General features: G+C 41.4%; 5 protein-coding genes across 13 annotated transcripts; 1 reads left to right on the plus strand and 4 right to left on the minus strand.

Moving 5' to 3' along the window:
* Positions 1 to 21525: 21525 nt before the first annotated feature.
* On the minus strand, positions 21526 to 22174 carry LOC101692768 (prefoldin subunit 1-like). Its single transcript, XM_045088173.1, has one exon. It carries the CDS (start codon positions 22172 to 22174, stop codon positions 21806 to 21808), a length of 369 nt encoding a protein of 122 aa, XP_044944108.1. The 3' UTR covers positions 21526 to 21805.
* Positions 22175 to 27171: 4997 nt separating this feature from the next.
* YEATS2 (YEATS domain containing 2) lies at positions 27172 to 147134 on the plus strand. Of its 6 annotated transcripts, none has more exons than XM_004745098.3 (31): positions 27173 to 27349; positions 52895 to 53012; positions 57393 to 57490; positions 58173 to 58265; positions 62560 to 62805; positions 65804 to 65919; positions 76220 to 76381; positions 80560 to 80671; positions 86448 to 86492; positions 89076 to 89256; positions 94848 to 95087; positions 96554 to 96712; positions 98158 to 98261; positions 99803 to 99910; positions 100639 to 100821; positions 109202 to 109460; positions 112450 to 112611; positions 113733 to 113884; positions 114703 to 114861; positions 120055 to 120231; positions 122525 to 122708; positions 127763 to 127891; positions 128377 to 128475; positions 133286 to 133388; positions 134273 to 134346; positions 135707 to 135786; positions 136459 to 136660; positions 138296 to 138522; positions 139846 to 139920; positions 143958 to 144031; positions 145405 to 147134. In XM_004745098.3, the coding sequence occupies exons 2-31, from the start codon at positions 52913 to 52915 to the stop codon at positions 145511 to 145513; spliced, it is 4212 nt and encodes a 1403-aa protein (XP_004745155.2). In that variant the 5' UTR covers positions 27173 to 27349; positions 52895 to 52912; the 3' UTR covers positions 145514 to 147134. The 6 variants fall into 6 exon arrangements, 4 of the variants coding, with proteins under 4 accessions (XP_004745155.2, XP_004745157.2, XP_004745156.2 ...); XM_004745100.3 differs by lacking the exon at positions 27173 to 27349 and adding an exon at positions 27418 to 27543; XM_004745099.3 differs by lacking the exon at positions 27173 to 27349 and adding an exon at positions 49384 to 49547.
* LOC123394421 (polyadenylate-binding protein 1) lies at positions 140456 to 143187 on the minus strand. The gene is made up of 2 exons (XM_045088673.1): positions 142811 to 143187; positions 140456 to 142697 (listed from the first exon to the last, which is right to left on the minus strand). Exon 2 carries the CDS (start codon positions 142659 to 142661, stop codon positions 140751 to 140753), a length of 1911 nt encoding a protein of 636 aa, XP_044944608.1. The 5' UTR covers positions 142662 to 142697; positions 142811 to 143187; the 3' UTR covers positions 140456 to 140750.
* Positions 147135 to 147332: 198 nt separating the features above from the next.
* On the minus strand, positions 147333 to 158097 carry MAP6D1 (MAP6 domain containing 1). Of its 3 annotated transcripts, none has more exons than XR_006609171.1 (4): positions 156539 to 158097; positions 151646 to 151763; positions 149867 to 151057; positions 147333 to 147556 (listed from the first exon to the last, which is right to left on the minus strand). XR_006609171.1 is itself a non-coding variant. In XM_045088674.1 (3 exons), the coding sequence occupies exons 1-3, from the start codon at positions 156913 to 156915 to the stop codon at positions 150977 to 150979; spliced, it is 576 nt and encodes a 191-aa protein (XP_044944609.1). In that variant the 5' UTR covers positions 156916 to 158097; the 3' UTR covers positions 149292 to 150976. The 3 variants fall into 3 exon arrangements, 1 of the variants encoding a protein (XP_044944609.1); XR_006609170.1 differs by lacking the exon at positions 147333 to 147556 and having other exon boundaries at positions 149292 to 150068; positions 150926 to 151057; XM_045088674.1 differs by lacking the exon at positions 147333 to 147556 and having other exon boundaries at positions 149292 to 151057.
* A 2328-nt stretch (positions 158098 to 160425) lies between these two features.
* On the minus strand, positions 160426 to 213605 carry PARL (presenilin associated rhomboid like). Of its 2 annotated transcripts, XM_004745104.3 has the most exons (10): positions 213423 to 213605; positions 203113 to 203308; positions 202300 to 202440; positions 199668 to 199716; positions 181762 to 181857; positions 181026 to 181175; positions 179008 to 179078; positions 165115 to 165216; positions 164878 to 164975; positions 160426 to 160748 (listed from the first exon to the last, which is right to left on the minus strand). In XM_004745104.3, exons 1-10 carry the CDS (start codon positions 213545 to 213547, stop codon positions 160640 to 160642), a joined length of 1137 nt encoding a protein of 378 aa, XP_004745161.1. In that variant the 5' UTR covers positions 213548 to 213605; the 3' UTR covers positions 160426 to 160639. The 2 variants fall into 2 exon arrangements, with proteins under 2 accessions (XP_004745161.1, XP_004745162.1); XM_004745105.3 differs by lacking the exon at positions 181026 to 181175.
* Between the last annotated feature and the right edge of the window lie 15692 nt (positions 213606 to 229297).

Consider the following 229297-nt stretch of genomic DNA (forward strand, 5'->3'; position numbering starts at 1 on the left):
AGGTGTAAGTATGTTACAGGGCATATGTAATGCTTAGCTTTTTAGACTTAGTTTTTAAATTGTGCCATCGAAATAAGATGGCAAGTTAGAGTGCTTCTTAAACAGTCCATGTTAATTTTTCCTTTGACTCAATTCCTTTGTAGTCACCCCTGGAAAGTATATGGCTTCATCAGACCTGATTCCAACCAGTGCTCTACCATAAAGCCATTTAACCTCTGAACCATACTTTCCTTATTCTAGGAAAGGCCATAGGCTTGTAAGGAGATGAGCTAATGGGATAGGTGTTAAAGGGTGAGTAGTTCTGGCACAAGAGAACATAAATGTCAGTTCCTTGTCCATGTAGCTATTCAGGACAAAAATGCAATATGTAGAAGCAGGGAAGGAATTGAAAAAAATAAAAATATCTGGACAGTGGGTAAGGAATAGAACCCTCTTGTACTTTCAATTTGATCTTTAAAAAATCACCTGCACTCGGGGCGCCTGGGTGGCTCAGTGGGTTAAAGCCTCTGCCTTCGGCTCAGGTCATGATTCCAGGGTCCTGGGATCGAGCCCCGCATCGGGCTCTCTGCTCAGCGGGGAGCCTGCTTCCCTTTCCCTCTCTGTCTGCCTCTCTGCCTACTTGTGATCTCTCTCTCTCTGTTAAATAAATAAATAAAATCAAAATTATTTAAAAAAAAAAAAAATCACCTGCACTCTTGAGGTGCCTGGCGTGTGTACAGAAGAGTAAAGAAAATTTCTTTACTCAATATTACTACAGGAATACCTTTGAGAGTCAAATCAAAGAACACTAGAGTACACACTAGAGTGGCTAGAGCATGTGACTCTTGATCTCAGAGTTGTGAGTTCGAGCCCCACATTGAACATAGAGAGCTTACTTTATTTTTTCTTTTTTTAAGATTTTATTTGAGACAGCATGAGCTAGGGGGGCAGGGGTGGGGGCAGAGGGAGAGGGAGAAACAGACTCCCTCTGAGCAGGGAGCCCAGTGGGGCCTCAATCCCAGGATCTGGGATATGACCTGAGCTGAAGGCAGATGCTGAACTGACTGAGCCACCTAGGTGCCCCACGTAGAGTTTGCTTTAAGGAAAAAAATCACCTGCACTCTTAATGGAATGAGGAAAATAATAGGCTATACCTGCCTTCTGCTTTTCTGATACTAACTTTTAATGGAGATTTAGAAAATCAAAAGGCATGATTTTCCTCCTAATTTTGTTGAGGCCTTTATTTTTTGCTTCATGTTTTTTTATGATGTTTTGACATCTTAGAGGACTTTGCTGGGAGAAACTGCCCTTCCTAAAACTAGCTAATTCCTGGAAACAGTAACCAACTTGTCAGCAAGCCTACCTTTCATATATAAACCAAACAACCTCGTCTATTCCCTTAACCACCACCACCCCAACTCACACACCAGGTCAATATTTCCCCTGCTCTGAGTCACTCCAGGGTCAAGTACCAAACAACTAAGAACAGCTCCTCTGTCCTGAAGCCTGCCGGAATTATTAAAACTAGCCATTCTTAAACTGTATGTATACCCTGCCCTGCGGTGACTTTTTCATGGAAATGCAAATGAAATCTCCAACCTTAGCTCTCCCCTCATTTCTTTCTGCCTCCTGACACGGGTGCTTTCTCCGTAGCTCTGCATGACATGCTGTGCCTCTTGTTTCTAGAGAAACTATGACTAACATTAAACTTTTATCTCAGTAGTATTTATCTCTTTGTATTGTCACTCAGTCACCTTTATAAATTAAGACTCACAAAGCACAGAGGGACTTCATGTATTAGTGAGTAAAAGCACCGATTTTGTTTTTTATGGTAATACAAGATCCTGTTCAGAATAGTAGACCTTAAAACGGGATTTTTGAGTCACAGTTTGATAAACGTAATAATCAGTACATGTGTACTGTAACCAAAGAGCTCAAGAGGAATCAGTCCAAAGAGTTTAGGCTTTGAGTGCTGATACCCTTTTATTAAGAGACAGTGTGATAAAGGGAGGCATCTTGTCCAAATGGGAGAAGAAAAGACTTTAAAAGTTCACATTTAGGGGTGTCTGGGTGGTACAGTAGGTTAAGCCTTGACTTGGTTTTGGCTCAGGTCATGATCTGCTGGGTCACAGAATCAACCCCTGACTCAGAGTTGGGCTCTGCTGTCAGCAAGGAGTCTGAAGATTCTCTCCCTCTGCCCCTCCTCCCACTCTCTCTCTCAGGAAGGGAAGAAAGGAGGGGGAGGGGAGAGGGAGGGAGGAAGGGAGGGAAGGAAGAAAAGGGGAAGGAAGGAAGAAAGGTGTGTTCGTTGGTCAAATGTATTTGTTCACACACACACTCCATCCTACTGGGATTTGGTGGATGATACCAAAGATGGTAGGGCTTTACAGGAATTCAGGGTCCCCTGTGAACAAAAGAGGTAAAACCAAAGAGAAAGCAAAAGCAACCCTTCAAAAAGCTTTCTTGTATGGTATGGCAGCCATGGAAATGGGACTGGCCAGCCTCCAACTACAAGGAGCATAACTGACCAAATAAGGCCCCAGCCGGTGGCTTTGAAATCTGTCTTGAATTTGCACTGAGGCCACACCTCACACCAGCTGCTCCCAGCCAATGTCTTATGGTAGGGCTACTTAAGGCACGTGTGTTCCTGAAAGACAGGTTTCTCCTTTTCTTTTCTTTTTTCTTTTCTTTTCTTTTCTCTCTCTCTCTCTCTCTTTTTTTTTCCTTTCTTTTTTAAGATGGATAGGGGGGTGATAGGCAGAGAGAGAGAGAGAGTCTTAGGCAGGCTCCCTGCCCAGCATGGAGCCTAATACAAGGCTTGATCTCAGAGCCCTGAGATCATGACCTGAGCTGAAATCAAGAGTTGGAGGCTTAACCTACTGAACCACCTAGGGAGTCCCAAGACAGAGCTCTCCTGATGGTGGATTTTGGCTCCATGACTCCCATTCTACTTTGTCCAACCTTTATTAAACTACATGCTAATGCAGGATGTTGCTATCCAACCTTATTTCCCTCTTCCCTTCACTTGATTTTAGCATCTAATGGCTCTCTCCCCACGTTTTCCATCACAGGGCATTTCCCTGCATGTTTTCATTAAAATATTTGCATATTTGATGTCATTTTCTCAGAGGGCATAGGTCTGGCATATGTAGAAAAAAGTCCCTTGGGAATCATTGTCCTAATGATAAAGTTAACACTATGGAGCCATCCACTAATCCTGGTTTTCTGAAAAGTCCTAGATATTAAACTTAGACTAGGCTCAGCAACAACATAATGTGAAAATAGGTGAAGTTGACTGTTGGAGTGCCTGGGTGGCTCAGTTGATTAAGCATCTACCTTTGGCTCAGGTCATGATCCCATGGTCCTGGGGTCAAGTCCCACAGCAGGCTTCCCTCTCCTTCTGCCCCTCCCCCATCTTGTTTTCTCTCTCTCTCTCTCTCTCTCTCTCTCAAAGAAGTAAGTAAAAGATATTTTAGGGTGCCTGGCTCAGTGGGTTAAGCTGCTGCCTTCGGCTCAGGTCATGATCTCAGGGTCCTGGGATCGAGTCCTGCATTGGGCTCTCTGCTCAACAGGGAGTCTGCTTCCCTCTCTCTCTCTGCCTGCCTCTCTGTCTACTTGTGATCTCCCTCTGTGAAATAAATAAATAAAATCTTTAAAAAAAAACAAAACTATATTTTTAAAAATAACAAAGTCGGGCGCCTGGGTGGCTCAGTGGGTTAAGCCGCTGCCTTCAGCTCAGGTCATGATCTCAGGGTCCTGGGATCGAGTCCCACATTGGGCTCTCTGCTTAGGAGGGAGCCTGCTTCCCTTCCTCTCTCTCTGCCTGCCTCTCTGCCTACTTGTGATCTCTCTCTATCAAATAAATAAAATCTTTAAAAAAAAAAAACAAAGTCAACTGTTTACAAATGCCGGCTTTAACATTTACTTATACATCTTTGGGTGAGATATTTAACCTTTTCTGAGTTTCAGTTTTCCCCCTTCCCACTTAGGCTTGGTTTGAGCATTAAATTAGAACGTAAAAGCAACATAGTACATGGCAATGGTGCTTAATCAGGAATGGTAGTAATTAATAGCTTAGAGATTTAATTCATTTATTTATTCATTTATTTGGCAAACATTGGAGTCCTCGATGTGGATCAGGCAGAACGCTTCCTACTGGCATTGCATTAATGAATGTAATAGTCCCTGTTCTTAAGCTTTATAGACTGATAGGAGAAGTGGACATGTGAACAGATAAATTCTATATAATGTGATAGAGAAAGTTACAGGCATTCCAGTTACCAAAAAAGTGTGTAAATAAGAATAAAGAATCTTCAGTTTCCAGAGTAAAGAGATGTTTTATTATTTTTTTAATATTTTATTTATTTATTTGACAGAGAGAGAGATCACAAGTAGGCAGAGAGGCAGGAAGGGAAGCAGGCTCCCTGCTGAGCAGAGAGCCCAATGCGGGGCTCGATCCCAGGACCCTGAGATCATGACCTGAGCTGCAGGCAGAGGCTTTAACCCACTGAGCCACCCAGGTGCCCCATAGAGCAAAGAGATTTTATGGTTCCTTCTTTCCAGTAGTGCCAGTCACTGGGTAAGGTGCCATGGGATTAATACATCAAATGAGATAGGTCCTGTCCTCTAGAAGTTTTCTGTCAAGTGAGGAACTGCAAAGCAGTCAGGGAGGGGTTTCTTGCTGAGACAGGGAAACATTGCATTAATATCCTAGGTTTTTTTTGGTTGTGGGTTTCTGTAGTATTTTTTGGTTTTTGTTTTTTTTTGTTGTTTTTTGGTTTTTAAGTAGGCTCCACACCCAATATGCGGCTTGACTCATAACCCTGAGATCAAGAGTTGCATGATCTCCTGAATGAGTCAGCCAGGTACCCCCTCATGCTCTAGTTTGTTGCATTTTCCACTTCTCAACTTGTAGCTTCCATATACCTACCATTCACCATGTTGTTTATAGCAAAACTGACGTCTTACTTACAGTCTTGGTCTTAATTTCTGCCATTATCCCGGGTCATTTCAGCCTATAGAACCTCTTTGTTCTAGCCTTACAGTATTTTGACCTCCAGTCAAGAGACCGTCACCCTCACTTACTCTAGTAACCCACAAGGCCTTGCCTTAGATCATTCCATCACCCCAGAATAGCTCTTCCAATGAAACCTTTACCTCTAAAGCCTGTCTTTTGCCAGAGCCTTCCCTTCCTTCCTCTCTCATTCTATGACTTTCCTTGTGATCTTGTTCAGATCTCTAATCTGCCAACATGTCTTCATGCAGGCCCCTAGACTGCCCACTATCCCTTCCTAGCCTGCATTCCATAGTTATAATGTTGTTCCAACCAGGGTCACCAGCACTCAAAATCTGCTCACTCTTTTGATCTTCCATCCCACTTTCTCTTCTCTGTCCACATGAGAATCAATCCAATTACTGGCCTTCTCTACTCCTACTCCCAAGCTGTTGAGTACTGATAGAGAAAATAAATTAGCTGCAAACTGGGCAAGATACTCTTGGCAAACCTTAAATGCACCTACCCTCTTTCCTTTTCCCTTTATGACAGCTCATTCCCTGCTCTCCTAGAGTACTCTATTATCTTCTCTTCTGTTCTCAGAAGTTGATCCTGTCTTTTTCCTCTGAAGATTTAAACATCTAAGTAGAATCTCTCTCAGCATCTTGCCCTCCTGTCCACTCTTCTTCATGATTTAGGGTTCCATCCTCCCTCTAAACTCTGAATCCCAATTGTGCAGCATTTTAGGAACATCCCTCTATCTCCATCTCTGATTGTCAATCTCCTTCTCCATGAGTACTTTCTCACAGCATTTAAACATACTCCAGCCCCTTTCATCTTTAAAACCCTTTCTGCAGCTTTAAGTTCCCTTCAAACTCCACCTTATTTTTAGAAAGTCTCTCCTGGGGCACCTGGGTGGCTCTGTTGATTAAACCTCTGACTCCTCATTTCTGCTCAGGTCTGATCTCATGGCTCATGAGACTGAGCCCCACAGCGGACTCCAAGGTCAGCATGGAGTCAGCTCAAAGATTGTCTCCCCCTGCCCCTCCCCCCACTTGTGCACAAGCACTCTCTCTCTCTCTCTTGCTAAAATAAATAAATAAATCTTAAAAAAAAAAAACCAAAAACCTCTCCTTGGGTAATGGTATTAAGGAGGGCACTTGTTACGATGAGCACTGGATGTTATATGTTAGTGATGAATCACTAAATTCTTCTCCTGAAAACATTATTACACTATATGTTAACTAACTAGAATTTAAATAACATTCTGAAAATAAAACAACTATGCTTAATAAAAATAAAAATAATTTAAAAATAAATTAAAAATCTCTCCTTTCAGGGTGCCTGACTGGCTTGGTTGGTGGAGCATGGGACTCTTGATCTCAGGGTGTGAGTTCAAGCCCCAACTTAGGCACAGAGATTACAAAAAAAAAAAAAAAAGAGAGAGAGAGAGAGAAATTTTAAACTTCTTCTTTGCCTCACTTCTTACTACACTGCAATCTGGCTCACATACACCATTACATAAATCACACTTGCAAAAAAAAAAAAAAAGAAGAAGAAGAAGAAATCACACTTGCCTAGAGTGCCGATTACATCTTTGTCATTAAATCCCAAACCCTTATTTTATTTAACTCCCTAAAAATTTGATGCCCTTGATTACATTTTTTTCTATCTTGGCTGTAGCCAAATTTTCCCTTTTCTCTTTCATGTTCTCTTCCTCCACCTCTGCCCTAAATCCCCAGTCAGCAGGCTTTCTTCCTAACTTGCAGATAATTAACCTGCGGAATTTTATCCACTTATATGGCTCCGGTTATATCTACATTTAATGACTTCTAAATATAACTATTCAATCCATATACTTGTATCTAAATGTATTTTTTTAATTTAATTTTTTAAAGATTTTTATTTATTTATGTGACAGAGAGAGAGATCACAAGTAGGCGGAGAGACAGGCAGAGAGAGAGAGGAAGCAGGCTCCCCGCTGAGCAGAGAGCCAGATGTGGGACTCAATCCCAGGACCCTGAGATCATGACCAGAGCCAAAGGCAGAGACTTAACCCACTGAGCCACCCAGGCATACCATAAATTTAATATATTTTTAAGTAAGCTCTGTGCCTACCACGGGGCGTGAACTTACCACTTCAAGATCAAGAGTTGTATGCTCCACCAACTACATTTACAAGGAACTCCTGCTTGTATCCAAATATCTTTTAGAAATTTCTGCCTGAGGGGCACCTAGGTGGCTCAGTGGGTTAAAGCCTCTGCCTTCGGCTCAGGTCATGATCCCAGTGTCCTGGGATCGAGTCCCACATCGGGCTCTCTGCTCAGCAGGGAGCCTGCTTCTCTGTCTCTCTCTGCCTGCCTCTCTGCCTACTTGTGATTTCTGTCAAATAAATAAATAAAATCTTAAAAAAAAAAAGAAATTTCTGCCTGAGTCTTTAATATGGGACTACTAGCAACTGAAACCAGAATCTCTTTCTCCAAGAATACTCACTTATCTTGTAGTCTCTCTTCTGCAACAAATAGCAAAATTGCATATCAAAGACAGAAGTCTAGAAGTAATTTTTTTCTGTTATTCAATCATACATTCAAATATTTACGAGTACCTACTTGTGCCAAGAACTCTTCCTCTTTGATATCTAAATCTACCTCTCTTTCTATCTAGCTGTCTATCTGTCCATCCGTCTATCTATCTTTCCATTGTCCCTCCCAATGTCTTAGTTCAGGCCCTCATCATTTCTCCCGTGGAAGAGGCTCCCGAGTGGTTTGCCTAAGATCAGAGTTAGCATGCAACTGAAACCAAATATAGCTGAATAAGGAATTTACTGGAAGGCAGCAAAGTATCAGACCTGGAAAACAAGCAGAAACTGGGGCCTCTCCAAAGAGCCATGAAGAAGGACACACAACTGTGATCGTTAAGCAGAAATAATCTGGAGAGAGCATCCCTGTCGATCCACCATTAACTGCTAATGAATGTATCTTTATCTCATTTACTCCTTGATTGAAATCCCTCCGGGAAACAATCAACTGGATTGACACTAGTACATATACCTAGCTGGCTGCTAAGGGCCAGGGAGAGAGATTCCACCCCTTTAGGGAGAGGAAGGCTTTGCTTCTTGCCAAAATAAATACAATATGGAATTCCCCAAATCTTGGGGGTGGGGGGTGGGGAGGAATGCTTCATGGGTTTACCCATCTCTGTGCCCTGGCTTTCTTCTGGAATGCATTGCTTCCAGCTATCTCTCCCATTCTCTGAAAGAGCTTAGAATTCATTTCCTCAAGGGAACTCCCATGACCACTCTCTTCCCACCCCACTCTGAGTTAGATGAGCTTTGTGCATCCATTTTGCCCCCTTTATATACCTCTGTCATGGTACTTTTGTGTTTATTTGACTCTTTTCCTCCCTCTCCCAAGTTATGGACTCTTTAAAATCAGCAACCATTTCTTACTTGGTGAGATCCAAGGATCTAGCCAAGAATCCAGTGAAAGAGAAAAAGCCAGCTGGAGTTAAGAAACCTTAGTGGATAGTATTAGAAAGCCCCAGGTCACGGAAAAGTGAAGAGAGAGAGAAGAGAAGACAGAGTGCCAGTGACAAAAGACATATTTTGAATTTGCCTAGAACTGAAAAAGCTTATCAGTATATGTTAAATAATATTCCTAATGATTTCCTAGCATCTTACATAATAGTGACTTCCCCTGACCTTAACATTAGGTTTTGGGTTTCTGTCTAAATTTAGGTTTGGAGCAACCCTTTCCTTGCTTTTGGTTACAACTCAAATGCTGCCTCTTCTATAAAGCCTTTACTGGTTTTCTGAACAGATTTATTCTTCACTCCTTGAGGGCAAGGACCAAGTCTATCTTGTTAATCTAATTCTATTCCTAGGACCTGCCTGACAAAGCGCCTGGCACAGAATAGGTAATGAGTATTTATTTGACTGATAATCACTATGGGAAGCATAAGGGGTATGTTAGGAAACAAAGGAATAGGGAAGTTATAAACTTCAAAATTCTTTAGTGGTACCTGGTCTGGTTCAGAGCTACTGCCTGTCTCTTGTTATGCTAACTACTGCCTGTCTCTTGTTATGCTCACTGGAAGTCTTAACTGATTGCTACAGACACACTCTCCTATTCCTGACTTATTCTGCTATTGCTATCCCTACCCCCTATCTATTAACCCTAACCCCACAGCTGTAATGATCCTGTTTTTATCAAAATGTTATAAATTACTCCCAGAACAGTGATGTGAAGGGCATATAGTAAGTGAAGAAACATTTATTCAAGAAAATCTACTAAAATTTAGCAAGAACAGAGTCTGTAGCACTCAAGCCACTGCACATTCCTAACCTCACCCTCCCACCTAACTCAAGTGACAGAAGCTATACTACACAAGACAGCATCACCAAGAAGATGAGGCTCACCCCCATTTCTAGTTAAGGATATCTCCTAGGAAAGGGCAGGCCACTAACATTCCTCACCCCGACATGTCCATGTTGCCTAGGCTAATTTCCAGGTGAGTATCACAGAGAGGTGAAGACACCCTTCTTCTATGTTAGAGGTGAAGACTCCCTCTTGTATGTTAGAGGTTCCACCCAAAAAAAGACAGTCCAAGCAGACCAGAGGCTACCACACCAATACAGCACTTTGCTTGTAAAGATGACTGGCTTTATTTTAAACCAGTGTGGGAAAGATCAAGCCTTAAGGGAAGTCTTGAAAATCATGGTGGTGGGTCATTAAGAAGATCCTGGTAGATCCAAGAGATCAATGAACAACATCATAGGCAAGCTAGTTTATTAGTGAGAACTAGGGAAAGAAACCAGCTAAGAAGACCCTTTCTAGGATCTGAACAAACCTCAAAGGCTAGCCTCAAAAATGAACCCTGAAAGGGCACCTGGGTGGCTCAATGGGAAGAGCATGTGATTCTTGATCTTGGGATCGTGAGTTTGAGCCCTATGTGGCATGTAGCAATTACCTAAATAAATAAAACTTAAAAAAGAAAATTAACCCTGCAAAGGAGTAAAAATTAAATTGAACTTCATGAAAATTAAAAACTTCTGTGCTCCAAAGGATTCCATCAAGAAACTGAAAAGACAATCCATAGAATTGGAGAATATATTTTCAAACCATATTATCTGAAAAGGGACTTGGATCTAGAATATAGAGTATACTAGTTTCCTGGGTTTGCCATAACCAAGTACAATGGACTGGCTTGTTTCCACAACAACAACAAAAAATGTATCGTGTCCCAGTTCTGGAGGATAGAAGTCTGAGATCAAAGTGTCAGCAGGATTGGTTTCTTCTGGGTGCTGTGAGGGAGAATATGTTCTGTGCCTCTCATCTAGCTTCTAGTGTTTCCTGGTGTTTCTTAGCTTCTGCTGTATCATCCTGATCTCTGCCTTCATCTTCATATGATGATGTCTGCATATCTGTCTCCAGGTTTCCCCCATTCATAGGATACCAGTCATATTGGATTAGGACCCATCTGAAGACTTCATTTTAACTTGGTTAGATCTATAAAGACCCTGCCTCCATAAAGTCACATTCTGAGGCATTGGGGATTAAGACTTCATAACTTTGGAGGGAAGGGAGGACACAATTCAATTTATAATGTACAGAGAACACTTAGAGCTAAAACTAAATATAAAGTAGGGGAGGGGCACCTGGTTGGCTCAGTTGGTACAGTTGATCTTGGGATCATGAGTTCAAGTCCCACTTTGGGAGTAGAGTTTCCTTTAAAAAAAATAAAATAAATAAAGAATAAAATGAAGGGGCACCTGGCTGGCTCAGTTAATAGAGCATGCAACTCTTGATCTCATGGTCATGAATTTGAACCCCACACTGGGCATGGAGCTTACTTATACAAAATTAAATTAAAATAAAATAAAATAAGCTAGTTCAAAAATAGGCAAAAGATTTGAGTACACATTTCTCCAAGAAAGTTATACAAATGGCCAACAAGCACATGAAAAGATGTTCAATATCACTCATTATCAGGGAAATGCACATCAAAAGCACCATGACATAGCACTTCATGCTCACTAGAATGACTATAATCAAAAAGATAAGTTCTAGGGCACTAGATACAAAAATGTATCGTGAAAAAAAAAATGTATCGTGTCCCAGTTCTGGAGGATAGAAGTCTGAGATCAAAGTGTCAGCAGGGTTGGTTTCTTCTGGGTGCTGTAAGGGAGAATATGTTCTGTGCCTCTCATCTAGCTTCTAGTGTTTCCTGGTGTTTCTTAGCTTCTGCTGTATCATCCTGATCTCTGCCTTCTTGACCTTAATAAAAGAAAAGCTCTAAAACTTTTAGTTTAAAGAAATTGAATTTTGAAAAAAGGTATATAATGACAAGTGTTGGCGAGGATGGGGAAAAAATGAAATCTTCACATGGCAGCTGCTGAATATTTAAAATGATTTTGTTCCTTTAGAAAATAGTCTGGCAGGTCCTCAAAAACTTAAACACAGAGTTACCATATGACCCAGCAATTCCACTCCTAGGTATATAAACAGAGAACTGAAAACGTATGTCCACACAAGAACTTAAACACCGCTGTTGGTAACAGTGTTATTTATAACAGCTAAAAGCTAGAAACAACTCAAGTGTCTGTCAACTGATGGTTGGACAAATACAAAGTAACATATTCGTACTATGAAATTTTAGTCAGCAATAAAGAGAAAGGAAGCACCATGCTACAGCATGGATGAATTTTTAAGACATTACACTAAGTGAAAGAAGCCAATCATAAAAGGCTACCTATTGTGCGATTCCATTCATGTGAAACATCTGGAATGGACAAATCTACAGAGACAGAGGTAGGTTGGTGGTTGCCGGGAGTTGGGGTCCTAGGAGAAAATGGACAGTGACTGCTGAAGGCCATGCAGTTTGTTTTGGGTGATATGTTTGAAAACCGATGGTGGTGATGGTTGCACAGTTCCATGGATATATTAAAGACCACTGAATTACGCACTTTAAATGGGTTGTGTGGTGTTTGCATTATATCTCAGTAAAGCTGTTAGAATTTAAAATTCAGGTAAACTCTTCCCTTCAAGAAGTTCATCCTACCCAAAGTTGCTATCAGAACTGGAGTTGACAGTGAGAAAGAACAAAGAATCTTCTTTGTTTTTATGCTTGAAGACTAGAGACTTTGCCCAGCACGGACAGGGAGCCAGATCTATGGATAGATCATTACAATGCTACGTGGGAAGACCTGTCATAGAGAAACAATAGGTACAGTACAGCAAGCACAACTGTTGTTTTTTTAAAGCCAAATGGTCCTAGGTTTGAACCCCAGCTTTACTATTACTAAACTCTACTTCCTCTATAAATTGTGGGCAATAATGATGAGCCAAAATACTCCTGAAGGAATCAAAGGAAATATTGTCATCGAACCATCTATCACAATGTCTAGGATAAGGCCATGCCCAGTGGTGCTTCTCACACTTCTTTTTGCACAGGAATCACTTGGGGATCCTATTAAATTGTAGATCCTGATACAAGAGATCTGGGGTGAAGCCTGAGAGTCTGCATTTCTAACAAGCTCCTAGCTGATGTCTCAAGTATTAGTGGAGGACCACAGTTTAAGCAACAAGACTACAAGTACCCTATGTATGAAGTGTCAAGGAATAGAGAGGAGGAAGCAGCAAACTAATTCTTTGGAGCTGGACTTTCCTCGAAAAATGGGTAAGGGAGTTTGCAGGAATGAGAAGGATGACACGCATTCCAGGCAGAGGGAAGAGAATGAGTCAAGACCTTGAGTTTCCACAGAAGTGGAAGATGACTTTGACAATAACTTCAGGAGTGTAGGGAGGAGTAGCGAGAAACTGGGAAGTTAGACTGTAAATGATCTGGTAGGGTACGGAGTCGACCACCCCTCAATTAGACAGAGAACACTCTTGATAATGCAAGTCACACAGCGAGGTTTATTTCCAGCTAGCTGGGGTCCAAGTATCTGCCCGGCGCAGCGGGTTTCAACAAGGACCCCGAGCACTCTTAGCCAAGGGTTTACATAGCATTTTCCAGGCACTTTTTCATAGCTACCTACATATCTTGCGCCCCACTTTGACAGGTTAGTTTTGTTTAACTTTTTGCCACCCCAGCGTCACCCTGGCGCCATCCTGGCAGATAAGTGAGATTTAGGTTTAGAAGAAATTTAACTATTTACCTTTCCTTCTGCAGCCTCCCTCAGTTTTATGGGAGGGTCTTTAGGCCTTGAGGAACTGAGCCATTTGTCTCTGGAAATTGGGCCATTGAAGAGATAGCCCTTTTTGTTGTAAATCACCGGGACATTTGCAAACCAAGGGAGACTCCTGTCTTGCAGGATTGTGATCTCTGCAAGTTAACTATTTGTTTTTCTTTAACAAATGGTCCCTGTGGTGCCATCACCTAACCACTCTGGTGGTATATGATTAAGTTGTTTCTGAGGTTTTAGCTGGTTTCTCTTATCTCAAGTCACGTACGCCCTGTGGGCTGGTTAGGGATGCTCAGTGAAATTGCTTCCCAGCCTTCAGGATGACCATTCTTATGCTAACCCACTCTTAACAGTGCAAGGTGCCGGCTTTTGCTTTGCCAAGATGGCTGTACTTATGTCATGGCTAGACTCAAGGTGGGTACAGCCTTGTTTTTCTTGGTCTCCACACCTGGAGCTGGTTTCTGGGACTTGCTTTTATGTTCCCTGGGGGAAGGAGAGCAGGGACAGTTTAAGGGTTAAACAACAAAGTTATTGTTTAACCTCAATGGAAGCCTGTGGCTAAAATAAAAATTTAAAATAGGTCCTTATAGATCTTAAACCTCATGTTAATGAGTTTTAATTTTAACCTAGGCTGGTGGTTCTCAAAGTATAGTCCCTGATCAGCATCACCCCAAATTTGTTAGAAATGCATATTTTAGGAGGGCCTGGGTGGCTCAGTCCTTAAGTATCAGCTCAGCCTTCAGCTCAGGTCATGATCTGAGGGTCCTGGGATCAAGCCCCACACTGGGGCTTCCCTGCACGGTGGGAGGTCTGCTTCTCCCTCTCCCACTCCCCCTGGTTGTGTTTCCTTTCTCCCTCCCTCTGTGTGTGTGTGTGTGTGTGTGTGTGTGTGTGTGTGTCAAATAAATAAATAAATAAATATCTTTCAAAAAAGAAAGAAAGAAACGCACATTTTAGGGGGTTCCTGTCTGGCTCAGTCATTAGAACATGCTACTCTTGATTTCAAGGTTGTGAGTGCAAGCCCCATGCATGGAGCTTACTTAAAAAAAAAATAATGCACATTTTAGGACCCACTAAATCGAAAACATGGGAGGAGGGCCCAGGAATCTGTTTGAACAAGTCCTTCAAATAATGCAGGTGCTAAAACTTGAGAATCTCTGGCCCTAGGCAATGGGGGTGGGGCACTGGGAGGCATTGTAGAGGGCAGAGGTGGTCAAATTCCTGTTGGAGGAAGTTGGCCTGCCCACGGAGAGGCATTAGACTGGGAGACCTGGAATGCAACACAACCAGTTAGGAGGTGCATGAATCCAGGTGTGAGAAAGTGGGCACCTGGCGCACAGCAATGGCTGAGGGAGGAGAGGAGAGAGAGTTGACCTAAAAATTAAGAAGGTGGTTTCAGTAATACCTGGAAACCAATTAGTTGGATGACACTTGTGAGGGTAAATGCAGAGTAAAAGATTCCAAAGTTTCTATCTTAGATAACTGAGTGGATGGTGAAACTACTAACCAAACTAGGTGAGAAAGGAAGAAAAGTAAATTGTGGATGGAAGAAAAATAAGTTTAACTGTGGATAGGCCGAATGTGCTTCAGGGCCATGCAAGGAAAAATGTCTTAAAGGTACTTGAAAATAATGGTCCAGGTTCAGGATAGAGCTAAAGTCATGGTCTAGATTGGAAACTCATTGGTATGTAAGGGGCAGTTCGAGCTGTACACATGGAGAAAATTATTCAAGAAATGAGAACAAAACAATGACAGAAGTCATAGAAACCTAAGTATCTAGGCATTGGCAGAGAAAGAGGAGGCTGGGACAGAGACTGAGAAAGAACTATTAGAGAAGTTGAGGAAAATCAGGAAAGGAATATATTGAAGAAATCTCGTGTTTCATACAGGAATGTCCTTGGCTAGAAATAATAGAAAACCTGGCTACAAGTTGTTCAAACAAAGGATGATTTTCTTACACAGCAAGTTGGCAGTCTAGACCTGGTACAGAGGCTCAATACCATCATTAAGGACCTAGACTGTTGCTTTCTTTCTGAGCCACTTTTAAGGTGTTGGCTTATAACCTTATAGCTGAAAGATGGCTACTGGACCTTCAGGAATCAGATCCAAATTCAAGGGGACAGGGGGGCAAAGGCAGGACTAGCTGCAACTCTCTTCCATCTTTGGGAGTTCTTTTCATTTGTTGAATTGTGGTTTCATCTTGGATATGGAGTCACATGGTTACTCCTGGCTGCAGGGGAGGGTAAGAAATTGAGTGTTCAACTGTCCAGCTTCTATAGAAAGAGGCACAGGAGAACAGGTTGAGGATGGATATGAAGTCTGCCAAGTTGTTGTGCAAGAGAGTTCATGGTGCCTGGGTGGCTCAGTCAATTGGGTGTCTGCCTTCAGCTCAGGTCGTGAACTTAGGGTCCTGGAATTGAAATCTTGCATTGGGCTTTCTGCTCAGCAGGGAGTCTGCTTCTCCCTTCCACTCTCCCTCTGTGCTCCCCCCCCCACCCCGCCCTTTGTAGCAAATAAGTAAAATCTTAAAAAAAAAGGGGGGGGGGGAAGAGTTCAAGAAAGAGAGGGACAAGGTGACCCAGGAGGAGAGGCACAGCTTTTTCCACCTTTGTTGTTGCATAAATAAATCTTTTATGCAAAATATTAATGTCAACACTGGGATGCCTGGGTGGCCCAGTTGATTAAGTGCCTGACTTTTGATCTCAGCTCAGGTCTTGATCTCAGGGTCGTGAGTTAAAGCCCTACATTGGGCTCCATGCTGGGTGTGGAGCATACTTAAAAAAAAAGTCAGCATTGTACAGCATACAGTATACAGTTAAGAGTAACAAAAGTTTTCCCAGCTATTATACTCAATTTTATGGGGTTTTGTTCTGTTGCTTTGTTTTTTTACTTTAAAACAGACAACCTGGGGGTGCCTGGGTGGCTCAGTCATTAAGCTTCTGCCTTTGGCTCAGGTCATCATCCCAGGATGATGGATCGAGCCCCACATCAGGCTAACTGCTCAGCAGGAAGCCTGTTTCTCTCCATCTCCCACTCACCGGTTTGTGTTCCCTCTCTCTGTCACACAAATTAATAAAATCTTTAAAAAACAAAAACAAACAAACAAAAAAAACAGACAACCTGCATTTGGAGCCATGAAAACCCAAATTCATTCTGTACACAAAATCTGACGGTTTAGATTCTCCACTTGGTCTTATCTACAATGAATACAATATAAAACAGCAAGGAAAATTCCCTGTCAGATTCTCCTTCTTTTGTTCCCTTTATAATGTGAACAGTAATTTTCTAGGCACATTTATGACTGTTCTGACATTATCTGTTTCTCAGTTGGGGAACACCAACTCTGCATGAGTTTACTCTGAATATATGAACAAGGTATTTTATAAACATGGAAGAAACATAATGGTCATACGAAGTATAAAAGTTTGGAGATGTTTAGAGAATAAATGTTATTACCCACGTGGTTCAAATCAGTGCCGAGGTCATTTTGTAGAAGATTGCTCTTACCAACTAAAATCCCCTGCTCACTTGCACTGGAGGAACTGAGATCTGATTGCAGGGGCAACATCCAAAATCTGCCATTGTGAAGGCAGATTAAGTCTTCCAACATCAGGGTCAACTCTCCCCAGGACTCTCCCCAGCAATTGATTTTTGAAACCTGATATATGCAATGTTCTTTGCTTTGGCTCAGTTGAGGCCACTGGAGGCCTCTTATTATATTTGGGAATGAGGACTATTTACAGTCAGGATTATATCTCTTGACTAAGGGCATTTAGGGGCATTTCTAGAACAGATGGATCATAAAATAGGAAGCCAGGAAAACATCATGATAAAAACTATCAGAGGACCGTACAAGTCAATACCATCAAGGAAATTAAAGGATATTAAAAATTCTGTCAACAAATAAGCTCAGCACTTACTTAACTTCATTCAAAAACAAAAAGTAATGAAAATATCTCAGTACTGTATTAACTGGAAACCTAAAGCTAATTAAAGATATAAGAAAATGTCACCAAATTAAAACCAGAAGTCTTCAGGCTTCAAAAATTCATGCTTTAGGGGCGCCTGGGTGGCTCAGCGGGTTAAGCCGCTGCCTTCGGCTCGGGTCGTGATCCCAGGGTGCTGGGATCGAGTTCCGCATCGGGCTCTCTGCTCAGCGGGGAGCCTGCTTCCCTTCCTCTCCCTCTGCCTGTCTCTCTGCCTACTTGTGATCTCTGTCTTTCAAATAAATGAAATATTAAAAAAAAATTTTTTTTTCAAAAAAAAATTCATGCTTTAAAAACTTGACCCGGAAGTTTAAATAGAACTACTTTGCACATTCACCTTTTTGCATTGCCTAGGTTCCACCAGAACGAAATCATATTGGTTGGTTGGAAATTTTATACGTATTTTACCTTACTTTTATAAGTAATTTTCAGACATTTTTAGCCTATGCTCAGAGATTCCTTCCCTTTCCTTTCCCCTTTTCCTCCCCCCTCCCTTTCTTTTTCTTCCTCCCTCCATCCCTCCCCCTTCCCTTCCTTTCCATCTCTCTCTCTCTCTCTCTTTTTTCCGGAGACTTATTTTCTTAAAAATCAGCTTCATTGAGGGGTGCCTGGCTGGCTCCATGAAAAGAGGATACAACTCTTTTTTTTTTTTTAAAGATCATTTATTTATTTATTTATTTGACAGACAGAGATCACAAGTCAGCAGAGAGGCAGGCAGAGAGAGGAGGAAGCAGACTCCCTGCTGATCAGAGAGCCCGATGATGCGGGGGCTCCATCCCAGAACTCTGAGATCATGACCTGAGCCGAAGGCAGAGGCTTAACCCACTGAGCCACCCAGGTGCCCCAAGAGGATACAACTCTTAAGCTCAAGAGTTGTGAGTTCAAGTGTCCCACTGGGCATAGAGATTGCTAAAAAATCAAATAACCTTAACAACAAAACAAAACACTACAACTTCATTAAGATACAAATTTTTGCAATGAACATTTGCATACAAATTTTGTGTGGACATATGCTTTCTTGTTTTTCAGGATTTGCCTAGGAGTGTAACTGCTGGGTCATAGGGTAACTCTGTGTTGAACATTTTGAGGAACTGCCAAGCTGTTTGCCAAAGTGGCTACGCCCTTTCACCCTCCCATCAGCAATGTATGAGAATTCCAATTTCTCCACATCAAGAGGCTTTAGTTTTCTAAGAAGTAAACACAGAGGACCCCACCAGTTCCAGTCACAGAAAGTTTTCTTCCAGGGCAAATAAATATTCTTTTTTTTTTTTCTTTTGCAAGAATGAAAACATGTCTTGCATCATCTTTCCCATTCCCAGAGCTTGGATTCAGTGGCGACTGCACACAGGCTAGAAGCACTAGGAGAAGGTGCCTGGCTGGCTCAGTGAGTGGAACAACTGACACTTGATCCTGGTCTTGTGAGTTTGAGCTCCAGGTTGGGTCTAGAGATTACTTAAAAATAAAATTAAAAAAAAAAAAAAAAGGCACTATAGCTGGCTACTTTTGGGTTATGATGGGATCCAGTAAGATCTACAAAGGTGGATATAGTTTTGCCAAAATCAAATCAAATCAGTTTAGGCCAGACAGACATTTGGTTTCTTGTTTGGACCTGGTTGGAAATAACCGTTTATTTTTTAAAATTACTTTTTAAAGGTTTTAAACTCCTTTTAGAAAGATTTTATTTATTTGAGAGAGATAGAGAGAGAAGAAAGAACAAGTAGGGAGGAAAGGGAGAAGCAGACTCCTGCTCGCAGGGAGGCTGATGTAGGACTCAATCCCAGGACCCCAGGATCACGACCTGTGCCAAAGGCAAATATTTGACTGAGCCACCCAGGCACCCCTAAAGGTTTTTTATTCTTGCAGTAATCTCTATACCCACTGTGGGGCTTGAACACACAACCCCAAGACCAAGAGTCACCCACTCCACTGACTGAGCCAGCCAGACACCCCAGTTATTGTTTATTTTTAACTGTATGAGTATAATTCCTAGGCACTAACTACAGTTTGTTTGGGGCTGTAAATACATGAGATCTCATTTAAGAAGTTGAATTAGTATTGCAACCTGATAAGGGAACGTCATTACCTTAAGGGCTCTTGGGGTCCCACTCATGTTAATCTTAGGAAGTGTGGATGGTCTTCCTAGGGAATAGGCCAGGACACCTGAATCTCTGGGTCAAAGCAACAATTTTCCATTTAAGCCAGTTTCTGCCTCGGGCAGAACTTTGAGTTTGCCATCCTTCTCAGGCTTTCCTTGTTTCCCTGATTGCTGCTTTCAGCCTGCCAGCAGGGCCCCTCACCACTGGAGCCCTGCAAGGAGTTGTTTGGCACATCTCCCTGACTGAAGCCCCTCCAACTATAGGCTGCTTTTCCTGGGTCAGTGTCAACACTCCTGGAACCTTCTTGACTAATGTTAATTACAGTTGATTTTTTTTTCTTTCATTAATATTGTACACTTAACTTCCGTATCAGCCTCTTTCCTCCCACACATTTACTAAGGAAGACACTGGCAAGCAATCTAGACCCCCATCCTGGGGGGTGCTTGGGGGGTGCAGTTGGTTGAGCATCCGACTCTTGATTTTGGCACAGGTCATGATCCCAGGGTCCTGGGATAAAGCCCCACGTTGGGTTCTGCCCTCAGTGGGGAGTCTGCTCTCTCCATTTCTCTCTGCTCCTCCCTGAACCTCCCTCCATGCTCTCTTTGTCTTGAAAATAAATAAATAAGTCTTTAAATCATTCATTCCCCTTTTGCACTTGAGAGGCTATAAGTGATTACGTAAACTATATTTTTTCTCCAAGAGTTGACACTAAGTTTAAGCATATCGTCAAAATCTCCCTGACCTCAGTCTATGGAGATCAACTTTATTTAAATAAAACTGTTCCAAATTTAAAAGTTACCTAACATTTTAGTTGCCTTAGCTCTATCATTTTAATATTATATACTTGGGAATAAGAGATCACCTCAGAAGTATGAGTTGTCTCAGAAGCATGGAAACATGGGGTGCCTGCGTGGCTCAGCGGATTAAAGCCACTGCCTTCAGCTCAGGTCATGATCCCAGAGTCCTGGGATCAAGCCCCACATGGGTATCTCTGCTCGCTAGGGGGCCTGCTTCCTCCTCTCTCTCTCTCTCTCTCTCAGCCTGCCTCTCTGCCTACTTGTGATTTCTGTCTGTCAAATAAATAAATAAAATCTTTAAAAAAAAAAAAAGAAGCTGGGGCACCTGGGTGGCTCAGTGGGTTAAGCCGCTGCCTTCAGCTCAGGTCATGATCTCAGAGTCCTGGGATCGAGTCCCGCATCGGGCTCTCTGCTCAGCAGAGAGCCTGCTTCCCTCTCTCTCTGGCTGCCTCTCCGTCTACTTGTGATTTCTCTCTGTCAAATTAATAAATAAAATCTTTAAAAAAAAAAAAAAGCATGGAAACATAGTTAATTGTTTCTCATACATATTTAACCTGAATATTAATCTGGTTTTACTAGTTTTATCTGGTCAGATAATGTACAAACAGAAATTTCCCAAATAATTTTTAAATTCTTATCCATGGAAGTTAGGCGTGTCAATATAATATTTTTTTTTAGAGAAAGAGAGAGTGCATATGAGCGAGGTGTGGGGTGCAGCAGAGAGAGAATCTTGAGAATCTTAAGCAAGCTATTGGCCCCACATGCAGCCCCACTCAGGGCTCAATCTCCCAACCCTGAGATCAGGACTTGAGCTGAAATCAAGTGTTGGATGCTCAACCAACTGAGCCACCGAGGCGCCCCTCAGTTTAATATTTTTAATTTTCTACTTGGTACAGAGTAATAATTTTCTAATGTTGAAAAACAGCATCTGGAGTAAAACAGTAGATGGCAACTGCCTTCTGTATAGAATGCCCCCTATCCCACGCCAAGACAAGGGGAGGGGACAGGACCATCCACTGCAGCCTATAGGGCTTCTCTAAATGGTATGCCTGGGGTGTGTGGTGGCTAACATCCTAGTGCCACAGGGCCTGGCTGTGTGGCCACCTCCACCACTTCTTAGCGGTTTGACAAGTGGCTCAAACTTTCTGTGCTTTCATTTTCTCTTCCACGGAGTAGAGAAGAAGGAAAAAGTTGTTATTTACATTAAATTTGTGAAGTGCTTGGAACACTGCCTGATAGGTACCTGGTGTTACCCAATATCTAATTATAGCAAGGTGGGGCCAGGTTACCAGAGCTTCTGATTTTTCATAGAAGGAGAAATCCAGATTAATATGTGATATTTCTCAGTGTTTGGAGTGTTGGCTTTTTAAAATTTTTTTATTTTTTTGTTTATTTTTAAATTAATTAATTAATTAATTATTTCGGGGGGGGGAGGGGAACAGATGCCTTTTATTGGTCTAAGCAGCGTAACGAGTAATAGGCTTAGGCAGTGCTCCCCTGTCTGTCCTGGCTCCCATCTTCCCTCTCCTGGGAGTTGGTGATTCACCCCTAGGGGAGAAGAGTGTTCTGGGTAGGGTTGGCAGACAGAGCCAGGATAAAAAATACAGAGCTGGGATCTGAAAGGGGATCAGGGTGAAGTAGAAAATATAGGGTTACCAGATCATCCAAATAAAAAGTCCATCAGGGTAGAAGAGAGGCTGTTTCCCCACATGGGCCCCTCTGCCCTTGCCAGGAATGGGAGGGGGCAGGAAGCTTTTGCTAGAGATTTTCTACTGTGCCCTTCGTGCCATCAGCATCTCCCGGATGTTGTCCTCAGCTTCCTTCACACTCCGCTCTAGGTAGGATTTCTTCTGCTCTAATTCTTTAATTTTTTCCTCTGCTATTTTCTGTTTCTCTAACAGTTGACTGTGAATTACCTCCTTGGACTGAAGAATAAACATTCTTCCTACACCTTCATACATGTTAGTCTCATCTACCAAAGTCATAATCTCTGTATCTGTAAGATGTGCAAGCTTTTTCATTCTGTTTAGCTGTTCAATCTGTATGTCTGCAAGCTTCACCTTCTGTTGAGTGTCAATTACTTTGGCTTGAAGCTCTGTGAAGGCCTTCTTTAACTCCAGATCCACGGGAGCCACCATCTTGGTTCACTTGGTATGCCTCTAATTTTATTTTTTTTAAGATTTTATTTCTTTATTTGACAGAGAGAGATCACAAGTAGGCAGAGAGGCAGGCAGAGAGAGAGAGAGGGAAGCAGGTTCCCTGCTGAGCAGAGAGCCTGATGCGGGACTCGATCCCAGGATCCTGAGATCATGACCTGAGCTGAAGGCAGCGGCTTAACCCACTGAGCCACCCAGGCACCCTGGAGTGTTGGCTTTTTTTTTTTTTTAAGATTTTATTTTATTTGAGAGAGCGAATGCATAAACTGACAGGAGGAGGGGCAGAGGGAGTGGGAGAGAATCTCAAGCAGACTCCATGTCCAGCGTGGAGCCTGATGCAGAGCTCCATCTCATGGCCCTGAGATCCTGACCTAAGCCAAAACCAAAAGTGGATGCTTGGCCCACGGAGCCACCCAGGTGCCCCTGGGTGGAGTGTTGGCTTGTCTAAAGCAAGGTGTGATATCAGAGGCTGTGGCTATGCAACCTCTCTGAACTGTACTGTCATTCACTGCTATCTCGCCAGCTCCCACCAACGGCCTGATCAAAGCATGTTGACAATGCCACCCACCAGGTTCTCCAGGGTCGTGTGGACAGATGACTGTTTCAACTCTTCTGATGGATGCCTCATACTTAAAATTGTCCCAAAGGGAATTTTCGATTCACCCAAGTCCCAACACACAAAATCTGTTCTTCCTTCAGACTCTCTTCCCACCTTAGGAAATGGCACCACTCTTCTCCATTCACCAATGCCAGAAACCTGCAGGGGTGGGGGGTGGCCTCAGTTCTTCTCCCACCCAATCTTCTCCTCCCGGGCCTACCTCCCCTGGTTGTGCGTTGTGCCCATGAATGCTGGCTGAGGAAGCCTGGGTAAGGAGGGGCCTGAAATCCACCCTCCAGCTGTGCAGGGCTGTGTCTGCTGGAAGGAAGGGGGCTTTGTCTATATGCATTTGACTGAGCAGGGTCAGGCTCCTCCCAGCTCATTACCAAGTCTCTTGTATTTTCTCCAGAATTCTTAAATCTGTCTACTTCACTCCATCTCTACTGTTCAGGGTAAGCTATCCTCATTTTTCATCCAGGAGAGTCAGATGGCTTTCCAACTGTCTAGCTGCTGCTTTGTTCACACACCCCTCCAGTCATTCCCCACCCATTCACCAAAGTAAGCAATCTTTTTAGAAGGACAAATAATATACATGGCACCCCTGCTTAAAGCCCTCTCATGAATTCCTGTTGTTCTTATGGCAAAGATCAAAGTCTTAACACCACCTCCTGTGTGATCTGGCTCCCACCCTCAGCCCCAGCCGCTCAGCTCTTTCCTTCTCACATTGCCTTAGGTATTATCATGCCCTAATGGTTTCTATTGCCTTCAGGTTTCACTTAATGTGTTTCTTGAGAGGTCTTTTCCACCTGCGTATTAAATGTACTCCCCCTGTACTGGGCTGTCTTTACTTTGCCCAGTTCCTTAATAGAGCTTATCTCTGCTATGGAAATGTGCACACTGTGTGCATGTGTGTAAATATCTGTAGCCATGTTATACTTCATTAAATGGCACAAACTTTTTCAGAGGCTCTCACTGCTATCAGGGACTGGGCTAAACTTAAGCTTGACAATTAAAGTTATCTGGTCTTGGTCATGATCCCAGTGTCCTGGGATTGAGCCCCACATCGGGCTGTCTGCTCCGCAGAGAGCCTGCTTCCTCCTCTCTCTCTCTCTGCCTGCCTCTCTGTCTGTCAGATAAATAAATAAAATATTTTTTAAAAAAATAAAGTTATCTGGTCTTGAAAGGTCTCTTTTGGGGTATTCAGTCAGTTTCAAGTTTCAGTCCTGCTAGAACTTTCCCTTCCCCATCTTGACTTCCCAAGATGGCCTGTGGGATCAAAGGGAAGCTTCGAGACAGTGGGGGGTCCCAGACCCGTGAGATGTAATCTGGGTCCTCATTGGCTTCTGCTCCCTAGTCACTCTGGTCACCACAGCCCCGCTGGCATCAGCTGCAAAGGTTGTTGGCTGGCAAACTGATGATCTGTTGCTTCAGCACCTTGATATTCAGATGTCTGAATCTCACTCACTCCCATCCCTCCATCCCTGCTCCTCTCACCAGCTGACCTGGGAGCACTTTAGCTCTTGGTGGGGGCTTCTGCTCTGTTCATCCTTGGGGTCTTACTCACATTCTCCAGCCATCCCCTGCCAATCAGTCCACCACTACCCCTGTTTTAGGATCACCTGGTCTCTGGCACAATACCCATTGTCTCATTCATGGCTCTCAGCCATGCTACTTTGCCTGGCAGGGAGCATACAGAGAGGTCTGTGTTTCTGGCACATCATCTCTAAGTTGAGGACAACTAGCAGCAGCAACCTCTCTCTCCCCAAGCCACTCTCTGCATCTGAGCCCTGCTTAATGTGACCTATCTGCCAGAATTGGGAATCCAACCAAGCTGGACTAGAAGAAGTGGGTTTCTAGCCCCACCCCTATGCCCAGTTAGCCAGACACTTCTTGTTTTTTTTTTTTTTAAAGGTTTTATTTATTTATTTGTAAGAGAGAGAGAGTGAGAGCGAGCACAGGCAGACAGAGTGGAAGGCAGAGTCAGAGGGAGAAGCAGGCTCCCTGCGGAGCAAGGAGCCCGATGTGGGACTCGATCCCAGGACGCCGGGATCATGACCCGATCCAAAGGCAGCTGCTTAACCAACTGAGCCACCCAGGCGTCCCTAGCCAGACACTTCTATGTGGTATCTACATGTGGTGTCCCGATTGGATTGGGGGTTGCCAAATATGGGGTGATGATCAGGTGGTATGGGCAGTGAAAGGATTCACCTGAGGCAGAACAAAGGCACTAGACGTTTATTGAAAACACTGCAAGGCAGCATCAGATGGAACAGCAAAGAAGAGGCTCTCTACCACGAGGCAATGGGAGGGGACTGTTTTTAAATGGGGATGCTGAGGAGGTATGGCCATGTATGGAATTTTCACTTTTTTGGTACTGTGCCTGGTTGTAAGGAGACCACTGGTTAGTTAGGGCCTATCAATATTTTGAGCTGGGTTGCATGATGGGCCTGTATGTACTTAGCCAGGTGGTTGCTATGGGCCCTCATTCCATTGCTCAAGCCTGTTTGCCTTAAAGCAATCTCTACCTCAGGGTTAGATGTCAAAAGCAGGAGAACACTGACACACTCATGCTGATCTGTTATCCTCCCTCTTTCTCCATGAAATTTATTTTTTTTACTTCTACAGTTCCTATTCTCTCTTTGGGTCTTAGCTTCAGGATCAGGGAGGACTTTCCTGGCCTTTCAGATTACATTGTCTATACATTTCACAAGGGCAGGAACTGTTTTGTTCTTTTCTGATCCCCAGTGTGCAACACAGTGCTTGGCACACAGTGCCAGAACAAAGAATAGAAATGCAATAAAAATTTGCTGAATAAATATTATTTATCTGTCTTTACCTGTAATATACCTTAAGGTTAGGGGGCCAGGGTTGATGTATTACAAACCCTTGATAATTCCCTTATCATGCAGAGCTTTGCAGTCAATTTCTGGTCCTACTCTTCATTTATTCAACAAATTTTTTTTTTTTAAAGATTATTTATTTATTATTGAGAGAGAGAGAGAGAGAGAGAGAATGCAGGTATGTGTCTAGGGCAGGGGAGCATAGGGAGAGGAGGAGAGAGAATCTAAAGCAGATTCCTTGCTGTGCAGAGCCTGAGGACAGGTTCCATCCCATTCCACTGCGAGATCAGGACCCGAGTGGAAACCAAGAGTAGGAGGCTCAATTGACTGTGCCACCTAGGTGCCCCGCAACAAATGCTTTTTGAGTGTACCCTGTGCAGTGTACGGGGCTTGCTGTTGGAGATAAAGGAGTAAATTCTTTGAAACATTATTAGACATTAAATGCATCCCAAAATTTGATAACATTTGTAAAGCATACAAAGTTATAAAGTGAACTCTCTCTAAACTACTACTCAGCTCCAGTGGTTAATTTTTTTTTTTTAAGATTTTATTTATTTGTCATAGCATGGGATGCACAAGCAAGAGAAGCAGCATGCAGAGGGGGAAGCAGACTACCCTCTGAGCCCTACGTGGGGCTCCATGTGGGGCTTGATTGTAAGAATCTGGGATCACCAGCTGAGCCAAAGGCAGATACTTAACTGGCTGAGCCACCCAGGCTTTCTGGTAAATCTTTACATAGTGAGTTGAACAGAGTGAAGGGTGACAGAAACAGATCACTGGAGAGCTACAGCAGGAGCTGTATTGTAGGAAGAAAGAAAGGGAAAGGTGGGCTCAAAAGATACTTAGGAGCAGGGTGCCTGGGTGGCTCAGGTCATGATCCTAGGGTCTTCAGATGGGAGTCTTGAGGCAGGCTCCCTGCTCAGCAGGAGTCTGCTTCTCCCTCTGTCCCTCCCTGGCTCATTCATTCTCAATCTCTCTCTCTCTCTCAAAAATAAATAAAAATCTTAAAAAAAAAATATATATATACTTAGGAGGTAAATTGGATATGATGGGTTGCCATTCGCTAGTTGTATAAACTAGTTAAGTCCCAACCTTTCGGAGCCTCAATTTCTGCATCTGTATAACAGGTTAGTTATATTTACATATAACTATTGTTATATGTATCCCTAGCACCTAAGACAAAGCTTGGCTCAAGATGATAAACACACAAATCGTTAACTGCTGTTGTTATTACTGTAGAAGCTTCATATATGCCGGCAGAATGAATATCCTGTCAAACTTGAGGCTGGAACTCGCCATTTCTACTGAGGAAATGATAAAGAACGGTGCCTTTGCCAGAACGGACATCCATACTCCCCAGGCAGTGCGGCAGCACAGGCCGGGATCAGAGTCTGGGCCACCGCCAAACCCAGCTCCAGCCTGGCGCGCGCCCCAGCACCGGCTGGAGCCCTGGCCCCGCCCACATCCCTGCAAGTCCCGCCCCTGGGGCCGCGCGCGCCACCGCCGCCGCCGCGCGCGTCCCGCCCCGCCCCTGCTGCTGACGTGCGGGGCCGAAAGGGACGGGCGGGCTCTGCCGAGTCGTGTGCTTCCGCGGGCTCCGGGGTCGCTGGGGCCTCGTGGCCGGGCGGCTCCGCGGGGCTTCGCCCGCTCTCGCACGTCCCTCGTGACCTCTCGCCGCGCCCAGCGGGCCCTGCGCTTCGGCTGGAGACCGGAGAAGGGGTGAGTGTTGGCGGGAGCGGGATCGGACGGGCCGGGCGCGCGCTCCGCTCTCCGGGGCATTGTCTGGGCGGGGGCGGCGCGGGCACGTGCGCTCCCCTCCCCCACCCAGCCGACCGCGCGGCCCCGGCGGAGCAGAGGGAGGGAGCCGGTGAATGCAGAGAGCAGAGGACCGGGAGGGGGAGGCTGGTTCCGGGGTGAGTGTGTCTGTCGAGGGAGTCTCCGTAGCGGGAGCCTGGAATCTGGGTGTGTTGGAGGGTCCTTTTAAGGGCGCAGCGCTCCCTGAGGGGATGGGGGGGGTCCCTTGAACCCCAATGGCTGGAGCTGTCAGGATGTTAAGTTTGGTGGCCTGGGATGGGATTGGAGACGAGATTTGGCTCCAACACTGGCAAGTTGTGGGTTTACTGACAAGAACCGTGGAATCCTCCTCCAACCTGTCGCCATCCTTACTGTCCTCCTCCCTCGCGAAGGATGAGTGGGATTTAGAAAGGTTGGAGGATATTTCAGGGATATGCCGGAGTTAAAGCCCCAGAGGTGTGACACGGTGCGGGGTTAGAGTAGAAAGCTTGGGAAAGTGAGTACTGGGAAGAAAGGCTGGTTTGGTGGGTTGTGGCCAGATTGCAGAAGACAGTGAATGAGGTTTATATCATAACCTTTTTTTCTATCATGAGTGTAATTAGGTTAAAAAATAGAAAGTAGAAGAGGAAAATAACATAATCTCACATCCCTTGACACCTCATTTTTAGATTGTTTATATGTGTTTGCTAGAATTTTCATCAACGCTTATAATAGTTACAGAGTTTACCTACAATTTTCATTCTCTTTTCTCCTTAGGGTGTAAAAATGCAATGTAATATACAGTATTCAGCAATATCCTTTCTTCTTAATAAGCAAGTAGCATGTACTCATCATAGAAAAATTAAAAAATAGAGACCAGCAAAATACGGAGGAGTATTCATAGTTTTACTGCCTGGAGAAATTGTGTGTTTTTGGTGTGTATGTTCTTTCAAATATAGGAGCAGCTAATGCCCTGATTAGGAATTTAGTTTTCACAGGGATCCTTTGAAGGTTTTAAGAAGGCAGGTAGCATAATCTGACTGCTGTGTGGAGGAAGAGGGCAAGAGTGGGAGCTGGGAGATCAGTTAGGATGCTGTTTGCAGTACCGTGGGCTAGGTCCATGGCAGCAGAGATGAAGTACAAAGATTTAAAAATACTTTGGAGGTAAAATGAACAAGACTTGGGAGTGGGTTAGTGAGGGGATGGGAGGATTCTTTGCATATATATATATATATATATATATATATATTTAAGGATTTGTTTATTTTAGAGAAAGAGAGCCCGAGTGAGCAGAGGGGGTTGCAGAGGGAGAGAGAGAGAGAATGAATCTCCAGCAGACTCCTGCTGAGCGAAGAGCTGAAGTGGGGCTCCATCTCATGGCCCTGAGATCATGACCTGAGCTGACATCAAGAGTTGGATGTTTAACCAACTCAGCCACTCAGGCACCCCTTGATATATTTTTTAAAATTAAGCTTTGTGCCCAACATGGGGCTTGAACTCACGACCCTGCGATCAGAAGTTTCATGTTTTATTGACTGAGCCGGCCAGATGCCCGAGAATTCTTTGCATTTGGTATTTGTTTTGAGCTACTATGAGTAGATTTTGACATTTACTGAGAGGAAGAAGGATGGAAGAGAAATTTGAGGTGGGAAAAATTAGTTCTTTTTGGGTATATTAAATGTGAGATGCCTATCAGTTATGAAGCTGGTATATTGATGAGGCAGTTGGATGTACAAGTTTGGGACTCATGGAAGAGATAACCAAGACCTGTTAGATAAAAATTTGGAGTTCATTACATATTGAAAGGTATGGGACTGTATGAGATCATCAAGGGAAAAAGTATAGATAGGTGAAAATTGGTGCTTTGAGGTCAGTACTGGAAAAAGATTGAACATAGGACAGGAAAAACAGCCAGTTGAGGTAGGGGAAAAAAACAGAAGTCTGGTGTCATGGAAGCCAAGAAAAACAAGTTCATAGACGATTGAGAATTGGCCCATCCATGCTTCTGAGAAGTTTGGTGAGATACTCAGTTGGATTTGGAGGTTGTTTGTCTTGTCATTGTATTACTATTATTATTTTTGAAGATTTAAAATTTTTTTTTTTTTTTAAAGATTTTATTTATTTGTCAGAGAGAGAGCAAGCGAGAGCGAGCACAGGCAGACAGAGTGGAAGGCAGAGTCAGAGGGAGAAACAGGCTCCCTGCGGAGCAAGGAGCCCGATGTGGGACTCGATCCCAGGATGCTGGGATCATGACCTGAGCCAAAGGCAGCTGCTTAACCAACTGAGCCACCCAGGCGTCCCGAAGATTTAAAAATTTTTAAGTAATCTCTTCTTCCAGCGTGGAGCTTGAACTCACAACCCAGGGATCAAGAGTCACACCCGCCATCAGCTGAGCCAGCCTGGTTTGTGGTAGTATCCAGAGTTCTAGAAGTGGGAGGTGGAAACCAGAGTGGAATAATTGATTGGGGCTTGAGGAAGTGAAGATAATGAGTGCAGATTAGAAAAACCTAGACCTTTTTTTGAGATGCCTTATTTCCATTTGCTCTAAAACTAAATTTGGTAGGATAAAAAATGGTGTCTTGTTTAATTTTTCATTTCTTGATTACTAATGTGTTTGAACACTTTTTCCACATATATTGGCCATTGGTAAATTTCTCTTTCTCTCCTGTGTGTATCTTCTTGTTTTTATCACTTCTGGGAATTGATTGTCAAGAGTTCTTTTAGATCTTGAAAACATGTAGTTTGACATAGAGCTTGTAGAATTTCCCCCCTTAAGTATTTTTCTGGGAATAAATGAGGTTATTACATATGCATGGTTAATAACGGAAAAGCCGTATTTAACATTTAGCTCCTACATATGCTCCCCCCCAATTATAGTAGGATACACATAAAATTTACCACCTTAACCATTTTTAAGTGTGCAGTTCAGTGGTCTTAGATACATTTGTAACAGTGTGCAACCATACCACCATCCATCTACATCACTCTTTTCATCGTACAAAACTGAAAATCTGTACCCATTAAACAGTAACTCCCTATTCCCCCTTTCTCCTAGTCCTTGGCAGCCACCATTCTGTCTCTGTGACTGATTTTGACTATATTAAGTATCTCATATAAAGAGAATCACACAGTATTTGTGTTTTTCTGACAGGCTTACTTCACTTAGTATAATATTTTCAAGGTTCACCCATGTTGTAGCATGTGTCAGAATTTTCTTTAAAAAAAATTTTTTTTTAAGTTTTTATTTTAATCCCAGTTAGTTAACATATAGTGTTTTATTAGTTTCAGGGGAATGATATAGTGATTCAACACTTCTGTGTATTATTACCCTGTGCTCATCACAGGTGCACTCACCTGTTTCACCCATCCCCCGCACCTCCCCTCTGGTAGGTATCCGTTTGTTCTCTGTAATTAAGAGTCTGTTTCTTGGTTTGTCTCTTTTCTTCTTTGTTCATTTGTTTCTTAAGTTCTACGTATGAGTGATAATCATGTGGTCTTTTGTCTTTTTCTGACTGACTTATTTCACTTATAGTAGCATACTCTTTGGCTTCATCCATGTGGTTACAAATGGCAAGATTTCATTCTTTTTAAATTTTTATTTATTTATTTATTTATTTATTTATTTATTTTTAAAAGATTTTATTTATTTATTTGACAGAGAGACAGAGATCACAAGTAGGCAGAGAGGCAGGCAGAGGGAGAGGAAGGGAAGCAGGGTCTCTGGTGAGCAGAGAGCCCGATATGGGGCTCGATCCCAGAACCCTGGGATCATGACCTGAGCCGAAGGCAGAGGCTTTAACCCACTGAGCCACCCAGGCGCCCCGATTTCATTCTTTTAAATGGATAAATAATATTCCATTGTGTATATATTCCACATCTTCTTTATCCATTCATTAATAAGTGGACACTTGGGCTGCTTCAGTATCTTGGCAATTATAAATATTGCTGCTGTAAACATAGGGGCACATGTGTCCCTTTGAATTAGTGTTTCTGTATTCTTTGAGTAAACAACTTTCCTTTCTAAGTCTGAATAGTATTCCAGTGTATGTGTACGTATCACATTTGTTTACCCATTCATCTGTTGATGAACACTTGGGTTGTTCCCATCTTCTAGCTATTGAGAATAATGCTGCCAAGAACATGGGCGTACAGGGGTGCTGAGGTGGCTCAGTGGGTTAAGTCTCTGCCTTCGGCTCAGGTCATGATCTCAGGATCTCCCCCTCCCTCTCTCTGCCTGCCTCTCCGCCTACTTGTGATCTCTCTCTGTGTCAAATAAATAAATAAAATCTTAAAAAAAAAAAAAAAAAGAACATGGGTGTACAGATACCTCTTCAAGTCCCAGCTTTTAGTTCTTTCAGTATGTATGTACCCAGAAGTAGAACTCTTTAGATCATATAGCAATTCTATTTTTATTTTTTGAGGAACTGCCACGCTTTCTTCCATAGTGGCTTGTGCATATATTCCCAGCATTGTACAAGGGTTCCAGTTTCTTCACATCCTCGCCAATCCTTGTTTTCTGGTTTGTTCGTTTGTTCGTTCTTTCCTTTGATAGTCATCCTAATGGGTGTGAGGTGATAATCTCACTGTGGTTTTGATTTGTACTTCCCTAATATTAGTGATGTTGAGCATCTTTTCAAGGGCTTATTTGGTCATTTCTATATTGTTGGAGAAATGTTTATTCCAAATCTTTTGCCTACTTCTAGTCACGTTTTTTACTGCTTTCTGTTTCAGGAGTTCTCTCTTTATATTCTGGATAGGAATCCCTTATTGGATATATGATCGGTAAACATTTTCTCCTTTGACTTGCCTTTTTACTCTGTTGATAGTGTCTTTGATGCACAAAATTGAAAAATTTTAATGAAATCCAATTTATTTTTTTATGACATGTGACTTTGGGGTCATATCTAAGAAATCTTTGCAAATCCGGTGTTGTGAAGCTTTAAAGAGTTTTATTATTTTAGGGTGCCTGGGTGGCTCAGTGGGTTAAGCCGCTGCCTTCGCTGCCTTTAAAAAAAAAAAAGATTTATGTATTTATTAGAGTACAAGAGCATGGATGCATGTGTGAGCAGTGGGGAGATGGAGGGGGAGAGAGAAACCCAAGCTGACTCTGTGCTGAGTGTGGAGGCTGATGGAAGGCTCTATCCCAAGACCTGGAGATCACGATCTCAGCAGAAACCTAGAGTCAGACGCCCAACTGACTGTATCACCCAGGTGCCCCTAGAGTATGTATGCTTTATGGTTTTTTTTTTTTTTTTTTTAAGATTTATTGGGGCATCTGGGTGGCTCAGTTGTTTAAGTGTCTGCCTTTAGCTCAGGTCATGACCCTGGAGTCCCAGGATTGAGCCCCATGTCGGGCTCCCTACTCAGCGGAGAGCCGCTTCTACCCCTGCTCCTCACCCTGCTTGTGCTCGTGCTTTCTCTCAAATAAATAAAATCTTTTTAAAAAATTATTTATTTAAAAGAGAGAGCATGTGATCACAAGTTCAGGGACAAGGCAGAAGGAGAGGGAGAGAGTCTCAAGCAAGACTCTGTGTTGAGTGTGGACCTGTGGTGGGGCCTCATCTCGTGACCCTGTGATCACCATCCCTCCTGAAACCAAGAGTTGGACACTCAACCACCTGTGCCACCTAGGCACTCCCGAGAGTGTGTATACTTTTTATAATTGAGATATAATTCATGTAATATACATTCATCATTTTAAAATGTATAATTCAATGTTTTTTAGTATATTTACAAGATTATGCAACCATTTCTACCATCTAATTCCAAAACATTTCCATCACCTGAGAAAGAAACCCCATACCTATCAGCAGTCAGTTCTGGTTCCCCCTTCTCCCCTGGCATCCACTGTTTGTGTCTATGGTTTTGCCTGTTTCTATACATTTCATGTAAACAGGATCATATAACATGTGGCCTAACATATCTGGCTTCTTTCACTTAGCATGCTGTATTCAGTCTATCTGTGGTGTAGCATGTATCAGTACCTAATTATTTTTTTTTAAGATTTTATTTATTTATTTGACAGACAGAGATCACAAGTAGGCAGAGAGGCAGGCAGTGAGAGAGGAGGAAACAGTGTCCCTGCTGAGCAGAGAGGCCAATGTGGGGCTCGATCCCAGGACCCTGGAATCATGACCGGAGCCAAAGGCAGAGGCTTTAACCCATTGAGCCACCCAGGCCCCCCACAGTACCTAATTATTTTTATTGCTTAATAATGTTCTGTATGGGGGCACCTGGGTGGCTCAAATGGTTGGGCGTCTGCCTTCAGCTCAGGTCATGATCTCTGGTCCTGGGATTGACCCCCATATCGGGCTCCTGGCTGCTTCTCCCTCTCCCTCTGCCTCTCCCCCGGCTTATGCTCTCTCTCAATGAATAAATAAAATCTTAAAAAAATATATTCTTTATGAACATACCACATTTTGTCTTGTCATCAGTTGGTAGATATTTGGGGTGTTCATACTTTTTCAGTATTATGAATAATGCCGTTATGAACATTTACATGTAAGTTTTTATGCATACATGTCTTTTCAGTTCTCTAGGATATATACCTAGGAATGGAATTGCTAGGTCATATAGTAAATCTGTTTAACTTTTTTTTTTTAAAGTTTGGTTTTTTGGTTTTTTTTTTTAAGTAATCTCTACCCCCAACATGGTGCTCAAATTCACAACCCTGATAACAAGAGTCACAAGCTCTCCCTGCTGAGCCAGGCAGGCACCCCGATTCTGCTTTACATTTTAAGGAGCTGCCAGACTTTTCCACAGCAGCTGCACCATTTTTACACTTTCATGAACAATATGAGGTTTCCCATTGTGTAGTCTTCATATTTTTTTTGGCAGAATATTGAGTACTTGTGTGTGTCTGTGTGTATGTGTGTTGTTTTTAAAGGTTTTAGTTTTTTATTAGAGAGCCCCAGTGTGCTGGGAAAAGGGGGGAGAATAGCAGAAGGGGAGGGAGAGGGAAAACAGAGAGAAGGAGCAAGAGAATCTCTAGCAAACTCCATGGTGAGCGCAGAGCCAGTGCTGGGCTGGGTCGCAGGACCTTGATCTCACTACCACTACCAGAGCTGAAACCAAGAGTTGGGTGCTCAGCTGCTGAGCCACCTAGGCACCCCAGTTGTATGTGTTTTTATAATTTTTAAAAACGATTTTATTTGTTTGAGAGAGAGAAAGAGCAGAAGCAGGGGAAGCAGCAGGCAGAGAGAGGGAGAGAAGCTGGTTGTCCGCCCGAGTAGGGAGCCGGAGGCGGGACTTGATTTCAGGACTCTGGGATCATTCCCTGAGCCAAGCAGACGCTTAATGACTGAGCCACCCAGGCGCTCTGTGTGTGTTTTTACGTATGTCATTGAGCTACAGTTGGCATCCACAAACTGCACAGTGTGCGATTTGGGAAGTTTCAGCAGATTTATACACCTATGAAACCATCACCACAATCAAGATAGTAAACATATGTATCATCCCATAAATTTTTCTTATGCCCTTTAATGATCCCTCTCCCCTCTTCCTGTCATTGTCCCTTCCCCTGGCAACCAGTGATCAGCTTTCTGTCACTGTAGACGAGTTTGCTTTTTATATAAGTAGAATGATTCTAGTATGTACTTTTTCTTAAACTGGGTTCTTTGACTCAGCATTGTTTTGAGATTAACTCACATTGTTCCATGTATCAGTTCATTCCTTTTTATTGGTGAATAATAATTTGTTGTACAGATATATCACAGTTTGTTTATCCTTTCACCTGTTAATGGAAATTTGGATTGTTTCCATTTTTTGACTCCTGGAAATAAAGCTGTGAACATGTGCTTTCAAGTTTTTATATGGACATAGGCTTTTATTTCTCTTGGGTAAGTATCTAGGAGTGGAATGACTGGGTCATGTGGTAGAGTATCCTTTATAAGAAACTGCCAAACTGTTTTCCAAAGTGATTTCCAAGGTGGTTGTAGCACTTCACATTTCCAACAGCAACGTATGAATGTTCCAGTTGGTCCACGCCCTTTGGCTATGTTCTTTTGAACATTTAGTGAAGAAGAAAACAGACATAAATACCTCTATATAGGAATCGCCTGCTTTCTGAAAGTTTACGTTATGCTACTTTGGTTTTACAAAGAAAGATAGTCATAGCTTTTTTTTACAAAAGCAGAAATCCTCTTCTGATTTCTTCCAGTTGGGGAAAACCAGTACTGATGTAGGTTTTTGAAAAAGTGAGGTAGTATAATGTGAACTTCATAAAGCAGGGGATACACATTTCAGTTTAGGAAAGGTTTCATAGGAATGCTGCACTTCCATAGCAGGGTGAAACTGTAATCCATCTCCCAGATTAGTCCTTTTGGCATTTTCCTCCCTAAAGTAATGCATGAACAGGTTTGGAAAGTTCAAATGTAGTCAGGAATAACAAGCAAAATCACTACCCTGGGCAGGGGCAACTATTGTTAATCATTTTTTATTATTTTCTTCTGTGAAAACTTACACAGACATGTATCAGCATTTTTTAAAAATCGTTTTTCTTCCCTAGTTTACACAGAAGGGATCAAAGTATACATATTATTCTGAACCTTGCTTTTTTTCATTTCACAGTCTATTTTGGAGTTTTCCATATTGGCACATTCTTTCTCGTGGCTGCGTTTCAGTCTTACAGTCAGTGTTGCTTTGAGAAAACATGAATTTGCTCCAATGCAATTAAAACATCAGGGAACCTGGGGCACCTGGGTGGCTCAGTGGGTTAAAAGCCTCTGCCTTCGGCTCAGGTCATGATCTCAGGGTCCTGGGATTGAGCCCCGCATCGGGCTCTCTGCTCAGCAGGGAGCCTGCTTCCTCCTCTCTCTCTCTCTGCCTGCCTCTCTTCCTGCTTGTGCTCTCTGTCAAATAAATAAATAAAATATTAAAAAAAAATAAAACCTCAGGGAACCATTTGAATATAATGTGAATTTCACATTTGATTGTGTGATTTTTTCTGCAAGACATGCTAGGTGAATTCAGAAAACTGTACTTTGCTCAAGGGACTCCACAGCTGTATGCAGGCACACGCCTTGCAGATATCTTCTTGTGACCTTACCTTACTTCTCTGTTGTGAGCCACATCTGGTGCTGCAACTTTCTGTTGATTTCAGATTACTTAATTCTACCACTTCACAGTAATGCACAAGTTGTAACCTTTCAGTGCCCACTTCCACAAGCAAACACGAGGCCTTTTTCAGGATGAAGTACCATATTTATTATAGCGTTTATCTATTTTGCAACCCTTTAATGTGTAAAACTATGCTATTGGTTTTATTAGATTCCCTTTTTTATGTCGCTCATGGCATTTTTGAATGTTGTGTCCTTAACTCCATTTTCCCCTTGCTTTGTGGTTTTTATTATACAGTTTTATGGAGATTTTTAGGAATGTGTATGTCACATTGTAATGGAACTGATTTATGCCATAGTATGAATGTAAATCATTTAAGTTTTTTTAAAATTTTTTAGACTTCATTATTTGAGTGGAAGAACAAACAATCATTAAGGAGGGGCACAGAGAGAGAGAGAGAGAGAGAGAGAGAAGCAGACTTCTCGCTGAGCAGTTAGCCTGATGCGGGGCTAGATCCTAGGACCTGGAGGTCGTGACCTGAGCTGAAGGCAGATACTTAACCGACTGAGCCACCCGGGAGCCCCTCTTTATTTAAGTTTTATTTTTAAAATATCATATATATTGGGACGCCTGGGTGGCTCAGTTGGTTGGACGACTGCCTTCGGCTCAGGTCATGATCCTGGAGTCCCGGGATCGAGTCCCGCATCGGACTGCCAGCTCCATGGGGAGTCTGCTTCTCTCTCTGACCTTCTCCTCATTCATGCTCTCTCTCACTGTCTCTCTCTCAAGTAAATAAATAAAATCTTTAAAAAAAAATATCATATATACTAAATAGCATATATAAGCAAATCTTTTTTTAAAGGTTTTATTTATTTGAGAGAGAGGGAGAGCATGGAGGAGAGAGCATGGAGGAGAGAGGGGGGAGGGGCAGAAGGGAGAGGAAGAAGCAGACCACCCCCCACATCCCTCTCCCCCTGACATGGGGCCCTATCACAAGATCTTGGGATCATGATCTGAGCCACCTAGGCTCCCCACAAAGTAAAAGAATAATAATAATAAAATAGCAAACACCTGTTTAGTTCCTCCCCCTGACATTTTCTCTCTCTCTTTAAAAAAAAAAAAAAAGATTGTGGTCTTATTTAAGTATTACATATTTCCAGGTCAAAAATACCTACTTTCCTATTACACATGAAATTGCTTAAGACCATGCAAGTTGCTATATAAGGTCAGCCCCAGGATCCATTCAGGTCAGTACTTTGTCTCCAGTCTGCAAAGCAACATGTAGAAGAGTTTAGAATAAAACAGCTATTCTGAATTATTCATGCCACCGCTTCAATCTGTTAGTGCAAAAACTGGAGAGAACTGGCCTTAGGTATGTTTTACTCTTCCTTTACCACCCTCTCCCACCCCTCCACTTAATGTATCTTCTCTGGACAGAGTGAACTATTTGAAATGTTCAAGGGTTTTGAGATACTGAAGGCAAATCCTTTTTTTTTAAAAATTTATTTTATTTTATTTATTTACTTGACAGAGATCACAAGTAGGCAGAGAGGTAGGCAGAGAGAGAGGAGGAAGCAGGCTCCCTGCAGAGCAGAGAGCCCGATGCGGGGCTTGATCCCAGGACCCTAGGATCATGACCTGAGCCGAAGGCAGAGGCTTTAACCCATTGAGCCACCCAGGCGCCCCTTGAAGGCAAATTCTTAAGCTGACAGAAGGAAGAACATACACAGGCACCTGCCTGGCTCAGTTGGAGGAGCGTGCAATTCTTGATCCCAGGGTCATGGGTTCAAGCCTCATGCTGGATATAGATTGCTTGAATAAATAAACTTTAAAAAAAGAAAAAAGAGAAAGAAAAGAGGTCATATAAGCTTCCCTGGTGGCACTTTCAGACAAATATCACTGACTGGAATTGTCTGAAATGACAGTTCTGATTCATATGACAACCCTATTGTTTCAACCATGAAGCCATATAAGTTTTTTTTCCAAGAGAAGCAAAAGAAAACAAAGCTTGTCTACAAATCCAGGTTGAAAGGACAGGAAGAAACTGGACCAGATCAAGATTGTGTTAAATTCTTGGACATAGTCACAGAGAGTATATAAATTGAACCAAATCTTGTACACTTCACTAGGGATTTTTCACTGGGGCTTTCAAATGGACAACAAATTCTGTGGGGATAAATCTCACGCTTTTCAATGTGAAACTGAGATTCTAAAAAGGATATAAGTACCTTAAAACATGAGACCTTTTTCTTTTCTTTCTTTCAAAGAGGGAGGGCCAGAGAAAGAGAGTATCCCAAGCAGCCTCCACACCTAGCTCGTGAGCCAGACCCAGGCCTCAAGCCCACAACTCCCGAGATCAGTACCCAAGCCAAAATCAAGAGCTGAAAGCCCAACCGAGCCACCCAGGTGCCGAAACATGAAACAATTTTTAGAAAATTGGCTGTTCTTTAAATCAACTCTCCCTGGTCTAAGAAACTACTTATTAATAAAAACTGTCTAGAATTAGATATAGTGGTAGTTGCACAACTTTGTGAATCTACTAAAACAAAAAGAAAAACACCGAGTTTTGTACTTTAAAAGAGTGATTTTTACAGTATGTGAATTAGACCTCAGAGTCCTAATAGAGGCACCTGGCTGGCTTAGGCAGAGGAGCATGTGACTCCTGATCTCCGGGTCATGAATTTGAGCCCCATGCTGGGTGCAGAGATTACTTAATATAAATTTTTCCCTTTTTAAATTTAAATTCAATTAATTAAACATATAGAGTATTATTAGTTTCAGAGGTAGAATTCAGTGATTCATCAGTCTTATGTAACATCCAGTGCTCATTACATCATGTGCCCTCCTTAATGTCCATCACCCAGTTTCCCCATCTCCCAACAACCCCTCCCCTCCAGCAACCCTGTTTGTTTCCCACGATTAAGAATCTCTGGGGCGTCTGGGTGGCTCAGTGGGTTAAAGCCTCTGCCTCCGGCTCAGGTCATGATCTCAGGGTCCTGGGATCGAGCCCTGCATCAGGCTCTCTGGTCAGCAGGGAGCCTGCTTCCCCCACCCCTCTCTGGCTGCCTCTCTGCCTACTTATGATCTCTGTCTTTCAAATAAATAAATAAAATCTTAAAAAAAAAAAAAAGAATCTCTTATGGTTTGTCCCCTTCTCTGACTTGATCTTGTTTTATTTTTTCCTCCCTTCCCCTGTGCTTCTCTGTTTTATTTTTTAAATTCCATGTATTAGTGACATCAAATGACAATTGTCTTCCTCTGACTGACTTATTTTGCTTAGCATAATACCTTTCCTTTCAATCCAATAAATTTTTTTTAAAGTCATTATAAAAAAATAACAATGATGGGGTGTCTGGCTGGCTCAGTTAGAGTGCACAGCTCTTTTTATTTCCCCAAAGATTTGTTTATTTAGCAAGAGCGAGAGCATGCAGGGGTAGGGGGTAGGGACAGGAGAGAACCTTAAGCAGATTCCATGCTCAGCAGAGAGCCCAACTCAAGGCTCAGCCTCACAACCCTGAGATCATGACCTGAAATGAAACCAAGACTCAGAGGAGGATGCAGGGTGCAACTCTTGATCTCGGGGTTGTAGGTTCAAATCCGACACTGGGTGTAAAAATTACTTAAAAAAATTAACTCTTTAGGAAAAATGATTAACCTCGGACCACGTAGATGGCTCAATCAGTTGAGCATCTGCCTTTGGCTCAGGTCATGATCTCCAGGTCCTGGGATCAAGCCCCACAACAGGCTCTCTGCTCAGTAAGGAGCCTGCTTCCCTGCCCACGCCCCCACTCTCTGCCTGCCTCTTTGACTACTTGTGATCTCTTTCTGTCAAATAAATAAATAAAATCTTTAAAAATTTATTTATTTATTTATTTGACACAGAGAGAGAGAGAATGAGAGAGGGAACACAAGCAGGGGGAGCGGGAGAGGGAGAAGCAGGCTTCCTACCAAGCAGGGAGCCTAATGCGGGGCTCAGTCCCAGGACCCAGGGATCATGACCTGAGCCGAAGGCAGATGCTTAACAACTGAGCCACCCAGATGCCCCAGATTCGTAATACTTTTAAATTTGATTTTATCATAAAATATTTCAGATATTCAAAAAATACAAAATGATCGGTGAGGGGAGTACTTGAAGACACTTAAAAGTATAAGCAATTTCCTATTTCTTAGACTAAGTGGTAGCTAAACAGGTTTTTGCTATTTTACTATTATTATTCTTTTACTTTGTGGGGAGTCTAGGTGGCTAGACTGAACTGGTGATTTTGTAGAATTCTGGGGACGCCACACAGTTGTGAAGTAGGAGTTGGGGCTCTGCAGCAGGTGCTTCTCGTGCTTCCTCTTCTCCTCTTCCGGAGACCAGTGGAAGAGGTCCTTCATGAGGGGATGTTTTTACACATGGAGAGGTCATCACTATTGGAAAGCTGTTTACTTTTTATATATACATACAGATATATGCGTGTGTGTGTGTGTGTGTGTGTGTGTACATACATACATACATATTTATTTATTTATTGAATTAAAAAAATTTTTTTATAAACATACAATGTATTTTTACCCCCAGGGTACAGGTCTGTGAATCGCCAGCTTTACACACTTCACAGTACTCACCATAGCAAATACCTTCCTCGGTGTCCATAACCCCACCCTCCTCTCCCGGCCCCCTTCCCCCCAGCAACCCTCAGTTTGTTTTGTGAGACTAAGAGTCACTTATGGTTTGTCTCCCTCCCAATCCCATCTTTTTTCATTTATTCTTTTCCTACCCCCGAACCCCCCACGTTGCATCTCCACTTCCTCATATCAGGGAGATCATATGATAGTTGTCTTTCTCCGATTGACTTATTTCGCTAAGCATAATACCTCTAGTTCCATCTACATTGTCGCAAATGGCAAAATTTCATTTCTTTTGATGGCTGCATAGTATTCCATTGTGTACATATACCACATCTTTTTATCCATTCATCTGTTGATGGACATCTAGGTTCTTTCCATAGTTGGCTGTTGTGGACATTGCTGCTATAAACATTCAGGTGCATGTGCCCCTTCGGATCACTATGTTTGTATCTTTAGGGTAAATACCCAGTAGTGCAATTGCTGGGTCATAGGGTAGCTCTATTTTCAACTTTTTGAGGAACCTCCATGCTGTTTTCCAGAGTGGTTGTACCAGCTTGCATTCCTACCAACAGTGTAGGAGGGTTCCCCTTTTTCCTCATCCTTGCCAGCATCTGTCATTTCCTGACTTGTTTATTTTAGCTATTCTGACTGGAGTGAGGTGGTATCTCACTGTGGTTCTGATTTGTATTTCTCTGATGCCAAGTGATATGGAGCACTTTTTCATATGTCTGTTGGCCATCTGGATGTCTTCTTTGCAGAAATGTCTGTTCATGTCCTCTGCCCATTTCTTGATTGGATTATTTGTCCTTTGGGTGTTGTTTGCTAAGCTCTTTATAGATTTTGGATACTAGCCCTTTATCTGATATGTTGTATGCAAATATCTTCCCCCATTCTGTCAGTTCTCTTTTGGTTTTGTTAACTGTTTCCTTTGCTGTGCAAAAGCTTTTGATCTTGGTGAAATCCCAATAGTTCATTTTTGCCCTTGCTTCTCGCCTTTGGCGATGTTCCCAGGAAGAAGTTGCTGCAGCTGAGGTCAAAGAGGTTGCTGCCTGTATTCTCCTCAAGGAGAGTTTGTTAAACAGACTGTCTTTTTTCCATTGGACATTCTTTCCTGCTTTGTCGAAGATTAGTTGACATTGAGTTGAGGGTCTGTTTCTGCGCTCTCTATTCTGTTCCATTGATCTATGTGTCTGTTTTTGTGCCAGTACCATACTGTCTTGATTACAGCTTTGTAATAGAGCTTGAAGTCCGGAATTGTGATGTCACCAGCTTTGGCTTTCTTTTTCAATATTCCTTTGGCTATTCGAGGTCTTTTCTGGTTCCATATAAATTTTAGGATTATTTGTTCCATTTCTTCGAAAAAAATGGATGGTATTTTGATAGCGATTGCATTAAATGTGTAGATTGCTATAGGTAGCATGGACATTTTCACAATATTTATTCTTCCAGTCCAGGAGCATGGAACATTTTTCAGTTTTCTTGTGTCTTCCTCAGATTCTTTCATGAGTACTTTATAGTTTTCTGAGTATAGATTCTTTGCCTCTTTGGTTAGGTTTGTTCCTAGGTATCTTATGGTTTTGGGTGCAACTGTAAATGGGATTGACTCCTTAATTTCTCTTTCTTCTGTCTTGTTGGTGGTGTAGAGAAATGCAACTGATTTCTCTGCATTGATTTTATATCCTGACACTTTACTGAATTCCTGTACAAGTTCTAGCAGTTTTGGAGTGGAGCCTTTTGAGTTTTTCACATACAGTATCATATCATCTGTAAAAAGTGATAGTTTGACTTCTTCTTTGCCGATTTGGATGCCTTTAATTTCTTTTTGTTGTCTGATTGCTGAGGCTAGGACTTCTAGTACTATGTTGAATAGTAGTGGTGATAATGAACCATGTTCCTGACCTTAGCGGAAAAGCTTTCAGTTTTTCTCCATTGAGAATGATATTTGCAGTGGGTTTTTCATAGATGGCTTTGATGATATTGAGGTATGTACCCTCTCTCCCTACAGTTTGAAGAGTTTTGATCAGGAAGGGATGCTGTACTTTGTTAAACGCTTTTTCAGCATCTCTTGAGAGTATCATATGGTTCTTGTTCTTTCTTTTATTAATGTGTTGTATCACATTGATTGATTTGCAGATGTTGAACCAACCTTGCAGCCCTGGAATAAATCCCACTTGGTCATGGTGAATAATCATTTTAATGTACTGTTGGATCCTATTGGCTAGTATTTTGGTGAGAATTTTTGTATCTGTGTTCTTCAAGGATATTGGTCTGTAATTCTCTTTTTTGATGGGATCCTTGTCTGGTTTTGGGATCAAGGTGATGCTGGCCTCATAAAATGAGTTTGGAAGTTTTCCTTCCATTTCTTTTCTATTTTTTGGAACAGTTTCAGGAGACTAGGTATAAATTCTTCTTTAAATGTTTGGTAGAATTCCCCTGGGAAGCCGTCTGGCCGTGGGCTTTGTTTGTTTGGAGATTATTATTATTTTTTTTAAAAGATTTTATTTATCCATTTTACAGAGAGAAATCACAAGTAGACAGAGAGGCAGGCAGAGAGAGAGAGAGGGAAGCAGGCTCCCTCTGAGCAGAGAGCCCGATGCGGGACTCGATCCCAGGACCCTGAGATCATGACCTGAGCCGAAGGCAGTGGCTTAACCCACTGAGCCACCCAGGCGCCCCTGTTTGGAGATTTTTGATGACTGTTTCAATCTCCTTACTGGTTATAGGTCTGTTCAGGTTTTCTATTTCTACCTGGTTCAGTTGTGGTAGTTTATATGTCTCCATGACTGCATACATTTCTTCCAGATTGTCAAATTTGTTGCCATAGAGTTGTTTATAATATGTTTTTACAGTTGTTTGTATTTCTTTGCTGTTGGTTGTGATCTCTCCTCTTTTATTCATGATTTTATTTATTTGGGTTCTTTCTCTTTTCTTTTTGATAAGTCTGGCCAGGGGTTTATCAATCTTATTAATTCTTTCAAAGAACCAGCTCCTAGTTTCATTGATTTGTTCTATTGTTTTTTTGGTTTCTATTTCATTGATTTCTGCTCTGATCTTTATGATTTCTCTTCTCCTGCTGGGTTTAGGCTTTCTTTGTTGTTTTTTCTCCAGCTCCTTCAGGTGTAGGGTTAGGTTGTGCATTTGAGACCTTTCTTGTTTCTTTTCTTTTTTTTTTTTTTTTTAAAGATTTTATTTATTTATTTGACAGAGAGAGATCACAAGTAGGCAGAGAGGCAGGCAGAGAGAGAGAGGAGGAAGCAGGCTCCCTGAGATGACCTGAGCCGGAGGCAGCAGCTTAACCCACTGAGCCACCCAGGCGCCCAAGACCTTTCTTGTTTCTTGAGAAAGGCTTGTACTTTCCTCTCAGGACTGCCTTTGCTGTGTCCTACAGATTTTGAACCATTGTGTTTTCATTATCATTTGTTTCCATGAATTTTTTCAATTCTTCCTTAATTTCTCGGTTGACCCATTCATTCTTTAGAAGGATGCTGTTTAGTCTCCATGTATTTGGGTTCTTTCCAAATTTCCTCTTGTGATTGAGTTCTAGCTTCAGAGCATTGTGGTCTGAAAATATGCAGGGAATGATCCCAATCTTTTGATACCAGTTGAGACCTGATTTGTGACCCAGGATGTGATCTATTCTGAAGAATGTTCCATGTGCCCTAGAGAAGAATGTTTATTCTGTTGCTTTGGAATGAAATGTTCTGAATATATCTGTGACATCTGGTCCAGTGTGTCATTTAAGGCCTTTATTTCCTTGTTGATCTTTTGCTTGGATGATCTGTCCATTTCAGTGAGGGGTGTGTTAAAGTCCCCTACTATTATTGTAGTCTTTCTTTGATTTTGTTATTAATTGGTTTATATAGTTGGCTGCTCCCATGTTATGGGCATAGATATTTAAAATTGTTAGATCTTCTTGTTGTGCAGACCCTTTGAGTATGATATAGTGTCCTTCCTCATCTCTTGTTATAGTCTTTGGCTTAAAGTCTAATTGATCGGATATAAGGATTGCCACCCCAGCCTTATTCTGATGTCCATTAGCATGGTAAATTGTTTTCCACCCCCTCACTTTAAATCTGGAGGTGTCTTCGGGTCTAAAATGAGTCTCTTATAGGCAGCACATTGATGGGTTTTGCTTTTTTATCCATTCTGATACCCTGTGTCTTTTAATTGGGGTATTTAGCCCATTAACATTCAGAGTAACTATTGAGAGATATGAGTTTAGTGCCATTGTATTGCCTGTAAGCTGACTATTACTGTATATTGTCTGTTCCTTTCTGATCTACTACTTACAGGGTCTCTCTTTGTTTAGAGGACACCTTTCAGTATTTCCTGTAGAGCTGGTTGGGTGTTTGCAAATTCTTTCAGTTTTTGTTTGTCCTGGAAGCTTTTTATCTCTCCTTCTATTTTCAATGTTAGCCTAGCTGGATATAGTATTCTTGGCTGCATGTTTTTCTCGTTTAGTGCTCTGAATATATCATGCCAGTTCTTTCTGGCCTGCCAGGTCTCTGTGGATAAGTCTGCTGCCAATCTAATATTTTTACCATTATATGTTACAGACTTCTTTTCCCGGGCTGCTTTCAGGATTTTCTCTTTATCACTAAGACTTGTAAATTGTACTGTTAGGTGACACGGTGTGGACCTATTCTTACTGATTTTGAGGGGGGTTCTCTGCACCTCCTGGATTTTGATGCTTGTTCCCTTTGCCATATTAGGGAAATTCTCTACAATAATTCTCTCCAGTATACCTTCTGCTCCCCTCTCTTTTTCTTCTTCTTCTGGAATCCAAATTATTCTAATGTTGTTTTGTCTTATGGTGTCACTTATCTCTCGGATTCTCCCCTCATGGTCCAGTATTTGTTTGTCTCTCTTTTGCTCAGCTTCTTTATTCTCTGTCATTTGGTCTTCTATATCACTGATTCTTTCTTCTGCTTCATTTATCCTAGCAGTAAGAGCCTCCATTTTTGATTGCACATCATTAATAGCTTTTTTGATTTCAACTTGGTTAGACTTTAGTTCTTTTATTTCTCTAGAAAGGGCTTTTATCTCTCCCGAGAGGGTTTCTCTAATATCTTCCATGCCTTTTTCGAACCCCACTAGAACCTTGAGAATTGTCATTCTGAACTCTAGATCTGACATATTACCAATGTCCGTATTGATTAGGTCCCTAGGCTTTGGTATTGCCTCTTGTTCTTTTTTTTTGTGGTGAATTTTTCTGCCTTGTCATTTTGTCCAGATAAGAATATATGAAGGAGCAAATAAAATACTAAAAGGGTGGCAAAGACCTGAGGAAAATGTGCTTTAGCCAAATCAGAAGAGACCTCAAATCATGGTGGGGAGAAAGGGGATAAAAAGAAGTTCAGAAAAAAAATTTAAAAAGAAAAAAAAGAAAACAAATTTTAAACAAATAAAAAATAAAAAATATATATATATTAGACTAGTGACTAGAACAGGGTCACCCACTTAATTTTGGGAGTATTTTGGTCTCTTAGAAGAAACTACCTCCTAAAATTTTAAAGAATGAAAAACATATATAAGGGTAAACACAATGAAGGAATGGAATATGCCTATAAAGATGGAAAAAAAATTTTTTATAATTTCTAAAAAAGGAGTTGATAAAGTAAGTTGGTTGGGAGAATATAGAAAAAGAAAGTGGAGAGATTTTGCTCGGGTTGGAGACTAGAACAAGCCTGGAGCTAGATTTAGGGCATATTTTGATCTATTAGAAGAAGTCATACCCCGAATTTTTTAGAAGAAAAAACCCTATGTGTATACAAAAAATAAAATTAGATAAAATGAAGGATAAAATATGACTCAAATAATGAAGGTTCAAAAAAGATGATGATTATTATTTTTTTAAATGAAAGGTATTGTTAAGATAACCTCGTTAAAAAACGTTAAAAGAGGAAAGGGTAAAAGTTAAAAAAATTAGAAGAAGAAAATAAATAAAATTAAAAAAAAATTAACTGCAAGACTAAGGAATCTTGGGGAGAAAGCCATGAATTCCATACTTTGCTTTCTCCTCCTCTGGAATTCTGCTGTTCTCCTTGGTACGTGAACTTGGTCTTGGTTGGATTTCTTGTTGATCTTCTGGGGGAGGGGCCTGTTGTAGTGATTCTCAGGTGTCTTTGCCCCAGGCCGAACTGCAGCGCCCTTACCAGGGGTTGGGCTAAGTAATCTGCTTGGGTTCGGTTTCAGGAGCTTTTGTTCCCTGAACGCTTTGTGTAGAGTTCGGAGGATGGGAATGAAAATGGCGGCCTCCCAATCTCAAGCCCGGAGGAGCGGAGAGCTCGGGGCCCCACTCCTCAGTGCGCCCTCAGATAAAAGTGCCCAATCACTCCCGTCTCCTTGGCCTCTGGCTGCGCTCCGAGCTCACCCAGCCTGTGACTGGTTCAAGGTAACCCCGAGCTGAGAGCTCACTCCTTGGCTCTGTCTCTGTAGCCGGCTTCCCCGCTCTAATACCTGCGAGCTCTGTGACACTCCAGACACCCCCTATCCTTCTGTGACCTCGCGGGACCTGGGGTCACGCTGACCCCGCGTGAGCTTCACCCCAGTTTAGCCTCTGGAGCGATGTCCCTCAATGGAGCAGAACTTTTAAAAGTCCTGATTTTGTGCTCTGTTGCTCTTCCACTTGCCAGGAGCCGGCCCCTCCCCCCGGGGTCTATCTTCCCGTCGCTTTGGATTCACTTCTCTGCCGATCTTACCTTTCAGAAAGTGGTCGATTTTCTGTTTCTAGAATTGTTGCTGTTCTTCTCTTCGGTCTCCTGTTGGATTTGTAGGTGTTCACAATGGATTGATAATCTATCTAGCTGATCTCCTGCTTCCTGATGTAGTCTCAGCCTGCTACTTCTCTGCCATCTTGACTCCCCTATCTATCTATCTATCTATCTATTTATTTATTTATTTTTAAAGATCTTATTTATTTATTTGACAGACAGAGATGACAAATAGGCAGAGAGGCAGGCAGAGAGAGAGGGAGGGGGAAGCAGGCTCCCGGCTGAGCAGAGAGCCTGATGCAGGGCTCAATCCCAGGACCCCGGGATCATGACCCGAGCTGAAGGCAGAGACTTTAACCCACTGAGCCACATAGGTGCCCATATTTTTTTATTTTTAAGTAACCTCCATGCCCAGTGTGGGGCTTGAACTCACAACTCCAAGATCAAGAGTCACGCACTCCACTGACTGAACCATCCAGGTGCCCCAAGCCATTAATTTTCTATAATGAGCCTGTTTAAATGACATAAATATTTTATTTTTTTTAATTATTGTTTTAAGATTTTATTTATTTATTTGAGAGAGAGAGAGAAAGAGAGAGAGAGCATGAGAGGGGAGGAGGTCAGAGTGAGAAGCAGACTCCCCGCTTAGCTGGGAGCCGGATCTATCCTGGGACTCTGGGATCATGACCTGAGCTGACGACAGTCGCTTAACCAGCTGAACCACCCAGGCACCCAGTGACTTAAGTATTTTAAATTAGAGGAATCAGCATTACATACATTTTTGAATGTGGAAGTGGTCCCATGGTATGGAGAAAATCCTTTCTCACAGACTAATTATAAACAGTGACAGACTTTTTTCTTTAAGCAGTTCACATTTACCATCTCTGTACTCTTTTGTTTCATTTGATTCAAAACCTAAAGAGTATTAATAGGACATTTTGTTTCAAAGTTGAATCTGACAGTATCTAGCAACTGTTCCTATTTCCTTTTCATAAATCTCAAAGTGAGACAAGAATCTGAAACTTAACATGACCAGGGGTCATTTGTTACACATTCCATTCTCTCACTCATTCCATCGTGATGAGAGCACGCACCAGCAGTTGTTCCTAGCCTTAGCTGGTGGATACTTGAATGTGGCACGTGTATACTTCAGTATTGTTCTTGCTAGACAGAAGCAGACCTGAGTTATTAAAAAGTGACAGTATAGTTATAAATCTTTTTTTTTTAAGATTTTATTTATGTATTTGACAGAGATCACAAGTAGGCAGAGAGGCAGGCAGAGAGAGGGGGAAGCAGGGCTCCCTGCTGAGCAGAGAGCCCAATGCAGGGCTCGATCCAATGACCCTGGGATCATGACCTGAACTGAAGGTGGAGGCTTTAACCCACTGAGCCACCCAGGCACCCCAGTCTAAATCTTTCTAAATATGTTTATCAGAAGCTCAAATCTATGCCCAGAGAAGACAGGAAAAGCTTTATTACAAGGGTTGCATGAATTACAAATGACCTTGGCAGTACAAATTAACTCATTGGTGGTTTCTTCCTTATCTACCCCAACTTTCCACAATCAAACTCTTCTCATTTTTCCCTTCTGTTTCCTTTGTTTTAGAGCAAAAGGAGCAAAGGAGAGTTTTTGCTTTATCCCTTAAATGAGGGTGAAATAAAATACTCTTTTCTTCAAAGATCCCCAGCCTTCCTGGAGAGGAGCTACTATTACTCTAGGGAAGTAGGAGGAGAATATTCAGATAATGAGGCCCATGGAATGGGTGAGTGAAGGTGATGCTGAGCACACTCATCTTTACAGATAATCTCATAAAACTCTGGAAAACTGTAGGAGACAGGGTGTCACCAAGAAATGGTGTTGCATAGAAACAGATTTGAAGACCAGCTAGGATGTGTCTGTAGCTGTTTCTAGGTTTATCAGAGAATAGGATATATGTTTTTTTCCATCTGCATTAGAGTAGAATGAGGTTTGTTGATTTTTTTTTTAAAGAATGTATTCTTTATCTAATGGCCCAAGATTTTTTCATGTTGTCTAAAACTAGTTGCAGACCAAATAGAGAAGGCAAGAACTTACTCTCACTTTTTAAAGAAAAATTATTTTTTATCTTATTTTTAGTAAGCGCTGCACCCAACGTGGGGCATAAATCATGACCCGAGGTCAAGAGTTGCATGCTCTACCAACTGAACTAGCCAGGTGTCCCATTATGCTCACTTTTTTTTTCTTTTGAAAATTTTATTCATTTATTTGACAGAGATCACAAGTAGAGAAGCAGACAGAGAGGGGGGGAGGCAGGCTCCCCACTGAGCAGAGAGAACCCAATGTGGGGCTCAATCCCAGGACCCTGAGACCATGACCTGAGCCGGAGGCAGAGGCTTTAACCCACTGAGCCACCTAGGTGCCTCTATGCTCAATTTTTATAAGCTTTAGAAACAGCAAATAACAGTTGGATTCAGGGCCTTTACAAAAGTAAAGACTCATTTATATTCTAAATTATAGCAGGTGTGTAATGATGGTGAAGAAACATTAAATGGCTTAATTCTGGATATTTGTAAGTGCTGGAGTTTTTAGAACATTTTGAGCTTATTACACAAAGTAGCAGTAACGGGAGAAAATGATCTCTTAGATCTAGGACTTAAATATATAACATTACATAATGGGTTCCTCTCCCAGCTAAATCATGTGAGCCTGTCTCTGGGATGGGTAACAGAACTGGACTAAGCCAAGAAACTTTTAAAGTGTTAGTTCTTTTATAATTTAAAATAAAATATATTTTTGAGTTAACATTTTTAAATTAATTTTATTTTAAAAATTTAATCACCTCAGTAAATGCATATTGTATATTTTTGCCTTTTGGTTAAGTAAATAACCATTAGTGATAGAACAGAGGTTTGGAAATCAGGGAGCTCTTCTTGTCTTTTCTGTGTTGTAGATGAATGCTCTAAGGGACAACTCATAACTACCCTGAGGCTGTCTTCTTATCTGTATACTGTATCGGTAGGCCCTCGATGCCCAGTAAGGGAGTCATTAGCCACAGGTGGTTATTGAGCCTTTGAAAGTGGCTGGTCCAAATTGAGATGTGCTCTAACTGTAAAATACACACTGGATTTTAAAGACTTAGCACAGAGATAAGAATGTAAAATATTTTATCGCTAATTTGTTTATATTGACTACATTGTTGGAATGATAATATTTTGGGTACACTGGTTAAGTAAAAATACAATTAAAATTAATTTCATCCATTTCTTTTTCCTTTTTTTTTTTTTTTTTAAAGTAATCTCTACACTCAGTGTGGAGCTCAGTCTCATGATCCTGAGATCAAGAGTTGCATGCTCTACTGACTGAGCCAGCCAAGTGCCCCTTTTATTCCTTTTTTTAATGTGGCTGCTAGAGAATTTTAAATTCCATACATGGCTGGGGTGCCTGGGTGGCTCAGTGGGTTAAAGCCTCTGCCTTTGGGTCCTGGGATCGAGCCCTGCATCGGGCTCTCTGCTCAGCTCTCTGCTCTGCCTCTCTGCCTACTTGTGATTTCTCCTTGTCAAATAAATAAATAAAATCTTTAAACAAATAAATTCCATACATGGCTCACATCATATGACTTTTGGACAGTACTGGTTTGGACAGCATTTCCTAAGCTAACTCATGAAATATTACTAAGTGCTCAATGTAACACAGTTTGGAAGAGGAACAGTGTCCAGTAGAACTTTTTGCAATGATATAAGTGTTCTGTATCTGCTAGCCACTGATAGCTGTTGCGCACTTGAAACGTGTTTAGTTCTGAAATTAAAAAATTGAAATCTGGGTTGCCTGGGTGGCTCAGTCGGTTAAGCTTCTGCCTTTGGCTCAGGTCATGATCCCAAGGTCCTGGAATCAAGTGCCACATCAGGCTTTCTGCTTGGTGGGGAGTCTGCTTCTCCATCTGCCCCTCCCCCTGCTCTTGTTCTCTTGTTTTAAAAGAAAAAAAGAAAAATTGAAATGTGGAAGAAAGGAACTGAATTTTGAATTAACTTTATTTTTTAATTTTTTTTTTTTTTAAAGATTTTATTTATTTATTTGACAGAGATCACAAGTAGGCAGAGAGAGAGGAGGAAGCAGGCTCCCCGCCGAGCAGAGAGCCCGATGCGGGGCTCGATCCCAGAACCCTGAGATCATGACCTGAGCTGAAGGCAGAGGCCCAACCCACCGAGCCACCCAGGCGCCCCAAATTTTTTAAATTTTTAACTAACTTTAAATAACTACATATGAGTAGTTGCTAATGTATGGGTACTGTACTGATCTAGAAGATTTATGGGATTGTTTTATTTGAAGACCTGTACACGTAGGACTTATTATTTTGCAAACTTGCTTAATATGTCTGTGATTTGGGTTTATTATGAGTAATGAAAAGTGATCAGTAACAATAATATTTATTGAGTACCTGTTATGTAGCAGGCACTGTGTAAGTATCAGAAAGAGGACTTGTATGATAAATTATTTAAGAGCTTAACTATATGTATTGCTCCTGTTTTGTATTATGAATTCCAAGGTGCTGTTTGGACTTTACCATGTTTTCATCAAAGTCTGGTTTCTTTCCTTCACTTATGAATGCCCTTCTGTGAAAGCCTGGCTCCTTTTGAAAAGTCTGAGCAATGTGCTACCTTATTATAGGATTTTCTCTTGAGAGGGAAAACCTACATTTTCTGACAGATGATTATGGTTTGTTTTTGTTTTTAGTTAACTTAAAAAAATTTACATATTTATCAGAGAGTATGTGCATGTAGCGGGTGGGGGATGAATGATAGATGGAGAGGAAGAGAAAATCTCTAGCTGACTTTCTGTTGTGGGGGGAGCCTGACGCCTGGCTCAGTCTCACAACCCTGAGATCATAACCTGCGTCAACACCAAGTGTTGGACACTTAACCAACTTAGCCACCCAGGAGCCCCTGTTTTTAGTAAACTTTTGAAGTTAGTTATGCTTTTGACTTTAACAGGGATATATATATGTCTTAGATAGAGACTTAAGAGTTCAGTATTATGTAGTATTTATTCTCTTCATTTACGTGTACACATGCAGTTATAAGTACTAGCATCAAGCAGTGTTTGTTTATTTATTCGCTTATTACTACTTCACAGTGAAGAACGAATATCATCATGTCTGGACTCAAGCGAACAATCAAAGAAACCGATCCAGATTATGAGGACGTGTCTGTGGCCCTTCCAAATAAGCGTCATAAAGCAATTGAGAATTCAGGTACGAATGCACCTGCTTTGAGAAATTATTTCTTTGTTGAGATGTGCTTCCTTATAAGATTTATAGGGATTAAGACAAAATGCATTTCCACTGTTTTGTATAATCTGAAGAGGGATTAGTTAACTCCTCTGTTAACAGCAATACGCCGTGTGTTCCAACGAAGACCAGAAGACAATCACATAGACAGTGAAAGTGTCAATAGTGAGACTGGCTGAAAGATTTAGCTATCATGGTAAGTCGGTCATAACCATAAAGTCTTATAATATGCAGTATGGATAGATGATAATAGGTGGTACATGGATTAAGGTTTTCTATTACAGTAGTGCCATATTATTTTAATGTCTGTTGGACATACATGGTCTAATCAAACTCATAGTTTCATGACTACTGTTGCTTAGGATAAGGCTAAAATTATTTAAATATAATATTTAATTATGTGAAATAGATGTTTCATATGATTCTCAGATGTAGTGTAGGTAACTTAAAGGTGGTATATGGAGGACCTAAATTTGGAAGATTCTGATCTAGTTTAACCCTTGCACTTAGCTGCTTTTAGTTTAGGCTCAGAGGTGTGAAATTACTTGCCCAAGATCATATTATTAGTTGAAGAGCAAATTATCAAATATGTGTCTGTAGCTACCCAGAATATTTTAAGGTATCTCAGGAGAAGGTGCTGAATTTGGGTTTTTAAAACAAATTATTGCTGAAATTCACTGCTGTTTATTAAAATAATAAATCTATGTAAATTGACACGACTGGGTACAGAAGGCATCCAAGTCATATTGTTGTAACTCCACAAAGATAAGTGGAAGTAGTGAAAGAAAATTTGTGTCTCCAAGTGCAGTCAAGTCCTATGAAGTAGTGAAAGAAAATTTGTGTCTCCAAGTGCAGTCAAGTCCTGTGTACCTCCCAAAATTCTTTGTGGACCAAAAATTATCAAATTGAATTCTAAATAATGAAAACATTTCACTGCAACCTTTCTCCTCATTCAGTTATTTTATTTATAAGGAAATTATTTCCTTTCAGTAATAAGCCAAAGACTTGTGACACTTGGATTCATTACTCAAATGCATCAGATGGCATGACTTTTTTAATAAAAATAAGAAGGAAAACTGATTGTTTTAGTGAACATCATAATTTCACTTTAAAAATACAGTGTAATTTCCCAGGTACTTAGCCTAAGCAGGGATAGTTTTTCCTACTGAGGGATAATTTGCTATTCTTCCTCTGGGTGACCATTCTGTGCCTAATCCCAAACTGTATTTTTATTTCTCAGAATTTTACTTCTGAATACTTCCTTTTGCTTATTATATTGTTTTGTTTTTATTAGAAGAGTTTCTCTCTAAGGAGCTTATGATAAAACAGCCCTCAGTGATCAAGTTCTCTGACTTCAGCTTCTTTTCCCTAAGAATATCTGCTGGTTTGTACACACAAGGATATATATATATAAGGATCTATATATAGTGATACTAGAAAATATTCTTTGACAATGACAAAAAGTAGTCATTTTCCTCCATGCAGACTATCCATAAGAATGCTCAGTTATACCATTTATACCATTATTAGTTTGAAGTTGCCAGTTTAATGATATATTTTACAGGGAGAAAATTACATGGGTCATCAGAGGGTCCAAATTTTCTCTGTAATTTTTCATACACTCCAGAGCATGCATGAACATCATTGTTTTTTTAAAGGTTCTTTTCTTTTTTTTTTAAAGATTTTACTCATCCATTTGACAGACAGAGATCACAAGTAGGCAGAGAGGCAGGCAGAGAGAGAGAGGAGGAAGCAGGCTCCCCGCTAAGCAGAGAGCCCGACGTGGGGCTCGATCCCAGGACCCTGGGATCATGACGAAGGCAGAGGCTTTAACCCATTGAGCCACCCAGGCGCCCCGAAGGCAGAGGCTTTAACCCATTGAGCCACCCAGGCGCCCCTGAACATCATTTTTTTTTCATATTGTAGATATAGGCTCACTTTGTATAATTCCCAGTTTTTTTTTTCTTTTTTAAGGATTTTATTTTTAAGTAATCTCTACACCCAGTGTGAGACTTGAACTTACAAACCCAACATCAAGAGTCTCATGCTGTACTGACTGAGCCAGCCAAATGCCCCCAAATTCCAGGGTTTTCAGGCAGTTCTTTGGCTCTTTTTTCCTCTTGTATCTGATATTTTAAACTCTGAGTTGCATATTACTTTGAGTAGTCATCATCTGAATTCTGTGACCTCTAGAGGCATTTTTTTATCCTCTTTTTTTTTAATTTCAAGGTTTTTTTTTTTTAAAGATTTGTTTGTTTAATAGGGAGAGACAGTGTGCATGGGGGAGAGGCAGAAAGAGAGGGGAGAATCTCTAGCAGACACCATGACTTCAGGCTCTATCTCATGACCTTAAGATCATGACCTGAGCTAAAACTAAGAGTCACTCACCTGACTGTGCCACTCAGGTGACCCCTTGAAATTTTATGTAAATTCTAGTTATCATATAGTACGTTATTGCTTTCAAGAGTAGAGGCTTGTGGGGGTGCCTGGGTAGCTCAGTTGGTTAAGCGTCTGCCTTCAGGCTCAGATTTTGAGCCCAGGGTCCTGGGATCAAGCCCTGCATCAGGTTCCCTGCTCAGCGGGGAGCTTTCCTCTTCCTCTCCTCCCTGCTTGTGCTCTCTCTCACTATATTTTCTGTCCCTCTCTCGAATAAATAATAAATAAAATCTTAAACAAAAGAGAGAGGGAGAGAGAGGCTTTTTTTTTTTTTTTTTGAGAGAGAGAGAGATTGAGGGGCGGGGTGCAGAGAGAGTAAGAGAATCCCAAGCAGGCTGTACACCCAGGACAGAGCCTGCCATGGGGCTTGATCTCATGACCCTGAAATCATGACTTGGGTGGAAATCAAGAGTTGGACACTTTGGCGTGCCTGGGTGGCTCAGTGGGCTAAGCTTCTGCCTTCGGCTCAGGTCATGATCTCAGGGTCTTTGGATCAAGCCCCGCATCGGGCTCTCTGCACCCCTCCCCCGCCCCAGCCTGCCTCTCTGCCTACTTGTGATCTCTCTCTGTCAAATAAATAAATAAAGTCTTTAAAAAAAAAAAAAAAAAAGAGTTGGACACTTAACTGACTGAGACACCAGGGGCCCCAGAGGCATTTTTTTATTTTTGAGTTCTTTCTTTGCTCGTTCTTTTAGGTAGTTGTAATCAGGAACTGCTGAATTGCTTGCTAGATCCTTCTCTATAGAAGGAAGTTCCCTGCCTTCTTTATGAGCTGCTCTTATGTCACAGACTATACCTCCCCTCTAGCTACCTCTTTATTTTCTTTTTCTTTGGAACTGTGGTTTTTCACAGGTCACCAAATATTTCTGTCAGAATCTTAATGGATTTCTTTTTGTTGTTAGGTAATTTTTATTTTGGTATAATTCCTAGCAGAAAAATTGCAAGGAATACTTTTATATCTTTTATCCAGATTAATTAGCCAGTTGTTTATATTTTGCCTCATTTATCTGGCCCCCCCACACATGCGCGTGCGCTCTCTCAGATACGTGCATCTTTGCATGCAGGTATATATGCATGTCATTCTTTTTATTTTATTTTATTTTATTTTTAAAAGATTTTATTTATTTATTTGACAGAGAGAAATCACAAGTAGATGGAGAGGCAGGCAGAGAGAGAGAGAGAGAGGGAAGCAGGCTCCCTGATGAGCAGAGAGCCCGATGCGGGACTCGATCCCAGGACCCTGAGATCATGACCTGAGCCAAAGGCAGCGGCTTAACCCACTGAGCCACCCAGGCGCCCCCACATTATTCTTTTTAAATCTCTGGAAAATAAATTGGACACCTGTAAACACAAGTGTTGTGTTTCTTAAGAAGATTTGTCTTTTGTAATTGCAGCGTTATTATCAGAAGCAGGAAATTTTAACATTCATCATTACATTATGTAGCGTTCAGTCCATATTCAGGTGTTACCAGTTTCGCAGTATTGTATTTTATAACTGTTTCCCTCTCTAGGCTCCAGTCCAGGATCACACAGTGCATTTTGTTGTCATACCTCTTTAATCTCTTTTAATCTCCTCAACCTTTCTGCCTTCCTTGACTCTAATGTTTGAATCATGTAAGCCAGTTATTTTGTAGAATGTCCTTCAGTTTGGGTTTGTTTGATGTTCCCTGTAATTAGATTTAGCATTTTTGGCCAGAGTGCCTTAGAGTGATGTAGACTTCTCAGTGCCTTATGTCAGTTTGCTGCCATATTAGTAATGTTAACTTTTCATCATTGGTTAAGGTGACAGCCACTAGGTTTCTCCATGTAGGAATTACTGTTTCCTGGGTTTCTTTTTTTACATACTGACTTAGATCATGATAGTTACTGAGTAATTAGACCTTGGATTATTTTATGTTTATTATGCAGCTCGAGATGCTGCTGTGCAGAAGATCGAGACTATTATCAAGGAACAATTTGCACTTGAAATGAAGAATAAGGAACATGAAATTGAAGTCATTGACCAGGTATAATGGTGATAAATAATTTTTTTTAAAAAAGCTGTTGCAAAAAAATCTGTTGATAGAATCGTGATTTTTCCCCTTTGCTGTTCTTTTATTTATTTAAAGATTTATTTATTAGAGAGTGCATGAGCAATGGGGAGGGGCAGAGGAAGAGGGAGAAGCATATTCCCCACTGAGTCAGGAGCCTGATGCACATGCAGGACTCAATCCCAGGACCCTGAGATCTTGCTCTGAGCTATGCAGGCACCCCTCCCCCTCTTACTGTTCTTTTAAAAAGAGTGTTCTCATTTTGGAAAAAAGGTGTATATATATATATTTTTCCCCTATAAATGAAATGCAGAAATACATAATGAAAAAAATTACTTGAAATTCCATCCCAAAAAAATAATTCCTTTTTGCTCTTGTACCTACTATTTTTGCAGACAGTTCTCAATGAGTATTTATACATACACATAAATATACATACTAACATGTATGCATACTCTTGTAAAATTAGCTTTTGTCGAAATTCCTTTAAAAAATCTTTTGTAGTGTGACAGGTAGAGATGGTCATTTTTATTTGCTTTTCTTCAGTTATTAGAGAATTGAGCTTTTGATCATTTGTATTCTTATTTTATTAATTTTTTGTAGTATATCTCATCTGTGATTTCTGTTTTTTAAAGTAACAAGTTGACATTATTTTTAGCGACTGATTGAAGCAAGAAGGATGATGGATAAACTTCGTGCCTGCATTGTTGCAAATTACTATGCTTCTGCAGGGCTTCTAAAAGTTTCTGAGGTAAGTCTTCCTTATCTACAGTCACTTCTGGCTATCCATATTTGATATGTGTGAAGGGGAAATTAGTGTTGATGTGAAATTCCTGCCTTTGAAACATTTCTTATATTGACCTTTAGAACTCAAGAAGCCTATTTTACCTTCCTGGGAAAATACATAAACTGTCAATAATCCTAAGTATCGTTTTTCCCTTTATTTTTATTTTTTTTATTTAGAGAGAGCATGAGTGTGGGGTGAGGAGGGATAGACGGAGAGAGAAAATCTCAAGCAGGCTATACGCCCAGCGCAGAGCCCGACACAGGGGTCAGTCTCATGACCCTGAGATCATGGCCAGAGTTGAAATCAGGAGTCGTATACTTAACCAACAACTTAGCCGGGCACCCTAACATTTTTCACTTTATATTAAATCCTTCTCCAGCTAATATTTAGCACTGTTCCTAGGCTTTGTTAGGTACAAAGTTGAGTGAGACTGTATTCTAACTTGCCTTATTTTTCCTTTGGTTGTGATCAGCTTTGAAGTGAGTTTTAGATAGACTGATTTTCCTAATGAATAGCAATTTGTAGTTTCAGTAGATACATCCTATTCAGGAAGCCCTGATTTTTTTCCCCTCACTTTCTATGAAAAATCTCAAATCCACAAAAGAGATTAAATAAGCACCTGTTTTTGCATCATATTCACCATTTTTAACATTTTGTCATCTTTGTTTTATCTATCTTACTTTTCTGTAAAACATTTGAAAATAAGTTCCAGGCGTCATGACACCTTACCCTTAAATCATACATTTCCTAAAGGATATTCTTGTATGACATCCTTATATTATTTGCTAATCAGTCCATATTCAGATTTTCCCATTCATCCCCAAAATATCTTTTTTTTTTTTTTAAAGATTTTATTTATTTACTTGAGAGAGAGAGACAGTGAGAGAGAGCATGAACGAGGAGAAGGTCAGAGAGAGAAGCAGATTCCCCATGGAGCTGGGAGTCCGATGCGGGACTCGATCCCAGGCCTCCAGGATCATGACCTGAGCCAAAGGCAGTCATCCAGCCAACCGAGCCACCCAGGCGTCCCCCCAAAATATTTTTTAAAGCTGTTTTTTGATGTAGGATCTAATCGGACTTCAGGGGCTACATTTGGTTGTTTGGTTTCTCTAGACTTATTTTATCTAAAATAGTTCACCTTTTCTCCCCATGATATTGACTTATTTAAAGAGATCTGGCCAGGGCACCTGGGTGGCTCAGTGGGTTAAAGCCTCTGCCTTTGGCTCAGGTCATGGTCCCAGGGTCCTGGGATCAAGCCCCGCATTGGGCTCTCTGCTCAGCAGGGAGCCTGCTTCCTCCTCTCTGTCTCACTGCCTCTCTGCCTACTTGTGATCTCTGTCTGTCAAATAAATAAATAAATAAGTCTTTGAAAAAAAAAAAAAGATCAGGCCATTTATCCTACATTTTGTGTTTGTTTGATTTTTTTCCTTGGGTTATTCCTTCATTCTGTTTTTCTGCAAACTGATAGTTGGGTCTAAAGATTTGATTAAAGTTAGAAGTTTTTGGCAATGATACTTCATAAGAGATACTAGATACCTCATATATCACAAATTGGAATATTAAGTTTTTATCACTTTGGTAATGTGATTGCTACTGGATTACTCCATTTATTAAGGAATAGGAATAGGATTGAAACTGAAACAGAAGTGTTTCTTCTTGTTTGATATTTTGATCATTTCCTATAACTTTTATTCATTTTTCATTTTCAAATTTCCTAAGTTTTCTCAATTAGAATTAGATAATTCTCTTGGATAGTACTGGCTCAATGAGAGTGGTAGCAGGCCAGGGGAACGTACAATGCCATACTGGTTTGCATTGCCCCTCATGGTTTTTACAGGTGAAATGTACCATATTTTGGTACCATATTTTGGCTTTCATGTCATCCTGTGTTGCTTGAGGGTACCTGGCATTGGTCATACTCCCGATGTTGTCTTAGAAATCTGGAGCATTATTTGAATTTAATCTTACATATTAGGTAGTTGTTTCTTCTACTGCAGGAGTTTCCCTAATACATAGTAGAGTCTGAACTACTTTTTAGAGCTACCATAACAAATTGCCACTAGCTTCATGGCTTAAAACAAGAGGAATTTATTATCTCGTGATTCTGGAGGCTAACAGTCCAAAATCAAGGTGTTGCTAGACCATGAAGGCTCTAGGAAAGAAACCTTCCTCACCTTCTCCTACCTTCTGGCAGTTGCTGGCAAACCTTGGCATTCCATAGTTTGTGGCTACATCACTCCAGTTTCTGCCCCTATCTTCACATGGATGTTTTACCTGTTACGTGTCTCCACATTTCCCTTTAATTAGGTAAGCGCTAATCCCGTATGACATTATCAACTTGATGACATTTGCAAAGACCCTGTTTCTAAATAAAGTCACATTCACAGGTTTGGAGTGGACATGAATTTTTGGGAGACACTCTTCAAAACAGGGCAGATTTTACTGTCATCTGTTACATGGTTTGCTATTGGATCCAACAAGATGAACATTATAAGCTAGTTGTCTGTGTGACATGGTGCTTGTAGGTACTCTGAAGAGGTGGTTGTCTATGTAATGTTTTGTTGTTGTTGTTTTTAAAATTTGTTTATTATTAAAGAGAGTGTGTGAGTGAGGGCATGATGGGGATGGGGAGCAGAGGGAGAGAGAAATTTCAGCAGACTGCCTGCTGAGTGGGGAGCCTGACAGGGGGCTTGATCTCATGACCCTGAGATCACAACCTGAGCTGAACCAAAGAGTTTGTTGCTTAACCAACTGTGCCACCCAGGCAGCACCCCCACCTTTTTTTAAACCATTAGCAGTTCTGTGTTATTTGGTAGTCTAGAAGTGCACTGATTTTTTTTTCCTGTTATATTCTGATTAGAGTTAATTGAAAGATATTTAGGTGTATTTTTGTCTATTATGATCTGCCATTTGTTTTTCATTTGCTGTAACAAAATACATCACAGCTCTAAAAAATACCCTTTATTATTTTGTTTAAGATTATTTATTTATTTTTTAAAGATTTTATTTACTTAATTGACAGATAGAGATCACAGGTAGGCAGAGAGGCAGGCAGAGAGAGAGAGAGGAGGAAACAGGCTCCCCGCTGAGCAGAGAGCCCGATTCGGGGCTCGATCCCAGGACCCTGGGATCATGACCTGAGCTGAAGGCAGAGGCTTTAACCCACTGAGCCACCCAGGTGCCCCAAAATACCCTTTATTATTGAGATGCAATAATTTTGCTGCTCTGAAATACTAGCCTTTGGCTCCTTTCTTATTGCTAAATTATGTTCCTTGCACCGCTTTTAAAAGTTGGGCTTCCTAGGAATCGTAGAGTGTATCCCATTATAACAGAATACACTGTATTTTGTATTCAAATAACAAGAAACACAGAAATACTCCAGGCCTCAGTACTGGACTTATGACAAACTTTATATGTAAGTATGAATCATTTTAAAGCATTCTATACTACATTTTACTCCTACTTGGGAGCCATTTTACATATATATTTTTTATATCTTTATATATTTTATAGGGACATTGTATGTAGAGCAGTTGATATGTTTGTGTTAAAGCAGTGTGAGGCTTATTTTTTTTTTTTTAAGATTTTATTTTTTTTGACAGAGATCACAAGTAGGCAGAGAGGCAGGCAGAGAGGGGCGGGGAAGCAGGCTCCCTGCTGAGCAGAGAGCCTGATGTGGGGCTTGATCCAGGACCCTGAGATTCTGAACTGAGCCGAAGGCAGAGGCTTAACCCACTGAGCCACCCAGATGCCCCAAGGCTTGCTTTTTATTTTAAGTCAAATCTTTTTTTATTTTTTTTAAAGATTTTTATTTATTTATTTGACAGAGAGAGAGAGATCACAAGCAGTCAGAGAGGCAGGAAGAGAGAGGGGGGATCCCAATGTGGGCCTCGATTGCAGGACCCTTAGATCATGACCTGAGCCTAAGGGAGAGGCTTAACCCACTGGGCCACCCAGGCGCCCTAAAGTCAAATCTTATTTCCCATATGTTACTTTATATTTACCTCTATTTTTCATTTAGTTTCAGAGAACTTGCACCTTTAGCTCTTAGTGTTAGGACCTTCACATAATTATCACTTTCTAGCTCTTATTGGCTCAGACCACATTAAGGAGTTTGGATTTCATTTTATGGGTGTGGGCAGATGTTGAAGGATTTTAAGCATGTTCCCTAAATAGATGAGGATTTGGGAAGATGAAAATTTGTCTACTTTTGGTAGGTTTGATTAAAAGTTTGTTTTGTTTGCTTTCATTTTTGCAGGGATCAAAGACATGTGATACGATGGTTTTTAATCATCCTGCTATCAAGAAATTTTTGGAGTCACCATCTAGGTCTTCCTCTCCTGCCAATCAGAGATCAGAGACACCATCAGCCAATCATTCAGAAAGTGATTCTTTATCTCAACATAATGACTTCTTATCTGACAAAGACAATAACAGCAATATGGATATAGAAGAGAGACTCTCAAACAACATGGAACAGAGACCAAGCCGAAATACTGGAAGGGTATAACTTGATGGGTGGGAGGGAGAAAAGAAGGAAACGAGTATTTTTAAAGTATGTACGTGTTATTCCATTTTACCTTCATAGAAACTCTAGGAAATAGGTTAATATCCCTTTTGGAGATGGGACAACTGAGTCTCAAAGAGTTTACAGTTATATTTATCCAAAAGTATCAGAACTGAGAATTAAACTGAATCAGAACTGGGCATGGCACAATCCTAGGTGCCATCCATAATAAGAGAGAGAAACCTTGAGGAATTGGCAATTCTGTGACCTTGTCCAGGGTCTTTCCAGCCTGTCATGTTTGTTCTCTCCATCATTTTTGTGAAACTTAAATGCTTTTATAAGGTAATTTATAACCGGGGGAAATTTGACAAATAATAAATAGAATTGAAAACCATTGGGGCGCCTGGGTGGCTCAGTGGGTTAAAGCCTCTGCCTTTGGCTCAGGTCATGATCTCAGGGTCTTTGGATCAAGCCCCGCATGGGGCTCTCTGCGCAGTGGGGAGCCTGCTCCCCTCCCCCACCCCAGCCTGCCTCTCTGCCTACATGTGATCTCTGTCTGTCAAATAAATAAATAAAATCTTAAAAAAAAAAAAAAAAGAAAGAAAACCATTTATTCCTCTTTGATCCTACCAATTCCTTATTTGAGTTCCCATCTCAAGCTGCTCTGAACTTCTTGATGTATAATATTTGGCTATAGAGCCCTTATTTGATGATTTTTCTCAGCCAGGTGTTCTGTGATAGAGGAGATATCCAGGTTGCTTTTTGCATATTCAGACATCAAGAATTTGATTTATTGTCTTTTTAAGAGTTTATTTAGGGGCGCCTGGGTGGCTCAGTGGGTTAAAGCCTCTGCCTTCAGCTCGGGTCATGATCGTAGGGTCCTGGGATCAAGCCCTGCATCGGGCTCTCGGCTCAGCAGGGAACCTGCTTCCCCCTCTCTCTGCCTGCCTCTCTTCCTACTTGTGACCTCTTATAAATATATAAATAAATAAAATCTTAAAAAAAAATAGTTTATTTATATATTTGACAGACAGAGATCACAAGTAGGCAGAGGCAGGCAGAGAGAGTCGGGGAAGCAGACTTTCTGCTGAGCCCAGAGCCCGATGCGGGGCTCGATCCCAGGACTCTGAGATCATGACCTGAGCCTGATGCAGAGGCTCAACCTACTGAGCCACTCAGGCGCCCCAAGAATTTGATTTATTTTTGATAAAAATTAAATTAAAAAAATTTTCTGGTTATAAATTCATGTGTTCATTGTCGAAAATTTTAAACTACAAGAAAATAAAAAAGTTATTCATAATGCCACCACCCAAAAATGAAAACTTTTGTTTTATTTTAAAGATTTTATTTATTTATTTATTTGACAGAGATCACACGTAGGCAGAGAGGCAGGCAGAGAGAAAGGAAGGGAAGCAGACTCCCCGCTGAGCAGAGAGCCCAATGTGGGGCTTGATCCTACGACCCTGGGATCATGGCCTGAGCCGAAGATAGAAGCTTTAACCCATTGACCCACCCAGGCGCCCCAGAATGAAAACTCTTAATGTTTGGATTTATTTGTTTATTACCAGTGTTCTTTCTGGGCAAGTACTGCATTTTTTGTGTGTGTGTATGTGTGTGGGTTTTTGTGTTTTGTTTTCTTAAGATTCTGGTTTTTTTTTCTTCCTTTTTTTTTTTTTTTAAAAGATTTTATTTATTTTTTGTCAGAGAGAGAAAGAACAAGCAGGCAGAATGGTAGGCAGAGGCAGCGAGAGAAGCAGGCTCCCTGCTGAGCAAGGAGCCCTATGCGGCACTTGATCCCAGGACCCTGGGATCATGACCCGAGCCAAAGGCAGCTGCTTAACTGAGCCACCCAGGTGTCCCAAGACTTTATTTTTAAGTAATATCTGCACCCAACATGAGGCTGAAATTTATAGCCCCAAGATCAAAAGATTGCATGTTCTACCAGATAATCTAGTCAGGCCCCCATTTGAGTTTTTAGTTTTTTGTTTTTCTTTTGTTTTTTAATTAAAAAGAATTTAGGCAATACTGGTTATAGGAGTTAGAAACTTACCATCTTGTATGAAATATACATACTCTTGTTTATGTAACGTATGCTTAGTACTTACTGTATACTAGGCATTTCTTTGGGAACTGTAAAAAACAAATATGTGAGATTATCCATATTTTAAAATTTTTTTTAGAGAAAGTGGTAGGGGATTGCAGAGGGAGAGGGAGAGAGAGAATCTTAAGGAGGCTCTACACTCAGTACGGAGTCCAGCTCAGGGCTCAATCCCAGGACCCTGAGATCATGACCTGAGCTGAAATTAAGAGTCGGATGCTTAACCAACTGAGCCATCCAGGCACCCTAGGTTTTTAAAAAATTTTTATTTTTAAGTAACCTCTATACCCAAGATGGGCTCAAACTCAGAGTCCGGAGATCAACCATCACATGCTCCACTGACTGAGTCAGCCAGGTGTTCCTGTTATCCTTATTTTATAGATGAGGAAATTGAGACAGAAAAGAAGTTAAGTAATTACACAAAACTTCACATCTAGTCAGTGGAAGAGCCAAGATTTAAACCCTGGCAGTCTATGTACATAGTCAGACTTTAGTCACTTGTCTATGTTACTTCTCACTGAAAAATTTTTAATAAATACAGAAAGTTGAAAAGAAAGTAAATTCCATTGATCCCTCTCCCCATTCCCATTTCCCAGAGGTAACCATTGTAATAGTTTCTTGTATATCCTTCCATATCCTATTTGCATATATAGCACAAGGGTGTCTGTTAAAAACATGTACAAACACATGGAGTTATAGTGAACAAATATGTTTTGCAAACAAATGCAAAAGATACAGTAAAATTACTTTTATGCTCTGAGAGGTACCACAAAACCAGAGAATTTTGTAAGGAATAAAAAAAAATCTGAGTTGTTCCAATCATACTATGATTTTGTGGTTTCTGCCCATTGGATATTGTCCAAATTGAAAGTGAAAATTGATTATGATTTCTTTCAGGACACCGCTAGTATTACTGCCTCTCATAAAACAGAGCAGCGGAATGCTGATCTCACAGGAGATGAGACTTCGCGACTTTTTGTAAAGAAAACAATAGTTGTGGGCAATGTGTCCAAGTGAGTATCCAGTTGAATTCTTTTACTTTCAGTTATCCATTTATGTTAGTATTCTGGCATACTTTTATTATTGTAGTATTACTGTAGGATGAGGCCGTAAGGATTTTTTCCCTTAAACTTTTAGTTGTTTTTTTTTTTTTTTTTTTTTTTTTTTTTTTTTTTTAAAGATTTATTTATTTGACGGAGAGAAATCACAAGTAGACAGAGAGGCAGCCAGAGAGAGAGAGGGAGAGGGAAGCAGGCTCCCTGCTGAGCAGAGAGCCCAATGTGGGACTCGATCCCAGGACCCTGAGATCATGACCTGAGCCGAAGGCAGCGGCTTAATCCACTGAGCCACCCAGGCGCCCCAACTTTTAGTTGTTTTAAAAGTAAACTTGAGGTCCAGAGACTTGAAACTGCCTCAGTATGTCTGCTAATCTTTGACATAGAATAAAATTGTGCTTGGTAAACATTTCTGAGACATGAGCTTTTATACAAATGGGATTTTTTTTTTTTTTTAAAGATTTTATTTTTAAGTAATCCCTGTATCCAAAGTGGGGCTGGAACTCACAACCCTAAAATCAAGAATTGCATACTCCATAGGCTGAGCCAGCTAGGTGCTCCATTTACAAATGGTATATTTTTATCAAGCATATTATTGTGGATAAGTTATAAGAACTTTTAACTTTCTGACCTAGGTCTATCCTTGGGGGCCTTAGCTAATTGCTAAAAAATATTTGTTGTTCAAATTGAAATGTTTTAAATTTTTAACAGAAAGTTACAGAGTATGTCTTGAAGACAGAATTTCTCCAAGCTGAAGGACTAGCTCTTTAACAATATGATCTCATGGTGTCTTGTGGGAGTGGCATCCTTTTGCCAACTAACTAGAAATAGATAAAGATAGAAATCCTCAAATAGCATAAGAATGTTATTTTCTCACAAAGTCTTTACCTTTCTTTTCCCTCATTAGGCGTATTTTCTCTATGCTCTCTTGTCATCTTTTTCATATTATATCATCATTTCCTATTTCTGTGTATTTTTCCCAAATCACACTGGAATTTCTTTAGGGTAGAAAGTATGTCTTGTTTGTTTTATATCATACAGTAGTTGGTATGCACTAAATATTTGATTGTTGAATAAGTTGATAGATTTACGAAAATTGTAATTAATACTCAGTTATTGAAAATAAAGGATTCAGGCAGACGGTAGTTATTTGGGGGGAAAAATCAGGTTGGGGGAATCTTCCAACCCCCAGTTAATGGACCACAAATAACAAACAAGAACATTAAAAACTTTAAAAAAAGAACATTTAAAAGCTTTGGGATAATAAAAGCAAAGATTTCTAATCGTCTGTGTGATAGTTTTAAAATGGAAGCATAGAATATGATTAAGGCAGTTAGATTTCTATTTATAGATTATTATAGAATTAGCATGCATTTAGCTAACTCTGAGACCATGTGAAGTGTTAAGAGTTGGCATCTTAAAAGTAATGCAAGACCGGTCAGCTCAGAAAATCCAAAACTGGAAATGTAGATGGACCCACCAGAAGACTGGGGAGAAATCATCATTGACATTTTCGAACAATTACACTTAATTTGTAGGTGTTGGGGTTTTTTCAAGACCAGCTACAACAAATAATGGTTCATCATGGATTTTAGGGAGAGAGGGTATGCTTAGCATTAGAGTTATAAAGTCTTTGTTTGTTCTGGAAGAGGGAAAAATTACTGATTTACATTAGACTTGTTAAGAATATTATAATGTCTAAGATAATAACTAAAAGAGTAGACATAGTTTTTTGTTGTTGTTGTTTTGTTTTTTTTTTTAAGATTTTTATGTATTTGTCAGAGAGAGCACAAGCAGAGGGAGTGGCAGACAGAGCAGGCAGAGGGAGAAGCAGGCTCCCACTGAGCAGAGAGCCAGATGCGGGACTCAATCCCAGGACCTTGGGTTCATGACCAGAGCTGAAGGCAGATACTGAACCAACTGATCCACCTAGGCAACCCTAGACATAGAGATTTAAACTTAAAAAGTAGTTTAAGAGGAGGGGAGTCTGGGTGGCTCAGTGGGTTGGGCCTCTGCCTTCAGCTCAGGTCATGATTTCAGGATCCTGGGATCAAGCCCTGCATTGGTCTCTCTGCTCTGGGGGAAACCTGCTTCCTCCTCTCTCTCTGCCTACTTATGATCTCCCTCTCTCTCTCTCTCTCTCTGTCAAATAAATAAATAAATAAAATCATGAAAAAAAAAAAGGTAGTAAGAGGAAGATAGGGAAATTGAATGTAAAAAAGGGGGAGGATCCCTGATTCCAAAAGAAGGCAAGTAGGGACAGGGGAAGGGATATGAAAAAGAGAAAGAACAAGACAAATAATATAAAATAATTTAGTAACAAATCTAAATTTATCAATAATCATAAAAATTGCCTAGGGATTTAGTTAGCTATTTAAAAGATAGAAATTGGGCCCCTGGGTGTCTCAGTTGTAAAGCAGCTGCCTTCGGCTTGGGTCATGATCCTAGTGTCCTGGGATCGAGTCCTGCATCAGGCTCCTTGCTTAGTGGGGAGTCTGCTTCTCCCTCTCCCACTCCCCCTGCTTGTGTTCCCACTCAAAATGCTTGTATGAATGTAAAATATCTGAACTTCAGTTAATAAAGTTGATCTAATATATACGTATAGACTAATACATGTAATAGTTGAAGCATTTTTTAAAAAGATACTATTTATTTATTTGAAAGAGTAAGAGCAAGAGTAAGTTGGGGGAGGAGCAGAGGGAGAGGCTGAAGCAGATTCTGCAGAGTGCAGAGCCTAGTGTGGGACCCATGACACAGAGATCATGACCTGAGTTGGATGCTTAACTGACTGAGCCTCCCAGGTGTCCCTAGTTAAACATTTTTAAGCACTTAAGGAACGTTTATGAAAATGGACTACACAATAGGCCATAAAGTAAACTTCAAGGAGTACAGACTTTTTTTTTTTTTTTTAAGATTTTATTGTTAAGCCATCTCTGCACCCAGCTTGGAGCTTGAACCCACAACCCCGAGATAAGAGTCACATGCTCCACTGATTCAGCAAGCCAGGTGCTCGCAGACTACGTTTTGGTTTTGTTTTGTTTTTTGAAGATTTATTTATTTTTTTGACAGAGTGCACTTGAGTGCGTGAGGGAAGGGCAGAGGGAAAGAGAGTCTCAAGCCAACTTTGCTCTAAGCTCGGAGCTTGACCTTGAGACCAGGACCCAAAACCAAAGCTGGAAGCTCAACTGATGGTGCCACCCAGGCCCCCCCCAACCAGACTAATTTTTTGACTATTGTTAAAAGAAAAAGTTCCCTAGTTTTCCTACTGTTACCGATTAACTATACGTTACAGTATAGTTAATCGGTAACAGTAGGAAAACTAGGGAACTTTTTCTTTTCTTTTTTAAAGATTGTATCTATTTGAGAGAGTGACAGGGCACAAGTGGGGGTCAGGCAGAGGGAGAGGGAGAAGCAGACAATGTGGGGCTCATTTCCAGGATCCAGAGATCATGACCAAAGCCAAGGTCAGACACTTAACTCAAAGAACTACCCAGGTGCCCCTAGAAAACTTTATGTCTAGAAATTCAAACTACTTCTGAACAACACATAAGTCAATGAAAAATCACATTTAAATATCCAAAATAAATAATAAAATAAAAATTTGTCGGATAACACTAAAGGGATATTTAAAAGGAAATATTTACAGTAGAAGAAAATGGAATAGAAGAAAAGTTTAAAATTAGTGAACCTGGGGCGCCTGGATGGCTCAGTGGGTTAAGCCGCTGCCTTCGGCTCAGGTCGTGATCTCAGGGTCCTGGGATCGAGTCCCGCATCGGGCTCTCTGCTCAGCAGGGAGCCTGCTTCCTCCTCTCTCTCTCTGCCTGCCTCTCTGCCTACTTGTGATCTCTCTGTGTCAAATAAATAAATAAAATCTTTAAAAAAAATAAAAATAAATAAAATTAGTGAACTAAACATCTCATTTAGACAAAATAATGCAGTAGGAGAAGCAAAGAAATTAGGGGAAAAAGTATACACAAACTTAGTGAAACTAAGGAGAAGAGAAAGAAAACAAAAATATTAGAAATGGAAAAGGGCATAGCCAAAGATGCTGTACTATTTTTTTTTTTTTAAAGATTTTTTTAAAAATTTATTTGACAGAGAGAAATCACAAGTAGATGGAGAGGCAGACAGAGAGAGAGAGGGAAGCAGGCTCCCTGCTGAGCAGAGAGCCCGATGCGGGACTCGATCCCAGGACCCCGAGATCATGACCTGAGCCAAAGGCAGCGGCTTAACCCACTGAGCCACCCAGGCGCCCCGATGCTGTACTATTAAAGAGATAAATAATGAACACCCGGGGCAACGGGGTGGCTCAGTGGGTTAAGCCTCTGCCTTTGGCTCAGGTCATGATCTCAGGGATCAATCCCCACAATGGGCTTTCTGCTCAGCGGGGAGCCTGCTTCCCCGCCTCTCTCTGCCTGCCTCTCTGCCTACTTATGATCTCTGTCAAATAAATAAATAAAATCTTTAAAAAACAATAGTGAATACCTTTATGCCAATGGAAAATTTAGGTGAAATGAGAGTTCCTAGAAAAATACAACTTAGGACTTAGGAAAAATCTTGAAGAGTCTTTGAACTACTAAGTTTAATTACTGATTTTTAAAACATTGCCATCACAAAAGCAAACCAAACTACTAGGCTTAGATTGCTTTACAGGCTGAGTGAGCACATAATTTCAGTTGTTTACGAAATCTTCTGGGGAGGGAAGTCTGGCTGGCTTAGTTAGTAGAGATTCTTGATCTAGCAGTCATGAGTTTGAGCCCCACATTGGGAGTGTAGAGATTACTTAAAATACAAAAAAAAGTAACCAAACCCCCCAAATCTTCTGGGGAAAAAGAAACAACTCTTGTTAGTTTATGTTATGAGAGTAGCCTAACTTTTTAAATAAGGCTAAACAGTTTGTAAGAAAAGGAAAACTGTAGGATATTCACAGTTATGAATATAGGTGCAGAAATACTGAACAAAATCGTTAGGAAACGGAATTCATTAAGTACAGAAATGATAATACTTCATGATCAAGAAATGCAAGTTTGGATTAATATTAGATATCAATATAATTTGGCCCACTGCGTTATTAAGGGTAAGCATAGACATAGATAAACATATAGAGGGCCATGACCGTATTTTCCAACAGAATGTGATAAGGAGGCCTCATGAAATAAAGGGAGAGCTAAAGATACTAGTTTTACCATTATCAGGACTGAAGGGAATGGTTTGTTTTTGCTTTTAAAATGTGAGAGACCAGTTGTAACCTTCCTGGCAGCAATGGGTAAGAACCAGAAGAGTTCAGGGTTCTAACACCCTGAAAGCTGAATGAAATCGACACAAAGGTTAGAGCATCCCTAATCCAGTAATATGCCAGTTTATTTCTATCTCATGTATCAACTTGGAAAAGCAGGGTTGATTTTTTTTTTTTAATTGCGTCGTGGTCATCAGAAAATAAAACAAACTTTAAGGGAATGTTCCTTAGACCAGGAAAAAAAAAAAGTTTAAAAGAAAAGGATTAACTGTAAAGACTCACTTTGCTTGGTTGGGTGATAGAGCTGTTAAATCTTGGTGGGATTCAATTTTTTAAGAAAAAGTTTTTTTAGGGGAGTGGGGATATAACCTTCCAGTTATGGAATGAAGAAGTCATGGGGAAGAAAGGTCCAGTATAGGGAATATTATAGTCACTGGTATTGTAGTAGCATATGGGAATAGATAGGGTGAGCATAGCATAATGTATTGTTGAATCATTGTACACCTGAAACTAATGTAACATTGTGTCAACTGTACTTCAGTTAAAAAAAAAATTCAGCCTTACTGACATATAACTGACAAAAGATTTAAAGTGTATATTATGATTTGATGCATGTATGCATTTTGAAGGGATTCCTGCCATCAAGTTAATTTAACAACACATCCCTCATCAACTCACTTTTTTTTTTTAGATTTGTTTTTTAAGGATTTTTTAAAGGATTTTTAAATTTTAGGGCGCCTGGGTGGCTCAGTGGGTTAAACCGCTGCTTTCGGCTCAGGTCATAATCTCGGGGTCCTGGGGTCGAGTCCTGCATCAGGCTTTCTGCTCAGCAGGGAGCCTGCTTCCTCCTCTCTCTCTCTGCCTGTCTCTCTGCCTACTTGTGATCTCTCTCTGTCAAATAAATTTAAAAAAAAATCTTTAAAAAAAAAGATTTTAAAATTTTATTTATTTGACAGAGATCACAAGTAGGCAGAGAGGCAGGCAGAAAGAGAGAGAGAGAGAGGAGGAAGCAGGCTCCCTGCTGAGCAGAAAGCCCGATGTGGGGCTCGATCCCAGGACCATGGGATCATGACCTGAGCCAAAGGCAGAGGCTTTAACCCACTGAGCCACCCAGGCGCCCCTCAGATTTTATTTTTAAATAATCTCTACAACAAGTGTCGGGCTTGAACTCAGAACCCTGAGATCAAGAGTCTTAAGCTCCATCAATTGAGCCAGCCAGGCACCCTCTTGTGTGTGTGTGTGTGTGTATGAACATTTAAGCTCTATTTTTTCAGTGAATTTTATTCCCTACATTAGTCACCAATTATACATTAGATCCTTAGACCTTATCATCTCAAAGCTGAAAGTTTATCCCCTTTTGCCAACTTCTCTCTGTTTCCCCTACCTCCAGCCTCTGGTAACTTTTTCTGCTGTGCTTCTATGAGTTTGACTTTTTTTTACATTTCATATATAAGTGATACCATGTAGTATTTGTCTTTCTCCCTCTGGCTTATTCCACTTAGCATAATGCCCTCCGCGATCATCCATGTTCTCACCAAAGCCAGAATTGCCTTCTTATGGCTGAAGAACAGTCCATTATACACACACACACACACACACACACACACTCAGTTGACCTTTAAGGAATCTTGAGCAATTCGACGGTAGGGCCACCAACCTCCTGCACAGTTATAAGGGCACCTGGGTGGCTCAGTTGGTTAAGCATCCAACTTCTTTTTTTTAGGTTTATTTATTTAAGAGATGGGGAGGGGGAGAGGCAGAAGGAGAGGGAGAGAGAGAATACTCAAGCGGACTCCCCACTGAGCATGGAGCCCAATGCAGGGCTCAATCCCGGGACCCCAAGATCATGACTTGAGCTGAGATTAAAAGATAGACACTTGGGGTGCCTGGGTGGCTCAGTGGGTTAAAGCCTCTGCTTTCATCTCAGGTCATGATCCTGGGGTCCTGGGATCAAGCCCCACACTGGGCTCTCTGCTTAGCAGGGGGCCTGCTTTCCCCTCCCCCCACCACTTGCCTCTCTGCCTACTTGTGATCTCTGCTTATCAAATAAATAAAATCTTAAAAAAAAATTAAAAAAGACACTTAAGTGACTGAGCCATCCAGGCACCCCAGCATTCAACTCATGATTTTGGCTCAGGTCATGATCTCAAAGTTGCTAGTTTGAGCCCCTGAGCATTGAGCATGGAGCCTTCTTAAGATTCTCTCTCTCCCTCTCCGGCTCCCCTCATCCCCCACTCACTTGTGCACTCATTCTCTTTCTTAAATTAAAAAAAAAAACAAACAAAAAAACCCATGTGTAACCTTTGACTCCCTAGAACCTTAACTACTAATAGCCTACTGTTGACTGGAAGCCTTACCGATAACATTAACAGTTGATTAATACATATTTTTAATGTCACATGTATTATATAATGTATTCTTACAATAAAGTAAATAAAATCTTTAAAAAAAAAAAAGAAAAATGCTATTAGGATTTTGATAAGGATTAAACTAAATCTATAGATTGATTTGGGTAGTATGGCCATTTTAACAATAATAATTCTTCTAGTCCGTGAGCTTGGAATATCTTTTTATTTATTTGTGTCTTCTTCAGTTTCTTTCATCACTATCTTACAGTTTTCAGTGTGCTGGTCTTCCACTTCCTTAGTTAAATTTATTCCTAAATATGTTACTATTTTTGGTGCAGTTATACATGGGATTATTTTCTTGATTTTCTTTCTGATAATTGTTAGTGTTAGAAACACAATTGATTTTTTATTTCAACTTTATATCATGCACCTTTACTGAATTTGTTAGTTTTATCTTATTTTCATTTTTTTATTTTTCAAAGATTTTGTTTGTTTGAGAGAAAGTAGGGGGAGGGGTTTGGGGGGGCAGGGACAAGCAGACCCCCTGCTGAGTGCAGAGCCCAATGCAGAGCTTGATTTCAGGACCGTGAGATCATGACCTGAGCCGAAATCGAGAGTCAGACACTTAACCAACTGAGCCACCCAAACACTCCTTTTTATTAGTTTTAACGGTTTTGGGGTGGAGTCTTTAGGATTTTCTGTATATAATATCACATTATGTTCAAATAGAGACACTGTTCTTCTTCCTTAGTACTATGTTGAATAAAAGTGGAGACAGTGAGTATCTTTGTCTTGTTCTTGATCTTAGAAGAAAAGCTTTCAGTTTTTCACCATTATGTTAGCTGTAGGCTTGTCATATATGGCCTTTATTATTTTGAAGTGTACCACCTCTGTACCCAGTTTGTTGAGAGTTGTTATCAAGAATAGATGTTGAATTGCATCAAGTATTTTTTCTGCATCTGTTGAAATGATCATACGATTTTTATCTTTCACTTTATTAGTGTATATCATACTGATAAATCTGCAGATATTGAATCATCCTTGCATCCCCGGTAACTACCATTTGGTCATCATGTGTGATCCTTTTTTAATGTACTGTTGAATTCTGTTCACTAATATGTTGTTGGGGATTTTTACTTGTATATTTTTCAGGGATATTGGCTTGTAATTTTCTTGTAGTGTTATTGTTTGGCTTTGGGGTCAGGGTAATGCTAGCTTTGTAAAATGAACTTATAAGTGTTCCCCTGTATTTTTTGTAAAAGTTTGAGGAAGATTTGTATCAATTCTTCACATATTTAGTAGAAACCATCCTTTACGCCATCTGATCCTGGAATTTCCTTTGTTGGGAGGTCTTTGATTACTGATTCAGTCTCCTTACTAGTAGTTGTTCTGTTCACATTTTCTGTCTTCATGAATCAGTCATGATAGTATGTATGTTTCTAGGAATTTATCCATTTCTTCTAGGTTGTTCACTTTGTCAACATATAATTTTTCATAGTTTTTTTCTTAAACATTTTACTTATCTATTTTTAAGATTTTATTTTATTTTAATTTTTTAAAAATATTTTATTTATTTATTTGACAGATAGAGATCACAAGTAGGCTGAGAGGCAGGCAGAGAGAGAGAGAGAGAGGAAGAAGCAGGCTCCCTGCTGAGCAGAGAGCCGGATATGGGGCTCAATCCCAGGACCCTGGGATCATGACCCGCACCGAAGACAGAGGCTTTAACCTACTGAGCCACCCAAACACCCCTAAGATTTTATTTTTAAGTAATCGCTGCACCCAGTGTAGTACTTAAACTTATAACCCTGAGATAAAGAGTCACATGCTTTACTGACTAAGTCAGCTGCGTGCCCCTATAATTATTCATAGTTTTATGATCCTTTGTATTTGTGTGATGTTAGTTGTAATGTGTCCTCTTTTTAAAATAATTTTATTATTTGCGTCCTTCTCTTTTTTTCCTTGTTAAGTAAGGCAGAGGTTTGTCTGTTTTATCTTTTTAACAAAACAGCTCTTTAGTCTTTAATCTTTTCTCTTGTCTTTTTGTCTCTACTTTCACTTTCATCTTTATTTCCTTTTCTCTACTAATTTTGGGCTTAGTTCTTTTTCTAGTTTTTTGTGGTGTAAAGTTAGATTGAAATTTTTTTTAATGTAGGCATTTATTGCTATGAATTTCCTCCATAAAACCTTTTGCTTCATCCCTTAAGTTTTGGTATGTTGTATTTCCATTTTCACTTATCTTTTTTTTTTCATTTTCACTTGTCATAAGATTTTTTTTTTTTAAAGATTTTATTTATTTATTTGACAGAGAGAGATCACAAGCAGGCAGAGAGGCAGGCAGAGAGAGAGGAGGAAGCAGGCTCCCTGCTGAGCAGAGAGCCTGATTCGGGACTCGATCCCAGGACCCTGAGATCATGACCTGAGCCAAAGGCAGCGGCTTAACCCACTGAGCCACCCAGGCGCCCCATTTGTCATAAGATTTTTAAAATTTCTCTTTGATTTCATCTTTGACTCATTGGTTGTTTAGTAGTGTGTTGCTTGATCTTCACATATTTGTGAATTCCCAGTTGTTTTCTTATAACTGATTTTTAATCTTGTTTTAAGTAGGAATTAATTGTTTTGTTAGGGTTTGAAGGAAAAAAAAATTTAAGTTACTTTCTTCTTTCTCCTTTAGGTACATACCTCCTGATAAGAGAGAAGAAAATGACCAGTCAACCCACAAGTGGATGGTATATGTCCGAGGGTCTCGTAGAGAACCCAGTATTAATCATTTCGTCAAGAAAGTTTGGTTCTTTCTTCATCCCAGCTATAAGCCAAATGACCTTGTGGAGGTTAGGTAAGCACAGTTGAGTTACTTAATTTAAAAAGTACAGCTTTACTGAAGTGGAAGAAGAGTGATTTAACTTGAGAACATTCCCTTTAATTATTATATTATTAATAATTTACTTAGCTTTGGCTTTTAGTCACAATAGAGTTTTTTAAATTAATTTTTTAATCTTTTTATAAACATATAATGTATTTTTATCCCCAGGGGTACAGGTCTGTGAATTGCCAGGTTTACACATTTCACAGCACTCACCATAGCACATACCCTCCCCAATGTCCATAACCCCACCACCCTGTCCCTCCCCCCGCAGCATCACAATAGGGTTTATCTGTGGTTCCCTCTTGCAGATTATTGTCTCCCTGGAAAGGCAGTATTATATTAGATTAATATAATAATATATATTATATAATAACATTATTATATAATGTAATATTATTATATATATAATATAATATATATTATTGTCAGAATTATATTAATGGAATTTTCTCCCCCTGGAAAGAACTGAATTTATATAGATACAGATAAATGTGGAAGTGTTCCTATTTTTTATAAATATCAGAATATAGTAGAATTAAACATAGGATTCTAATGTTACAGAAATATTCAATTTTGGAAGTTCCCTATGATCTCATCCTCTCAGAAGTAACCCCAGTGATATTTTTCTTACATATATTTACCTAGTATAGTTGCTGTTTGTTGTTGGTATTATTATTTCACAAAGATGGAATTATTATATATATATATATGCTATTCTGAAATTTGTTTCATTTAGGTATATATATATTTTTTTAATTATATATTTTAAAGAGAGTGGGAGCATGTGTGACTGGGGTGGGGGGCAAAGGAAGAGGGAGAGAGAGAATCCCTAAGCAGACTCCCCACTGAGCATGGAAGTCAAAGCAGAGTTTGACTCCAAGACCCTGAGATTATAACCTGAGCCAAAATCAAGAGTCAGACGCTTAACCAACTGAACCACTCAGGGACCCCTATTTTATTTATTTATTTGAGAGAAAGAAAGATCATTTGTGCGTGAGAGTGGGGGGAGGGGCAGAAGGAGAGCATCTCAAGCAGATCCCACACCAAACTTGGAGCACAATGCAGGGCTCAGTCTCATGACCAATGAGGTCATGACCTTTGCCATCCAGGCGCCCCTTATGTGTATTCTTTATATCTTTATATGAGGTTACATATCACATACACATTCGTTGTGTGATTGTATTGTAGAAGTGGTTTTGGTTTATTATCAGTGAAATTTCCTATATCCTCAACCCTCTTCAGAATGTTTCCCTCTACTCCTGACTCAACTAAAACATGGCTATCTTCTGAGAACACTGCTTCTGAGAACAGCTTTCAAGGGCAGTTGTTTTTTCCTCTCATACCATGTGCCATTGTGTTGAGGGTGGAGGGTGGTGGGTGGGTGTGTCTTCCTTGCACATATTTGTGGCTTCTAGACCTTCTTTTTCCTTTTTCTGTCTAAAACCCTTCGGCTCTTTTGGAGCATTGTATGATCCTTCTTGTTGCAGACATCTACTAATTTCCCAGTTACTTCCCTCTTTCAAAAACAGTTTTAGCACCTGTTGTCCTAATGTTTCCTCTTGATGTCATTCTTAAGGACTTTGACGTGGATGTAGAACAACTCACCGAGAACTCTAATTTCTCAGTTCACTGATTTCCTCACTTTTATAATGAGGTTATTATGGTAGTGATACACCGTGAAATCTAAGCTAAGGAGAGAAGGAAATTATATAAAGAGAAGAGAGAGGTAATGAAAATTGGTGTGGGTAATAAGTGGAATTCCCAGTGAGTCAGAGGATAGTTGGATTAGGGATGGACCTGGAAAGATGGGAATTGATAGGTGGTCAGAAAGTGACATACTAGAAAATAGGATTTTTTTATCTTCTTCTTTTGGATGACAGCTGTCCCGATATCAATTTATTGGTTGATCCATCTTTTTCTTGTATTCAGTGTACACTAAAGTGCCATACAAGTATGGATCAAATGCTAGGCTCTCTTAATATTTGTTTATTTACCAGTATTATACTATTTAAATTGTTTGCTTTATAGCATTTTCTCTTTGGTAGGGTATATTCCCTTGATGATTATTACTATTATTTTAAGAATCTTTTCGTGGCCATTCTTGAGCATACATGTTGTTCCAGATTACTTTAGAATCCAAGTGTCAAGTTATGGATTAAAATTACATTGAATTAATGATTTTCACATAGAGAATGAATCAGGATAGTGGTTTTCAATGCAAATCAGATTTTTTTTCCTTTTAGTGTTCATAAAACTTACTTCATTGTCTTGACATATTTCACTGGGTGGAACCTCAGAAAATTGTTTGATACTTTGTTTTATTCTAATAGTAGAGTTTAATTGATAAAAGAGCAATTTCATTTTAGGCTCTCAAACATGAGTGTTGAAAAAACCATGTCTTTTGCCCAGTATTCTGTGGTTGTTTCATTCTTGGTCATTGATACATTTCACATTATGTGAAGAATCCAGAAATAAAGAAGTCTGTTTGGGGCTGGCGGTCCTATTTCTGTGTGAAATATGTGTATGTTTTTGAAGTTTAACATTTCCGTAGGTGATGTCTATTGGTAAGTCTTAGATTCCTTTTTTGCTTCCAAAAATAGAGTTAGGAGGAAATTTCCTTTTAAAAGCATTGTTCCTTTTTCCTGGCCTTTATGTTGTTTGTCTGTCTTCTCTGGCAGCAGTCTTTTCTGTTCATTCACTAGAGTTTAACCAAAGTACAGAAACTGAGGAACACAGCTGATTTGCCATATCCATTTTAAAAGAAATCCAACATACAAATAGTATAATTGATGCATATTGCAGAATGAATTTAGGCTCTCTACTTCACTGGAATTTAATGACCAGACATGTCATCAGTAGAGCTGTAATTCTTCTTTTAAAGTTCACCATGCCTCTAGGCTCCGCTGTGTCCATTTCAAACTGCTGTCTCAGGTAGACCTTCTCATTTGACCCCAACCCTGTTCTTTAATTTCTGTCTGAAACTATTCCAGCATCATGGTTATTCTCTTACTAACTCAACCAGTGTTGAGCTGGTTTCTCCCGTCCAGGGTGCTCTAGTTTGCTTTGCTTTCTTTTCTCTCTGGTTGATGACATAGCTATTGCTTTTTCTTCCTTCCAGGCCACTCTCACACTCAAGAGATTTTTCCTGTGTTGAGCCCTTCTGGTAGCTTCCTGCTCTGTTCTTGGTAATTCAGATTTGTTGTTAGATTTCTCTCGGGTTGTGTTCTTGGACTTTGTCTTTACTGAATTCATGTCTCTTCTTAGTTTTGCAAAAACACATCCCACTGAATGTTCCTTTCTCCCTGCCATCTTGGCATCTTCTCTCATTTTAGTGATTCCAAGCCACTGATTCATAATGAACATTTTCATTTTAAAGCATTCTCTCTCCCCTTTAACTTAAACCATATTATTTTTGAGTACATGACGTTCTCTCAGATAAATTTAAAATGTTTTTATTATGGAAAATTCCAAACATACTCCGAAGTAGAGTATCTTGAACCCTCCTATACCGAACATCATTAACAATTTGCTCGTCTTTTTTTCATCAACTTTCCTTTTTTCTTCCCTTCACAAATTATGTTTTGACTAAAAATTCTCCAGTCCAGTTAGCATTCACACACATTCCTCCTCTATCCACTAAAATCATCATCACTGTGGGGAAGATCATATGGTAAACACATGTTTTTTTAAGTCCTGTTAGCAGATAGTTTCAAATAAATTGTCACTTTCAGATTGAGCATTTGTGATTTATTCTGTTTTTGCCAGAGTGAGGGAATAAATATGGGTGTCTGGTGTGGGGAACATATACCTCACATCCTGTGTCTGTCAAGTAGTCAAGGATTCTGGCTTCCAATAGGTAATAGCCATCAAATCACCTTAGTTCCCTGCCTGTGAAAATGAGGACATTGGATTGTAAACTGCATGTTTCTTAGCCCTAAGTGTCCAGTAACTGAAAGCTTAATGTAGGTTTGAGTTGAATTTTTCTTTTCAGCATTTCAGTAAAATTCAGCATTTATTGATTGAGCTTCAAATGAGAAAATGTAAATTATTGTCAGAGGCTGTGAATCTCTAACTTACCCAATATGAGAAAACATTTCCTCTCTAGAGTGTGACTATGGCTTAATGTGTTAATGTATGCTTTTCCCTAGAGAGCCTCCTTTTCACCTGACCAGAAGAGGCTGGGGTGAGTTTCCTGTCAGAGTTCAAGTTCATTTTAAGGACAGCCAGAACAAGCGGATAGATATCATACATAATCTGAAGGTAACAACACGTTGCTCTCCTGAAATGAAGTACCTCTTTTTACTTGGTTGCTTAAAGCCATAGGTTAGGACTCCTGAGAGAAGTGGCCAAGGACAGTGGAAGGAGGATTAACGTTTTTGATTGTGTTATGCAGGCTACTGCAACACCCCTTTGTTCTCTGTAGGTTGGCGGGAGGGTTGCATTATAGCAGAATGTATATTCTTTAAAAAGATGAACTGGCCAGATTATCAGAAGACTTGAATCTCTGGTCAGAGCTCACTGTTACTGTGTTACCTGGGACTAAGTGACTGAACTCTTAAAAACAAAATGCGTTTACTTTTCTGTAAAATGGTGAAAATTATAAGCCTCATCTGTTTATCTTATAAGGATATGGGTATGTTTATCTTGTAAGGATAAAGACAGAAGTGAACACGTTTTAGGAAATTGAAAGTACTGTACAAAGTTGTCATTCTTTTGATTAGTATTTTAAGAAATTTTTCATTGACATAGCCTCATGGTTTATTATGCAGGCATTATCATTTATATTTTATGAAGTGTTTTCTCTATGCGGGGAAAAAGTACCAATCATAGTAAATGAAAAGTGCAGAGTACCAAACAAACTTCATATAGTATAACGTTAACTGTGATTTGTTGGAGTAATTGAAGTAATAACATTGTAGGCAATTTCTCCTGCCCTTATTGTCTGTTGCTTTTTTTTTTCTTCTAATTTTGTATAATAAACATGTCTAGCTTTTATAATTGAAAGACCATTTTTAAAATGTTTTCCTAGTCCCTTTCTATATAGTCTCGTGTAAATTTTCTCTGTATAAGCTATATTTCTAATATTAAACTTATCCCCAAAACACCCTTACTTTGTGGTTTAACACATTGTTCCCATTAGTGGCTCACAAAATTGAACTAAATGAATCTCAGTACATCTGCAGAATTCCCATTTTGTTCCCTTTGTTGTGCCAATACAACCTTTTCAACCTTAAGGCTGAAATTTGCCCTCCATTGGTGACAGACAGCACTGTTTAACTTTGTGTTGAAGTTATTTTTTTTAGAGATTACTCTAAGATTAGATTGCTTTATGACCTTAGAAAAAAACTGGAACAAAATAAAGAATATGTAGCCACTTTGTTCAGAGGGGCAGGATATGGTCCCACTTAATTAGAGGAAGGTCTAAAATGGTTTACTTTCCTTTTATCTTATTTTAAGCACTGCACATACCATCTTCTATCACACTACACCCAGCCCTAATTTCTAAAATAAAAGGAATTTTTTACATAGCTCTCATACTATTATATTGTCTGTATCACTTAGAGTTGCTGGTGGAAGACTGAGACATAACTTTATGTTTTTAAACATTTTTGAACATATTAAACATTTTTAAAATTTTATTTATTTAAGCAATTTCTATACCCAATGTGGAGCCTGAACTCATGATCCTGAGATCAAGAACCACATGCTCTACTGACTGAGCCCTCCAGGCACCCCTGTTAAATACTGTTTTAAAAATGGCAGTATTTAAATTTTCTTATCAACTTTTCTGGAAAACTTAATTTTACTGTTTGTTATATATTGATTGGCCTTGAGGCCTTAAACGCCTGTGTCGTACTTATGTGATTTTTGTTTGTACTGGAATATTCCTTGCCCTGTTATTTCTGGCCTGTTTTTTGGCCTGTTAATTCTCAGAGCCATCTTGGATTCTTGCTTCTTTGTTCTAAATATTTGTTCAGTTGCTGATTATTATTCTTTCTTCATCATCTTTCTTACTCTTTGCCCTTCCCTATCTTGCCTAGGCCATTATTCTACTATCTCCTAATTAGTGTCTTTCATTCTAATCTGTCTCCTTTACCCTCAGTGCTTTCTGTACACCACCATCCAGTTAGTATTCCTGAAATAGGAGAACCATTATGCTCTTCCTCTCTAAGAAACCTTCTCTGAATTCCCTTTACTCAAGTTCAGACTTCCTGCCTACTGTTCCAGGCTTTTCACATTTTGACTCAATACACTTCCCCTAGATTATCATCTTACACTAATCTCCTGCATGGATATACTACTCCAGCTAGGTCAGTTATTCATGCCCCAGAAGTGCCTCGGGCCTTCTTCTCTTGTGCCTTTTTTTTTTTTTTAATGCTCTTGCCCTCTCTAGAATGCCTGTTTGAATTCTTTCCATTCTTCAAGTTCAAGTTCCTATGTACTTTCCCTGACTATTTAAGTGACCTCTCAGTATACTGAAATGCTGAAATACTTACTCTATATTTGATATTGTGTAATTACATTAAATACTAAATACTCAAGTGTTAGAAGTATGTAGTATTTAAAGTTTCCAGAATGTATGAAATTCCCACATCCTGCATTCCTCTATATGGGGAAAAAGTAGCTGTCACCCCAGAGCACAGTAATTCCCCAAACAAATCATTTATCTGTTTGGTAAATAAACTTTTGGAAGGTTCTTTCATAAATTTAACTAAAACTGTGCTTTTTTTTTTTTAAACCTTGATTTTATTTGTGTTCATTGATTTCTGGAGTAGCACAGGATAGGACTTTGTTTTGTTTTATAAGAACCCTAAAAATGTTTGGCAGCCTTCATGTCTCTCCTTAAATCATCTGCAGGCAGACCTGTTGTAAAATTCCTTGTGTGTTGTGTTGTGCTTTCTAGTTCCTCTTGCCATTTTTATAACAGTGCTATTTTATCAATGTCTCAAAGTACGGTCCCAAGAATGAAAATCATAAGCCAGTGTGCATTCTGGAGAGACTATTATTTCCATGCTCTGAAATATAAGAAAATGGATGTAGCCTAAAATTAATAGGCATACTGTTGGCTAAGATTTAAGTTTTAAAACTAGATCTCTTCCATGGGACTAGGATGAATCCACCCTGCATTGTCTTTCTGTTTTGAAACTAGATCACATAACTGAGTTGTCATGTCTGTGTAGGCTGTTAAAGAACTCAGCCAGACTTGAAATCTACTTTTTGCGAGTCTTAGAGTTTTCTGTTCGCTGATTAGTAAATCATCTTTCCTTTTTATCCAACTTTATAGTTTTCCTCTGTTGATCTTACTGTGTGATGTTTATTTTTTTAAAAAAGATTTATTTATTTTTGAGAGAGAGGGAGAGAGGGAGGGAGTATGAGCTGGTGGGGAAAGTGGAGAGGGAGAGAGAATCTCAACAGACTCCCTGCTGAGCAGTGAGCCAGACTCAGGCTTCATTTCAAGACCCTGAGATGGTGACCTGAACTGAAGCCAAGAGAGTCCATTGCTTAACCAGCTGAGCCACCCACATGCACCTGTTCAACGTTTATACTGATAAGGTCCACAGATCCTTTTTTTTTTTTAAGAATGCTTTATTGCTTCAAGCAAAGCAAAAAGGTTGTCAAATAACACATTGTTCATGTTAGACAAAAACTTTTTCTGATTTTCTTTTTCTTTTTCTTGAAATATAGTTGATGGATAGTGTTATATTAGCTACAGGTATACAACATAGTGATTTAACAATTTTATACATTACTCAGTGCTCAGCTCTATAAGTGTAGTCACTATACAAGGTTACTAAAATGTTATCAACTGTATTCCCTATGCTGTACTTTTCATCCCTGTGACTTACTAATTATATAACTGGAAGTATGTAGCTCTTGATCCCTTCACTTATTTTGCCTAACACCCTACCCCTGTTGTCTTTGGCAACTACCAGTTCTATGTGTTTATAGGTCTGTTTCTGGATGTTGTTTGTTTACTCATTTTTTTTTTTTTTTTTAGATTCTACAAAAGATAATTTGTCTCTTTTTAACTGGATTCACTTACCACAATAGCCTCTAGGTCCATCCATGTTCTTGCAAATGGCAAGATTTCATTCTTTTTTTGGCTGAGTAATATTCTATATTTTTGTGTAGGTCTTTTTTTAAAGTGCTGGAATATAAATAAATAAAATAAAATATAGCAATAAATAAAATATAGCAATAAGAACTTGGCCTCTTTGTAAGTGTAAATTTTGTTTATATTATTAACATTCCTTTCTTTCCTCTAAAATAAATCACTCATGATGCTAATACATTGGAAGTGACTATTAGCATTGCCTATATTGCTTAAATTTTCATTTATTTTTTTTCGAGTTTTGTAAATATACTTTAAATATATAATTTTGTCATCTATATGTGTGTATTTTTTTTTTTTAAAGATTTTATTTATTTATTTGGCAGACAGAGATCACAAGTGGGCAGAGAGGCAGGCAGAGAGAGAGACAGGAGCAGGAAGAAGCAGGCTCCCTGCAGAGCAGAGAGCCCGATGCGGGGCTCGATCCCAGCACCCTGGGATCATGACCCTAGACGAAGGCAGAGGCTATAATCCACTGAGCCACCTAGGCGCCCCAATATATGTGTGTATTTTTATAGCCAATCACTTTATTTATTTATTTTTAAAAGATTTTATTTATTTATTTGAGAAAGAGAGAACAAGAGCAGGGAGAGGGAGAAACAGGCTCCCCACTAGGCAGGGAACCCAATGTGGGACTCGATTCCAAGACCCTGAAATCATGACTGGAGCCAAAGACAGAGGCTCAACTGACTGAGCCACTGTCCTATTTTTTAAGAAATGATTTTTAAACATTTTTTACTTCCTGGTTTTTGTTTTGGTATTTTGTTTTGTGAGGGAGAGAGAGAATCTTTTTTTTTTTTAATATTTTATTTATTTATTTGATAGACAGAGATCATAGATAGGCAGAGAGACAGGCATAGAGAGAAGGGGGAAGCAGGCTCCCTGCTGAGCAGACAGCCTGACGTGGGGCTTGATCCCAGGACCCTGAGATCATGACCTGAGTGAAGGCAGAGGCTTAACCCACTGAGCCACCCAGGGACCCCAGGGAGAGAGAGAATCTTAAGCAGGCTACATGCCCAGCTCAGAGCCCAACTTGGGGCTTGAGATTATGCTGAGATTATGACCTGAGCCAAAATCAAGAGTCAGGAGTTTAACCGACTAAACCACCCAGGTACCCCTAAAAAAATGATTTTGTTTTTTAAGTAGTTTTTCCACCGAACATGGGGCTCACACCTATAAACCGAAGATCAAAAGTCACATGTTCTAGTGACTGAGCCAGCCAGGCACCCCTATAGCCTGTTTTAAAAAATATTTTTTACATCATCTTTGTAAACATTCAAGTAGCTTGTAATATTTTACAAATGATGGTTCAAGATTTACTTTAGGGGTGCCTATGTGGCCCAGTTGGTTAAGTGTCTTGCCTTCAGCACAGATCACACAGGTCATGATCTCAGGGTCCTGGGATTGAGCCCCACATGGGGCTCTCTGCTCAGTGGGAAGTCTGCCTCTCAGAACCCTCTTTGCTCTCCCTTTCTCTGTATCTCTCTCTCAAATAAATAAAATCTTTTAAAAAATGATTTACTTAAACATTTCTCTATTACTGGAGGGTCACATTTTCAGTTTATGGTTATAGATAATACTGTAGTAAATATCTTTTTGTGTAAAACTTCCTCCATTTTTAGATTGTCCTTGGAATGTTTTTAGAAGTATATAGTTTAGTACATGTGCTGCTGAAGCGAGCACTAGAAGTATATAGTCTATATTAAAAGTACAATACCTGTATGTTTGAAGTTGTTTTTATTAATTTTACTCATTCTACCCCAATTAAGAGGGTTTTTATTGAACTGATGATAGTTTATATTATGGAAAAGTGGATTCTATGTTATGAAGACTTGTGATGAAAGGGGTTTTAGATAAGATTATATCCTAAGATTTATAAGTAAGCTCAGTGAAACTTTACATTCTTCTTTTGTCTTTCAATAGCTGGATAGAACTTACACTGGCTTGCAGACTCTTGGAGCAGAGACGGTAGGTTTTTTTCCTACAGTACTATTTGAGAATAAGGTAAAATGGAAATTGATCTTCATTTGTAATTAGGAAAAAAAGTGAGTGCTTGATTTTTTAAAAAGTTTATCTTCCCCTCTTTAACTTTAAAAAATGACAAAATGCACATAGAATTTACCCTTTTAACAATTTTTAATTGTACAGTAAGAGTAAGTATTAAATATATTCACATTTTTGTGCAGCTATTGCTGTTATCCCCCACGCTGTTTTTCATCTTGGAAAATTGAAATGAAACCTATTTACAGTAACTTCCAATCCCCTCTCCCTTCAGCCCCTGGAAGCCTCCCTTCTAGTTTCTGTCCTGTGGCTTTTTGACTACTCTAAGTACCATATAATTGGAATTATACAGTATTTGTTTTTCTTATGATTGGTTTATTTTACTTAACATAATGTTCTTAAGGTTCGTTCATGTTGTGGCATGCATCAGAACTTCCTAAAAAAAGGCTGAATAATAGTCCATTGTGTATATGTGCCGTATTTTGCTTATTTATCTGTTAATGAGGACTTGAGTTGCTTACATCTTTTGGCTATTGTGAATAATCCTACTAAGAACATGGATGTATAGGTATCTGTTTGAGTCTGTGTTTTCAGTTCTTTGGGGTATATACGCAAGAAAGTGGAATTGCTGAATCATAATAGTACCTCTTTTTTTTTCTCTTTTAAGTAATCTCTACATTCAGCCTGGGGCTTGAACCTACAGCCCCAAGATCAAGAGTCACACACTCTACCACCTAAGCCAGCCAGGTGCCCCATGGTAGCTCTAATTTTAATTTCTGAGGGACTGCCACACTATTTCCACAGCAGTTGCACCATTTTACATTCCTACAAACAGTGCACTAGAGTTCCAGTTCTCCAGATCTTTGTCAACTCTTAACTGTTTTCTTTTCTTTTCTTTTTTTTTTTTTTTTTGATAGTAGCCAAACTGATGAGGGTAAGGTGGTATTTCACTGTGGTTTTGGTTTGTATTTCTTTAATGATTATTGATGTTGAGTATCTTTCATGTGTTTATTGGGCGTTTGTGAATCTTCTTTGGAGAAATGTCTGGTCAGACATATCCTTTGCTCATTGTGAATCATGTGTTTGGGTTTTTGTTGTTGAGTTTTAGGAGTTCTCTTTACATTCTTTTTTTTTTTTTTTCAAGATTTTATTTATTTATTTGACAGAGAGAGATCACGAGTAGGCAGAGAGGCAGGCAGAGAGAGAGAAGAGGAAGCAGGCTCCTGCTGAGCAGAGAGCCCGATGCGGGATTCGATCCCAGGACCCTGAGATCATGACCTGAGCCGAAGGCAGCGGCTTAACCCACTGAGCCACCCAGGCGCCCCTCTCTTTACATTCTTGATATCATCTCTTTTCAGATCATTTGTGGATTGCCTTTTCACTCTGCTGATTATGTCCTTTAATACACACAAGTTTTTAATTTTTATGTAGTCCACTTATCAATTTTTCCTCTGGTTGCCTATGCTTTTAATGTCATATCCAAGAAATCATTGCCAAATTCACTGTCATGAAGCTTTGCCCTATATTTCCTTCTAAGAGTTTTATTGTTTTTAGGTCTTATGCTTGGGTCTTTTATCTATTTTGAGTTAATTTTTATAAATGGTGTGAGGGTAAAGATCCACCTTCTTTCTAATGCATGTGGATACCCAGTTTTCCAGCACCATTTGTTGAAAAGACTGCCTTTCCCTGGGGTCTTGGCAACCTTGTCAAAAATAATTTGACCATATACATGAGGGGGGCGTTTTATTCCAGTGGTCTTTATGTCTCTTGATGCCAGTACGACACTGTTTGCATTACTGTAGTTTTGTAATCATCAGTTTTGAAGTCAGGAAATGGAACCTCCAACTTTTTTCCTTTCCCATACTCCCCTTCCCACCTTTTTTCTTTTATATTTATGATAAATCAGCAGTAGTCATTGTAGTGAGAATTAGCTAGTTAAACCTTATTCTGTTTAGAGAAGTGTGCTTTGTTGTATCAAAAGACATTTATTGAGCATATACCATATACTAGACACTGGTCCCGGTATTGGGGATACAGAGATAAATAAGATAGTTACTGCTTTTAAGGAGTTATCTTCTTGGTTGTGTTGAAAATGGGGAGAAGGTATATAGTAAACAAAAGCAAATGAGATAATTTCACTTAAAATACATGCTATAAAGAAGAGAGTAGCTGGGGGGACAAAGGGGTTGCTTTAGCTAGGTTGGTTAGAGGAGACATTTCTGAGAAGGTGACATTGATTTAGACCTAATGATGAGAAAGAGATAGTTATGCAAAGATTGGGAGGGGGCGGAATATAGTGTTCTAAGGCATAGAAACAGCAAATGGAAAGGCCCTGATTATATGATTGGTTTCACCAAGTTATCTATCTGTTAAACCAAACTAGATTACATTCTGGAATAAATCCTTTAGTTCTTAGATTGAAATTGCCTTTGCAGTTTATTTAGAAATCATTTGTCACATCTCTTAGAGTATCACATTCTTGGACAGGTTTGGAGGTTTCTGTGACATTGTTGATGGATTCATGAGCCCCATTGTTGCCTGATTGTATAGGTAGTGGATGTTGAGCTCCACCGACACTCTCTTGGAGAAGACTCCATTTATCCTCAGTCCTCCGAGTCGGACATCTCTGATGCTCCACCATCTTTGCCTTTGACCATTCCAGCCCCAGTGAAAGCTTCCTCACCGATAAAGCAGTCACATGAGCCAGTACCTGATACATGTGTGGAGAAAGGTAATATATTTTTCCTTGTATAGAAATGAATTTTTCCTTGTACAGAGGAGTCGTTCTCTGGGGCATTCCTTTCTCGCATTTGCATAATGTGATTTATATCATGCCTGTAGAGCTGTAAGAGTGTGTGGAAAATAAATTTTCCATAAGTAGACATGCTGCCTCTACTGTACAGTCCAATTATGAAAATAGACAGATCTTTATTCTTATCAGAAAAAATTTTTTCATGAAGTTCTACTGGTATTTTATAGAATATTAAACTCACAAAAAGGCATTAAATGTTTATTTTTTTGATGATTGTAACAGTTTCTTCTGATATGTTATAGGAGGACTTTTTGGTTTTGGTACCTAGTTGTGTGAATAAGAAATTGAATGTAAAGTATCTAATCTTATTTAAAATACAGAATAACAGCTGACACCACAGAAATACAAAAGACTTTAAGACTACTATGAAAAATTATATACCAACAAATTGGGCAACCTAGACAAAATGGATAAATTCCTAAAAACATATACCCTTCCAAAACTGAATCAGGAAGAAATAGAAATTTGAACAGACCAATTACCAGCAATGAAATTGAATCAGCACACAAAGCTCCTGGGGTGCTTGGGTGGCTCAATTGGTTGAGCACCCGACTCTTGGTTTCAGCTTAAGTTGTGATTTCAGGATTGTTGGATCAAGCCCCACATAGGGCACTGAGCTTGGCAGGGAGTCTGCTTGAGATGCTCTCTCCCTCTCTCTTATCCTCTGCTTGCATGCATGCATGCATACTCACAATCTCTCTCTCTCTATCTCTAGAATAAATAAATAAACCCCAAAACAAGAAAACCTCCCAACAAACAAAAGTCCAGGACCAGATGGCTTCACAGGTGGAATTCTACCAAACATTTAAAGGAGAGTTAATACCTCTTCTTCTCAGATTATTCTTAAAAAATAGAAGAGGAACAAAAGCTTCCTAATCCATTCTGTGAGGCCAGTGTTCCCTGATATTGAAACCACTACCCAAAAAAAAGAGAACTACTGGCAATATGTCTGATGAACGTAGATGCAGAAATCCTCAACAAAATAGTACTTAACTGAATCCAACAATAAATTGAAAAAAATCATTCACCGTGATTAATGGGATTTATTTCTGGGATGCAAGGATGGTTCAGTATTCAAAAACCAATCAGCGTGATAGTTCATATCAATAACAATGTATAAAAGCCGTATGATCATTTCAATAGATACAGAAAAAGCATTTGACAAAGTACACCATTCCTGATAAAAACCTTCAACAAAGTAGGTTTAAAGGAATGTACCTTGACATGATAAAGGCTGTAATATATGAAAAACTCACAGCTAACATCATAGTCAGTTCCCTTAAGGTCAAGAACAAGACAAGAATATCCACTCTTACCACTTTATCAATGTAGTACTGAAAGGCCCAGCCTTAACAATTAGACAAGAAAAAGAAAAGCATCCAGATTGGTAAGGAAGAAGTAAAACTGTCACAATACTATATATAGAAAACTCTGAAGACTCCACCAAAAAACTAGTAGTATTGATAAATTAATTTAGTAAGGTCACATGATACAGAATCAATGTACAGAAATCTTGCATTTCTATACACTAATAATGAAGCAAGGAATAAACTTAATCAAGGAAGTGAAAGACTTATACTCTGAAAACTATAAAACACTTATGAAAGAAATTGAAGGTGAGACAAACAAATGGAAAGATATTCTGTACTCATGTGTTGGAAGAACAAATATCATTAATTTGTCCAGGCTGCTTGAAGCAATCTATAGATGTAATGCAGTCCATACCAAAATAACAATAGCATTTTTCACAGACTGGAACACATGATCTTAAAATTTGTATGGAATTACAGAAGACCCTAAGGGGCACCAGGTGGTACAGTCTAGCATCCAGTTCTTGGTTTCAGGTCATGTCATGGTCTCAGGGTTGTAGGATCAAACCCTGCTTTGGGCACCATGCTCAGCAGTCTCCTTGGGATTCTTTCTTCCTCTCCTTCTGTCCCTCCTATTCTCCCTGTCTCTAAAATAAGTAAGTTAAATCTCTCTCTTTTTTTTTTTTAAGATGACTTTATCTATCTATCTGTTTATTTTAGAGAGAGCATGTGTGAATGCTAGTTGGGGGAGAAAGGCAGAGGGAAAGAGAGAATCTCAAGCAGACTCCTTGCTGAGCACAGGGCCCGATGTGGAGCTCAATCCCATAACGCTGAGATCATGACCTGAGCCAAAATCAAGAGTCAGACACTTAACCAACTGAGCCATCCAGGCATCCATAAATAAGATAAATCTTTAAAAAAAAAACCTAAATAACCAGTCTTAAAAAAGAATAAAACTGAAAGTATCACAATCCCAGATTTCAAGATATACTACAAAGCTGGAGTAATCGAAATAGTATGATACTGGCACAAAAAAAGACACATAGATCAATGGAACAGAATAGAAAACCAAAGGGAAACCCATGCTTATATGGTCAATTAATCTTTGACAGGGGAGGCAAGAATATGCAATGGAAAAAAGACCATCTGTTCAACAAATGGTGTTGTGGAAACAGAACAGCAACATGCAAAAGTATGAAACTGAGCCACTTTCTTAACACCATACACAAAAATAAACTCATGAGTTAAGGATTTAAATGTGAAGTCCGAACCATAAAAATCCTAGAAGAGATTCCAGGCAATAATTTCTGTGACATCGACAGTAGCAACACTTCTCTAGATATGTCTCCCAAGGCAAGAGAAACAAAAACAAAAATAAGCTCTTGGGCTTACATCAAAATAAAAAGCTTCTGCACAGCAAAATAAATGAAACTAAGAGACAGCCTACTGAATAGGGGAAGATATTCGCAAATGACATGTCCAAAATACACAAAGAACTTCTACAACTCAACACCAAAAAACCAAATAATCCAATTAAAAAATAAGCAGAAGGGGCACCTGGGTGGCTCAGTGGGTTAAAGCCTCTGCCTTCGGCTCAGGTCTTGATCCCGGGGTCCTTTGATTGAGCCCCAAATTGGGCTCTCTGCTCAGCGGGGAGCCTGCTTCCCGCCTCTCTCTGCCTGCCTCTCTGCCTACTTGTGATCTCTGTCAGTCAAATAAATAAAGAAAATCTTTAAAAAAAAAAATAGGCAGAAGACATGAATAGACATTTCTCCAAAGAAGACACACAGATGGCAATAGACACATGAAAAGTTACTCAGCATCACTGGTCATCAGGGAAATGCAAATCAAAACCACAATAAGAGATCACCTCACACCTGTCAGAATGGCTAGAATCAGAAACACAAGAAAGAGCAAGTGCTGGTGAGGATGTGGAGAAAAGGGAACCCTCATGGACTGTGGGTGGGAATGCAAAGTGGTGCAGCCACTGTGGAACACAGATGCCTCAAAAAATGAAAAACAGAAGTATTATATGTATAAGCAGAAGTATTATATATGAGATACAGTAGTTGCACTACTGGGTATTTACCCAAGGAATACAAAAACATGAATTCGAAAAGATACACTCACCCCTATGTTTATTGCAGCATTATTTACAACAGCCAGATTATGGAAGCAGTCCAAGTGACAGATGAATGGACAGAAAAGAGGTGGTACCTTTGTAAACTGGAATATTACTTGGCCATAAAAAGAATGAATCTTGCCATTTGCAGCGGCATGGATTGATCTAGAGAGTATAATTCTAAGTGAAATAAATCAGAAAGACAAATACCATATGATTTTACTCATATGTGGAGCTTACAAAACAAACTAACAAAAAAAAGAGACCAAAAGAAAAAGAAAAAGAAAAAAAGACGGACTCTTAACTATAGAGAATAAACTGATGGTTAGCGAAGCAGAGGTGGGTGAGGGAGTGGGTGAAATAGGTGAAGGAGATTATGAAAACACTTGTGATGAGTATTGAATAATGTATACAGTTGTTGAATCACTATATTATATACCTGAACTTACATAATACTATATGTTATGTACTGGAGTTAAGAATGCAATATAAGGGGCACCTGGGTGACTCAGTCCGTTAAGCATCCTACTTTTGATCTCAGCTTAGGTCTTGATCTCAGGGTCCTGGGATTGAACTCTTCGTTAGGCTCCTCGCTCAGTTCAGCCTACTTTGAAAAAAAAAAAAAAGAAAGAAAAACAGCAAAACCAAAAAACCAGTATAAGATTCATTGTCAGGGTGCCTGGGTGTTTCAGTCAGTTAAGCATCCTGCTCTTGGGTTCCACTCGGTCATGATCTTAAGAGTCCTAGGATTGAGCCCTGCATCAGCAGGGAGTCTGTGTAAGCTTCTCTCTCTCCCTCTCCTGCCCCTCCCCCCTCAAAATTAATTTAAAATTTAATTTAAAAATTAATTTAATTTTAAAATAATTTAAGAAGGTTAATCAAAGGTATTTTGACTATGGCATTTTTTCATTTAGTTAAGTATTTAAGCGTATGATTTAATAATTTCTCTGACCTATACGTGTAAGATATAAAACTGGTTCTAAATGGTGTCAGTTTAATCTCCAAACATACATTTTTATTTATATTTGTTTATTTATTTTAAGAGAGAGAGAGAATCTTTTTTTTTTTTTTAAGATTTTATTTATTTATCAGAGAGAGAGAGAGGGAGAGAGAGTGAGCACAGGCAGACAGAATGGCAGGCAGAGACAGAGGGAGAAGCAGGCTCCCTGCTGAGCAAGGAGCCCGATGTGGGACTTGATCCCAGGACCCTGGGATCATGACCTGAGCCGAAGGCAGCTGCTCAACCAACTGAGCCACCCAGGTGTCCCTTTTTTTTTTTTTTTTTTTTTTAAGATTTTATTTGTTTATTTGACAGAGAGAGATCATAAGTAGGCAGAGAAGCAGGCAGAGAGAGAGGGAAGCAGGCTCTCCGCTGAGCAGAAAACCCCACGCAGGGCTCGATCCCAGCACCCTGAGATCACGACCCAAGCCAAAGGCATAGGCTTAACCCACCGAGCCACGCAGGCTATCCGAGAGAGAGAATCTTAAGCAGGCTCCACATTCAGTGTAGATAGAGCCCATTGTGGGGCTCAGTCTTACAACTCTGAGGTCATGACCTGAGCCGAAGTCAGCAATCAGACACTTAACTGATTGAGTCACCAGGTGTCCCCTAAGCCTACATTTTATGATGTTAATATTTTAGTCCTTTTACAAATTTCAGTTTTATTCCTCTTTAAATTTCAGTTGCATCTTCATGGGCATTTAATAAAATAGAACATTATTAGATTAAGCAAATGCTTCAAGTTATTCTTTTCAATTTAAATAGCTTTCTAATTCAGAACATAATACACTTGTATACTTTTTATATTGTTTGTGCTTTATAGTTAATATGTTTTCTAATTTTTTGAAAGAAACACTTTAATAAAATGATTCTAAACTGATAATTTACATTTCATCTAATTATGTGTATAGAAGGGTTTATAAATACTGTTAATTGTATGTATTCAACTGGGAAGTGGTTTAAATGGTTGTTGAAATGAGAAGGGATTTTTATTGTTTCATTCTTTAACCACAGTGGAAAGGTTTTAGTATGTCTAAGTGATTCATGACTTACCATTTGCCTGTTTCATTTCAAATAGGCTTCCCAACCAATACCGAAGCTGAGAGACACACTACTTTTTATTCTTTGCCATCTTCATTGGAACGAACACCCACCAAAATGACAACATCCCAGAAAGTTACTTTTTGTTCTCATGGCAATTCAGCTTTTCAGCCAATAGCATCAAGCTGCAAAATTGTGCCACAAAGTCAGGTTCCTAATCCTGAGTCACCCGGAAAATCCTTCCAACCCATCACCATGAGCTGTAAGATTGTTTCAGGTATACAGATGATGTATGTCAAGTTGATGGGTATAAAAATTGTTGTAATGGCAAAAGAAAGTATTATGGCTTTTTAAAAATTCTTTCAAGTAAGGTGTTTGTTTATTTGATAAGTAATGACTATTGATTAGCAAAGCTGTCAACAAAGGGAAAACAAAAGTCATTTCATATGCAAACAGTTTTTGAATAAGAAATGAAATTCAAAAAGGTCAACTTTTCATGTCCCAAAAGTGGTAGAGGTAAAATGTTTACTAGGATGTATGATTGAAACTATGGTAGGAATTAAGTTTTTGAGTTATCTATGAAAACCAGAGTGACTAGTAATTAAAAAAAAAAAACTTAGAGCAGGCCTTTTGGAGTGGAGTTAAAGTTTGAAAGGTGGGACTTGGTTTGGAATTGAAATGTCTTTTATACTCTGCACAGTAGATAGAAAATTAGTCATTCCCATTATCAGTAGGTAGTTCTGAGCCTTCATTTTCACTGAGATTGAATTATCTACTGTCTCATGACGGTTTCACATTTATGTTAGGTAGACTTCAGGTAGGAATATACTTTATGGTGTAGGTTACATCACTTCAGAAAAGACTTGCAAGAAAGTCAGTAGAAATATCTAGGCAGTGGGAAGCCTGTATATATGAAGGTGGAGAAAAGGAGTCTTCAGTGCTAAAAATAGACAACTAAGCAGAAATATGATCCCAGTCTTTGAAATTGATGAAAGGTGAGGAATGTGTAATTTTACCTCCCATTTAGAAGCATTTGGAACTTGCTGTTTCAGAGGCGGAATAGGCTGAACATACAGATTGGTTACAAGTTTAGAGAAATTCATGGATGACAAATTTGATTGACAAAAAAAACCATTGAGGATGTTGAATGGTACATGGGTAATCTTTGTGAGTGTTCTGTGGGAACAGGAATCTCTGGATTGTAGCTGACTTGGTATTGACAGACTTCTGTTTAGGGTGGGTGAATTCCATGTTTTCAAGTAGGAAATTAGTTGTAAATCAAGACTCCTGGTTTGTAAGTCTAGCTGTTCACTTACTAATTTCCTGTAATTTTAGTGTCTTGGAGTATAACCATTATTATAACAATTGGACCAAGTGTGAAGAGTTGGGTTATTTGGGGATTCAGCAATTCCACACTATTATGTAAAGCTCTGCTTTTTTAACTTTAGTGTGCCCATGGGATGGGTATGTGTGTGGGGGAATCTTGGTGAAGTACAGATTTATATTTAGTAGGTCTGGGGGAGCACCTCAGAATCTGTTTCTCAGAAGCTGCCTGCTGATGCTGGTGGAGGGATGAGTCCCCGCCTCAGTTACTCCACTGCTGTTGCTCAGTACCTGAAACATATAGAGTCCCATTCTCTTTTCCCCATATGTCGCCTTTGTCCTCCATTGTCTTCAGTGTTTTCTTAGATGGGTTGAGTATATGTCTTTAGTTTATTTCATTTCTCTTTTTTATTAATAAAGGTTCCCCCATATCAACTCCAAGTCCATCACCGCTGCCTCGAACCCCGACTTCCACTCCAGTCCATGTGAAGCAAGGCACTGCCAGCTCTGTCATTAATAACCCTTATGTTATCCTGGATAAGCCGGGGCAGGTTATTGGAGCCACCACTCCCACTACAGGTAGGCATTTCATCGATACTTGTGCGATCTGAAAGGTTTGATCTTTCATAAAGTCGAAATCCCAGCATGACTTAGTAGCCATCTAATGGGAGAATGAAGTCTTTGTTTGTAAACAAGAGAAGGAACTCTAGAATAGTAAATCCAGTGCTATTTCTCTGAGAGAAGATGTACTATATGTAAAATTTCTATTTTTTAGGAATTTACTTAAATTTTGTTTTTAATTTCTAAAGATTAAAAGAGAAATAGAATTAATGTTCTTTAAAAAAAAAATGTTGATTTTTTTTTTTCGTTTAGAAGACATTCTTTTTGGGCCTGCAAGCAAATGTGGTTATTTTCCAAACTAAGCTTCAGAAGAATACCTTTGTGGCCCACGTATGTTTCTCACCAGTCAAACTAAAAAGTGATCTTTACTTTTCTGTGAATAAGATAAATTGTATGTGTGGGAGAGAAATTGAACTCTGCAGTTTAAAAAAGGGACCTCTGATAGAAAGAATAAGAACTGGATTTATTTTATGTGTCACCATAATTCCCTATAGCTACAGAGTGCTTTTCAGATTTTTTCTAAGTATTTGCACTAACATTATTTTATGTATTTGTTTCATTTAAACTATGTGAACACATGCTTCTAAATGTAAACTTTTCTATAGCTCTCACTTTTAATTAAGAAAAATAGTGAGAGAAAAGAAGTGACTATAAGATTTTTTTTTTTAAACATAATTGATCTTAGCACATGAGTATATGCTGGATCTTTCTAAATAGTTTTTTTGGGAAAGTTAGGTCCTTTACCAGTGATTATAATTGTGGAACTCCTTTTTAAAAAAAGCTGCTTTCAGAAATTACTTAATAGCCTTTTGGATAAATTGAGGGATGTCAAATAGGTATCCTTTGAGGATGGTTAGTTATAGGAATTAGCCACTCTTTGCAGGCACGTTTGATAAATGGAGCAGGTGATCAAATACCATTTTTGGTCTTGACTTATTTTTTACTATAGGTAGTGGGACTTGCTTTTATCAGACCCTAAAGGCAGGTATACACGTGGAGTATAAATTGCTTATGTCACTAGCACTTTGGAATAGGTACAACCTCCTGGTGAGATATTTTGAAGGAGCTAGCATTCAGTTAGATTAATTCATGTGTTACATCATTATGTAACCAATACCCTTATGTTCTGGTGTCTGTCTCTGTATACAGGTAGTGTGTAATGTCTGTGTACTTATTCTTCTGCATGTCCTTACTAGCTTCTTATCTGTTTTTAGGTTAGTGAGGTGGTCAGCTTCACAGGAGGAATCCTTAAGTATGTTTTCAATAATTTCAGGGTTGTGAGTTTTCAACACTTAAAAATGAAAAATAGTGGGATATAGGGGTAAGGTGGTAGAAAATGCTTTTAAATTCCATTTTGTAAATTTTACTTTGTACTTTATTTTAAAATCTGCTTTGCTTATCAGGAAGTCCTACAAACAAGCTCTCTACTGCCTCCCAGGCCTCCCAAGGAACAGGTTCCCCTATTCCTAAAATTCATGGAAGTAGTTTTGTAACATCTACTGTCAAGGTAACACTCTTATTGCATTATTGCACTTTTCTAGTTTGTAAAGACAGTAAGTTCAAGCCCAGCAAGAATTTGTCAGTTGATAATGCAAATTTCATTAAGTAGAATCTTCAAGCTAATAAGCATCTTGAAGATCATCTACTCCAGACTCCACTATCTTACTGTTGATTTTTTCCTAGTGTGGAAAATGTTTCTCAACACTTCCATCAGTTGGACAGTCGGTATCTATTTGAAAACTTACTATGATGACGAGGCAGCTATTTATAGGAGTGGGGGGAGGTCAGCTTTGTTAAAGACTTTTCCTTATAAAAATATTCATTGAGCAGCATTCTTCTTTTCTTCCTATATTTGTGCCAATAAGGAGTAAATACATATTTTTTCTATTTGTCAGCCATGTAGTCATTTAAAAATAATTCTTTCTTTCTTCTTTTTCTCCCCCCGCCCTTCAGGGTAAGGAAACCTATAAAATTAGAACTTCAGATATGATCTGACTTGTTCAGCTAAGAGTTCTAGGTATCTGCTCACTGCTTGGCAAAGACAGCCCCTGCTATTTTGGTTAGTTAGTTACTTGTCATTGTCATGGCTCCCTAGAGCCTTTGAGGTATAAACTGGTATGTGAAAACTGAGAATTCAGAGGTCATCTCCTACATGACAAGTGTTAACACATTCTTACATATAGGTACTTAATAGTGATGATATTGAATAGTTTTCTGTTCTAAGGTGAGGTTTTTCTCCCGAGTGCGATGCTGCCTATGAGCACTGTTATATGAATGCCTAAATTGTAATAATTGCCTTGAAGGTCTTCATTCTCTGCCAGTCAGTTTTTAATGTTTGTTGATCTTTTCATTACATGGTTAAGCAGTATTAACTTTGTTGCTTGTCCCTAATTTATGGTTAATTGCCTCTGAGATTTACATTTTGTATTTGAGAACTAGAGACAGATATCAGTAATTTTGAGTGTTTACCTTTGTTTCGTTGGTTTTGCCTTCATTGTTTAAGTTCTTTCTGTTGTTTTGTTTTTTAAATCCCTATTGAACAATTTCCCTCTGTGTTGGGTATTTATTTGGAGTAAAGACAACAAATCAAGTTGTGTGAATACTACTGAAAGGGTGTATATACTGAAACACTGTAGCTCTTTCATTTATTTATTTAGTGCCTAGGCTCTCCGGATAGAAAAGAAATAAAATAAGCCTTTAGTGGCTTACCATCAGGCAGGGGACTGGACATGCAAACCAATGAATCAGCCAAATGCTAGAGGTATATCATAGTTTTTCCAGCATACACCAGGGCCCAGATGAGTAGGTTCTTGTCAGGTTATAGCCTTTCCTTGCATTTGGTTTCTAAAAACAATAATTAAAATGCAAGGGTAGGGGCTTGGAAAACTCCACAAAGAGTTTTGAGCTTTTGGGGTTTTGTTTTGTTTTGTTTTGTTTTTCAGGTATGTTTCTAGAGAATGTCACAGGTTTATATTAAATAAAAGGGTCTAGAATACTTGAAGTCACTTATTTTATCCTAATTATACATGTGTATTTTTACATACACAGCAGGAGGATTCTTTGTTTGCATCTATGCCACCTCTTTGCCCTATTGGGAGTCACCCTAAGGTTCAGAGTCCTAAACCTCTAACTGGAGGACTTGGAGCTTTCACAAAAGTGAGTATTTATTAGCGTATTATCCCACAAGTCAGTATGGTTTTGTTACATAATTGTTTTTGTGGCATGTTGGAGTTGATTGACACTACCCTACAACATGTTACTTTTTAGTATGTCCAAATTCTAAGACCAGATTCTTTTTTTCTTTTTTTTTTTAAGATTTTATTTATTTGACAGAGAGAGAAACAGTGAGAGGGGGAACTCAAGCATGGGGAGTGGGAGAGGGAGCAGGCTTCCCACTGAGCAGGGAGCCTGATTCAGGGCTTGATCCTGGGACCCTGGGATCATGACCTGAGCTGAAGGCAGGTGCTTAACCGACTGAGCCACCCAGGCACTCCCTAAGATCAGATTCTAAGACTTCCGCAACATGCTGCCATTTATTTAGTTGTGTCCACAGGGCAGCTCTTAGTATCCAGCAAGGTGGTAACTCCTGAGAGTACAAACTGTGTGTGTGTTTCTTTCTGCTGCCATTTGCCATCAAAATCTAGAACAAATGGACTAGGTCAAGTTTGCAGAAACACAGGATCAAATCCAGATCCTACTTTTGGTCCCTTTGATAGCTATTATGGGCTGTATTTAAGCAGTGTTTCTACCCTTCTGGTGGAATCATTTTTTTTAATAGACCAAGCCTCATTAATTCATTAATTCCTACAAGCAGAATAGCTTCAGATATTAGTGGCTTTTCTTATGGGATGGTTATTCAGAGTCATCATCATGTTTGTTGCCAGGTAATCATCAAACAGGAACCTGGCGAAGCCTCTCACGTGCCTGCAACAGGAGCTGCCAGCCAGTCACCACTCCCTCAGTATGTGACAGTGAAAGGGGGTCACATGATTGCTGTTTCCCCTCAAAAACAGGTCTTAACTGCTGGAGAAGGGACTTCCCAGTCACCAAAGATTCAGCCCTCCAAGGTTTGTGTTGGGTAGGGTTGGGGAGGTTAATAATATGTCAGGGAATGTTATTTGCCTGAGTAACAGGCAGGTGCTGACAGAATTCAGATGACAGGGTTGCTGATCCCAGAAAAACCTGTAGATGGAAGCTGTGTTGGAAAAGCAAGTTAGTGTCAAACCCATCTGCTCTTGAAGTAAGCATTGACAAGAGCAGGAGCTGTGTTACGGAGGGCCCATGAATAGTCGAAGAGGTATGGGGATGCTATGTTATATCTCTGGCAGTGAAGACGGTAGAATTCACGGACACAACTTCCAGTTGATGCAGGTGTAAAATGGGTAGCCGACAGGACCAGGGTCAGCTGTTCTACTTGTTTCTGGTAAGTGAGTGCTGTAGTTTATACCTCTGATATTCAGGCTGTGGCCTCTGTTTATTGATTCTTGACTCTTCAGAGAATGTATTTGCTTTATAATTTGAAAGTGTGGGGAACTAATATATCAAGACAACTGTAAAATGGCATATAGACCCATGTTTTCCTTCTTTGGTTGTGCTTATGAGTGCCTTTCTGTCTCCCGTTCTTGTTTACATGCTATCTAATCCTCATGATACGCTCAAACCCATTTTACAAATGAGGAAACTCTTGAGAGTACTTTAGCTAATAAGTGACAGAGGATTTGAACCCAGGTCTTCTGACTCCAAAATCTCCCATTGTAGAGCTAATTAAAATTTGTGAGCCATGTTCTGGAACCTAAGCATGCTTTTAGAACATACAGAGTTAAATTATCTCCTTTTAGGCAGCAGATATATTCTAAAGCTATCAAGAATATTATGGAAAATATTTGTTTTTCAACTTGAAAGGCATCCTGTCTAGGGATAGATGAATTGCTTAGAGAGGAGTACTGTATTTATTTATTTTATTTTAAAAATATTTCATTTATTTATTTATTTATTTATCTATCAGGGAGAGAGAGAGAGAGCACAAGTAGGCAGAGGGGCAGGCAGAGAGAGAGAGAGGAGGAAGCAGGCTCCCCGCTGAGCAGGGAGCCTGATGCAGGGCTCGATCCCAGGACCCTAGGATCATGACCCGAGTGGAAGGCAGAGGCTTAACCCACTGAGCCACCCAGGTGCCCCCTGCCCCCGAAGAATACTTTAAAATAGAAAAATGGTTTTAGGTCTTTTGGTTTAGGTTAGATAGCTGCACATAGATGTAACAAAAATGCGTATGTTACAGTTCTTAAGTCTGAATGGTTCTAAAATCTGTAAGAATCTACTAACCACTTTCCCAAACTTAACCTGGTCATGACTCATCTGATGATTAAAAATACATAGATACTTAGACCCTGTCTCATACTTTCTGAATCAGAATCTTCTTGGGGGCCCTGGGAATCTGGATTTTTATCAAGCTCTCTTGCTCACTTGTATGATTTGGCAAATTTAAGAACCACTAAGCTATAGCATCAAATTTGACTTTGGGGCTTCCCTAGCCCAAATCACTAGAACAGGTACCCCCAGCTGCTTCCTAATGCACTCACTATTGTTTTGGCCTTTGGAGTAAGCCATTGTTAAATCCTTTCATGAATCAGTTACTGTTATCTAGACTTCCTACTCAGACACATCATGATTCTTCAGAATCTGTTTTCCTTCACCAAAGATACATGGACTCACTCATTTAGGGTTTTTTTTTTTTTAAAGATTTTATTTATTTGACAGACAGAGATCACAAGTAGGCAGAGAGGCAGGCAGAAGGGGAGAGGGGAGGAGGTTCCCTGCTGAGCAGAGAGCCCGATGCGGGGCTCGATCTCAGGACCCGGGGATCATGACCTGAGCCAAAGGCAGAGGAGGCTTAACCCACTGAGCCACCCAGGCACACCTCATTTATGTTTTTGAGCCAAAATAGCGTTGCTGTTTAGGTTCAGAAGCTCTGGATAAGTTAGTTTCAGTTTTTTACACCTTGCATTTTGCAAATCCACCTCTCTGTAATGCTGAACAACTGTATTGGCTTTCTTGTCACATTGCCACCTACCTCTTGGCATTATTAGACTAAGAAAAAGTGGATAATTTTGTGCTGAAATGCTCTGAATAAAGTTTAAGGGCACCTGAAAAGAAAAGCCACAGATGAGGGTGAAAGAAATGAACAGAAACAGAAGAGCATGAGAAAAGACATACCCTGTTTATCCAGGAAATTTAGTACAAACTCTGGACTCCAGATAAGGAGCTGTCTGCAAGTACAGACTGTCCCTGGTTATTGCCGAAGTGCATTCCTAGAAACTGTGCCAGGAAATAGAAGGGTGAACAAAATTATACTGTTTTACCTTCCATTCAACTTTGGCTTACCTTTTTCCTGAATGTAAAGAGAGAGGGGTGCTGCTTTTGCCATAAAACGGGACATCTGAGCATTTAGTGGGTTCATGTGAGAAGGAAGCACTGTGGCATAGTAAAAAGAGTGCAGTCTTTGGAATGAGAGTTCGTTACAGATCTCAGCCACTTATTACCTGTGCGACCTGGGCGGGTTTGTATTTCTAAGCCTTGTGTTTTTCCATCTGGTAAAAGGGAATAATACCCTATGTCTTTCAGACCAGTAGGATTAGTAATCATTGTGTATGGGGCGCCTGGGTGGCTCAGTTGGGTAAGCGTCTGCCTGCGGCTCGGGTCGTGATCTCAGCCTCTGGAGATAGGAGTCCTGCATCCTGCATGGTCCTGCATCAGGCTCCCTGCCCAGCAGGAAGTCTGCTTCTCCCTCTGCCCCTCCCCCTACTTGTGCGTGCGCATTCTCTCTCTCTCTCTATTAAATGAATAAATAAAATCTTTTAAAAAAAATCATTGTATGGGAAGGACTTAGCACAGAGCCACTCACTAAGTGATAGCAGCTAAATGTGACTAAGGACAAGTCCTGTGTAAATATGCAGGAGTACGATGATCATTCTCATTGAATACTAAATTGTAATTGGCTGAATTTTTCAGTGTCTGGAGGAAACGTTACACACATATAATCCTCCTTTTCTGGTTGTTAAAGTAAATTTTGACTTGCAAAAGTCTGGACAGGGCACAAACAAAAACGTGAATCAAAGCGTGAGTCAAAGGGAAGTATTTAAAATAATAGAGAACAGAGGGTATCTGTTTTGTGAAACTAGAAGAAAATTAGGAATGCAGAGAGAAGTGGTGTGGAATGGGAAGAGTTCAGGTTCTAGGTTAAAATGTTGTCTTGTTAAGAAAAGAAAAACTAATTTGGGGTTGTAGTGTCCTACTTAAGAGTCTTCCTTACGCTGTCCATAGACAGCTGTGCGTAGGATTTTCCCCAGTAAATGCCAGACTTCCTCCTCCCTTTTTTCAGACAGGAGGTGGGGTTAATCTTGTGAGTGGTATGCTGTGCTGGATAAGCTCTGCTAATGAAAACTGCCCTCCTGTGGCCAGTTTGGGACACCACATTTTATTTAGCTTGTGGAGAGATTAAATATGTCATATTCTGGAAGTTTTAATAGCAGGTGAGTGAGGATAGAGCTTGGTACAAGGTAGAAAAAGCAATTTAAGATGCATGGAATTTCGGAAAAGAAAATAGTCCAATCCATATGTATTTTCCTTTAAGATTTTTTTTTGCTTTCTCTGTTGGTTTAGGAACATGAAAATAAATTGTATAATATAGCTTATGCAATGAATTATTTAGTTTGATATATTTAGAAAACATGAAGACTCTAATCTCAGAAAAAAGTTTGACTACTATAATAGAGAAATCCAAAGCCCATAAAACTTAAATAAGTTTTTTTTTTCTTCTTCTCACACATAAAAGACCAGTAGGCTGTTCAAGTATGTTGGCTTCACAGTCATCAAGAATCTAGATTCCATTTTGTTCTGCCATTCTCAAAATTTGGTTCTTAGCTTATGGGCTACGATAGCTGTTTCATTTCATGCCAGCATGTTCACATTTTTGGCTAGCACGAAGAGAAAAGGGGGGGGTGAGAAGCCATAACCCAAAGGTTGCACTCATCACTTCTCTTCCTATCCTTCTAGCCAGAAATGAAATGACCAGCACTAGGCTGAGAAATGTTCTATGTGGCCATGTCCCTATTTGAAAACTGGGGGCTCTCTTACTGTGAGAGAAAAAACAAATGGACATCAGGGTTCAACTGGCACTTTCTGTCATTACCCAAAAATGTTTTTCTACATTAAGAAACATTTTTTCCATAAGTACATAGAAAAGTGTTTGTTTTGACAGAGAGAGAGAGAGAGCAGAGGGCTGGGGAGGGGGAGACCCAGAGAGAATCTTCAGTAGGCTCCACACCCAGGAGGGAGCCTGATGCAGGGCAAAGTTCTTGATTAGTAAGAGTTTCTCTGCCACTCTGTGGCCACAGCAACATTCCATGTTGCCTGCGGAGTAAGGCTCATACAGTCAAAATAGATTTGGATCATCCTAAGGGATTGTTTTAAGCCAGAGAGTGGGAGATTTTCTTTTCCACTCTGGTGCTTTTTTCCCCCATTGGTTCTTTGAGTCTTTTTCTTTCTTTCTCTCCTTCCTTAAACTTATGTAAAAGTAAGAGGCTATTACAATGAACCCTATATGCCCATTACACAGTTTCAGTAATTATCAGCATTTTGCTAATCTTACTTCTCTTCCTAGGATATTTTAAAGCAGATACTGGATGTTATATACTTTAATTTCCATTTGACTAAATGAATCAAGGAATGAAGGTCCTCTGCCCTCGCCAACTGTGGATCCATTTGGCGTTCTCCATCCTTTGCGTCTCCATGTAACCTCATGGATTACTGTTGTTTGGTTAATGATAACAAGTGTCTTGGGCTGCAGCAGCTGTCGTTTACTGTGTACCTCATATCTTATGAGATAAATATTATCCATATTTGATAGATGAGGTGTTTAAGGCTAAAGCTCAGAAACATTAAATAACTTACCCAGCTACCAACCAGTGGAACAAAACTGGGAAACCAAGTCTGACTGCTTACAAAATCCTGTGCTTTTTCTTCTTTGTTACACTATAGTTTATAACAGTTGATTAGGAGACTATTTTCTTTATATCAACTGTAGCATCCAAGTACATGCAAATGTATTTTACTGTATTTACATCTTTGCAAAGAAACCATGTATGATTTAGTAGTTATTTAACTGAAAAGTTCCATTCATCAATTGTATATGTTTTGTCATTTTGTTCTATTTCTTAGGTAATCATATTATAATTAACATTGCTAATCCTGTTATTTTTTTTTTAAGATTTTATTTATTTATTTGACAGAAATCACAATTAGGCAGAGAGGCAGAGAGAGAGGGGGAAGCAGGCTGAGCAGAGAGTCCAATGTGGGGCTCGATCCCAGGATCCTGAGATCATGACCTGAGCCAAAGACAAAGGCTTAACCCACTGAGCCACCTAGGTGCCCCAATCCTGTTATTTTTAATTTAGAAATATTATAAAGTAAAATAGAGAGAATAATATAATCAGTGCTCATATATCTTCCACCCAAAGTTAACATGTCTGTATTTATTTCATCTCATATTTTCCCCAAATAAAACACGACAAAGTTGAAGTCTACTTTGTTCTTCCCAAAAGCAACACTATCATGAATTTGGATGTGTAGCATTCCAATTCATACTTTTATTGCATAAATCCACAGCCATAAATAACATGTAATGTTGTGTGTTTTGAAGATTTACATGAAAGATATTTATACTCATATTTTTCTGCATCTCCCCTTTCAGTATGTGTACTGTCAGAGTTTTTTGATGCTGATATATATAGTTCTAGTGCATTCATTTTTACTAATGTGTGCTAGTCCACTATCTGTCTTATACCAGTGTATACATTCCTCTACCTGTAGGCATTAAGCATGTTGTTCCATGTTGTAGGCATTAAGTTTGCTGACTATTTTCTATAATTATAAATAATGCTACCTTGGGCCTTCTGTACATGTTCCCTTGAGCACATGTCTCGGGTTTCTCTAGGACATGTTTCTAAAAGAGGAATTGTTACAACATGGGATATGTGAATTTTCAGTGTCAGTAGATATGCGGTACCTCTCTGGAGTGGCTGTACAGATTACTTTGCCTTTTTTTTTTTTTTTAAAGATTTTATTTATTTATTTGACAGAGATCACAAGTAGGCAGAGAGGCAGACAGAGAGAGAGAGGGTGAAACAGCCTCCCTGCTGAGCAGAGAACCCGGTATGGGGCTCGATCCCAGGACCCTGGGGTCACGACCTGAGCCAAAAGCAGAGGCTTTAGCCCACTGAGCCACCTTGGCGCCCCCAGATTACTTTTCTTTAGCAGTGAACAAATGTTCTTGTTTCCCCATACCCTCCAGCCATTTCTTGGTGTTAACAGTCTTCTAAATTTTTTCCTCCAATCTGATGGGTGAAAAGTACTGATACTTTATCATTTTCACTTTTAGAAAGTAGATCTTTTGGTATTCTTTTAATGTTATAAAAGTCTTTTCATCTAGTTTCTGGTGAGAAGTTCTTTTTATGAAATAACTGAGTGCAGTGGGAAACACTCTCCCAGTTTGCCATTAATTAAATTTTCTTCTAATTTAACAACCTACTATTGACTTTTAAAAGAGTTCTATAGTATTTTCTTACTTGAAAGGGTTCTCTTTATAATACCTTCAGAACCAGATATTTCCAGCTTGCATAATTTGGGTATTGGGGTCTTTTTTTTTAAAGATTCCTTTTTAAAGATTTTATTTAATAGAGAGAGCACAAGAGGGTTAGAGGGAGAAACAGACATCCCGCTGAGCAGGGAGCCTGACGTGGGGCTGGATCCCAGGACCCCGGGACCATGACCCAAACTAAAGCAGACGCTTAATCGACTGAGCCACCCAGGCGTGCCCCTATCCCCCTTTTTAAAAAGATTTATTGAATTATTTTAGAGCACACATGCACGTACACCTAGTGGGGGAGGAGCAGAAGGAGAGGAAGAGAAGCAGACTTCCAGCGAAGCACAGAGCCTACGTGGCCTGCACCCATGACCCTGAGATCACGACCTCATCCAAATCAGGAGTTGGCCACTTAACTGACGGAGCCACCCAGGCACTCCTAGACTTCTTTTTCTTCTTCTTTTTTTTTTTTTTTTTAAGATTTTATTTATTTATTTGACAGACAGGATTACAAGTAGGCAGAGAGGCAGTCAGAGAGAGGAGGAAGCAGGCTCCCTGCCAAGCAGAGAGCCTGATGTGGGGCTCGATCCCAGGACCCTGGGATCATGACCTGAGCTGAAGGCAGAGGCTTTAACCCACTGAGCCACCCAGGCGCCCCCCTCCAGACTTCTTTTTTAACCAAATATTTACCTTTAAGGAAAGGAAAAATTAGAATTATGTAGAAAAAGATAATTTTTCTTGAAAACTCGGAAGAAGTGTCACGTGTTTTACTATTTAACAAATGATGTGAATCATTAGAACTTCCAGAGATGAAGAAATAGCGTTTCAGATGGGGTAATATAGGAGTGGTTACTGAAAGAGGTGATCTTTAAAAGAATGGTGAATAGTAGAGTTTCTAGTTCATATATGAAAATGTCTATTGCACAGTTTGTTTTTTTTTAAGATTTTATTTATCTATTTGGGAGAGAACATGCATAAACAGAGAGGGGTAGAGGGAGAGGGAGAAGCAAACTCCCTGCTGAGCGGGAATCCTACACGGGCTCGATCCCAGGACCCTGAGATTATGACCTGAGCCGAAGACAGAGGCTTAACCCACTGAGCCACCCTGGGGCCCCTATTGTAGTTTTTCTTAATGTGAAGTTTAAAATTACCTGGATATCCACACAGTAGTGAATGTTTGCATAGATTATGGTATATCTGTTCTAATATATTTGGCCATCTAAAAATGTGTTTGAAAAATAGTAACATTGGAAAGTGCTTGTAATATGATGTTAAATTTAAAAATTATAAAACTCTACATGTAATTCTAATCTGTGTTTTAAAATGTACATTAAAAAATTGGAAGCAAACATATTAAAAATACTAAGTTATTTCTGGGGGTGCCTGGTTAGCTCAGTTGGGTAGAGCTTGCAACTCCTGATCTTGGGGTCATGAGTTCAAGCCCCACCTTGGGGATGGAGTTTACTTAAATAAATAAAATGAAAGAATAAGAGGTTATTTCTAGATAAGTAGAAGTTTTATCTTTGTATTTCTGTACTTTCTAAGTTTTTAAAAAAAAAACATATAAAATAAGTTCTATCTAGTAGCTGGGGCTAAGACAAAAACTATAGCCTTCTACTGTAATAATATCTAAAATATAATAAATATCGTTCACATCTATCATTGGCATTCCTGGACGATTAAATTAGACTCCATATGTTATACCTAGGGCTTTGCTTTGATCTTTGCTAGAATAGAGTGACTGTTCTGTTCTAAGAGCCCTTGAAAGAACTGAGAAGCAGCACTGGTGTATTCTTCTCTATCTTCAACAGGTTGTTGGGGTGCCAGTTGGGTCTTCTTTACCTTCAACAGTGAAACAGGCTGTGGCAATCAGTGGTGGCCAAATCCTTGTAGCCAAGGCCAGCTCTTCTGTTGCCAAAGCAGTTGGGCCAAAGCAAGTCGTGACACAAGGAGTTGCCAAAGCAATTGTGAGTGGAGGTGGAGGAACCATTGTTGCTCAGCCAGTGCAAGCCTTAACCAAGGCTCAGGTCACTGCTGCCGGCCCTCAGAAGACTGGATCCCAGGGTTCAGGTAACTGATGCTCTTTGGGGGTCCTTTCAGCTGCAGCTGTTTCTAGACTGTTCTTTGCTAGTGGTTTATTTAGTTCTGAGAAAACCTGTTAGGTTGATGCTATAACCAGTATATAAAAACATGTTAACCTTTTTCAGGTAACATTTTACATAGAGGTCTGTAAGTGGTTTATTTTAAGGGGTGTGTGTGTGTGTGTGTGTGTGTTAGCAAGAGAAATAAAAACAGAGGGTATTTCTTGCTAACTGCTTTCAGGTCTGAAGGATAATTTTCATTTGACCGTATCTCTACTTTGGATTGTATTCAGACTTAAAATCTTGGGGTGGTCATTTGTCAGCAGCATTTTGAGATACTTGACTAATGTATTCTCTACTAAATAGGTTTAAACACCTTGCATGTGTTTGAAGCCTTGATGTGTTGTTTCTCTGAGGGCATGAAAAAATATACCTAAGACATTAGATACATTTACCAATTTTTGAGGGTCATGATGAAGCTAAAGAGTTGTTGCAGTGAGTCAGAAGAACAGAAGGCAGTGATGTCTGAATCATTATCTTGTATACCTGCTACTCAGCTATTTGTTAATTATTCTTGAAAAAAAATTTAAAAAGAAAATATAGAAACTAAGTAATAAATGGAAAGAATAACCAGAATCAACTTTATGCAAAAAAATAAAATAGATTCAGAAGAAAAAAGAAAAAGAAGGTAATGGATGTCCAAAATAAAAGAATTCAGAGGTGGGCGCCTGGGTGGCTCAGTGGGTTAAGCCGCTGCCTTCGGCTCAGGTCATGATCTCAGGGTCCTGGGATCAAGTCCCGCATCGTGCTCTCTGCTCAGCAGGGAGCCTGCTTCCCTCTCTCTCTCTGCCTGCCTCTCTGCCTACTTGTGATTTCTCTCTGTCAAATAAATAAATAAAATCTTTAAAAAAAAAAAAAAAAAAGAATTCAGAGGTGGGGCGCCTGGGTGGCTCAGTGGATTAAGCCGCTGCCTTCGGCTCAGGTCATGATCTCGGGGTCCTGGGATCGAGTCCCGCATCGGGCTCTCTGCTCAGCAGGGAGCCTGCTTCCCTCTCTCTCTCTCTGCCTGCCTCTCCGTCTACTTGTGATTTCTCTCTGTCAAATAAATAAATAAAATCTTTAAAAAAAAAAAAAAAAGAATTCAGAGGTGATGAATTGGTGATGACAGAGTCCATTCGTGGCATTAAAAATGAGTGCTTCAGGGTGCCTGGGTGGCTCAGTGGGTTAAGCCGCTGCCTTCGGCTCAGGTCATGATCTCAGGGTCCTGGGATCGAGGCCCGCATCGGGCTCTCTGCTCAGCAGGGAGTCTGCTCCCTCCTCTCTCTCTCTCTGCCTGCCTCTCTGCCTGCTTATGATCTCTCTCTGTCAAATAAATAAATAAAATCTTAAAAAAAAAAAAATGAGTGCTTCAGATGGGTTGGAAGAAGTGATCTCTGGAGTTTAGAAAATGAAGTGCCTGAGAAGCGGGAGAATTAAACAAGTCACTTACCGTGCTCTCACTGAGGATGACCATCGTTGGCATTCGAGCAAGGCTGAGCCAGGAGTCAGTCCTCAGCAAGTGAGGGGAAGTTGCTGGGAGTTCAGTAAATAACAGAGAAGGGTAAGGTAGGTGGTAGAGCCAGGCATGAGCCTCACAGGAACCATTAGGTTTTCTTCCAGAATGAAGGGTGGTGGTGGTCTGGAAGCCACACTGGAGAGCACAAAGGTGCCTCCCCTAGTCATGGCCCTCAGACACTGAGGTAAGAGTAAAAAAACATCGGTAAGCTAAGGGGGCTGCTGGGGAAGTCCTGTGTCTTCAGAGGACTCAGTGTTTAATTACCACAAAAAGAGCTAATGTTCAAAGAGGTCGAGGGTCTAGAGGGCATCATGACCAGAGCAGGAATTCCTGAGGGCGCGGTGAAAGAGCTGGGTCAGGGAGGAGGAAGCGCTGAGGAGGTGGGTTCAGATCAGGAATGCAGAGCAGTGTGGGCTGGACTCCAGGTGCTGGCGACTGACCAGAGAGGTTTGCTGGACACTGTTCAAATGTACGGTGGTGTGAGCTGGGATGAGATGTGGCAGTAGTAGAGAAGGCTGGCTCTCAGATTTTAGTCAGTCCCTACTGTTCTGGGGCAGCTTCCAGGGTGCTTGCTTCCCCATGCTTGCGCTGTGAAGTGGTCACGAGAAAGAGGACTCAGGTCGCAGGCTGGGGGTCTCTGAGAGTCCTTTGCCTGTGGTGACTGACGTCAGTCTGTAGGCTTCATTTCATGGAGATTTGAATTCAGAGTCGCTGTAGAAATTTTGATGTGTACGTTTTCACTGAAGAGTCACATTTAGAGGTTTACAACCATATGCATGAAAAGTGAATTCTAAGAGAGAAACAACATAAGTGAGATTTTAAAAAGGTGAACGATCATTTCATATTATACGTGCCAGTTGTTGACTGTGGCGTTTTTTTAGTTCTTAGAAAGTGAGAGAGGTTAGAAGTCTTGTTTCAAATCCACAGATTCCTTCATTATTAAAAATTAGTTAAAGGTGTATTAAACAGATTTCAGGAGGAAATATGTATTCATCTACAAATAACGTTATTATTTCTTTGATTGTCTAAGCCATAGTACTTTTGAGAGTAAAAAGAGTCACTGTTCATAATGATTAGGACATAGGTGTGGAAATGGGACACAGGTGTAAACTGGAACTGTTCTGGGCAAACTGGGACATATGGTCATCCTGTTTATGTACAAATACAAATTTCTTTTGTAATTTATAGCAAACTCTTCTTATACATAAGTTATTTTTTAATTAGCAAGATATTTAAGAATATCAGCCTTTTAAGTATTATGTATCTAAGAAAACTGTGCAGTTTACTATTTGTGTTTTTTAAATAAGTGTTTTATTATTCTGTATTTTTAATTTTAATAGTAGCATTGCCCTCAGTTCTAATTTGTCTTACTTACTGTTTTTTCCTCTTAATTTTTTTTTCTTTTTTCCCTTTACCATTTTAGTAATGGCAACATTGCAGCTACCAGCCACTAATTTGGCCAACTTAGCAAATTTGCCTCCTGGCACTAAACTCTACCTTACAACGAACAGCAAGAACCCTTCAGGAAAAGGGAAATTGCTGCTGATCCCTCAAGGAGCCATCCTGCGAGCTACCAACAATGCTAGTCAGTCCATCATTAAATCATTTGGTTCTTGGGTCTCTGGGTATGTTCATCTCTTCCACCCGAGGGCACCTCTTACCTGTTTCAGGACGTGTTTCCCTAGCTCTCTGTGGTGGTATGATGGTAGTATTTGCCTGCGTGGATTTAAAACTTACACATAACTTAACTAGAAGTGGGTCTAAGTGATCATAGTCCTAGGAGGCAACACTGTTATATTTTCCATTATAGCAGTTAGGTTCAGAGTTTGGGCTCAGAACAAATCGCACGAGAGTGGGATGGCTCCTGAGCCTGCGCTGGGAGAAAGCTGTCCGTGTGAACTATAAACTACAGAGTTCTTTTCAGTGGTATCTAAAAACCTGGGATACCCGGGGAGATGGTAGCTGGAAGCCTGTGTCATTTATTTTGGAGGGGATAGGAGTAGGAGTGGAAATAAGTGTCTCTGCCTACTGTTATTCAGATGTGCACCTTAAGTTTGCCAGGTTTGAAGATGGAAAGAGACATACAGGGTCAGCCTTAGTGTATAAGCCTCAAAACCCCAAGGAAATTAGGTGGTTTATCTAGACTTAACAAACTTTTGCTTTGACCTATACAGAAAAGCAGTTTGGGTAGTGTTGGAAAGGAAAGGGTAAAGGGAATTATTTCCCTCTGAATCAGAAGTATAATTGGTATAGCAGTTAGGTTCACGAGAAACGAGCTGCCATTGCCAAATGTAGCCTGTGAGCGAGTCACCATGTTGTTTACTGACTGTAATGGGTAATTTCTGTTCTCTCACCCTGGAATTGCTCTGTCCTCCCTAAGCAAGGTGCCTTTCTGGGTGAACTACGGAATCCTCACATTGTCCTTTTCTTACATATCTCACCCAGAAAGTTCAAGTTCTTCACTGTATGGATTGCTGAACTAGTCAACTGTCCTTCAGTCGCAAGGAAATCCATTTCAGTCCTTAATTCTCCGGCATTCTCCTTACCCATCTCACAGAATAGGTATATTACCACAAAAAGCCAGGAGAAAATAGGAACGGGAAGGAATCTTGCTGTAAAGGAAATGTCTCTCTGGGGTCATCTGTTTTTTCTGGTAAGCCTCTTACTATTTCTTATGATGTTGCTGTCATTTTGTTGTATTTTCAGACCTCCAGTCTGGCTCAGCTGCAGGTAGTGGCGGCGGTGGGGGAGGCGGTGGCAGTGGCGGTGGCACAGGAGGGACCCAGAGCCCCGCTGGCCCAGGAGGGATCTCCCAGCACCTGACTTACACATCTTACATCCTGAAGCAGACTCCTCAGGTCGGAACATTTGTGACCAGTGTCTTTCAAATCATTTCGTTATTTAGTTATAGTGGATTTATCTTTACATCTCTGGAACCTTTACATAACTGAAACCTTTAGTTATAGTGGATTTATCTTTACATCTCTGGAACCAGGAGTCAGTACTAACATTTTAGTCATGTTATAAATCTGTATTATTTGGGGCTTGTTTTGTTTTGAGAGAAGGGGACATGGAGATACAGAAAGACTTAAGTAACTTTTCCAAGATCTCTCTGCTAAACCAGTCTTTGAATTTGGACTTAAAGCTAGAGCTTTCGGACTTAAAGATTGTTGCTTCCTAAATCCGTGAGGTAATTAATAGTGTTAATAGGCAGTTGAAATTTTTCTGTTGGAAAAGAGTAACCAAAAAGATACCATCAGGTTTTGGCATTTGGAGTTAGGCTGGATTCATGATTAGGAACAAATTTCTACCTTCTTTCCCCTTGCTCCTTTTAGTCTTGACTCCTTTCTAAGGAAGGTCGTGGGGTTTTGGTCTAGATGTTCGTATTGAGAAGGGTGGGTAGTTATCAGCCTGAATAACTCAAAATTATGGACGAGGTTGTAGAGCTTGCATTTCCAGCAGCCTCCTCCGTAACTCCTGTGCCAAGTTTCAGAAGTGGGGATAGCTATTGCTGGTGACATCGAGAACAGAGCTGTTCTTTTCAGTTATTTTGGCTGAGTTGCAGAATTGAAGGGGGGGCACTGTAGCTTGTATCATGAGACCTTGTGATTTAAAGAGGGTAAGTCATTTGAACTTCACAAATTACTGAGTAGTTCTTTATTTGTTTCTAACTTAGGGTACATTTTTAGTTGGTCAGCCATCACCCCAGACATCTGGAAAACAGCTGACTACTGGGTCAGTGGTCCAAGGAACACTGGGAGTCAGCACATCTTCTGCACAAGGACAACAAACATTAAAAGTCATCTCTGGACAAAAAACCACTTTGTTTACCCAGGTAAATATTCATATTCCCCAAATACAGGCTGGTGATGGTGTTTATTTAAATGTTTACAGCTTATCTCTTTCCACAAAGAAATTAAGGTTGCATGAGAAAATGAACAATAAAATAGAATAGAAAAATAAGGATAAAATCTTGAGATTTGGGGAAATTTAAGTAGAATGAGAAGATAAGGCCAGAGAGTTCTTAGATATGCAGATAGTTATGTCCTGTATAATATTTACCAAAGTAAATCAAAAGCATGATCAGTTATAAAATTCACACTATTTGTGAGAGGCAAAAACAACAACAACAAAAAAAACAACCCTACGTAATATTTCCCAAAAGAAATAAAATTTTCTTAATACCTCATTCTAAAAATTTCTCTGGGGGAACTTCATATTTAGGAGATTCTCCCATCCAAGTACTAACCAGGCCCGACCCTGCTTAGCTTCCGAGATCAGACATATATAGGAGATTCTAAATGTGTAATAGGTGATGACAGCCACAATATCCTTATACACTTGACCCTTGCTCAGTGTGGGCGTTGGGGCGCCAACCTCTCATGCAGTGGAAAATTCACATATAACTAGACTTCCCCCACTGTTAATAGCCTACCATTGACCGGGAGCCTTACTGAAAACATGGTCGATTAACACACATTTTGTACATTGTATGTATTATATACTCCATTCTGACAATCAAATAAGCTAGGGAAAAGAAAATGTTACTAAAAAGTCATTTCTTTTAAGGAGCACCTGCGTGGCTTAGTCTTTAAACGTCTGCCTTTGGCTCAGGTCATGATCCCAGGGTCCTGGGATGAGCCCCACATCGGGCTCTCTGCTCGTTGGGAAGCCTGTTTCTCCCTCTCCCACTCCCTCTGCCTGTGTTCCCTCTCTTGCTGTTATTTTCTCTGTCAAGTAAATAAATATAATCTTAAAAACAATCTCAAGGAAGAAGGAATATTTACAGAACTATAATGTATTTATTAAAACAAACAAACAAACCCACTGGGGCACCTACCTGACAGGCTTAGTCAGTAGAGTATCTGACTCTTGATATCAGGGTTGTGAGTTCAAGTCCCACGTTGGGCAGGGAGCCTTCTTAAAATGACAGTTTAAAAAACCCCACATGTAAGTGGACATGTGTAGCTCAAAGCCCTGTTGTTCAAGGGCTAGTTGTAAAAAAAAAAGTAAATGCTTGGGGCGCCTGGATGGCTCAGTGGGTTAAAACCTCTGCCTTTGGCTCAGGTCATGATCTCAGGTGCTGGGATCAAGCCCCGTGTTGGGCTCTCTGCTCAGCAGGGAACCTGTTTCTCCCTCTCTCTCTGCCTGCCTCTCTGCCTACTTGTGATCTCTGTCTGTCAAATAAATAAATAAAATCTTAAAAAAAAAAAAAAGTAAATGCTGTAGGGGTTTTGGTACCTGTTTCTGTAGAGTTATTTATATACGCCAAAGAACAATGACAGGGAATTTTAGCTGGGTGAGGGATGTCATAATTACCTGCCAGAGAATCTATATCTAAATCTCAGAAATTTACCAAATGAAGCAAACAAGGTTTGGAAGGATGTCGGCAGTAAGATAAAATTTATCAAAAAAATAGTGCATTTCCTCTGTGTCTAAATCAGTAGCTCTCAAAGCATGGAATGTGGATATTGCATTTTTTTCTGTGTTTGTTGAGAGGATTGTATGGTTTTTCTTTTTTTGTTAACATGGTGAATTACATTAATTTTTAAGATGTTAAACCAAGGGGTGCTTGTCTGGCTCAGCTGGTGGAGCATGTGACTCTTGATCTCAGGGTCATGAGTTCGAGCCCTACATTGGGCATAGAGATTACTTAAAAAACATGAAAGTTTTTAAAAAGTGTTAAACTAGCCCTGTAGCCCTTGAAAACCCATTTGGTTTTGACATGTTACCTTGTTTGAAGGTATTGTTGGATTTCATTTCATAAAATTTTGTTTAGAATTTCTGTAAGGGTTATTGGTCCATGGTTCTCTTCATAATTCTTGTCTGGTTTTGATAATAGAGTGATGCTGACCTCCTAAAATGAGTTAGGAACTTTTCTCTCCTATTCACTTTTTTGCAAAGATTTTATGTAGATTTGGTATTGTTTCTTGACTTGAGTACACCAGTGAAGCCATAATGGCCTGGAGTCATGTTAATTGGGAAGGTTTTTAACTACAATTTCAATTTATTTACTGGATACAGGACTATTCAGGTTATTTGTTTCATCTTGAGGGAGGTTTGATAAGTTACAGCTTCAAGGAAATGTGTCCATTTCATCTAAGTGGTTGAATTTACTAGAATAAAATTGTTCCTGGGTGCCTGGGTGGCTCAGTGGGTTAAGCCGCTGCCTTCGGCTCAGGTCATGATCTCAGGGTCCTGGGATCGAGTCCCGCATCGGACTCTCTGCTCAGCAGGGAGCCTGCTTCCTCCTCTCTCTCTTTCTGCCTACTTGTGATCTCTCTCTGTCAAATAAATAAATAAAATCTTTTAAAAAAAAATTGTTCCTAATTTTCCTTTGTTATCCTTTTAATGTCTGTAAAATATTTGGATGGCCCCCTTTTTATATTCTTTTCTTTTCTTTCTTTTTAGAGCAAGAGTGCCTGAGTGGGGATTGGGGGGTTGCAGGGAGAGGCAGAGGAAGAGAGAGCATCTTAAGCAGGCTCCACACCCAGCATGGGGCCAGCCTGCTGCGGGGCTCGATCTCACAACCCTGAGATCATGACCTGAGCTGAACTCAAGAGTCATATGCAGGGGCGACTGGGTGGCTCAGTGGGTTAAGCCTCTGCTTTTGGCTCAGGTCATGATCCCAGGGTCCTGGGATTAAGCCCCACATCAGGCTCTCTGCTCGATGGGGAGCCTGCCTCCCCCTCTCTCTCTCTGCGTGCCTCTCTGCCTACTTGTGATCTCTGTCTGTCAAATAAATAAATAAAATCTTAAAAAAAAAAAGATTCATAACCAACTGAGCCACCCAGGCACCCCTCCCTTTCATTCTTGATTATGGTAGTTATGCATCTTCCCCTTTTTTTCTTGATCACTGATCTTCTCATATTTCTAGTGTTTGGTTTCTTTGAGTACTAATTTCCCTTTGGTCATGTGTGCTTAGTATTTAAACAGATATGAGGTCCCAGAATTCTTCAGGCAGTTCTTTAAAATCTTAGCTTATCTTTTCTTACCTGCTTATGGTTGCAGCCAGTGTAGTGGCATTCTCCCTGTTTGGCTACAGCAGAACAATTATCGTTGCTTTTTAATAAACATTATTTACATAGAGCAGTGCACAGATCGTAAGTGTACTGTTAAGTGAGTGTTGACCAGTGTGTAAAATCATGCAAGCACTATCCCAGTCAAGATACAGAACATTTCCATCACTCTAAAGTGTACCCTTATTTCGCTTTCAGTCATCATTTTTCTATTTCTGTCACCATAGATGAGCTAATCTGTTTCTGAACTTCATGTCAGTAAAACTATATAGTATATATTCTTTTATGTCCATTTTCTGTTGTTCTAACATGTTTTTGAGATTTATCCATATGTGTATCAGTAGTTTATTCTTTCTTTTTTTTTTTAAGATTTTATTTATTTATTTGATAGAGATCACAAGTAGGCAGAGAGGCAGGCAGAGAGAGATGGAGGGGGGGAAGCAGGCTCCCCGCTGAGCAGAGAGCCCGATTCGGGACTCGATCCCAGGACCCTGAGATCATGACCTGAGCTGAAGGCAGAGGCTTAACCCGCTGAGCCACCCAGGCGCTCCTATTCTTTTTTATTCTTTTTAAATATTTTATTTATTTATTTGACAGAGAGAGATCACAAGTAGGCAGAGAGGCAGGCAGAGAGAGAGAGAGGAGGAAGCAGGCTCCCTGCTGAGCAGAGAGCCCGATGTGGGACTCGATCCCAGGACCCTGAGATCATGACCTGAGCCGAAGGCAGCGGCTCAACCCACTGAGCCACCCAGGTGCCCCCTCTTTTTTATTCTTAAGTAGTATTTTCTTGTACGACTTTTATTCTGCTGTTGATAGACACTTGGATTATTTCTGTTTTTTTATTATGAACCATACCGCTATGAACATTCTTGTGTAGCTCTTTTGTGCAGTAGAATAGCTAGGTCCTAGGGTAAGTATATGTGTATAAGAGCGTTTATAAGAAACTGACAAATGGTTTGCAAAGTGGTTGTACCATTTGACTCTCCCATAAGTAACGTGAGAGAGTTCCAGTTGTCCTATATCCTCAACAACACAGAGGACCTTCTTCCTTTACATTTTTAGCCATTTTTGTGAGTATGAAGTTATACCTCATTGTGGTTTTAATTTGCATCAGACTCCAATGCATAATAAGTTATGCCATGGCTACTGCTTCTAGATTCTAGTCATGGCTCCTCCTGTTACTAACTGTGTGATCCTGGTAAAACTATTGACCTTAATCTCTTCATCTGTAAAATGAGACTAGAACCTACCCTCTGAAGTTTATGACAAGGTTGAATGACGTAAGGTACGTAAAAATGCTTTCTTCCATCCTGACACAAAGTAGCTCCTCAAGGACTGAAGAATGGTCTCTGCTTGTAGAGTGTATTAATTTGGGCATTAAGCAATCGTTTGGGCCAGGAGGTCTGCATACTATGCTCGAGGCTTCCTGTTTTTATAAATAATTTATTGGCACACAGCCACACATGTTTCATGCTGTAACAGTAGAGCTGAGGAGTTGAAACAAAGACCATATGGCCTGCAGTGCTCTACAGGCTTATGCCATTTACAGGAAAAACTTGCTGAGCCTTGATTTAACCCAGTAATACTGTAGTTTGTTGAATGGTACTACATTTGTTGAATGGTAGTAAAAATCTGAGCCTGAACCAGCCGAGAGCACTTAAGGTACCCATTTAAATCTGGCCCATCTTGTTTAGATTTTCATGTTTAAAGATTACGTGTACATTTAAGAGCAAATTCTGATAACACATGACCTGGTAACTCTGCAGTCACTGCTGCCAAATAGTGACTTGCGAATGCATTCCTTTACTTAATCTGCATTAGAGGTAAAGGAATGTCTGTACGTAAAAAGTCAGACTTGAGAGCTTACTGGAAAGGTGCCCAAACACCTGTATGTGATTAGCAAGACCTTCTTGGATATGCTCTGATTCATGGGCCCTGCCTAGGTAAGGAATAAACTGTGCCTGTGAACCAGGGCAACTTTATTACTTCCACCCATTTTGTTTCTGCAGGCAGCCCCTGGGGGACAAGCATCGCTAATGAAAATATCTGATAGCACACTGAAGTCTGTGCCAGCCACCTCGCAACTCTCAAAGCCTGGAACCACCATGCTCAGAGTGGCAGGAGGGGTGATCACAACGGCCACTTCCCCAGCTGTGGCCCTCTCAGCAAACGGTCCTGCTCAGCCGGTGAGGATTATCATGACAGTAGAAAACCGTAACGCAACATCAAAAGTAGTAAAAACATAAGATATTTAGCAGGTATACCAGTGGGTCATATTTATCTTTTTTAAAAACTTGAAATACAGTTCACATGCCATGAAATTCTCCATTTTCAAGTGTGCAGTTCTGTGGTTTTTATTATATTCTCAAGGTTGTGCAGTCGTCATCACTATCCGTGTAGAATGTTTAATCTCTCCTCAAGCGAACTCCATAAGCAATAGCCGTCACTCCCTGTTCCCCCTCCCTCCCCAACCCCCGATACTAGACAACCACTGATCTTTCTTGCGTCTGGCTTCTTTCTCATATTTTCAGGGTTTATCCACATTGTAGCATGTATTAGTACTACTTTATACGTGAATAGTCAATATCCAATTTTATGGCCATATCACATTCTGTTTATATATTTATTAGTTTATGGACATATGGATGGTTTCTACCTTTTGACTATGATGAATAATGCTACTGTGAACATTTATGTTCAAGTTTTTATATAATCATATGTTTTGGGTTTTTTTTTTTGCTATATACATAGGGATTCTGGTCATATCATAAGCTGTTAAACATTTTGAGGATCTGCCAGTTTTTCCAAATAGCTGCACCATTTTAGACTCCTACCAGCAATGTATGAGGGCTCCAGTTTTTCCACATCCTTGCTGATGCTTGTTCTTGTACATTTTTTCTTGTTGTTATAGCCATTCTGGTGGGTGTGAAGTGGTATCTCATTGTGGTTTTGATTTGCATTTCCGTGATAGCTAATGATACTGAGCATCTTTGCATGTGCTTATTGTCCATTTCTGTATCTTCTTGGGAGAATTCTCTTCAGATCCTCTGCTCATTATTTATTCTTTTTTATTACTGAGTTTTAAGTGTTCTTTAGATATTCTAGATATGAGTCTCTTATTAGATTTGCAAAAATTTTCTCCCACTCTGTGGGACATCTTTTCACTTTCTTGAGGGTACTCTTTGAAAACCACAAAATTTTAAAATTTTGATGAAGTTCAGTTTATTTTCCTTTTATTGCTTATGCTGTCGATATAGCTAAGAAGCCATTGCCTAATCCAAATTCACAAAATTTGAGCCAGTATTTTCTTCGAAGAGTTTTATAGTTTTAGCTCTTATATGTAGGTCTTTGATCATTTTGAGTTAATTTTTACATGGTGTGAGGTAAGGACCAAACTTCATTCTTTTGTATATAGATAGCCAGTTGGCCCAGCAATAGTTGAAGTCTGTTTCCCTGTTGAATTGTCTTGGCACCTCAAGTTCTTTTTCCAGGCTTTATCTCCTCCTACTAGACCTTTCATATGCTTAGTCATATCACTCTTACTTTGTAGTTCCTTGAACATATCGTGTTCTTTCATGCTTCTCTTTCTATCTACTATCTTCTGCCAACTTCTGCCAAGAAACATTCCTTTGTCTCCCCCTTTCCTTGTCTTGAATTTTGAGGATTGCCCTAAAGCGCCATGCTTGTACATGAAGTTTTCCCAGTACTCTCCGCTTCCCATCCCTAGACAGAAACAGTAATTTTTCTCTCCAATTTAGTAGTACCTTGTACCAGGCCTACTATAGCACTCCTCATAGTTTGGTAACCCTGTCCTCCTTGAGGGCTTTACTCTGGGCCCTAGCATTTATAAATTTTTTTTTTAAGCTTTATTCATTTGACAGAGATCACAAGTAGGCAGAGAGGCAGGCAGAGAGAGGGAGGGGAAAGCAGGCTCCCCGCTGAGCAGAGAGCCCGATGCGGGACTCGATCCCAGGACCCCAAGATCATGATCCGGGCCAAAGGCAGGGGCTTAACCCACTGAGCCACCCAGGCGCCCCTGGGCCCTAGCATTTAATGTCATGCCTGCCATGTAGTAGATGGTGGGACGAATGAGACAAATGTTAAGACATTATAGTGAGTTTTTAATAAAACTCATTTTATTCCACTTTTATATTCTGAGTTTATGACTTCTTCTTTTTGGTGTTGAAATATCCTTTTATGAAGAAATGTAATAGGTGGTGAGGGTTTTTGTTGTTCTTCTTAATATGGTAGCCATTAAAAATTTAAAGACTTTTCTGGCCCATGAACTCTGAAAGTTCAGAGTTGGAAACACCGAACAAGAGAGGCAAGGGTATTTAAATGACATGGCATTTAACGGGTAGTTAAAAATAATAGCTAATAGATAACATTTTTGAATATACTACATGGCAGTCATTGTTCTAAGTAAGTTACACTGCTTTCTTCTTAATTTGTACTATTTTTGGCCCTGTGTGTGAGCAGTCAGAAGGAACAACTCCCAGTTCATCATCTGCTATCGGTTCTGTAGTGAAAACTTCTGGGCAGCAAGCAGTGTGTGTGAGCCAGGCCCCCATGCCAACCTGCAAGGCTGCAGCTCCCTCCGTCATCAGCGCCACATCTCTGGTGCCCACGCCAAACCCCATCTCCGGGAAGGCCACCGTGTCAGGTCAGTTGTATCATAAGGACATTCTTGCTCTCTGCCTTCATTGGACTAGAACATTTTTTGGAAGGTGTTCATGGTATTTTGTATAGCAAGTTGTTAAAAATAGTTAACTCAGCAATATTTTCCATATAGCTGCATTTTTGATCATTTATTCCTAAAATCTACACATAAATCCTTAAGTCCGAAATGGTTTGTGGATGGAATAATAATTTTTAAATGATATAATAAGATTTTAGCCATCCAGAGCTCTGTGGAGTATTTTAACTGCTTTCATCATGTAACTTTGTGGAGAACTGAAAATTTACTCTCCTTACATTATCATTTTCTTTTTTATTATCATCAGTTTTGAATGGAAGACATTATAAAACATACTTTCATAAACAGTATATAAAATAAAAGTTAGCCTTGATGACTCCAAGTTGTGATTTTTAACAAGAGTTGTTATGTTGGGTAGCGTCAGAGTGACATGTGTGCAGTCTGGCAAGATGGCTGCTCTCTTTGGGCCCACCCCAGATGGCCCCAAAGAGTGTGCGTTTCACTTTGCTGGTTAACATACAGCACAAATCCTGGAGCCAAATTGCCTTAGTTGAAAAACTTGGTTCAGTTTCCTTGGCTGTAAAATAAGGTTGATAATAATACTGTCATACGGTTGAGAGGATTAATGAATCCATATGTAAGTGCTTAGACTGCTGTCCAACATGTAGTAGCCATTATATAAATAATCGCCGCTATTAGAGCGTTTAGTATCCTTGTCTGCATTTCCTTGAACCCTAAAATCCAAAAGGGCTGTGAAGACCAAAAGTGTTTTTTTGTTTCTTTGTTTGCGTAACTAATTTTAGTGTGAAATCTGACCTCTGTTGGACAGGCTGTTTATATGACTGACTATGAATATTTGTGTTTTGCCACAAAAATACTAATGTGCTTGACGGCAGATACTCCTGTAAAGTACAATAAAAATGTCACAGCAGCTTCACACTGTTAGAAATGTTTCTGAACACTCTTAGATTCTGTGTGACCTTGTTACAGATCAATAACAGCTTACCCGCTGGCACTGATTGACACACAAAAACATACGTTAACACACACATACACGCGAGTACCTTAGTGCCTTTGGATAAAAGATTGTGAGTGTTGTTATTATTATTGCTATTATTACTACATTTCATACGTGTCCCCAAACCCCCATGTCTTTTTTTTTTGGGTAGTTTGAGACCAGAGATAAAGGCTGGTAGTTTTTCCCATGACTTCCACCTACCAGTTACCATCGAGCAAGTTCTAGTATAGAAAGTGCTGTTCTCTGCTAACAGAATGTTTGCAGACACTGTTGGGATTGGAATAGAAATTGTAGAAATAGAGGATCACTTTATGAGAAATAAATGCCCTCTCCTTTTCTTTTTTTAGAGAGCTCAATGGGGGTTAGAGTGAGGGGCAGAGGGAGAGAGACTCTCCAGCAGACTCCCCATTGAGCATGGAGCCTGGTGCAGGCTTAATCCCACCACCCTGAGATCATGACCTGATCCAAAATCAAGAGCCATGTGCTTAACCAACTACACCACCCAGACACTTCCGCCTTCCCCTTTTCTAATTAAGTTTTTAACATGAAGTAAATGAAGTCTCCTGGCTTTAAGTTCTTATTTCCTGAGATGCTTCTGCTGAAACTTTCTGTATATAATGTTTTCACAGAAGAGCCAAACTATTTTCCGCTGCCCGTTAATTTTTTTGTTTATATGTCAGCTCTGTTTTAACTGAGGTATACCCATTAATTTTTTTATTTAATTTTTTGTGTGTGCATTATGGAGTATTTTGAACAAGGTCACTGTTGTGCCTGGAGCAGAATGAGCAAGGGAAAGAGTACTAGAACATAAAGTCAGAGTGATAGAGGCCAAATCACATAGGGCCTTTGGAGGTCATGTTAAGAACTTTGACTTTTACTCCAAGGGAAGCCATTGGGAGATTTAAAACAAAGGCGTAACATGATCTGCCTCACCTTTACCAAAGAATCACTGGCTGTAGCACAAGGGGCACTCTGGGGCACAAGGTAGAAACAGAGAGCAAACCAAGAAGTGGACACTAAACAAAATTCGGTGGTGTATCAGGGAGTCCTGGCAATATCAAACTAAAAGAAGTACCAGAAAGAAAACAGAAGATAGTGGAAAGAAATGATCCAAGAAAGGAAACAGTTTATCTCAGAATTGAAGAGACAAACTTCCAAGCTCAAAAGGCACAGTGTCTGGCACAGGGAATGAAAGATGCCTCACATGGAGGCACCGTTTGTTCATGAAATCAAGACCCCAGGGACAAGGAGAGGGTCTGACAAGCCATTAGAAGAAGAAAAGTTCAAAAATTACATTATCATTGGGCTTCTCAGCAGTGCTGGAAGCCGTGAGCCTGCTCTTCAAAATTCTAGGGGAAAATGACTTGTAGCCGAGAGTTCTGTTGCCAGCCGGGTAATTCCTGACAGTGAGGGTAGAAATATTTTCTGACAGGCACAGTTCTAACTCTCTCTTGTGCTCCCTGTCTCAAGACATTACTAAAGTATGTTTTTTTTTTTTTTTTAAAGATTTTATTTATTTATTTGACAGAGATCACAAGTAGACAGAGAGGCAGGCAGAGAGAGAGAGAGGAGGAAGCAGGCTCCCAGCTGAGCAGAGAGCCCGATGCGGGACTCAATCCCAGGACCCTGAGATCATGAACCTGAGCTGAAGGCAGCGGCTTAACCCACTGAGCCACCCAGGTGCCCCAAGTATGTATTTTTTTTTTACCAGAGTGAAGAGGTATAGAGCAAGAAAGAAGAAGAAATGAGATCCAGTATAGAAGGAAGGCAAAGGGGATTCCCAGGGTAATGGTGAAGGATGTCCCAGGATGGCCACGGGTCCGCAGGCCTGGAAGACCCAGTGGAGCCGATCAGAGAGCTAGGCAAAGTTCTCTCTTAGAAAGAGTAGAACTAGAAGTCACCTAGGAGAGCTGACCATACGGAGAATTATATAAGGGGGGAGGTGGTTTATAGCAGTTTTGAAGAAAGTGGGAAGACTTGGTAAGATGTTGAAGGAGAACTAAGAACTAAAAAAAGAGCAAATATTATCTCCAGAGACCAAAATGGAATCTCAGGGTAGTGGTGTTCTTCGGATCAGTAGAGAACACTACTGGTGGTGAGGGGTGGCAGTGCCTTAAAATGCCTGCGTCTACCCAGATAGCAAGTCCGTGTGTGCCATCAAAATTAAGGCCTACGGTAGACAGTCTTTTCAAGTTACTGAGATAAATATTAAAAGAAGGAGCCAACAGGGTTGAGAGTGGATGCTGCTGAGGAACTACATGAAGACGGGGAGAGGTGTAGGAAAGGATGACTGTATTTAATTCAAAGCCTTTTTAGCACTTTATTTTCAACTGATAAGCCTGTAATATTTTGATAAAAATAAGGATTTTAAAAATATGAAAAACCAGGTCATAGTTGTCTTCTCTGAGGGCACGTCTCAGTAAGAACGTACCACCAGACCAATTTGACATTCATCTATTCCAAAGAAAGATTCTCTTTTTTATTTAAGTAACTTAAATAAAAAAGAGAATCTTTGTTTCAGAAAGTATTTGTTTCCTTTCCTTTTGCTCATACCCGCTGCTTTCCAGTGCCTTAAAGTATCTTGAGCCTCGAATCCTATAGTTTTTTTCTTTTTTCTTTTTTTTTAAGAGAGAGAAGGTGAACATGTGAGCGATTGGGGAGTGGGGCGTGGGGCCTGGCGCAGGGCTGGATCTCACCACCCTGAGATCATGACTGAGCCAAAATCAAGAGTCTGATGCTTAATTGACTGAGCCACGCAGGTGCCCCTTGAATGCTGTTTTTTTTTTTTTTTTTTAGATTTTATTTATTTATTCAATACAGAGAAACACATTGAGAGAGATAACACAAGCAGGGGGAGTGGGAGAGGGAGAAGCAGGCTTCCCGCTGAGCAGGGAGCCCCACATTGGGTTCTCTGCTTGGCGGAGAGCCTGCTTCTCCCTCTCCCTCTGCCTGCTGCTCCCCTTGCCTGTCTCTCATTCTCCGTCTCTGTCAAATAAAAATAAAATCTTTAAAAAACAAAAAACCTTTTCTGGCTCCTGGCTGCCTAGAGAATGTTTCCAAAATTAGTTCCAAAGTATTCAGAGTTCACTTTAATCTGTGCCCAGTTATCTGTATCCCCTTCACACCAGCCCTATAGATCAAATGCTCTGAAAATCTGTGTACTCACCATGTCTTCTAACTTCTTCCTCTTTGCAGCTCTTACCTTCCAAACATCAGACATTCTCAATTTATCATTTTTTTAAAGCAAACTCTACCTGCAACGTGGGGCTCAAACTCAAGACCCCAAGTCAGCCAGGCACTCTCCCACTTACCATTCCAGAAAGGGTCATCCTCTCCCACTTTCCTTTAGGGGTAACTTCCATACTCCCGTTTCTCTTACACAACTACTGGAGACATTCAGAGGGCCAGTAGAAAACAACAAAGTGCTTTTATTATGAGATAGCACACAGAACAAAACAGAGACGAATGCCGTCACGTAAAATGTAAAACAGCATTCGAGGGGCACCTGGATGGCTCAGTTGTTAAGTGTCTGCCTTTGGGTTGGGTCATGATCCCAGGATCATGACCTGAGCAGCAGACAGACACTCAACTGACTGAGCCACCCAGGCACCTCCAGAGAAGGTTTTTAAGTAGGAAATTACAGTTCTCCAAATCAGTATATAAAATTTTACATCCAATTTGTACCTGTCACAGCTGTATACAGAATGAAGAAATTGTCATAGAAAACAAACATGGGAGAGAACTATCTTAAAATGTTAATGCTGTTGTCTCCACAGCTGGACTGTAAGTGAGATTGTGGGGCAAAACTTGGTCCTCACTGTCACATCATTTTTTTCATTGTGAAATCTTCCACGCCCATGCCTCATGCTTCCAGCTTTCTGTTCGTTGAAGGGGTAGATGCCCTAAGTCCTTCCTCCTGTGAGAACACGTGAATGCTCAAGAGGGCAGGACTTCAAGAAAGCATCTGATCTTCAGCTTGGCCTTATCTTCCAACTTGTTTTAGGATTGCTAAAGATTCACTCCAGTCAATCCAATCCCCAGCAGGCTGTCCTGACGATCCCCAGCCAGCTCAAGCCACTCAGTGTAAATACATCCGGAGGGGTACAGACTATCCTGATGCCTGTGAATAAAGGTAAGTCCATCACCGGGGGTGTGCAGGCCTCCGTGGCTGGGGGACGGAGGGCCATATTCTGCCGGCAGCTCCTCCCCGGGCGGCCTGCCCTTTGACCGTCTGTTCTCCTTGGCATTTTGAACTCTGGAGCACTTGACTCTCACCCTGAATGTGAACCCCAGATGATGCATTGGTTTCTAAGTAGCTCCCCATTTCTAAAGTTCAGTAGAGGGATAGTATTTTTAAGGATTTATGAGAGTTCCAGGCTAATTGGATTTTTATTTTCTTAGTGACCAGTCCCCATTTGCACAGTTGAAGATCATAGCTCACTTACCCTTGGGTTGTCAGTAAACAGCCAACCTTGTCAAATCACTATATTCAGTAAGGACCTTTTTAACGTTGTACTGAAACTGTTTCTGTGCCATTCGTCTAAAATGAGGCCATCGCCTGGGAGTGATAATTTTTATATTTCTTACAGCCCCTCTCTCTTTTTTTTAACTTGTTAGTGGTTCAGTCATTTTCTGCCAACAAGTCCCCTGCCATTCTGCCTGTAGCTGCCCCAACTCCGATTATCCCCAGCTCTGCTTCAGCAGCTGTTACAAAAGGTAGGTAGTTTCTCATGGTATTTTTACCTAGAAGTTTTGTGTAAGACATTTTTATAATCTGGGTCCCTTGAATTTCAGCCTCTGAATCAGTCACATCAGAAATACTTACCGAGTATTTCTAGTTTATATAGTAGACTGGACGCTGAGGGAAACAGGAACGGACAGAACATCATCTCCCCTTTAAGAACTTCTAATCAGGTTGAAGAGAGTAGTAGTAGACAGCAAGCGTGATCGATAAATGCGGGATAAGTGATCTGGAAAGTGAATGCTGTAGTATTTCAGTCTTGGATGTCTGGCCAGGGGCAGGGGGTGTGCAGGGTGGAGGACTTCATATGCAATATGGAATGTGGATTATAGCCTGGACTTGAGAAGAGGGAAGCACTGTGAGGGAGCAGGAGAGTGAAGCCGCATGGAGAGGCAGTAGAGACAAAGACTCAGAGGGCTTGTTCGGGGACGTAAACTAGTTAGGGGGACTCATCTGGGAGGAATAGTTGTGGTAAAGGAACTTCAGAGGGGCCAGGTGTTGGCAGGCTGGCCAGGGGGACATTTTGAGTACTAAGCAGACTGAGCTAGTGCGGTGGGTTAGGTCTGTAACAAACATCTAGAATACCGAGAGCTACCATGTGCTAAGAGCCTCAGGTGTACCAGGTACCATGTTAGCTGCTTTATACAGATCACTAGTTCTCACAGGACTTTCAGATAGCTAGTAGGCCCATTTTGCAGATGAGGAAGCTAAAGTTTGGAGATATTAAATATCTCCTTCCCAAACCTTCAAAGTTAAAAAGCAGTGCAGTCAGACTTTGAAGTACATCTGCCTTTCAGGCATGCCAGATCTTCCACAGTAGTCTTGAGAAAAGGTGGATTTGTACCTTATGGCATGAGCAAGTAAAATGGATTTGCTGATTACGGTCTCCTGCCTTTTTTTAAAATAAAATTAGTTGGCACCCAGCCATTCCCATTTATTTACATATGATCTGTGGGTGCTCTTTCATGGTCGAGTTGATAAGTTCCAGTCAAGGTCATAGGACCCATAGAGCCTGAAATATTTACTGATTGGTTCTTTATAAGGGAAGTTTGCCAACCTCTGATCAGAAGATACTGAGGAAAGAACTGGTATCAACCTGGACCAGCATTTCTCCTCAATAGCAGATAGGTTTCATAGGCCTTCCTCATACAGATTCGGATTCAGTTGATTTTGGGCGGGGGGTCAGAGCATCTCTGTTTTTATTTTAATTGTGGTAAAATCTTGTGTATTGAAATGCAGAGGTACTAAGCATACCATTTGATGAACTTCGTTATAAACCCATGTAACCCATTTTCCATTTCAAGATACAGAAATTTTCATTACCTGTGCCCCTTCCAGTCAGTTCCCAACCCCCATAGGCAGCCACTGTTCTGATTTCCCTTACAACTGAGCAGTTGCGTCTATTTTTTTAACTTTATACGAGTGGAAGCACATGCATGTCTGGTTGTATTTATTCACTATAATGTTTTGGAGATTCATACATACTGTACCTGTATAGTATTCCACATTGTAGGGAATACACTTGAATTTGTTTGCCATTTCTCCTTTTGGTGGACTTTAGGGTTGTTTCCAATTTGGGGCTGTGTGCACAATTCTGTGAGAGCATATTCTCTAGTCGAATAGCTCTGTCAACCTGAAAATGCTAATTATATAATTCTGTAGTTGAGGGCCCAATTAACATGAGTATACTTGTACCTACAGAACTGGAGTATGTGAACTTTTTCTAAGTACCTCCTTCTGATACTTGAAGTCTTGGAATCACTAGGGATTGAGGGAATATGTGAAATTAGCAGGGTCATTGGAGTGAAATTAGCAGGGTCATTCACTACAAATCAATATATACATGTAAAAAGTTAATTTTTTATATAGAAATGAAATGCTAACAACCTGCTAAACAGTTCTGAAGTGAAAAGACCTAAGTAAATGGGAGGATATACCTTGTTATACCTTGTTATAAATACAGTTGGCCCTTCAAACAACACAGATTTGAACTGTGCAGGTCCACTTAACACAGAATTGTTTCAATACGGTACAGTACTTAAGAGAAAATATATTTTCTCTTCTTTATGATTTTCTTAATATTTTCTTTTCTCTAACTTTATTGTAAGAATACAGTATATATTACATATAACATTCAAAATATGTGTTAATCAACCATTTATGTTATCATTAAGTCTTCCAATCAATAGTACACTATTAATATTAAGTTTTTGAGGAGTCAAAAAGTTATGGATGGGTTTTCGACTGCAGAGATTTGGTACCCCTAACCCTCCAAGTTGTTTAAGGCTCAACTGTAATTTATTATAAATATGATAAATTATATTAATTTACAGAAAGACCTGACATGTTACCAGTTTTCCCCCCAAAAATGACGTGTAGACTCAATATAGTCCCAGCCAAAATGCCTGCAGTGTTGGGGGGTGTGTGTGTGTATAGAAGTAAGCTAAGTCTAATATGTATGTGGAAATGCAAAGGCCCAGAATAGCTGAGGCAGTTTTGAAGAACAAAAAGGTAGGGGACTTGGACCACCAAATACACATACTATAATGTTACAGTATTAAGATAGTGTTATATTGGGGCACCTGGGTGGCTCAGTGGGTTAAGCCGCTGCCTTCGGCTCAGGTCATGATCTCAGGGTCCTGGGATTGAGTCCCGCATCGGGCTCTCTGCTTGGCGGGGAGCCTGCTTCCTCCTCTCTCTGACTGCCTGCCTCTATGCCTCTATGCTTACTTGTGATCTCTGTCAAATAAATAAATAAATTCTTAAAAAAAAAAAAAAAAAGATAGTGTTGTATTCAAGAGTAGATAGAATAATGGAATAGAAAAGAAAGCCCCGAAATAGACTCACACATTTATGGTCACTTGATTTGTGACATTCAGTAGGGAAAGGGTGTCCATTTCCATAAGTAGTGCTGGGTTAATTAGATATATCCATTTAGGAAAACAATGAACCTTACACCATAAGCAAAAATTATTTTGAGTTGGGGCGCCTGGGTGGCTCAGTGGGTTAAGCCTCTGCCTTTGGCTCAGGTTATGATCTCAGGGTCCTGGGATCAAGCCCCACATCGGGCTCTCTGCTCAGTAGGGAGCCTGCTTCCTCCTCTCTCTCTCTGCCTGCCTCTCTGCCTGCTTGTGGTCTCTGTCTGTCAAATGAATAAATAAAATATTTTTTAAAAATTTAATTTGAGTTGGTGTATGAACTTATGTGAAAGGTTAAACAGTAAAGCTTTCTAGAGGAGAATATAAGAATGTCTTCATGACTTTGGGCACAGATGTTTTAAGAGCAAAAAATGTGAACAGACCCTGCACAGAAGAGGGTATCCAGATAGCTCAGAGAGATGTGAAAAGTTGTACAAACTCATTAGTTATCAAGGAAATGCAAATAAAAGGCATAGTGAGATGATGCTGTTAGAGCACCAAAATTCGAAATACTGGCCATATTGAGTTTTGGCAAGGATGCAAAGCAGCTGGAACTTGCCTGCTCTGCTGGTGGCACTGTAAATTGATACAGTCACTTAGGAAAGCAGTTTGGCATTGCCTAATAAAGCTAACTGTACATCTGCCCTCGGTTCCAGCAAATACACTTCCAGGAAGTGCGCATGTATGTCCATCCATCAAAAGAAATATGCAAGAACGGCCCTTGCATTGTTATTTGTAATAGCTAAAAAATGCTGATGGACAGGATTATGTACAGTGTGATTCCAGTTATGTGAAGTTCAAAGTGGATGAAAGGTGGTTGTCTTTGGCAGGCAGGAACCACCAGAAGTGTAGGGAGCCTGGTTGAGGACTAGGAATATGCCATCTTTTTTTTTTTTTTTTTTTTTTTTGGAGGTTTATTTAAGTAAGCTCTGTACCCCCTGTGGCATGACCCCGAGATCCAGAGTCCCATGCTCTTCTGACTGAGCCAACCAGGTGCCCCAAAATACTCTATATCTTGATTGGAGTGGTGTCCATGGGCGTGTACCTAGGCAGTTGAGCCATACAGTTGGTATTTGTGCATTTATGCAAGTTTATGCATCAGTAAAAAGGGGGGAGATGGAGCATATCTCATTTGTAGACCCTTGTTATGTAGGAAAGTACTGAGGATGTTGAGTACAGAAAGGACACGACAAAGGTCATGTGCTGACATGCAAGGTGAGTTTTAAGGGGAAGAGACTGAAGGCAGGGAAGCTGATGCAGACGTAGAAGGTGTGTGGTCATGTTCTTTTGATCCCAGAAGACTGCGAAAGTACAGGGAGGCACGTGCACCTGAGACACTGCTATCTTCCATCAGTAAATTTGGTAAGATTCAAGCCTGCTGTGTTTGGCTTGACTGTTTCCAAGCACTGTAGATCAGATTTTTGCTTTCTGTCTTATGTGTCAGAACACTAAGATAAAGCCGAAAGTTGACGGAACTTAGCTGGAAAGATGATATCCAAAAGGGTACTAGAACTTAGAACGGGCCAGCATTGTATTTTAATGTGGCAGTGTGTGTGTGCGGTTTAGTGAGGGGGCTATCGCATAGCAGTGTGCTTGGCCCTTGAAGAAATATATAAAAAGCCACTATATTGCCCTGCCTTGTCACGAGCCTGGTGTCGCTCCCCCTGAGACCCACGGTAACAGTTCTTCCCTTGTCTGCTGATCCTGTGACGCTCGGCGCCATCTCAGTCCCCCGGCTGTGTCCCTACAAGCAGCTGGTGTGGTAGTGTCCTTACTGAGTCTCCGTGGAAGAGCTTTTGTTTCTGCCTGCACGTGTCCTTCCGTCATTGAAGGCTGACAGCTCTTTTTTGTTGCTCTTCCTTTGTAGTAAAGACCGAACCAGAAGTGCCTGGGCCAGGCTGCCTCTCCCAGGAGGGTCAGACAGCTGTGAAAACAGAAGAAAGTTCTGAGCTGGGAAACTATGTCATCAAGTAATTATTTCATTCCTTTCTAATGGAGTTGTGCATTTGGTATTTTACTGGGTACTTTTTGAAACCCATGCCTGTAAGAGCTGAGTTTGTGTAGAGTTGTGTCTGTATAGAAGTTAGCTCTTTAGAGGGTGGAAGCCCTCTGCCCACGTGCAGTGAGCAGGTGTTCGCTCTTGATGCATGGCCGGGGGTTCTTCACTTAACTCTTCCATATCACTTTCCAATTTGTCGCCTCCAAAGCCTCAGGTGGGACAGATCTCCCTCCAGCGGAGCTTGACAGCATGTGCTTTCTTTGCTGAATCCTTGGGCATGAAATTCCTGTGGTGTAATTCTTGAGTGTGTATACATTTTACACCTGAGTATCCACACACCCACCTGACTGTAAACAGATGCCTCTTCATGGGCTGTACATACTCTTCTGAAAATACTTCATGAGATTTTCTAATTTCCAAATTGGGAACCCACCTCTGCTCATGTATTTTGAAGTAAGTCAAATTATTGGGGATGGTGGAAACTTAAGCCACTTTCACATGATTGGTGATAGCATGAACTGGAATAATCCTAAGAATAGGCATTTGTATATAGTAATGTCCTGTCTTAATGTCAGTCAGCTGCAAAAAGGTATGTGGCTAGTTAATTTTAAAGTACAGATAAAATGATATTTGTATAAATTGCATTTCTGGGGTCTCATCTAGTTTATGTTTAGAATGTTATCTGTGGAAGGAAAGACATACCCAATATAATTGGTTTATTTTAATTCCCTTGGAAAGAAGGGAATATATACATGACTTCGTGTGTGTGTGTGTGTGTGTGTGTGTGTGTGTATGGCTAGAAACTGTTGTATTTTCTACCTTACTATTCTTTTTTTTTTTTTAAATCCCTCTCAGGATAGACCATTTAGAAACTATCCAGCAACTCTTAACAGCAGTAGTAAAGAAGATCCCCTTAGTCACTGCAAAAAGTAAGACCATTATCTGAATATACGGATGCATTTTTAAAGCTGTGAACTATTGGGATATTGAGTCACCTTGAATCATCTTACATTATAAAGCAATATGGATGAGGTAGTTACTGAGGTGGTTTGGGTTCTAACTATAGTTCATTTTTAGGATCTTAGAATTCACAATATCTTGGTCAACCAGTTGGTCTTTTATTGTATGTAAATTATAAGTCTGTTGTGTATATAATTAAAACTGCATAGTTTTTAATGTTTTTAATAAGAAAAGAAATAAGCATTTGCCTACAATGTGCCAGACTCTGCAGGCTCTGTACTTTTACTGTCTCTCGTGGGATAGTCGGTATCACCTCCCATTTTTACAGATGAGAAAACTGAGGACAAACAAGCGAGGTTAAGTAACTTGCGTAAGATCACTAGCTGTGGGTGGTGAGGAAGAATACTAACCTCGGTCTGTTTGACTCCAGAGCCATTAATCTTCTGTCACCCACTGTACCTCACTTTGTTGAAGGCATGATTATGCAGGACTTCTGGCAATGAAGTCTGCTGTCACTGCCCCTTGTCAGCAAGACTGAAACAAACACTTGCTTCTCAGCCCCAGTTGTTCTGACAACCAGCTGCCTTTAGGGGGCAGGTAGCCTGTTGATACTTAAGTGTGTGCACTCGAGCAAGATGACTGCAGATGTTTACAGGCAAGGGAGGAAGCCAGATTATCATATTACATTCATGGGATTATGAAAACAATAGGCCAAGTACAGCCTGCCCTGCTTATTTTTTTTCTAACAGCAAAGAAATTACCTCTTTTCCCTTGGTTCTTGAAGCCTGGGGGTCATTCTGATGTAGTTCAAAGTACACATTCAGGGACATTTTCCTAGCCCACAGGAAAATTTTTTTAAATCTCTGTGTTTTAAAATTTTAGATACAAAGAGAATATTAGAGCTGGAAGGCAGGTCAGAAAACTTCTTTCCCAACAGTCATTTTACAGGTTGGAAAACTGAGGCCCAGAGAGGTGCCATGGGTTGCCTGACGCTACTCAGTGAGTTAGGGCTGGATCTCATATCTGCTCCTGCTGGAGCACACCATGTGCACTGCGCCCGAGGGGTAGGCAGGCTTTTGCCATGAAGCCGGTTCCCCAGAGGCCGTATGTGTTCCCCGAGGTGTATGTGTTGTTTGCATACACACGGATAAATAAGATGCCTTCCCTTTTAAGCAGAAGGCCTCTGTGTTAGGCTGCAGGAGAGCTTGGCAAGATATGGAACACAGGTCCCGTAAACAGGTCTAGAGAAACTTCAGGACATACCTCTAGCGAAAAAGATTTGACTGGAACATAAGTTTATTCAGAGTGTGCCGGATATGTGCGTTCTAGGTGAAGACGCCAGCTGTTTTTCTGCGAAGTCTGTGGAGCAGTATTATGGCTGGAACATTGGGAAAAGGAGAGCTGCCGAGGTAATCCCAGGTGCTCTGCGGGCTTCCCAGAGCCTGGGGAGACGGTAACCAGAACATACGTGCATTCTGGCTGCTTCCATAAACCTCATCTGACAGAAGAGTGATAAAATTTACAGCGCATTTTGTTAAATATTTAATGGTAGAATTTTTTCCTCCATTTAAAATCTCAGTCTTCAAACACTTGTAGCTGCTAGCCTTTGATAGGTCTACTTGTTTCTGCGTTGATAAAAATTCTAAACATCTTTTATGATTTTCTTTCACTATATGAAAATGAAACCAAGTATTTGTTGAGTACTTAAAATGTGGCTGCTACTGTGCCCGGTGGTGGGGCTCTAGGAGAAAGTGGCACAGCCTAAAGCATATGCTTAGGAAGCTGTGAGAAAGTTAGTGTGATGGGTTTGGAGAAGTTCAGAGGGGAGAGGGAGGCTGGAGACCAAAGGTGGAGACCAGATGGAAAACTTTTTAGGCCACACCTAGGAATTTCAGTGTTATTTCATGAACATCAGGTAGAAGTTCCTTGGCTGCTTTTTAAAACTTTTTAAGATACAATCAGATTTTAAAAAAAAATTCTAACAAGTTCAGTTAGCAGGGTCATTTACAGTTGAGTGATTTATTTGAACACACTGTGAAGTTTAAAATTGATCATGATTAAAAAAAAAATTTGTTTTTAAGTGGCAAAGAGCAATGACCATGCGAAAAGTCTTACAAGAAATCCTGGAGAAGAATCCAAGATTTCACCACCTGACTCCCCTTAAAACCAAGCACATTGCTCACTGGTGTCGCTGTCATGGCTACACTCCACCCGATCCCGAGACCTTGAGGAGCGACGGCGACTCTATTGAGGACGTGCTGACCCAGATCGACAGCGAGCCAGGTATGCCTTCAGTGGGGCTCCCTGGGTCTGTCAGTAGCCTGAGAGGTGGTTTCATGGAACAGGCGCTCAATTCTTCTGCTTCCAAGGTTCTTGGGCTGCGCCGCTTCAGCCCTGGAGGACTTGAAGAACAGGGGCCTTGGCTCACCTCTAGCTGTGTGTTCTGTCTCCCTCTGGTCCCAGTACAGCCCCTACAGAACTATTTGTGCCTGAGTGTCCCCAGCATTGGGCCTCAGCCAGGAATATTCCAGCCCGTGGCATATGACAGACACATACTGTTTGTTCCAGGGTCCCCCTCCTTAGCATCATTTCTTCTTTGAAGACTTTGCTGATCCCCTTCCTTTCCTCCAGATGGAACTGACTTCTCCTTCCTTTGTGACCTTTTGACCCCCATAGACAGGTCTACCCTATCTCCTCGAAGATGTAGGCGCTGTCTTATGTGTTACTTTATCTCCAGACCTCGCTGGGACATACCCAGTGCTGGAGACACAGATGGAAACCACTAATTAGTACTGCAGATGAGATGAATTGTTTTATGGTAAACAAACAGTTGTGCTCTGTGGGGGTGGGAGCAGGGCATAAAGGATACGTGGGGAGAATATTTTTGAGTTTCACCTTAAAGAATGAGAAGGGTTGTTTTCTCCTCCCAACCATACTTTTCTAGAAAAGCAGGAGCTCCACCTCCCAGTTTGAGAGAGCCTGGAGCACAGGGAGTGTGTGTGTGAAGGAGGCGGGTGTTCTTAAGACTTAGCACAAGTTCCATTTCCTCCATGAAGCTTTCCTGAGAGCCCTAATGCAGGATGACCTCTTCTTTCTCTGAAATCCAGCAACACTAATTCCAGAACCTTACTGGTTTGTCAGAAATAAGTATGTAAGTTCTTCGGAGGACAGAAAGCATGTTGGTCATCTCCGTGCTTCACTGGCAGCAGATGGGAAGCACAGCACGTCACACACACAGGCGTTCTGTTACAGTGACTGGTGAATTTGTAAGCGCCAGTCAGTGAAACAGAAGAAGCTAGAAGCTGGATGCCCCATCACCACCAGCCTGCCTGGGTATCCTAAGCCCATCTTGTACCTGGTGTGGACCTCACTTCCTCATCCCTAAGGTGAGAGGATGCGCTGGAAGGTTCTGAGGTCCCCTCCGGCTTTGTTCTCTCTGTTAGACGTTGTGTACATCAACGTCTTAAAGACGACGCTCAGTGTGTACTCTGTGTTAACGTACTAGCCTCTGAGCAGTGAGAGGCGCTCAGCTGGGTGATACTTATTTTCCTCGCTGTGTACTTTAAGATTTTCCAGACTTAAACGATATGAAAATGGGTTAGTCGTTAGTATCTGGGGCTTCAGGGCATGGCCTAGATTTTGGTGGTGTGAGTCCAAATTACATACTGTTTTGTCTTAGATTGCAGTCGCATCACCTATATAGGTAACATGAGTCACCTGTCTCTGTGCTTGTCTGTCTCATAAATTCCTAGTTCTCACAGTTACAGATCCACAATATTCAAGAACTGGAAAGAAGGTCAGCTCCCTTGATACTGACCCTTCTTCTCTGGGTCTCGCTCGCACTGTTGGTCTTACAGAGATGGTAGGTCCTTCCTGTGGCCAGCACAGCGGTCCTAAGACTGACCCCCTCTCATTTAGAGTGCCTGTCGTCCTTCTCCTCTGCCGACGACCTCTGCCGGAAACTGGAGGACCTGCAGCAGTTTCAGAAAAGAGAGCCAGAGAATGAAGAGGAGGTGGACATCCTCAGCCTCCCGGAGCCGGTAAAGATCAGCATCAAAAAAGAACAGGAAGAGAAGCAGGAAGAAATGAAGTTCTACCTACCACCAACACTGGGGTCGGAATTTATTGGTGACATCACCCAGAAGGTAGGGGTTGTGGCCTCTGCTGTTTCTTGGTCACGAGCCAGACCTTCAGTCTTGTACGTGGATGCCAGACTTGCCTGGTGAAGTAAAGGTGTGAATTTCTTCTGCCTGGTGAACTTGGGGTGTGCTCTCTGGGCATCCCCCACCCCCCCGCCACGCATCAGGGCAAGAAAACGAACTCCACGTGAAGAGGTTGCTTACTGGCCATGGAATTGAAGCAGAGGCAGCTAGGGATATAGTTTTTCTTTTTTTCCTTTTTTTTTTTTTTTAAGATTTTATTCATTTATTTGACAGAGATCACTAGTAGGCAGAGAGAGAAGGGGAAGCAGGCTCCCCACCGAGCAGAGAGCCTGATGTGGGGCTCGATCCCAGGACCCTGGGATTAGGACCTGAGCTAGGGGTGCCTGGGTGGCTCAGTGGGTTGAAGCCTCTGCTTTCGGCTCAGGTCATGATCCCAGGGTCCTGGGATCGAGCCCCACATCAGGCTCTCTGCTCCACAGTAAGCCTCCTTCCCCCTCTCTCTCTTTGCCTGCCTCTCTGCGTGCTTGTAATCTCTCTCACTCTGTCAAATAAATAAGAAAAACAAAATCTTTAAAAAAAAAAAAAAAGGACCTGAGCTGAAGGCAGAAGCTTTACCCCACTGAGCCACCCAGGTGCCCGGGATAGATAGTTTTTTACTTTTGTCTTTGGTATTTGCCTCTGTGGAAGCGCCACTCCTTCCTGAGGCACATGTCCTAATACTTGAGAGGCCAAGCCTTCTCTGACATTTTTCAAGCTCCTAGGGGCCCTGCCTGTGGTATGGGTGGGCGCACATGTTACCCTGTGGCACAGGAGAGAATCCCCTGTTGGCCTCTAGCAGAGCTCAGCAGTGCGGCAGCCTCTGCCCACTTGTACCCAGTACAGCTGCTTGGGACCCTGAGTGGAGGCGGTGTTTGTTTCATTTAGACAAGAAAATCCAAGATGGGGTGAGCACAGGTGCCAGCTGTCTCTTCATCACCTTTTGCAAACAGCCCCTGAAGTCTGATTCTAAGCTTCCCAGTGGGTTGATTCCACTATCAGGATTCCTGGCAAATCCTGGCCATGTTCTTCATTTGGAGGTAAAAGGAGGACTCTAATAGCATGTTTAACAACCACTCAGAAACAGAGAGGACCTTGTATTCTCCCAGGTGTTACATTTTGTGTTACTCCTGCGGAGTTTTGTCCAGAGTGCTCGTAGAGTTACTCTTTCAGCCAGCCAGCTCTTTGGATATCTGAGAAGTGTGCTTGTTTGGAGAGAGGTGGTTTTCAGTGTGGAGATAGGAACAAACGGCTTTTCCGCTTTTCCAGATCGGGATCACCCTGCAGCCTGTGGCGCTTCACAAGAACGTGTACGCATCGGTGGTGGAGGACATGATTTTAAAGGTGGGTGCCGGCTGCAGCAGGGCTGTGAGCAGCTGCCGCCCGGGGCTGGGGCACTGAGGTGCCAGTGGGCAGGATAGCCTGGGTCCGGGGCTGTTCTGAGTAAGGGATGGGGCAGAAATGGAACAGAGATCGTAAGTTTTAGGATTTTTCATCTTAATCGGGCTTCATGTTTTCTGATTTTTTTTTTTTTAAGATTTTTTTAATTTATTTGACAGACAGAGATCAGAGTAGGCAGAGAGGGAGGAAGCAGGCTCCCTGCTGAGCAGAGAGCCCGATGTGGGGCTTGATCCCAGAACCCTGAGATCATGACCTGAGCCGAAGGCAGAGGCTTAACCCACTGAGCCACCCAGGCGCCCCTGTTTTCTGATTTTTTTTTTTTTTTTTTCTGTTTAAGGAATTTTTATTAAAGCAAGAATTTTATAATCCAAATTACGTTTCCTTGCTCAGTTATCAATTCTGTTATTTAAAACAGAAGTGACATTCTGAGCTATTCCACAGTAAAGAATTACAAAATTAAAGAAAGGAATGCTTTAAATTTTTGTACTTTGCTGAAAACTCTTTTTCCCAGGGTCTATAAAACATTAATTTGTTTTTATATTTTACTATTTTTTTGTGGTTTTTTGTTGTTTTTAAATCAATAAGTAATCTAGGACTAGCATTATGTTTGCTAGACCTGGCATTTGCTCGGTACATAAGGTTCAAAGTTTCCTTTCCTTTTTTTATTTATTTTATATTTTGCAATGTTTTTTTTCATAATGTTTAAGTTTTTCGATGTTTAGATATTTTTCTTCGGTGAAGCACGAGTTTCTTTTCGTGGTCCCTGATCAATTTTAAACAGTTGGAACACCAGTGGCACTGTTAACTGCTTTCTGGGCAGCCTCTTTAGCTTGGTGGGCTTGTAGTACAGCTACAGCTTCATCAACTTTAGAACGGAGAGACTCTGGAGACTCAAGCATATGAAGAAGTTCTGAATTATCGATCTCCAACAACATGCCAGTGATTTTACCAGCAAGAGTAGGGTGCATGGCTTGAATTAGAGGAAAGAGCCGTTCACCCAACATTTGCTTTTGCTCTTGAGGAGGGGCAGATGCCAACATGGAAGCAGTCAAAGGCTCCTGACCTTGTACATGAACAGCAGGCTGCTGCATGGTAACTTGTGGCTGTGCATTAAGATGTTGCTGAGGATTGCGGACTCCTGCAGCGTACTTATACTGCGGAACGGTGCGGACAGCAGGAGTAGCTGCGGCAGCGGCAGCTGCGGGACGTGGACCCATTGTCTGTGTTGATGTGTTAGCAACACGCTGTGTTGACATGACTCGCGGAACCTGTGAAGAAGCTGGTCTCATAGTACTAAATGGTGGTCTAGGAGCGGCTGGGCGGATAGCACCGGGCATATTTTGGAATGGATGAGGTCTGGCACCCTGAGCAGTCCAGCGAGGACTTGGTCTTAGTTGAGCAATTTGGCTAGGAGGATAGTATGCAGCACGGTTCTGAGTCTGTGGGATAGCTGCCATGAAGTAACCTGAAGGAGGTGCTGGCTGGTAGGGGTTGATTACAGGATTGGGCACAGCTCTTACACTTGCCATTCTCTGCATATACTGGTTAGTGAGGTGAGCCTGGCGCTCTTCTTTGCGCTGAGCTAAAGCTACATACAATGGCTTGGTGGCCACAATTCTACCGTTCATTTCTGTAACTGCTTTTGTGGCTTCTTCTGGGGAGGAGAAACATACAAAACCAAACCCTTTGCTGCGACCACCCTCCATCATAACCTTTGCACTAGTGATTGTACCAAAAGGAGAAAACTCTTTCCGGAGACGTTCGTCATCAATACCATCATCAAGATTTTTCACATAAAGGTTAACACCCTGGTATCTGGTGATCCTATCTTGCTTCATCTGTTCAAATTTGCGCTTAAGTTCCGTCTGCCGTTCCACTTTTTTCTGAGCTCGACCAACGTATATTTGTTTTCCATTGAGCTCCTTTCCATTCATCTCATCCACAGCTTTCTGTGCATCTTCATGCCTTTCGAAGCTTACAAATCCAAAACCTTTGGATTTTCCACTTTCATCAGTCATTACTTTCACACTTAAGGCAGGTCCAAACTTGCCAAAGAGATCCTTAAGGCGCTCATCATCCATATCTTCTCCAAAATTCTTGATGTAAACATTGGTGAACTCTTTTGCCCTAGCTCCGAGTTCTGCTTCTCGTTCTTTACGAGACTTAAATCGTCCAACAAATACTTTGCGATCATTTAGTAGCATCCCATTCATTTTTTCAATAGCTCTTTCAGCTGCTTCCTGTGTCTCAAAATGTACAAATCCATAACCTTTGGAGCCATTTTCATCACAAACCACCTTACATGAAAGGATGTTACCAAAAGCAGAAAATGTATCATACAGTGCTTTATTATCAATGGATTTGTCCAAATTTTTAATGAATATGTTGCCCACTCCACTTTTGCGAAGTGATGGATCACGCTGAGACCACATGATGCGTACTGGCTTGCCCTTTATAACATCAAAATTCATGGTGTCCAAAGCACGCTCCGCGTCCGCCGGTTGCTGGAAGTTCACATACGCGTAGCCCAAGGAGCGGCGGGTGATCATGTCCCTGCAGACCCGGATGGAGAGGATGGGCCCGGCCGGGCTGAACTTCTCGTAGAGCATCGCCTCGGTCACGTCGGGGTGTAGGTCCCCCACGTAGAGCGAGGCCATGGGGTAGCTGGGGGCGCTGGGGTTCATCTCGGCACGGCTGCCCGCAGGGCCACAGGCCGCGACCTTTCCGTGAGAGGAGGAGAGTGAGTGCTGGGGCCGGGGGCCGGAGCCGGGGGGAGGGGAGCGGGGGCAAGCGCAGAGGGACAAAAATCAACCGGAATCGAAAACTACTCAACGGCCGCAGAACGGGGTCGATCGGCTGCCGCTGGCTGCTGGCTGCTGGCTGCCGGCTGGGAAGCAAGGGTGGCGGTGGCGGTGTCGGGTCCGGGCAGCGGGAAGGCCTCGGTCTCTTGGTTCCTTCTTGGAGCTGCTGCGGGGCCGCGGGCGGGCGGGTCGGTCTCGGCTGCTTCACCGGGTTATTTTATAAAAGAGGAAGAAAAAAAAATAAAAGTCTCCGGCGGGGGAGACGCGGATTTTTTGTAAATTTTTTTTGGGTTTTTTAAAAGATTTTTTTAGATTTTTTTTGGATTTTTTTAATAATAAATGTGTGTTCCGAGCCCGGAGCACACACTCCGCACTCTCAGCACTAACCGCCGGGGAGAAGGGCTGTTTTCTGATTTTTAAAAGAACTATATAGTGGGTCTTCTGAGTGTGAAAGCATCTACAAGTTTCTGTGCTGACGTCACTCGAATGATACTTTTTAGTGCCTTCTGAAGCAATCTGAGATGAGTGTTCTTGCTGCTTTAGGATGTGACAGAAGCAAAGCCTTGGGTTTTCCCCACATGTCACAACAACAGAGAAACAGCCACAATTGTTCCAACCCTGGGCAAGAGGATGACAAACCAGCTTCCTTACCCATCCTGATGTAGCCCTGTGGCTACTTTTCTGGTCAGACCCCTCTCCCAGCAGGGATAACTCACAAATAACCCTCACTGGTTTTCCTTTTTTAAAAAAATAGAAATAACCCAGATTTTTTTTTAAGCTTTTATGTATTTAAGGGAGAGTACAAGCAGACTGGGGGAGGGGCAGAGGGACAAGCAACTTAGTGCTGAGCAGGGAGCCCAAGACCGGCTTGAGCCTAGATTCCTGGGCTCATGACCTGAGCCAAAAGCAGATGCCCAGCCAATTGAGCCACCTTGGTGCCCCCCCAACCTGTTTTCCTTAAAAACAGTGTCTGATTAATGAGCCCCCCCCCTGTTCATAATTTCTCAGAATCTTGGGCTTTATTTTTGTAACCTAATATTTGTGGTCTATTATTTGGACCTTTAGTTTTTCCTTAAGGAGTTTTGATCCTTAGATACATTTATTTGCAAAGTTTTGTATACGGGATGAGGTCATATGTGTCCCACCTCACCAGCAGGGTAATCCTATCTTCTGTCATAGGCCACGGAGCAGCTGGTGAATGACATCCTGAGACAGGCTTTGGCGGTTGGATACCGGACAGCATCTCACAACAGGTACTGAGATCTCTTTCCTCAGTGGTACTAGGGTTACAGATACTTCCTGACAGTTTAGTTGCCCATGAAGAGATTTTCTACCTCATCCAGTTGGAGATGGAGGTGTCCGTGTTTGGGAAGCTCTCAGAACCAGACAGACTTAGGAGTCTGCTTGGTCATTTTGAGACTCTTGTGATTGTGAAAGCTCAGCTTTACCCAGAGGTCTGTATCTTCCTAGTCACTCCTTCAGACACACTGTTCATTAGGACTGTCTTCCACTACTGGGTGAAACAAATGCCAGTTCTTTGTAAAGAAAAGATAATATTGACTGTGATGTGTTAGATGTGGGGGTCAGACATCATATACGCTACCTGATTTGTTTTTCATGGGAGAATTCTGCCCCTTTTTAGAAGTCAGGAAACCAGGCTCTGAATGTTCCCGTTCCCTGGCTTTCCCAGCACTTACACGGTGGGCCTCATTGCCCTAACGCTCACCCGCTCACCACTGCTTTGCTGCCCCCTTATCATCATTGGTCGGGACACGGAGTTTTGCCTTTTTCCTAGGCCCTAGAGCATGGCAGACAGCCCTTTTGTTTTTCCACATCCTGGCATTCCTTTCCAGGGAAACAAGTATTTTATTCCAGTATCCTTCAAGCCTGTCCTAAATTTGTAAAACTGTATCAAAAGCATCGGAGGACATAAAGAGGCCTACATCAGAGGACTATTAGGTCAGACTTCACAGGATCAGAATACATGGGGCAGTGCAGAAGACCTCTTTAAGAAAGAAGGAAGGAGAAACAGGAGTTTGGGAATGTTCTTTGTCGTGTGTGAAGCCCAAGAGTGTGGGCTGAGTGCTTTCTGTGGCTCTGCTCGCCTCCGTCATCCCAGTTGTGGAGCTAGGGTGGCTGGGACGCTGTTGACAGGAACATTTATCCCCCTGGCCTGGCTCGGCTCTGTATCCCCTGCCCCCCGACAGACAGAACCATGGTCCCGCAGTTCAGCAGCCCTTTGAGTCAGCTCAGTGGGCTCAGACAGAACGGCGAAATCATTGTGCTGTTTTGCTGTCCTTTCCTTCCTTCCTCTTTTCTCAATCCTCAGAGGCTTTTTTCTTCATTGTTCAACCAATGCCTGGGACTGGGAAGTCTGATTTGAGCCCCAGATTGGGCTGGCTGTGAAGAGGGCAGGCCAGTCTTTACTAAAACTAAAGAAATCAATGGGAAAGGAGAGCGAGCAAGAACATGGACCTGGCCTCGCCCGTGCCAGAAGGCCCTAAATCGTGCCTCAGCTCTGTCTCCCTTCTGGGAGGGTGGGGATGGGTGGAAGCCCTTTTGATAAATTGATTAAATTATTAAATACTTTAGAAAATTGCACCTAACATGCTTTGTTTTTGGACAGGATTCCCAAAGAAATTACAGTGAGTAACATTCACCAGGCCATTTGTAACATTCCTTTTCTGGACTTTCTCACAAATAAACACATGGGGATATTGAATGAAGACCAGTGAATGGAATGAAGATGCCCTTAGAAAAGCAGGATTTGCAGATGTATCCGAAGCTTCGAACTGCGACGACTCTTCTCTTTGGGGAAGGAGGTGATTGTCTGTGTGCCTCGAAATATTATGGCTACCAAACCATTGCCTCCACTTAAATCACTGTAACACCAGAGTATTCGGTCCCAGATCAGATCCCTTTAGGACAGAAGTTTCTGAGTCTAGAATGAAGCTGTGAGGGGATGTGTGCTGTCAGCTTGCATTTGCTCGCTCTCTAGAAAAGCTTTGGGACAGAGTCTCCAAGCTGGGCCAGGCCACGTGCAGCAGGTCCTTCTCTGGGTGTCAAGGGGTACCTTGGGCCACACTGGTGGTCCACCTATTCTGGGGCTACAGGCAGCTCCTGCAGTTACCCTGGTAACCTCTGGAGCCAGGCGGGGCTTCTGCCCTCATCCGGTGGCTGTGGCGTGGGGGACCCCATCAGCTTTAGAGGGCAGTAACGCCTTGCATAAGTCAGCAGAACCTGGGAGCCCACACGCTGTGCAGAAGTGTTTCCATGGAGCACAGGGACATTACTGCAGCCAAGGTCAGCACCGTCAAGGGGTAGGCAGATCCCAGCAAACGTCCGTCCGGGAAAGGTCCGACTATAACCAAGCAGCTCTCCATAGGTCAGTAATAGAGAACACCCGCAAATCCCAGGCACCTGGCCGACCTGGATCAGCTTTGTGTGTGTCAGGCAGAGCTGGTTCCACAGCATTCACGGGGTATGCAGGTCACCCCATGGTGAGGGACCAGTGGGGAGCAGCCCCTGGGCCAGGCCTGCTGGGATGGTGAGTCCTGTCAGTGGACTTAGTGCCCTGTTCTTTTCCACTTGGCTTTTCCAAAGAAAAGCGTTTCAAGGAAACACTGTGAGTGCCTTAAAGAGAGAGAAATGACTGCTGAAGCCACGAGATAGGAATGTCAGTGCTCAGAAGCAGTGAGAATAGATTGTGCCCAGATGCAGAGCCCTCTTGGCAGGAGAAGTGAACAGGAGGAGGAGGGTCCACAGGGCCTGTGTGATACTCAGTTGCATTACAGATACTTTGTCCTAACATAGTCTGTGTCGAAGGAAAGGAGAGAATTCTGTGAGCAATCTGCTCAAAGGAAATTTGAAGTTTGTGAATCAAACTTACCCAGTGAACAACATAACTGAAGTTTCCATGAGTTGTGTAGACGTTTGGGTCAGGAACAGAAGGCAGGGAAGTGACCAAGAGATCTGCCCTTCTCTATTCAGCCTCCGAGGATTGCAGGTGCACAAGGAAACCTGTTCAATAAGGCATCAGGCATGCCCGGGCTCAGTAAAAAAGTTTAGTGCATAAAGGCTCAGATACTCTATACATTAACCTCTGTAAGCAAGGCCAGTGGACAGGTGGATAAATTTATTCAGCAGCGAACTGTGACAGTTCTACAGGATGGAGGATTTGATCCCAATGAGAACAGATCGATTTATTACAGGTATGAAAGCCTGAAGTAATTATCTTTTTGCAAAAGAATATTAAATCATTTAAAAGTTCCCATATGTGTTAATGTTTCAGATGTATTTGTATCATAACATGTAACATAATTGTGTAACAAAATCTACAATAAATCTTTTAGTATTTGTGTTGGGTTTTTCTGAGTTCGAAGCACTACACTTTGGTAGGTGGTTCTTCCATGAGGTCTGAAGGAGCTGGGATCGGGCAGAGGTATAGGTATTTGTGTTTACATTAATCCTGCCACTTCTTTCCAAGAATTTGCAGCTATACAAGATAAAGGATTACAGTTACATAAAAGTCTGGAAAAAAAATTTAGAAGATGCACACTGACCCAGAAGTTAAGGATTTCTGACAGCTTGGGGCAAAGGAAAACTACCTAATGGACCTCGGCACCTCCTCAAAGCCAAGGCAAGGAGGGAAACCGTTCCTGTTGTCTAAGGAAGAAGCACACTGGTCTGTCTGGAAAGCTGGAACTGGTCTCTGCTGAGGTCTGGAAGAAGTTAATCCGGGGACACAGTCCTGCTGTGACCATCTGCTAGCAGAATGGCTAAAAAAAAATAAAAAACCAAAAATGCAGAAACATTTCAGAAATGACCACTTTTTACATCCACCCTTAACAAAACTAAGGGCTTTGAAAGCTTTGGTTCTTCAAAGGCAGGAAGTTCTGCAGGGCAGAGGCATTGGGATTCCAGATCCATAGCTTTCCTGGGACCAGACTTCACCTCAGCCTTTAGGGAATCGAAATGTCCAGGGTAAGGAGAATAGGGGTGTTGCTTAGGCTCCTTTCCTGAAGGTTGATCTCAGCCAAGGTTTGACTGGAGCCTCAGGACAGAGATTCATGTCCCAGGCAGTTCCTCAGCTGGGGACTCGCTCTTCCTGACAGAAGCCTGTGTGAACAGCGCTGGCAAACCTGACCCCACTAAAGGGGACATTCCCCCGTCTGCCCAGGTGGGGCTGTAGGGTGAAGGTTTTTTCAAAAGCTCCTTTTTAGGAGTTTGGCTGAAAATCCTGGTGTTAGTACAGGTATGAAAGTATCCTCATTTGTACTGGGTTTTTCTGAGTTTTGAAGCACCATGGAGCACAAGGCGGGACCTTGGTCTCAGCGGCTGTGGGGGAGGACTTCAGAGGCACCACTCCACTTGGGTGTCACAGTGCATCCTCAGGGCAAGTTCTGGCAGTGGCTGGCAGTGCTAACACTGGTTATGGAATCACTGATACTGAATGCTTGCTTCTGGCTGAAATTAGCTGACAGATTGAACTTTTTATTTTTAAAAACATTACTCTTTACAGAATTAATACAAAATGCTTATTATATAGAAACTTTAGCAAATATAGTAAGGTGTAAAAAATTTAGTTACCCATAATTCCCCTTCCCAAAGATAATCACCATTAGTATTCGTTGCATTTTCCTCTTTTATATATGTGTGTATGTGGTCATTACCACACGCCCGAGACTACTGTCCCAGTTGCTTTGGAAAGCCTAATGGGAGGTTAGGCCTTACTAAGACCTAGAGTGGGTGGAAGTTCCTTCTTCAGAACCTGAGTCTTCTAATAATGAAGCCTAATAAAGAGGATTATCGAGTTTGGGGTTTGGTGAAAAGTTGTCTGTTCTGGTGCATTCCAAAAAGGTTCCGGGGCATGCAGTCTGCCTTCAGAGGCAGGCCATGTGAGGCAGGGGTCCTCCCGCTGCTTTGGTGCCAAGGCTGCCAGGAAAGGCAGGCCTGTGGGATCCAGCTGAGGTACAGCCTTTCGGTCTGGTCTGCAGGCTCTCAGGGAGAGAAGGGGGACACAAGCAGGGTCTAGGGAGAAAGACTCTGTCAGTGGCTTCAGATGGGCCAAACCTGCAAGTGAGAATAGAGCCAGCTCCCTGAGAAGGAGGGGGGCCTGGGCAGGAAAGGACAATTGTCATATCTGCACAATTGTCATGTTTGTACTTTGCTGGCCATTCACTATACTAATAAGCACACTGCCTATAAACAGAAACTCCTACCAGCAAGGTAGGGGTGTTCTCCTTACTCTGCAGATAAGGAAATGGAAGCTGCTCACAGTGAGTAGAGAAGTCAGGAGTTAGCCCAAGACTAGCTTAAAGAGGACCTTTTCACCCTAGCTTCAGGGGTGCAGAGGGTGGTGCACATGAAAGAGGGGAGGTTGGTGTGTCCTGTGAATACCGTGTAAGACACCACTGTGGATGGCAGTCCAAACGGAGAGACCTTGGAATTTGTCAGCCTTCAAGGGGCAACCAGTCATAGCCACGATTCACCAAAGTCCGAGAGGATGATAAAGACATGAGAAGGCGCTCCAGGTTTATAATTAAAGAAATAAGCTAACAAGAAATTGTAACAGTACATTTTTGCATTTTAGTAAAATCTGAGATTGTACGGTTAATCTGTTCATTTCCCACAGAATGCACAGCAGCAGGCAGTCTCTTTTCTCTTAGAAACGTCTAACATGCAAACCAATGAAGTCAGAAATAATAGAACCCTTTGTGTAAGCATATGGTTTTGGTTCTGCCTTTAGAATGATTCAGAGCATTTCCTTTGCTGCACTTAAGAGGAAGGCTGTGCCAGCCAGAGCCAGCCCTCCCTCTGAGGGACCAGCCCCGCTCCAAGTCGTCCGAGGGGCTGGGAAACAGGAGGTCCGCGGCTATGGCTTAACTAAATGCTCACCAGACACAGTGCTTGGGGGCTGGAGAGGGAAGAAGACCCACAGGGAAATCCTGGAGTTTCCTTAACAAGAACTGTCCTTAGCCTGTGCCTCTAATCTCCAAGAGCGGACAGAAATGCCTTCGAATGTTTGACCGCCGGATGTGAAAACTGGGCCAGGCTCGCTCTGCGTGGCAACGTGGGCTGGGACTTACCGGCAAAGGAGGCAGCTTTCCAAAGCCGACAGCTGCCTCCTCACAGTGAGCTCCCCCAACTGTAAGTGAGAGAGCAGGGTGGGAGTCATCTAGGTGTAGATAACATGTTAAAGTCTTTCAGAGAATGAGGCTAATGCCAGTTCGTCCCCAAAAATGCTCCCAGTTCTTTGCCAGTATGTATGGTGTTCCTTCTAGTCGTCAACTGTAAGGGAAAAAACTGGAATTAGTAATAAAATGTGGGGCTCAGAAACCTACAAGGTCAAGGACATTCATTAAGCACTTCAAGCACTCCTCAGAAGAAGCTTTTTGTTAAAACATAAGGGTCAGGGCACCTGGGTGGCTCAGTGGGTTAAGCCACTGCCTTCGGCTCAGGTCATGATCTCAGGGTCCTGGGATCGAGCCCCGCATCGCAGGGAGCCTGCTTACCTCTCTCTGCCTGCCTCTCTGTCTACTTGTGATCTCTGTCAAATAAATAAATAAAATCTTTAAAAAAAAGAAAAAACACAAGGGTCATCTGGGACCTAAATTATGTCTCTGAAATTGAAACCCTGTGATTGATACTCTGTTCCTTTGGGAATTGACATTCTAGTTACTCAGCATCATGGTGAGTCACATGCAGGTAATAACCCAAGATCTCTTCAACCTGAATGTGTAGCCATTTGTAGGCATCTCCAAGGACAGTCCCCTTGGGTTACCATAGGTCACAAAGTTCTCATGCAGCCTGGGAAAACAACTATAAGTAGACTGGTTCTTTCAAGCACCTGTTATGTCTGTGTTCCTCAGCCCGCACAGACCAATTCTGTTTACAACAGAATTGATCCTTAAGTTCTTCAGATTTAAAAACTGAAGGAAGGCCAAAAGAGGCAATTAAAAGATCTGAAGCCTTCTGTACACTTCTCAAGGAAAAAGAGGATGACTGAGGCCCAAAGCTGAGTTGGGTGCTACCATGTCCATCCGTGCCAGGCCCCACAGCCCGGTGGCAGCCGGGGAGGAGTGGTGCCCACAGTAAGAAATAGGGGCCTTGCCCCACACAGCAGAGGGGCCATCCCAGGATCTCACCCAGTCCCTGAGTGGCCGAAGACAGCCCCATCTTGGCGCCAGTGTGGCCAGTTACACATTGAGGATCCGGGGAGCTGAAGCCTGAAAGATGGCTGATGGGTTAGGGGTGAACTTCTTCTTCCCCTCAGGGGCCTGAAAAATGAAATGTGGCCCCATATCAGTGTGCCTTTCCCTCCACTTTCCTTCCCCACCACCTCCCATCCCAGCTCCAGGAAGAAAATCTCTGCCTCTTGTTATCCCAAGAGTTGAGACTGCTGACCTAAAGGGTCTGTGTGGGAAACATGCACGGGGCAGGTCACTGCATTAGGTCCAATATGGCACCTGGACCTTTTGTTCTGCTCCCTGAAGCCTCCTTTGGGTGCCATCAGGAAGCTGAACAGTCCCAACCTCCCTTCCATCTTCTAACACAAATGCAAAGGACACGGAAGGCTCACTGTTACTGCTCAGCGGTCAAGGGTAGGTTGGGATTTAGGAGGGAAAGGGACACCCTGCTCGCCAGAAAGTTGCTCTAGGGAGATGCCCCACCTTGGCCAGCAGAAAGGACCACTGTGGCTCTCTGCTGAAGGATGACTGGGTGCTCAGACACTACTGTCCTTGGCCCTAATGCCATTTTGCATCATCAAAATCCGATTCCTAGTCCCTAACCTGGAAAGGGGGCCTCTGTTCCCTCTGCAGCTGGGAGCCCAGCCCTTTGCCCTGCCACACCCATTTCAGGCTGACCTGGAAGCCACCCCCGGGGCTGCTGTCCCATCTGGAGCTGTGGGTTGTGATAACTGTGGTGGGTCTTGCCTTTGTGGATCTTGGTGGCTTCACTCCGGTCCAGGCCTGGAACTCCTGTCTGGAATAGAGGACATGGTTACCACCTGGCTCAGGATCAGTCAGCCCTCCCGACTCTTCAGGGGCTGCTGCCATTGTCCTGTGCTGCTTGGAATGTCCTGGCCATTCTCCACTGCTAAATTGGATCCAGATGTGAACACCTGGGATGTGCTGGGTATTGGAAACCAAGTCCCAGCCCTTGCTTCAGTACTCCCTCTTTAGTCTCCAGGCAACTCTAAGGGGCCTGAGACACCCAGAACCAGTGCAGGTTGGTCACCTCCAGCCAGGCCACTAGTGGCCTTTACATCCGCAGGAGGGAGGTGCTGGCCCAGATAGTGCCCAGCACAGCAAAGGTCTTCTGTACCTGGTTATAACAGAAGGAAAAATAAGTTCAGTATTAGGTATTTTTTTTTTTAAAGATTTTATTTATTTATTTGACAGAGATCACAGTAGACAGAGAGGCAGGCAGAGAGAGAGAGAGGGAAGCAGGCTCCCTGCTGAGCAGGGAACCTGATGCGGGACTCGATCCCAGGACCCTGAGATCATGACCTGAGCCGAAGGCAGCGGCTTAACCCACTGAGCCACCCAGGTGCCCCTAGGTTTACTTTTTAATAAGTGGTCTTATTAACTCCTATAAAACACAACAGATTGTAGTGACTATCTCGAACAACGACAAGCTGGTCTGGCTTCTGCAGGACACCGTGCGCACAGGCGCTCCTGCCTGGATGCAGAAGGGGAGGACCTGGGGGTGGCTGACTCCATAGATAGATGTGACAAGGCTGGCACAAACCAGCTTCATGTTCTTGGAGTACATTTTTTTTTTTTAGTTCACGTATTTATTTTTTTAGAGGGGGAGGGGGCAGAGGGAGAGGGAATATAAAGCAGACTCCCAGCCAAACTCCCTGCTGGGCAGGGCTCAATCTCATGACCCCCAGATCATGACCTGAACTGAAATCAAGAGTCAGACACTTAACTGAGTCACTCAGCCGCCGCTCAGAGTACATTTTTTGACAAAGATTTAATTCCTTGGTTCCTTTGCACTAAGACCTATTTTAAATTCTCTCAATTCCTGTGCTAGACAGTGACTCCGAAGGCAGAGACCTGCCGTGTCCATAGGAGCACCTGGCCAAGACAGTGTTCTGTAGAAAAGTGTCCAGCTGGCCAGGGGCAGCACCCACATGCGGGCGGGATCCATTCTTATCTCCTCCCACCCACAGCCCTGGCTGGGTTTCAGGCCCAGAAGTCAACAATGCTGCCTTTGCCCTTGGCAGCAGCACAGCTGGGCACCACTAGGCTGGCCGCTGGGGTAGGGAGCAGCTGTGTCTGTCCGTGGTCAGCGCTCAGAGGTGCCAGGAGGCGAGCTGGGCCTGGGCCCTATCAGCTCACTTTTGCTTCGGAAGCTGCAAGGTTCCAAAGACCAGCTGCCCGAGCCATCTGCCATTCCGTTTCTCCTGGGGAAGCAGGTCTTCCCCTGGACGCGCCCTTCTGTCCCCAAACTGAGCTAAGCCTTGGGCCTGGCAGCCCAAGCCTGTCACCCCAGGGTGGCTGCAGAGGTCCCAGCACAGAAATGGATCAGAGCCAGGAGCTAGAGCAATGTCCCCTGGCTGCTCCTGGGCGGGGCTGGTGCCGGAGACCAGTGAGGGAAGACCTCAGCGGGGACAGAGATGGAAACTCAGACCTAGAAACAGCAGGACCCTTTGATGGCCAGGGAGAGGAGAGCAGATTTATGGCTCTGGTGAAGAGGATAATAAAACCACAAGACAAGCCACATACGCCAGGTGCCTCCCCTGACCAAGCATCCATCTGGTCTGGGCCTCAGCTGAACCCTGAAGGCTGCAGTCCCACTAAGAGCCAGGGGCCACCAGTGGCAATGCCGAGCACCCTAGGTTCTCAAGTCTTCAAATGCCTTTTCTCTGAGCCTCCTCATGAGCTTCCTCATGAAAAGGGCTACTGATCTCCGTGCAGGAGGCTATAATGAACCTTGGTGCCCGGCACTTCAGTGGTCTGTCCTGTGCCCCACCCAGCAAAGAAAGAGGTAGAGGACTGAGGAAGGAGGGCTTCCAGAGCCAGTGGAACTAGATCCTGGGCCAAAGGCGCTAAATGGCACCTAGGGAATCCCAGAGGGGAGAGACCAGGGCTGGCTGCAAGAGCAAGATCCACAGCGCCCCTCTGGCCAAACAAGTGAGGCCAGTGAGTTTTCTTAAGAGGAGCAGGGGCTGGCGAGTGACCATGAGGACTCCAGTACCCTCGGGTTCCCTGATCTGTTCCTTTTCTTTGTGAATTTCTTCAAACAGTTCACTCAGATTACATGGGTCTTACAAGGAGTCAGAATGGTTTGCCACATCAAATCCTAGAGCTGGGAGGTGAGGGGTCCCAGAGGTCAGCTGGCACCCTGTTGGGGGAGCCAAGTTCAGCAGTGGTCCTGGATCTAGGCCCGATTTGTGGGTATGGGGACCCCAGGAGTCAAGCTCTGGCTATCTGTTTTACAGAAGAGGAAAGCGTCAGAGAGGCCACATGACCCACCAAGTTATACCCCAGAAAACAAGAGCTTTGGTGAGTCCCAACTCTGTGCAGTAGCTTTCCACCACTGCAGGACCCAGCTCAAGAAACAAAGGGATGCAGAGACGGCAGCATCTCAGGGGTGAGATCTTAGGGAGATAATCTATGGGAAGTCCTGAGCCTGGTTTCTGGCACTTGGTAAGCAGAGAGTAACAACTTGTACCTTTAGTATCACTGGAGCTGGGAGGACCCAGCAAGATGTTCAAACCCACCATCTGCTCAACACAAGTGAGGGGCCACTTCTAAAAGCCCCGCCTTCGCTCGAACATTACCAGTGAGGAGGAGCTCAGCATCAGTCTATTGGAATTATTAGAAAGCTCTTTCTTTCCTGAGCTGAAGCTGGCTCCCTGCAGGCTCTGCCCCTTCTCCAGCTCCTGGCCTGGAACAGCAGTCTTCTGAAGGTGCTGCACACCCAGGCCCTTCGGGCCCCTCCAGCTGGCTCACTGCAAGCACACAGCGGTCTGAACCCTCTGCAGCCTAGCAAGGGCCTGAGCTGGGCTCAGTGTTGCCCTGCCCTGGTGTTCCCCTGTACATTTCAGCAGTCAGCGTGAGTGGGCATCGGTGAGCACAAGACCCATCCCACAACTACCTTTCCCCATTAGGTTCCTGAAAAACTGCATGCCCATGAAGGAAACCCTGGGGAGATGGAACCTTCTACATGTCTTAAATAATTACTCTGTGGAAATCCCACCTTAATACAGTTGATTTTTTAAATAATAAAACCGAGGGGAAGTTCATACCTTTTTGCTCCTTCAATTCCACAGGTCGGAATTTCTAAAGAAACTGAAAGGAGCAAAGACGTTTAGCTATAAGGATGCTCATCACAACAATTTTTTTTCTCTGAAAAAATGTTTTTTTAAAGGTAACACATGTACATGTTAAAAAAAAAAAAACAAACAAACAGTTCTTGAAAGGGTGAGAAGTCAGTCAGTCAGTGCTGTTCTGCCCCTGGCAGTATCCCTTCCTCCCTGGCCCTCCCACCTCTCCCCAAAGGTTCCTGTGTTTCCACACATCCACCCAGAGATAACCTACTTGAGCTGACACGCGAATATCATACCCTTTTTAAAAACACAAACAGCAGACACACTGTTCTGCATTTTGGCTTTTTGACATACACCCATCCAAGATCTTCCAGACCTTCCGCTTTCACTACATCCTAGGCTCCCCAGTAGCCCATCCTACGGTGGAGTCATAATTAGCCAGCTGCATCAGGAGCACAGGGGACTGTTTCCATCTTCTGCAGTACACTGTTGCAACATACCTTAGATTCCTTAGTTCCCACCCCACATTCAAGGATACTTGCAAGGAAAACTGGAAATGAAGTACTGGATCAAAAGAAGTGTTTTTAATGGTCTCAAATTAGAAACATTCTAAATATTCAATGAGGACAGATTAATAATTGGAATATATATATATATATCAATATATGGACAAATGTAAATCCTCTGGATAAAACACTGCATGTCTACTAAAATTCCTGTTGTAAAAAAATATCTAGTAACATGAAGAAATCCAAAATTGAAAATGTGTACAGTATCTAAACATAGAAGAATTACAAATGGGTATGAACTCAAAGCTTAAGGATTAGAAAGTACTACCAGTTTGGGTGGGGTTAAAGGAATTTGTTGTAATTTCCCGGTTTTCTACTACAAGTTTTGTAATAAGACAAAGAAGAATGCCATGAGTTGTCCAGGGGCAGAGCTAAAGTGGGGGCAGGGTGGCCCCATAGATCTCAGTCACTCAGCGAGATTCCCTAGGGGGCCACCTACTGGGAGCCCTGTCTGGTCATCACCAGCCTCACAGAGGGCACCGGGCAGAGGGAGCTCAGGCAGCTGACCCGCACATACCCTGCCTATGGCGAGATCCACTTGGTGGAAGTTAAAGCAGATTTTAACTCAGTTGACGGCAGGGCTTTCTGATAGGGGTGAGGGAGAGGAGGGAGGAGTGAGGTGTGAGCAAGGTAGTGAGCTCCCTATCAGCAGAGATGCTCGCTCATTCACTGGCATGGGGGTGGGGGAGCTGTTAGAGAGCAGCGAAGGCGATACCTCGAAGTGCACTAGGACCTGGGACCAAAGGAGATGACCTCCGAGGTCGCCTACAGCTCTCCAAGTGGTGTGGGATGGGGGCTCCAGGTGCCTCCTCCCTCCCCACCAAGGTGGTCCTCATGGTTCACAGCCTCCGTTTCCTCCTACCAAGGCGTCCGGACTCGATGCACCCCCCCTGCTCGAAGCCCCATACCTGTACGACGTGGTCACCACAGCCGAGTCCGCGTCGCCGATGGGGAGCACGTAGACACCACGGCCAGGGGCCGTGGGGGGCTTGTTCCTGCGGCCGCCCACACCCGACCCACGCCCCTGCGGAGCATCCCTGGGCCCCGTGGGGGCCGTCCACACGCCGAAGTCCCGCTGGTACTGAGTGAGCGGCACGTCCCGGCCGGGGTCCCGGGTGCCTGCAGGAGACGGGCCCCTGCGGGAAGCGGCGCCGCCTGCACCAGGCTCCTCGCTCTCGAGGTCCGAGTAGCTGTGCAGGGTGAGCGGCACTGCCACGTCGGAGCGGTCCAGCTGGTTCCAGCGCCGCGCCAGGCAGCATAAGCGGCTGATGCAGGGCCACGCCATGCCAGCCCCGGTGCCCGCCGCTCGGCTCCCCGCGCTCCCGGCCGCACCACCCCCGCCCGGCGTCCCCGCCCCCGCGGCCCTCCCCGCGCCGCCGCAGCACCGCCCCCTGCCCTGGGGGAGGCCGGCCGTGGAGAGAGGAGGGCCCGGTGGGGCCTGGGTGTGTGCCGCCGAGGAGCACGGACCCGTGGGCGCAGAGGCGGGGGTGGGGGGGTGGGCACACCAAAACGCCTGCAGGCATTCACTAGTGTCCAGCTGGAAGGTTTCACCTTTTAATCCAAAGTTCCTTTAATACTGTTTTATAAATCGGACCTGTTTCCCCAAGAGCGAGAGCCGGGGGGCAACAACGCGGTCGCCCATGGTCCTGGACCCGCATGGGCGCAGACCGCCGCTGCCGGGCTGTTAGGGCTCGCAGAGCAACCAGGGCTGCAGCATTTGTGCTAGGCTGCTCCATGGGGACTCGCGGGAGGGTGCACAGGGCGGAGGTGCAGCGATGCGGGGATCACAGGGCAGACGGGGCAGGGGCGGGGGGGGGGCATGCTTTCAGAGGACACGTGCTTGAAATCAGCCAGTGAGTCACTATTTGCCTTTACGACGCTAAATTTCTAACAGCCAATCCAGTTTTCATTGAGAACTGGCATTAGCCCTCAACTGACCTTTCCCTGAGTTCTAAAATCCCTCATTTTAAATCATGGCAACAGAAGACTTGGCATTATAAAGCTGCGGTCTCTGGCCATTGTGCTGTAAACATTCCCTTCCCTCCTGTGCATGCACTCTTTTTTTTATTGCAAAGTTTGGGTAATCCTCCAGGTTAGAGGTCAATCTGTTTAATGCACGACAGGGCATCAGAAACATCTCCCTGGGCACACTCAAAAGACTTCCTGAGTATCTGACACATGCTCTCAATGTGTACTGCAGACCATTGACTAATCACACGACTGAAACAGCATTAATTAGCCAGAGCTCCATCTCCAGCACATACTTGGACCATCTCCAGTCTGCATCTTAGAACAGAAAACTGCAGTGGAGCCCTGACCAGTCAGGACACAGATTCCTCCCCCAAACCACCCCCTCTCAGCTTCCAATCATAGTAAATTGACGGACAGCTGCGGTGGCCAGGCCATGGCCCAGCCATGGCCCAGGAGGCAGCAGGAGAGGAGCACACTGGGAAGTCACTGGGAAGTTACACACCTGCTCTCGCTGGGTTGGACAAGCTTTCTGTGACCTCCATACTCCAGGGCCCTGGGATAGCCACTTGGGACATTGGAGAATACAATACTCCATCCTGCAGGAAAAAAGAAAAAAAAAAAGTGATAGCTCTTCTTTTTATTTCTTCATCATTCATTAAGCAACAAAGAGCACTTACTATGTGCCTGGAATAATGCTGGGGGACCCCAGAGGTTCAGTGTAGTAGGTAACAAGAGAACTGGATAAAGCAAGTGGGGGAGGGCAGCTGGTCCCGCCACCTGTAATGAGGGAGGGTAGTTGGTTCAGGGTAGAAATGCAGGATAGAGGATTGGGAGGTTCAGCCAAAGCCATCAGAGGCTGGATCAGAGAGCCTCGGGAGCCACAAGTTTTTCATGGAAGACAACAGGGAGTGACTGAAGTATTTTCAGCATTTTGTGGCCATATGAAGACACACAAGGAAATTTTAGAGACCAGCTGGAGAACAGTCTCAACAGTCCAGGTTAGAGATGAGGGACTGAACCAAGGCACAGGCACTGGGAATGGAAGGGGTATTGGATTCTAGACATGGGAGGGGAAGAAATCTAGAATGGCTCCCAAGTTTCTGGCTTCCAATTGGTGAGATCACTCCTTAAGCCAGGAGTGACACTTGAGATATTTGAGATACTTGAGAGTGGGATCCCAGCACCTGAAACCATATCTGGTATACAGTAGATGCATGTACTAAGGACAGAAATAGTCCACAGGCCCAGAGCTCAGAAGACATCCTCATGAAGATAACTGAAGCCAGGGGAGGAAGAGTGAGACGATATAGCTGCTTTCCTGGGGATACCACACCTAACAGGCCAGTTCAGGAGGCACAGCCCAAGAGGCACATGAGCCAGACAGAACATGGAGTTTGGGTGCTCAGGTGTCAGCAGAGAAGCCACAGTGAGAAAACACCCTAGTAGGCAAAGAGTAGAAACAACTGCCAAAGCTCTCAACTGTAAGGCTCATGCTTCCAGGGCTGGGCTCTGACCCTTCACAAGGCCTCTCACAGAGAGAATGGCATTTGCCTATTGAAAGGCACTAGCACGGAGGGGTGTTCTGGACAGAGAAGTGATTTAGGGACTTGACCTTCTAAATGCTCCCTCCCTAACCATCACAAAGCAGGAAAACATGTCTTCACAGTCCGTGTCCCTAGTCTGCCCAGAGCAAGACATATATTCCATTTTGGACTCCATACGAAATGTCCATATTATCTCAGCCTCCCATCCCATCTCTGGGAAATGCTTCTTGCCTCATCTGTGTCTCACCGGGTTGTTGGCATAGTATGTTCCTAATGTCAAAGCACAGCAGTGTGACCCCGAGCAGTTCCCACACACAACTACCCTGGTTCCTTACTGGCAAAATGAGGGCTAGGACAAAAGAAACACACACACACACACACACACACACACACACACACTCTCTCTCTCTCTCTCTCTCTCTCTCTCTCGGAAGTGACATTAGGATAAAATCCTTTCTGCCTGGTAGAATAATTGGTATTTCACTAGAGAAGAATCTGGGGGAAAAAAGAGTATGAACTGTCAAATCCTACACAAGTCCTCTGTGTGAGGACATGCTACCTTTCAGCTCAGCACTGTAGGTGGGCACAACTCATTCTTTTCCATAAAGCCTGACCCCCTCCTCAACAGCTGGCTGCACTCCCTCCAAGTGCAAGAACCGGTATTATCTCTTGAGGACAAAGAAAACTCTCCTATAAATCATCTCAACAAATACTATTAAATTCTCAAAATGCATTTCCTAGAAATAATTTTTAATCATGAGGGCAAACACAAATTCAACCATAGGGAAGCTGTTCTGATGGCCACTCTGCTATTTCAGTATGATGCCTCAATTCAAAGAATGTACATTTTCGAATACAAGATGCAATTAGGCTCAGATTCAAGTCTGAATTTATCCAAGATATTTCCTTCTAAGGCTTAAATTAGCTACAATTTTAATCTAGAAAACGAAGCCTAAAAATAGCTTTTTGTATATGCCACTCACTGCCAGAAAACATTACCTTTCTTAGGAAAACTTTTAGAAAATACTACCTCTGTTATTTCAGTCATGACAGACAGAAGGTTTTTTTGTTTGTTTGTTTTTAACCTGCCAACCAACCAAGGAAAGGGGTAGGTGAGTAAGCAGAGATGCAAGAAGGCCAAAGTACAAAAACAAGCATCTGAGTCTCAGACCTTCCCTGTGCAGTTCCACCAAGTTCACAGCTCCTGCTACATCAAATATAACTAACAGCACGATTCCAGGGCAGCATCAGTGCTCTTCAAAAGGGACACACACCCTCTGTTTACAAACTAGAGATAGAAACCTTTATTTCACAACTTTGTCATAATTCACTTTCTAATAAGACATGTACTGGGGATAGAGTTAAAATACTGGGAAAGCTCGGTGCTGGGTATCTTCCAGGCAGAAGCAAAGACGTGGTCACTCCAGGGCTGATGTGTCCTGGGACTCTTGAGGCAGCACAGGACACACGCACCAGTCTCATCCAATCCCAGTTTTACTTCGAGCCGCCTTTTTTGGGGCTGTTAGTCCTCATTTCATGCCAAATTTTCACTAGAGGCTCCCTGTTCTTCCAAATGAGTTCATGACCATAAGTGATATACCATCTGGGGAAAAGAAAAACAAACCAAGTTCAACATTCAAACAGTATGACATACTAATGTTAAGTATCATGATGATATCAAGTTGACATTTTAAAAAACTGAATGCCATGGTCATTTACTATCTTGCTTATTAAATAGTTGATTAATTTATTTGCTATAGAGCAATGATTCACCTTTAATATGGAGTATGTGAAAGGCCGAAGCGGGCCAGACCATGTATGACACATACTACTGTTAATTCACCACCGCAATTAAGCATCAATCCCCATGAAGACACGAGGAAACCAAGTCTCAGAGAAAGCAATTTGCTCAGGGGCTAAGAGCTTCTAAGCAGTCAGTCAAGAACTCACCTGAAGGTCAGACAGATTTTAAGCCTGGTCTCCCATCACTACATTAAATATAAGAAATGTCAGCATTCGAAGTCACTAATGATGACTTCAATAGCTTTTTAAGATTTTATTTACTTGAGAGAGTGCAAGAGCACAGGTGGGGGTGGGCAGAGGGTTCTCTCTCAGGATCCCTGCTGAGCATGCCAGGTTGGGAGGGGTCAGGAGTGGGGCGTTGGGCTCCATCCCAGAATTCAGGACCCAGGATCTGAGCTAAAGGCAGACCTTAACCAACTGAGCTAGCCAGATGCAACAGTTTAAATGCTTCTCATCACCTCCTACCTGGCTACACAAAGGGTCATCTGTTGATCCAAATTCTCCCCATCTTTTTTTTTTTTTCTTTTTTTTAAGATTTTGACAGAGAGAGAGATCACAAGTAGGCAGAGAGACAAGCAGAGAGAGGGGGAAGCAGGCTCCCCACTGAGCAGAGCCTGATGCGGGCCTCGATCCCAGGATCCTGAGACCATGACCTGAGCCGAAAGCAGAGGCTTAACCCACTGAGCCACCCAGGCGCCCCAACTCCTCATCTTTTAAAGTACAATTCCAATCCCCATTCTGTGCATTTAAAACTGCCTGAAAGCAGCCTGAAGCAATGAGCTGAGGAAGCTGAAGCACCAAGAGGTTTAGTAATTTACCCTGCCTGGGCTACGCAACTAGAGATCACCAGAAAGGACACTAGAACCTCATCTGACTCTGAAAGCTGTGCCCTCACCACTACTGCAGCATCCAGAGAGCACCTAATGGAAGTTGAGGAACACACAGCTGAGTGCCAGTGAGCAGGGCCTGCCTTTAGAAGCCCAAAGGTCTATGTGCTACAAGACTAGAAGCTCTACCTGAGAGGGGCACAGTCATAGCATAACTCAGGGGCACCTACCCCCTACTCTCCTGAGCTAGGGGAAGGCTGAGAGGGCTTCCTGGAGGAGGTGGGATTCATTTGGAATGGCTGTTACTGAAAGCTGCATGACTGACACCTTTATTTTTACTCTGGTTTGCCCAAACAGATTTCATGTTCCCTGAGGCAGAGACCAGACTCTGTTAATCTCTGCATCTCCCCAGACACCTGACTGAAAAAATGCTCTATTTAAATGGCTCAGATTTATATCAAAATATCAGTTTAATGTTTCAATTTTTAATGTTCTGAATGTTTATTATAAAGTACTGAAATCTTTTTAAAGTACTTGAATTTTAATATTCACTAAATATAGTTAAAAATAGTCATAATTAAAATGTTGAAAAATAAAGTAATCAGTAAATTTAGAGAAAGAAAAGACATTTTTAAAAACATGCAATTAAAAACCATGCTACAAAATTCTTTTGGGCTTAGTCAAATTTTGTGGTGAATACAGAACAGAGAAAAAGGATCACTTAAGATTTGAATGCAATTGTAAAACTCCTGCAAGAAATGAATCACTTGTCAGGAGCTCTCCATTAATAAAGGTCTTCCCAAGACACTCTGTAACCCTCTCATTTCAAGCGGAGAGTCAAATACTTGAATATTACAGGTAAACTGTTCTGATTATACTTGGAAGTTCAAATATAATTGGTCATTTGGCTAAATTAAAAGTAGGAAAACACTTTCAGGTGATCAATTTCTGTTTTTTCTTTTTTTTTTTTTTTTAATTTAATTTATTTATTTGACAGAGAGAGATCACAAGTAGGCAGAGAGGCAGGCAGAGAGAGAGAGGAGGAAGCAGGCTCCTCCTGCGGGACTCGATCCCAGGACCCTGAGATCACGACCTGAGCCGAAGGCAGCGGCTTAACCCACTGAGCCACCCAGGTGCCCGATCAATTTCTGTTTTGATTTGGTGTTTTGGGTTTGTTCAGCAGCAGCCGCAGAGCCCAGTGCTCACTCTGAAATTCAGCTCTGCAAGGACTAGCTGTGTGACTTCGAACAGCTGCCTTCTTGAAAGCAGTTTTTGGGATGCCTGTGTGACTGGCTCAGTCAGTTAAGCATCTGCTCTCAGCTCAGGTCATGATCTCGGAGTCCTGGGCTCAAACCCCAAGTTGGGCTCCCTGATCAGCGGGGAGTCTGTTTCTTCTTCCTCTGACTCTCCTTCCCATTCAGGCGCTCTCTCTCAAAAAAATAAAATCTTTGAAAAAATTAAATAAAATAAAGCAGTTCCTTCCCATAAAATGAATACCCCACAGGGTTTAAGAGTATTAAATCAGCCCTTAGCTTGGGCACACAGTAAATATTCAATACATGTTAGCACTTATTATTGCAAAAGTACAAGGTAAGAGACACAGAGTCAAGGAAATATGCAGGAGGATACTAAAGGAATCTTTACCATCAGTACGATTTTCTAAATATTTAGCTTTACTAACTGAATTAAAGATGTTGGTAAAGATGAATTCTGGATGTGACTGCGATCTAGTAAATGAAAGGAGCTGAAATTAGAAACCGCAAAGAGAAGGGACTCCTCTGCCTTTCAGATCCTGTACTTTAAAATACATTTGACCCAATTATTTTCAGAATGGAAAAGGTCATCTAATTATAGTTCAGAAGAATAAAAACCTGCTGGGGAGAAGATCCTTTATGTATAAATGGGAGGATCCAGAGAGATAAATTTAGAGTTCATAAAACCGAACCGTTTTTCCTAAGTCTTTATGTTTCTCACATTGTAATATCAGGTCAGTTTCTACTATTTATAATGTGCTGCTGTTAAAGCCAGAACTCACTCACATATGCGATTCTTTAATCATCACTGAAAATTATAAATGGCATAATGGCATTTATTCCACCGCCTACTGGGCAAAACTGCTCCACTTAGAATAGATTTTTTTTTTTTTTAATTAAAAAGCTTAAGTTTTCCATTGTCATGGGAAAAAAAAAAAAGAAAGAAAGTAAAAACCAAGTAAATGCCACAAAAAGCAACATTTATGCAGGAAAAAACAGTCCATCAGGGGATCCAGTACATCCAATAGACAATGACTCTGCTGAAGGGACTCTCCTGGTCAGATGGGCTCCAGGAGTCCTGAGGTTCTGTGATAGTCGCTCCAGCGCCACTACATTTTAGGCAACATTCCATCATGTGACACCCAAATGGAAGATCTTGTGAACACTGTGCTATTGTGCTCGATATGGTGTGATGGAGGTGGAAGGGACTTTGGATCTGGGTTTAAATCTTTGCTCTGCTCCTAGCTATCTGACCTGGGGAAGATCACTTCTGAGCCTGCTTCCCATCAGTAAAATGAAGGTAGTAAGAGTAGAATGGAAACACTAGCTCAGAGCCTGCCACCTAACAGATGCCCAGTAAACACAGGTTTAGGATCCCCAGCCTCTACTTGTTCAGACATCACCACACACCTGGACATCTGTCCCAGGCAGTGTCCACTTTGTGTCTGCCCAGCACTGGTGACAGGGAGGTGAGGGGTGGCAGGAGAGGAGGCCTGAGAGTGCGGAAAGGAGAAAACAGCGCACACTGGGGGTGGGGAACAGTATCCCAAGAGGGGGTAGCAATCCTGACAGCTCCCGAGTTGGGATGAATGGAGATCAAGGGTAGGTCAAAGGCACAACAGCTCCACCAACAACTGAGGCTGGGCCAAGACTGTAATTCTTCTCCTTCTACCTCATGTGGTGAAGTCAGGCAAGGCTAAAGCAAACTGTGTGCAGGTTTTCTCACCCTCCCACCCCCACCGGCCCCTGCTTCCATCCCAGATTTAACTGCCTTGCTCCGCCTTCTTAAGGTGGGCAGCGGGAGAGGACCCAAGATGGCAGTGCAGCAATCACTTACACTCATACTTACATTCCAAAGAGAGCTCCCCCAAGATGTGCTGCATGATCAAAAAATTTCCATCCCAGGATCATTCCTGCTGTATCCATGGCAATAATGGCTTTTAGGGCCTAAAAGCCAGCAAAAGAGAATAGAACTGGTACAACTTTGATTCCTCCAGCATTGACATTTCTAATTTAAGGGCAAGAATTCAGTCAATGTAAAAATATCACCACTGTCCCCAGCACTTCACTTCATAAAAATACTCACATTCCCTGCCGTGAATGTGAACATTGGAAGGAAGATAATGGCGAGCCTCCCTTCTGGGATCTTTGTGCAAACAGCAGCAAGGACGGTCATGATTGCGCCTGACTGCAAATGAACACACATGAACATGTGAGAATCTCAATGTGTAGCTGTTTAGTGACTATTAATATCTAAAGTAGCAATACTTTTTATTTATATTTATATACTATTTATATTATATATAAATATATATAATACATATTTATATATCTAAAATACATATAAATATATTATTTATATCATTTATTTTATATTTATATTTATTTATTTATATTTATAAGCCACACATTTCTAGGGTGAGCACAAAGTTTAAAAGCTTTTAGTTATTAAGACAGAAAATATCAGGCAAAGGGGCTGCAAGTCCACTGCACGGTAACCGCCTAGAAAGAATGAGATGTGTAACCACCACCATGTGAGTGCTTAATGAACTTCAGGGATTTCACTGAATGACTAAAAAATTCTCAAAATTTCCACAAAGCCAATTCACCCAAAGTGTGACATGAATTTGCCCAAAGAAACCCACATGCATGAATTTCTTCCAAATATAATGCTTTTTCTATGAGACTGATGCGCTGCCTACTGCAGTAAGGAGGCACCATAATGCTTTTTCTAAAAAACAAATACACACGTGAAATTTGCACCCTACTTCATAATAAAACTAAACATTTTCTTTAAAACCTCTGCACAAAGGTTCTGCCTCAGGAAAGCGTGCCATGTCTGTCCCATGGTTCTGCATGATCCACCCATCACAGTATCCTCCCAGGGACACACATGTATCTGCCTGCCTAAGAAGCACTTCTCCCAACGACCTCATATTGGAGAATAAAAATCTAAATGTCAGGGCGCCTGGCTGGCTCAGTTGGTAAAGCACGCAACTCTTGATCTCAGGGTTGTGAGTTCAAACCCCATGTTGTGTCTAGAGTTTACTAGAAAAACAACAACAAATAAAAAACAAAACCTAAATGTTACAAACTTGTGATCAATAAGTCAATCAATTCTTGTTATAGCTGAAATTCTTATTGTAGTTGAAATTATAATGGCTGTATTTTTAAAAATCATGTGTTTTTCCAGGTTGCCACAAAACCTTTGTAACTTAAATGTACAATGGCTATGAAGTATCTCCTGGATAAATAATGCTAATTAAACTCTTTATGTTAGACATGTTCCCACTTCCTCTAAATGGTAGAATATTTGAGAAATTAGATCATAATCCTTAGTTCACATTAAATCTCATGATAATCATCATTCATCTAAATACTTGAGGCCTACTTTATGCCAGACACGATGCTAGATGGTGGGAGTACAGAGGGGAACAAAACCAGCAGTCCCTTCCTTAATGGAGCTTACAGCGGGGCAGAAGTAAAAACAACAAAACATGATCAGTTATTCTGGGGAAGCAGGGCATACTACAGCAGCACATGGAAGGGACAGCTGATGTAAGCTCAGGGGTCGTAAGTGGCATCAATTTTTGCACAGAAGGATCACCAGGCACTGGCCCATCTTTTAGAAGGGGAGGAGATGAAAAGAGTGTTCTAGACAGAAAACCAGCTTGCACCAAGGCTGGAGATCAGAAAGTATAGTGAGAGGGAGAAATGCAAAGAAGCTGAGTGCAGCTGGAGCCTAGGGGGAGGGCAAAGGGAAGCCAGCGTTTTAACTTCATTCGTCTTCTGCCAAAGTTCTCAGTTCTAGTCATTTATTAAAATAATAAAAGTCTGAAGCATCTATCTGGCTCAGTTGGTAGAGCATGTGACTCAATCTTAGGGCTGAGTTCAAGCCCCACAGAGGATGTACAGATTACTTAAAAATCCTTAATAAATAAATAAATAAATAATATATATAAAATAATAAAACCTCCATGGGGGACATTCTACAAAACATAGTCCCACTTTCTTCCAAAGTATCAAGGTTATGAAAGAGAAGGAAAGACTGAGAAACCATTAGACTGTACGATACTAAAAAGGCATCATAATTAAATGCAAGGTAGTATCCTGGAAAAAAAAAAATAGGAAAATTGGAAATCCAAATATAGTCTGCAGGAGATTGTTTTTGGTTTTTGTTTTAGATTTTATTTATTTAGTTGAGAGAAAGAGACACAGCAAGAGAGGGAACAACAAGCAGGGGGAGTGGGAGAGGGAGAAGCAGGCTTCCCAACAAGCAGGGAGCCCGAAGTAGGGCTCGATCCCAGAACCCTGGGATCATGACCTGAGCTGAAGGCAGATGCTTATGACTGATGCCACCCAGGCACCCCTATGGTCTGCAGTTAAACAATGTTCTACCAATACTAATTTTTTAGTTTGGCAAGTTATGGTTATAGAAGATGCTAACATAGAGAAAGCTACTGAGACATACACCTTTACAACCATCACGGCAAAAACGGATTCAAGCCAGAATAATAAATGGATGCTTCATATTTCAGGGAGGTGACAAACGAGACCCTGATACTTAGATAAATCCTAAAGCATCTTCTCACAAATTACACATTGATTTTAAAAGGTAAAGGAAGGGGCGCCTGGGTGGCTCAGTGGGTTAAAGCCTCTGCCTTCGGCTCAGGTCATGATCCCAGGTTCCTGGGATCGAGCCCCGCATCGGGCTCTCTGCTCCTTGGAGAGCCTGCTTCCTCTTGTCTCTCTGCCTGTCTCTCTGCCTGCCTCTCTGCCTACTTGTCATCTCTATCAAATAAATAAATAAAATCTTTAAAAATAAATAAATAAATAAAATTAAATAAAAGGTAAAGGAAAATAGTAACTTTACAATAGAGAAGCAGGATAACAACCAGTCAACAAACAGACATTAAGAGGCAAATGGGCATTAGGTGCTTCCATTTGGGGTTATCTGAGGACGTAACACCACTTGTGTAGCATTCCAAACAAAACACACAATCAGCATCTTATCATGAGGAAACAGACAAACCCAACTGATGGACATTCTAATAAATAACCAACCTGTATTGTTCAAAACTTAATGACATGGGGAAAAAAGGGCTGCCCAAAAGCAACAAGCAGAACTACATCAAATCCAAAAGCTTCTGCACAGCAAGAGGAAACCATCAATAAAATGAAAAGACAACTTTCCAAGTGGAGAAGATATTTGCAAATTACATCTGAGAAGGGATTAATTTCTGAAATATATAAAGAACTCATATAACTCAATAGCAAAAAAACATGAACCAATTTAAAACGGGCAGAAGATCTGCAGACATTTTCCCAAAAGAGACATTCAGATGGCCTGTCGACACATGAAGAGGCGCTCAACATCACTAATCAGGAAAATGCTAATCAAAATCAGTGAGATATCACCTCACACCTGTCAGAATGGCTACTATCAAAAAAGAAAACAAGTGTTGGCAAGGATGTGGAGAAAAAGGAACCCTCATCTACCACTGATGGGACTGTAAATTGGTACAACCACTATGGAAAACAGCATGGAAGTTCCTAAAAAAATTAAAACCAAAGGGACACCTGGGTAGCTCAGTCAGTTGGGCATTGGACTCTTGATTTCTGCTGAGGGCATGATCTCCAGGTTGGGAGATCAAGCCCTGTGTCAGGCTCCCTGCTTAGCACAGTCTGCTCTAAGATGCTCTCTCACCCCCTCTCCTTTTGCCCCTCCCCTCACTTGTGCACTCTTTCTCTCAATAAATTAATTAAATCTTTAAAAAAATATTTAAAAAATTAAAAGCAGAATTATATGATCCAGTAATTTCACTTCTGTGTATTTATCCAAAGACACTAACTCAAAAGGGTATATGCACCCCCATCTTCATACTAGAGTTATTTACAACAGCTAAGATAGGGAAATAACCTGTGTCTATTGATAGATGATCAGATAAAACGTGGTGTACAAACACACACACAAGTATTATTCAGCCATTAAAAAGAAGGAAATCTTGGGGTGCCTGGGTGGCTCAGTCAGTTGGGCATCTAACTCATGACTTCGGCTTGGGTCATGATCTCAGGGTTGTAAGACTGAGCCCCGTGCTGGGCTCTGGGCTCAGCAGGGAATCTGCCTGGGATTCTCTCACTCTCCCTCTGCTCTGCCCCACCCACCCCGCTTGTGCACACTCTCTCTAATAAATAAAATCTTAAATGAATGAGTGAATGAATGAAGGAAGGAAATCTTGCCATTTGTGACAACATGGATTGACCAAGTGAAATAAGGCAGAGAAAGGCAAATTCTGGATGATTTTACTTATGCACGGAATCTTAAAAAACAACAACAACAAAAACAAATAAGAAACAAGCCCATGTATGGAGAGAACAGACTGGTGGCTGCCAGAGTCAGGAATGGGGAGGGCCAAAATGGGTGAAGGAGGTCAAAAAGTACAAGCTTTCAATTATAAAATAGGTAAGTCATGGGGATGTAATGTACAGCACAGCAACCACAGTTACTAATACTGTGTAGCATATTTGAAAGTTGCTGAGAGAATAGATCTTAAAAGTTCTTATCACAAGGGAAAAAAAAAGTGTAACAATAATTGGTAACAGGCTTAACTATGTTAACTAGACTTATTGTGGTGATCATTCTACAATATATACAAATGTCAGGGGCACCTGGGTAGCTTAGTGGGTTAAGCCTTTTCCTTCTGCTCAGGTCATGATCTCAGGGTCCTGGGATGGAGCCCTGCATCAGGCTCTCTGCTCAGCAGGGAGCCTGCATCCCCCCCCCTCTCTGCCTGCCTCTCTGCCTGCTTGTGATCTCTATTAAATAAATAAATAAAATCTTAAAAAAAATATATATATATATACACTTTTATATACAAATGTCAAATCACTAGGCTGTACACCAAAACTAGTATGTTATGGAAACCAAAGCTTAGTTAGAAAAAAAAGTTGCAGAAGATGTTCCAGCTTTTAGGAGACCATAGAGACATAACCACTAAATGTAGTACATGATTTCAGAGGGGGAAAAATAGCTACAAAAGACATTAATGGGACAAACTGGAGTATGTTCTATAAATGAAGGTATATTATATCAACATTAAATTTCCTGAATTTGATAACTGAACTATGGAAAAATATAAGAATATTCATATTCTTAGAAATATACACTGAAGTATTTAAGGGTAAAAGGACGTGATATATGCAACCTACTTGCAAATAGTTCAGAAAAAACAATATGTATATATAGAGAAAACGGTAAGTGAAATGTGGCAAAATATGAAAAGCTGGTGACTGGTTCAATAGACTTTTGCAGTTCTTTCAAAATGAAACACAAATGTAAAATGTAAGATAAAAACCTTTTAAAAAAACATAGGAGAAAACCTCTGTGACTATAAGCTAAGTCAACATTTCATAGTTATGAAACCAAAAAGCATGATCCTTAAGAAAAAAAAATTAGTAAATCAGACTACACATAAACTAAAAAATAACAGTCTTTAAATGACACTGTGGAGAAAAGGCAAGATACAGGCTAAAAGAGAATACTGGTATAAACTCAAATCTGATATACAGAATTCAAAACATATAAAGATCAGGCAAAATATTTGAACACTTCAGAGAAGATATATGGATAGCAAATAAGCACATGAAAAACTGATCAACATCATTAATCACTAAAGAAATAAAAATTAAAACCACACAGATATCACTATATACTGATTACAAATTAAAAAGACTGACCATACAAAGTGTTAGTAAAGATATGAAGAAACTGAAAATATCATAAACTGCTGGTGGGAAAGTAAAATACTATAACCACTCTGGAAGACTATTTGGAAGTTCCTCAAAAGTTAAATACTTATTCGCCATATGATAGCCATTCCACTCCTAGGTATCAGCCCAAGAGAAATGAAAGCACACATCCTCACGAAGTTACACACAAAGGTTCACAGCAGCTTTTCTGCAATAGCTAAAACTAGAAACAACCCAAATGTCCACCATGTGAATGGATATACATATTCTGGCATATCCATACAACAGAACATTTGCCACCCATTCAAAGAAGAAACTGATACACAGAACTTCATGGATGAATTTCAAAATAACCACAGAGTAATGGAAGCCAGAACAGTAACAAAAAGGAGTACATGCTGGATGATTCCATGAATATCAAACTGTAGAAAATAAGTACAAATGAAACTATCATGACAGAAAGGAGAGGAGTTATTGCCCAACAATGTGGGGAGAAGGAGAAGAAGGGGCTACCAAGGAACACCAGGAAACTTTCAGGGATGATGAATATGTTCATTATCCTGATTGTGGCATTGGCTCCATGGGTGTCCACATGCCTGAGCTTACCTATATATAAACTTTAAACACGTGCAGACTTTTGTTGCTTTTTTTTCTTTTTTAAAAAGACTTAGGAGTCCTTTATACTGCAACTTTTCTGTAAGATTTAATTTCTTTTTTTTTTTTTTAAGATTTTATTTATTTATTTGAGAGAGAGAGACAGTGAGAGAGAGCATGAGCGAGGAGAAGGTCAGAGGGAGAAGCAGACTCCCCATGGAGCTGGGAGCCCGATGCGGGACTCAATCCCGGGACTCCGGGATCATGACCTGAGCCGAAGGCAGTCGTCCAACCAACTGAGCCACCCAGGCGTCCCTGTAAGATTTAATTTCTAAATAGGATATTTTTAAAAGACACCTAACAGTGATTTTTATAAAAGATGCTTCTATAGTTGACTGTATTTGATTACCCCATAAATAAAAGGACATTTTCTTTAAAAAAAAAAAAAAAAAAGGTGCCTGGGTGGCTCAGTGGGTTAAAGGCTCTAACTTCGGCTCAGGTCATGATCCCAGGGTCCTGGGATTGAGCCCCACATCGGGCTCTCTGCTCAGCAGGGAGCCTGCTTCCTCCTGCCTCTCTGCCTACTTGTGATCTCTGTCCATTAAATAAATAAAATCTTAAAAAAAAAAAAAAAAAGCTATTTATTTGAGAGAGTGAGTGAGCAAACATAAGAGTGGGGAGGGTCAGAGGGAGGAGCACACTCCCCGCTGAGCTGGGAAGCCCAACTTGGGGCTTGATCCTGGGACTCTAGGATCAAGACCTGAGCCAAAGGCAGATGTGTAATCAACTGAGCCACCCAGGTGTCAGGTCCTACATTTTCATACTAAAAACACTATTTCTGAAAAATAGCATCTACTTCTCACAACCACCACTTCTACAAAGGGCTGCTTTAAAACCCAAGATTATTTGACATTCCAATAATTATTAATACTTTAAAGTGTTAGGAGTCCCAGGATCCCAGAAATCCCAACTCTCTAATACATAGTTGCCAGCTGACCCAAATAGGGAAACTAGCTCAAGCTGCCTTCCCAGGCTGGGTAACTGCAGGATGGGAGAACAGTACGAATATCCCTTGGAAGGAGAACCAAAGACCTAAGTGAAAGTTAAGTGGGCCCCAAAATCCCCAGTCCTTAGGCTGAAAAAAATGCGAAGAACAAGGAAACAAACCTCCATCGCCTATTAAAGCCACCGGTGAAGGCGCCTGGGTGGCTCAGTGGGTTGAGCCTCTGCCTTTGGCTCAGGTCATGATCTCAGGGTCCTGGGATCGAGTCCTGTATGGGGCTCTCTGCTTGGCAGGGAGCCTGCTTCCTCCTCTCTCTCTCTGCCTGCTTCTCTGCCTACTTGTGATCTCGCTCTGTCAAATAAATAAAATCTTATAAATAAATAAATAAAGCCACCGGTGAGTGTAGGTGGAGCCTGCAATTATACAGCGGAGGTTACGAATCTGAATTCTATCTACCATATTTAGGATCAACTGTCTGCTCTTGAATACTGACCAAACTGGCTTCTAACACAAGTCTAACACACAAGGTTTTTCTAAAATCCTGACTTCCCTTAACAGGGAGATCACTGTGTAGAAATACACACATGCATACAAACTGGCCTCCATCATTTGTTCGCTTTTCCCTGGTTCTCTAGTCCAGGATCTAAATGGGTCACAGCAAATTCCAAGGATATCAGAACCACCGCAGAAGACTGTTGGCATATATCCCCACAACACTTGCTGGGTCATGGTGCAACATGTTATGCTGGACATATTTATTTATATTTATTCTGAAAGATTCATTCTGCCTGGAACTTCAACATCTGCCTCCAAAATCTATAAGCACATACTGTATTAAGCAGACTAGATGTTAATGTCACTAAGTATTGGAAAGTTAGGGTAAACAGTGGCTCATCACCTTCCAGGCTTTACAGCCTATGAGCAACTCTAGTATGTTAGGTTTATTTTTAAACAAACTTTAAAAAGTCAACTCAACAAAACCCAAAATCACTGAAACCTTATTTTCCCAGAGGAAAAAAACCAAACAATAAAATTATACACTTCTCCAAATGAGGCCAAGAGAATTTGATAACCTGATATAAAAGAACATTAAAATTGTTAGGTGGCTCTAGATTACTTCTCCATAGATGATTATGTTCTCCAACTAAAGTCCTCATTATAGATATTTTAATATGAAAGAAAATTCTCTTTACTGGGCATTTCTACATAAAGCCAGTTTCTGATTGTATCTTATTGTACTTATTATAACTTAAAGATGGAGAGCAGTTCCATTGTCCTTCTAGAACTTTCTCAAAGTAACCTTTACCTACACAAACACAAATATTTATGTGTCTAAATCTCAACTTGCTTTTTTTTCTTTTTAAGATTTTATTTATTTATTTGACAGAGAGAAATCACAAGTAAGCAGAGAGGCAGGCAGAGAAGCAGGCTTCCTGCAAAGCAGAGAGCCCGATGCCCGATGCGGGGCTCAATCCCAGGACCCTGGGATCATGACCTGAGCCGAAGGCAGAGGCTTTAACCCACTGAGCCACCCAGGTGCCCCTCAACTTGCTTTTTTTAACAAATACTTGGGACTACCCCCAAGCAAAGATTCTTTATTTTTACCTTTTCTAGTCAGAGGCTTTAAGAGTATAATGAAAATGGACCCTTCCTCCTCAGAAAAATTTCACATTCATATATACCTTAGATGCAATTTCAGGGAGTCAAACCCAATTCATGTAGACTCTAGACATCTGCCTCCACAGTTAGAGATGAAGATCTTTTATTCTCCACCAATAATTTATGTACACTGGTTATGTACTTGCAATCAATATGTGCATATAATTTTTTGCGTCATAAGTAAATTTTCATAATTCTTTAAGATTTTATTTATCTGACAGAGAGACAGCGAGAGAGGGAACACAAGCAGGGGGAGTGGGAGATGGAGAAGCAGGCTTCCTGCTGAGCATGCAGAGCTTGATCCTAGGACACTGGGATCATGATGGACCTGAGCCGAAGGCAGATACTTAACAACTGAGTCACCCAGGTGCCCCTCCTAATTCTTTACATAATCTTCATATAATTGTTCACATGTGTGATTTTTTCGCACTATGAATTTTAAATGAATTTGCTCTAAGGGGCTTTGTGTTTCCACAAGCTAATGAGTACAGCTGGCATTACATATGAAACAAATGTAAGAAGACTCTAAAAGGCTGAGAGAAGAAAGGAACCCTGGCTGGAACCCTAAGGAATGACACAGTGGTGAGTCCCCTGGGTTTTCTTTGGACCTCATGTAACTCAGACTTGGCTCTGGAGAAGCTCTTCACCTGGAAATACCAAAGAACTCAGACAAAATGGGTCCATCCCCACACCCTAAAATGCTATGGCCAAAGGGTCAAAAAAAGGTTGCCTAGCAAGACAATCAACTTTTAGATAACAACCACTCTATTACAGCCAAATACAAAAGAACAAGCTATGGCCCAATCCTCATCAACAAAGGCTGAGCGGAGAGCCTAGGCTTCTACCCTTGCAGACTGCAAGCCAGCATCCCAACACTGTTGATAGGGTAGTCAGTGGAGGCCATGCGGGCAGCAGTAACAAGGCACCCTGTTTCTCCTCGTTGGGAGAGGTGTACAAAGGAGGCTAAATTCCCAGGCCTGCCCTTTAATAACAAGAGCCCTCGTCCCCTCGGTGCCAAAGGAGGCTGAGTGGGAAACCTGGACCTCCACACCTCATCAGACAATAATGGTCAACATACCCCTTCCCCTCATCAGAGCAGTGTCAGAGGGCAGCCTGATAAACAGTAGATTTAAATAAAATTCAAAATCTCATAATATCCAAAATGTTCAGATTTCATTTAAAAAATCACTCACCATACCAAGAACCATAAAAATCTCAACTTGAATGAGAAAGGACAATAGACCCCCACAAGATGGATATTAAAAATGGCTGACAGTTTATCTTTTACTTTTTTAAAAGGTTTTATTTACTTGAGAGAGAAAGAGAGTGGAAACATGCAAGCAGCAGAGAGGGACAGGGGGAAGGGATCTCAAGACTCCCACCTGAGCGCAGAGCCCACCTGAGGCTTCATCCCATGGCCCATGAGATCATGACCTGAGCCAAAATGAAGAGTCAGATGCCCAAATGACTGAGCCACTTGGGGCCCTGTCTGACAGGCATTTTAAAACAGCAATTATAAAAATGCTTTAATGAGCAATTACAAACATGCTTGAAACAAGTGAAAAATAGCACAGAAATAGAAAAGCTCAAAGAAACAGAAGACACAATGAACAATGTAAACTTTAGAACTGAAAAACACAGTGCCCTAATTAAAAACACTCAATAAATAGGCTGAGGCAGAAAGGAAAGGACAAAGAAAATAATCATAAATCTGAAACAGAACAGTAATTACCTAGTCTGGACAACAGAAAGACAAGACTGAGAAAAACAAATTTCAGGAATCCATGAGATTATAAGTGATCTAATGTCATGTTATCAGAGTTCCAGAGGAGGGAGAAAGGGTGAGGCTGAAAAAGTATTTCAAGTAGTAATGGCTGAAAGTTTCCTAAAAGACAAAAACTCTAGATTCAAGAAGGTAAGCAAACTTCAAACAAGATCAACACAAAGATACCCATGACAAGACAGGGTCAAACTTCTGAAAACTCAAGAAAAAGAAAAAAATCTTCAAAGAGACCACAACACCTTCCCTATAGGCAAAAAGCTATTTGAACAACACAGGATTTTTCTTCAGAGACTATGGAGGCCAAAAAGAGTGGCACAACATTTTTTAGGTTAAGCCGCTGCCTTCGGCTCAGGTCATGATCTCAGGGTCCTGGGATGGAGTCCCACATCGGGCTCTCTGCTCAGCAGGGAGCCTGCTTCCTCCTCTCTCCCTGCCTGCCTCTCTGCCTACTTGTGATCTCTCTGTCAAATAAATAAATAAAATCTTTAAAAAAAAAAAAAAAAAAAAAGAAATGTCAGCCTGGAATTTTTTATCCAGTGAAAATATCCTTCAGAAAGGAAGGGCCAGACATTCTCAAAGAATAACCCAAGAGAATTTATCACTAGCAGACCTACTGAAGGAATGGCTAAAGAAAATTCCTTCAATAAAATGAAAATGATAGATGGAAGAAATCTTAAAACATCAGGGCAGAAGAACAATGGAAAAAGTAAAAATTACACATCAATACGAAAGTTTTCTCCTTTGCTGGAATTTTCTAAATGATGCGTAGTGGCTGAAGCACATATAGTAAGAATAGTGGCCAATATTCTAAATGTATGCAGAGGAAATATTTAAGATAATTATAATTTGAGGAAGATACAGGAATGAAAATGGAGGTAAGGTTCACTTCATTCAACCACCACACAACAGACTGTGGTGAGTGATATATAAACATATTGCAATACCCAGAGCAGCCACTAAGAAAGTCATACAAAGAGATACACTCCAAACACTACAGATGAATCAAAATGAATTCCAAATGAATCAGTTCTAGTGACCATTTTACCTGCAACCCTGTAGGAAGAGACTAAAGATACTTTCTTAATTTAGCAGCTAATTTACTTTATGTACAGATTAAATCAGTGATACTGAAATCAATGAAGTTACAGTAAGTTATAATGTTGGTGAGCAAATCTGGCCCATTAATAAACTACAACATCAAGTGAAAAAAATTTCTCTAACACTTTAACAAATGCTTTTTCCTACAACAAACACTTTTCCTGTTATAATTAACTTTATTTTTTGCAGTGTTCGAAGATTCATTGCTTATGTACAACACCCAGTGCTCCATGCAATACAGGCGCTCCTTAATACCCACCACCAGGCTCATCCTACAACAAACATTGTATTAATCTGTGCCATCTCAAGGTTAAGGGCTACATTCACAGACAATAAACTTCTGAAAAGCAGAATAGAGAAAAGCTTCTTACCAATAACTATTAAAAAACAATTTTTAAGTGAGATTCAGAGTATACAGAGCTCTAGCTAAACAAAACCCTTACCAAAATCCAGTCAATATTCTTGCTCCCTAATGCCACTGTTAATTGACAAGTATTCTTCAATAGTCCCCTTCACCCTTTAACAAAGGATTACAATGAAGCCAGTAAGACCAATACTTCTTATTTTCTAACATAACTTTGCCAATAGTATTTTATTCCTCGTGATTTTGTTTTCTTTAATTATGATTGACAATAATTTTATCCTGGCGTGGCTCTACAGAATTTCAATGACTAAACAGGAACTCCCACTACATTTCCTAGTACATGCTCCTTATTATGCTAAGCTTTCTAAGCACACATGCACTGCAGATCTGAAAGAGGTGTTATTCCCATTTTATATACAGAAACTGAAGTTCAGAGAGGTTCAGTAATATGATCTAGAAATCACAGGTAAGGGGCACCTCGGTGGCTCAGTCGGTTAAGCAGCTGCCTTCGGCTCAGGTCATGATCCCAGGGTCCTGGGATCAAGCCCCACATCCGACTCTCTGCTCAGCCGGGAGCCTGCTTTCTCCTTTCTTTCTGCCTGCCTCTCTACCTACTTGTGATCTCTGTCAAATAAATAAATAAAATCTTTAAACAACAACAACAACAAAGAACACTCAGCCTTTTTAGTGTGTATTATGTATGTATACAATGTTTTTTCCTCCAATTAAAGTCAAAGTCCTTTTCTGTTTCATCCCAGTTGTCTTCGTTGCTTTCATATATCAGGTGCTTGTTGGTTAATGAGGTAAAGGATAGGGTATGAAATACGTAAATTGTGCTGGCACCAAATTTTATATATAAAACATTCCATAAAGGCAAAAAGAGGTGCTTAAGAAATCAAGTAGGTGATAGGACAAGATACAGGTCTCAGGAAATTAAGTACACACAAATCTGAGGAACACACACATTACGGGATGATAACATTAGAATTCTTTTTCTAAAAATGAACCTTCAAGAAATTTCTTCAAATATGAAACCCCTATTTGAATGTATTTAAGTGATTTGCATTTAAATATGTACAAAATGAATGTGTAGTCTTTAGAGAAATGTTATGCAAAGATTTCCATGTGCCTAGAAATCTGCCATTAAACTCAAAAGAAAACACATTTGTGCTTTTTTTGTGTTTTTGTTTTTAAGCATCCAGAACATAACTCCTAAAGACAGGAACTGTGAACATCGTGCTCACTGGCTATATCCCCAGTCTCTAGTACAGTGCCTACTAGTCTAATCTGTGTAGCAGACACTCAAATAGGGACTAAACAGAAGGACAGAATACCAGAATCAAATTTGTAATTATTTTCAATTTTCCAGTGCTAGATTAGGCTCTTTGGTTTCTGGAGACTGGACACCCAATGTTCTGACTACTCTACTTGATTTGTACTCTTCCAGTAAGTATATATAAATGACCAACAGTCAAAAGCTAGCCTGAAGTTTACAAGGCTCTACAGATGTATGAATTCTAAATTAGATACAGATTAGCATTAATGTAATTAGTACTGTTACAAATGTTAATTTGTTGGCTTTGATAACTGTACTGTGATTCTGTACTTAACAGTAGGGTAAAGGGTACATAGAAGTCATTGTGATAATTATGTGACTTTTCTGTAAGACTAATATTATGTCAAAATGCATAAAAACTAAATTAAGAAAATTTACATTAGAAATACTTACTGCACCAAGTGATGGTCCATATCTTCCTGTGGCAACTTTACACACATAACTGACAAAATTGGAAATAACACCTGGGAAATAAGTCATATTTTGATAATTTTAGTGAGGTATAAAAGTAGTTTTCATTTCTGATGCCCAACTCACAGAGACTAAGTGACGGATTTCTACCTAGGTCAGTACAAGGTGCAAGCATGAATACCTACACTATCACTTCAGGTATTTATAAAAGAAGTCTGACCAACTGCACAACTTACTCAATGACATAGGGTCATTCACTTTACTTCTCAGTTCTCACTTTTCTCATCTATAACATGAAAGAGACTAGTTCCAAACCCATCAACTGTCTGGGAACCCTCTGGGCTGCACTCCAAACACTAAATCAGATTCTCTGGAGTGGGACCAGGGAATCTATATTTTACTCGGCTTGCCAAATGACTCTGCTGCAGATCTAGACTAGATGATCTTTTACAAGTCCCTGTGGTTCCAATGTCATCTAAGATGAATGTGGCTCATTTTTAAAACTTCCTAGAGAGCAGGAATTAGCAGCACCTGAAACAGACCTGTTTGTACCTACAACAATACAACTAGTACATGGGGAAAGAACTATACGCTTCTGTACAGGCCAAAGATGTTGCTCAATTTCTAGTACTGAGGGATCAGATGCATGATATTTAAATAAAACTGATTAACCACCCATCCTGGGCCTTGTGGTAGATGCTTCTATTTAATCCTTTCTACAACCCCATGTCACGAAAGAATAAGTATCAATATCTTCAGAGAGTGTATAGTCTTTTCCGCAAAATCAGATGGCAAGTAGCAGAAATAGGGTCTAATAAAACTAGGTCTTCTGACCTTAAGCTCTCAAGTGCTTTTTTCACACTACAGTATGATTCCCAGATAAACTTTTTATTTTATTTATTTATTTTTTTTTTCCCACACACGCCTCATGTGACATGGTCCTTAATGGCAGCACTAGGGGGGGGGGGCGCAGCAAACTGGCCTGAAGTTTTTTTTTTTTTTCCAAACTTTTTATTTTTTAAAAGATTTTATTTTTCTGTGAGAGAGAAAGACAGCATGGGGGAGGGGAGAGGCGCAGAGCAGGCGAGGAAAGCAGACTCCAGAATCATGACCTAAGCTGAAGGCAGACATTTAACAGACTGAGCCACCCAGATGCCCCAATATACTGTTTTTAAATGAATGGACTTCAGGGGTGCCTGGTCGGCTCAGCCAGAAGAACATGTCACTCTTGATCTCAGGGCTGTGAGTTCAAGCTCCATGTTGGGTACAGAGATTATTAAAAAAACAAAACAAAACAAAACCTTAAATTATTTTTAATTAAAAATAAATGAAGGTATTTCAGAAATGAATTTTTATGCTGTGTGTTTTTTAATTAAGTATATTTTGCAAACAGGTAAAATTTAACTGACCACTTTTCAGTTTAGTAGCATCTAGGAACCTAGAATCCAATACTACCACTTCCTAATTGAAATCAGGAAATGATGTTATCTCCAAGACTGACTGGAGTGGTTCCAAACTAAGATACATGCTTTCAGAATAAATTCATTCTTGATAGTTTAATTATTACAAAGTTCTGATCTAAAACTTTCTGGAAAGTGAACACACTGTGGTAAATGAGCTTAAAGTTATTTAACAAAGATCCAGATGATTGAGACAGCCAGAGAGTCTGGGAAGCACCTATTTATAAAACGGTGGATCTGAGCTAAAGAAACCAAGGCCTAATGAGATAAAATGATATTCTTAAATTCTACACTAAACCTTAACTCCTGTCTATCCTGACTTAAAACTAAACATACCTAAATAATCTAAAAAGAAACCAGCAAAATGAGAAGCATAAAAGATAACCCCGCTGGTCTGTGATATCCTTCTCTCTATAGTTTGTACAATTCTCTATACACAAACTTCATGTGTAGAATATGGCTATAATCATTCCCTTCCTTCCTACTCCAGGTAGGTAAAGTGCTTATACGCTGAAAGATCCCCAGATTAAAGCTTTTTACCTGCAGATAAGTAAACTGCCATGAACTGCTCTTGACCCAGAATGTTCACTATGCTGGAGGAGAAGCTCCACAAAACATACATATTTGCAGCCATGTGAAACAAGGAGAAATGACTGAATGTTGACAGCAACATTGGAGAACAAAGGACCTCTATAAGAGGGGAAAAAAAAAAGTCTGGTAATCACAGGACATACAGCCATGATCTAAATATGTTTTAGATTTTTTTCATTACTATTATGAAAAACTCAAAATAAGAAGCAAAAACAGAGCCAATTAAAAAGTTTAAATAAGATGGTTTACCATAGTATTTTTGAAGGTGGTAAAAAAACTTATCTTAAATTTCCTCTATTTAGTAAGTACCCAATAAAAATTCTCAGTTCAATGAAAGCAACTTTTCCTTATGGCAAAAATTACCTAGAAAAAGTATTAGTAAGCTATTTTTACTACAGATAGAAAGTTGTATAACAGTATCCTCCCAAGAGCAAACTTGTAGTGATCATAGATCTTGTGTCATTAAAAAATACATGTCTACTATGTACAAGATGCATTTTAAGTACCTGGGACATAAGACTAAGAGAGATGAGGTCCCTTTCCTCAAGGAACTTACAGTCTGTCTTCTGGATTTTGCTTATAATTTTTGACAAGTAACTCATCCTTTTTATAGCATTTCAATTAACATAAAACCTATTTCTTTCATATTACCTCTACCTCAAAAAAAAGTCATGAGAAGACTTACTTGAGGCTGGGTTGGATGTGAAATATCTGATCATTGTCCGCTGTAGAGAAGGTACTCTCCATAAACAGAATACAAAAACATTTGCTGCTATGATACCTACAAAATAAAAATATATAATTTAGGGACTTTAAAAATAGGAAGAAAGTCTGAAAGTCCACCTGAATACGATTTTCTACCACAATTATTTAAGAATATTATATACTTGGTGGGGGGGTGAGGGAGGGCAAGTTAAGGAAAGTAAGTGAAATCAATGTTTTCAAGTCTCAAACTATATGAACAGGTGCAGTCGGAAAATTCCTAGGAAACTGCAAATGTCCTAGAAGCTGACTTCCTTCACTTAGATCCGTATTTTTACTTCTACAGAATAGTTTACTCTTCTCAATAAACAACAATCAGATCTATAATTACCGTTTGAAAATGGCCAAGCCAGAGACAAGTAATGTAGAGTTAGGTTCTTTGGCCAGGACCAGAAAAGCGACACTATATAACAAGCTTCTTTTTCCACAGGGAATAATATACTTCTTAAACTTATAGAAATATCTATGTATCATCTGGATAAATGAAGATCCACTTGTCTGAGAAAAATACTTGTCAGATAAGAATTCAGGAATAATCTGGAAGAATTTTCCAACTGCTATTGAAACTGTTTACATGTGGGAGTTGGGTGACCATTTCGTTTTTCTGCAAGAACTAATGTTGCTGGAACTACCACTAAATTGAGTAGGTTTATTATTTAATGATAGAATTAACTATTCAGTTACATTTTTGTGAAAAATCAAGTTTTTCTTAAAAACTACAAACTTTAAAAAAGACATTAATTTTAAGGCACCACAACTCCTTGCCCATGTACTTATCTACTTGAATTAAAGGAATTTAAACATTTACTCATTCCTCCAGTTTCTTTCAGCAATAGGCAGCTAGCTCTTTCACCTTCTTCAGTGACAGTAAGCACTGATTCCAGTAACAGCCTGGTAAGAGGATTTATTTTAGAAGATATTCATTGTATGATCTCCACCGGCTGCTATGTCTTGGAGTTACCTTTGGCTTTCTGTGTTTGCTCCCTCTGTAAGGCTCTCAGCTGTACCTCAGCATTACTAGTCTCTCCAGGTTTTGCTCTCCCTATTTGACCATTAGGTAGGAAAGGAAGCTACCATTTTTCACAGATTCACAGATTCTCTCCATTTTAGTATCTGTAATCAGAATGCATCTTACAACTGGTGGTGCGTCACAACACTTTCAAGGATGGTGAGGACATTACTCATGAAAGGATGCGGAAAAGAGGTCACAAGCAAGGCAAGTAAGAGGACTATGTATACCTCCCAATGAGGAGCCTGAAACCCTGGGCAAGTAGGGTGGGCAAAAAAAGGGTGGAGCCTCCTCAGATGGAGCAATAGATCTCAGAAGGTTTATCCTAAGGAAGTGAGCAGTGATTAGTGTTGCTCAGGTTTTCTCAGTTTCTCGTGGAAGAGTTACACATCTTTATTACCCAGAGAATCCTCTGAGGTCTAGGCTCCTGTACATAGTGACTGGTATCTTGACATAAAGAAGCCCTGAGGATAGTCTGGCCTCAGGCTTCCATGTTCACAAAGATAATCAGGACTAAACAGTTAGCTCCAATTGTGATACAATGCAAAGAAAGCAAGATGGGGTTCCCGATCCTGCCTGCTAGGCTGGAAAATGGCAACCACTACCCTATGTGTTGTGCAGGCTACTTTCTGAAACCAGTGACAGCACACACTTCTGGAAACTGCAAGCACCACAGCACTGCACAGAAGTAGAGTGTGTCTCTGGCTGAAGAGATTACAACCAGGGAAAAGACTTACAAAAGGGTAAGATAACCAAAGATATCAAGGTTAACAGTAATCAAAGAGTTATCATCCCCAAGCATTCAACCCAAATGTAAGAGGCCTTTTTTGGTAAAACATGACAGGATATTGGCACTGAACACATTGTAGTTAAACCCCTCACTTCATAAACCTGTGGTCCACGATTAAGAATCCCATCAGTGAACAATAAACATACATACCCAAACTATGCACACAAATCACTGTAATATGTTCACAAATTAAAAAGAAATTACAAAACTAAAATGCAGTTATTTTCCTCCACGCATATCCTATTTTGAAGGTCAATTATAGATGAGAAAACTTAGGCTCTAAAAGATACAAATTTTCAGAGGCAAATTCAGTGGCCAAGCCAGAATTCCTAATCTAGGGCTCTTTCTACTATACACAAAGACATGGATTGCCAACAGGATTTCTTTTGACCCTGGTCACTCTAGGAATTCAGACCAGACAAAGGGGCTTTTTATCTTGGAAACAGCATGGTTGGTCCCCAGAAGCCAGTGTACAGGAGAGGATATGTGGTAATCCTAGGCCAGAAGCAGCACTGCGCATTATCTAAAGAAATGGGTAAAGGAGCCCAGCAGAACTGACTGTCTTACTTCTACTATAACCAAGGCAAGAAGCCTAACCCCCCTCAGCCTCAGTTTCCTCTTCTGTAAAAAAGGGGTAATAAAATCTACTATAGAAGAGTTGAGTGCTGATTAAATGAGAAAACATAATTAAATGCAACAGTCACACAGTGAAAACACATAAATGAAAGGGAATGGCCTTTTCTAAAGTAGAAAGTGGATGTGCCACTTAGTTCCTTTGTGGTCTGCATTTCATCCCCTTCACTTTAGTTACCTCATTTGTAAAATGGGGATTTTATATATATCTTATAAATCTTATATATCTTCCTGTATCTTATAAAAATTGTAGTGAAGCTTTAAAAAAAATACTATATGCATTTAGTGTGCAGAAACTCAAATAATGGTTCCTTTCTCCTCCTTTTCCTTTGAGAAGTAGAACTGCTTAAGGCCTTTGCCTGTATCTCCATTTAGAAGGAGTGTTACTCTCCTCCTGACCCAGTAAAACTCTTAGACAAGTCTGACACTGCTGATTTGGGAAGTTTGCTGCTGCCTCAACACCTACCTTTACCAAAAGAGATGCAATGGATTACATTAGTGACCATAATGAAGTAAGGACCTTGAAAAATTCTCTCCTTCACAAAGCAATGAAAAAACTGGCAAAAACGGTCAGAATCAACTTTTTCAGAACTCTGGAAACTAACTAAAGGCTTACAGCAACTCAGCATTTAAGAAAAATGGTGAATCTCAATAGGAACAGCAAATTTGGGGCATTTTAACTTGCCCTGGTTCCATCCCTTACTTTTTAGCTACAAGTTGAAGCTGTAAGCTATGAAAACAATCCACATTTCCCATGGAGCCCCAAAACCATGAGAGGCAGCACAGGAAACTGGAACTCTTTCAAAGGCTCATTCCCAGAAATTGTCACTATCTGACCTATCTGGAAATAGTTCCCTGCAAGACCCCACTTGCAAGGCTGTCTATATTTGACTTGACTGGATCCTCAAGTGCAAAATTCCTTTTCCCAGGGGGCATTTGTCAAAAACGATTACAGGCAGGTGTTTTAAGTTCATGGCTGCCTAAGGTGGTGGATAATATTTGGAATAAACAAAAGACCAAAAATCTTAAAAGGAAAAGTGAGGACTGAAATGTCCACAGGAGCTTATACCTCAATACATTCCTGGGATCTTGTACACCATAAGCGTAAAGAAAAAATAGACTTTAAGAAATTATTTGTTACGAGACACAAAGGACATTGTATAATGATAAAAGATGTAACATCTTCTTGATATATCAATATAGCTATTATAAACATACCTGCTCCTAACAATAGAATCCCAAAATATATAAAGCAAAAATTAAACAAAAGGGAAAAATTTAACAGTTCAACAGTAATACCCGGAGACTTCAATACCTTATTTGCAATAATAGATTAGATGATGAGCAAGGAAACAAGTCTTGAAGAACACTATAAACCAACTAGGCCTGACAGGCATCTATAAAACACTCAACAGGTTCGCCTGGATGGCTCAGTTGCTTAAGTGTCTGACTCTTGATCTAAGCTCAGGTCTTGATCTCAAGATGGTGAGTTCAAGCCCCATGTTGGACTCCACATTGGGGGTGAAGCTTACTTTAAAAAAACAAAACAAACAAGAAAATACATTTGTGGGACACCAGCTGGCTCAGTCAGTAGAGCATGTGACTCTTGATCTTGGGTTTGTGGGTTTGAGCACCACACTGGGTGTGGAGATTACTCAAAAATAAAACCTTAAGTGGCCCCTGGGTCACTTAGCTGGTTAAGCATCTCCCTTCAGCTCAGGTCATGATCTCTGGGTCCTGGGAGCAAGCCCCATGTTGGGCAAGGAGTCGCTACTCCCCCTCCCCCAACTTGTGCTTCCTATCTCAAGTGAATAAATAAAATCTTAAAAAAAAACAAAAAACTGGGGGGGCCTGGGTGGGTCAATCGTTAGTGTCTGCTTTCCACTTGGGTCATGATCCCAGGGTCTTGGGATCAAGCCCCACATCCACGGAGCCTGCTTCTCCCTCTCCTCATGCTCTAACTCTCTCACTCCCTCTCAAATAAATCTTAAAGAGAAACCAAAATCTCAAGAAAAACCACAGACAATACATTCCTTTCAAGTGCATACATGAAACATTATCCAGGACAGACCATTTGTTCAGCCACAAAGCAAGTCTCAAAAAATTTTAAAACCCTGAAATTATACAAAGTATGTTCTCTGACCACAATGGAATAAAATTACAAATCAGTAATACATTAGAAGAAGTCATCAATATGTGGAAATTAACACATTCCTAAATAACCAGTGGGACAAAGAAGAAATCATGAGGGAAATTAGGAAGTACTTTGAAATCAATGAAAACAAAAATACAGCATAGCTGCTATGGACTGAATTATTTTCCACTAAGATTGGTATGTTTAAGCCCTAGAGTGATGGTTTTGGGGGATGGAGTCTTTGGAAGGTAATTAGATTTAGATGCGATCATGAGGGTGGGGCCTCCATGATGGGATCGGCTTCTGTATAAATGAAATACCAAAGAGCTTGCTCTTGCTCTCTCCCCCTGCCATATGACACAGCAAGCTGGCAGAGGAGAGAAGAGTTCTCACAAAAATCCAACCATGATGGTCCCCTTGATTTTAGACTTCTACCCTTCCAAATTTTTTAAGATTTTATTTATTTACTTATTTATTTATTTGATAGAGACACAGCAAGAAAGGGAATACAAGCAGAGGGAGTGGGGGAGGGAGAAGCAGGCTCCCCACTGAGCAGGAAACCTGATGTGGGGCTTGATCCCAGGACCCTGGGATCATGACCTGAGCCAAAGGCAGATGCTTAACAACTGAGCCACACAGGCGCTCCCACCTTTCCAAATAAAAAAATTATTTTCTGTTGCTTAAGCTACCCAGTCTATGGCATTTTGTTATGACAACCCAAGCTGCTAAAACAATACTAAAATTTACAGAGAACAGCAAAAGTAGGCTGTGAATGCTACATTAAAAAAGAATAAAGAATTCAAATCAATAATCTAAACTTCCACCTTGAGAAACTAGGAAAATAAAAAAAGCAAATCCAGGGGCGCCCGGGTGGCTCAGTGGGTTAAAGCCTTCTACCTTAGGCTCAGGTCATGATCCCAGGGTCCTGGGATGGAGCCCCACATTGGGATCTCTGCTCAGCAGGGAGCCTGCTTCCCTTCCCCTCTCTCTGCCTGGCTCTTTGCCTACTTGTGATCTATGTATCTCTGTCAAATAAATAAATAAAATCTTAAAAAAAAAAAAAAAAAAGCAAATGCAAATGCAAAGCAAGCAGAAAGTTTGGATGAATAAAGGTATAGAAAAAAAAAAATCAATGAAACCAAAAGTTGGTTATTTGAAATGACCAACAAAATTGACAAACCTTTAGGGAGTGACCAGAAAAACTCCTCAAGTTACTAAAACTAGGAATGAAAGCAGAATGTTACTACGGACCTTTACAGAAACAAAAAGGATTATAAGGGAATACTATAAACAATTGTCTACCAACAAAGAACTTAGATGAAATTGAAGAATTCCTAGAAAGACACAAACTACTGAAACTGACTTAAGAAACAGAAAGGGCCTATAAGGGGCGCCTGGGTGGCTCAGTGGGTTGAGCCGCTGCCTTCGGCTCAGGTCATGATCTCAGAGTCCTAGGATCGAGTCCCGCATCGGGCTCTCTGCTCAGCAGAGAGCCTGCTTCCCTCTCTCTCTCTGCCTGCCTCTCCATCTACTTGTGATTTCTCTGTCAAATAAATAAATAAAATCTTTAAAAAAAAAAAAAAAAAGAAAGAAAGGGCCTATAAGATATAAAGATTGAATTTGTAATAATAATAATGAAAAACAAAAACAAAAACCTTCTCACAAAGAAAAGCCCAGGACTAGACAGCTTTACCGGTTTATTACTTTCCTAGAGCTGCTATAATAAATTACCACACACTTGGTGACTTAAAACCACAGAAACGTATTCTCTTAAAGTTCTGGAGGCTTAAAGTCTGAAATCAAGTTGTTGCTAGGTCATGCTTCTTTCTAAAAGACTCTAAGGAAGACTCCTTTCTTCCCTCTTCCTAGCTTCTGGTGGCTCTTGGCTATTCTTAGCCATTATTTAAGCTTATTGCTGCATCACTCCAATCTCTGCATCAATCTCTTCCCATGAACTTCTTTTCTGTAGGTCTTTTTGTCTTCTCTTGTTGTAAGGACACAAATAACTGGATTTAGGGCCCATCTTAAATTTAGTATGATCTCACTATAACTCAATGTATGATCTCAATGTAACTTACAGTTAATCTGCAAAGATCCTATTTCAAATAAAGTAACACTGAATTTCTGGGTGGATATGAATTTTTGTAAGGACACTATTAAATTTATTACAACTGGCAAATTCTAGCAAAGATAAATGGGAATTAACACCAAACCTTTTCAAATGCTTCCAAAAAAGAGAAGAGGAAAAAACATTTCTCAACTCATTCTATGAAGCCAGTATTACCTTCATATCGAAACCAAAGACATCACAAGAAAACTACCAATATCTTTTATGAACATGAATAGAGAAATTCCTAATACCGGCAAACCAAATCTAGCAGCATATAAAGAGGATTACAAACCATGACCAAGTACAATTTATCCCAAGAATGCAAAACTGATTCAACATATGTCATTGTAATAGCCCCTTATGAACACAGATCGAAAGCCCTCAGGAAATACTAACAAACCAAACCTAGCAGCACATAAAAAGCATTATAAATCATAAACAAGTGGAATTTATCTCAAGAATGCAAAATCGGTTCAATATATACCAGTGTAATAATATTCCATATTGGAAGACTCACTATTCCCAATCTGAAAACTTACAACACAAAGCTATGGTAATCAAGATAGTCTAGCATACAATAGACATACAGATCAATGGAACAGAACTGAGAATCCAGAGTACATCCATGCATTTATGGTCAACTGTTTTTTTTTTTACTGTGGTCCCAAGACAAATCAATAGGGAAAGAATGGTCTTTTCAACAAATGGTGCTGGGACAAGTGGATACCCATCCACAAAAGAATGAATTTGGATCCTTATCTCAAACCAATTACAAACATTAACTCAAAATGAACCAAAGGCCTAAACCTAAGAGCTAAAACTACAATATGCTCTGAAGAAAACTCAGGTACAAATTCTTATGATGCTGCATTAGACCACTATTTTCTTGACCTGATTGTTAAAGCACAAAATAAAAAAATACACAAAATGGATTTCATCAACATTAAAAACATTTGTCATAGCACAAAGTAGAAAGTTGTGAAATGCCTGTTGTATACCTAAAACTAATGTAATATTGTATCAACTATATTTTGATCAAAAATAAAACTTAAAAACATTGTGCTTCAAAAAACACTACTAAAAAAGTGATAAGACAACTCAGAGAATAAGAAAAAATATTGCAAATCATATATTTAATAAGGATCTAGGATCCAGAATATATAAAGAATTCTTACAACTCGGGCGCCTGGGTAGCTCAGTGGGTTAAGCCGCTGCCTTCAGCTCAGGTCATGGTCTCAGGGTCCTGGGATCGAGTCCCGCATTGGGCTCTCTGCTCAGCAGGGAGCCTGTTTCCTCCTCTCTCTCTCTGCCTGCCTCTCTGCCTACTTGTGATCGCCCTCTGTCAAATAAATAAATAAAATCTTAAAAAAAAAAAAAAAAATTCTTACAACTCAATAAAAAGACAACTCAAAAAACAGGCAAAGTATGTAAACAGACAATTCTCCAAATAAGAATGAATGGACAGGGGTCCCTGGGTGGCTCAGTCAGTTAAGCATCTAGACTCTTGATTTTGGCTCAGGTCATGATCTCAGGATTATGAAACTGAGCCTCGCATAAGACTCCATGGAGCCTGCTTAAGATTCTCTCCCTCCCTCCAACCTCCCCTCCTGCTCCCTCAAAAAGAAATGAATGGACAATTGCACAATTGCACACAAAAAGATGTTTAGCATTTCTAGTAACTAAGGAAATGCAGGACAAAACCATGATATACCACTTGACACACATTAGGATGGCTTTAAAAAAAAAAGGAAATCAGAACTGGCAAGAATATGATGGAGAAACTGAAACTCTTGTGTCTTGCTGGTAAGAATGTAAAATGGTATAGCGACTCTAAAAAAACAGTTTCGCAGTTCCTCAAAAATTAAACATAGATTATTGTTTGATCCAACAACTCCACCTCTAACTATATACCCAAAGATCTGAAAGAAAGGACTCAAAATAGAGACTTGTACATGAATGTGCACAGGAGCACAATTCATAATAGCCAAAGATTGAAGCAACTCAATACCCACTGACAGATAGATGAACAAAATGTGTACACACATAATGCAAACTGATTAAGCCTGAAAAAAATAAAAAAAGAAATTCCGATACATGCTAAAATATGTAAAATACCTTAAAAACAGTATGCTAAGCAAAAGAAGCCAAACACAAAAAATGTATTTTATAATTCCACTTATATGAGGTATAGACAAATTCAAAAATAGAAACAGAATAGTGTCACCAGGGGTTAAGGGGAAAGGGAAATGGGAAATTATTTAATGGGTATAGTGTTTCTATTTGGGATGAAAAAAATTTTGGAAATGGATGGTGGTAATGGCTGCACAACATTGTAAATGTACTTTATGCCACTAAATTGTACACTTAACAGCTAAAATGATAAATTTTATGTTTTGTATATTTTACCACAAAAAAATATGTAGTCACTGATAATATTAGGGAAAAAAAGGGGCAGGCAATAAATGGAATCCTCCTACAGTTCTTGGGGGAACGTAAAATGGTGTAGCGACTTTAGAAAACAATCTGGCAATTCTTCCAAGAGAAAACATGGGGAAAAGTAGATATCCACATGCAAAGGAATGAACTTGGGACTCTTACACCATATACAAAAACTAACTAAAAATGGATTGAAGATCTAAATGTGAACCCAAAATCTATAAGACTTCTAGAAGAAAACATAGGGGAAAAGCCTTGTAACACCGAACTTGGTAACAATTTCTTTGCTATGACACCAAAAGCATAGGCAACACAAGCAAAAATAGACAAATGGGACATCAAACCTAAAAACTTTTGTCCAGGGACACCTTAGTGGCTCAGCTGGTTGAGTGTCCAACTCTTGATTTTGGCTCAGGTCATGATTTTGGCTCAGGTCATGTGGGGCTCCTCACTGAACATGCAGCCTATTTGGGATTCTCTCTCCCTCTCCCTCTGTCCCTCGACTCCCCCCCCCACCCTGCCCCACTTTCTCTGGGAAAAAAATTAATCAAAAATCAAAAACCAAAAAGAAAAACCAAACCCACAACAAATTTTTGTCCAAAGTACACAATCAACACAGTGAAAAAGCAATCTACAGTATGAGAGAAAATACTTGCAAACCATTTACCTGATAAAGGGTTAATATCTAGAATATATTTAAAAAACAAAACAAAACTCCTACAATCAACAAAAAAGTCAAATAACCCGATTAAAATAGGCAAAAGACTGGAACATTTATCTAAAAACAGTCAATGGCCAACAGCAACAAGCATATGAAGAGATGTGCAGCATCACTAACCATCAGAGAAATGCAAATCAGAACCACAATGTGTCACCACACACCCATTAGGATGGCTACTATAGAAAAAACAGACAAGCAAGTAACAGGTGCTGCCAAGGATGTGGAGAAATTAGAACTCTTGTTCTCGTGCGCTGCTGGTGGGACTGTAAAATGTGTAACCATAGGGCATCTGCCTGGCTCAGTCAGCAGAGTATGTGATTCTTGATGTCGGGGTTGTAAGTTCAAGCCCCATGTTAGATGTAGAGATTACTTAAAAGTAAAATCTTTAAAAATAAAAATGGTACAACTGCTATGGAAAACAGTATTGGAAATTCCTCACAAAAATAAAAATAGAGGGGTGCCTGGGTGGCTCAGTGGGTTAAAGCCTCTGCCTTCAGCTCAGGTCATGATCCCAGGGTCCTGGGATCAAGCCCCGCATCCGGCTCTCTGCTCGGCAGGGAGCCTGCTTCCTCCTCTCTCTCTGCCTGCCTCTCTGCCTACTTGTGATCTCTGTCAAATAAAATCTTTAAAAAAAAAAAAATTAAAAATAGAACTACCACATAATCCAGCAATCCCACTTTTGGGTATGTATCCAAAAGAACTGAAAGCAGGACCTCAGAGCTATTTGCATATCCATGTTCATAGCAGCGCTATTCACAATAGCCAAGACATAGAAGCAACTCAAATGTGTCTGTCGATGAATGAATGCATGAACAAATATGGTATATATACACAATGAAATAAATTATTTAGCCTCAAAAAGGAAGGAACTCTTATCACAAGCTACAACATGGATGAACCTTGAGGACATTATGCTAAATGAAATAAGCCAGTCAAAAAAGGTAAGTACTGATGGATTCCACTTAAATTTGAGGTTTACAGTCAAATTTACAGAAACAAAGTGGCATGGTGGTTACTAGAGGCTGAGGGGGAGGAGGAAAAGTAAAAAAAGACTTTCAGTTTTACAAGACAAAAAAGTTCTATGTTTCATAACAATGTAAACATACTTAACACTACTGAACTGTCAACTTAAAAATGGCTAACATGGGGGATGCCTGGGTGGCTCAGTGGGTTAAGCCACTGCCTTCGGCGCAGGTCATGATCTCAGGGTCCTGGGATCGAGTCCCGCATCGGGCTCTCTGCTCAGCAGGGTGCCTGCTTCCTCCTCTCTCTCTCTCTGTCTGCCTCTCTGCCTACTTGTGATCTCTCTCTGTCAAATAAATAAATAAAATCTTAAAAAAAAAAAAAAAAAAGCAGCTGCCTTGGGCTCAGGTCATGATCCCAGAGTCCTGGGACCGAGTCCCACATGGGGCTCCTTGCTCGGCGGGGAGCCTGCTTCTCCCTCTGCCTCTGTCTGCCACTCTGTCTGCCTGTGTTCGCTCTCTCGCCCTCTCTCTCTCAGATAAATAAATAAAATCTTTAAAAAAAAAAAAATGGCTAACATGGTACCTTTTACATTTTTACCACAATTTAAAAAAAAGTTAAACATGAGTACCACATGACCCAATGATTCCACTTGAGGTATATATTAGTAAAAGAAATGAAAACATGGCTACATGAAAATGTACATTAAAAAGCCCACTGCAGGGACGCCTGGGTGGCTCAGTTGGTTAAGCAGCTGCCTTCAGCTCAGGTCATGATCCCGGCGTCCTGGGATCGAGTCCCACATCGGGCTCCTTGCTCCACGGGGAGCCTGCTTCTCCCTCTGACTCTGCCTGCCACTCTGTCTGCCTGTGCTCGCTCTCGCTCTCTCTCTCTGACTAAATAAATTAAAAAAAAAAAAAAAAAAAAAAAATCTTAAAAAAAAAAAAAAAAAGCCCACTGCATTATCATAACAGCCAAAAAATGGAAATAACTCAAATGTCCATCAAGAGATAAGTAAACAAAACAGGATATATCCACATAATGTAATATTATCTGACCATAAAAAGAAATGAAGTACTGACACGTGCCCCAACATAGATCAACCCTGAAAACATGACACTAAGTTAATGAAGTGGACACAAAAGGCCACAAAGTTGATTCCATTTACATGAAATGTCCAGAACAGGCAAATCCATAAAGAAAGAAAACAGATAATAGGATGCTTAGGGCTGAAGTGAGGACGGGAATGGGGAGTGACTGTTAATAGGTATGGAGTTTCTTTTTGCGATAAAGAAAATGTTCTGGGATTAGATGACAGTTGTACAATCCTATCAATTCAGGAAAAACCACTGAACTGCATACTTTTAAAAGGCAAATTTTAAGATATGTGAAGAATATCTTGATTGAAAGAAATATACCACAATTTAGAAATCACTGCTTGGTTCAGTAATCTCAGTCCATTTTCCTTAGCCCAAGGAAGGTAAGACCACCTCTTTTTCTCTTTTTCTGAAAAAGGACTCACTATCCCACCTGGAGTCCAGTAGCTAAGTACAGAATACCCTCTGCTCATATGGTGGGGCAGCTCACCCCCTCCCACAGCTTTCCTACCTGAAGGAAACTAGACCTGGCCAGCCCAGACACTGACCAGTATATACATACATGACAACCAAAGAACTGAGCTCAAGTGGTCCCCTACCTCAGGTTCCCTGAGAACCAGGACTATAGGCACAGGATCACCCTCATACAGGGTTGGCCTCAGATAGTGACTACAATTTCTTTTCCTGGGCAGTATCAACAAAACTAGTTAAGCACTGGTCCCACAGCTTCCTGGAGTCAAGAAGAAATACAGAAAGACCATTCACCTTAAAGCCTCCAACTGGGATGCAGATAGTTAGAAAATGATAAGGACAGATGGAAAGAATGGGACAAATTCACAGTAAAGGAGATCAAGACCTTTACAAACTAACCACAGAAGGGGTTATTTCTCTGCATCTTCCCTGTAGATGAGAATATGTAACCTCCTGTGTGAGCAACTTTTAGAAATAAATGACTTAAATGACTTAAAGGATATTTAAATTGGTATATAACTTATTTTAAGATTTCACAACACATAAAATTTTAAATGTATTTAAAATTTTAATTTTAAAATAAATTAAAATTAATTTATAATTACCCTGACCCAACAAGTCTATTTCCAGTAACTCATCCTAAAAACGTGCTTGCAAAGGGTGCAAATATCTCTCTATAACCATATTCACTCCAGTATTATTTATAGAAGACTACAACCAACCTAAATACCCATTAAGAGAAGATTTGCTACATAGTATTCATTGGTATGAACTACTACAGTGCTATCAAAAAGAATATTCTGAGCCCAGGGTGCTGGTAATTTCCATTGCTTGCTCTGGGCGCTAATTACATGGATGTGTTCAGTTTGTGAAAACTGTACATCTGACATGTGCAATATAAATATACTTCAATAAAACAGAACAGACCTACTTGTATCGATACAACGTCCTCTAAAATATTAAGAGAATCAAAAAAAATTCAGGTGCAAAGAAGCATCAATGCCTATATACAAACTGTTTGGAAGAACACATAAGTGTAACTAAAAAGGCAGTAGTTATTACGGGGAAGTCTCCAGTTACAGAGACTTTTCACTGTTCATATTCTTTAACAGGATTTTAACCTGTTACAATGCACATTTATTCATTTTACAATGACAAAGACTAACCTAAGTAGAAGAAAAGGGCTCCTTTTCATCCCCGAATGCCAGCCTGCTGTCTTGGGACAAGTCACTACCATTTGGGCTCTCAATATAAACACCCAGATACTGTGGGCTGGGAGCAGGCAGTGTGGTTCACCAGAAAGGTAGTTTAATGGTGATGTGCTATAGTAGAAAGTGAAAAGATATAACAAAAAGTATATTAAGAATGGAGTTTGGAATGGGCGCCTGGGTGGCTCAGTGGGTTAAGCCGCTGCCTTTGGCTCAGGTCATGATCTCAGGGTCCTGGGATCGAGTCCCACATCGGGCTCTCTGCTCAGCAGGAAGCCTGTTTCCCCCTCTCTCTCTGCCTGCCTCTCTGTCTACCTGTGACCTCTCTCTGTCAAATAAATAAATAAAATCTTAAAAAAAAAAAAAAAAAGAATGGAGTTTGGAAAAAAAAAAGTTTATTCCCCATCACTACTCTTTCTAGCTGTGTTAGCTCAGACAAGTTATTCAACCTCTTTGAGCCTCAGTTATCCCATCTGAACAATCAAGAATACCACTAACAGGGCTCTTACAATTAAGATCAATAATAACAGCATGTATGTAAAGTACCTACCCTAGTACTTGAACCTTAACTGGCACTCAAACATTAGTTTGTTCTTTACCCAGAAATAACTTCTGCAACCTGAGAAGTCAAGAATTTCAGGAACAGTGGCAAATTAAAAGGTTAAGATTAGCTAGATCCAGTGAGCACTGTCTTACCAGAAACTTCAGGAACAGCAAAGCAGACCTTAATCCAGTAGGTACAGCTCAAAATCTTTGAAAGGTAGAAGGGTAAAGAAAATTGAAACTAGGGGCACCTGGCAGGTTCAGTTGGTAGACTATGAAACTCTTGATCTCAGGGTTGTGAGTTCAAGCCCCGCATGGAGTGTAGAGGCTACTTAAAAATAAAATCTTAAGAAATAATAAATAAAAAATAAACTTTAGAGGTTGGAGCAGAAGGAGCAAGGCCCTAGAGTGCAGTAGTGACTAACTTTGGAGCTGATGATAGATATGGACTAATAGAGAAAAATGGGGCAATGTTTTCTTAAATTTCTCTTCCCATCCCCTCCTTCATCAAATACAATATTTTGGCAGGTTCTTCTCTCTGTTTTACCTGAATCCCAAAATAGTAAAGTCAGCATTCTGCTGAGCTAACAGGAAAACCTTGCAGGTATGTCACAGGCATACCTGAAAGCTAGAAAGGTAAGGGAAATACTCTCCTTGGGGCTTGCCCAGGGACCTCCAGGATAGGCTTAAAACTCTTGCAGATTAAGGCAACAGAACAGGAGACTAGCTGAAGTGTAAAAGCACCAAGCATAAGTTTTAACTTGAAAAATGCTTCTGGATGTTCCCACAAATATCAAGTGAACATATAAAAAATTTTTTTCAAAGCAATGTCAAGCTTAGGAAGATATTTCTGTGTAATAATGAAGATTAATACCAGGAAAAAAAAAAAATCCCAAACCAACCAAAGGGGGCTGGGGGAGATCAAAGCCAGTTCCGTAGAACCTGTGAAAAAGTGATTCCCAGGGGCAGCAACTCCTCAGCCTTTAGAAATCACTTAGATAATCTTACAATAAGGATTTAGCATAACTGTTCATGTTTCTGTGGTTCAAAAGCACTTTACACTCAAGTTGCTAGTTAGATCAAAATGTCCATCTCTCCCTACTGATAGGTCCTTTGTGCCAAATAACTGATTTGACTAAGAGAAAAGCAAAAGGCTAGGGTAAAGAAATCGGATTTTCAGTGGTGTCCAAATACCAACTTCTTTGAATCAGCTATTTACTGGGATGAAAAATGTTTTAAATTCTGGGTGCCTGGGTGGCTCAGTAGGTTAAGCTGCTGCCTTTGGCTCGGGTCATGATCTCGGGGTCCTGGGATCGAGTCCCACATCCGGCTCTCTGCTCAGCAGGGAGCCTGCTTCCCTCTCTCTGCCTGCCTCTCTGTCTACTTGTGATCTCTCTCTGTAAAATTAATAAACAAAATTTAAAAAAATAAATAAATTCTGATCCCATGTTTCTTCAAATATTTAATGCCATAAAATCTTCACCATCTTCAAAGAACACTAGGTATCAACTACTTATGAGATACTTTGAAAATATCAAAATTTGGCTACCCTAAGGTTAATTTTTGTTACGTTTAAAAAACAAGCAAATAAACCAAACCTCCTGTTAATCCCAATGAAAACAGATGTGCTATTATAGTGCTATCTTTGAAGGCATCATATTTATTAAGACCTTACTGACTAATCAATTCTACAGTATGGCAATATACCTTTGAAAATCTCAATCCTTTGATTCAAGAGCCCATTCAATAATCATTTACTTAACAGATTTTAATCAAGTGCCTTTAGTGTGTGCAAGACACATGCTAGTTGCTATAACAAAATGAAAACTCTCATTGTCCTCAAGGACATTGCATGTACAAATACATAAGGCAAGTTGTGTTATAAATGATTAAAAAGTGTGGGCCACCTGGAGGGTTCGGTTGGTTAAGTGTCTGACTCTTGATTTCAGCTCAGGTCATGATCTTGGGGTCCTGGGATCAAGCCCGAGGTCAGAGGTTGGGAAGTGGGGGTGGGAGTCTGCTTTAAGGATTTTCACTCAGCAGGAGTCTGCTCTAAGGATTTTCTCCCTTTCCCTCTGCTCCTCCCTCAACTCACACATTAGCGCTCTCTAAAAGAAATAGAATCTTTTTTTAAGATTTTATTTATTTCTGTATTTGAGAGAGAGTGAGAGAATGAGAGAGCACGAGCAGGGAGAGTGGCAAAGGGAGAAGCAGGCTCTCCATGAGCAGGGAGCCAATGTGGGCCAATCCCAGGACCCTGACCTGAGATGAAGAATGATGTTTAGCCAACAGAGACATCCAGGTGCTCCTAAAATAAATAATATCTTAAAAAATAAAAAATAAATGATCACAAAGCACAGTGAGTTCAGAAAAATCAAAGCACCTCTGTTATTGGCAAGACCCCCTGACCCACCGAACTCAGGAAACTCCCAGAAGTTTCTGCCTGTCACTTTTATCTTTTAAAAACTAATGAACTGCTGTAACAGAAAAAGAAACATTTGACGAACAACACTATGCAGATGAATCAGCAAGTGCCTGTTATCTCTGCTTCATTATAATAAAATCTTTTACCCTTCTCGATATTCATCCCAAGCCCTGATAAAAGGAGCCTGTCTACCCCTGTTTAGGGAGTCATGGATTTGGAAATTATTCCGCATGGTATCCTTATTCGTACAAATAAAGATAACTGTGAGGCAACTCCACCTGGTGCAGTCTCTACCTATAGTTCACACAGGAACAAGCTCACTTTGGCCTGGTTACACTTCCTGCAGGAAGCAATGTCCAAACCCTAAGCCTGAAGACCAGTTCAGGTTCCAACACGGAGACAGAAAACGTAAACCTTCTAGACAAAGGAAGGAGCCCAAAGGAGGAAAGATAAGCACCTTTTCTCCTCTTAGGTAGGTAAAGAAGATTAAGAGTACCATTAAGTCTAACCATATTTAAGAAAAAGCAGTATTTTGCTATTATTTCTCTAGAAGATTTTTTCCTATCTGCACAATTGTTAGACTTTCAAATCCATTTCCCCAAATTTCTCAAATAACTAAGTCCATAAAATATTGTACAACTGTTACATTGAAGAGCCAGATTTATCTTTCTGAAAAAATTTACAAAGAACAAAAATTAAATTATCATGGTGACATGCATGGCATGCTTACATTGATTTAATAAATGGAAGACTTTAAAAACAGCATGGTGCAGTAAAGAGAAAATTAGCTTTAGAATGAGACAGACCTGGGTTTTGAAACTTAGCTCTACTACTTACTAGCAGTGTGACCTCTGAAAAGTTCCTTCTCTGAAAGCCAGTTTCCTTATTGGTAAAAAGGGAGATAACTACCCGGTAAGCAACCCTGTGAGGTAGGGAGAGAATGTGTATAAAGCATTCTGCATAAAGAAGGTACTTAATCAATGTCCCCTTTAATTTCTTTAAGAGGATAAGTAATTACTCAACCTGTTTCACAAGCTAGGATTCTACAACAAAGATAGATTATTTAATCAGTAACATACTAGATCGAAATTTAAAATAAGTGACCCACTGCATCACGTACACCTTTAAGCCACAATACTTTTTATACTACTACATTAGCCTGAAGGTACAGAGACTGTCGTCTAAACCACTGGTGAGCAGGGTACAAAAGCTGTTGACTGTGACATACTGTACCTTTTGGTTTGATTTCTCTTCCCTTGAATGGCTAAAACGTGTAAGCTAACACAAACCTGTCACAGTCCGCTGGCCATCACTTAGGTTATTCCACCACTTGTTAATCTAAAATAGAAGGAAAATTGCCTATCACCATATGGTAAACACTTTCAGGGTAAGAAAATGAAAAAACAGTGAGAAAATGCTTTGCGCATAATAAGATTTCTCACGTGCAAAAATTACCAGTACACAGACTTAACAGGTATGTGGTAAAATGGACACACATGGGCTTTAGTCTACATTCTCCACAGAGTCACTGTTTAGCTCTGTGACCTCAGACAAATTACTTCTAAACTTCAGTTTTCTGATCTATAAAATGGAGACAGTAGATACGGAGCAATATTGTTGTGAGGAATATTAATAACAAAGCACCCAGCACACTATCAGAGAGATACAGGTATCAAGCTTACGTGATTTATTCACCAGGTCCAATCTAGTTTTAAAATTCTAACCAAAATATTTTCTAAAACGACCTTTTAAGGTATAGTAACTTGAGGTTCAAAAAAAGAGAGAAGCCTAATCTTTCAGAGACACACACTGAAATATGCCTAGGATTTGCTTTATAGTAATCAGTGGCAGGGCAGAAAAGGAAACAAAGAGGACTAAATGAAACAAAGTTGGCCCCATGTCAATAATCACTGAAGGTGGATGACAGGCATTCATTATACTTTTTCTCTTTTTTTATATTTGTTTGAAATTTCTCCATGATTAAAGTTTTAAAATAAAGGGGCGCCTGGGTGGCTCAGTGGGTTAAAGCCTCTGCCTTCAGCTCGGGTCATGATCCTGGGGTCTTGGGATGAAGCCCCACATCGGGCTCTCTGCTCCGCCGGGAGCCTGCTTCCTCCTTTCTCTCTCTGCCTGCCTCTCTGCCTACTTGTGATCTCTGTCAAATAAATAAATAAAATCTTAAAAAAAAAATAAAAAAGTTTTAAAATAAAAAATATATTCTAATTATGATATTAAACCACACTTTGGATACTAATACAGAAATCTGAGGTTAAAAAAAATTACAGACCCATATATAATCATGCCATTTTTATATTTATAATTTGTGTATGAGCTTTCAGACCTTATTCCCCACACATGTAGCAGTATGGCAGGGGTTCCCAGGGCTTTCACTTCCTATGTTATATTTAGATATTGTTTTAATTTTAACGGGCATGGATTTTATATTTTATAACCTATCATTTCACTACAAACCAATCCATCTTTGGATAAAGATTATGTCTTTTTCTTACATCACTTTTCACCATTCTAGGGAACCATGTGAACCATCAAAACTATAACATAGGGCACCTGGGTGCCTCGGTTGTTTATACATCCAGCTCTTGGTTTCAGCTCAGGTCATGGTCTCAAGGTGGTGAAATTGAGCTCCACACTCAGGGTAGAATCTGCTTGAGATTCTCTGCCTCTCCTTTCCACCTGCCCTCCCCTGCTCAAGCACATGTATGTATTTGCACTTGCACATGCGCGCACTCTCTCATTCAAGCTCTCCAAAATAAAATCTTCCAAAAAAAAAAAAAAAAAACTTTCTAATATAGACATGCTGTAGCTTTCTAAGGAATCCAGGATTATGGAACAGATCAGTGTTACTATCTTCTCAAACACGCGGTGCTGAATAAATCAGTTAGCTACTGTCACTTTCACCTGCAAATAATTATACCCATTGTCCTTCTGACACAAAGCCTACTAAAACAGCTAAGGTTCAGGCTTTCTGCATATGTCTATGAGGAAAATGAAGAATGAATACTTCTTTATACTTCGAAGAACCTTGAATTACCATTAGGAGAAAATTAAGAGGTCAGCAACCTTTTCTCAAGTGCAGACGCATGTGTCATCAAAAAAAAAGAGCAACAGGGGCGCCTGGGTGGCTCAGTGGGTTAAGCTGCTGCCTTCGGCGCAGGTCATGATCTCAGGGTCCTGGGATCGAGTCCCACATCGGACTCTCTGCTCAACAGGGGGCCTGCTTCCCTTCCTCTCTCTGCCTGCTTCTCTGCTTACGTGTAATCTCTGTCTGTCAAATAAATAAATAAAATCTTAAAAAAAAAAAAAAAAAAAAAGAGCAACAAAACAAACAAAAACAAACCCAAAACAAAAGTGCATGAAAACCAAATGAACCACATATTAACTTAGGGCCTCAATGCTCAGTAAGTATTGTCAAGTGAAATAAATATGTTTTATCTTAAAGGCAGTGCTGGTAAAAAATGAGTTAAGAAACTGAAAGAGGGTCACCAGCTTGCGTGTAAAATTATGGAAAGGTCTATATTTGTACCTTTTTCTTGCATCCTCATTCTCTGGGCAGTTAGAAATACTCCACAGTGGGTATTTATCAGAGGTATGTAAACATGTCACAGAGAGGCTTTTTAAAATCCACATAATATCTCTACATCTAAGGCACAGATGCTTAGTAGCCCTTAAACTTTAGTATAACTGAGACCCCTAACACATTAATTTTTAGCAACTATCCACAGTGATTTTTGATACATACAAAGCGTGGATACTCACTTCAATGCAATGACTCTAAAAAAGATCAAGTTCAGTAACTTTGTATCTACTGATCTAAATGTTATCAATCACTAACACTTCACAAATAACCAGACTTCAAAACTTGCGCTCAACTAGAACAAAGAAAGCCATCTTTATCTTTACCTCCTTTCTGATGTCTCCTTCCTTTTGTGGTCTTATGCTATCCAGCCAATCAGCTTTTATACCATCAAAGTAACTCTGGACCCTGGATTTCAGTGATTCATACTGCCAAATAGCAGCTGATCCAAATGCACAGCCTGTAAACTATACAAAATTAATATATCACAAAATAAATTCAAGAGAGAAAGATCAACACAGAGTTCCAAGGACAGTATTTCATTTTCATTGCTTCTTACAAAACCAAGAGAAGGAACAGGAACATTAGGCATAGTGAAACCTTATTAGGTGAAGAGAATACTTAACTATTTATTAACTTTACTATACCCTGGGGCCTGTTTACAGCTAGAAATTTCAAATAAAATTCAAAATATCGCATGAAATGTTATCTCAAATAAGAGGCCCATAAGTTTCTTCTCCAGGGCATACATAAGTGAACCAGATTCTAACAGGAATTATTAGAGGCACCTGGGCGGCTCAATAGGTTAAGCTTCTGATTCTTGATTTCCACTCAAGTCATGATCTCAGGGTGGTGAGCTCAAGCTCTATGACTGGGTCCATGCTCAGTGTGAAGGCTGCTTAAGATTCTCTCCCTCCACACCCCCCAACTCACGCAAGTGCATTTGCACTCTAAAAACTAAAAATAATAATAGCAATTATTAAATTCATGTTCTCCCATCATCATTTATGACCCTAGACACCACCCGTATCCTTTAAGTTCCCCTCCCCTTGTCTTTAAGCAAGCCCAAATAAGACAAACAGTATTTCACTACTATAGCAGCGGCAAGGTAGGTAACTCCTAGTTGCATAAGCACTTACCCCAACAGTAAAAAACAAGGGCTTTACAAGGGTCCTTATAGGATAGGGAGAAGGATAAAAGACTGTTTCTTCTACGGGAGGAATCAAAGCACTTCTCTTGTATGCTTCACCACTTGTTCCTGTGTCTGATCTTCGAGGTTCAACCTTCCTGGGTGCTTTTCTGAATCCACATTTTTGCTGAATAAAAAAGTTAAACCTTGAAGGGGAAAATAAGAGATTAGCAACAGCTGCATTTTGCAAACATCAACCTCCATAAGCCTCACTCTTTGGCCTGCATCATCAACATCTCAGTTTATTCTCACCCTATAGCCCCAAAGAAGCCAACATGCCTACTCTGAGCTAGGATTCTAAGTCAAAACACAGAACTGTGCCCTTCCAAAAAAGGAGATGTAGACACACAAACTATGGGAACTTTAAAGGGAACCTGTTAGGGCTGTTAACTGTGTATCAATCAGAAAAATCATTTGAATGATTCCCCTATACACAGTATGCAGTCTGGTAAAAGGCTGGAGAATTCCAAGTTATCAGTTTGAATCTGCACAAAATGGTTTTGTTATTTTGTTTGAAGTATGGTCAATTTCCAGAACAAACATTTAAATGTAAGTATTATCAAACATTCAAATGTAAGTATCATCCTCAAGGGCACTCCAAATTCAAATAATTGCTTTCTTTTATAGAAGTACTATCATTCTAAGTCGATGGATTTTCCCTACTTCTCCCCATGTTTTTTTCACTCAGTTCTAGGGACACCCACCAAATGTTTTGTAAAGGGTTTTGTTGCTTTGAGCCCTCACAGCCATACCTTAAAACATTTGACACTACTGATCACACTTACCAGCCCTACCTAGTTCCTATAAGATTGCATTCCCTATTCAAATTCACTTTCCTGATGGCTTCTCCTCTTTTCACCTATCCCTTAGTGACAGATATCCTCATAGGCTCCAATAGTTCTTTTACATGTTCTCTATTCAAACTCAATCCATATACATTCATGAAGAATTTTTTAACACTTCCCCTACACTGACAAAGCAGAGGCCCTTTCCTGTTTGTTCTCATCGTACTCTAAACATACCATCCTCCTAAACTCAAAGCTCCTTGAAAGCAGAAATCAGGTCTTCCAACACTTCAGTTGACTAAAAGAATAAATGTATTTCTGTGGCCAATATGACTTCTAAGTAAATGATTCAAATATATTTCTTTAGTCCTAACCTCAATCTTCTGGCCTTGTATTTCAAACTATATATTGAGTATTTCCATTTGGATATGCTCTCAATTACTTTAAAACCAATATATTCAAAAGGAAACTCCTCCTCTATAACAGCTCCATTTTCTGACTTCCTCATTCTTTCAGAGGGACAACAGTTTATCAATCACTGAGGTTAAAAACCTAGATGTCATTTCGGTGTTCTCGCCTTTATTCTTTTCCATCCAATTAAAAGCCAACTCTGTCAAATAAAAACTTTTTTTTCATTCCTAGTTCCTCACTTCATGCCTGTTTAACTGCAAACATTTTACCATGTTGCATGTTATTCCTTTATCACTTTTCCCCAAACATTCAATGGTCCCTCAAATGCCTTCTCAGAGTGTCAAAAATCTCTCCCAAATTCCCATTCAACTCCGCTCATGCCTTCTGACCTGGAATACTCTTTTTCCTAACATACCTCATTGCTTCCTATATTGCCCCATTCTAATTCACTCCCTTGCTTTAAACCCCACAATGATTCTTCATCCTCCCAGCAATGCTCAGCAATGCTACTCCCTTGGTATATCCTTTTGTTAACACTATTGTGCCCCTGAAAATTCATTTTTCTCCTCCCAGGAAGCCTTCATCAACTAGGGTGGGTGTCTCCTTTATACTCGCAGAGTTCCAAAGCATCCTGCATAGACTTTTCGACTTATGTCTATTATTGCCTGTACCACAACTGGAAAATTACTTTTGTATTCACTCTTTACCACCAAGCCCAGTCCCTAATAAAGAAAAGGTCAATAATTATCTGTTAGAAAAAAGAAGGGGGTCAAGAATGACTTGGTTCTATTTTGAGTAACTGAAAGGAAGGTGGTACTATTCACCAGGACAAGGAAGCTCAGAAACACCAAAATAGGGAACTGTAAGATAAGGCATGAAGAATTCCATCTTGGGCAGTATTTCAAATGCTTGTGGTCATGGTAGCTCTTATTTCTAGTAGCTAAAAACCAGAACTGTCAAAAGGGAAAAGGACAAACTGTGGTATATTCATACAATGGAGTACTACTCAGCAAAGAAACTACTGATCACACATTATAGAGGAAACTCAAAAACACTGTTGAGCAAAACAATGTTTCTCTTTAGGTGGTGGTTCCACAGGTATATACATTCATCAGAATCCATGGCTATGCACTTTATAGTTACAAAAATAAAGTATTGCTAGCATTTGTAGGATATCCAGGTGGTGTCTAGTAGGCATCTGGAAAAAACCAAAACTCAGAAAAATGGCATAGTGACTATTATTACTATTACTTGCCTAGTATGCTCTTTCTTCAACACTGAGTCCACTCCACAGTTTCATTTCTCAGAAGTCACATGGTGAGGATGGGTTATGGCAATAAAGTAATTTGCCTTGAGGGGCGCCTGGGTGGCTCAGTGGGTTAAGCCGCTGCCTTCGGCTCAGGTCATGATCTCAGGGTCCTGGGATCGAGTCCCGTATCAGGCTCTCTGCTCAGCAGGGAGCCTGCTTCCTCCTCTCTCTCTCTCTGCCTACCTCTCTGCCTACTTGTGATCTGTCTCTGTCAAATAAATAAATAAAATCTTTAAAAAAAATAAAAAGTAATTTGCCTTGAAACTTTAATAATCCATAATTTATACTTCCAAATAAGTGCTATTTCTTTCAAGTAAATCTATTTTGAAAAGTGATGTACTTATTCAAAAAAGCCAATGTTGCTCTGAATAACTCTGAACTCCCTTCATGGCTCTCTTACTAGTATTAAGAATATCCTTTGCCAAATACAGTTAAACAGCTAATCCCAAATCTGTATTTCTTTTTCTCTTGCCTTTTTCTACAGAGGCTAAAAAGGTAAGTAAGTATCTTCACTTTTCCAGCCTCCTTTAGGGCATAGGGTGGCCATATTACAGAGTTCTGACAAAATGAGAGACAAGAATTTTTATGTACCTCTGGGAATGATTTATCTATAAAAATGGATATTTCAGCAATGTCATACCTCTGCCCCTTCTTTTTGCCTTGAATAAGGAATGTAATAACTAGATTTCTTCAGGCAGTTACCCAGAATGCCAAAAGAAAGGTTAAGGGATTCAAACACTAACCTTGATAATTTTGAGCTAGGCAGACAGTAGCCACTTACCTCTACTATATTATGCTAACTATACCCCCTCACTTACTTAAACAGTAAATTTACTTATAGCCAAATGCATCACTATTAACACCTTTAATGTGGCAAATGTTAATCCTTTACAATTGGATTTAATTTTTATTTATTTGGGGGGGGATTTAATTTTTATTAAACAATTCAAGATAACATAGAGCTGGGTTAGTAAAATAAAGTACTACCACCACTTTGGGGCCAAAAAACAAAGGTGTGACATAAAGTAACAGGAATATGTTCCCTTTACTTCTTTTTAAGATTTTATTCATTTGTCAGAGACACAGAGAGGGTGCAAGCGCACAAGCAGGAGGAGCAGCAGGCAGAGGGAGAGGGAGAAGCAGACTCCACACAAGTGGACCCTGGAACCATGACCCAAGCCGAAGACAGATATTGAACCGACTGAGCACCCAGGTATCCTGAATATGTTCCCTTTAAAGATCACAATTTGTAACTAAGTGTTGTTTTCTGGCTTTTCTTTTCTTATTAGACCAAGAAATGTGAAAGATGAGACTATTTTATATTGTCAGTAGTGTAATAATAGAAGACAAGTATTCACTTGGCTCGAATAAAGACAAGTATTCACTTGGCTCGAATAAAGATTACTTTTTCTACAGTTCATCACCTCATTTAAAATTCTGAAGTGCAATGTTTGAAAAGGAGCATAAACACACCAGCAATCTGGGAATCTAAACTTGAAGCAAAGCCAGACCTTTTGCCTAGAACAGTATTTACCTTAGACATACGTGTGGGGCCAAGGACATGGAGAATATATTACACAAGTTAGCCTGGGGTTAAGGTCAGATGCAGAATACATATATTAAGAATATATACACGTATTGGGGAATTACGGTTGGACACATAGAACTGGTTTGACAGAACTAAGTACAATGTATTGGTTCACCATACACCTATTTCTATTAACTAGCACACATTCATAAGCCACAGGGGCCGGAAAGCTAAAAACTTCATTTCGCAGGTATCCTTTTGGTCATTGTTACACTGGTTCAATACCTTAAGTCGGAATTGAGTTTAGTAAGAAAGCAAGACAATGCATTGATTTGATTTGCAAGTGAAAATAATGGTGAAGGCAGCATAGTACTTACTCTGGTCAGCAGATCCTGATTTGACAGAAACTTCCCCAGTTGTCTCATGTATTATTGCAAACCACCCTAAAACTTAACTGTCCTGATACCAATATTATTTCTCAAGACTTTGTAAGTTAGCCACCCTCAACTGGGCAGTCCTTCCTGTCTCCCCTAGAGTCACTCATGCAATCTGTCATTTGGGTGCTCAACTGGAGATGGGCAGTCGAAGCTGGCTTCACTCCCACACCAAGAGCTTGGACTGGTCGTCAGTCAGCCGGAATGGCCTCTCAGTAATCAACCGGCTAGGAGTGGGAGTGGGAGTAGTATTCTAAGAGGGGAAAAAAGTAGAAGCTGCAAGGCCTCTTGAGGCTCAGACTGTGGACCTTGCACATTATTTCTGCCACTTGCTAATGATCAAAGCAAATCACAAGACCAACCCAGCTTCAGGGAACAGGGAAATCGATAACTCTGGAGGAGAGGAGCTGTGAATTATTACAACCATGTATTTTAATCTACCACATCAGTTGCAGCAGAGACAGTTATGACCATGAAAGCTTAGTCTTAGAACAGTAGTGCTCAATCCTGGTTCCTGAAGAGCAGCAGAACATGCCACTTTGCCATAAGGACTATCTTGGACTGAGGGCCAATGAGAAGCAGATACAATTAAAACTCTCTGCTCTGCCCCCATCTGCCTAAAAGCAGGATATAATTTTGTGAAGGTATACCCACTACCCTCTACCAGGAAAAACAGAATCATGAGACAACTCTAGACCTTTATGTGCTCAGAGAAGGCACCAGAAAAAATTTACTAAGTGCCCTTATATCCATTAGTTCCCTGATATATTGCCTCCTCAGTTTGCTGCCCTAGGAACGAAGTCCTTTTCCCTTCTCTTATCATTTCTCTAAAACTTTGCTATTCTTTCTTTAAAACGCAATGTAAGCCCAAATTCTAACCATCCTTTGTATTACTCACCAAGGAGTACTGCCATGTGTATATGCAATGGACATATTCATAAGCTGGTTTTTCTCTTGCTAATCTATCTTTTCTCAGTCTAATTTACGGAGCCAACGAACCTAAGACTGGTAGAGGGAAAACAGCTTTTGTTTCCCTATACTACATATTAGAAGTGCCTAGTGAGCTCTTAAATATTTTGTGCTATGGCTCCACTTCATAGCAATTAGAGTCTCCAGAGGTGGGACAAAGGCATCAGTATTTTAAAGAGCTATCCAGGTGATTTTCATATTCACCCAGGGTTGATCTACCTCAGGTTTAGGGAAAACTTTAGTATACATACAAATCACCCGGAGATCTTGCTGATATCGGATTCTAAATCACTAAGTCTGGGGTGGGGAAAATATGAATTCTGCATTTCTAAACAAACTCACAAACTGACAAACTTCTGCTTGCAGGGTGGTTTGGGCCTGCCAGCTACGAATGGTTTTTGAATTTTTAAAGAGTGATATAAAGTAAAAGAGTATGTGACAGAGACCATATGTGGCCCTGTCATTTTCTATCTGGCCTTTCACAAAATAAGTTTGCCACTCCTGTCCTAGATAATGCCTAAAGTGCTAGTTCACAAACCACTTTTAATAGCAAGGAGCAAGAACTTAATCCCTAACAAAATTTCTACTTAAATTTGAATGGTTATTTACAGGGTAATCCTATCTACCAGGACTAACAAGAATTCAAATTTTAACAAAGAATTCGAACACAAAAGTTTCATCATAGAGGACAATAGAGAGAGTTTCCTCACCAACTCCCAGCATCCAGGTCCTTTCCCCCCCCTCTCCTAATAGTACACTGGAATTTCCAGCCATTTGGCTGGGAGAGGCACACCAAGCTCCTGACTGGCTTTAGCCAATCTATAGACTCCACTCTCTGACAATTTCAAGGGATTCAAGAATGGACATGAATCCCAATCAGGCCAATCTGGTCCAGTGAATTTCAAGATTTTGTCTGTAATACTGGAAAACTTTTTCTGCTGGATGTGAACCTAGAAGTATAGAGCCCCAAGAACTTCTGACAGCCATCTTACGACAAGGAGAGCATGTTGAGAAAATAAAGCCAACGTTTGGGAAGCAGAGCCAAGCCCTGGAGAAAAATGGAATCCTGGTGACAATCTAAAACACCAAATCTTGCCTCATTAGAAGCCAGTCCTACTTCTGGACTTTTTTTTTTTTTTTAAGATTTTATTTATTTGATAGAGAGAGATCACAAGCAGGCAGAGAAAAGAGGGGGAAGCAGGCTCCCCACTGAGCAGAGAGCCCAACGCAGGGCTCAATCCCAGGACCCTGAGATCATGACCTGAGCCGAAGGCAGAGGCTTTAACCCACTGAGCCACCCAAGCGCCCTGACTTCTGGACTTTTTAACTGCATAAACCAATAAATTTTCCTAATTTGCTTAGGAATTTGGTTGGAGTTGGGTTTTCAATTACTACAAAAATGCTTTTAGATGAAGTACTTCATCACACCTTATATGACAAGGTACATTCTGCCCTTATGGAGCTTTTGTTCTACATTTCTTAAAATGCAAAAACATGGAAAAGGATGATAAATGTTTCTAATTCCAAATGTTTGAGACCATATTTACAAGCTTAGGCTCTTTAGCTCTACTCATTCATATTGGTGCAAAAGATGGAAAAATAAATGTCTTAGGGGCACTTGGATGGCTCTGTCGTTAAGTACCTGCTTTCAGGTCAGGTCACGATTCTGGAGTCCTGGGATCAAGCCCCGCGTAAGGTTCCCTGCTCAGCAAGCAGTCTGCTTCTCCCTCTACCCTTTACCCCCCCCCCTCTCTCAAATAAATACATAAAAATCTAAAAACAAACAAAAAAAAAAAAACAAAAAAACCTTAATGAATCACTCACCTGAAATAAGTTCAGAAACCAAAGAGAAACAACATGATAAAATGGATGGTACAGAGAGTGGAATGGGAGGAAAGGGTCATTAGAGGTATATACCAACTCATGAAGGCAGACCTGCCTTTTAGCTCTGCTGCTTTGGTCCTTCCACCAATAACCAGTCATTTGTGAAAGCAGTCTAATGTGCTCAAAATGGGAAGATCTCATCAATATCTGACTTACTACTAGTCATATAATTGTTATGGTTCAGTTTTGTTTTTTTTTTTAAGATTTTACTAATTTATTCGACAGACAGAGATCAAGTAGGCAGAGAGGCAGGTAGAGAGGAGGAAGCAGGCTCCCCGCTGAGCAGAGAGCCCAATGAGGGGCTCTATCCCAGGACCATGACCTGAGCCAAAGGCAGAGGCTTTAACCTACTGAGCCACCCGGGCGCCCTATGGTTCAGTTTTTTAACATGATCCCCTAACTTTTAAACAGAAAAAGTCATACCTATGTATAAATTGGCTTAATGGTGAGTGAAAACATAGTTTTGTGAATTTTTAACAGTGCAACTTAGATATATGTACAAGTCAGCACTGATGTCTATGTTTCTAAAGATTTTTATGAAGTAGAAATGGCCTGCTGTTCAAATGGAGATAACATATGTCCAAGCATACACACAATAGATTCATTCCACTTTAAAAGAAAATAAATGTATTTAGGGGAGTGGGGAATTCTACATAAACACTTGCATGACAAAATTTTCTTAAAACTCATCTGGAGTCAATAAATGGTAGATTAAACAGGGAAAATAACTGAACCACCAACTACTCTCTTAGTTTCATACAACTGAAATTATGCAGGCTTCTTTTAAGCCTAAACCATTTCTTAGAAGTGCTGCCAGAAATTTGACAATGGTAAAGTTTCTAAAGAGCCTGAGATTTTTTCCTTTGTCTGTAGAGAGACAGATAGTTAATATTTTAGTTTTTATGAAGAAAACAAATGTCACATACTGTTTTGCTTTACACCCCTTTAAAAACGTAGAAACCATTTTTAGCTGGTGGGCTGCACTGGGCCTGCCACAGTTTACAGAACTCTTATATCATTACCTATATGGCAAATTCTCAGCCATACTTCAGGCCTATCACATCAGAAACACAAGGATTGGGCCCCAGAACTCTGCTTTTTTAACTCTGCTTTTTATCTCTAACTTCATTCTTCTGTATACTAATCTTAGAACCACAGGAAGTCAAAGCAGACCAAATAAAGTTACATACAAGGTAACTCATTCTTCCTATTAAGTGCTTATTTCCAGAGGTGAGCGGGTAAATACTCTATTTCAGGTTTACCTACATTCTCTTGAAACGCATATTTTTCTATGCAACCACAAAAATGTCATTTTCGAACTTTACAAATAAACAGAAAACGTAAAAAAAAAAAAATAGGGGCTAATTGTCAACATCACACCTTCATTTGTTTTTGTTTTGTTTTGTTTCAAATGGTCTCCATTTTATACTGGAGGCTCTTCATTAATCAAGTTATAGTTCCTTTGCTTTCCCTTCCTAACACATATTTTTAATATTACCACACCTGTTGCTTCCTGATAGCCATATTCATTCCTCCTCCTCCCCCTCGAACCATGCAATTTTGGCTGGGATTTGGAATAAATTCTGCAATTTGGACAGCTGAAATCTATCACTACTTCCACCTGACCTCCTCATTCTCCGTCTCCCCAGGAGTTTAAGATTAGCGCCTGAAGCTCCAAGTTAAGGTGTATGAAGTTAAGCTACAATGTACGCAAGTTTTCACAAATCCCTAATCCAATTCACCTGGGAGTGCTTGCAAGCACTACAGGTTCTTCCACTTCCCCGCACCTCCCACCCCCAACTTCTGACTTGACAGAACTAGGCTGGGACCTGGGAAATATAGTCTACAAACACTCTGGGTGATTCTTAAAATTAAGCAATGGCTCCACCATATTGGAGCCTCAGTTATTTGCCACTGGCTAGCCCCTCTGTTGAACATTCTACCTAAACTTGCTAACATCAATCAGATGGAATTTCAGGCATCTGGAACCTACTCAGAAAACCGAGAAGGTTGCAACTCTGGATTAAAGAACAGGAACAAATTTCCAGTAAAAAACACATCAAGCGGGCGCCTGGGTGGCTCAGTGGTTAAGCCGCTGCCTTCGGCTCGGGTCATGATCTCAGGGTCCTGGGATCGAGTCCCGCATCGGGCTCTCTGCTCAGCAGGGAGCCTGCTTCCTCCTCTCTCTCTCTCTACCTGCCTCTCTGCCTACTTGTGATTTCTCTCTGTCAAATAAATAAATAAAGTCTTAAAAAAAAAAACCACACATCAAGCTCTTGGACAGCTGAGGGACTTTTCTCCTCTTCAAAACGGACTTAAAAGCAGCAAATACTGATGAAGCATACTCTTCATACAGCTTCTACTTGGGAAAACCAGTACTTTCGTTTTCTTTCCAAATCATCTGGAAACTATTCCAAGCTCTCCATTCTTCAACAGAAAAGCCTCTCTTTTGACTGTGAAGAAGGCAAATGCCCTTTGACTCCGTCTTCCCTTGGTTCTCTAAACGCTGACGAAAGTAACTTGAAGTAGAACACAGGTTTATAAAGACTGATAGAGAATCGGTTCTGCCATTGCATCATCTGTGTAACTGCTTCACTTAAAAAATGGGTCCAATACCTTCTTCGCGGGATTATGAGGCGCGGCACGCAGGCCTCAGAGACTATTTCCCCTTCCCCTCACGTCCTTCCCGAGGGGAAAGGGGTAGACCGCGCGGGCTCACGGAAAGCTGCGCCGGGGTCGGTCACTGGGCACCCCGGCTGGGGGCACGGTGGCACGGCGAGAAGCGAGGGCTGGCGAGGCGAGAGGGGAAAGTGGGACAGAGAGAGGAAGAGATGGGTGAGGGCAAGGCCGACCCACAGGCCTGCGTGGCCTGCGCCCCCGAGGATGCTCGGCCGAAGCTGAGGGTCCGAGGGGAAAGAAGCCCGGAGCGGCGGTCATTACCTGCGTCCGAGCAGTCGCGGCGGGGCCACGGCCGCAGTGAGCTCCTCGCAGCTGCGGCCGCTCGCCGGCTGAGCCCACGCCTGGCCACAGCCCCAGCCTCTCTGGGCCCAGCCTCGCCACGCCATCTTCCCAACCTCTGCCCCACCATGGCCCGACCTTACCAACCCCTGCCGCGGAACCACTTCCGGGGCGAGCGGGGGGTGGGTGTGCAAAAATTTTTTAAAAGACCATAGAGCTCCAGGTGCAGTCTAGAGCGCCCCCACGCCCCGCCGAGCCGAAGCTGCACGCCCCGGAGGGCTGCGCGGGCGCCGCTGGGTGCTCCCGGCCCGGCGAGCCTGGACGCGGGGCTGGCGCGGGACAGCGCCTGGACCTCCGTCCGGTTTGCGGATGAGGTTCAGAGGAAAAAGAGAAGGGAAAACTAGCATTTATTGAGTAACGCCACGTATCAGGCACTTAACCTAAGTGAGTGCCCTTTTTCTTTTCTCTTTCTTTTTTTTTAAATATATTTTTATTTGTTTATTTGACAAGAGAGAGGGAACACAAGCAGGGAGAGTGGGAGAGGGAGAAGCAGGTTTCCTGCCGAGCAGGAAGTCCTGTGAGGGACTCAGTCATGACCCCAGACCCTTAATGACTGAGCCACCCAGGCCTCCCCTAAGTTGCTGCTTTGACCCTCACCAAACACTTGAGGTGGATAGTATCACCACTGTCTTACAGAGGCTCCGAGAGGACTGGAGGAACCATCATTGCATCATTGCACCTATGTTATTTTTCTTTTTTCTGCATCTCACCGTTTCATATTATTTTTTTAGAGAGAGAGAAAACGCTTGCGGGGGATTGGGGGGAGAGGGAGAGAGAGAATCCCAAGCCAGCTCCAGGCCCAGGGCAGGGCCCTTTCCCGGTGCTGGGTTTCAAGGACCCTGAAATCACGACCTGAACCCAAATCAAGAGTGCCATGTTTAACGGACTGAACCACCTAGGTGACCCTCACCATTTCATGTTATGACACACTTAAGAGGATGTACCTCTGATGTTTAACAAAAAGTCCAGACCTGAAACAAAAATCTGTATTCTAGATGAAATACAAACTTCATGATTCAGCTCTTGCCTACCTGTTGGGCAGCCTTATTTCCTGCCACTCCAACCCACCCTCTGACCCTAGCTGCAGCCAAACTGTAGAATATGCAGTTTCTTAAAGGCATCTGCTTTTCTGAGTGCATATACCATTCTCACTGTCTGAAACAACATTTCTCCTTCCTTCCCTATTCAGCCTACCTAATCAACTTGCCCTTTAGACCAACCTCAATTGTCCTCTTTTCTGGGAGGCTGTAGGACAGGAAAACTTTTTCCTCAACTGTCTTGGGGATCCCTAGCCAGGTCTGAGAATTATACTGACAAAGATTAGCAGGGAAAAAAAGCGTACAAAAATATTTTTAAAATATTTAAAAAAAATTTTTTTTTAAAGATTTATTTATTTGGGAGAGAGCGCGTGCAAGCAGGGTAGGGGCAGAGAGAGAGAAGAAATCTCAAGCAGGCTCCCCACTGAGCGCGGAGCCTGATGTAGGGCTCCACCTTACAACCCTGAGATCATGACCTGACCCAAAATCGAGAGTCAAACACAGAACCGACTGAGTCACCAGGTGTCCCAGAAGAGCATACAAATATTATTTTATTTTTACATATACGTGGGAGTCTTCACAAGAGAACGAATATCTGAAGAAGAGACCAAAGCAGGAAGGTTTTGTATCTCTTAGACAAACAATAATTTGTGAAGAATTGACAGGTTCAGGTTAGGGTTAGTCCAGCTAGAGCTAGGTAGTCCTTATCTTCCTTAATGAGAAAGATAAGGGTTAATTTAACAACTTTGCAGATTCCTCTGGTGCCTGGTCTCTGGTCTTTGGCCTGTTGAGAGTCTGTCTCTAGGAAAGGAGCTATTTCCTGCCTTTAGGATTTACTGCCTCTTAATTGCCGTCAGCTCAAAATAATTTTTCTGTCAAAGAAGCATATTTTGGGGTGGCATGTTCTGATTTCCTTGAGGACCTTTCTTAGACTCCAGTCTGATTTAGATGACTTCCATTTGTGCTTTTATAGTGCTTTATGCTTATCACTATAGTAGTACTGTATTCATCCCATAAATATTTAGGAAGCACCTTTAGTATGCCAGGCAATGTACTAGGATGTATTTTGGATGACACTATCTCTGACCTCACAGAGATCCTGCTTTACTGGGGGAAAAGGGAGCAAGTAAAAAAACAGGCAATTAGAACACATTGTGAGAAGTGTATGAGCCAAGAAACAGAAGGCTCTGTTGGAATTTAGAAGAGGGGGAAATACCACAGTTGAGGGATGGGGAATGGGGGACAGGGGAGAAGGATTCCCAGAGAAACTAATGGAGGTGACCAAAAGAAGAAAAGGGCTGAAATGTTCTAGGCAGAGAGAACAGTATTTGTGATGTCTTTCAGGGCATACCTTTCTGAGAAACTAAATTAAATTCACTTTGGCTATGCCAAGGTATCAAGTCTGGGATTTCATTTTACCCCATTGGCAAACTAATGAGCTTGGTTGCCAGCAGAAAACAGGAGACTCCTGAGTCAGAGACCAAAGACTATTACCCACAGCTGAGCATTATGTTTGCAAGGGTTCCCCCTTTCTCTCCAGCTCCCACAGTGGCAATGTATGGGCCAGAGGGAGGCTTACTGATACTCTGACACTTTCACTCTGATTCCTATAAATTCTGATAATAACATCTACCTTGTCACTTTGAGGATTAAATTACTTTGTATATTTCAAGAACCAGTTGCTCATGGTTGACAGTGCATAGTAGCTATCGTCGTATCATTATGAGGTAATAATTAGAAACTGATGTAGAAGCCCGTCCGCAGGAGAAGGCTTCTTCACGTCATCATCATTTTTATTTTATGATCATAAACAAATGTACAATGTGCTTATATGGGTGTATGGGAGAAAGAGATTCCCAGCAACATGTACTGAGCACTTACGTGCCAGGCTCTGTGCTGAGCTTTGCACACAACAATCCTAAGAGGAAAATTCCTATTGGCATCCCATTTGACAGGTGAGGAAACCAAGGCACACAGAAGTTGGGTTATTAAGAGCAATACTGGGATTTCAACCAAGGTTCAAGTCCACGTGAGAGAAAGCTTCCTGGAGGAGTTGGCCTTTGAATGGAACAAGCAGGAAGCCAGGCAGGATGAAAGACAGACAGGAGCCTGGATGATGGTAGGAGTGGGAGTTAGAAGTTGTTGTGAGCTCCAGATAGAGACTCTGAGGTGTATTTTTCAACACCATCAAGCAATCAACTCGATTTCAAAACTTTCAACCTGGAGATAGTGTCAGATTCCATAGGTTAAGAGCTCAGTCTTGTAAGACTGCCCCCATGCCCCACTCCAGATGTCAGTTACAAGTTCAGGCCATTACCTGTGCTTCTGACCAACTGGCTATAGATCAGAGGTTTCCACAACTCTCTGACTGAGTTCAATTAATTTGCTAGAGTACCTCACAGAATTTTCAGAGAAACATTTACTTATTTTTACCAGTTTATTATAAAAGATGGTATGAAGGATACAGACAGAAGGAGTGCGCAGGGTGAGATCTGCATAGGAACTTCTGTCCTCATGGAACTGGGATGTGCCACGCTCCCAGCAAATGGATGTATTCACGAACCCAGAAACTAACCGAATCTCATCGTTGGAGTTTTTATAGAGCTAATCTGAAGCCTTTGCTACCTCCCCCCTTCCCAGAGGCCTGGTGGGTAAGGCTGAAAATTCCAACCCTCTGATCTTGGTCTTTCTAGGGCCCCTTACCTGATCACCTCATTAGAATAAACTCAAAAGGTCTTCTTATGAGTGGCAAAAGACACTCTTGTCACTTGGGAGATTCCAGGGGTTTGAGAAGCTTTTTGCCAGGGACAAAACCAAATATATTTCTTGTACCAGAGGAACTGACAGAAGCTTAGGAAAGGGAGACAGAAAGCAACTGGATAAGGGCTGCTGTGTTTTTTCCACCCTTCAGCCTGCCTGGGCCACAAACAAGTGCCAGTCTTTCTGGGCACAACTTGCTCAGGAGGAACCTGTCTGGACTCTCCAGGGCATAGGTATGATTCCACACAGAAAATGAGTTGTCTGTGAGAGAGTTTCAAGATTTCAAAAGCCTAGAAGAACTGGTAAGCTTGCCTGCAAAAAGGCTAGAAGCTAATTAATACATCAAGAATTCTCATCCTAATGGGACTTCTCCCAGCTCAGTACAAGAGCAGTCTTGGTATCCTGCTAACTGAAATGTTGATAATTTCGAATGTGTATCTTTTAAATAACTCAAAGCAGAATGAGACATGCTTTTCTTAGGGATGTCTGGCTGGCTCAGTTGGTAGAGCATGTGACTTTTGATCTTGGGGTCCTGAGCTCGAGTCCTGTGAATTTGAGCCCCACGTTGGGCGTGGAACCTACTTTAAAAAAAATTAAATATTTTTTAAAAGGACATGCTTTTCTTAGAAGTCCAGCCTATTGAGATGTGATGTATATACAATAAAATTCACCCCTTTAGGTGTATAGTTTCATGATTTTTGACAAACATACTCAACTGTATAGCCATCACCAGTTATCAGACAGAACATTTCCGTCACCCCAGAAAGTTCCCTCGTGTCCTTCATAGTCAACCCATAACCCTACTCCCAGAACCTTGCAACCACTTGCCTGTTTTATATCCCTGTAATTTTGCCTTCTCAAGAATACCAGAGAAATTGAATCATATAGTATGTCTTGATGTTAACATATATTTTCATTTCTGTTGGGCAAATACCCAGGAGTGGGATGGCTGGGTTGTATGGTGTCATGTTTAAATGTGTAAGAGATTGCCAACCTGTTTTCCAGTGTGGTTGTACCATTCATTCCCACCAGCAGAGTATGCGGGTTTCAGTTGCTCAGCACCTTTCCACTACTTGGGATTGTCAGGGTTTTGTTTTAGCCATTCTAAAAGGTGTGCAGTGGTCTCTCATTTTGATTTTGACTTAACATAAGTCAATCTTTTTAAAATAAATGAGCCTTGTCTGGAGACACAATATAGCAAAACTTGGGGATCTTGGCAGGGGGTTAGGGGTCAGGGAGAGTAAAGGGAGTGCTTGGTAGATAATTTGTTGAGAGCAGTTGCTTTGGCTGCTGGTTTTGCCTGGTAACAGTGAAGGGAAGATATTCCCGTGCTGTCTGCAGCGGCCTGCACTTCTTCCTTTTGGTCAGGAGAGGGCAGGAGAGGGCAGAAAATAAACTGTCCGGTTTGGGGCTTATTAGGCGGCAGCATCAGTATTATTCACACACAGTACTATATTGACAGTTTTTCTCAAATGTCTTTCCCTCTGAGCCTATTTCACTGCTACCATATGAGGCTTGACTCCCCAAGTTAATCTGGTGAAATGACTCAATTCCAAACGTTAAGCAACCCTTTAAAATCCTTTCCTGCCAAAGTATAACTAATCTAAGAACTGAGCCACAGAAAATCAGCTACTGTTGTAGAATCCTTGTGAAGTCTCCTCCCTAACGTCACTGCACAGTATTAGGGGGACCCTGAGCAGCCAAGCTGGGAAAACCCTGTTCTTCTTCTACAACTTTGGTGGTGCTGTGAGTCTGAGGAAGGACTTTGTGAGGGACAGATCTCCAGAGCCTCTCTCCCCTCTAAAACCTGGGCTGGAGCAACTCAGATGCGGCACTGCACAGATCTTCTGCGGCTGGGGCTGCTAAGTAGCCCCAAATTATTGAAGTCTGAACTCCAGACTCCCCTCTGGCAGTTGGAACGAAAAGGTCCTGAGGGGGGTGTGACAAACATCAGGAAGAACTCCATCCAAGCCAGCTGGTCCCCTGGTTCCCCTCGATGCTCTGGAAGCAGAGGAAAAGGTTAGATGGTGGCAGCTATTTCTGTGCCAGTCTCATCACACCCTCCATCTACCATCCATAACCCGATGTTTTGCCTGGTATCTGTAGAAAATGGCAGGAAAGCCTCATTGACCGGGAAGTTTTCATCCTTGTCCAAGAAGTGGCCTGGGTTGAACTGTTGGGGGGTCTCCCAACACTCGGGATCGAGGAGCACAGAGACCAGATTGGGCAAGATGATGCTTCTCTCTTCTCTGCAGAGAGAAGCTGGTGTGGCTCCAAGAGCCTCAGGTGACCCAGCACCTAGCCCTGACAGTGGGCTGAAGTGAGTTCTGAGAACACCCAGTGTGCTGGTTGCAAGGACCTATTTTATATTTTTATATTTTAGCAAGAGGCTTTCATTGAGGTTAAACAAAAACCTTGTTGTTTAACCCTTAAACTGTCCCTGCCCCCTTCCCACAGGGGATTCACTTAAAAACTAGTCCCAGAAACCAGCTCCAGGTAACAAAGCCCAGATACAAGGGTGGGTCAGGCCAGGTGGAGAATTTAATCAGTCGGGGGGATGCATACTGTCTCCCTGGTTACCAAGGAGTATGGGCCTGCTCTTTGGGAGCCTTTGGGCGCCAACCCTAATCAAGGTGTAATAGGCTGGTTCAAATATCTACTAGGGTAAATTGTAATTCATTTGGTCACCTAGCATTACTGTGGAGTTTCCTGTGTGTGTTACAATCTCATTGGCCACCTGTGCGTGGCCAGGCCCGACTGCATGGCCTTTGCCGTTAAAAGCTAGTCTGTGAAACAGAGAAGCGTTGCTCTCTCTTGTGAGAGGTGCGGCCCCGAACGTGAACGTTCGGTTAGATTCTTGATGCTTGGCACGAAATAAAGCTTTGCATGACCTTCGCTTTGTATCAGTCTCTCTCCTTTAATCACGGACCCATTATTGGGGCATAACACTGGTGACAGTGGCCCAGGAGCAGTTGGCCTCCAGAAGAATCCTCAGGCAGCACTCCCTGGGTTCCTTTTGTCCAGGCTCACATCAGCAAAGTTGCTGAGCATTACACTTTCAGGGCTAAGGGCCACCCACCTTCATCCTGAAGACCCCCACCCAAGGTCTAGAGACACAGCTGCTGCCATTTATGGAGAAGGCCAGCAGCTGTTAGGCATGACTGAAGAGGAGCAGGTTCTGCACAGGGCAACATATAGGGCGGGCCGGGGGTTGGTAAGGCAAGGAGAAATGGAATGATAGAGAAAGACTGAGTAATGAGGCAGAGAGAAGGGAAGGAGACAAAAAACTTCCCTTTTTAGGACTGTGGGGAGGAGAGCATGAACCCTAACCAGCCTAACCCCCACCCTAACCCTCTTTAGGACTGGGAAGAGGAAAATTTGAACTCCAATGCTAGCCCTCACTCTAACTTCAATGAAGTCAGGAATTAGAAGGAGAATCAGCCTGATTAAGTGGGAACAGAAAGTAGCCAAAGGCCCTTACAGTGCGGGGACTTGTTACCATGTAGCCTTGGGCTAACAGGAAGGTCAAAGTGCTATGCCCAAATTCTGAGACCCCCCCCCCCAAAGACGACCACCAGAGTCCAGAGTCAAAGCCAAACAGCAAGGGTCGTTTATTACGAGTTCGAACCCGGACCTCCGCGCACTCGTTGCTGGTGACGCTAAGCGGTCCCGAGCTCAGGATCACAGCACTTTTTATACACTATTTTTGGGAGGCAGGGACTTAGCATACATCATAGTATCTCATAACAAATCACTACATACCGCAGGAAAATCAAACAGCAACTCTATATGACTGGCACGCTACAGAGCAGGAAAAGGCTGGGAACAGATTATTGGTTAGATCAAAGGGCTGTCATTCTTCAAACTGCTTGGTTGGCACCACCAGGATTGGCCGGGGTCTCCCTGTCAAGCCGCGATGTGCCAGATGGTTATTATCTCTTGCACCCAGAGCTGGGTGGGGGGTCCAGGAGCAGTCATTTTGTCACGTCCAATTCTGGGTGGGGGTGTCTCTGGCACCAGATGACTATTATCTCTCGGCCCAGAGCCGGGTGGGGGTCCGGGAGCGGCCACTCTGCCAGGTTCAATTCTGGGCGGGGGTTGTGTGGTTACAGAGTGCCTATAGAAAGTCTGCTGGTATTTTTCCATCTCCTCATGAGTTAGCAAGCGAAGGTACAGAAGCAGAAATAGCGGTAATTGTTATAATTTAGGCACCTCAAAAGTGGAACCGGGTTAGAGTCGGCTATGGACCCAGGACCTGGGACACTCAACTCCAGGGGTTCTGAGGAAGCCTTCATACCTCATAGGTCATTTAATAAACACCACAGAATTAAATCGACTACTCCTGTGGGGATGAGAGGACTGGCAACAGGATTCTTGGTTTTGAGAAAGGTATCTTGGAATTGAAAACAAGAGCAAAAAACGTGGCAGAGTTTGAAGCTTGCATCCTGAACAGAAACAAATAAAGAATGCAGAAATTCAGCTGATGTAAATACTTCCAGAAGGCACTTTCCTTTTCTTTCTTTCTTTCTTTTCTTTTCTTTTTTTTCTTTCTTTTTTTTTTTTTAAAGTAATCCGTATGGAGCTTGAACTTACAACCCTGAGATCAAGAATCCCATGTTCTACCAACTGAGCCGGCAAGCTGCCCCTTCCTGTCTGTTTTTAGTTGCACTAATATAAGCTCAAGGAGGGGCCTGATGTTAGCCATCTGGACCAACAGTCTCCCAGAGCCTGTCTGCCTGCATGCAGCTTTAAGGGGAGGGCTTGGGAGACACACGTTCTTGCTGCTGCATGAGTAAGCTGTAGATTTTTATATCCTGATTATAATCCTGGGAGTGTCCCCTGTTTTTCCTACCTGGAACAAAGGAACCTGTGCATTACAACACCCATTAATAATCGTCTTCAGATGCAGAGGACCTTGAGCAAGATGCTCTTTACCCTCCAGAATTATTTATTTCCTGTTCTGGGTGACATTCCAGATTCCTTGCAAAGTGACTGTCTGGTCTTAGTGCATGCAACAGCCTCAGAGGATAGCCTATCCGGTATGCAAAAAGGACAACCCTCCCTCTCTTCCAAATTACAGAGCCATCTGCCTGCTGGGTGCCCCCTGGGGAACTCTGCCAGCTTCTTCCCAGGAAATGGCAGTTTGGAGTTCACAGTGAAATAGAATGAGAAGACAGGCTTGGAGTGCCATCGCTGTGTTAGGGGTTGTTGCTGTTGTTACTCTCACTCAACCTGATGGAATGGTGAGGAATGGTTTAGGAATACCTGTAACATTTACTGAACTGCTGGAAAGCTTTGATTGCTCTTTCAGGAAACATCTCCCACCCAAGTTGCAATAGTGCAGTATTAACTCCAGGCTATTAATGGCCTCCTGGAGCTCTCATCACAGAACAATCTTTAGTATCAAATTGGCAGAAATGTGCTTTTTTTTTTTTTCCTTTTTAGATCTTATTTATTTATTTGAGAGAGAGAGAGCGCGCGAGTAAGAGAGAGCATGAGAGGGTAGAAGGTCAGAGGGAGAAGCAGACTCCCTGTGGAGCTGGGAGCCTGATGCAGGGCTTGATTCCAGGATCACGACCTGAGCTGAAGGCAGTCGCTCAACTGACTGAGCCACCCAGGTGCCCAGAAATGCGCTCTTAATAAGGAAATTGATCCCAAATGGCATAAAACAGAACTGAACTCTGATTCCCTCCTTTAAAAAATTATTTTATCTGACAGAGAGAGAGACAGCAAAAGGGGGTACACAAGCAGGAGGAATGGGAGAGGGAGAAGGAGGCTCACCGCTGAGCAGGGTGCCCAATGCGGAGCTTGATTCCAGGACTCTGGGATCAGGACCCAAGCCAAAGGCAGACGCTTAACTGACTGAACCACAAAGGTGCCCAAGATTTCCTCCTTTTTTTTTTTTTAAGGTTTATTTATTTATTTTATTTTATTATTTTTTCTTTTTTTTTAAGATTTTATTTATTTATTTGACAGAGATCACAAGTAGGCAGAGAGGCAGGCAAAGGGGGTGTGGGGGGGAGCGGGCTCCCTGCAGAGCAGAGAGCCTGATGCGGGGCTCAATCCTAGGACCCTGAGATCATGACCTGAACCAAAGGCAGAGGCTTTAGCCCGCTGAGCCACCCAGGCACCCCATTAAGATTTATTTATTTAGTTTAGAGAGGAAGGGGATTGCAGGGGGAGGGAGAGAGAATCCTCAAGGAGACTCCCCACTGAGCATAGAGCCTGACAAGGGGCTGGATCCCAGGACCCTGAGATCATGACCTGAGTCAAAATCAAGAGTCAGAGGCTCAACCAACTGAACCACCCAGGTGCCCTAGATTCCCTCCTTTTTAACTTGACCTAACCCGACACAGCTTTTAGACCATCAGGGCCCAGGGCCTCTTGCCATGCCAACAGCAAGATGAGCCGATGCCATGGTCTGTGGTCTTGTACTCACATTCTAGTAGACATTTGCCAAACTTGCTGAACTTGTTGACCGGTTACTGCCAAGAACAGTTCAGTAGTAGCCAGTCTGGCAGACCAGTGGACAATGCAAAACATCTCTATTCAATGTGTCAGCTCATTTATTTCCCTAAAGAGGCATTTTTGGAGCAACAGGAATGACAGCGAACATGGTGGAAAGAGCAAAAACTTTGGAATGAGAGGGACATGAATTTGAAACTCAAGTCAATTACTGTATGTTTGGGGCACTTACTTGAGCTCTCTAACCTGGTTCCCTGTCTTTTAAAACAAGAGTAACAGTAACAACAACTTCTAAAGGACAGCATTGCTAAGAAAAGAAACATCTGAGAGCCCCTAGGAGGGCTCAGTCAGTTAAACCTCCGACTCTTGGTTTTGGCTCGGGCCACGGTCTCAGGGTCCTGGGATGGAGCTCTGCCTTGGGCTCTGTGCTCAGTGGGTAGACTGCTTGGGATTCTCTCTCTATCTCTCCCTCTGCCCCCATTCTCAAATAAATAAAAAAATCTTTAAAAAGAAGAAGAAGAAGGATGAGGAGGAGAAGGTGGAAAAGGAAGAGGAAAAGGAGGAGGAGGAGGAGAAGAGGCAGAAGAAGGAGGAGAAGGACACAGAGGCCAAAAAAGAAAGCAGAAGATGAGCTGAAAACCCAATTTTGCTGACTCCCGGTACAGTGCTTGTCTCACTGCATGAGGAGCGCGCGTGTGTGGGGGGATCAGGCATCTAGTATACTCAACCAAAACTTAAAAAAAAATTTAGTCAACATTGATTGACAGCTGACTATTTTCAAGGGGAAGGGAAGAGTCTCCCGCCCTCCAGAATTCTCAACAGCCACATCCCTGGCTGGGATTTCCAACTCCACTCAACACGACAGAAGCCCTCCAACTGATGGGATCCACCTGCACTAGAAGTGGATTAGGGTAGCAGCTGTTCCTTGTGTCTGCCCGTTCCCCCATCTCCCATCCCAAATGGCTTTTTTTTTTTAAAAGAGATTTTATTTAGTTATTTGACAGAGAGAGAGAGAGAGATCACAAGTAGGCAGGGAGGCAGGCAGAGAGAGAGGGGGAAGCAGGCTCCCCGCTGAGCAGAGAGCCGGATATGGGGCTTGATCCCAGGGCCCTGAGACCACAACTGGAGCCGAAGGCAGAGGCTTTAAACCACTGAGCCACCCAGGTGCCCCAAATCGCTCTTCAGAAAATTCCTTCCAGGGCACCTGGGTGGCTCAGTGGGTTAAGCCTCTGCCTTCAGCTCAGGTCATGACCTCAGGGTCCTGGGATCGAGCCCTGCATCGGAGCAGGGAGCCTGCTTCCCCGTCTCCTTCTGCCTACCTCTCTGCCTACCTGTGATCTCTCTGCCAAATAAATAAATAAAATCTTTAAAAAAATAAAAAAATTAAAAAAAACAAAAATTCCTTCCATCCACACATAGTGCTCCCCCCAGGCAGGGTTCTCTTACTTTTCCTTGTGGTATGACATTCATGGGGCAGTGTGTTTCTACTGCCTCAGAATCATCTTCTGGACAGAGGTAGGCTCTGCACAGTCTTTACCTTTAATTTTTGCAATCCCCCAACAATCTTGCATTTGACAGGTGGGGAAACTGAAGCTCAAGGCCACAGAGGTAGTGAGTGGCAGGACCAGTGTCTGATGCCACTTCCTGCCTTCCAGTGGCCCTGGACTGAGAGGGAGGCTCATCTGCCTACCGCATCAGGGCCTCCAATTGAGGATGGAATTATCACCTACAGCAGTGTCTTTGGGGGTAGCTGAAAGCTTAGCTGCCACAGGTTTCCTCAGATGGGAAGGCGAAGGAGCCAGGAGGACATGCCCTTTCCAAAAGAAGGTGCCAAGTCTCCAGAGCAGGAAGGCAACATGAGAAAAGCCAGCCCGCTGAGCAGAGGCTCCATGATGCGCCTGCACCCACCCCCCACACACACCCCTCTGCTTCCTGGTTCCAGGGCTCCCAGTGGAATACAGCCTGCTCCTTAGGCCCCTCTGGCTACTCTCCTTACTCACCCAGCACTCTCAGGCAGCGTCATGGATGGACACAAGTTCCTGGAGTCTTTCCCAATGGAGTATATCCATTTGGCCATGCCAGTCACACCCAGGCCCTGCTGCTCGGCCTGGGACAGGTGGAGATACCTTCACTCCCCCAGCAGCCTCACCTCTGGCCCGTGGAGCTCGACCCTCATCAGGCTCCTTTCAGCCTCTGCCTGGGAGTCTCGGTGGACTCTGTGGGTCAGCTCTGCAAGGGATGGGGGGCAGCACCTGGAGTGGTGCTGTATCCCCTCAGGATAGGCTACTCCTGCTCAGTATGACAAAACCTGAGCTCATGCTTCTGCTCTCTTCTGACCTCCCTGGAGGCCTCACCAGCATCCCAGTCACCATCCTCCACCTACCACCAAGCTCGGGGCAGGCTCGGATCCTTCATTTGTCCGGGGTCCCCACGTTTGTCGGTAGTCAAGTTCTGTAGCCTTTATTTTCATTTCAGTTGTCCCAGAGCCAGACTGCTGGGTCGAGATCCTAGCTCTTCTCTTACGAGGTGAGTGACCACAGGCAAGTCATTCAGCCTCCACTTGCCTCGGTTTTCTCATCCGGACAACTGAGAAAGCCTCCTAACCCACAGAACACTCTACCCATCCCGGCGCTGGCAGGTGAGCTCAAGTTGAGTCAACGGAGGAGAGTTTAATAAAGAAGTCATTTGCCAAGATGTGTGGGCAGTGATTAGGGGAACCACAAAGCACAGTGCCGTGCTCAAAGCTAGCCGCAGTGGAGAGCTTCTTCCTCTCAAGGCTTGAAGAGTCAAGGAACATTGCTGACTGAGTACACAGTTTCAGTGTGGGTGGATGGGAAAGTTCTGGAGATGGTTGCCAGTGATGGTTGCACACCAAGGTGAACATACTTAATGCCACTTGAACTGTACCCATAAGTGATGGGGTCCATGATCAAAGGAGCGAGACTGATACAATGCGAAGGTCAAGCAAAGCTTTATTTCGAGCCAGCACCGAGAATCAAACCGACCGGCTGGGGCCGTCTCTTACAGAGAGAGCAATGACCCCCAGCTTCACAGACTAGCTTTTATAGACCAAAGGCCATGTGATTGAGCCTGGCCAATGAGATTGTCTCTACCTGACCTGATCTTTCCTTGTATTGGGGCTCTGTTATCAGGGACTGGTCGACCATATTTTACTGGTTTCCCAGACTTGCTTTTAAGTAAGTTCCTGGGGCAGGGTGTGGGGGGCAGGGTCAGTTTAAGTTTTACTGGACAAACAACAAAATGGCTGTTTAACCAAGGTGGAGTCACTCTGGCTAAGCAGGCCCCTATAATAAGAATTTTAAATGGATGGACATTGGAGAGGGCATGTGCTATGGTGAGTGCTGTGAAGTGTGTAAACCTGGCAATTCACAGACCTGTACCCCTGGGGATAAAAATATATTATATGTTTATAAAAAATTTAAAAATGAATAAATAAAAGAATTTTAAGTGGTTAATTTTGTGTTGTGTATATTTTTTTTTCTTTTTTTTTTTTTTAAAAGAAAGTTAAAGCACAGGAGTGTTGGAGGAAACTTCCCCGGGCTGGGTGGAGAGGGTCATGGGCAAGAGCTCTGGCCTTTGGTAGTGGGATGTAGCAGGGTTGATGGCAATTCTGCAGGGATGAATGTCCCATCCTTTCCCTCTCTGAGCTCTGTCAGTGCCTCCTACTGGTCACATCCAGTTAGCAGCTGGAGGGTAAGAGATCCCATTCTACAATGGTGCAGCTCCTTTGGAAACAGTTCCTCAAATGGTTAATCATAGGGTTAACATATGACCCACCATTGTGTACTGCTGGGTACACAATGACAAGAAATGAGTTTACACAGTGAAATATGTGTTTACACAGAAACCTGTACACATGTGTTTATAGCAGCATTATTCATAACGTCCAAAAAGTGGAAACAACCCAAGTGTCTATCAGCTGATGAGTGGAGAAATAAAATGTGGGGTAATCATACAGTGGAATATTATTTGGCAACAAAAAAGAAGGAAGTACTGATACACGCAACAGCATGGACAAACCTGAAAACACGAGGCTAAGTGAAGAAGCCAAACACAAAGAACATATTGCATGATTCCATTTGCATGAAATGTCCAGCATAGGCAAAGCTATGGAGGCAGAAAGGAAATAGGGGGATTAGAGGACATTCCATGGAAGTGTCGTGGGTGATGGCCAGTGCTTGTAACAATATTTGTTACTGCTGTCATTCCCACAACACTGCTTCCAGTTTGTTAGAAGCTGCCTTCCGCTCTCCAACAAATCACGTTCCTTCTTCCTCATAACGTTGTTTCAGAAACTTCTCCCCTCTGAGAGCTTCTCTAGTCAACCCATCCATCCTTCACCACTTTCTCCCAACATGCCAGCCCTCTCCCACAGCAGTCCTTGCCTTTTATTCCTTGGCTCTGTTGTCTACGTTTTGTGTCTATGCCTTCTTTTCCACGATATGACAAGCTCCTAAAACTGGGCACCAGGCCTCCCTTTCTTCTGGTTTCTCCAGATGGGTCACCCAATTGCTCAGAGTCCTGAGTTGCCATGGAGTGATGTGGGCTCACTGACAGGACTTGATGGCCCCCAGGATCCAATCCCATAGTGCAAAACCTTCCACTGTGTGAGCACGCCGAGCTTCTACATGAGGCTCCTTTTGCATACACCCAGACTCTTTGACCACTTCCTCTCCCCACTGCTGTGTGAGCTACTCGAGGCCAGTAGCCATTCGCAACGGAAATACGTAACCTAGAATACCATTCATGTCTTCAATTTAATTCAGATGGCTTGGCAGGTTGGGTACATGTGGATGGTAGTTTTGGGGGTGCTGGTGGTCGTGAAGCTTTTGTCAAGGTGTTAGCACAGATGAAAGTAGTTGGGCAGTGGCTGTGATAGTGACCGTTTTTGGAGATGGGAGTAGCATAGGAAGAGGGGTCTGTTGTCTGCCTTGTGACCTCGCTGACCACATTCCTTTTGGATTCAGCTCTTGTCTCAGTATCTTGGCCACGAATATTGTCCAGAACCTCCTCAAAATCAGCTATGGCATCTGAGGCCTTTTCTTTGAGTTGCAGAAATACATTATCCTAGTGGGAAACTTGCCTGCTCAACGCTCCCCCGTGTGTTAAGCTTTAAACTTGCCCTCATCCCTCTCCTGCCCAAAATCTCACTGTCTGGCTGCTGAGGGTGCCAAATCCAAGCTCAGCTCCTGTGCCAAATCCAAGCTCAGCGTCTGAAGGATGTTGCATCCCACCCCCCACATCTCTACCCACTATGAACAGGACAGAAGGTAAGTATCAGGAGATATAGAAATCCCTAGAGATGGATGAAATAAGAGGTGTGGCAGGAGAGGTCTCCAAATTTATCTTCATACACCTTAACAAAGAGGGGCTTTTCTTTCTTATGTTTCTGTTTAACATGCACATGTGCCCAGGGTCTCCTGGGAGTGACTGCAAGTAAAACGAGGTGACCTGACTGCCTCTGATGGTTAGGGAAAGTCCCAAGGGACTGTAGCTGTTACTAGCGAGGGTTGG

This window comes from Mustela putorius, unplaced genomic scaffold, assembly GCF_011764305.1.
Source record: "Mustela putorius furo isolate JIRA1106 unplaced genomic scaffold, ASM1176430v1.1 tig00003834_pilon_pilon_pilon, whole genome shotgun sequence".
In the NCBI taxonomy this organism is placed as follows: domain Eukaryota; kingdom Metazoa; phylum Chordata; class Mammalia; order Carnivora; family Mustelidae; genus Mustela; species Mustela putorius.

Coding starts and splice junctions, on each gene's coding strand:
- LOC101692768 (XM_045088173.1), bottom strand. CDS start 22,174: ATGGTGGCTCCCGTGGATCTGGAGTTAAAGAAGGCCTTCACAGAGCTT.
- YEATS2 (XM_004745098.3), top strand. CDS start 52,913: ATGTCTGGACTCAAGCGAACAATCAAAGAAACCGATCCAGATTATGAG. Junction 76,382..80,559: donor AATGACCTTGTGGAGGTTAG/GTAAGCACAGTT, acceptor GCTTTTCCCTAG/AGAGCCTCCTTTTCACCTGA. Junction 99,911..100,638: donor GACTTGGAGCTTTCACAAAA/GTGAGTATTTAT, acceptor GTTTGTTGCCAG/GTAATCATCAAACAGGAACC.
- LOC123394421 (XM_045088673.1), bottom strand. CDS start 142,661: ATGAACCCCAGCGCCCCCAGCTACCCCATGGCCTCGCTCTACGTGGGG.
- MAP6D1 (XM_045088674.1), bottom strand. CDS start 156,915: ATGGCGTGGCCCTGCATCAGCCGCTTATGCTGCCTGGCGCGGCGCTGG. Junction 151,764..156,538: donor GTGGTGACCACGTCGTACAG/GTATGGGGCTTC, acceptor CCTCTATTCCAG/ACAGGAGTTCCAGGCCTGGA. Junction 151,058..151,645: donor GCCCCGGGGGTGGCTTCCAG/GTCAGCCTGAAA, acceptor TTCATTTTTCAG/GCCCCTGAGGGGAAGAAGAA.
- PARL (XM_004745104.3), bottom strand. CDS start 213,547: ATGGCGTGGCGAGGCTGGGCCCAGAGAGGCTGGGGCTGTGGCCAGGCG. Junction 199,717..202,299: donor AAGGAGACATCAGAAAGGAG/GTAAAGATAAAG, acceptor CTTCTATTTTAG/ATTAACAAGTGGTGGAATAA. Junction 179,079..181,025: donor GGCAGTTTACTTATCTGCAG/GTAAAAAGCTTT, acceptor CTTATTTCCCAG/GTGTTATTTCCAATTTTGTC.